Below are 287,673 nucleotides of genomic sequence, written 5' to 3' on the forward strand. Positions count from 1 at the left end.
CACAGAGGCCACGGCTCAGAAGCCTCTCAGGTCAGGGCCCCATCCTGTGAAACATGGTGTTTAAGCTGCTGGCAGCTCCGTGGCAGGGCTTCCAGCTGGCCAAGGCTGCGCTCCCATGGGATGCTTCTGGGGGTCAGCAGCTCGCTCCTGTCCTGACAGCCGTGTCTCTCTTCCCAGAAGATGGAGTGCTGACCTATGTGGTGCTGAAACTTGATTTCAGGCTGTGAATGGCCTGCCGTGTGTGCAGGGGACAACGGAGTTACAGAAATAGTTGAGTGAAACTAGGGATGTTTAGTCTTTAGAAAAGCTTTTAGGTTTTTGTGCGCCTTTTTTTAAAAAAAAAAAAAAGGAAAAAACTTCTTACAGGTTTAAGAATGACATTTTTCACCCCTTCCCTTCATCTTTCTGAATCTACTGTCATCTTCCCTTCATCTACCTTCCAAGAAAGAGGCAAGAATTTTGGAAGCAAGGACACAAAATGCCCTGAACGCAACTTCTCTTCTAGAAGAAGAGCTAGAAGAAATGAGGAGGGTCTTTGCTTTTGGCTGTGACTGTCCAAAACTCTCCGGTACAGCGGGAACAGTTGGATTTCCAGGAGAAATAGCAGAAAGTGGTGTAAGTGGATGGGTGGGAAGAAGTGAGAGCTGGAGAACGTAAGGAGAGGGAGGGGATGCTCATGAGTGACGGGGCTGAAATCCCCATGCGTGGAGAACGACGGTAAGCGCATGACACTTGGCTGTGCCTGTGGCACTGCGAGGGGGTGGCTGGCTGACACAGGGGTGAACCTGCGCCTGCCCAGGGCCGGGCCGTACCGAGCTCTGCCTGCTCCACTCATCATGATTAAGCCTCTGGAGTGAGGGAGTGGGAAGCAGTGTAATTGTCACTGATTCTGGTAAAGAATTACAGTTTATGGCTTGTGAGGGTCAGAGTTGGGAAGGGCAGTTGACTGGCAACAAATTACGTTTGTGCTTGCAAAAAGAACATTACAAATTGCGTATGCTGGACAGTCTGTCTCGCTTTGGCGTTTCTTTCTCTGTGTGGGTTGCCATATGTTGGCTCTGTGAAATGAAAAGACCTGTGTTAGCTGTCCTGGTTGGGATTGTCCGCGCCTGCTTGTGCCGCCTGTGAAGTCACAGGGCTTCCCAAGGTAGAGGCGCGAGCAGCCTTCTGCTAGAGGGGAGATTTGGGGCAGAAAGCACAGATTTGGAAACAAACCTCTTCATGCTTTTTAGTTGTCAGCCTCAAGAACAAAATGCGTTTGATGGGTCGATAGGCTTTGTAAACTACGTGTTTTAGAAACGGTAGTAGCGTTGTTAGAAGGCTGGTGCCAGAATTTTCTCCTGTTGGCTTTTGTAGATACCAGTTAGCCAGTTCGGTACTGGTGAACGGGAACAGAATGTGTTTCTCTCTGGTAAATGCACAAAGTGAAATGGTTGCCACATGGACTCGAACAGGTCAGCACACATTTTGTTATACTGCGATTTAAACAATTTAATACGCTACGGAGGCCACTTCTGGTTTAACTCTCCGGCTATTCTATGCTCAAAGCCAGAGCAGATGTCCGGCCTGGACTCCGGCACGTCGCTTCCATCGCGGCCCCACCGGCGATGCGCAGCACTGCGCTCCCAGGCCCCAGGATTCCCCCGCCCCGGCACCGGCACCGGCCGGATCTCCCCCCCCACACTTCCCCGCTCCGCCGTGCCCCTCGGGGGCGGTCGGGGGCGGGGCGGGGCGGCGGCGGGGGCAGCCCGGTGCCAGCGGGGAGCCCGTTCCCGGCGCGTTCGGCTTTCCCTGCCCGCCCTGCTGCCGTCCCTCCCTTTCTCCTCCCGGCAGCGCCGTTGCGCAGCTCCCGCCGACGGGACGGGACGGGACGGGACGGGACGGGACCGGACAGCGGGGCCGGCCGGGGCTTGAGGCAGGCGGCGACCCGAGGCGAGGCTGGACGGCCGCGGCAGGGGACGAGGCCGCCCGGCGCTGGCGGCCGGAGGCGGCGAGGGGCGGCGGGGCAACGGCGGGGCTCGGCGCATGGCGGCGGCGGGGAGCATCACCACGCTGCCCGCCCTGCCCGACGACGGGGGCAGCGGCGCCTTCCCCCCGGGGCACTTTAAAGATCCCAAACGCCTCTACTGCAAGAACGGCGGCTTCTTCCTGCGCATCAACCCCGACGGCAGGGTGGACGGCGTCCGGGAGAAGAGCGATCCCCACAGTGAGTGTCCCGGTGGGACGGGGACGGGACAGGGGGACCCTCCGCCCGGGGGGCAGCCGTCCCGCCGGCAGTGAGCTGTGCCTGGGAAGCGTGTGTCAGTGTCCATACGCTCGTGTGTAAACACGCGTAAATGTGGGTTATTCCAGCGTGTGGCGGCGGGTGGACACCGGTGGGATGGCCCGGGGCGAGCTGCTCTGGACATCGCTTCCTTCAACCTGTCGCGGTGCGGAGCCGGTCGCAGGCAGAGGTTGGCTTGCGTGCTTGACGGGGTGTGGGTTTGTTTGCACGGCTCTTGAGTGGGTGTAAGGGCACCTGGCTGCTTTGCACGGCGGTGGTAACTACGTTAGCTGCCTGACGGTAAAAGGCTGTTGTTTTTATTTTTTTTTTTCCGCAGTGCAAGTAGGTACTCATGAGTAGAAGTACTCGTAGCGTACAAGTACTCTAAAGAATAGAAATACAAATCTGGTAGGGGCACAGGGTTTATAACAAAGTACTGTCAAAACACCTTTTTGGTTTAAAATGTTGCATATTATGAGGTTTTTTTTAAACTTAATTGAAGATGGATAAAATACAGATTAAACCTGTGGATTCCAGCAGAAGCAGTTTGTGCCCTGGTACCTGATCTTTTGAGGGAGGAAGAGGTTCCTGAGCCAGGAAGACAGCTGGTGGGTTGAGTGGTTAGTGGGCTCTGAAGGTCCGTGACCCCAGCTGGCCTCTGCGGGGCCAGGTGCCGGTGCTGTGACAGGGCAGGAGAGTGTGGGGCAGGCTGCTGTTGCAAATGCAGGCTGTTTGTTGTCCCAAGAACAAAAGGCCTTTTTACAGACCTCAGAATATTTTGCAAGTATTCAGGATGGAGTTTTTGCAGATGTAGCGGTGAGTTTTTGAAATGCCTGTGAGGTGTTTCCTTCACAACAGGTACAAGGAATTGCTGTATGGCTGTCAGACAGACGGTCTCAATGTGATTCCTGGTTTGAGAAAATTTGTTCTTGTACAGTGTGTGCACCTCACCTGCCTGCAGGCGCTTGGCATAAAGAGCAGGTGAAATGTCTTACTGTGATTGTCCATCTGGTTTGCACCTGTGCTCTGAGTGATAGACGCACAGACAGGACTAAAATCAGAGGACGAAGAGCAGAAGGAAGTGAGGAGACAGACCAAATTATTATTCTTAATAATACCTTTCCCCTTTTGACATTCACCATTTGCAAAAAAGCTGTTCCAACAATTCCAAAGAAATACTGTAACAGACAGTTCCCAAATAACAGCATTGCCAAACTGCGCGTCAATCTGTTTTCTTTGGTGACTCTTTGGTAGAAATATCGGACATACGGTAGGCTGAAGATATGCGTGGAACAGTATATTTTGGGAAAGTTAGCATCCTTTATTAGGCCAACTGATATTTGTAGGAAAAGCTATAGGACGCTTTCAGACATGATCCTATGCATTTGCATTTCTCTCTCAACTACTGGTTTAAAGGGAAGTGTAGTTGATGTGCAAGTAGTAACACTTGAGTGGTGGTGGTATTCATCGGTGTTGTCTTTTTCATCATAGAGTTCACCTATAGTCATCTACTCCCCCTGCCTTTTTTTATTATTCTGCCAGGAAAACTAGTACTAGTTTTACATTCTTGAGTCCATCCAGTGTGTGTTTTCTCTTCCTCTTAAGCCTTAGCAATACTATAAATTTTCAAACTGTTTTCTCATGCTGCTTTTCTGGTAGTGAATTATGTTTGAAAATCTTTCTGGTGTTGGTGGTACTGCCTTACTCCTTCCCGTTGAAGTTTCTCTATTTTGCTCTATGGCTTTATTTTTGCTGTCATTTCTTTCTGGCTCTCCGTTTTGTCTCTGTACTTTTTATTCTCTGCCTCTTCAGTACAATCTGATCACTCCTATTTTTTTCTCATTTCTTTGGCAGTTGTGTCTCTGAAGCCACTTTTTCCTACCCTTTTCCCTCTTGCGTGAACGGTGGCAACATAGCAACAGGTAAAGGAGAACCTGAGTTACAAATGACTGACGTGGCCTCTGCCCTGTGCTGCAGAAAGTCACCTACCCGGGAGCTCCTCAGGTACCCGTCAGCTTGGCACTCTCTACCCCTCAGCAGAAAATCCCTTTGTTTAAAAAGAACAGTTTGTAAGCGTGATACGGCTGCAGGGCTGGTGGGATTCACTTCCAGCAAGTGAACGTAGGCACGTGAGTGCTGCTGTGCCTCAGCTACTCCCTTGTCCTCTGCTGTCACGCTCTCCTTTTCTCGTTATCAGACAGCTCTTTGGTGGTTTTTTTTTTGTTGTTGTTGTTTTTGTTTTTTTTTTTTCTTGTTTGTTTCCTGGAAGAACTCTAGTTCTGAGAAGTAGAGAAATCAGTGCTTGAAGCGTTGGCGAGTCGTGTTGCTACGGCGTTACATGGTTCATGTCCTTAGCATCTTTGTTATAAGTACGTCACTCGATACGAATCTGCGCGATGCTGAACTCTGACCTGGTGAATGCTGCTCCATGGAAGTGCCTGTGAAATCTTGTGGTATGCCTGGCAGGTCACGTTGGCATGGCAGATGGCAATAAATCTTGGACAACGTGAGAAGACTTTAAAGAAAAAAAATTAACCAAGAAAATATACACCTCAAATAACTCGTGGTGTTTTTCTTAGTTAAGTAAATGTTTTGTAAGAAAATAAATGTTTTGAGAAAAGAAATATAATGGCTGCAGAGAACTTGGTTTAGAAATCTAATTAAAGGACAATTAGGAGACATTCTTGTGGTAGCTGCTATTCTTATATATTAATTATACTAAATAGCATTTGATGAGTACATCTTCATTTTTACTTTTAAAGGAAGTTTTTATTTTAGGAGGCGAGTCACTATCTTATGTTTCAGACCAAAATTGTAAACAAATTTCCATTACCCATGTCCTTTTTTACTCCCCGCCTTCTGCCTCTAGTACTAAGAACGGCTTGTTCGAAGTATACGGTCTGTTTTATATCATGGCACCGAGCGTTTGGACCGGTTTACACTTACCCCGTCACCTTGGTTTATTCGTAATTGTGTTGTTAGTGAAATTGGGAATGAAAGTTGACGTCCTGTGTGCCGGAGGATTGGAATCGTATGATTCACGCAGCTAAAAAACAGGACAATACGTCTTACGTGGTTGATATTGCCACATCTGATGCGTGTTGTACAGTGACTTCAGTGAAGTGCCCCTTTGGACACACCCTGGGGACTTCTGCTGAGTTTTTTTTCCCTTGAAGAGGTACTTTTCAGAAAAACAAGAAACAGAAGGTACTTAGAGTTTGGTTGTTTAAAGCAAAACAAAAAACATGTCTGTTTTTTTGTTGTTGTTGTTGTTGTTGATCAACAACTTTTGATTTATGCCCTGGAAAACAGACAAAGAACACAGGTTTTTTTGAAAGGTTTTTCGAAACCCATCCGGAGGTGTTTACCTCAAAGAGGCTACAGTGGTGGTGAAGGGGGGAAAGCAAGGGGAATGGAAAGGGAACGCTTATCCATGCGTTTTAGAAAATGTCTAATAGCACAGCTGGTTCCCTTCACAGTTTGCTTTACTGAGGAATGGTTGGCATTTATATATTTCCATAATTTCTCAAGCAGCTTTATTTCATGGTGGGCGTGAACCAAGGCGTCCAAGGAATCCTGAGCCATGCTCGTCCACTCGTTATTGAGGTGACAAGGCACTAGCCTGTCACTCGGAAAGGATTCGGCAGCGTGAGCTTCTGTCAACCCTGCAGACGTCTGAAATACCTTCTTCCTGCTCAGCACCTGGCTACTCTTCCACAAATATCTGAAGAAAATGTAAACCAGGGTAATACTGGTCCAGGAAAATTTCTTCTCAAGAAAGTTCCTTTCATAAGTAGTGGTTAATGTTCTGACTTTTACTCAAATCATACACAACATTTAAATGGTTACGCTGTCAATGTTTTGAAAAGACTGTATTGAAGTATATGCAGACTTTTAGAGCATACCAGCTTAGTCAAGAAGGTAGAAATCTGATCACTGTGCAAATGGAAGAAAACTGTGATCCTCAGAAAGAAAAAAGATTGAGCAAATGTCAAGAAGTATTTTGGTAGGAAGGTTCGGTACCTGGTGCTTCGTTTTTTATAGGCGCGTAAGTTATTTGGAACTCAAAGATCTCCTCTCCAATTTCAGTGTCCCACAGACGTGGCCAGAGCTGTTGACAGCGCATCCTGTTCCAAATCTTAGCACTAGGTGAGAGTTGACTTTTTAAAAAAAAAAAAAAAAGAAAAAAAAGTCTCTAAATGTCCGAATATATTGCTTTTACCCAAGCCCTTCTGAAAACAGACTCTTTTTGCATTACTTTTGATCTGTTGCACAGACCTTAACTGTTTTGCCAAGTACTAATTCCCTGTGACATAGTGGACACAAAAATTCCTTCCAGCTCTCAGATGTATCTGTGTTAGGGAATTAGGTAGCAGATAGCCCTGATAGCAAAAATGTTGAGAAGCTGCTTCCTTTACGTCTTTCACTTATTTTGTCATAGAAATACTGTCATGCTGTTTTCTGCATGGTCCTGCAGGGTAAATTAATGAACTGAGGGACAGGGCATCTACGTTGGGTGGGCACGCTGAGGGCCGGTGCTGTTGAGGGGAGGATGCTCTCCCATCCGTCATTGTATCTGCTGATCCTCTTACCCAGATTTTAGTGAGTCTTACCCACCCGGAGGGCGTGTGACCAAGTAGCCGGTATGCTCTGAGGATGGAGCAAGGCCAGTACGAGATGTCTCTGGTGTCCTGTCTCTCCCAGCTGTTTTCCACCCAGTTTGGGAAGAGGTGTTGGAAGAGTGGAAGGTTCCCAGGGCAACACCAGCCACAAGTACACTAGAGGGCAGGGTTTAGCCCTTACATCTTCTCGCCGGCTTTAGAAACCAGGAGCGCTTATAGGTACTGACATATTCTTGTTTACAGAAAAAATAGTCCAGCTCCCGCTTAGCGTGGCACAGCCATAGCTGAATGAATAAGACAAATACAGATAACATACAGTAGATAGCATACAGTAAAATTATGGAGATAGTCACACAAAAAAGCGCTGTCTTTACGCCTCCCTTATATGGGTAGATTAAAACTTTTGTTATAAACTGCAGCAACGCATGCATGACATTTAGTGAAGTCAGAACGAAGCCTGTGGGATGTTTGTCATCTTGATAAAATGGAGCCACGTATTCCTGAATTGCTCATCAAGAAGATGAGATCAAGTGGCAGCTAATGGTTTTTATTTGGCTAATAAATGCTTGAAATTTTTGCAGCTGGTTCTAAGAAAAAGTTTGTCTTGTGGTGGAGATATATTTAAAAGCATTTTACAGAAGGTGAACTACAGTAGTAATGTTTTTTTGAAGAGAAGATTTCTTTTGACATACTAGATGAAGAGACTAAATTGCAGTTAGTTAAAACCTGTGGGTTTGGGGTTTTTCCTGTCTTTTTTTTTTTTTTTTTTTTGTTTTGTTAGGTGTGTTTGGTGTATATTAATAAAGAGCTCCAAAAGTTGCTCAGATTCATCTTCTGAAATAAAAGCAGGTTCAGATTCTGTATTCTGGAATAAAAGCAAGAGAAGTGCCAAGTGCACTGACAGTTGAATGAGCAAGAAGAGATGTAGGACTGGTTTTGGCAGTAGAATTAACAGTCAGGGGGTTGAAAAGATGCTTGAAGATAAACCCCGGAAAAATGCCCCCTTCTCATGTTCGGTTCCCACAGAACACGTACGCCTATTGTGTTTTCTAAAAGAAAAGGGACCTGTTCCACTGCAATTTTTTTTAGCAGAATTCTATTTAATTGCTCTTTAATTAATCAATGTCTCAACCTGAATTTGAAATCATAATCTTTTCAGTGATGTTTTGTTTCTGTGAGCTTTTCACAGCTCCTTTGGGCTACATGTACGGGAAGCAGTTTTAAAAAATAATTATTCAGTGGTTTCTGTATACTTAAAGTTGTTAACACACTGAAGTGAAACATAGAACAAGCATTTCTTTGAAAGTTTTTCTTCAAGCTTAATATTTTTTACCTTTTTCTTCCTTTTTATTCCCCAGAAAAATATTTTTCTGGTATTTCCTCATTTGTTCAAACAGTTTGAACTAAATCCATGAATTTGTCTGTAACTTCTGATATGAACTAGAGAAGACTGAAATTGTATTTTGATTATTACGGTTTTTAGCGCTCTTGGAAGCGTTGCCCTGGGATCGCTGGCCATCTGTTGTTTCAAAAATACTTAAGAGGTGATCGGCTGTACTAAACTGGTTAATAACCCTAGAAACAGTACAGCTTTTTGACTGTCGGTGGCAGCATGTTTAGTGCAATTATCTAGTAAAAACAAAACGGGTTATATCCATTTAACAGAATCCAGTTTTGAAATAAAGGTTATCCTGAGAATACTCAAGTTGCTGTTATGGGAAAAAAGTATATACTTGCTGTGAACTGAGTATTATATCAGGTGGTATTTGAAATGTTTCTGGCATGACTTTTGAAACCTAAAAGTTGGCAATGAGATTGCATTTAAATTCCGATGGAGAATTAATAGCCTTTACTTTTATTAGTATCTGTTTAAGACGGTGCATTGCAAAACAGAGCAGCTCTCTCAGTATTTGTCATTTTCAGTAGTGAGTTTTGTGACGATATAGCGGTTCTCGTCTGCCTCTTCTGCTGTCTCCTGACTTCTCAATACAAATTTTTAAAGGGTGACTCTGGAGTGCTGGTGGCATTTGAGGATTATTATCTTATGTAGTGTTTTTTTTGTTCGGGGTAGGGCCAGATTTTGACTGGAGCCTGATATGGTCATCCGAGAATGTAAATGAGATGATGTCTACAAAGTTGGGTGGAGGTTGCCTTGCACAAACTGTCATGGTACACTTCTGGTTGAGTGATCCTGTGTGAACTTATCACTCATGTTTGACTTTTAGAGCTTGAAAACCACATTGCTGGAGTGATTCAAAGGAGAAGGATATTCCGGGTACTAGGAAAGGGTGAAGTAAGAACTGGACACCATAGCCATTTGCAGTGACAATACGGTGAAGTCATATTCTTGTGTTGTGGAGCTTGTTAGCTTGCTTCTTACCTTGTGATGGGATTTTGAGCAGCTCTCATAAAACAGCAGTCTCTAGGGACCATTAGGATTAGCTGGAATGTGCAAGTCACAAAATCCTGATACTCACGGCTATGAAATATTTGCATGGTGGTGTGTTTTATAAAAGCAAGGCTAGATACCAACTGTGATACAGCTTGAAAATATTTGCGATGTGTTTTCTGTTCCTTGGCTCTTTCCTTTCTACTCTCAGGCTGACTCAAGCTGGTGCCCACGATGCCTGCTGTCCATCTGCAAACCTTCACCACGCCAGTGTGCTTTATTAGACGTTCTGTTGCCATTCTGGGGTGGTGTAGCTCTGTGTTTATTTTTTGCTGATAAAGGATGTCCTTAAGATACTCAAATGTATAGACATCACAGCATGGTACATCTCTTTTGGGGAAACGTCTGTAGCATCTCTTGGGACTAGCACCATTTATATATATGTATATATTTTTGGGGGGGCACGCTGTATTTTTTTTCTTGCTGTTTCTGAGTACTGGGGAACAAATACTCAAGTGTTTCATTTCTGTCCATATGTCCCCTTTTTGCCTTCCCCTCCAACCCCTCAATGTTGTGTTTTAATATCACCTGTTACGTGTTACATTTACATGTTACCTCTCGGGTTAGAACAGTAATTTTAGGACCATATATCTGTGGGTGTTAATACAGTCCCCTAGCTCTGGCAAGGCCAGTAGTGAGACTGAGATTTCTGGATGTGGAGAACCACACCTGTAAAGTAGTGTTGTGCACTGTTCCACTAGGACCTGTTGATACCTGTGGCAACAGAGGTGGATACAAAAATGAGAGCATTTTTTACTGTGGAGAAGTATAAAGGATGTACGGGGAGAGGCTGTCATCTCTGTTTGGAACTCCCCTAGGGTGTCCTGCTGCACAGACTTGTTAGGCTGAGCAGTTTCTGGGAAGTACTTTATGGATTCAGTTCACTGGGATTCTCCAGCCGTAGTGGAGCAATTGGGATGAACAGCTAAACGTGCATCTGGCCGTGTCTCTGAATATATAAACATGAAGGATTCCTTCTGTGGTTTTACAGATGTTTACAGAGTCACTATGAATGTTTTACTGACAGTAATGTAGTTCATTCAGGAAAATTGAGGAAAAAGACCTACAATGCTTGGGTCCTTAGAAATGCAGGAATGTCTCAAAGCTGAAGAGGTCTACAGAACTCCTCCCTGTTGCCAGTTTTAATTTATTTCAGTCCCAACCTTCTGCTTGCTTTACTGCTTCAACAGGCAATCTCTTCCAGAGCATTTAACTGTCTGCGCTATTGCCAGTGATTGCAAGGTGTTACTGTTTGATATTGAGGAGCAGAGCAAGGTGTCTCTTGCTGATGAGGTGGAATTTCAGTGATCAGGCTCTAGTAACATGGCTCAGTACTGTCAACGTGATATCATAGTAGAAGAAAATGTTGTATTTAGGAGTGAGAGACACTGGACTTGCCTGCTGATCCGGTGTGGCGTAAGGTGAGACAGTGTGATGGCTGGTGCTTGTAGCTGTGGCGTACAGTGCAGTGGAGTCTGGAGCAGCGTGGAGATTTAAACCAGCAGAGAGATTTAAACCAGCATAGCGAGTACCAGTAATGGTTTGGCTGAAGCAGCAGAGAGCCAGGTGGGTTCTTCCAAACTGCAGATTCTAAAGTCTCTTGTTGTCAGGAAAATCCTCATATCCTTTCTTAGTGTGCTTCGAAAGTACTCAGAATAAGCGGTGGGTTCTTATTTGGAGAGCTGGAAGCTGGGGAGGTGACTACGGCTTGATCTCTGTGGTCCTGCAGACCCCAGTCCTTTGCTCCCCAGTATAGGCTGGGTCCCACAGCGTGTGCTGTCCACCTCCTCAGCGTGGTCATAGGGGGCTGGAAAAGTGAAGAGTGTTACCCAGATATTTGAAGGAAAGTCTAAAACTGCACCATGCGTTTTATTTTTTGATCTTAGGGAATTTGATTTTCTACAAATGAGAATTCTTTATACTCAAGTGAGGCTGCGTTCAAAAGCAAATTAGAGCCTTTTTGTGTAAGTTCTGTTTCACTACTATTCTGGGGCAGCAGTGATTGACAGCTGTTGTCCTTCATTGCAGCTCCTGCTGCTCCCCCGTGGATGCATTATTTAAATGTCAGCATAGGGTGGATACACAGCTTCATGGAAGGGGATAAAATAGATAGAGGATGAAGTAAGTCTCTGGGCTTATTGTTGTCTTTGCACTGTCTTTGCAGTGAATCAGGTGGATGTGGACAGGCACCAGTGGAATACTGTGTGTGCGTGCGATTTTGATTGGGTTTTTTTTTTGTTGACTCTTTGCGAAAGTAGTTAAGATTCAGTGATTAATTACATTTCATTGGTATTGGAGATGGGGGAAATGCAAAACGAACATAGTCACTGTCTCTTAACCTTTAGGCCAGACTAAGAGCAATCAACTCTAAAGGGCAACTTAATTCATCGGAACTCAGCTTATGATTTCTTCCTACTTTTCTCTGCTCTGCCATCTCCCCGGCACCCTGCGTGCCTGACACAGCTCCTCTTTCACCACTGCACTTCAGGCTCTCCCAAAATCCCATTTACTGATTCTTCTTGACGTTTCGAAAATCTGGCTTTTCCTTTCCACCTGTGACGCTGAGGCTTATTAGCCCTATGGGTCGGTAATTTCTCACCGCTGCTCTGGCAGCCTTTTCCTTTCATCTCATCAAATCTGTTATCCCTGCTCTGACATCAGCTACAGCCCTAAGTACTATGTACTGCTGAATGGTGGTTGTGTCCGTTGTATGTGAAGAAGGAGCACTAAAAATACCTTTTAAAAATGATACATTTTACTTTCTCTGTCTTCTGAAGGGACATTCTTGGGTTTGTCTTAGGTTATCTCTGTTTTTATGTATGTTTATTTTGCTGCAAGTGAAAAACAGGTCATGGTTATTACAAAGAGGTTAGTGAATACACGGTAAACATAAAGAGCATCTTCTGATGTTAGTCAGTGACATCGTTGTGTTGGCTAAACACTTGCAGCAGCTTTGTTTTAAAGCTGGACAACTGGAAGTGGTTGTTCTGCAATTTACTTGAGTGAATACTAAATGAAGTGAAAGCGGTTGAAAGAAACATGATGGATTACGTTACCCTCGTTAAGAAAAGCCTTTTGGGAAAAAGTCCTAAAAAACATACTTGAATGTGCATTCGTTGTTTTGATAAGGAAACTCTCAAACCCTCAAACATTGTCCCAAATCAAGAATTTGGGATAAAGGTATCAGCAACTGGGAAGCTAGGCTTTACCTGTAGCCAGTGATGAATTAAGTTATTCTCTGGTGAAGCCAGTGATTTTTTTTTTTTTTTTTAATTTTTTTTTTTTTCTGCTTGGTTTTGCCCTCTTGACTTTAAATGATGCAGTCAGCTCACCTGCAGTGACAAGGAGCCTGCAAACATTGCGGCAGCTAGATATTTAGAATTTTATGTGTGTCCTTGCCGTGTCTGCTGTTTGAAATCCTTACATAATGCCAAGCAGTCGCTGTTTACTTTACTCAGCAGCACAAAACACCCAAGTTGTGCTTTGTAAGCACAATACGGAAACTCCAGTGCTTTTAACTTTTAGAGGACTTGGTGAAGTTTGATCGAGCAGCTCATACAAGCCGGGTGAAATGGAGAAATGTAATTGTGCGTATCTTACATGTGGGCAGAAAGGCAAGGAGAACTAAGCCAGACTGGTGCCAGAAATGTTGTATGTCACATTGTTCTGAAATTGTTCTTCCGCAGGATAACTTTACTGTCCTTTATATGAAATTTATAGGGAACATTTGAGGATGCTGTGTATTTGATAATCAGTGTTTCCTGGGGAGGATTCCCAGGATAATAGGTATGTGTTAGGTGGAATTGGATATTTGTAGGAACTAAGGTTAAGATTTAAATGAGAATAGATGGAGAACATGAATAGGGAAATAATTTTCATTGTATTCAGTTTTTGTACTATTTAAAAAGATGAAAACTCATAAAATCTGTGAATGTCCAGGTTATGTGGTAGACTAGGTGAGGAGGTTGATATTTAAACGGTTACACAAGTTGTTATTCTGTTTAAAGCCTTGGATTTACTCTTAAGTGTAACCGGAACTTTTTGAAGTGTTTGTATATCAGAAGTGTATATTTTTGTTGTAGATGTTTACATTTTAAAGACCTTAGGTCTGTCTGTGAGTGGTTTTATGCCTCTGGCTGGCAAAAAGGAAAAAGATAGACTTACAATGTTGTCATGCAAGAGCGAAGAAATGTGCCTTTGTACGGGAGCGTGACTCACTATTTCTCAGTGTGACACTTCATTGGCTTGATTGTTTGTGTTGCTGTTCTGATGTTTTTGTTTATTGAAAAACCACCTCTTCTGCAAAGGTTCGCTTGCTGTTTTTCATATCTGTTTCTCCTTTCTACCCTACATGTGTGTTGCACGTTTTAGGCAGCATGTACTCCAGTAGCTCCGGTGATGGCACAGTTCTGCGATGAGTGCAGGAAAGCAAGCAAAGAGTTGTTTTCGTGTTTGCAGTCTCAAGACTGGGGATGCTTTGTACATCCATGCAAAGCCTATCAGTTGGTAGAAGGTGCTAATGTGATTAATACGTCTTTGAGAAACAGACATCAGAAAGGCTCAAAAACTAGATGTGGGAGAGAGAGAGCCAAAGATATTTCTAATTCCTAGTGATAAGTTACAGTGGGCATCACCAGCTCATTGGCTGGAGTTTGGATCTGACCCAGCGGGCAGCTTTGGCTCTGGAAATGCCAAAATGGGGGGATATTGATCTCGGTGCGTGTGTACACACATATGTATCTTTGATGAACCAGCCCTTGGGTTTGGGAGGGTTTATTATGTTAGGTGTGGAGCAAGCACGCCCAACTCTTTGTGTCTTGCGTGGACACCTGGCTGGGAATAGACGCTGCCCCCAAGCATGAAGGAATTGGCCAACTTCAGCCACAGAGTATGCAGGAGTGGGAATTCAAATTTGATCGCAGGGTGTTGCATTTAGCAAAGCGTTGTTGATTATTTTTTCCCCCTGTTTTTGTGAACATCTTTGCATTTCTGCGACTTATTCCCTCCAGAGGTGATCCGCCTCTGTAGCAGTGAGACTGCAAAATAGTTGCTGCTTTGTTTTTTTGGTTTTGGTTTTTTTTGTTGTTTTTTTTTTTTCCTCTATGGGCATGGAGGTGCAGGAGGACGAGTGGTGGGGAGCTGGCGCAACTGCTTCACCGCAGTGTCATTCGGGGGCCTCATGGAAGGGTTTTCCTTACAGGGCCTCTGCAAATATGTTGGAGATGGGCCCTGAGCCTTTGGCTTGGGTTTAGCTTTTCCACAGCAGAGACTGTAGTAACGCTAGTAATTGATCCAGAGACGTGCAGCCTGGGATTTTTCAGGGAGTACATAAACTCTCCCTTGTTGTAGACGGAGTGAGAGGTGTTTTGGTAGTGACCTTTTTAGTTAAGTAAAGCGGCTCTATCTTAGTGAAAATGAGGGCTGAGATAGTATGAGATTCCTCCTCTCTTTCCAGGGTCCGTAAGCTGCTCTGTTAGTTGCTATGTGTGGGTAAGTTATCTGTTTGCTGTTGAGACATTCACAAACTCCAAATAATCTCTTGGAGCGTTGGCTGATCGATGTTTTTGGGCCCAGTTGGTAAAATGTTGTATTTCACATCACATCCTTGCAGGGAGTTAATAGTGATGGTACAGTCACGAAGGGGTTTTCTCTTTCCCTCCTGCCTTAAGAGAGGCAGAGCATCGACGGGCTGCAAGTGCAGGTTGTAGGCGGTGTAATGATTCTGGCGTCTTGTCTCAAGGTATTCAGGACAGTGTTTGGGTCCTGAAGGGGAAGGGTTGGAGGTATTGAAAGTGGATATCCAGGTTGCGTGCTGCTGCCCTGGGAGCAGCATTTTGGTGTAGGGGGGAAAACTGCACAGCATGAAAGCAGCCTCTGCACACATACGTGTACGTGAGGCACCGTGGTTGTGCCTTATGGCAGCAAGAGGTGTGACTGCAGGAAACGTCTGTGAACCCTTGTGAGCTTTGATGTAGCTTGCATGTACGTTTGACAGTAGTGAAAATGTGGTAGCAGGGTTTTCACTGTGAAGTGATGGAAACCCTTGAGCAGGAAGCTGGACTAGATAGGGTCCTGCCCAGAATTTGGTGTGATTCTGAGACCATGGCTGGGTACTCATGATTTTCATCTGCCCTGAAAGCTGTCTATAGGGATCTTTACTAGGTGGATGATAGTGGAAGTATAGCTTAGGCTTTAATCATAACTTTATTTGCTGTGTAGGTGTATCCAAACCCAGGAGCTCTTGGTTGGTTTTCATTTTAGGTTTTTTTTTTTGATGTAGTGGTTAGATTTCTTATTTCCTTGTGGAGGAGTAGGAAAATAGGGATTTGAGGAATCCACTTAGCTAATACATCTCAAATTCCACCTTCTTGAGGTGCGGAAGTTTGCCTTGTGCTCTAGCACAGCACCCTCTTTTCCTGTCCCTTTTTATTCCTGCTTGCTCTTTATGTCTCTTTTATTTTTCCTAATGTGTTTCTAGCCCTTTCTTCCCCCACAATGTCCTTTGCTTCCCCTCTTCCATAGTGATACCGCAGCATACTCCTGCCCCAGAACGTCTTGGCCAATGCAGCTGCTAGGAGTAAAATAATAGTGCACGGCTTCACGCAGGCTGATTGCCCTGGGCAAAGGGCTTGGGATGCAGGAGGCTGGCGGCACCGCTCCTCTGCGGCTGCCAAGAGATGTTCGATGTGTGTGAGAAAGGTAGTTCGAGCTCAGCAGGGAGTAACTTCCAACATGTGCAGCTCTTTTTCTAAAGTATTAAATTGCTAGATTTTGCCAAGATCTTCTAAATAAACCAATTTTGAAGGAGTTTTTTTGGCTGAACCCTTTACGATGCAGAGCAATGAAACCATTTGGTACCATTTAAGTCAGTGCAGTATTATTTGGTCTGGGCCATTAAAAAAGCTTTGCTGGGTCGGGAGAACTGTAAAAGGACTTTAGAGTTTTCATTGTATGTGTAATTTTTCAGTTCTAGAGCTCAGGACAATAAAAGAACTTTTGGAAAATGTACATGTTTGCTGTATTCTCTGCGTTTGCTAGCATGTTTTCTGTCTGTGTTGTACCACTTGTCCATGAAATTCTTTTCTCCACTGGCAGATGCAAAACTGCATTGGAAATACTTTTTTTTTTTTTTTGTGCTCTTTAAGAAAAGATGAGGCAGATCCAGTTCATAACAGAAATCTGAAACCTTGCCAACCACAAAGCTATTAAATACCACTTTTAAACTTCCATATTCTTAGAGAAGTCTCTTCAAATTGTGAAATAAATGCCTGTTTGTAACTCTCTCTCAAATATGCTGGTTAGTTTAACCTGCAACTTGTAGATCTGTCCTGACCATATATCCTGTGACAGAGGGATAGTCATCTATGTGTAACTATAATTTTACATCCACAGCCCACTGAGGACATGAATGCATGCAGAAATCCCTGCCTGCAGGGGAGGAACGCATCAGTGCGGTCAGTGTTTTATCGGTGTTTAACATGTCACAGGATCAGGACCTGAACTAAGGGGAAAAAAAACCCCACTGAAACTGTTGTTGGGCCTATTCAATGTGTATGTCAGAGAACTGTCTTGAAGAGATTGGATCTTCTGTAAATTGTCTTACAACAAAAAGGAAAACTACTGTTTAGTCATTCTGCCTTTCAGATACTGGTAAGGATCTCTCTGCCTGAGTGTCACTGTTGGAAAGAGTGCACCTGCAGATTTCCTGTGCTAATGGAAAGAAAGCTGGCAAAAAAACCCCAGCTTCATCTTATATGATCATTTGTGTGTGTATACAGAACAGTTGTATTTGTGCAGGAGGGGCTGGGTGTAGTGGGAGGTGGGTAAGAGTCTGTGCCGGGCATTTTGGCACATGTTGCAGTGTGGTTCAGCATCGTTTAATGCCACAAATTGTACCGGTTTCAGTGGAAATCCAGGTTAGGCTGTAGCTTGTATTGTTCTTCAGCAACAAACATGTATTCTTAAGACAGCCTCTATGTTTGTGAAGAAAAATTGCTCTCCCTCTGTCCTTTTTAATACTACTGGAAGGCATGGTAGGTTCACTCAAGCCACACGCACAGTGATGTGTTTTCACCAGCCTCGCTGTGAAAAACTTGACAAACCACTGGTGCTCGCTGTTTCGGCTGTTGCCTTGAGATGCGGAGGTCGCCAGGGATCCTGGTGGAAGAGCTGGGGTTCAGTGAGCTCCCTCAGCCTGGCTGCTGTAAGATGCAGGATTCTGGAAATGGTATGCACCACCCTCAGCAGCTGGAGACAGGATTTGGACACTGTCTGCCTGTGGAAAGCATTTTGCAGTTCAAGAAGATGACAAACAGCTTGTGACTTTTTTGGTATGGGAATCCTTTTGCAAAAAGTATCATAACAGAATGACTGAAAAAAAAAAAAAACAACACCTCTGGACTCATAATTAAAAATTTTGGATTTGTACGTGTGCATGTTTTTCCTGTGGTGAACACTTAAGCTTTATGACCTTGCCTGAGGGATGGTACTGCTGCTGAGGGTGAGTTCACTGGGGAAGGGCCGCAGCACAGCCCGTGGTGCTTTACTGCCGTGTTTATTTGTTTATTGTGGCACAGAGGAATTGGAAACCGTGGTTCCAAGGGGAAGAGTGTGATGGGATCTCCTGATGTCACGGGCAGGGTGAGCAAGGAGAGATCTGCTCATCATGTCCTGTCGGATATTGTATATCTTTTCTGTGTAATTGGAACATTTATAGGCATTTTTTGCTTTTGAGCCAGGTAGCATTTAAACAATCGCCTGCTGATTAAATATTGTTTAATGCCTTCTGTCCTGCACACTATAAATACCAATTGATTAATTTTAGTTTGAGAATTTTGTCTCTGTGTGGCTTGTTCTCTTTACATCTTACGATGCCACATCTGGTTTTGTGCTTTTAACTGTACAGCTTGTCAGAGGGTGGTTCAGGGGGCTTGGTATCTTTTCTTCTGGGAAAATATTCGCTGTATGGGCTGTGTTGTTGTATCCATAAATTGCATTTTGTTAACTGATTCGTTTGTTCAGGTAACAGATTTGTGATTGTGCTGAATACAGGAATAAGGAAATGGCTCAAAGGAGACTTTATTTAGGATACTTCTATAATTTTATCTTACAGTATTATAAGTTTGTGTCAGAGGAAGGCTTTAAATCCATCTCCTGATTTATAGTTCAGTGCCTTAACTTTATTCCGTTTCTAAACCTTTTAATATTGTCCCAGAGATAAAACTGTCCTTCTTCCTCAGAGTCTCCTACCCTGGCATGAAATTAAATTTGTATGTCTTGCGCTTCATTTCTTCTTGCTCTGCAGAAAAAGGGGAGATGATCATGCTTCGGCTTATTACGAAGGGATACAAAAGAAAGTCTTAATTTACTAAATTTACTAAGTAGTAAATTTACAGAGTCCTGTTTAGTTGTCAGTGCATAAAGGTCGCGTAGCTTATAATTGGGATAGGACTTTTTTTATTTCATAACTTTGTGATGACGTAGCCTCAGTCCTCAAGATGTTGGCTCGGCGTGCCGAGTTCTCTGTTGTCGCAAAACCGGCAGGCATCGGCCGTAGCCTTGCACTTGGCGTTCATCGCAGATTAAAGGGCATGCTGTGAATGTGAACAGTGAAATAACTTACTGCCGGGCTGGAGGGGGGCCTTCCCCAGGGACGGCCAGAGTAGCTGGGAAAACGGGACTTTTTGGCCCTCGGTTTGTTAATTAGCTGTTACACAACAATCTGTGCTACCTTTTTTTTGCATTACAAGCTTCTTAATTAGTTTACTTGCCTGGATCTGATTGTTGAGGTTCAAGTGTGCTGAAAACAAGTATTACAAGTAGATCTGAAATGGTGGCCCGTGTCTGAACGATTGCTGTCGGTGACCTGAGGGCTGCAAAAGGTACCCAGCATCGCTGTCAGGTGTTACATTTCTCTTACGACCAACTGTACTAAGTTGCATTGAGCTAAACCTACAATTTTTGCTTCTGGTGATGATTGCATTGTCGGAACGTGTTTGATCAGTAAGGCTGTATTGCATCTTGGCGACTCCAGATCAACATAATGCTGTGGCAAATACTTCCAGTGCATTAATAAAACCATAAAATAACACTGAAACCTGAAAAACTTAGGGTACTGTTCCGGCTCTGTTTATTGATCTGGCTTTCAAGTTGGAGAAGAAAATCCAGTGAAGCTGATTTTGCTTTTAGGGCTTTCAGTATTGCAGCGCTTTTTAAACTCTGTAGGAATATCTTTCTTTTTTTTTTTTTTTTCTTTCTTTCTTTCTTTTTTTTTTTTTTACTTTCCTTTTTAAAGGGTAAGACTTCTCACAAGCTTCTGCAAACTATACAAATATTTTTACAGGCCTTAAAAAGCTTTACTAAAAGTTTGTTTTTACAGAATCTGAACTTCTGGCCTAGTATGATGCTGTAGAAGTTGATGTGCTTTTAGTAAGCATAGTAAGTACTGCAGTAATTAACATTACTTTTCAGATCTTTCACACAGCTGGTTCTTGTTAAGCGTGCGGTGAAAGCTGTATGCCTGGGCACATCTCAAAAGCCCATTTCCCCCAGTCCCTGCCCAGAGCACTTCTCCACATTCTTGCTTCCTCACAGGGCAAGGAGTTGCGCTGAAGGTTTTTGAAGCCGTTCACGAGTTTGATTTTGGCCTAATAACTCGGGAGAGCTGTATTTTGGATACTCAATCCTGGGATGAAATGAAACATTTCACATAACTTTTTATGAGTACAGAGGTTTTTGTAATTCCTTGGAAGTCTGGAGTTATTAGAGAATTAGAAGTTGTTCTTTTTTTTTTTCTTTTGCAAAATGGCAACAGACCTGTAATTCCTAAGAAACCATTTAATCTTCTTTAGGGTGCAGCATTTATATTAATAATGGCTTCAGTTGTGTATATAAATTACTGGATTTACAAGCAGCTCTTACTGATGTCTGTCTGTGTCTAAGGAAAAATCAGCTGAAATAATTTTAATGCTTAAAAAAGAGAATGTAGCAATTATCCTAAAGATTTCATGTTCCTGGTGTTCTTATTGTTGGAACCAGGTATGCGTTTCTCATGAACCCTTCAAGGAAAGATATCAGCAAACACAAACTGGTGCAGGTCCTTGGCTGAGTACTTGTGAGAGAGTGGAGCGCAGCCGTTGGTCCCGCTAGCTGGGCTTTTAGCGTGGTCAGATCTCTGTGTAGTGCATGCAAATGGACTAATTCCCAAAATAATTTCTGGGATGCAAGCAGAAGGAAGGAGAAGTTCTAGTCTAGTTTGTTTTTGGAAACACCGATAGTCTCACACCAGCTGAGTCATATCCTTCTTTCGGACACCTGATGGACACATAACCAGTACCAGCTTGCGACATCCCGCTTGTTGCTTCTTTAGCTGCTGCAGTTCTTTGGCAAAAGTCCTCTTTGGCTCTGTGCATCCCAAGAAGGTGAGAGTGTTTCTCAGTATTCCTCATTTTTGATGCCTCTGTTGCAATGATCTTGCTTCCTGTTACGGAAGAATAGTTCCTCTTAAAAATCCCTGGTGGAACTGTGGATGAAAGCAAAGCACAGTGTTGCTCAGAAAAATAGTTCTCCTCTGGGCTCACTTCTGATTCTGCTTTTTAAGTGAGAGGGTTTGCAGTTGTGAGAAATAATGGCTGTCCAGAACAGAGGAAAACCTAGGGATTTTGGGAGATCCCATTTCTTGTGTTCTACTCTTAACTGAAATGGTTGTGTTTGTTTTCAGCATAAATTGGATTGAATGGGTGTTGAATTGTACTGTCTGTGCAAGCTGGCTTGATGGGATGGAGCTGCGGGGAATGGGCATCTATTTTCTGTGAGGGGGAGGGGAAAGGACCTCATGTCAAGCTGCAGGCAGACCAGAGAGCTCATTTGAGTTGCTGTATGGGCCTTTTCCCCTTTTTAAAGTGATGCTTTAATAATCAAGGTTAGGTTTTCGGAGGGTGATGTTCTAAAAACGGTTGGGGTAGAACAGGGTCTTCTGTGAGGTTTAGGACAACTTGTGCCTTGCTTCCTTTTCCTTCTCCTCTTCTCATGATTGGAAGATCTGAGCTTTGAGGTACGTGTCACAGAGACTCCTGAGAAGGTTCGGCTGAAACGCAGGCAGCAGAGATGCAACTTGCCGGCTCCGCCGTTTTAACCACTTAAAGGCATGGTTCATTTCTCCTTCTGAATGCAATGACAGGAATAATCAGGGAAGAAAGAAAGAAGAGAAATTGCAAGCAGCTCTTCTGGATTTATGTGGAGGGCACTTTTGGTTTATAGCTTGAAACACATGGCAGGCAAAGGGGAAAACATTTGTGTGTTAATCTAAACTACCAGGTGTGATTTGTGGCTAGAAAAATCAGTTTAGACTTTGTGTTATTTCACAGGCAGTAGCTAAAAGCTGTGTGATATGACCTTACAGATTAAAAAAAAAAAAATATCTGTTATTTAAAAAAAAAAAAATTGATTCAAATAAACCCACTTTTCATCTTCCTGACTCGTATAACGCCATTTCTTGCGTCTTTGTTCATCTACTTTTGCAATTCTTTGTTTGTTTATTCTAACCAGTTGTTGGATGCGTGATACAAACGAATTGATCCGTTTCTGTTGGGAACTGCTAGAACCTTAGCGAGTGATACGGTCCTCAGTGGTCTTAATCAGAGTCCAGACTCAGGCCTTTCTGACAGTTGAGCTGTACAGAATTGCGTGCATTCAGTGTACAATGCCGTATGAGAAATATTAAGAAACATCTCCGTTAGACAATTGCTATGAAAAATTCCCATTTTCCGTGAGCAGTGACTGTGCCGTAAGTGGTCCTTCAAGGAATTTTATGGGGTTTTAAATTGCTTTTTCGTGGAATGAAGACAGAAGAATAACTCATGCTTATGGTTGCCAGTTTGACAATAGCTACTTACTTTGTAATGAGCGTTTTCTCTGGTGAAAAACGAGATCAGAAAGCTAGAAGTTGAAAGTTTACTGGCTTCCCTCCAAGCTGAAGCTCAGGCTCTCTCTGGTTTTAGGTTTGAAGCAGTAGGCTTCCCTGTCAAGCGCTGAAATACAATGGCTGTGAAAATTTACTTTTGTCTTTTTTTTTTGTTTGCAGTCAAACTGCAGCTTCAAGCAGAAGAAAGAGGAGTGGTGTCAATCAAGGGTGTAAGTGCAAATCGCTTTCTGGCTATGAAGGAGGACGGCAGGTTGCTGGCCTTGGTAAGCTGCTTTTTTCAAATGTTTATCTCTGTGTCTGTCTCTATGGGTAGGTCCCCTCCTCACTCTGTGCTGGGGAACCTCTCCTCAGCAGGACTTACCTGACTTTCTGTGTGTGATTTATCAGGGAGAAATAAGCTCTGCACAACTTCTGTCAATGAAGTGAACTATGAACTAGAAAGAGATGTCTGTCCTCACCTAGAAGCTGCAAAATTTAACTGAAATGTTCTATCTGGGAGAGAAAAATCATAGTGATAGTGTATAGAAGGAAATTCTATACACATTCTAACAAATGAAGAATAAAGTGTCTGCCTTCCCCTCCTCACACCCATGAGTATTTTCTTCTTCCACTTACATTCACATAAAGTGATTGTAAAAACCCTTTTAAAGTAGGAAGTAAAGCCAGATTTTAAAAATTTTTACTTTTATGGGTTTGATGGAAATCTGTATGCATTGTTTTCTCACTTTCCACTTTGTGGAGAATCAAATTTTTTGGTCATATATATACTTCCAAACTAGAAAACTGGCAAGAAAAACATTTTAAAAAATGTGGCTGTAACAATAATAAAAAAGCTATTAAATGTAGGTAAATTAAGCTAATAAGATTAGTTTTAATCTCCATGCATTTTACTGGTATCAGTTTAATTTTTAACTGTTTTAATGCCAATATGTTTAGCAGACTCTGAAAGTTAGTAAGGTCTCCTGGAGCTAGATTATGAATTTGGCTTTAAAAGCTGCAGTTCCATTCACTTTGGTTATGAGACGCAGACACTGTAAATCTCTCATCCACATTTATAACCTTCAGCGCAGACAAACTTCCAGCACTTGTGAAGTACCGCTGTAGGACGTCCTACTGGAATTTTAGTTTGAAACAATCCCTGATGCTTCGGTGTCTTGAACACAGCACCTTCCATGTTCTTTGCAAGTCCCCCCAGTAACAGGTGTTAATAATAAAGTGAATTCCTAACCCAGCTGAACTGCAGCTGAGGGAAGACTCCTGCCGAGGGCTGCAGAAATGACTTGTGATTCCCCTCAGTTCCGCCTCTGCCTAAATTAAATTAATCTCACGGCAAACACAACACCGCAGCAGTTTTACGTGAGCGGGGATCCCTGGTGTATTCCGCAACACTCTGGCTCCAAGAAGCCTGTGAACACAGTTAAAGAACCTGTTTCAAGTTACAGCGTTATTTACTGGGCTGTTGTGCGACAGCTCAGTTGAAGAAAATGTGAGGAGTAGTCCACTGTGCTATTCTTGAATTAAGGATAATTGGGAATTTCCTGTGGTGCTGTTGTGGTGGCATTCAGCTTCCCGTTCAAATTGCCCTCCTTACCCTGAGCGACCGTGAATGGTCAAAATAGGGTGTTTAGCACCGTTTGTGGAATTATAAACACCTGGGGATGTTGATATTTGGGATTTCCAGCCTACTGTTGCATGGTGGGTTTTGGTTGTAGAACATGCTGCCCTTGCAGCTCTATGCAGGAATTTTGTCTGCTTTGTGAGGCAATGTGCTTGGAAATATCTGCCGTTCACTTGGAATTACTCTCTCACAATCTAGTAAAGTTGGGTCACTTTGTGCTTCTCACTTGAGCTTATGAAACATTTCTTCTGTTTTGTTTTATTTCTGGAAATTAGTATTGCTTGAATCATGTTTACTGCAAACGCTGCTTCCTGCAGCTCTTCATTTTTGCTGTTCATAGGTGAAAACTCTCTGCTCATAAGATTTTTGTTCGTGAACCAGCCTAACGAACACTTCTGCAATTTCAGGATCATTTTCTGCAGCACAGGCAGTGTTTTTTTTTCCGTGAGGATTTCTGTCCTATGACTTGCAACAGTTTGTGGCCAATTGTGCCTCTACTGTTTTCTGCCTATAAACACATTCACGAAAGCGTTGCTAATTGCCAGCATTTCTTGTGCAGTTTGAGCAGTGTTGTGTTTCAGCGAGGGCTTTGAAAGAGCATGTGCTGGAAATCCTTGCGGTGAAGTGATCTTGTCAGTGCACATTAATTCCTATCTGCTGAACCCTGTGGTTATTTCTTTTAAAACATTACGGACCTTTAATTTCTAAACACCTATTTAGTTCTCTAAGCCGCTCTCACTCGAGTACTATTCTGTCCTTTTTAACATCTGTTGTGTTTCTTCTTTTCTATTACTTTCAAGTGTCAAGGATCAATTTGCGTAGTGTCCTTGTTTTATGAATATATCAACATCTTCAGAATGCTTTCACAGATTATTTGGACCCGGTTTTTATCTAGTTGGATGGTTTTGTCATTACTTTGTTGAGACATCTCTTTTTGGTTTGTTCCAAGTTGGGTTTTGCAGAAGGACTTATTGCACAGCCAGCATGTCACTGGTCACACTGGTGATTTGAGTGATGGTGCAGTGGATTGCGTTCTTGTCTGGAAAGCTGGATAATACGGCTTTTGATTTAGCAGTTTCGTGCTCTCTGTTTGCTAACAGACTCAGTTGTTGTGAGGGAGAGGTAATCTGTACCAGCTCAGTCACTGGGGGAAATGGCTGGTTATTAATGCAGCTAGTCAAAACCTCCCCCTGAAAAATGCCATTTTAACTAAAAATATTTGTGGAGAAATGTATCTATTCCATCAGATTTGTAAGGGAACATTTGAAACATTTCTCTTCTGATACCGCTCATTTTGACTTTCCAGTTTCATTTAATTATAATAATAAAATATTTTCACTTTTAATGAATTAAATGTGTTTGATTATTTAATTTCATGAAGAAATTTATCAAAATTTCCCATGAAAGGAATAATTGCATTTTTAATGAACTTTTATATTTCATGAGAAAGAATTTGTCATTTAAGGATGTGACTTGTTAGTTCTGTCTCTCATGCTTACGTGGTTTCGCTATGACCAGACAGGTTTTGCCAGACTGAGGGATTTGACTTAAGGGAAATTCTTCTCTTTTGATGTTAGGGATTAAAATTGTGGTACAGGAGTATTTGTGAAAATAACCTTCATTTCCTGGCCCTTTTGTAGTGAGAAAAGGTGAAATATGATCATCGCCTTTCTGGGGTTGTACTCCATCCACTGTGGTGCTTACTGCTTAACCTTCTGGTTTCACTTTTGAGAATGAACAAACTTGAAGAATTTTAATTCCTAACCTGAGTCCAAAATGTCAAAAGGAGTTAATTGGCATCGTGTGATACTAAGGCAGATGCAGCTTGCACTGAGAAAATCCATCAGTGGGTGGCGTTTGGCTGTGCAAATAAGGGAGGAAGAACCTTGTCACAGAAAATTGGTGCCTCTTTCGGTCAATTAGTCTGCCCTGGCTGAATCACCTTGAGGATTTTGGCAGTCGTTACGGTTTGGCTGCTGTGAGCGGTGGCACCTCGCAGACCATAGTACGAGCGCGGCTATGACCAACATTGCTGACGTTAAAAACTCCTGATAGCCAGACTTTTTCCAGGGGCTGAGGTTCACAGTGCAGTGGCCAGCGTCCCACTCCAGCTGGACAGCAGTCTGGCTTCCGAGATGTTGCCTTCGGCAGCGGTTAAGGAATACATAGCTCGTGAAGCCTGAACTATCGTTGTCACCTGAATGTTCACTTTTACATCAAAATACTTACATTGCCAGCATACTGTAGGAAAGCATCAGGTATGCTTTGTGGAGAAACAGGGAGAAGAAAATATATTTATTAATGTAAAAAAAAAATACCACAACTTTTTTTCTTTTTATCTATCTATTTCTTTTTTCACCTTTTTTGCTTATTTTTATAACATACGTAAATTGCGTGAAAATCTGTTTGAGGAGTTGAATCTATTTTACTTTTTAAACCTGAGAGATATGAGGAAGGCTAAATAAAAACGATGCGTTTCTTTGAGTTGTGAGTGTGTTTACTTTATGGACATAGCATATACAAGAGGGGAGTGGTGTGAATTTGCCTTTTGACTGTACATAGGGTCTTGCAGTGGCCGCTTAAATTCACCACGGACGCACTGGAAGCCATTTCCTTCCTATGGTGGCTGAAGCTGGACCAGGCAGGCTGCTGGTAGAGGCTGTTCCTGCCGCTGTACCCACTACGATGATCTCTTTGCCAGAATTCCCAGCTTGGGCAATTGTACAGAACTTGCCTAAACTCTGCTTAAAGTTTTGGTTTTGTTCTTGCTTCTTTTCTTAATGCGGTTTTCTTTGCTGTCTGAAGGCTGCTGTAATCCATTTCAGACTTGGATCTGTGGCTTGAGATGATTAATGCGTCTGTTCTCACATGGCTGCAACAAAGAGCATTAAAATACGATTTATCTTGGGAAAGATTATTTAAAATAGAACTCATATGAAGATTGTTAATTTGATTTCTGTTGTTTGAAATGTAAAAATATTAGTGAGTTACAGAAATGAGAGATTGCATACGGATATTCTCTTTTAAGTTCTTTTCCTTAGCAACCAAAATTGATACCTGAAAATGGTTGAAGCTGAGGAAAAAACCTTGTATTTGGGGACATGTATTTGGAGACAGGTCACTTTATTCTGGACTGCATTTGAATTACTTAATTGCTTGTCGCTACAGAAACTTGGCATACATGAGGAGTCACTCTTCTCGTGTATGTTTTCATACGTACTGCATGAAGTCTGGTTGTTCCAAGCTCACTTTCTAGTTCTAGTTGGATACTTTATGTATTCATGAATGTTAACAGAAGATTAACAGAGTAGCCTGCTCGTTCAGGGAATTGCTTCATGTTCCCTGTCTCCTTCTCAAAGATTTCACATCTGTTCTTTTTAATGACTAGCTGTTCTCCTCCTCCGGCATTCCCAAAAATCTTCTGGGTAAATTAGTATGACTGAGTTGATGGACTGACAGATGCTGTGTATGAAAAGAAAGTTGCCCCTGTGCTCCAGTAAGTTCCGACGGTATTGAACTTCTTTGTATTTGAGAAAATAATTCCTCTTGCTTAAAGCGCTGGTTCTGAGGCAGGTTTGCCACTGTGACCGCTTTGAGAGCAATGCTACCCACTGACAGGGGTTCTGCTGCCGTGAGCGTGCCTTGGGAGAAATGCTGTTAAACACCGGTAGGGATCCTCTTCCTGTAGAAGAGCTCTTGCTGGAAGTTGTACGTCCTCTTAGGTTTTTGATACAGAGGAACCATGGGATTCCTTGGTGGTAGATTTCAGAAACTGAATAAACTTCCCTGTTTTCTGTTGACGCTGAACAGCTATAAATACTAGTTGTTTGAATTTCAGATCAGAACAAAGAATTACGTAGTGAAAACAAACCAGAATCTGCTTGGTGTGTGTTAGAGACAATAAATGAACCATGGCTAAAAACTCTTCTTGTGGGTGTTTTAACAGTATTTTCACAATAACTTCAGACATGAAACATGCAATGCCGATTTCCTAAAACCAAACGTACTGCTAACTTCCGTTCTTGCTAAGTGAGTCCCGTGAATCTGAAGAATCGATTTGTTGTGATGGAATGTCAATAATCTTTTTCTTTTTCCCTTTTAGAAATGTGCAACAGAAGAATGTTTCTTTTTTGAGCGTTTGGAATCTAATAACTATAACACTTACCGATCACGGAAATACTCTGATTGGTATGTGGCACTGAAAAGAACTGGACAGTACAAACCTGGACCAAAAACTGGACCTGGACAGAAAGCTATCCTTTTCCTTCCCATGTCTGCTAAAAGCTGATTTCCACGGCGGATTCCAAGCACCTATGCCACACTACGCTGAAGATGTCGAGTTTCCTACTCCTCTCTGAAGTAGCAAAAAAAAAAAAAAGCAATTACTTGCTGATACTAACTACTTTTGCAGATACCAGATTAAAACATGAATGTTTCACGCTGTCTTTATATTGCTCTTGAAACCTGTTGTGCCAATGTGCGTGGAGGTAAAATTACTTGGAAAATGTATTTTCAGGATCAATAGCACTTCTGTTTTCTGCAAGATACCTATGTAGAGCTATTTTATTTACTTTATGTTTGCTTTACAGAGTAAAGGAAAAGAAATCTGATGCACACTTATAGCAATAATGACCTTTAAAAATAATTTATATCACTATAGCTTATCAGAGAATAGAGTAAATACTTTCTAATAATTACCTAAAAATAAATCCATGGATAATTTTAATATGGTCTAAATAACACTACAGTGATAATTCTAAATTATTAAGATGATGAAATGTGAAACGTATCGCTATCATGTCATGTTTCTGTAGGACTCGGGCAGCTCCCTGTGGTACAGTTTGTAGAACAGGCCTGTGTAGACAGCTGGGAACTCTCTCATGGTTATATCGATCTTATCAAACCCTTCCCGGTATCCGTAAAGTAAGAGTTTAGCGACGTTGCTGGTGATGGGAGTAGCGTGTTTCGTCCGAGCAAGCTCGTCGAGGTCCATCCACTCGCACCTCAGGCACTCCTGCTGGCAGAAGCTGATGTTGAAGGAGGAGGGCTGCAGGCGACAGATGATGTACATGTCTGACTTCCCAAAGGCTCCGGGGTGTTGGTGTTGTTGTCTCATGCTTAGGATGGACTTGAACTCTGACTTAATGCCAGTCTCTTCGAAAACCTCTCGAACTGCTGTGTCTCCTAGGTGAAAAGAGCAAATACAAGAATAGCTTAACACTCTTTAAACCTTTTGATCATGGAAGATTTCTAACTCAAAGCGTTCCCTGTTCCGCTTCATAAGCTTTTCAGCATGTAAGCCTGTTTGTTTCGGCACAAGGATAAGCTAATTTTTTAGTCCCCGAACAAAACTAATTGCTACATGCCTTTCTTGTGTATATCCTACAAAATGACGAACGGAAGAAACTTTTTGGTAATCCTGTACTGGGTGTGGTTTGAAGTGGACATTCTGATGGTCGCTGATCTCTTAATCCAAGACAGCCCTGCACCCTCTTTTCAGTCCTTTGAATCTTAGCCCCCGTCTCTCTCCTCGCCTCTTCCCAGTTCCAGGTTCAGCCGCCGTGCCTGTCCGTATGTCAGATCACTTGATCAGATCACTTTCACTGCACTTTGCCACAAGGGATAACAAAATGGGTAACACGACTGTGTGCAGAAAGTGAAAGTTGGCACTAAGTCCTTTTCCAGATGCATCTTAAGAGTCTAGTGACATCTGAAATATGCCCAGTAGAGCAGGTAGCCTGTTAGAGCAGAAAACACGCTGCGTCCATGCTGCACCTGTACGTTTTGTGTACGTCAGCCAAGGTGATGCAAGTGTTAACGTTCCTCATTACAAAAGCAGCCGTCACTTCAAGGGTCTCCAGGGTCTGAAATTGCTGAAATTGCAGCCAGAGAATCGCCCGTCTGTCCAGCACTCCTCAAAAGAGAAGATTTTTCTCTTGAATAATGACTTAAATTGTAGAGCCCAAATGAGATTTTTGATACTTCGCTGAATTCCCCAAAGCCCGCCGTTTCATTGTGCTCAAGTCAAATCCTACCTGCCTGGGGTAACTACTAGTAGGTAAAACACCAGCTTTTCCCGAATCTCTGTAAACTCATAGCTGTGTCTTGTTTGAGTGGTAAATGCATATAGCTGTTCTGCATCGTTACCTGCTTCCGTTAGTTTGTTTTCAGTAAGAAATGAGTGTGTTGGCTTACTTCCAAAAGCAAAACAGATTTTAAAATGAGACCCTGTAGAGATTCGCCTCCCTATGCAAAACGTATTTTAGGGGTGGTTTCAAATACTGGAGATAATTTGGACATACAGTGGCTAGCAGTGTCTAAGCAAAATGATTTACTCAGCAGAGGCCAAACAACGTTATGTTAACGGCCTTGGTTCTGCACAGGCTTCTGCCTCAGCTCAGCTTCCATCCCGCAACGGAACGAGCTGGGTGAAGTTTACACCACGTACTACAGCGTTCTTGGTGCCACTGGAGACCCGTTAATACATGGTGCCTGCAGAACATTTGTGTTTGTGACTTTATTACAGCATTAATTAATTAAAAGGCTACCGCATGTGGGGAAAGATGTTAATTTACCATTACTGACCCCTGGAGAGATGGCATTTTGCGTGCCTCGGGCTGCTCTGGTTCTCTGGTTTGAAGCAGCGGTTGCGAACCAGACTCCCTGTGGCACCTGGTTTTATTATTAGGCAAGGGGCTGTATTACACAAAAGCGGTCAGCTGAGATCGTGAGGAATGCTGAGGCAGGCTATGATAAGAAAAATGAAATAATGAGGGATTTAATTTAAGCTTTGAGCTTTGCTTTTAGATAAAATGCATTTTTTCTGCTTCCCTTTTATTTAAATGTGTATATATAAAAATATATAATGACAGTTAAACTAGAAGAAACACTAGGGCTTGAGTTTCAGAAATATTCAAATACAAACATGCACTTTGCTTAATCTGCATTATTAAACTATTAAATTTACTTGTGCAAGTCAGTTTGTGCTCGTTGAAGTAGGCAGCAATCTATTTTGTCACTTATAATCACAGGATCTTCAAGCATTGTAATCGCAATTGCTCATTGTAATTTGAAATTTAGTCCCTTGAATGACTGTGAGTTTATAAGGTTTGATGTGAGGATTAAAAAAAAGGAACATTAAGGTCTGTTATATTTTACACTTCACTAATTTATATCTTCTTGTAACACTAAGATGTTGACACAGAGAATCGTAACTGTTGTCATGATATAGTTACGTAGTGGCAGGAGGGGAGCTGCAAGAGGCCTGTTTCCTCCCAGGTGTTTCTCAATCCCTACAGCCCGGCTCCAGCCCTTCTCCCTGTTATCTGAGGGACGGCCCCTGGCTCACTCGGTATTCCTCTGGGAAAGCTGTTGTCAGCGCTGGTCGTTCTGTTCCCTCAGTACAAAAATCCCCCAGGTATCTCCTGGCCTAGAGCCACTCTCCGTCACTAGAAGTGAAAAGGAGCCTGGCTGGACAACAAACACGGCGTTTGGGATTCTTCTGAAAGGATGAATCCATTTCACTATGGTACATGTATTTGCATTGTCAAGCAAATAATTTTTATTTCTATCACCATGTTTAACAAAAGGACTTAAAATGTGACTCATGAGTTAGGAAAACCACAGCTCAGCTGTATCGCACCAACTAGAAACTTTCTGACACAAGCCCTCCACACGCCGTTGTAGGAAGACTGCTAAAACCAGCAGATATTTCTAAGGTATGAAACAGGCAGGAAACCTGGCCCCCATACCCAGTTTGCCAGAGCTGCTGCCTTGCTCTGGGCAACATTTTTTATTTCTGCATTTTTGAGTTAGTGGAAGAATATATTCATAACTGAATGTTGGTGTGGGGCTAAATTAAGGTGAGCAAAGGTAACTTTTGAAAGCAAGACCTACCTAATAACGGCAGTGTAACTTAAGAATGAACCAGTCTGTGGATCACAATTTTAAGGGGTGAGGTACAAGGAGAAAAAGCACAATTTTCTGTCTCTTCATAGAAAACACCCTTGTTCATTCACCTCTGAGCACAACTGCAGCAGTGGTGATCACCGCCTGTGCTACGCTGGGTAGAAACGACAGGTTTCCTCACATCAGCGTTGTTTTTTAACACAGAAGTGCCTCACATCTCCAGTTGAAAGTAGGTGCCCACAGGACTTGGGCGCTGCGCTTAACGCTGGTCCTCTGCCAAAGAGCTCTTAGTCTAAACAAATCAAACGAGGGCGGAAGGAAGCAAGTGTGTTTACTGCTGTTTTGCATATAAAAATGGAGAGTTGGAAATTTTTGCTCAGTACATCACTGAGCTCACTGCCCTGGATTCCAGTGTGAGCGGAGAGCTCGCCGTTGCGGTTTTATTTGGGTTCTATACTGATTACCTTAATCCTCCGCACTTCTGGCTCATATTACAGCATACCCAGCAAGCCTACAAAAACTAAGCTGGCTTCAGGCACTCACTTCAGAGGAATTGTGGAAAAGGGTAAATGTTATATGTACAAAGCTGCTCTGCCCTGAACACAGTGTTACCCCACTACCATGAGGTCATGGGATCATGGCACTTCGTCCATTCACCGTTAATCCAAAGAAGCGATTAGTCACAGGAGCGATGTGGGTCACGATGTATTTCAGTACTGCTCATGTCTTTGTAATTCTGCTGACGTCTGACCTGTTACCCTAGGACTTACCAATGTCTTCGCCGGGATTAGACAGACCTCCTGGAAACTTCCACGCGTTTAGAGTCTGTATTGAAGGAAAGAGCATTAATGAAGTATGCAGCCTGTTTTGTACTCTCTAATATGAAGGAGACAATTAACACATGACTTTTTTGTTGTTGTTGTTGAAGCTGCAGTATTGTAATTACTCTTACAAACATCAGTAAGGCTTTACGTAGGCACTTCTCTCTTCTTGCCAATGTGATGGTCAGAGCTATCTACAGTCTGTACGAGAGATCGGAACAAAGCATCTACTGATTGAAAATACAAACTGTCTACCCGTCATTAGACAACGTTGCTGCTAGATAACTAGATAGAGTAGTTGAATATTAAAAAAAGCTGCTATAGACGATATAATCTTGTATTTAATCACTAATGTATTCCACTTCCATGGTTTTGGCTTTAGAAAATGTATATATATTTAATCTTCCAAACAGGTATTATGATTGTAGTACTGTTCTGTGCTGCACTGGCTTTCAGATGACTCTGTGTGTCTGTAGTAACCATTTAGTGTAACTTGTCGTTTGTTTTCATGGAGTACAACCCCCCGCCCTCGTGTGTGATTTATATACAGGAACATTTATTGAATTGCAATAAAGTTCAGTACTTAAAACACAGTGCGACGTGCAGATGCGGTGCTGTTATTGATAGTGGCAAAAGAGTCCCAGTTCTACACCTCTTGCAAATGCATGAAGATTTGTAAGCTTTACATCTGTGTACTGTTCTTTTTATTTCTTTCCTTATTAAAAGTTTTTGTAGGAAGAAGTTAACCTTCAGCTAGAAATTAACACAGTAAAAAGGGACACTGGGAAAAAGAGAAGTAGCTTTTCTTGTACATGCAGCGTAGAGAAGGGAAGCTGTGTGCTTTCCAGTGATTTGAAACCCCACCTACTACACTGGAAAATGTTTTCTTCTGGCACTCTTAACGGGCTTGGATAGAATTTAAAGTAATAGATTAAAAATAGTGCAGATGGAAAGTACGTATATTTGTCTGTTGGCTTTCAGATTTGCTTTCAGTTCCTGGAAATCTTTCTTTCTGTGCTGTGGAATTGTCCTTTCACGACTAAACCCAAACAGCTCTTAAAACTCCACTAGCTGTTTAAAAATTGTTTTTTAAACTTTCAGAACATCATTTGTATTAAAAGTCACCATTTCAGGGAAATTGTTCATTTTGTGGGGAAGGAGAAGGGAGATGAGTGGTGGAACTGACAGTGGCAAACAGACACCGTCTAAGCCAATTTGCTTGCAATGAAATATTTAAATATTTGTTCACCAGGTAAGAAAAGTATGGATATTGATACACTTCAGGTTTTTATACTTAATTTTATCCACTCAATAAAAGAGAGCTGTAAAGAGGGGAGTAGGAAACAATTGGTTTTTTCCTTTCACCTTCCTCACTCACCATGCTACGTGTGGGCTTTGATCTGGAAAGGTAAGCTGAAATAGCTGGCCTGGAATACACCCATCCCACATTTCAGAATGACCTGGAGGAAAGAGTGGTGCCAGGCTGGTCCTCCTGGGTTTTGGGGCCAGAGGCTACAGAGGTAACGCCTGGCGAGTATGGAATTGGACCTAGAACCTGAGGAGAGCATCTGATGTCTCACTGTAAAACTGGACAGAGGTATCTGCACTCAAAATGGCTGCGGGTGAGCTTTAACAAAACCACGGCGTTAAGAGGTTAAACGTCAGGCCTCCCGGGATTAGGAAACTGCTGGTTTCTTCTAAATATGCAGAATGTGCAATTCCCATTTTTCTCTGAGACCTGTTTAAGATGTTTACTAAAAGGTAAGCATGCAGTTTTATCATTTCTGTGTTCATAAAAGGGAAAATAAAAATGATGCACCCAAATATACCCGGTCTGTGTACGCACGTTTTGATTGTGTCCATGTTAAAATCAGAGTTAATCTCACTGTACTGGAGACACCTGGAATTTGCAAACGAAAGCATCACGGAAGCTAAGTGTATGTTAAATGGAACAGCACAGGCAGCTGCTCCTGAGCTACTGAGCTTCCTGCACTTGCTGTGTTAAAACCTGACAGGGGCGGGAAGGCACTGCCGGCGATGGATGCTCGGTCACCTCAGGCCACATCACACGAGCCACCGTCGCCGCACTCACACTCTCTGGTTTGGCGTTCTCAGGAGCGAGGCCAAGCACTTCAGTTAGTGAGAAATTAATGGTCTTTACACCTGCTGTACTCAGGTGGTCTCCAGGTCACGGCCAGCCGTGTTACTGCTTATTTAAAGCCACAGATATGCCTGGAATTTTCGAAACCAAACAAAATCAGAATCCTTCTCCCAAAATCTGCTTTGAGCCATGGGGGTTTTCCAGAGGTCTGCGCAAGATCAGGGCCTCTTGGGCCAGTTACAGGAAAAAACAGAAAACTCAAAGCAGAAAGGATACTTAGTTCTGCTGATTCAATTGCCAGTAATAATTAACGACAAAGCTGTTGGTTTTCAAAGTTTTGAGTGTTGTGTTTTTTTGTTTTGTGTTTTTTTTCTTTTTTCCTTCAAATGCAATACAACAATCTGTTGCTAAATGTCTTCCAAGACACCGTAAAGGGAAGTAACTTAATTATCACAATTTTGGACTGGAATAGCAATTAAAATCTCTTTGTTCTATACTACAGAGTAGGCTTATCTAAATGACCTCCTCTATTTTATAATCCTGTAACAAACTCACCTTATGTCTGTCTTGTACGACCAACACCTTTCCAGTGCTTTCATCCAGAACAGCACCTAGTAGAGAAATAATATAGAAAAAGTGTTAGGTTGTTACCTTAACAACCATAATTTAACATGCTTTGACAAAGCACGACAAACCCCTAATGAAGCTCACTTTACAGTTAGCAAGATTTGTCTGGATGAATCGTAGAAAGTGGTTTGTAGGTGGAAAACTGATACACAATAAAATATGAAGAAAAGGTTAAGTATCCTGTATAAAAGTTCAAAGTTAGCAGTACCAAGATAAATACTTCCTGTGTTTAAGTTCCAGATCAGACAAGAAACGAAAAGAATAAGTCACTTGTGTTAATATTATCAGAACTAAAGAATGCAAGATTGAGACGTCTTCCAAATAATCCAGCAAAGCTGTTTGCTTCAGCAGAGACGAGCCTGTAATCTTATTCAAATAACAGAAATTTTTCCAGTGACTCTGGCCGAGTAGCCGCGATGGGCAAGAACCCTCGTCCAGGGAAATTCATGACACAGCTCCTGCCTGAGTGTTTTCTGGTTAATAATACACGAGGTTTGGGGCTCAATGGGCTGAATATACTGCCAGCGTTCAGCTGGCTGACTATGGACTCACACTGTACAGCTAACAACTCATGATGGGAACTGCGCAGTAACCCGAGCCAATCCGTTAATCAGAAAGCGTTGCTTCCAAGTGGAAAAGTGACACTTTCACTTGATTCATGCATCTGGATTTATTTTATTACTGAAAGGTTCAGCTTTTCCTTGCGCCCTTACGCTTAGCCCACGACTTTCTCCCACAGATTACAAGTTTTCCAACTTTTTAAAACCCAAGTGCTTTCATCTTTAATCATCATGTCACACTCATCGGTCATACTTTAAAAATGTCTTCCCTTTAAAACAGGTATTTTTCTCAGATTTTCAAGTGTGCTGTGGTGAGCAGAACGAGTACTGCGGTGCAACTTACCCGGCTCTTTTCCACATCAGTCATGCATGGGTTTCAAATTAGTAGGTAATGATAAAAAAATGCTTGTCATTTTACAGCAGGAGGAAGAGTATATGGACAGCTCTGTGATGATGTATGCATTTAAAATGCTACGGAGAAGTATTTCCACAGAACAGAATTGTTAAGGAATGAGTGTCCAGCTGAAAACATCCTCTGGTTTTTAATGATACATGGCAGACTTCTGTGTAGGAGGAATATTTAAAGGATGAAATACCAATCTTGCTCCAAGATATGTCAAAGGATGTGCTTTGAGAGGGTAGTCACACATCTGCCTCCCCACAGCTTCTGACTTTATGCTTTCGTTCTTCCTGTAAATATTTAGCAGCGTCCAGCTTCAAGTTTTAATCAAGCACTGATTAAAAGAGGGAACAAAAGGAGCACTTTCGATGCATGCTATGATTACAGGGATTATTTTCTGGAAAAGACACTGGTTTGCTGAAGACTGTTGGAGAGAGGAAATTGCAGTTGGAATCAAACAGAAAGAATGCTTTCTCTCCTCTGTTCCCCAGAAATCGATGCCTGTGAATGTAATTTTTGGCAGTGAAATTCCCTGTGAGATGTCCAGAATCTCTGTTAGATGGTACCTAAATCCAAAGCAAGGAGAAAGGAAAAACCCTCCTGGGATTTGCTGTCTGGTCTCCTTTTCCCAGGTGTAACTCCGGAGCCCCTCTGCTGGAGCTCGCTGGGCCACACCTGGTTAGGCTCCGTGAGATCAGAGCTTGGCTGTGGGCTCTGAACCGTGCTTTTAAAAACTCTGCCTCTTGCTACAAACGTGATACCTGGAGCTTTAAATCATCCAGCGCCAGGATGACTCGGGAAAGGTTTCCACTTGCAACCTAACCAAGTAATCGCCGTTACAACACTGCTTTGTTTTGAACGTTCTCTTTTGGGAAATAGGCAAGAAAATTATTAAAAAAAAAAAAAATCCCGTAGACAACTCCAGACAATGAGCAATGGAGGGGAAAAATATCTTCATCCTACCTGTTTTATTTGTGACTGATGTAAAAGTGTATGAAAAGATGTTTGGAGTTGAAAAGCATTTGTCATCCATGTAATGAGCGTACACGAGACTGCTTGTATTGTAAACGTCAGCAGACAGGAACACGATATTACTTTGAAAAACAACTTGGGAGCTGCTTTTAAATCACTTTTGATCCCTTGGACCATCATAACCTATCTAGCTCCATCTCCCTGTGCAGTCTGACATTTACACAGCTGCTCGTTTTACACACAGAACCCCTTACTGCCTGAGGCTGATGATCGTGCGCGTGTATGAGTGCGCGGAGGCCCTTCTATCTCTTCAACTCCAGTGACTTTGTTTCGACAACTAGATTAAGGTAGCTAGCCACGAAAATAACAACCGTGTTACAAAGCTTACACTGCATGAGAGGGAGAAGAGAAAGACTTTCACTTTTCTTCCTCTCCTTCTACTTTCCTTCCTCAACTTGTCTTCCCACGCCATTGCTACGTGGCGCATTACGTGACGTACAAACACGTCATTTTCTGGATGGCAGACCACTCCCTCCTAGGAGGGAGAGAATTTTGGAAATGCTTTTCAGAAACATCTTGAATCACTTCATACACCAGAAGTTTTTCTGTATCTTTACATATTTGGAAAATCCAGCCGCCTACAAACGGATGCAGTAAGTTGGAAGGCACATCACATATTCCACTATTTCTAAACAAGAATGGCCAAGCCCAGTGAGTAACTTGGGCTTGCTACTCTCTGCTTGGCGACTCTGATCTCCTCTGGCAAAATACGACCTGGCCTTGCTTATTCACACCTTTGTCATCACTTGGCCGGATGATGCTGAGGCACTAGGCCTGGCTGCGCGGTGTTCGCTGTGTGGGAAACTCCAGACGGGACAAAAACCAGCTGCTGGCCTGCTTGGCAATGCAGGCTCGCTACCTGTTGTCCGCTCCCTGGGCGGGCTTCCCGCAGGCTAGCAAACCACTCGCAACCTCTCTCTGCTTTTTATTTGCAGGACGCTCAAGGGACTAAGTCCTGTGTTTAACTGACTGGCCACAGCTTTGAGATGTAGGCTCTCATCAGCAGATTGCCTTCTCTTTACTGCAGAAATTTTCTAAAATGTATTTTTTTTTTTTGTGCAGGAAAGAAAAATGCCTAGGGTTTGGCACATACACAGAATATAAGTGCATGTATTTAAATAATCTAATATTTCAATAAAATTAATTAAAAATAGAATGAAGCCCTTCCACTACCCAGGCTGTCCCTCCTGAAGCAGAAAGATAATGGAATAAACACACACCAGGTGGTATCCACACTGCTTAGTGTATTCCTGGAATGTGTTCCAGATCCACTGGGAGCGAGTGGAACAGAGGAAAAAAAAAAAAGAATATTGCAGTCATTCTTTCACACACAGAAATCTGTTTCTTTACCTGCACAAATGCCTTAAGTCTTTACCCCTTCTAAAGAAACTCCCAGCAACGAATAGAAATGGACAGGCTTGAAAAGTGGCAGCAAAGAATACATACATCATATGTTGTGCAATTTTTAAATCTGTGGGATAAATTTTGAAATCCCTATACCTACATTTATGAAAACTTTTCTTGCATCAAAGTTTTTTCCTACTCGCAGAGTGCAAACTTTATCTCAAAGTTCAACAGCAAGTTATGCTTTGAAAGTGCATTTTTTTCATATTTTCAAGTGTTTATTTGAGATTTTTTTTTCAAAATTAGGATTTTTCTTCTATTAAGTCCTTCCTGTTAAGCACCAGGGGCTCACATCCCATCTGTTACATGATTTTCTTTTAAATACCACTTACAGCTATGCAAAACCTACTTCAGGAAAGCCCCCTTTCAGCTGGTCACGTTTCATCAAACACGCGAGTTATAAGCACAAGGAGTAGCACAGCGCTTTTGCGAGGAGAATGCATTATCTTGCCCGAGTTTAATGCCACATATTTTAATGGTGAGGTTTTCATACCTCAGGAAAACATGCTCTAACATGTCCATCGAAAAAAAATCCAAGCCTGTCTTCGGCTTCCACGCTGCCCTCTGCTGGCTTTGGAACGGAAAACTCCCGCTCCCGATAGCAGCAGCACTGTTTTGTAATTGAAGGCTTTGTTTTTCCAAAACTTAATTTCACATGACCTGCTGCTACACAGAAGAATCCAGCTTTCATGAGTCCTTCCCAGCTAGATTTTTCAAATTGCTATTTACGGGTCTTAGCACCACTCAGTGAAAAATTAACATCCCTGCAAGCCAAGGACAAACTAGTCAAGCTTGTAACCTGCTGAGAGAGGGTAAAACCATTGAAGTTCAGTGAAGCTGGGTTCAAGTTAACTCATCCTCAGATCCTTGTGCTGTGCTGTACAGAAAAAAGAAAAAAAAAAAAAAGGGGACACCATCTTATCCAGTTCCTTGGGAATTTCCTCGGTTTTTAGAGCAACTCCTTTCCAAATGTGGTTGTGGGAGGTCTAGATGGGTAACAGCATGGTGTCCAGATGTTTCTTTGTTTGTAAACTACACTTATTTGTGTTGTGGACCTCTAGGCACAACTTAAAGCAGCTTTTGGACTGCTGTAAATTAGGCTACCAACGGTGCCGAACAATCCCTGCTGGGTCAAGTCTGCCCCATTTCCAGACCTTAACCCAAGCACACTTTAGGCAGATGCAGATATTAAGCATCTACAATAAGGACAGGGGACAGAGAAATTACTTTTTTTTCTCAGAAGTTTGTAGTTACTTTTTTACTAAAACTGCTTGAACTTTGAAATCCTACCTCTCGTTCCTACAAGGTGAAAGCCAAGATACGTTTTTCAAAATGGTGTTTAAGAACAATATTCACGAGGTAAATTTTAAAGCTTTAAGCCTACATTTTCTTCCCCCCAAGCTGTTTACAACTTTCTCAAACGGGAACCATTTTGAGAAACATCTCTCTTTAATGGCTTGTTTTGAGCAACATGGATGGCCGTACGGGTGATTCACAAACAACACGCTTTGCTTTGTGAAGTTACCCAAAAGCAGGCGGTTTCCACGCGCTGGTTGTGCAGACGAGCAGCTGATTTCCTACTGAACCTGCCCCTACGGGCTCATTCAAAGGGCTTTTCATGGGTCCAACCGCTTTTGGAACTAACCTGCAACCCCGACCTGGTGGCTGGCGTACCCCGGCAGCCTGCTGGGCCCTTCTCCCAGCCACAGCGTCAAGGTGGACGAGCTCCGCTCGGCGTGGTGGAAAGCAAAGCCTTGCGACGCGGCGGCCGCCGACAAGCCGCTCTGGAAGATGGGGACGCGCAGCCAGACGGCGAGGCGGCCTTCCTCCCGCCAGCGGGCCACCGCCTCTGCAAGAGAGAGCAAGGTCAGGGGGGGTAAGGGCCACTGCCACCCCAAGACCACCCTTGCCCTCGCTCCTTCTGGTTTTAAACCTTGTCGCGCAGGACAGCCAGGGTTAATGCATGGAAATGTGTGATTTTTACCTCGTTTACCACAGGGTCAAACTACCACGGGTGTGAGAAAGGCTGTGAGCAGCCACAGGAAGAGCAGAGACACCGCCAGCTCGGCGCGATTTGGTGTTAACATATAAAATGACGGCTTTTATGTCAGGATCCGGCACCGGGAAATGGATCTCCGCTCCCTCCCGGCACCCGCCACCACAGGGCCGCGGCTGAGGGGAGACCCGCCGCCGCCCCCCCGCCCCATCCCGCCACTTGCCCCGCAGCCATCGCCCGAAGGCGGCCGGCTCCAGGCGGAGGGGACGGCGTAGATCGGCCAGGTCCAAGCTCACCCCCCCGAATTTGTCCGGCCGGGCCGTCAACCCCTTCAGGGCCGCCCAGCCCCGCGCCCCCTGCACCGCCCGCCACGGCCTCACCATGGCGCTACGCGGGGCAGGGCGGCGGGAAGCGGCGGGAAGTGGCCGCCCCCCCCTCCCCGCCCCACCACCACCCCCGGGGGCGGTGCCGCCCTCTGCTCCCGGAACGGCTCGGCGGCAGCCGGCGGTGAAGCATGGCTGCCTCCTCCAGAAGAAAAAGCAAGGGGCGGGCGGGCCTGGGTAGCGGCGGTGGCTCCCCGCGGGCCCCCCCCCCAGGCGCTGCCGAGGGGGGGCCGCTGGTGCTGGGTGTCGCCGAGGCCGTGGAAGCAGGTACGGGGGTGGGCTGAGGGTTTAAAAATGAGTCCGTGCAAAGCCGGGCTTCCGCTCCCCGCGGCTCCGTTTTGGCGGGGTTTCCCCCCGAAAGGGTCCCCGCGCTTCCCCCAGGGCTGGGCGCTGCCTCCCGTCAGGGACCGGAGGGGTTTTGTGGGCTGCAGTGATCGAGGAGCGCGAGAAATCCTGGATTCGTCTGATATTGGGGGAAAAAAAAAATGATGTTTTTTTTTTTTCTCCTGAAAATGTCAGCAGATGACAAAGTTCCCAAAATGCTGCGAAGAGCCCTCGCCCAGCTATCGCTGAGCACCATGAAGTCTGCAAACCTCTGCATCGGCCGGCCGGCCTTGCTTACCTCCGCCGGCGGGCGACAGGAGGTGAGGCCCTTGTTCTTCTGCCTGCAGGTGCTTTTCTTCTGCTTTCAGCTTGTGCCTGGCGTATTTTATACACTGTAGCTACATCTTTATTCTCAGTACTGGAAAAAATCCATGCTGCTGATTTTTCCCGGTAATTTAATGTGAATGTGTTGTGTATTATAGCCCCTTCTTGAAAAATGTCTTGGATCGTGTCTTAAGAACTCAGAGCTGCTGAGAAGGCTCCGGGGAGACCTTATAGTGGCTTTCCAGTACCTAAATGGGGCTACAGGAAAGCTGGGGAGGTATTTTTGACAAGGGCATGTAGTGATAGGACAAGGGGTAAGGGCTTTAAACTGGAAGAGGGTAGATGTAGATTGGATATAAGGAAGAAATTCTTCACTGAGGGTGGTGAGGCACTGGCACAGGTTGCCCAGAGAAGCTGTGGATGCCCCATCCCTGCCAGTGTTCAAAGCCAGGTTGGATGGGGCTCTGAGCGACCTAGTCTAGCGGAAGGTGTCCCTTCCCAGAGTGGGGGGATTTGAACTAGATGATCTTTAAACATTCTTTCCAACCCAAACCATTCTATGATTCTACTTGTATCTATGTGGCAGCAGTTTTTAACCTAATCCTTCTTCCCCCTCAGCCCATGGTTTTCCTAACAAAACATTGCTTACTTTAACTGGAGGACTGGAGATGGGGCAGGGGAAATCTCAACTGACAGTTGTTTGCTTGGATACTGTTCCTAGGTCTGTACTGCTTGGCCCACCACAGGCTTTCCAGGCGGGAAAGTTGGGCTGAATGAAACCACACAGAAGAACCTGAAAGTAAATCCAGGTGATGCCATCACCGTGCAGCCTGTGACTGGCGCGGTCATCCAGGCAGAGGCAGTCGATGTAAAGTTGAGGTATGCAACTTCTTACAACCTAGTGACGTACGGTGAAGCGTCTGCTTTGCTCTGTGGACTCTTACCTCTTAGGAAATGTTGGTTTTCTTTCTTGCTTTGATGGAATTAGTACCCAAAGTCAAACATGTGCAGACGTCTGTAGGACTAAGACTAAAGTTTTGTAACGTGGCAAACTGCTACTAACTGCCACCTCCTGTGTGGGCAGTGGAGTGGCTCAGCTGCTGTACAAAACAAAGAGTGGTTCTGTTGTGGAGAATATAATGACATTAAATTCATTCATCTTACGAGATTCTTCATTTTACATTAAATTAATGAACAGTAGCGATGGCTTGGCGCTTCCTGAAGCAGAGGTCAAGCTGCTTGTGTTGCATTTGCTTTAGGCAAGGGTGTATTAACTGCACGATCAAGGCAGATTGTTTAAACTTGTAAGCAGAGGATAAGGATGATCTCTGATGAACTCTGTAGGGTTGATGTCAGGTTAGAAGCAGCCCGTGTTGCTTCTGTTTGCTGAAGTACACTGCAAACTGCTGTCTGAGAAGCTCTTGTTGAAAAGTCCTGTTGTCGTTAAGAGAACTGCTGGCTGACAGGTTGGGGAGAGTGAAGTGAATTTTTTATTTTATTTATTTTTTTTTTAACCGCTTCCCTTCAAAACTACATCTTTGTATATGCGTGGTTTCGTCCTCTGCTTTTATTTACTGGATTATTTTTTAGGATTGGAAACTCTCAGAGGTATGTTTTTGTTTTTTAATTGAAATTCACCCCAAAAAAGGGAGCAAAAGGTGCAAATCACAGTTGTCTTGAAATAATGAATGCTTTGAGAAATTAGCAGTTTATTGATCTGCTGCATGACTTCCTATATTTGTCATTCTCATAACATTCCACAGAGTCAGCATTTGGGTTGATGCAGAATCTGATTATAGTTATTTCTTAAATGAAGTTATTTTGCAGTTACTTTTGAAAGTGTCCCAACACTTCAATTTCTATAAATTAACTTCACTTCCCTGTCAAACCTCTATTTTCAAACATGGTATTGTCATTGTCCATTTTGAGGGGAAGATGCTGTTTTCCAGCATCCTGACTCTCATAAATGTTGGTGAGGCAATCTTGCTTTTTGTCAGTAATATAACCAGTTTATTTTTAATTATAGTTTTACTGGTTAACTTGGCTGCGTATTGTGTGCTGACTTCCTGGTGTCAGCTTGCTTTGCCCTCCATGCCTCTCTTTTCACCAAAAAATGAAAAAAACTAGATCTTTACAGCTTTTTGTTACGGTTAATTTAATCCTATAGGAAGTTTTGTATACTGTTTGGTTATAGAGGTGGTTGAAAACACCAATTTCATTAAAAAATAACCCCACGTTAAATTAAATAATGAAACCTAATCTATTTTTATTGCTCCATCTTGATATGCAATGCATTCTTTCTTTAAAGCTGCGAGTTTTACTGAAATGTAAGCTAAGGATGAGGTCAGAGGAACTGCATGTAACTTCTGAAATATTTGTGATTACTGTAATTCTTTGGGAAGCTGTTCCAGAGCCGGAGTTCTCCCTCTTGGCCAGCCAAGAGCCAGGCTCCGAGGACTGTTAACCATGTGTACCACCAGATTAAAAGTCATATAAATAACAGGTTTTCTGGAATTACTCTAGGAGAGAAAACATAAAAATTGTAATAATAAACAGAACATCCCATTATTTGAGTGCTGCCTAGGTTTCTAGACACTTCACAGGTGCAGTTCATTCTCTGCAAATCAGTACCTCTGGGGAGTTGCCTGTGTGCGTAATTTAGCCTTTGCTGCCGGTTAAAAAATCAATCCCCAACCTCAGACCCCGACAGTGTAACTGAGTGTGTGTTTACTTGTCAGGAACGGTGCTGATATTTTGAGAGCTCTCTTCTAAATTAGCCTAAGACCCCACTTTTCCCTCAAGTTGCTTTCAGTAGGCTTGAGACACGGGTTTTTATTTCTAGGTTTAGAGCTCCCCCCGTTGATCATCCTTTTATTTGCAGAAGGTGTGTCTGCTGTAAATGCCTCTGGTGCTGCTGCTGTTCAGCTGTTGATGCTTTTCATCATACAGGTCGAAGTACTTGCGAATGTTGTGTATTGTGGGGAACACCTGCACGGTTTGTGTAGTGCTTCAGATGTGAACAGTTTTGCAAGTGCTCAAGGCGCCAGTTTAATCAACAAAAGACGAGTATAAGTGTTTGCAGGGCCAAAAGAGACATTTCTTATCTGTATTTTTTCCAATTCAGTAAATGTAGCAATGGCCGTTCTGCCTGGTGAGATGAGAAGTGTGCGCTCCGTATCTGTGATCTTAAGAAATTATAACGATAACTTATTATGTTGTTTATTACAGCATTTTCTGTGGAAAAACTAAACCAAAATTAAATACGTACACTTCTTTTCTTACTATGTGTCTAATACCTTCAGAGTTGAGATGATATGATCGGAAGTCTGTAGAGTGCTCATCCATCTTTCCTGTTGGCGGGGTTAAATAGTATACTGTAAAACGGGTGGTATTCATCGTCCTGGTGCCTTAGTGGTGTGAACTCCTGGTTTTGAAGTAGTTACTGCTTGGAAAAAAATGTTTTGGGTTTTTTTTTGTTTTTGTTTTTGTTTTTTTTTTCTTCCTACCACAGGGACAAAGATGCCACCATTAATGCTGAGGAAATGTCTGTCTGTCTACTGAGAAACCTAGGTATGAGTTTTCTTGCTTCTCTTTTGACTGTTTAATTTTTGGGTTTTTTTTGTAGTAGATGATCAAGTTTTGGATAGAAAAGCAAATAGTTTCCTGCTATATTCTTAATAAAAGGCTTATGGCAAATTAGAGGACACTATTCTACTCGCACTTCTTTTAGGGATCTGTCTTCTTTGGGCTAAATAATTTTGCCATGCCATAAATATCTAACTTCATTAGTCCTGGTTCCATTCCTTCTGTCCGTTGTACGTATTGCTGGTTCAAGTTACAGCTGTTTAGCGGTTGCTACTGGCTTCCCGGCTGACGCTGTGAGGTACTTCAGAGTTTACTTGCGCTGAGCAATACTAGCATTAAAACCAAGATAACGATTCAGTGTTAATATAAAATCCCATACTCTGAATCTTTTTTTTTTTTTTTTTTTTTTTTTTTTTTTTTATGTTGGTGGTAAATAAGCAGAATTGCTATTCATTGAGTGATGGATATTTACAAGTAAGGCAAAAAAGCAAGGTAAGTTATTCAAGGTAGCGCTACTCAAAACATTCACTACAAATAGTTCTACTCAAAGGCAATCTTATGGTTTAGGAATTAATAACAGTATTGCTATGTTAAGAAGCAGGAAACGTGAACTGAGTTCCAAATTCATGAGTTTGGAAATAACAAATCTTGTTTACATTTTTGCGTTTGTTTTTTTCGTGCCTGCAGGGTGCATTCAGATCACATTTCCCGATCTTTCCTTGTCAATGCAAAGGTTTAAACTTTACCTTTTTTAGGGCAAGACTCTCAAAGAAGGTGGGCTAGACATGAAATATTGTGAATCTGTAAGGCACACAGCAGATACAAAATTTTCACTTTTTATAATACTATAACCATAATCTCCCTTTGTATGCTGTATGAAATTTAAAAAGCTCAAATAATTGGCGAGTTTAGTATGAGAGATTACATATGATACTGATGAATGTTTTTACTGTACAGTCTGTTTATGTGCAAAAGGATCATTTAAATGACCTGAAATTACCTTGTAATTACATAATTACCTTTTGTTATATTAATTTACAGCACTTCTCAGGCTTCCTGATAAATAATTATTCTGACACGAGAATGTCTGAATGTTTTGCTGACAAAAACATTTTTTCTTTTTTTAATTTTCTCATAGACGGGAAAATAGTTTTACCAGGAAACCTCTTGGCTTTCACTTTCTATGGCAAACTCTGTAACATCGTGGTGATGAAAGTGAAAGGAACTGATGGTGCAGAGCTGACTGCCCAGGACGGTGCCATTTCCAGTGACGTACACGAACCAGACCTTGAAAGATCTGATTTGGAGACGAGTGCGTTAGATTTGTCGTTACAGCTCAGCAAGATGGACATTGATGATAGTCTAGAAGTTGCATCTATGAGCACACCAAGCAAACCGATGGATCCAGGTTCACCAGTAAAACCCAGTTCTGCTCTGGCAGCCAGCGGTCAAGACTCTGGTCAGGGAGATGAAACCTGCAGCAAGGGAGATGGTGCAGAGCTCACGGATGATTTGGAGTTGGCTGGGAAAGGGGGCAGTGAGGGACTCCCACTAACTGGCAAAACTGGAGCAATCAGCAACACAGACACTTTTTATTTCATTTCTTCAAGAACTAGAATCAATTTTATTGAAACGAGGACCAGCATAGCAGAAGACGGTGACTGTGAACCCCAAGTCACCTATGACATGATAGGAGGTTTAAGCAGCCAGCTCAGAACTCTTAGAGAAACAGTTGAACTGCCCTTGAAGCAACCTGAACTGTTCAAGAGTTACGGTATGATGCCTAAGAGCTGGCTTTCTTCATTTGATACTATTTTTTTTCTTTAACATGACTTTTTTTTTTTCTTTTTATACCCCCAAGTTATTCCAGGAATATGCACTGAATTTTATGTAATGCTGATCCGGTATACTTGTGTGTCCAAACAATGTCAAACTGGTTTACAGTTATGCTGTATGGATGCTACGAAGACGTTATGATTAGCTTGTGTGAAAAAGGATTGACTAGGAAAGAAGTATGTGTCTGAGAAAATGTAGGTATCCGTAAGCAGAATTTGTAGCAAATAGGAAAGACTTCTATACTCCGGCACGTCAAAGGTGCAGATGTTTGTATCTTTATAAGATTTTTTTTTTTTTTGATAGAGTCAACTAAATATATTTTTGAGTTGATAAAAACTCACATCAATTCTTTTGCTGTTTTTATCCCTCTGTGTCATAGGGCTCCTGCAAAATTTTAAGGAATGTTTGCGGCTGTTTACTCAAACCGCTCAATGAGTTTAGTATGGAATTACAGGGTGGAAAAACTAACACAATTACTGTTGCTGTACATAAGGTTGTATCTAACATCATTTATGGACTTAGAGGATTTTTGTGACAAAGATAAAACTCTGTACTGTGTATTTATCACAAATGGATGTGTACGTAAAGCAGACATGTCTGCTCGTTGTACTTGCCTAGGTGTGCATCACTGAGCCGGGGCTCTTGCCTATAAATACTTCTTTAATACCGTGTCTTTGAGGCTTTTTATTTCTGTGCTTTATCTCTTCCCACATGTAGGCTTTAGAGAGGAGGTTATTTCAGAGGTCACTGGGACAATTTCCGTAAGACACGGGTGGCTCTTACGGTGCGTGTGTCTTGGGGGTGATCGGCAGGTGGCAGTGGGATGGTGTGACGCATCTTTTACCCGTGTGTGGTCCAGCTCAATTTGCTGACCAACTTCAGCATCACCACATGGTTTTGTGGTGCTTCAGCATCAGCGTTCTTCATCCTTAGTCTCAAAAGCACTTATTTAGATTTTGTAATTACATGAGAGACAATGATGTCTCCTCACTGGTTACAAACCTTCAGTAGCCATCCAAATGCTGAGAGTCCTTGCCTGCTCGCAGGGAGCGAGGCTGTCAGTTGAGGTGAGACCTTTGGCTCCGCAGCTCTGTTTCTTGCCAGTACCAGAACCACCACAGGAGGGAGCAGCACATGCTTTAATGGACTGTTGTTAAATAGCCTGTCTGTAACTTAATTTCCACACTCTGTCAGTTAGTAGATTTTTTTAAAAAAAATTTTTTTTTTCTTTCTTTCTTTCTGAGTATATTAGTTCCTAAGATTTGGGCTTTCTGTCCACACCAGCTGTGTTATTCTCTGTCACCCCTGGGGTACGACCTGCTCTCCAAGCATCGTTCCCTGTCTGGTATCGCAGTACCCAACCGATGTTTCTTCTTTGGTCGTCTTTCAGCAGCGTCTTTTGTGCCAGGACCAGTCTTTTGTCAAACATTTGTCTCTGCTTTTAGCTTTCTAATTTTTCACCTTCTGCTTTTGGCTTTGTGCCCATTTTGATTTGCTGGTCTGAAACTTTTTTTTTTTTCTTTTTTTTTCTTTTTTTTTCCTGTTCTTTACCTGAGATCATAATACTGCTTCATACAGTTACCTGTAGTTTCTGTCCAGTTTTAACTGTACACAGTAGTAACTTGTTCTTCTAGTGTCCCTTATGTTCTGTGCCTGAATGTTTCTGTTTTCGCTCTTAACATTTGCCATTAAAGAGGCAAATTCATCTTTCTGATGTGTATTTTTCATCTTTTTGTAAATATTCTTGAATCAAGCCTCAATATTTCTGAAATTTTTTGAAGTCTTGAAGAAAAGTGTTTTTCTGATGTTGGCAATTTGTAATAATGACACCGTGAGAATCATGAATGGCGTAATGAAGTATATTCATGGACGTTAGGTACTCAATCCAATAATTTTTTAAAAAAAAAAAAAAACCCAAACAAGCACCACAAAGCGTAGGCAGAATTATAATGGTGAACATAACAATTTAAATTGTTGCTTTTAAGCTGAATCATTTGGGCTTTAAATTTAAAAATTTATACGTACGTCCTGTGTAAGAGTGCACTTCCCACTGAAAACCTAAAACTTTATCAAAATGGAATGTCTGTTAAAGAAGTTAATGCTGGGGTCGAGTTGTAATGGGTAATAACTGGGACAGTGAAATGTGCAAGTGCAGGTTGTTCTGTCCGGCGTTTATCACAAATAACTTTCTTCTCTGTTTGTGTGCATGTGCTTGTTTAAAGGAATCTCCCCTCCTCGAGGGGTGCTGTTATATGGCCCTCCAGGTACCGGGAAGACTATGATTGCCAAAGCCATTGCAAATGAGGTTGGCGCTCACGTTACGGTTATTAACGGTCCTGAAATAATAAGCAAGTAAGTCCACCCAATTTATTTTCATTAATTCTATAAATATTTTAGCCCAAAATCTGTCCTGGCACCTGTCCATTGGATAGGTGTAGAATTGGCTATGGGCTACCTGCCCAAGAGAGTCCAAAACAAACGGGAAAAGCCCTCAACTAGGGCTTGCGTTTCTCCTTGTAATAAAAGAGGTTTATTGGATTTGGCCAAGAAATTTGTGTAAGGCATGAACTAAATTAAAGAGGGGACTAAAACTGCATCTGCAATTGAGTATTAGTTCTGCAGCAAGAAGAGTGACTTTTTAAAGCATATTTGAAATTAAAAGATGATGCTGCACAGATTAATGTCTCCAGAGAACTATTTTTGGTTTGGTTTTTAAAAACATAGTTAAAATTGTTTCTAACACAAGAGAAACTTTTTCCTTTCATCTTTTTTTTTCTACTTACAAGATGATTATATCTTTGTCTGTGTCCCATTTTAACTTAATTTCTTGTTCTTCTGGAAATATTGTGGAAATATTGTAGATTTGCATATACTTCAGGACTTTGAAAGGGTGCACTATGGCTTTTTGGAACACACGAACAGTAATTTTCCAAGTTGCCTGGAAAAGACCAAAAATGTTTTCTATTAAAATATTTTAATTATTGTAGGTTTTACGGGGAGTCAGAATCAAGATTGCGTCAGATATTTGCTGAAGCTTCTCTGCGGTATGTTCTTTTGGATAACTTTATTCGCTCTCACTTACTTGCGGTATTGGTTCCAGTGTTAATGTTCTTAAAAGAAAAACATTTGCAAGAATCTTTGAATTGTAATTTTTTCCTGCAGTGGTTTTTAAAAGGAAATAAATTTGTTTATATAGAGCTTAGCTAGAAGGAAAGCAGTGAAATTCTAGTATGCCTATTAAATGCTTTTGGACACTACCCTTTTTAAGGGGTTGTTACAGATGGTGCCAAATCACTCCGTTTGTGTCGTTAGTGTATTGTACGCTTATTTCAACAGATGGAAGCATGAGCCAGCCTTTCACCTGGATCCAGACTTTTCAGTCTGTGACATGGAACCCAGCTCTAAATGAGCCAGTGTTGGTACTGGATATAGCATGCCTCTGGACTAGGGTAGCATTTTGCCCAAATTTATTAGACAGATTAAGGCAGACTTTAGACTTCCAGATGATTGGTGTTCATAATACACTAGCAAAAGACTATCGCATCCTGTATTTGTAGAAGTGGCAAAAAAACCGCTGTCTTTTTACTCATGAAATCAGTATGTTCAGTGCTGAGTCTTTGGGACAGCCACAGAAAAGCAGATTGGTAGGTCATCCTAAAGGTATTGGCTATCTAATACCTTACTCGGTTATCTCTTTGAGTAACACCATATTCAAGGTTAAAACCTTGAGTTGCATAAAAGAATGGGATGCTTGTTAATTTTTTGGGAACTGGACATTTTCTATAAACAGCTTTACACTTCTCTGCCTCGGTGTTTTAAGTCTTCCTGAGCACATTAACTTTTTTCCTTTTCTTTTTTTTCTTTTCCCAGTCGCCCCTCCATTATATTTATAGATGAGCTGGATGCACTCTGTCCAAAGAGAGAAGGGGCTCAGAATGAAGTTGAAAAGAGAGTTGTTGCTTCCTTGCTGACGTTAATGGATGGCATTGGCTCAGTAAGTAGACTCTACTGAGGAAAAGAAAATAGGCTTAGATGCTAGGCAGAAGACGTAGGAGAGGAGTGTCTCCTGATAACTGAGATAAAAAGGAAGCAAGTTTTTTCCCATTCACTGTCTTTCCTTTGCATTCTTCTGCTATTGGATAAAACTGAAATTTTAGTCAATGTCAATGAGTTACCCAGCCTGGAGTTGTTCACAGGCAGAAGGTATTTTCTGATGGCAAAGGCTGATGGATATTCTTCCTGGAGAAAGTGCTTCATTCACAGAAAGAGAATGGCACTGCAACAGACCTTCTAGCTGATTTTGCTTGACTCTAAAAGGGAAAAAGCAGAGCTTGAGGAAATTGGTTAGGATTTTTGACCTTGCTCTTCCTACTGAACCTACAGAAAGCTTTATAACCTCCTGTCTCTGCTGGTTTTGACACCTTAAATGATTTATTTTCCAACCTTGTTTATTCCAGGTCTGTTAATATCTTTTTGTTCTTGTGCCAATGCTGCCTTTTAGCTTAAACACTTGTCTTTCTTCTCTTGGTGCTTACTTTCCTCATACAGGAAAGCAGGTTCTTGGGGATTAGAATGGGAGACCCTGGGTTCAGGGCATCTTGGAGTAAAGTTTCTCTTATGTTATCTGTATGTGCATGCAGCCTGCAAACTGCAATTTGGCATAGGTGTGATGAGGTCACTTGTGGGCTATGTATTCAGAAAAGTTTGCTTTGTTCCTTTACAGCTAACATCAGGATTTTAGTGTGAGTAACTGTTGGTAAAAGTAAGCAAGAAGTATGTTTATAAGCTGTGTGACATTTGATTGTGTTTTAAAATTAATATCTTGCATTGTTTGATGCCTTCAGGAGGGCAGTGAAGGGCAGCTCTTGATACTTGGGGCCACTAATCGTCCTCATGCACTGGATGCAGCGCTGCGCAGACCTGGGCGTTTCGATAAAGAGATAGAAATTGGAATTCCTAATGCCCAAGACCGTCTGGACATACTCCAAAAGCTGCTGAAGAAAGTTCCCCATTCGCTCACAGCAGCGGAGTTGGCGCAACTGGCTGACAGTGCACATGGTTACGTGGGTGCAGACTTAGCAGCCTTGTGCAAGGAAGCAGGTAAGACTTCTTGTGTCTTATTTGGGATCTTACTTTGTTAGTCTCTTTAGTTTGTTTAAAAAACTAAAAATCCACAGTCTGTACTAATAGCTTTCAAAGCAATGAGATTTAATGAATTTTTGTGTGAAAGAAAACGTAGCCAAGCGTGGAATATAAGGAACATCGGTCCGCTCCCAGGCAGATCAGAAAAACTTGAGTATTAATTGATTTTAAAAAGAAATGTTAAGATTAATAACACTGGGGAATCCCCTGTGCCATTTCTAGCATATTAGATAGCTAGCTGTCTCTGTTTACCAATGGTTTAGTGAGTTAACTGATACATCCCTAAGAGTTTTTGTACTCCAGAGCCTACCCCTCCTGTACAAAAATTCCAAGTCACCCAGACTAGGCAGCTTGTCCTGTAGGTCCTGGTTCCCAGGACGTCGAGACTGTCACTCTGAGTGGCCTGTACTGCGGCTCACTGCTGTGTTTTGTGCCTGTATTTCATTTGTCTGCTGGTGAGAAGCTTGTGACAGGGGCTAGGGGACTGTATGCACCTGGGTTGGGTTGTGCAGTGGAGCTGGGAGAACTGGAGAGCACTGGGGGCTGGAAAGAGTCCATTGGCCTCCGGTACAGGCATAGCCCTGGAGAATTATCCGCACATCATGCAGCCAGGGTTCAGTGTGTTCCAGGGAACACTTAAACACAAGTTCATTTCTGTTTTCATTGGATAAAATATTAAAAGTACGCTCTATCAATTCTTACATTTCGCTAGAATGCGTCTGCATGGTCTAAGTGTTGGACCTTAAATCTACCCATGATCGGGCTTTTAAAACAGTCTAGTCAAAATTGACTCTTCAGCTCTGCTTACGCGTATTTCCTCCCTTGTAGTTGGCAAATATATGTTTACTGTATGTGCTAGTTCCTTTTATTTCCTTTGGCACCGAGACAGCTTCCTCTGGCAGTGGCACAGTGCAGTTAGTTCTTGCATCAGAATTAACTGTGAAGATGACAGAAGTTTTATTAGGGATGATGACACCGGGAACAGCAAGGTTCTTGCTTGCCAGTTTCCAGAATTTTTAAGGGATAGTTCTCAAATATGAATTTGTGGACTTTTGTATGGATCAAGAAGGAAAAAATATGTACAGACAGGCTGTTCTTTTTATAATGCTCTTCTGTTGGCTTCGGTTGTGTTTTAAGCTCTGCTTTAAGTTAGCAAACATTCTTTTTAAAACAAATATATACAAACCACAACAAAAAAGATAACCCCCCTTTTTTTTCCTCCTTCCTTCCTCTGTGTTTTTAGAAGCCTATCAGTCTGCCTGTGTCACAGTCCTCACCTAGTAAATACTGAACTAACGTAATCTAACATTTTTAGTGAAAAGTGTTGTGGTTTCAATTCCAAACATGACCCAGCCTAAGCTTTACATGGGCATGCGCACAGGGTTCTGCACACCTCATAATCCAGCTGCAAATAGGGGATATTTACGCACTTCGTGAAGGCCTTTTAGAAAATAAATTTTGAATATTGTGCAAATTGAACATTACATGCTATGTAGGTCCCCAACTTCTGGCATCTACCTGTGACTGACCGCAGGACACGCTCTTACCTGGGAGCTTTGCATCCAGAGTCACGGCTGAGAATGAGGGAAGGAGGATGTCTCTCACCTTTCTCTTGATTTTTCCTAAAGTTTGAATCCATGCTGTTAAATTTCTGTGTAATTTTTTGACTTGGAGTGACCTCTGCTGGGAAGAACACAGTCCAGCGCCATTAACTCTTTACAGCCCATATATATTTTTCCTTTTCAAAGAGTTGACACAAGCATGATTTGGTCAAAGTATTACATAAACTGTATTTAAAGTGCTTGTGATTAAGGAACGTTCTTAGTTGGATTCTTTCTTTTTTTTCTGACTAAGCTCTTGATATCTATTTTTTTACATTAAATTTTCACCACCTTGTAAAATATTCCTGCTTTCGCTGGAGTTAAACTTAGGAAAGACTAACTTTTATGAGGTAATATTTCTCCTCAGCAGAGCAGGGTTGTTCCATATGGCAAATTTTCCAGTGTTTTGTCTAGTCTTGTTTGTTGTTCCAAGCGATGGGCTTCTATTGCTTCACTTGAGAAACTGTGCCGTGGGCCAAGATAGCTTGCTGTCCAGGAATGTTCTCTGATAGTCAGCCTAAGTATTCCTTATTTGTTTTATCCCATTATTTCTATTTACATCCTCGTATAACACATTCACTCTCCCTCCTTAGTGTTTACACCCTTCAGATATCTCTAGGCTGTTCTCATGTCCCCTACCTCCTCATTCATTACTGAGCCAAACTATAAATATTTAGCTCTTTTAATCTTTCCTCATAAATAAGTCCTTCCTGACTTCTGAGAAATTATGTTGATTTTCTTTGAACTCCCTCCAGTTTGTCAATAACCTTTTGGTAATGCAGGGCTCAGAATTGAACATAATGTTTCGCCTATATAACGACATAAAACACGATATAAACATACCGTTAAGACTGCTGCTGTGCGTTTTTAAATAACCAAAGTGGTTAATATTCAGGCAACATCTGAGTTAAGAGTTCTTTCACAAATTTTAAGGTTACTTGTGCCACTCTCATACGTGATGTGTGTGGAAGTACAGGTGAAACGTGGAAACTAATTGAGCAGCAGGAGTGCTGAACTCAGAAATATGTGTTCAGTTTTTGGTACAAGGTCATCGTCGCTGGCTAATCGTGCTGCAGTAGTGGTCTCTGGGAGGCTCTTGAGTCCTGATTACCTCATTTATATCTTGAAGTACTTCACTTGTGGCTGGGAAGCCTGGAAGTTTACAAGCTAAATATGTTTATATTCCTAACACAAAGTTTATATCCTTTCCAAAGGACTTATCTTGCCTCATCTTTATACTTTAACTCTGTTTTATAAACACATGTATAATATTGTACATACACTGCTTATATAAACCAAAGGTGTAGTAATTAATGTCACATGTTAAATACAGTAATTGTAGGGCTATCATAGGCAAACCTTTTACTTTTCTATGCATAGTTAGGTTTCTAAGATGCTTCATTATAAAAGCTTTGATGTTTGTCTCCTGCATAATTCTGAAGATGATGTTAATGAAAAGTAAGTAGCTATTGTAGAGTTAAACATATTCCAACTGTTTTCTTGGCAGAAGTTTGTTCTCCGCTGCAAGAATCGCTTAGTGTTCTTCTGGGGTCAGACAGGCAAGTTTTCTATTCTGTTCAGCAACTCTGTGGGTTTTCATGGAAGTCATCGAGAAGTTTTAGGAGCCCTTAATGTTCAGCTTGCACTGAATGTTCCTAGGCCCCTGTGCATACGGTGTGTGCAGAATTGCGGTGTTGTGTTGTGTATGCTGGGCCTAGCAACATGCGTGTGATTTCCACAGTTGTAACTGCATGCTTTTGTGTGGGTTAAGAGCATAGTATGGAAACCCTGCAGAAATACCTTGGTGGGCACAAGACCACAACCTGTGGACATCAGCTTGCAACAGGCTCCTCGTGATAGACTCTTGATGACTTGAGTACCCTCTGAGGGGTTCACATGTGCCAAATTCTTGACAAGAAAAGGGCTTAGTTGTGTGTGTAGCTGAGAAAGTCATATTCTTAAGGCTGGGAGAGGCCTACTATGTCCTAAATTATTTAGTAGACTACCTTTTAGTGTGAACAGCTGCCTTCTAGACATTGCCTCTGCTTGAAATAAAAAAATTCAGAAGATAGGCTCTGCCATATTCTTGTATGGCACTGTTTGTACGCCCCTGAGATCTTGTTGCTTCTGCTTTAAATAATTTACCACACAGTCTTTTATTAATTCCCTAAAAAATTATAATGGTTTTAATTTAACAACGAAGATAAGCACTGCACTTTTTTTTTTTTTAGGAAAAACATACAAAAAGTTGATTATGTAGCAGGGACATGAATGGTATAAACTGTACTGAATGTTAGAAGATGCTTAGCAACAAAGGCTTCCAAATATAGCAATTTATTATAAACTTATCCTTCTATGGCTGCCTGTAGCATTTCGAGAGGGTGAATATAAATATAGCTTGATTTCTTCAAGAAGTGGGTTCAGTCATATTGTTTACAGAGAAAGGAAGTATTTGCTTTCTAACTCTTAGAATTTATCTCGAACATCCGTGTTCGTTACACATCATTTCAGTGTGCTGATATAAAACACTTGGACTGTGATAAGATAGCATCACAAGGAGAGGAAGAACAAATGTCTTTGTTTAAATAGTGGTCTGTCTTGCAATAACATCTATTTGGTTCCAGTGAGGACGCTGCATCGCAACCGCTGAAACTTTGAGACTTCTGTGAAAGAAGCTCTACTAGCCTTGTTTTGTATCAAAGTTGGTTTTTTTTTTTTTTTCTTAATTGCTGATTGTTGAAGGTATCACCTTGCTTAGCCTTTAGGATTTTAACAGTTCACTGGCTTGAGCTGACAGTTACAAAAAAATATTACAGAAATAAGAAATTGAGATACGTCTTCGGCCAGTATGAATCAGCATCACTCCACTGAATCTGAAGCTGCTTGCGTAGACATGGGATATGGTCTGTCCTCTCATGTTTGCAATTTTAAGAGCCCTGTTGTCTGTGGTATTCATTTGGCCCTTTTATTGCCCTGTGTTCTGGTGAATAATGCAGCTAGGATGGAGCTAGCTACTTTTCTTTGTCTGCAATTTTTTTCCTGCAAAAGTAGCAGCTAGCTACTTTTTCCTGCATTATAATTTTCAAATTAACTGATTGCAGTTAACAAATTTTAAAGGGAAAGCACTGCTTGGCATGATGCAGTTATTTTCAGTCACCTTCCATAAGGGAATAAAATACCATGTCTGTGTTGTTGTTCGGTCTTTATGCTGTTTAATCAGTAGCTCTGTATATTCATTATATGTAGATATCAGATCTGTAAAAGTATAATTTATTTAGGGGAATACTGTACTTGGCTTTTGCTGGAACTGAGAAACTTCCTGCTCTATCTTTTGCAACCTGAAAAAGAGTTTCTGTAATCCACCTGCATTAAAAATAAAAATAATTAGGTAGTTGAAGGGCTGGCTCCTAGGTTTTTGTTTTGTTTTTCCCTGTAATTGGGGAGGAAGTCAATTCCCCTGAAACGCAGGAATGTCTCTTTGTTAGATCTGTGTGGGTTGTTTTTTTTTTTTTTTTTTCCCCAGCTTCTGCAGTTTTGGTAGCCTGGCCACCTGCAGGAAACGTGAGCCGCTTGGACTAATGGGATTAACAGTGAGTCTCTGTGCACCCTGAGGACCAGCCTCTGACTGCTCTTTCCATCAGACAAACACTGCCTTCAATATGTGGCTTCTCAGCCTCGCGTCCCAGATCCAAGCTCTTCATTTCAGCTCAGTCGCAGTCTTGGTGAAACAGCCTAGTGTTAAGGCATCAAGAATATCTATCTTCTTCTTTTTTTTTTTTTTTTTTTTTTTTTTTTTTAAAGCCTTAAAGGTTCAATCTGAACCTTTCCCAAGAGGATTTGGACCAGAGTTCTGCTGTGGGTGTAGAACAAATGTAAATACTTTTTCCTGGATTATAATTTTGAAATTAACTGATTGCAGTTAACGAATTTTAAAGGGAAAGCACTGCTTGACATGATATGGTTCTTTTATTCCCTTGTGGAAGGTGACTGAAAATACCATGTCTATGTTGTTTAATTTTTTATTTTTTTCATAGCATGGAAAAGGATTAATACTACGCTGTTGAAATTATCTGCTATTGCTTTCTCTAACTGAATCCTGAATCCAATGGGGCATTCAAAATGAGGTGGGAAAGGCCATTTGCCTTTTAATAAAAAGATGGTGTAGAAAATGTGGGGTTTTTTGAGAATATCAATAATGTGTATAGTCAGATGGTGAATACAAAAAAAATGTATTGTTATGAAATTGAAAGATTTTTGCAGAAATAACAGAACATTTTGAAATGCACTGAAAAATCCAGACACGATACAGAAGTAAAGCTACAAATTAATTTTTGGACTTGAACAATTGAGTTTTCTGACACTGTTCCATAATGCTTATTTACACTGTAGGAAGACCAAGAAAATCCACTCCCCATCTTCAGCCTTCGTGAGTTTTAAGTTAGTGCTGTGTTCTTTAATTTTAAACTTGGGTCCCTAATGCAGAGGCTGTTTTGAAACCAAAGCAATTGACCTAATTTGCTGACTTAACAGGTTGTGAACAAATGCGTCCCTGCTTGCACGCACACATAACAAAGCCATGGGGCCTTTTTGGAATTGGACTATAACATACGCTTTTTGATTGTCTCTTAGAGGACTAACTCAGAATGATGGCTTTTGTGCAGAAGTGGCTACATCTGGATGCTGCTGAGTGCCTTGAAGGAACATCCTTCAGACTGGGTGGAGTGTGTTGACCTTATTCTTGTCTGTGGGATCCCTTGCCCCTCTTCCTTAGGATTTCCTCCCCCTCGGCATCTTGTGGGGCAAAGACAAAGTCAGAATTGGTTTTAGAATTGCTGTTTTAGACGTTTAAAGTAGTTCAACTAATTGCCTAAGATTCCGCAAAAATTGTGTTATTTTAGCTGCGTAGGTTAGATTCTCACACTTTTATTTTCATTTGGTGTCATTCTGATGTGATTTGATTGCAAAATTTCTGAATCTCTTCTCTTTTTTTTTTTTTTTTTTTCTTTTTTTTCCTTCCCCCCTGTGTCTTTGCATATGCTGAGCGTGCAGATGTTTCCTTAGTGCAACTGTCTTGGTATCCAGAGAGAAAAAGTCTCGCTCCGTTTCCCTCTCTGAAGGGAGAGGGAGAACATAACACTGGTGCGTGGTATGTTGCTTTTTGTAGTTATTTTTTTTTTTCTTAGATAAAATCTTTGACTTTTTTGTTGTTGTTCTTTGTTTTGTAATGGTACTTGATTTTTGTTTTTGTATGGAGACCCTTGCACATATTGCAGTCAGGGCATGTGAACTTTTGGTTTTCATCATAACTGACTTTAAGTGTGCTTTTTATCTGAAACTGCCTCGCAATTAATTGGATGATGGAATTACTGACTTCGTGTACACAGTTGTGGGTTGAGTACTTAATAATCTGTTTAAAGCACATCCCATTCTGTCTGCCGGTACTTACATAAGCAGGAAATAAATAATGTTTTCAGAAGAGTTGATCAATAACTGTCATTAATGTTTTAAATTAACCTTTGTGGCAGAAAGACACCATGTTCTTGCTTTTGCAGCTGGAGTGGTACAGAAGAAATGATATTATTCATGTGAATCAATTAAAAGGATTTAAGCAAGACTAAACTGATTTTTGAAGACACTCTGTAGTCCACTATCTTTTAAACTATCCTTTAAGTTTGTTTTTTTTTCTAAAATGATCTGAGCTGCTTGTTCTCCTGTGTTAACTTTAAAGGTTTTGCACATCTAAGAACTGAAGACGACTTCCTGACCTTTATTCTCTGAGAAGGGTTTGGCAAATCTGTGGACTTTCTTCTTGGTCATACAACATACTGTACACAGAGCCATTCATCTCAACCGGCATTTTGATAACTGAAGGGTATTCTGCAGACTTACACAGTTCCTCTCCCATCATCTCTCTTCTATTTTTTTTTTTTTTTTCTAATTTTCTACCTCCTGTTGGCTGAAGTAGGATAACCATGCTCACTGTTATTGCTGACCAGTGCACTTTTTGGGAACTTAATTGTTTGAGAGGCGTATTACATTTTAAGAAGCCTTTAGTAACTTTTTTTTTCAGTTTTGGAAAGGCAGTAGTTTTTCATTTTGTTCTCTATTCTGTTTTTTCATGACGGATCTGATGCTCATTTATGCCACTTTGTCTTCTTTAGGCAGAATTTCATTTGACACAGTTGTGTTTCTATATTCAAATACCTTTTGAATTTTGGCTAACACTTCTCTCCGTAGTGCTCTTCAAATTTTGTTTAATCAGTTGGTTTGCTGTTATATTTGTTGAGTGACCATAATATGGGAGCATCTACAGCTCAAGTATGATGTCTTCTCCGGCAAGCAATTAGTATGCATTTTTTTAATCTCAGTTTTTGTGCTGAGTCTGGTTTCAAATGTAAGTTGAATAGCAACAGTAATAAACTTGATTCCAAGTACATTTGAGGTGCAATTCTTCCCATACTAAATATCTGTAGGAGTTTTGTTCCCCTGGTAGTACACAGGGAGGGACTGACCCTGTTAGGATTCATCTTGCTCTGTTGGCTTTAGGGAGAACTGAAACTCACCCATTTAGAGTAGCTGTTCATCTTTTAGGTTGCAAAGTTGCAAGTTTTCTTAGTATCTGAGTAAAAAAAAAAAAAAAAAGTTTTCCATAGCTGATGCTAGTTTATTTGGAAGAAATACTTCAGACAAGCTATTTGTATAGAAATGGTACTACAGGAGAAAAGTTCAGTGTTCTCTGACTCCCTCTCAGGCTCTGGGTAAAATGTTTTGTAATGGCAAACTTAGGATCTGAAAGCAATCTTAGTTCTTTTGTTTAATTGCTAAAAGGTCATAAAAGAGCCTCTGGTGAAATATAACTTTAATTTGTATGTCTGTGTTAGTTCTGCAGGAGTTAGCAGCAGGCATTTGTATATAGAATGGAGAGCTGCTATTGAGGGACAGAGCTTAAATATTTCCAGGCAAAGTTTTCCTAGATCTCCTGACTTTAGCTATATTCTGACTTGACAGCATTCCTAATTACAATTAAACCAGCATTTAGCCACTAACTGTTGCTTCTGGTCTTTCTGCCTTTGCTGTTTTGGTAGCCTGGCAGTCCTTGTTTTTCTTCTCACACACACATGTATGACTAACCTTCGCTTAGGTATGTTTACGTACGAGAGCAGCCTAGAAACAGGCAGTCTGGTGTTCCTTATTTCCCTGCCTTGTCACTGTCTTAGGATAAATGATGTGTGCGTACCTGATCTGTGAATAAACTGTTTCCTGTACAAAAGAAGTTTTGAAAATACAGTTCCTCCTTCCTTCCTCTCCCTCCCCTGTCGTACCTCTCAGCAACTTCTAGTCGGCTCCGCGGACGTGTTCCAGCAAATGCTGGAGCTCCTCGCGAAGGACTATAAATCGCGTACGTAATCCCTACAGTAGATTAGTGCTCAGGTTAGCTGAGTGAATTTGCAATGTTATGGTTACAAGGGATTTAAGGACATTATCTTTCCTGTGCAAACAGTATATGAAAGTTCTTCAGGGAATTTCTCATGTAGTGCTGGCAGCTAAAGACAGATCGCAGAATATGGTTTCAATAGAAAAAGTAAAGCAGAAAAGAAATTCTGCTTCCTGAATTTTTTTTCGAAATAGGCATGCATTTTATGGACAGATTAAATAAGAGTAATAAGTTAAAAAAATATTTATAGGAGTCTGGTCCATGGATTTTTTTTTTTTTTTTTTTTTTTTTTTTTTTTTTTTATTCCTTGGGAAATGTGTTGGTGTGTTTGATTCGGTAGTTACGTACATTGGGGAGCGAGGCGGGGCAAAGACAAGACCAAGTTAACCAAACCAAACAAAAAACCCAAACCAAAACACATCCAAATCTCCTCCAAATTGTAGAAGTTTGTTAGGATGTAACTGGAAGACTACATCTGAATTTTTCAGCTATTGTGAATGGTGGTTCCTGCCTCCAGGTCAGAGAAAAGCTTACTAGTGGTCCACACACATCAGGTGCTTGCCTGGTGCTGTTGTTCCATTATTTTATCTGGGGAGTAAAGGGAAAAAGAGCCTTTGCCTAGAGACATCTCTGCTGTCCCTCAGTGCTCTTGTCACTGCCTAGCACTGTCTCTCCATGGTGGGTAGAAGAGCTGGTTTGCTCAGGATGAAAGATGGGTTGAACAGGCGAGGATGTGTCTGTGGGACATTCTGTATGGACCAGTGGTGGCAAGGCTTCCACCTGCTAGGCGAACAGGCTTCGTCTGTGTTATTGTGTACTCATACATAACTGCAGAGAACATACATACTTGTGTTCTGTCTTTTTTTTTTTTCTTGGATTTCACTGTCCAGTACCCTGAAATAATGGAGAACTATAAACTCCCTTTATTTCTGAGGCTATGATATGTTCAAGAATACATGTGATTTGTAGTGTGTAATACTTAAAGATCCGTAGAAGACTTCCTAGTATAATTTTGGGGTTGGGATGCCCTGTTCTCAGGAAGGACAAAACCATGCTGATTAAAAATTGTCAAACATAAAGCAGAAGAACTCCTTATCTCAAAAATATTAAACACTAGAATAACTTTTGTATCCATCGCCTGTGAAGTCAAGTGTGCTCCTCCTATGGTTTCTGAAGTTCAGCATTTATTTCAAGTTATATGAAATGTTTTTTTCTATGCATAAAACTGTAAGATTTTGAAGTATAGTATGTAAAGATCTAAAGCAGAGGAAGATGCCCAATCCAGTGGCGTTAGAAAGCTGAAATCTTTCTATACGCTGTTGAGCATTGACTTGCAGTCATGCAGCAGAGTGTCATGTTGGATCTGACAGCTCTCACAGGGGGAAATGGTATGCATCTTCTGGATTTAGCTGTAATAATTTGGGAGGGAAATGCCAGATTAGCAGGGGAAAATAAACATTTCCTTTTATAAGAAAATCTTACAAAACGACTACAATTTCTTTGAAGCTACTTACAAATTCTGGTATTAGGATTTCAGAAGAGTAAACCCAGAGAAGGTGGATTTGTGGAAGAATAGCTGATGGGTAGTGAAAGAAGCATGATTAACAACTGTTTTGTTCAGTTCATTTCCTCAAGTGTTATGTAAATTCCTTTTTTTTTCCTTTTTTTTTTTTTTAAACCTAAAGTTTTGTGATGTTGAGTGGATGCTTTCTATTATTTGCAGTAGTGTGTAATTATACACAGACTCTGACAAATACACCAGTGTCTTAGAGTCTTTTTTAGGCTCAGACATTTGTGATTATGATCTAATGTGCCAACACTTAGCCAAGCTATGAGCAAGAAAAATCTTACAGGGAAACAATGCTATGACCCTCATGCATAGCCTGGTACCCAAGAAGGATCATCTGTACCAGGACAGGGCGTTCTGCTGTTTTTTCCCCCCTCTGTCCACTTAGTTTCCTCTGTTCTAGACAGGCAGGATGAGCTGGTGAGGTAGAGCACACAGTTGCTGGACTGGAACAAATTGTTTATTTTCCATTGTTTGTAATCATGCATGACTTATTATGCTTGTTTCTCTTTTTTTTTTTTTTTTTTTTTTTTTTTTTTTTTTTTTTACACTGGGATTTTCCATTTCTACTCCACTGAGAATCAGTGTTGTTTGCTCTCGCAAAGGCTGCCTTCCGAGTTGAGTTTCTGCTCTGATTAGGGCAGTCCTGGGGACCAGTCATCTGTCCCTTTACCAGAAATAGGTGTCCCACGCCTGTGCAAACAGTCCCCACCGACCGTACGGCAGGCCAACTGTGTCTGCATCCTTCCTCCCCTTCCTGCTGGGATAAAACACTGAAAACCTTGCCCACGTCTGAGCCAAAAGGCTGCTGATGCTCATTGCTCCTTGAGAATGGAGTAGCATCTGAAAAGGAGCGAGCAAAGCTGAAACAAATTGTAGAATCACAGAACAGTTAGAGTTGGAAGGGACCTTCACAGGTCATCTAGTCCAACCCCCCTGCAAGGAGCAGGGACATCCCCGACCAGATCAGGTTGCTCAGAGCTCCATCCAACCTGGCCTTGAATGTTTCCAAGGATGGGGCATCCACCACCTCTCTGGGCAACCTGTTCCAGTGTTCCACCATGCTCATTGTAAAAAATCTTTTCCTAATATCTAATCTAAATCTACTTCCCTCTATTTTGAAACCATTACCCCTCATCCTGTCAGAAGAGGCCCTATACTGTGCTCAGAGACAGCTCACAGCAATGTACTGTATTCAGACCAAAATGTTCCCGTGCTTGGGATACCCAAGGTTACGCTGAGATCCTCAGAAAAAATTGAGCTACTCTGCCTGCATCTTCAGTTGATCTGCGTTACAACTCCTGTAGCGATAAACCTGGCTTTGCTGTAGCGTTTTGCCTCCTCTGCCCTCTGCGTTGCTTCTAGCAGCACGTTTTGCAGCCTGCCCTGCGTTTCCCTACGTGAAATACATCTTTCAGTGTCTCGAAACAAGGATGTGTTTTTCTGCCCCCCGCAAGCCACTGGCTGAATCCTTCTCCGGTCAATAAGACTTCCCACTCCCCCCTCTGGTTTGGGGTCAGTCTGAAGTGCAGGAAAGAACGATTACGATAACAGGAGGAAACAGGAAGCATCATGCTTTCTTTTTCAATCTGTTTTTTATTGTTGGTTTAGTGTAAAACATTTTTTCAATTAAACGCTGACCTGTGCAGCGGTGTGCGCGTGCACGTGCTGAAATGAATTCAGGCTTTGTTTGGAAAACTGTGACCTCTCTGTTCCTGTTCTGGGTCAAGGCTGTTGCGTTTCAAACCCGCTGCTGAGGACTGGAATTCAGCTCGTGCTCCTCGTAGCGCTGGCAGCAACGTCCCTTAAGAGCGGGGTTTTCCTTGGGCGTTTGAATGTGCTGTTCTCTCTCAATTTTTAAAATAAACTGTGTTTTTAAGAATTCCCCATGTCGTGGAGAAAAGGTAACTGTGACATCATTAAAGTCTACCAAATGGGCACTGGGCTAAACCGGTACCTGATGGAGCAGATATGTACAGAAACAAGGAACAGAGAACTTCATCAGTTATTTGCTTTCTCTATGACTTAATTTCATACTATATCGTTTATTCTGTCATTTTTTTTTTCAAGTGAGAATGTGCCATGTGAATTAACTTCACCGAAAAGAAAATGTAGGGCTGAAGCCCAATACCTGCTCCCACCCCGCAAAGGGGTAGTAGCTGCAATGACACTGAAATAAGATGTCCAGTTTGTTATTTGCTTGGATGTAGATTTTAAATCTGGGGGTGTCAATCTCTGCTGTCTTGCTTAAGTTTTTTGTTGCCTTAAAATGAACTGTTTCAGAGGAAGGAAGAAGGAGGGGAAGAATAATAAGAAAATTGTCTGGATTGTTAAAATGAGTCAGTTATATTTTATACTTGTCCTCTGGTGACCGGATTTTCATTTTTCTCCTTGGCCTCATGGAATGTTTTTATTTATATTTCTTATTAGTTCTGGATGTTCTGTGCAAGGGGAAGCCTGAATTACAAACTTTTTTTTTTTTTTTCATTATTGTATTAAAAGCCTGGGTATTGAATGCAGGTGCTCAGACTCTGCTGTAATTGGCAATTTATGGAGAGACACCAGCTGTACTGCTTCACAGGGGAGATATTATATCTCTTCACACATTGTACATATTGTAGGAAATGCAGAATTCCTGTCATTGTCAGAAACTTCTGCGTGTCCGCATCTACCAGTGCCTCTCTAGAAAAAAAGACAATAATCCGCTGAAAGTTAAAACCACGTCTATTTTCAGAAACGCCTTGTCCCTTTTATTGTCCTTTCATGTAGCACTAATTGATGTTTCGTTTGGTTAAATATAGAAAAGATTTAACAAGTGTTTGTCTTTTTATGGTCATGCAAGGCAAACTGGTGTACTGGCTGCCTCATATTTTTTTTTCTTTTTTTTTTTTTTCTTTGTAATGCATGACAGGTTATATTACAGATCGGCATGTGCGTGTACAGGATTATACTCATCATGTAATAATATAGTAAATCACATATTTAGCAGTTTCAGTTCACAAAACAGGGTTGGAAGTAGAAGCAATGGATCTCCAAATTGTATTAGACCTCAAAAGGCGTAATTATACAGTGGGAAAACCAGGATGCTTCCGGGCATCTTACACAACGGAGTTGCTCTTTCTGGGGAGCGCCTGGGAGCTGCAGGTGGGACCGCTGGCTCCTGCTCAGGAGTATTGATATATTGATGTGAGAGTGGGTCGGACATGTGCCGCTTTTGAAGGGCTGAATTATGGTGGGAAGCTAGGAATTAGTGTGGAGAGTTATAGGTATTGTATGTGAGTGATTTGGCCAGGCAAAGGAGAAGGTAAGAGCTGTGCCCTCCTGTGTTTGACAAGTCTGATCACTGAAGGGAAAGGAGAGCCATTGAGTGTTGCAGGGAATGTTTGTTGCATATAAAGAGAAAAATATTGGTATCTGGCATCTTAATAGATAGCAAAATCGGGTTCCAATGAAATTAAAAGGAATCTCATCAGTTTGGTTTTAAGAGCAGCTTGGGAAACACACTCCTGATAATAGAGGAATGGACAAGGCTGCAGATGGGTTAAATCAGAATCAGCTCACTGTAAGACTTGCCTTAAATATTTGGTATCCCTCTTCCCTCTGTGGTTTAGAAATGTGTTCATCTGGATGCGTGGATGTTTGGAGCTTTTGCCCTGCTAGCTTCACCTCTGAGAACACAAGGGCAAGACTGTTGCTTTGTCTTTTGGTCTTTTGGAACAGATTTAGTTTGTATTCCGTCTGTGGTCATGAAATCCTCTTTGTTGTTCTCTCATCAGAAGTGTCCTGCATGTTCTTTGTCCTAGTTAAGGCCTGGCATCGTTTCCTTTCCAGCGCTGCTGTGTTGCTTGTGCGCTGTACGCTTTCTGTTTGTGAGGACCAGGAGGAAGTCTACACATTTCCACGCTGTTTTGTTTTTAATAGGTTTGTACGCCTTGCGGAGAGCGCTGGGGAAACGACGTAACCTGTTAGACAAGGAGGTGGCTGGGTCAGTGATGATTGCTTTCAATGACTTCCTGCAGGGGATGAATGATGTCAGGCCCAGCGCCATGAGGGAGGTGGCAGTTGATGTGCCAAAAGTAAGTTTTTTTTCGGTGTTGTTTTTGTTTTTTTGGTTTTTTTTTTTCTTTTTTTTTTCTTCAATACACTAACAACATTGTTAGAGCCACATTAAGAGTTGCGGTTAGGCTTGAAATGCCCTACCGAAAGAGACTAATTTTGTGAAGTGGAAGCCTCAAGTTGCCAGTAAATGTTGTGCATTTGTCTTTTTGTTTTGCATATTTGTTGATTTAATTATAATTTTGAAGACTCATTTGCAGAAGCTTAAGTTCTTCTGGCAGTGCGATGTTCATCTTTACCCCACTGGCTGCCGTCTCAGTTTCGCATCCTAGTAGTTCGGTAGCAAACACAACATAAATTGGGCTGAGGAACTGATCTAGTTTAAGAAGACTCTGATCTGGCTTAAGAAGATTCCGCAAAAGAAAATATTGTATTTAATCTTACTAAATCTTGACTCCGCGAGCCGCTGTGCTGGTGTTTCTCAGCAGCTCCCCAACCCCTAGAAGAAAACATTTATGTCTCATTGCATGAAGATGAGTCATCTGGGAGTTAGATGCACAACTGCAGACCCTTATTCCCAAACGATAGGAATGGGAAATAAAATCTGCGAACAGGATGCTGTGCACAGCCAGCTCGGATATCACACTTGGCTCGTTAAGAGTCCAGGCTGTGCAGTGAAGTGCTGGGTGGAAATGCCTCTGCTGACCCCAGGCAGCTTTTCCTGGAAATGGTGTAGTGGCGTCAATATCCGCAAGGGCTAATTAGTTCTGCTGAGACCCAGGGTTACGGATTCTCTCATTGCTTATTGCGCTACTGGCTCTTGGGCTCATGTCGTTATTGCTGTGCTGTGCCTTTTAGAAACACCAGCCCACTTGGAGCTAGATGGAGTGCTCCTCAATGGCACAGTAAAGACAGATAGAAGCAAGGTACTGCAGGAAATCTGTGCTGAATCTAGGTCAACCTACTGCTCAGGCTCCCGTTGTCCACTGAACCATCCTGCCAGTGGCTTCCTTGATTGTCACGTGGTTTTACTTGTTAAACACCAGCCGAGTCACTGGGATACTACTGAAATTACCTTCCCTTCAATAAAGGGAATACTAACAGCATAGTGCAGATTCCTTTTGTGCTGGCAGGACCTGCATTTTTACAAAATAATGCATACCCTGTGAAGATGTAGGGTAAATTTCAGGCCATTTGCTTGGTGCCCGGAGTGAGTTTAAAGTGGAATCTAAAGTCCTGGCTGCAACAGATTTTTGTCCTCCCACATCAACTACCAAAAGAGGTGCTAGCGTTCAGTTTAACCATTATTTTGGGCTGCAGAACTACTTGTCTACCAAAGTGAAGGCATCTGCGCGTGCTCCGAAGCAGTCTGAATATCTGGGAATACTGACACAGCAGTCTGTGAAGGTCACAGTAGTGTAAATCCAGCATTGTAACGGGCAAATTACTCCATTACCATTTGTATTTGAAGCGGGGAGGTGCTGTAAGTCAGCTCAAGTCCATGGGTTGGTTGAAGGCACTTGGTTACGCTGCAGCTGGGTGGCCGGGCTGGCAGCGCAGGGGAAGCAAGGAACAGGAATCCAAACTGCAGGCCCCTGGTTAGGGCTGCTTCGAGTGTGATGCGGCAGCGCTTGCAGATCTGAAACTCGTTCATGTACTTCAGATTTGATATAAGGAAAAAACTGTTTACAATGAGGGTGGTGGAACACTGGAACAGGTTGCCCAGAGAGGTGGTAGGTGCCCCATCCCTGGAAACGTTCAAGGCCAGGCTGGATGGGGCTCTGAGCAACCTGATCTGGTGGGAGATGTCCCTGCTCCTTGCAGGGGGGTTGGACTAGATGACCTTTGAAGGTCCCTTCCAACCCTAACTACTTTCTGATTGTATGATTCTACTGTAGCATAGTGTAGCTATTTAAAAAAATATGACTGCTGTGTGGTTTATAGACATGCATAAGCAAAAAGAAATTAGAAAAAAAAAATCTATTTATCATTGTTATTAAGCATAGGTTAGTGTAATTTGCTCTTTATTAGCAAATAAGTATGTCTTGTTCTCACGTGATTGTCAGTGTCCGAGCCAGGCACTTAGTGTTTAATGTACTGTTACCCAGAGAATTTACATGGTTGATTTGTTGTTTGGAACAGAGATTGCAGGGGAAAACATAATGCAGCTTCTAATTCCTTGGATACTTTTTTGAGAAGAGTATGCAATATTTTATGATGCATGCTTCTAATAATGATTTTTAGGCATGTCCTAATCTAACTTTATAGACTAATTTGTGCTTCTCTGATTGAAGCTGCGTATTTAACTGCACTGGCTGAAGCTGTGTGTTTGATTGTGCTAACGCTGGCAATTAATTGGATGCTGAAGTACTTGGTTTTAGTAGAAACAAAGTGTCTGAGAAGCCAAATGACTGCGACTACAGAGCCATTAATTAGCTGCGTCATCTTGTGTCACTGATGCTGTGTCCTAGAATGCTTTGCCGTTTAACGCTGTTACGCTTGAATGTCTGCTCCTGCGACACCTGTGGGGAAACCTTAAAATGACTTGCTTGCCACAGAACTGATACTAATAGTCCTAATTTCTGTAATAAGTTCTTCTGTACTAATTTACCTCTCTTTTCGGTACGGTGCTTTCAGTCCGTGGACGTGGGCCGCTTACCTGTTCAACACTTCACTGAGTTGGCTGTTGGCCGTGGTGTACTGTTGCTCGTTACTTATGTGCTCTGCGGTAACTGATGCCGACAGAAACTGCCTTACACCTTTTGTTGCATTCTTACCAACGTGTAGAAATTATAGCTGAGCGTACGGGAAACAAAAAAAAAGCATGAGCCAGATGGGAGTCCAGCTTTCTTCAAGAAACCTAAAAATGTTGTGTGATGTTTTTGTTTTTCCTGGCTAACGCGTCTTTGTGCATATTATTTTGTGAAGTCATCCTGTATTGATTAATCTCCAGATACTTTCTGTCTGCGAGGATTGGCTTTTCCCCTGCTCTCCTTGCCCCAGAAGCTGTCCGGCTAGACAGTTAATTGTGGGGGTCAATTTGTTAGAAGATCAGGGGTTACATTCCTTCATGTTTTGGAAGTTTGACCTTAACACTGTGTGTCATCTAAAAAATCCTTGATAAAAATACCTTCAAACACTAAATAAATTATCAGCTATGAGATTTTTTTTTTGCAAAGAGAAGACAGAAATCTGAGCTATCTTAATAATATCAGCTGGTTTGCTGTTTATTGCAGATATATTTTTCACCTGGCAGCCTGCTTGGTGTGGATGGAACTTTTGGGCTATGCAGTTAGTTACAAGTAAAACCATTTCTATATGTGCTGAATTAACGGAGACTTCACTGATTTTTAACCTTCTGTTTTTCAGACGATGGTGTGTTTTCATATTTCACTGCTTTGCAGTAGCTGTGTCTCAATGGAGCGAGAAGAGTTCAAAGTAACTTCTAAATAAAGCCACAAGTAAATAAGTTTTGTGGAAGTGCTCTTTCCCTTAGAGTCGTGACACCTTTGCCATTTATGGGCTGTTGTGTTTTTTGAAGCTGGTATCACCTCTGATGCCGAATGAAAATAATTCCTTGCTTTATTATGAGCTCCAGATTCTTTCGTCAGCACAGAGCTTGTTCTCTGAACTCTGCAGAGACTTTGGGTAGGCTGTAAAGAAAATCTAGTTTTCAAATCAGTCTTTGCTTTTTAGCTGCTCGGCTGTTTAGAAGGCCACTAGGCTGAATTGCTCCTTTGCAGTCTTTTGCCTTGTTTAAGACCTGTTTAAGACCTCTTCTTATGTGTAGACTTGGGGGAGTAGCCAGGCAACAAGGAGATACATTGGAAGTGACTTGTTTGGGTTGCCTCGAGCAAGACACTACTTGGTGTCTGAGGATATTTGATATCCTTTGTAGAATGCTTTGCAGTCTGCTTCTGAAAAGTGCTCTATGACAAAGTCGTTATTGGTGGTTTTGTTATTGAGATAAATTGAGCTTTTTTTTTTAAAAAAAATTGTTTTAAGTTTTTGTTCCAAGCATATTCAAAATTACTAGTGGGGAAAACAGCCAAAACGAAGTGAGTTTGGGCAGCAGGTAGAAAGCAAGGTTGTGTGCAGGAGGAACTGTTGGAAGCAGAGATGCCACCATGCACTTTTTCGTGTGTGTTTCTGCGTTCCTTCCACTTGTGTCCGGATTGCCGTGTGCGTCGGCTGTGGCCAAGGCAAATGCAAAATAACTTGCCCGCTCGGTTCCACATAGCATCTTGTTTTCTGTTTTTACAGAACCTTTCTTGAACTTTGCAATGTGTTACCACCTTTTTAGAAGACTGCTTGTTCCGCAGCAGGGATTTAGGAGAGTGAGGATGCACGTTATAAATCACAGAACTGAAGTATTACCTTCCTGCAGAGTTGCACTGTGGTTGCCATTCCTCCCTCTCCTGTGGGTCTTTCTGAATTTTTTCTAGCGTGCTATGGGTTTTGCTTGCCTGTTTTACTCCCTTTAGTGTAATCCAACACTCAGATTTGTATCTTTGCAGCCAGAAGGTTCTGGATGAGGCATCCTTTGCACGTCTGCTTTATTTCTTTAATGCTGCTGCTTAACAGCATCTGGGGAGTTGCTGCTCTGTGTTGTGTTCTGAGCTCTGTTGACCTGGGGAGAGCTAAAGATTACGGCAGGAATGAAACCTTGGTGTCTTACAGGCTGTAGCACAGCCCTGGCTTCGTATGTGTAAGCTCAGCCCCAAGGCTAGTCTTGAAAATCATTTCCACAGTGTCAGAATGTCACACTTCATTGCTTATGGTGCAAGGCTTTTCCTTCGGGTTCACGTGCAAGTAGAAGGGTAGCTAGCTGTCCTAACGCGTGCTCAAGAATTTGTGTTAATTGCAGTTGAGAAGTTGCTGAGGATTTGTGTGCAAAAACAATCCACCTAGTTCTTCCAGGCGTATATGAATCTACACAAATCCATCCTTCTGAATATTTTATTGTTGGTGGACTGGGATTCCCCCCCCCCCCTTATCTCTATCCCTTCGAAATGAGGAGGGGGAAAAAGAAGTTTTGTTTAGGCCTTGACCAGAACATGAAGGTAGTGTTTTATCAGCTATTCTTGCTTTTAATACCATTGCTGCTCGAATTCCACACCTTATATTATAGAAATTCTAAGTAAGTTAACTAAATTTTTGACTGATTAACTGTTTTCTTTTTGAACTTATAATGACAAGCTCACGTTTAGTGGCCCTGTTTGTACGTCCTGACCCAGTTGTTTCCCTTTCCTCCCCTTCCTGGTTTTTAATGTAGGCGATATCAGAATAATCCTCCAAATTACTGAAAATGACTTGCATGAAAGATGGCCCTGCTTCACCTTTCCTGTACAATTCTATCGCTGGTGTTGATGTTAAATGACATGTAATGGGTCTGAAAAATCACTTGGATAATGCCTCACGAGACTTGTGCGATAGTCTGAATATTTGCAGGAGGGTAAAAATGACATTCAGGTGTTTTCTCCCTTTTTTTTTTTTTTTTTTTTTTTTTTTTTTTTTTTTTTTTTTTGTACCACTACTGGATTTTGCCTTCTGCTGCTGAAAGTTATAGGGAGTTCCAGACGACTTCATTTGTTTCAAGAAATTCTTGTTCATGTTTGCCAAAATCTTTGTCAGGCTAGAAGAATATGATGGTAGGAGTGACTAGTCTGCACTTCACGAGATATGTGTAAGGGTTGATACTGAAAAATAAGAACAAGCTTGTGTTATATGTCGTCTTCTCTAAGAAAAAGGTTTTTTTTTTTAGAGTGCCAAGATTTAGTTCTGTGCCGTTTACAGAGCTGCTAGGTAGAATCAAGGGTTGTAGGAATAGGCAATATTTCATTTTTAAAATGAAATATAAAACACTGACATTGTTTTAGATCTGACTCAGAAACGCCAGCTTTTAGAATAAGAGAAGATTTGGATTAACGCTCTTGAGATTACGTTACTCAGCCATGAAATCTGAGTGAAAAGGAGCGGTTGGCATGGGTGGGACAGTGGCAGGATGCAAGTGAGGTACGTGACGCACGTCTTCCCTTTTTATAAACTTGTATGTTTGCTTCAGTGTAATTAAAAATCTACAGGTGGATTTCTGTCTTTTATTGTGAAAACTCAGGTGGGAAGGGAGGATTCATTTAAGCACTTAACTGAGGTGCCGAAATTGTACATCTTGCTCTATATTCTCTCTGAAGGAAAGAGAGAGAAACTGGGTGTGAGACCACCCATCTGACTTCTGAAAGAGTTTGTACCATAGGTGAATTGTTCTCTGAAGGTCTCTCTCCCTTGACTGTGTTGTGGAGTTTCTTCCTTTACTGTTTTTCTTGAATTCGTACAAACACTTTCATTTGAAGACTAGAGATCTGTGCACAGCCCGTTTTAATCTGTTTGCTACCAGTCCTTTAATCAATTTGTGCAGTGAGTCTTGCTTGTAGCATGAAGCAGAACTTCAGAAAGGAACGCTGGCAAGTTGCAGAAGCTGACTTCCAAGTTACCAGAAGTGGCATGCTGCTTTGGTAATGCCCCTGCTAAAATCCTTTCCTCCTCCTGCTACTGGGATACTCTGCTGTGTCTAATTCAGTCTTCACTTCTCTCTGACCTTTACTGAATTTGCTTTTCTTGTCTGGTTTTCTGTTTCTCCATAAGGGAATCCTGCCTGTGGCAAATCCCTCTGCCCTCAGATCCTTCTTAGTAGGGAGCAATACCTCTCCGTATGTCATACTTCCCTAGGCTTATAAAGTAATTATTTAAGAACCAGAAGCTGCTGGTCACTAAGAAAGAGTTTTGAGTTTTATTTCTAGAGCTCCTGTAATACATTCCTCGTCTGAGAGAGATGATGTTCTGCCTGCAGCAGATGGGCAGCTCTTCACCTGCCAGTTAGCCTTTAAACTCGGATTATTTCTGGGGGGTTGATGTGTATTGGTCTTTGATGTTTGCTCTGCACTGTTTTTGTGGTTTTCTTCTGTGTCAAAGACTGAGAGTCACGGAGAAGTTTTATTTGGTTTGCAGTTTGCTTGGACTTACACAAAGGTGCTTGCACCACTTCCAAATGCTCTTTTTCCTCCACTTCAGCAGTAGACCGAATTGCCTCTTTCAGGGACTTTCTGCTTTTAGTTTCCACTTTGTGTACTGGTATTGGGAAAATAGCAATAGGGACAAGCTGGGAGTGACACTGGTTTTCAAGTCAGGAGAAAGGCGATGCGTTGCCGCTTAGCGATACTCTGCTTGCCTTTCCAAGCCTAGCTGAATTTCCAGAGCTGTAGGGTGATTTGTGTCTAGTAAATTTTTGCAAGAGTGTTTTAAGGTAAAAGATCATTTGATATAGGTGAGTCTTGACATATTTAATATTTGAATTGGACAGGAATGGATGGTGACAGGACAAAGAACAGGCCAGGGGATGCGGGGAAAAGTCCCATGCTTGCTGACAGTGATGCAGGGGAGAGGTGTAGCAGGTTTGAGATCTGTCTGCTGGTTTGGGTAGGATGTATTAGTTCTGTCCCAATGTTTGCCTGACAGGCTTGTCTTGTGTCTTCAACAGAGCAAATTTAACTGCGGATGGATTTGAGTGTTGCTTTTTTTTCGTGTGTGTGTGTGTGGTTTTTGTTTTCTGTAGATAGTTGCCTGTTTGGAGGATCGTTTGTTTTTTAAGCTTCTAGTCAAATCTCCAGTGCTCAGGTCCTCAATGGGAGTGGTAGTGTTGGCAAGTGGAGGAACCCCCAAGACTTCTGACATCCAGTCCTGTTCAGCTCAGTGGGACTGTACAGCTGGGATCAGGGCCTTACTCTGCAGCTATAAATAAAAGCAGCTTGAGCTTATGCAGGCCTTCCCTTCAGGGAAGACATCAAAGTCATTGAAGAATTCCACATCAGCATCACGTTAAAAAACAAGAGAACTGAGTTGTGACTTTGCTAGTGATCACGAAAAGTGTTGCTGTCTGTATGATCGTGCTGTCGTTTTATTGTTATTTTTCTGTATTTTGTTCTTGACCTTTGAAGTAGATACAAAATATTTTACCTACATCCACCAGCATAAAGTGAGTCTAATCCCATTTACTTTGTGTGACTTTATTAATAATGACTTCTTGTTTAAAAAAGCTTTTTTGAAGAAGTGACTTGTTAAAAACAACTTCATAAAATAACCCACACGTGTTCTACAGAGCATTTCTTTTTTAATAGCCTTGCTCCTTTGTCTGAGTTCAGCCAAATGTTCTGCTTTGCAGGTATCTTGGTCAGACATAGGAGGACTAGAAGACGTCAAGCTGAAATTGCAGCAGGCGGTGGAGTGGCCTCTCAAACATCCTGACTCCTTCATCCGAATGGGGATTCAGCCTCCCAAAGGTGTGCTGCTTTACGGACCTCCTGGGTGCTCGAAAACTATGATAGCAAAAGCTCTGGCTCATGAAAGCGGCCTCAACTTCTTGGCAGTGAAGGTAGGCTATTTAGTCTTGTATTTTCTTAACTCCTGCATAACTATTGATAGTTTACCAATTTCCAGTGCTAGAATCCAGTGGCTCTTATTGTTTCTGATCATTTTATGTGCTACAGCAAGTACCTCGTAAGTATCAAGTAAGGTTTGTGCTTTCTTATATGCTTTTAAAAAATGTATTGTTTATTTTATCACAGCACAGAAATTATGTGTTGAATGGGTGGGTAAACTGTGTAGTGACATCTTAATTATTGTCATTATTTAAAGTCCTTGTAAAAATGGAAACAATGACATTCTTAAAGCAATATAAATGAAATACAACTCTGGATAGTGGATAGCTCTTTTTACTGTAATAATCATGGACTTGCTTGGAAATATTATAATCTCATCTTTTACATTCCTATTAATTTCTCAGGAAAGTCACTTTAGCTTACTGTTCATGTTTCATTGGAGATTTGCCCTATTTACCTTTTTTTTTTTCAAGGGAAATAGTTCTACTTCATCAGATTTTAGAAAGTGTGCAAAGCTAGTTATATCTGGAGTACTCTTGGATAAGTGGGATATTCTTTCAGTATTAAGAAACACTTTAAGTATAGAAAAAAAACTTTGGATTTAATTGCCTGTGAATCAGTGTAATTGATTACTGTGGCTTGTATGGAAAATGCGCAAATGGAAGTTATTTAATAATAATGCTGAGCTTCAATGCATAGGAAGGAAAAAAAAAAACAGAGTGATTCCACATGGAGTAGTCTTGCAGCTGTGTCAGAATGTTAATGAAGTGCAAGAAAAAACATTTCTTTAAGTATTTTAAAAGTATCATCTCTTCAGCAGTAAGATCACGTCCTCTTGTCTGTTGACCATCTCTTTGCCCACAAAGCCTTCAGTGTCGTTAGTTTCTATGCGGCTTCCTCCTCTGCCTGTCCTTTCAGACGTTCTGTAGCTGTAGCTCTGGATCCCGTCCTCTCTGGGAGGAGAGGTGGTTGCACTGGCCCTGAAGCCAGCAGCCATTCATTGCCTGTGCTTCCTGGTATTGCAGACAGGCCTCTGGGTCACGGTCACATCAACAAGAGCAGCCTTGGAAGCCTCAGCCCTTAAGAAACACTACCTTCACTGCCTCCTCCGTAAAGACAAAGTAGTTCTTTGTACTCCAGGGTTACTGGTAAACAAGGTAACCCTTTCCTCCTGCGCTGCTTAAAAGGAAACATTCCTTTTTGTCTCGCCCAAAGCACTGATGCCTGAGAGGGTGGGGGAAAAGTTAGCTATTTAAAAAAAAAAAAAAAAAACCAGCTAAAAATGAACATTGTCACTATCCTGCATCAATCAGTCGTAGCTACATCAGACATTGCTACTGATGCGGTTAATTATCCAAAAGTAAAAGGTGGTTCATGCTGAATAGGAGGTATCTCAAGGTGCACTGATGTGAAATGCTTTTGTACAGTAATGCAGCGTTTCTTCACGGTGGAGTTTTGACGGTGCAAACCCGTCTGTCATTGACAGGCTGCAGCAGAACTGGCTGGCTTGAGGGAAACTGCCTTTTATTCCCTGTTGGTTTAAATCCCTTGGCCTGGAACTGGTCAAATATTCAATGTACAGATGTTTCAAGAAGCACATCTCTGGAGCGTGTCCAGCCTTGGATGTGTTGACTCCAGGGAGGGAACATAGCCCACTGTCACTAACTTCACATTTGCTTCCTGGACAGAAAAGGCGACATCCATCATGTACTAAATGTGTTAAACATCATTGTAGCGCTTCTTAAAGCACAACAGGCATGAATTAATTTCCACTGTATGCATTCCTGCAATAAATCCAAAGTAGATGAATATGTAGGTTGTTTTTGTTTGTTTTTTTTTTTTTCCTTTTCTTGCTTGTAATCCTATTAATTTTCCCATTCTCTGTTATGTCTCAATTATCTGTCCCTGGAACTGATATCAGGCTTTTTGAAATGGAAGTGTGTTTCTTGATAATTTACTTCTCAGACTTGCATTTTCCTTCCAGTCTCTCCTGCCCCAAATAAGTAATTTTGATGAAAAGCATCTGCCTGTAGGATATGTGTAATATTTCAGGATGGCTCAGGTCCTTGGTTCCGTCTCAAGAACGGACTGCAGACAAGAGGCATAGCCCTGGCTGTGGGAGCCTGCTGCTGGATGCCTTCTCTCTCCCCTGTTTCCGAAACCTGAGAGGAAACAGAGTACGTTACATGCAGTGCTTACTTGGTCCGGTGATTTTTTTTGGAAAGGGGGACCTATTACGTCTCCACGCTACACGGAAGATAAATGGGCACAGTAAGTCCAACTCTCTCAAGCAGTGCTGAACGTACTCTACTTGTCTTAAGTTGGCAGCGCTGCTCGGGAGTAACAGGTATCACCCTGCCCAAGCCTGGCTCCGGGACGGCTTTGCACTCTTTGTCCAGATGTGTCTGTGCAGTTTGGACAGCTGACTCTGTTAAATGAGATATTTTAGCTGGGTTATAAGTAATCCCTTAAAATGTGACATTTCCATGTGTCCTGGGCATGGCTGGTTGTCACAATGAGGCATGGTCAAAACGATGCAGCTTCCAGCCCGCATCTGACTTCTCTCTAATAAGGTTTGGAAGATGGGCAATGTCTACATGTAATTTTTAGGCAGAGAAGCCGAAGAAAAGAACGTAATAACAGATGTTTGACGTTGCATCCTGTTCTCTCCTGAAATGTATTGTGGAGTTTGAATGGTTAGTGTTACAATGAATGTGGCCCTTTTGTAAACATGCACTTTGATATTTGGCCAAAACTTTTTATAGCTGTATTTTCACCAAGATTGGTGACCTTTTGCCTTTCCAGAGGAAAGCAGTTGGTTGGTTGGTTTGTTTTACAAAGCAATCTTGCATGTAATTCCTAAGGGGAATTGCTTATTTTTATTCTTTCAGTTGACTTGCTTTGTCTCTCATACAATATATCTGCTAAATTTGCTGGGGAGGAGGTTGTCGGCTCTTTTCCAGGGGATGGCCCTTCCTGCTCCGTCCCACCACACCATTTTCTAAATCACTTGCAGCACTGAGGCTTTTCAGGGTTTTAGTGGTCATCTTGATTATTCCCCCTCCCAAAGAAAAAGACAACTGAATTGCTCTCAACTTCTTGGAGAGATTTCAGTGTTTTGTGGTCATGAATACAAATGAGTATAAGACTGTGAAGGAAAGAATTAGGAAAATTTTTTCTTTCTTGAGGATTGAACATCAATCTTGACTTGTCAATAGCTTTTGATCTGGTTTAATTTTTATTTCAGTCAGCCTTCTTTGCACTTTTGTACTACTTCACACTCCTTTTGTGCTTGCCCCAAAGCTCATTTTCTGCTGACCTGTATTTGTATGCATTTCTTTTACTGATAGGAAAAGAAAATTGTATGCAGATATTGAACCTATCAATAGGATGGGGGATATAATTTTCATATCCTGCCAGGCTGATGACACCTCTCTGTTATATACAACTGCCTCTGTGACATTTTTGCTTTAGGTGTCATCTAGCTTTCTGAAATTGAACAGGAAGAAAATGAAACCCTTTGTCACTGTGTTATTTCTGTGGGCTTTTTTTTGCTCTTGACTCTTTACGTGATGGGTTTCTCTCTACTGTTTTGACAGTTCCTGCACTTAGGGTCAGCTTTGACTGTCTGCTTTTTTGAGATATACGTTGACTAGGCCACTAAGATTTTCTGGTGACGATGTAAGAATATTTTTGGAGGAAAATTCCATATCTCGCTGTATGGGATAGATAATTACATTTTCTGTTGCTTTTTTTGGGAAGCAACCTGCAGAGAATCTCCATGGACTTTTTTCTCTCTTAGCGTTGTGGTATCTAGATAACTGACTTTACTACCAAATACAAAAAACATTTTTTGTGTGTGTGTGTGTGTGTGTTTTTAACCTATTTCAAGATGAACACAGAATTTCGCTCTTAACATTGTCAGGCTGAGAGGAGCTATCGTGCCACCCTCGCAGGTAAACCCCATCACCCAGTTACAGTGCATTCCTTAGCTGGCAGTCCAGTAAGGGCTGTGAAGACTGGAAAAATCCTTTTGCCCCTTGAGTTTCCTGGATGCCCAGGATGCTCCATACTGGAGGGGATGTATGTTATTGGTGGTATCCTGCATTACATTACCTTTTTCTTACTCAAACTGCTAAAGCCAGAAGGAAACTTTCTGCTCATTTTAGGCGGCTTCTGCTCAAAGTTATGTCAACAGGGGACTTTGAATCCTGTTTTCTGTCCAACAAGCAGATTACCTGAGTTTACAAAATAAATAACGAGAAGAGTTATGTAACTTCTATATGCTTGTAGTGGTTTTGGAAACATCATTTTTCCTCTTGCTGCTTAGTGCTTTTTAATATTTGTCCGTTTAAAATCAAAACTAAGGCAAAAACTCACTCAGTGACAAAAAACAGCTTAAATTTTCAGAAAATTTAGATTTCCAATAGTTAAACCTCTTGGAATTTAGCTAAGTGGGACGCACTAATTGCTGTAAACACAATGAAGCAATATTTAAAAACACAAGCCCAAGCCCACCCATGGCAGTAAGTAGTGTTTAAGGATGTTAACACTGAGCACACCAGTGGTGCAGAGGATGTGTACTCTGCTGCTCCAAAACACTGTTTGCGTTGGTTAGGAGCTCAAACTACAGCGGGGAAGAAAAAAAAAAGGTTAGAAAATGTTCCTGACATTTTATTTGCTGTTACTTAAGAGCTTGGGCTGATGGAATATTTTCTTTTTTTTGATTAGCAGTAATTACAAAAATATACACTGTTCTCAGAGCTCTGACTTCACCTTGGCTTGATTTTTAGCTTCCTGTATCACCCTGCCGATGCTTTTGTACCACTCCCCGTGCCCGACATGTGCTTAAGCTTAGTTTGTCATCTGGGTCAATTACGTCAAAATATTTTCCAGTTGAAGTTTCCTCTGCTTTTTCCCTTCAGCTCTCGGCTGTGGCAGCTCAACCGGATTAATGAGGCTTGGAAAGGCCAACTGCTTTGTGAAGAGCTGTCGCTGAATTTTGGAGAGATAGTTTAGCCTTTGGATGGGGACTTCAGTGAGCAGAAGCATGAAATAAGAGAGCTTGGTGCCTGTAACTTGCTAAGCAGAACATTTAAGATGAAAAATGAAGCAGCGTTGTGGTTTTATGAGAAACTCTGGCAAACATTTGGTAAAATTTCCCAAAAGATGCATAGTAACACCTTTACGGTAACTTGTTAGTTAATTATCAGATAGTGACTAATTGTATTTGAAAAATTTGCTTAATGTTTTTTGCAATGGATAACAATTAGAGATACTTTAATGAACTCCTTTAATCCTGAAGTGATCTGAATGCTTTACCAAACTAAAAATAAAATAAGGTACTCATCCGTTCTTACCAAAAGCTTCCCAAAAGTGAACGTGCAGGCGGAAAATGATTCTAAGATAATCCCCTGTCTCTATTTCCTTGTCCCTTCTCATTTACTTTGCAATATTAATTTTTATTAGCACTTAGTTTCTCTCTCTTCAAGTTACAGAGGGTTTGTCAGCAAACGCCTGTGTTGTGTAAAGAAGCCTCAGAAGATTGTCATTAATAGGCTCACTATTAAAGTTTGCTAGTCCAGGCAAAAGGCAAAAAAAGTGAATTCTGAGGCATACGAATGAGGGAAAATTGAGATTATATTTGCCTTTGCTGTTTGGTTACACTACTTTTAGCAACTTCACTGCAAGGATTTGAGAATGAGAATTTTTTGCCAGCCTGCTCCCTTAGATACCTTGGAGCCCACAAGCACCTGTTGAAGTGTTTAATTTTATTGAGTTTTTAAAACACCAGACAGGTGTCAGCAAGTTTTTAAGGTCCTCGGGAATGCAGGGCAGAGGGAAGATGAAAACGGGGCACGGCGCTCAGCCTGGAGTTTACATCTGCTGAGAAGCCGGGAGTACTGCAGATCAAATTGTTGAACAGCATTGCAGGAGAAGTCATGGGCTTTATTCTTAACAAGCAAATAGAATACGTTTTCTGAGCAAATATTTTTCTATGTAGCGTAACCAATTACCAAATCACACATGTCCAACCTTTGCATTAGAAGTCGCCTCACTGTTAAAATAAAGGAAGTGTCACTGTTTATCTTGTTAACTTTCTTTCCTGCCGCTGACCTGAGTCGCGTGTTGCTTTGGTTTGACAGTGGTAGGGATGGGATAGCGTTTTGCTGTTGAGATTACAGGGTCAAAAGATGAACCTACTAATTTCTGAGTTTCTTCCAAAGCAGTTAATGTTGTTACAGTAGATCATCTCACCTGCTTTGTCATGGAACTAGAAAGAATTAAAAGAAAAAAAAAAAGGAAAGAAAAAGGAAGCCAAAATGCTGGTTTTAACTCCATGGAAGATGTACTGGTAGGGATGGGATGAAGCTTTGCTCCTCGGAGCTGGCTGTTTACGCTCCTCCTGCAGTCTAAAGAAAAATTAGCACGTCAGTGAGGTGCATTGCATCTGCAGTGTAGAGGTAGGTCTGTCCAAACTGGTTAGTGTGAGTATCTAACTCGGATGCAGATATCTGAGTATGGGCATGAACGTTGCCCTAGTTACACATTCTGAAGAGCTGAAAACTAATTTTGGCATCCCCCATCCTTTTTATGTTTTTATTTTTTGTTTTGAGATTCATAGTGCAGAGCCCAGTTTCTAGATATTTAATTTGAAATTAAGTATTAATTATTACTGATAGTTTAATGTCTGGTCATTTCCACTTTGAACATGGCAAAGAAGAAATTGTGCATTATATATTGTAGAGTAATAATCTGTAGGATGTGATATAAATTGTCTACTTGATTGGATTTTTAAAAATTATGAATCATACTTTATGGCTGAAATACTTTATTGTGTCTATGTTAGAGCCCAGAGCCTGCATGTGAGGTTATGGCAGTATTTTTGAAGAGAATAGACAGAGCTGTATGCTGGAGAAATCCGGAGCTGTATCCCTCTAGCTCAACAAGCGTAAGTGCAGAACTTACCTGATTGTCAAAACAGTAAAAAATTATTTATAGAGGGAAGCCACCGACTAAATTTCCTATCGGTTGAACATAGCTACTCAATTTTTCTGGTGAAAAAAAATCTGCAAGTGGTTTTAAGCACAGCTTAGAAAAATTACTGATACTTTTAAACTTCAGGGATGCCAGATGTTCCTCTTGCAGTTTAAAAACACTTTGACAACTTCTGGCATAACCATGCGTACATAAGCTTATCTTATGTTGCAGTCTGTATACAGGGGTTTTATCTTTTGTGCTGTTAACCTTTCAAGAGCTTATTCTGATAATATTTTAAATGTAAGGAGTTCTCTTTTTTTTTTTCCCTTGCTTTTTTATTTAAAAAAAAAAAATCAACAGAGGAGAAAAATCCACACCCAGTCTAGACCGTAAACAAGCGGAAGTTTTCATGATACAGGAGGAAAGTATCTTGTAAACAGTGGGATAGTCTTTAAACAGAGCATACGTGGAAACTATCTCTGCTTTGAGGCTGAATAAACAAAACTCAGCAGTGTCCAGTGGGCCTGAACTGGCAGATTTTGTACTCTTAGTCAGGATTGTAGCTCACAGATGCTTAACCATGCTTATGTGCGTGGTTAAGCTACAGCTACCTCTGCCCATTTCCTGCTCCAAGTCTTTTGCTGGTTTTGGAGTCACTGTGCAAATGGCCAGAAGGAACAGGTTTCTTTTCTTTACATCCCTTCATATGGAAGATGGCTTGTTGCAGAAGAGAAGAGAGCTATGCATCATTAAACTGGACCATTTGTTACTAGCACCTCTTGGTCAGTACATCAACAGCTGTAAACAGCTTTTAAAGGAATCGTTATGCTCACCTCTGGGCCAGAAATGACATTTCAACAAATGTCATCTTGGTGACTAAGTCAAACTCATATAATTTGATTTTTAAAGCATTAGAAAAACATTGGGGGCGGGGGGGAATCCCTGTCCTCCTGGTATTTTTTGAGTGGCCTCCAACTTCAAAGCAAACTTGCTAAAAAGCGAAGATGAGCTTTGTGAAAACGAGAAGCTGTGTCAGCTGTCAGCAGGTGACGTTGTGGTGGCCTGTAGATGGCCTGTCATGCAGATCTATCTTTTGGAAGAACCCGTATCAATCTCGGCTGAAGGAGAGCCCATTTGCAGGCAGGGTAAGGCAGAGGTGTTCAGCTCAGGTGGGACCAGAGCTAACCCAATTCAGTTTCTACATCCAGCTTCTTTGAACATTTCTGGTCTTTGTGTTGTGGTTTTAAGGGTTTGGATGAGATGAAATTTATACCAATTCTTCCCCTCCTATGTTTGCTTTCTCTTCCTTTGCAGTCTTTTCCTTTATTGCCATGTATAATAAGAGTTCCAAGCTGCTTGCAATAAAAAACCATGGTTCTGAGTGGTGGCTTTGGTATCACTCATGAGTGGTGAGCTAGGAGACCTTCAAATCAATTTTCATGAAAATTCTCCAAATCCTCCATGAAGAGGCACAAGTCATTCACCTGTGGTCTTTCACCTGCAGTTGCTGCTTAATGAAGAGAAGAATAGAGAAAAGCTTAGTGCCAAAGCTTACAGCAAAACCATGCATTCAAAATAATTCTCTTTGGAAACATTTTAAACAGTATTTATTGCTTTGATGTTGCCTCGATCGTATTTTAATGTTTAATTAAAAATAAAACTCCAAGCATCTGAAATTATATTGTATGAAATTATATTGTACCTTAAAGCTCAAAGAGAGTAGTTTTGGTTTTAAGTTGTTTTTTGTTGGGTTTTGTTTTTTTTTTGGCTGAGACAAAAGAAAAGAAAATGTCAGGCTATTTTCTGTTGTGTCATACTAGAGGAGGATGCTATTGGCACTGAGGTGTTTGTTGGTTTCCATGAGAATACCGATGTGAATGAAGATTACTTATGAGAATAAGGGCATGAAAGAGGAGGTCCACAGACTACAAGAAAAAGTTAGTACAACGGATCTTTAATTATGGGTAGAACTTGCAGAGGTTTCTCAGTGTATCAGCTCAACTTCACAGAAAGAGAAGACTGTGCTCTCATTCCTTCAGGATTTGTCAGGCTCGTGCTATCGGATTCCTCATCTGCACTGGGTGTGATGATTGTCAGGGACTGGAGCAGCTGGGTGCTGTTTCTTGGAGCTGCCAGCCTGTTCTGCGCAGACTGCTGCACGCCCCACAGATTTGGTGTCCACAGTGAATAGCAGCAAAAGGCTTTCTCTCTCTTACTTTGTTTTTTCTTTTTCTCTTTCTTTCCTGTGTTCTTCATCAATTATGTTCCACACAAGCATCCAACAGATTCAAAGTTTGAAGTTGTGAAAGCCTGCAGGTGACACCTTAACTTCAGCTGCTTCAGCAGTCGCTTTCAGGGTGGATGTTGATGAAAGGAAGCAATGCTAATTGTATCGTTTATATTTCCAGTGGGCAAGGCACGTGGTGCTCTTCTTCCAGTCCTTCTACAATTGCTTTTACCTGTGTGGTATACCTGGTCTGCTTACTGCTGTGTCTCACCTGGCCCTTTAGGTGATGGGCAACTCTTTGAAAATAAAGAAAAAAAAAAATGATGATTTACTGATATCGGATAACTTGTGCTTTTATTTTTAGAATATATATTCTTCCTCATACCTATGGGCAGGTACTTTTCAATGGTGCTAGTGTCAAAATAAAATTGGTTATGGCTGCAGTAATGTAAGCCAGGCTAAAGTCAATGGGTTGTTACCGCTCCCGTGAGAATCTTAGTTAAGCATCCTACCCTACAGGATAGAGCAGAACAGAAAATGCTCTGCGAATTCTCCGTTGTTTTGCTTTTGATAATTGTAAGCACTTGTTCAAGACTTGAACATTGACCCTGTGGTCTCGGCTCTGTTCCTGGTGGACAGGGCTGTGAGTATAAACAGGCCTGGCAGCAGCTGGCACCAGTGATGGTGCTTGGCACTCTCGGCGGAGAGGAGCGGGAGCACGAACGAGCAGAGACGCTGAACAGCTTTCTGGCTGGGGATGGAGCGCCTCGTGGATGGGTTTCAGGTATGCTGCTGTGGCAGCCGCTTCTTTCCGGCCCTGCAAACTGTCAAGTTGGAAGAAGTGCTCTTCAGCGTTGGTTTAAGTCACTGTTTCGGTGCTGGGCTGGACAGGATGCATGTTGAGAGCGCAAGTAAATGCTTTTATGTAATTCGTCTTTATTTTTTGGCTGATTTGCAACCCCCTTGTTGCTGCTGTTGAGCCAACAACTTTTGAGAACCATAAAGTGTTTATTTTTTTGGTTAATTCCGTTTCTCGTGAAAAGTGCTAGGAGAGTATTATGATGAAAGGACCAAACCGCATGCATAGGTACATGTGTGCACTGTGCTGCAGCAAATGGAGGAAAACTTGGTACAGGTAGAAGGTAAGTCTGAAAATGCACAAATAAGACTTGCAAGTGACAAATTATCAAAATTCCTTGTAACAGAGCATCAGTAATGTAGCACTGGCAGATTGTCTCAGTAATTTTGTATGTAAATGTAATGTGCTTTTTAAACTTTTTTTTTTTTTTTAATATTTTGCAGGGACCTGAGCTGATGAATAAATACGTTGGTGAGTCTGAAAGAGCAGTGAGAGAGGTGAGAAAGGATGAGCTGACATAATATTATATGTTAAGCTTTCTTGATATTCAAATTCTTCTCTGCTTATAAAGTGATCCTTAAACTTTCAAAAAAACCTCCTTCTGCTTTAGGCTTAAAAAAGAAAATTAAAAAAAACCAGAAGGGATATTTTGTGTTAACTTCCTGCTGCATCGGCCTAGTGATGCATGTCAAATTTCCAGTAGCAGCTTTTAATATAAGCCTGCATCACACAGTATCACAAATAACTTTTTAAAACTCTGTTTTAAAAAAAAAAAAGATGACAAGATTTATGCCTGTTCTATGATGCTCTGTATCTTTTGAAGAGTGCAGGGAATTTGGAGTTTACAGTTGCTCAGCTGCTTTTTTTTTTTTTTTTTTTTTTTTTTTTTTTTACAGTTGCATTCAGTAAAAATTTTCCATCCCTTAAAACTGAGTGTTCCACTGTTGTTTTTCTAGATCTTTAGGAAAGCCAGAGCGGTGTCTCCTTCAATTCTTTTCTTTGATGAAATAGATGCCTTGGCAGTTGAAAGGGGAAAGTAAGTAATCCTGCTACAAAAATCACAGGTGTTATTTTCTGATAAATTATTCTTACGTTGTGCACCCACAAGTGTATTACCTTTCTAGAATTATTTTATTAAATATATTCATGCCACATGTAGAAGGATAGCATTTGTGACTTCTACTCAAGCGTATTTAACTTGGCATAGACAGGTAAGCTGGTGGAGTTGCTCCTTTCTCATCTCATTACCAGGAGTGACTCCGTTGGTTCTCATGCCCTTTGGCTCTTTTCTGTGGTTTTAGCTTGCATTTATTTCCAGTAAATAACTCCTTTCTTTTCCCAGGGTTGTAGCACTGGCCTCATATAGTGTCTCCATCAAGCAAACAATATGATCACAGGCTGTATAGCACCAGAATTTCTAAGGAGACTACTCACATGCCTAAATTTATACTTACATTTAAACATTTTGCCAGACAGGGGAAAACATCATGAAAAAGCTTGGGAACACTTAGGTCCTTTCATGTGTGACGTTAAAAAGGGATTATTGTGCAGGTAGCTGACAAAGGTTTGTTTTTTAATATACTGCTTTGTGATGATTCCGAGAGATGTTTGGCTCCTGTCTGGAGGAGGATTATAGCAGGTTTTAGCTGCTACTCTAGCATTTAAGATTTGACAGGCTTTGTAAGTGGTCTGCCTTGGGGGATGCCTTCTTATAAAATACTACTACTTGTTGTGAGCAAGTACTTTTTTTTCTGGTTTGTTTTGCATGAAAAACCATCAAATATGTGCATGTAGAAAGTATTTGTCCGGTTTAAAGGCGCATCACAACTTCATTTTTCTGGAAAAGAAGCTACGTCGGCATCCATACAGATCCCTTGTATTGCAAAAGGGCCACTTGTATCAGCAGGAAAAGAGAAAAGGTGTCGTTCTGACATTTCAGTGACACAGATAAATTGTTTATGTTATAGGAGGTGGCATCACATGCAGCATAGAGCTGCCCTCTGAAACTGCTAAGAAATGAACGTATCTTCTATTGAAAATGCAAAACCTGACAGAAGATGTCTTCGTCAGCATCTTTCTCATATGCAATGTGTGCAACTGAAACTTGTCAGCTTCCTAGAAATGCTAGCTACCCTGTGGTTTGCAATGTAACACCTGCTGCTTATAACAATAGAGAAGTAGCAAAAATGTGTGCTGGAATCGAGCCAATGGAGGGGGGGGAATATATTCCCCCCCCCGCCCCCCCCGCCGCTGCAATTCTTAATTATGTTTGGCTTTCAAAAACACCACTTCATCAAGATTAAACCTTTTGGAAGAATAAGCCATAGTACATTTTAATCAGCCTTTTCACACAGTGCCCTAGAGGTGTTGAGTTTGTTTGTTTGTTTTATTCTTTTAGGGAGTAAACAACCCAATTTCGCCTTAACCTGGAACTGTCTGTGGGGGGTAGCAGGCCTGGCACAGCTTGCTGAAGAATGTGGTATGACCTGCTGCAGTCATGTTGTGCTGGAGACATCTGGTTTTGGAGCTTTAAAAAGAACAGGGTGGGACACACAAATATTTCATTGTCAAATCTGAACCAGATGGGAGGTAAAATATGTAGCAGAGTTCTCATAAAATTCATCTGAAATTAAATGGTGTAGGAAACCAGACAAGGCACTTATTAGAAATGGCCCTTTTTTTTTTTTTTCACAAGCTGGCTTTGCACAGTAGGAATTTGCAAATGCATTAGAGATGCTAACGATTTGTGGCCTCTGGAGATCCATTTCCTGTACTATTACAAACCATGCTGATGTTTTCAAGGAAACACCTGTTTATATTGTCTCCCTGTTCGCTCTGTAGGTTGAATTGGTTTTCTCTGCCTTGGCAGTGAAAAACACTCTGTGATACGGCTTTGTAAAAGTTTTTCCTCTAGGTTTAAATCCTTGTTAGGATTCTGTGGGCTTTGTGCAGAATTTCCTGCGTCCCAAATCTCCCGGGTAGGTAATCTCTGCTGATCCTAACAGGATGTGTCCAGAGATACAGAGAAGTCTAAACTGTTGTGAGAGTGGTTTTCTCCATAGTTCAGAGCTGAAATACAGATGTGAAATAACACTGAGTAATTGCTTAATGCTTTTGCTCTTCAAAGCACTTGGCCAAGTATTCATTAACCCGTTACAACTTATTTAGATTTGACTAAAGCTTGTGGCTTTAAACCACAAATGTTTTGCTCCCAACCTTCTGTAGAAATCACTAAACAATCCTCTGCATTTGTGGGTTTTTATTAGTTACAAGAAGTAATACTTTGAAGCCAGCAAAAATTATATTCATTGACATTGTTCAGTGTCAAAATATATTATTTCTGAAAAGATGGTTTCTTATCCAACCTGCTCTAGATGTTTCATATGTTTTATCTATATGAAATAAGCTCTTGCGTTTTTCTTCTTGTCTGTCCACGCCTCCCTCCCAACTTTGGATGTAGGCAACAAGCTAATACGTATTAATCAAAGAATTAAAAATGTGGGCTGGATATGTACCAGCCTTGAAGAGAATTTACAAAAGTATAATCCTGCACCTCTAAAGAAAAATAGTTCAGTGTAAGGAGCAGTTGCTCGATGGAGAAGTCTAGAGATGCTTGATGCAAGAAGATGAGAGGGTGATTCTGAATGGACTTGAGTTTCCAATGTGGTGATGAAGACAGATAAAGATTATTTGAGCTGTATTCACTTCTGCATTTTGTTCTGTTACACTGCACTTCTAGCACTCTTGGAAGAATTTTCCCCTCTCTGGTTTATGTTGAGATGTTAGAGGAAACTTAGAGAGAATTCAAAGTAAAAAATTAGGGGCTGAATGGACTAAGTATAAAGAAAAAGGGAGGCATTCACTATAACTGATTCTGAAGAATAGATGATAAACCTCTGGGAGAAAAGATGGTAGAAAGTTAGAGGTGTCATGGTGAGTTTTGAGAAGGAAAAATTATTGAGACAGGAAAAACTTCTGCAAATCAGAAAGGTTTTTTGGTAGAGAATTCTCTTTCACTGTGAGTTAGTCATATGGGAGGAGCTCCAGCAACTGACCACTTGTCAGTTTGGTTTGAAAGATGTCATTTCATGGATTGATGTGCAGCATGGAGCAGTTGTGCACCAGGAGAGGTGAACTACGCGATGCACGGAGCCTTTTCCACTGCTCTGTGGTTCTAATTGGCGTTTGCTTCCACGAGTGGGTTATGACTTTTTTTTTTTTTTTTTTTTTTTTTTTCCTTTCTCCTTACTTTTGAAAGATGTTTGTTAAGACTTTTTCTAGAAGAGACTGAGCTGAAACGAGACCCGCAGGGCTGGTCCAGATACAGCAGCACATGAGGAGGAAAGTTTGCCTCGCAATAATCCTTTCCCCGGACAAAGCTTGAGAGGCTTTACAGATTGCACAGCTGCAAAGAGTTTTGGGTATTTGTTATCCCTCACTATCCTGACCATGTAAAACCTAATTCTTCTGGCCATTAGAGACTGCCAAGAGGGAAATGACTTGGTAATTAGACTTGAAAGTGATGAATGAACGTGGCTCTGTGTAAATGCAGCACAGACAGTCTGTTTGCTGAACTTAAGAAATCTCTGTGCTTTGGAAATGGGACATTGTTTATATAAGTAGGATTTTTAGGATTTTTGGACAGGAGACATATTTGTTCCTTTTCTTGTTTCTCAGAAGTAAAGCATTTTCCCCTTTAGCTGCAAATCTTTGTAATGTAAGATGGGAAGTGGTGTAGACTGATGTGAAAGACACTGATAAATTCCATTTTCAAAGGGGGGAAAAGAAAGAATCAGTGCCTTGCATTTGACTTGTGGAGGCCAAGACAAGTTGGTAGATGAGTAATGCTGACCTTCTCAGAGCGAGCGTAGAAGTGACAAAGTGAAGGGACTTTGGTGCCAGTCCCCTGAAACTGCAATGTGATGATCTTTTTCCGGGGAGTTATGTTATCCTGTGTGCTGGGAGGGAGGACAGATATGTTCCTAAGCCACAATTTGAAATGCTCAGAACCTCTGAAAGACATACTGTTTTCACTTCAGCTATTAAATTATTTGTAGTCTTAACTGTTGAGACCCTCAGTCTTCTAAATGAAGCTGTGAAGAACAGCAGCTTCTCTTCTGTATTGTGCCATCTCTTGCTTTTAACAGGGACTACGATAAATCTTCTGGTTTTAAACCAAGCTGTTTTTCCGGAATGTTTTAGTACATATTTACACTGTACACTTTAGCACATCTTACGCTGTATGCTTGAACATACTATCGTGTTTGTAGATCTATGCAAATTCCATGGTGTGACTGGCAGCCTCTGTCTTGAAGAAGGTCAGCGTATCGCATCCTGGCAATGAAACCTGCGGGCTGGGCCCTGCAGGGACAGAGCGAAGTGGCATTAGGATAGAGGTTCTCAGCAGCAAACCACCTTGCACAGGGTACGTTACCAGTAGTAGAGCTGGAGGAGGTATTGTCACTCTAAAATTACGCATGCAAAGGCAAAAATAAAGTGAACAAATAATACGTGGAAGAAATGGAGTTTCCCTGTGCCATACTTCTGTGGTGAGGGACCCGATTCTAGCAGCTGGCTCGGTTAGGCGAAGATTTTTGCGTTTCTGGCTTATGTTGGTGCTGATTGTCCCTGAATTGGGGAACGTCAGCTGGTTCCCTGCCATATCTGAGCTGTGTTTGGATGGGATAGAGAGTTGAGGCCTTCAAAACTTTTGTGACTGTTGTCTGAATTCTTTAAAGTTTTGGAATTTGGTATGCAAATAGAAATACTGTCTGGGGAAAAAAAAGCTGCATGTTCAGTGCCAGCTTTCTATTTTAGACTTGGCAAGGAGTAGTGAAAAAGTAAAGTTTTGAAATGATTTAGTTGTACATTAAAGCTTGTAATTTGCTTTGGACAGCAATTTTAACAAATAGCATTACCCATACGTTCTGTGTATACACAATAGATGCCTGGAATCTCTTTGATTTTTAAAACAAACTCGTTAATGCTTTTTGTCTAACAAGAATCCTTTATCACAATATGTTTTAAACTGATGTTGCTTCCTTTTTGTTTAAAAACATAAATAACTTGTAACTTTGCCAGCCTGTACTATGATTCAGACATTTGACCTCAGTAGAGACTTTCACTTGGATCAGTGGAAGCAGGACTGGATCTGTGAGCCCTTTTCTTGAAGCCGTTCAGGTGCAGGGATAAAAGTCCAGGGTTCAGAGGGACTGATCAGGTCTGATGTAGGGAATCCTGTTCTGCAGTGCTTGGGAGTGCTGTGGCAAAGCTGACTGGCAGCGAGATGCTTTAGCCCGAGACATGAATTTGAGCCTCTAGATTTCTGCCAGAGGCCTGGTCGAAACAGATGCTAGGATTAGAGTGATCAGGAGTGGTGATCAATTCAATTGTAATTAAAACTTACAAATGAAACTTATTCCAGATAAAAGTGAACTTCTGATACTTAAATTTTGTTACAATGACATGAAATTCAGTCTGGTTAGTTACTTCAACATCTGTTATACTTCCAGCTTAAACTGTACTTGCTTCCCTGGTAGACATGATTGATTGCAGTTTTCAACTTGATTAACTTTCAGGAATGCACAGAGGAGAAATGCTGAGGAAAACAGAAGGAAAGGAAATGGGAAATTTACTGTGCATCAGGTGTGTTTTAGGTTTTTTGTTGTTGTTTTTTTTGTTTTTGTTTTTTTTTGTTTTTTTTTGTAAAGCAATGTTGATGTTAATAGAACTCTTGACATTAACATCCTTCCTGTGACAGTGCCAGATAAAAGCAAGGTCTAGTGCCCGTCTTTCGTGGACGTGTGTCTGGAATTGGTTGCAGGCAGACGGAAAGGAAGGGTAGGTCACCGCCTATCCTACTCAAGGATTTGGACATATGCTTGGGGAAAGCCCTCTGGAAGAAAGCCTGTTGATTCCAAACCTGTCTCAGATTGGCTCCTTTCCTCTTTCTCTCTCCTTTCATTGCGTTTCGTTTTTCTGGGCCTACTTCACTAACTTCTGGAAGCTGCAAAAATAAGAAATTTGGGCGAATGGAAGGAGGCTGGTTGCATGACCATGGAGGATAATGAGGATGTTCCTGCAGCAATCTATAGGCTGTTTGTTTCAAAGACACCTGCTGACAGCTGAACACTGTTTCCTGTTTTCACAAAGTTCATCTTCTCTTTTTTAGGAAACTTGCTTAGAAGTTGGAGGCTGCTCAAGAAGTACTAGGAGTTCTTTTATTTTTCTATGCTTTTCTAACGTGTTAAAAACCAAATGACTTGAACTGCACTTAACTGGCAAATCAACAGTTGGCAAAACACCATTTTGGCCTGGAGGTGACCGTAAATCTAAATGTTCTACCCAGTCTATGAATTTCCCAGACTTCCTCAGGTTTCCTGTGGAGATTTCCCTCTCTGGTACCTGAATTTTGCTCTTGAGGAAACAGGGAAGATGTGAAGCAGTATAGTGGGTAGTAGCTGATACAGGTGCAGGTAGGATACGACAGCGTCTAATTGTAGGGTGCTGATGGATGGGAGCGTTCAGAATTATCTTCTTTCAGAGTTTTTCTGACGACACAGGCTGGAAAATTCCCTGCTGTGGGGAAGTATTTCTTACCTTAGCGCTGAAAAGGTGTTTTGTTGTGTTGGTTTTTCTTTTTAAATGAATAGCCAAAATATTTTGCAGGAATTGTGCTTGTAAGCAGAAGTAATTATGTGATGTAAAAGGTGGTGTGATTTTGAGGGAGAGAGGGAAAACTGCTATAGGGGAAAAAATAGTGATGTTATGCTGCTTTTGTGAACATGCATACCGCTCTGAACCTAGTATATTTGGTAAAGTTTGGGTTTTGAAGCCCCTGTAGCATTCAAGCGAAAGAAAGTTCAAAGCCTGCTCTGCTGTTGTTAGATATAGGAATATTCTGACTGAATTAATATTTCAGCAGGGTTTGTCTGTGTGGAAGAGCCTGCTTTTTCTAACTGGCATGGCAGTGTCCATTCTGCTGGACAAAATGCCCCACTGATAGAATTTTGGAGTGACAGTCAATATTTGGGAAGATGCTGCAGTTGTTATTTTTCTGGCAATGCTATTGGTGTAGATTATTATTATTATTTTTTTTTTCTGATGCTGTGGAAAACCTTGACCTGCCAAAGCTGTATTTCACCAGAGTTGGTGAGGGAAGGAAATAAAACAGTGTGACAGTTAATTACGATCAGGGCTCAGCTGGACTGAGAAGATGGACTTGGCAGGTGCTCCTTGCTGACAGGTTACCCCTGCAAAGCCCTGACAGAAATGTCAGGCTCAATAAAAATCCTTCAGACTGCGTGAGAGAGGCGACTCTCGCGTGGGAGTGTGCTGGCAGGGGGCTTTGGTATTTCAGGAACCTTTTACCTCTGTGGTTTGTGGAGAAGCGGAGAGGCCTACCAAAAAGGTCTACTTCAACCTGTATTAATTTTTTTGATACCAACCATTTTGTCATGTCAACGAGTTTTACATTTGTTTTGATAGGAAGTTATTTCCAGAGATTCCAGTGAAGGAATTATTTGAGATTATATCACAGGTATTTTTAATACTGTAAATTTTGATTTTGATTGCAATTCTTTTGTAAGGGGGGAAAAAAGTCATAAAGGCATCTTTGGTCTGTATGTAAATCTTGCCTGATACGACATTTTGGAAAAGAAGGTGAGCTGTACTCCCTTCTCACAAAACCTGCATTATAGATTTCAGCTGCTGACTAATCCCACTGCAGCTGTTTATCCTGGATCCTTCTCCTGAGGTCTGCCTCTCCGACCTCACAGATGTGCCTGAGGTAGGGTCATCTGTGCCAAAACGGAGCTTTTCAGGAGGGGCCCTCACAAACTTCCTTCTGGTTTTGTAGCTTCGCAGTTGCTGTGAATTTGAGTGCTCAAAAAATTAGTGTTGATTTTTCCTGCATTTCCGTGTCTACAGTTTAGCAGCGTAACTAAATTAAGGTTTTGATTCTGAAGCTAAGGTGTTCAGAAAGGCTTCGATGCCATTGAAGTCGGTGGTGGGATGGAGAGTCACTGGTTCTCCTTTACAGGATTTAGATGGTGATTGAGACTTAAATACATTTTCCAATGAGAATGACATGTGGTGTGCTGAAGAAACATTCATTCCACTGGCTTTAGAAGTGTTCTAGGTTGTCAGGTGATGCAAGTGTACGTTTGCTTTAGCTCACGATGGTGATGCTTACCAAATTTCACCATGAGTTGAAACCATAGTGACTGCATTCTCAGGCTGTTTTTAGTTTTCAAGTATTAAAAAATCTGTTAGATAAAGGAGGGAAAGAAGAAAATGAAATGAAATAAGTAAAAATGTGCAAAATGAGAAGGCAGTTGCTGTCAGAAAAAAAATGCCTATAGCAAGAAGGGTAATAGATTTCAATCTGGTGATTTCGTACATCTGGTTACATCAACAAAATCTCCTTGGCTTGAAGATCTATGTAAGCTAGTGAACTGTAGGTGCTCCTTGATGCAGTGAGAGAATCAGGGTGCAGTTGCTTTTATATCCCAGGAAGAAGTATGAGAGTGGCTTGGGGTGTTAAAGGAGAACTGTCGATGCGCACTGAGATCTGGATCCAGCTGGTTAGAGCGGTCACTGGATAAGGCCAAAGGAGATAAGAAAAAGAAAAGGTGTTATGGAAACCCCTCACCTGCTATATTGGATTTGGAGCTGGGGCTCACCATCTCTCAGTTCCATCAGACAAAGCCAGAATGAATTCATATTAATTATGAGGCTTTGGTACTACATTTAGGTAGAACGCATGTTTTATTCTGTCGAAATGTGTATTGGAAGTGCCTTTAGCTAAAATAAAATACCGAGAACAGATTTTGTTTTCCATATTCACCTTCAACAGTCTGCTTTAATCCACAGATAGTCCTACGTGACGGGCTTTTGCTGTTCAGGAAGCTTCTCCTACGGTCAAGTGAAGTGCCTGTGCAGGAGGGCGTGTGCGTTTGGTCTGAGAGTGGTGGGATACTTGCAGGATTAGCTGAAATATCACAGGGAGGAGGATGTCTGGCTCTAACTAATATAATAAACTAGTGAGAAAAGCCTTTTTTTTTTTTTTTTTTTACCTTTAAAACTCCTTCATTGAGGATTTTAAAGAAAGAGGGATTGGCAAAAAGATTAAAGTAACATGTAGCCTACGGACTGATGTATTTCATTAGGGCGACACAAGAGACTACTTGAAATTCTCAGGCCTTTATGGAGCAGCCAGACTCCTCTCTGCTCACGCGTTTTTTATTTGCAAGTTGAAGGTCTTTCTGTTTAGGGCACGGCTCTTGCATGCGCGCGCGCATGGCCCCGCGTGGATTATGCGAGGGGTTTAATTCTGACTGCTTGGATTTGCAGGCGGCGTGTTGACAGGAAATTAAGTTTGTACCAGGACGTGCCTTTGGAGGATGATTTCCATGCAGTTGTGATGATGACATCAGCGTGCAGAGGTCAGGTAGAGGGGGGCAAAGGCAGCCCCTTGGCTGGAAGTTGCTTTTGGCAGTGCCTCCGTGGGGCTGGAGGGTTAATCATCATTTGTTTCTCTGGCTGCCGTTTGCGTCAAAAGTCCGGGCAGCCTTAATGAACGTCGCCTGTGTTAATTTGAAACCCTTGCTGGGAAATCATGGGAAAAATAGAAAAAGGCGTACTTGCGTGTCACCCTTCGGATTAACAGCTTGGGCAGCGCTGGAGCTCTTGGAGCACGTGGTGCAGCTCTGATGCAGCTCCAGGCAGCTGGGAAAGAGATCTCTCAATGTAGACCTGTGCCTGCCTGTGATTTTTATAGAGTATCCCGTCAATGCTAATTTGCTGTAGATTCTGTGCTAAAAATTCTGTGCATCACAGGACAGCTTCATCAACTATGTAAATGAAAGCACTGAAATTGGAAATTCCTGGTGTCATAGGGCCCAGACAGCTCTTAATTTGATGCTGTTTTTATTATTGGTATGTTTTGCGTGCGTGCTTTTAGAATTTTTTTTACTCCACTTTTAGCAGATAATGATAAAGCCCCTAGTACAGTACTGCAATACCCCTGAAGCTTGTAAGAGAAATGTTTATATTGGGAAAGATGTAATATCCGTTCTAGCCACCTCTCTTTAAAACCAAATATTTGGTCTTTGTTCCCTTAAAAAAAAAAAAGTTTAGCAGCTTCAGATCATCTCATATAATGGTAACATTTTGGTCCCAGTCTTAAAATTATTTTTTTCCTTTGCTTAGCTTGTTCTTGTGTGCAGTCTGTTGGGTATAAAGTCGAGTAAATGTGAAACTTATGCAAGATGGGAGGCCCAAATCCCTACTGAGACTAGCTTATGTTACAAAGTTGATTTTAATTTCCTTTAAGCTGTGTGTCCTTTGAAAAGTGTTTGCTATCCTTGTCCAGCACCTGAAGTGTTTTATCATGTTCAGCCCCCAGTAAGTCGATGGGACTGCGACCCATAGGTGATGTTAGAAATGCTCTGATGTCACCTGGGAATTTCTAACGCAGCTGCAGCAAACCAAAAAGCTGACGACTAGCTAACCCGAGTCCCTTCTCTAATATTTCTTAGCGACCTAAATATTCTGTTAGCCAACACTTATTGTAGCTCCTCAAAGATGTTTTCCAGACTAGGTCTGATAAGTTAAGTGTTTTGCGCTGGAAAATTACAGAAGTGAGTGTAGAATAGGAAAGTTAGAGAATTTGTTTGGAGGAGATGTGTACGGCAGGGATGCAGGCATTGCTGTTGCTTTGATTTACGCACCGTCTTCCTTTTCTGCGTTCTTTGTTATATATGTGAATGTCTCCGCACACACATACGCATGTGTGCACTTCTTCATGTGTCAAAGAATTGTCTAGGAAGAAGGTGGTACATCATTTGGTTACTCTTTTTGAAATATTGGAAGCTTTAATGAAATGAATAGTTTATTTTTCTAGTGCTTTTTGTTACATGTAGTTAAGCAATTTAAGCAAATTTTCCATAAACTTAAGGTTGCCAGAGTTAATTTCAAACTCAAAAAAAAAAAACAACAAAACAAACCTAGAATATTTTATGCCTTGTCTATTTAGGTTTTTCACATATTGGTGGTTTCAACACTGGAGTTTTCAATTCTCAATCTTGGCTTTTTTTCATGGTATCTGGAAAATCAGCTGAGTTAAAGGACTGACAGTGCTATTATGAGGTAGCCGGTCAACGCTCAATTTATTCTCATTTGATGGGGAGAACATAAAAACGTAGAGAGACTCTGCAAAATACCTAACTACCCGATTTTTTTCTTGGGTAGGGTGATGTAAGCACTAACTTGGATGGTGCCAAAACTGAAAGTTTGACTAGTAAAGAAACTTGATGAATTCAATGATCTTAAAAATATTTGTTTCAGACATCCACATTGTGTAAAATTCTTTACAACCTACATAGGAGGGCAGTAAGTAAAAAAACCTCATTGCTTTCCTGAATACCAAGGAATCTTTTGAAGGACTAATTATCCAGTTTGCATTTGCTCCCTTTGATACTGTTACTCACAACTGACACTGTTTCAGGGATTGAAGGTGAGAATAAAAACCAGAAAGAACTAAGATAAAAAAAAGATGTATCTCTGTAAATTGAAAGGAACAGTATATTCTTTCCTTTCTCCAATTAGGGAAACCTAATGCTGTGACTTTTTTTTTTTTTTTTTTTTTTTTTTTTTTTTTTTTTTTTTTTTTTTTTTAAATCAGCTCTTCAGGTGCTGGAAATGTAGCAGACCGTGTCTTGGCTCAGTTGTTAACGGAAATGGATGGGATAGAACAGCTGAAGGACGTGACAATTTTGGCAGCTACAAACAGACCGGACATGATAGACAAGGTACGAATAGATGCTCTGTCGTATATCCTGTTCTCTTGAGGAGCCCAGATTTTTGGAATAATTCCAGTCTCTTACTCTCCAAGCTGTTGTCTAATCAATGTAATGATGAAGAGTAGGAGTTTGACAATGAAGACAAGGCAAAGGAAATGATCATGTCCCTTGCTTTTTTTTCCTTCTACAGAATTTTTAACAGAAACAAAATGTTTTGTGATTGCCTTAAGGATCTGTTTCCTAGGAGAAATTTTCCTTAAATCAAGCTCATTGAACTTGTGCAACAACATTTCTGTCAAACTGCTTCTGTTGTGTTTGTTTATGCGGGAGGTTGCTGGAGTTTGTTGGTTTCATTAGTTACTTCCTTTCAAAAGATTAAATATCATCTTGGTGCCATTAGCTTGCTGCCAGCAATACGGTTTCCAACTGTAAACAGTGCAATTTTTCCTTAGATCCTGCGGCAGCTCTGCTGGAGCAACGAGAACGTTTCAAGTTGGTAAAAATGGGAGGCTTATAATATTTGCTGCAGAAAACCTCTGAACACAAAACCAACCCAGCAGCCCTCTAGAAAATCCACTTTAAAAATGCCTGCAACTGCTGTGTCTTCTCACAGCTAAGTGCAGTAGACAGAGCAGTCTGAAGTGATTTCCTTTAAGATGTGTTTTGTAGTGTTGGTAAGGTTCTTTATTCCACAACTTTTCACCTTCACAACATTCGTGAATTTGATGACAAGCTAACGGAATTTATTTCGTTATGATCTTTTCTAGGGTTTCTTACAAGTTTCTCAAATATTTTTTATGTTAACAAATTCTCCCATTTTAAGCTGTTTCTGGAACAGCCTTTGCTGTTTGTCTTGGAGCATTCAGGCATAAAATACATATGGAGCGCACACTTTGAAAGTAAGGTTCATATATACATGAAGTCTTGAGGAAAAAAACCTTGTATTTTGGCTCCAGAGCACAGCCTCTTCCCTTTTGAACTGAAGGTGCTGTGACAAAGGCTTACCTGGAGTTTACGCAGTATCTGTGTGCCTGCCATGGCAAGGTAGAGCTAACAAAGAGTTTTCAGTAAAAGATGGTAAAACTCATCAGTGAAGAGCATGCTTGTGCAAAATTGAAATTTTCAAGATTCCACTTCTGTCGAATTGATTTCAGTTGTCTTTGACTATTCTTTGGGGTCAGACTAAGCTCAGCTTGAGAAAAATCTGTTTGTTGAACAGAAAGGAAATTTCCTTCTGAGCCAGCTCAACATTCTGCTGTGTTATCTCCATCACCACCTGGGAATTCAGTCCTCTGTCATTCTCCCTTTTGCTGGATTTCTCTTGGGCCCACAGTGAATGCTATTTCTGGTAGCTTTGTAGAAAGTGTTCACTCACAGAACAGCAGGACAAATTTAAACTGTAATTTAATGGAACTGGAGAATCACATTTGAGTTGGTATTGCTCACCGTTTGAGTTGGTATTGCTCACATGATGCTTCATCCAGACCAGGCAGGCTATACCAGGCCACCATCTTCTCCCGGGTCTGTGCAGTGTTTGCAGCGCACGTGTTGCGCCTTCTTTTTCCCCTGGAAGAAAGACAACTGACATCAGAAAGTGTTTTGTGAACTTTGCTTAATAGGAAATCTTTCAGTATGGGCTTTTAGTTTACTGTGTGATCTGTGATCCCTTTGAAAAGGTAACATCAATTTAATATTTTATAGGGAAATACCAGTTCAGTTATGTATTACAATAAGTAAGTGTCCTCTTTTCATAGGTGTATGATGACTTTACAGTAATTTTTAATACATGAGCTTTACATGTGGTTTAAAGGCACAAGGCAGTCTGTGTTCTTTACTTCCAGGGACTGGGAAGATGCTTGGTATGCTTTTTATAACTATCTTTTAGCTTTTCAAACCAAGAAATGTTTGAGGAATGCACGCTTTCTAAGTTTTATATGATATGGTTACAAAATTGGTAATAATCCATTCAGCATCTTCATATATGTGACTGCTCCTTAACTGAAAATATGTGATGATTAATCTTCCATAATTTGAGAACAGCACATGGGAATATCACATGTGAGGGTATTCCCCTGAGCCCAGTGCAGACTTCATCATCCCTGTGAATGCTACAGTGTATTGCTTTCAGGTAATGAATAGATTTTGAGTCAGTCTTTAAGCTTAATGGTAAACTTGTTTTGACTTGTTACAGATGTCTATTAATAAGGTAATTTCTCTAAGATGTCATGATTGTAGTGAAATACTATTACAACTTTAAGTTGTGTCCCATCTTTGTAGCACTTAGCTACTTTGCATCCCATTGATGTGATGCTGGAAATACTTTGGGATAGTTTCTGGTTTTCGTAAGAAAACAAAAACGGCACGTACTGTTTTCAGCTGTGCATGATACAGAAAGTGACTTCTCTTGGAAGGGAAATATTCTGGAACAAGATGTTCTGAACATTCTTTGAAAGTGATACAGAAACAAAACACTGAGTCAATAATAATAGTGAAATCTTCCCTTTTATTCTTCATTCTGTAAGTAGCATTGATGAGCAATAATTGGAAAAATGCTTTTTGTTTTTGGTGTCACTCACTCAGGAGTGACTTTTCATACCAAAAGTATTTTGCAGTAACTTTGTGGAGCTGATTACAATTCAAAGCTTGTCTGTATTTTCCCCTGTATCAGCTGGCCTAACAAGAGAGATCACTTATCCCCACAAACCTCACATAAAATATTTTGAACACTGTGTATGGTTTGATTAGCTTGAAATGAAATGTTCCATTTGGGCATATATGTGCACAAGCTTTGCAGTGTAGTCTGACAGATTTCCATGGAAGAAAACTTAGACAAACACATCAGGCTTTGTGTGGTTTTTGTTTTGTTTTGTTTTTTCTTTTTTGGTGGAACCTGTTTTCCTAGCCTTTTAGTACTGGGCTTATTTCTTGGGTGAGAAGGGTGAGTTGCTGTCATTGCCTGCCCATGCAGATTTTTTTTTTTTTTTTTTTTTTTTTTCCCCCCCCTCTTAAGCAGTGTTTCAATCTCCATTAGCAAGGATACAGTGAAGGAAGAGAGACTGTCAGAACCCTGGGGACCTTGGTGAATGTTTTGACACAGGAAGCGAGATGCATGTTGCTGTGGCATCAGGTAGTTTGGCCTCCTGCTGGGTCAGATTTGAATGTCAAACGCATTAGCTGTGATGTAAAACACGAGGCGCTGAGTGAAGCGAGGGCCTGTGGTGTAGGGTGACATCCTGGTGTGCCTGACAGCTTCACTTCTCCTTATCATGGGAGAAAAGATGTATCCTCAAATATGCTATTTGCATGAGAATGACAGGATGTGATCGGACAAGTGAAGATTAATGAGATGCTGTGCTGTCAGTGTCGCCCATTGTTTCCAGATTGATGACGGTCTGGATTTCGTCGACCTTCATGGGTTTCAGTGTCGCTTAAACCAGAAACTATCCTGGTAGGTTGAACTCTGAAGAACTGAATCTTTACGAAGGCTTTGTTAGTACAGGAGGGCTTGAATCATCTTGCATGCTGGTGTAAGAATATGTGTTCTGTGTATTGTGCCAGTGCAGAGGATTTCTTGCTGCCTCCTTTTGCATATTTATTTTGCTTTTTAAAAACTTCCTCCTCCATAGCCTTCCTTCTGACTTTCTTCCTCTTCCACCCTCTCTTCCTTCACTTGCAAATTTTGCTGTTCCTTGGATAAGCTCTGTTGGCTTCGGTGTATTAACCACTGGGTTTGGATTCAGCTTATTTAAAGAACCACGTGGATACTACTGAGTTGTCTGTTCTGCTTACGTGAATAAAATAAAACCAAACTGCTGCCTATATTCTTCCTAGCCACTGCCAAGCATGAGGAAAGGGGATAAAACTCCCCTCCCCCGTGGTTCATTTGGATTTGGAGGAGCCTTTTGGGCAGAGAAGTCAAACAGAGGTTCATCAAGTTGATCTGACCCTCAAAATGTTGATTACTGTGTGGTTATGGGATGTTGTTAATTTAAAGTGGCTTGTTTTGATGAAAATAAAAAATGCATGATAGAGCCATTTGGCAGAATCAGCGAAGAAAGTTTAATTTCTTGCCTGCAGCAAAAGTAAATAATCTTTCCTCTTTAAAAACATCAAAGTTCAGTCTTTCTGAAGAGTTATGGAAGACATTCAAATATTTAGGTTTGCAGTTTTGCAAGTTAAAAGGAATAGGAAAGAATCCTGCGTATTTATTCATTATTGTCTGGAAATGTGTATGTGCTGTTATAGAGCAGGTGATGCTGCAAGCGTGTTTAGCAGTCAGATGCAGCGGCACAAACATAACTCACCACCACGTAGTATATTTTGCTCTTTACTTATTTGCCTATTTGTGATTTCCATTTTGGTCAGATAGGTCTTACTAAGGTTCTTCCTGTGTTACAGCTTTGACTTGGTAGGATTTCAGTTCTCCCAAGTGTAGTGTAGAACTGTAGAGTTACAAGCCACATCATCCGTCGATCATGTGCTATGTTTTCCTCTGTGACACCCATCCACCCCCCTGTTTGGTCAAAGACTGTGGAATACTCTAGGCTGGAAGGGGCCCCTGGGGGTCTTCTTGTCCAGCCTCCTGCTAGAGCAAGGCCAACTTCCGTATTAGATGAGGTTGCTCAAGGCTGGTCTAGGAGAGTCTTGAGTTTCTCCAAGGATGGAGATTTTGCAGCCTCTGGGCACCTGCTATACTGTTTGACCACCTTCACTAGGAAGAATTTTTTCCTTATATCTCACAGTCCAGCTTGCTGTAACTTGTGCCTGCTGTGTACTGCTGAGAAGTGTCTGTCTCCATCTTCTCAACAAACCATCCACCACTCCCTGCTGCTTTGGGTATGTGAATACAGATAGAGGTATACATGGAATTGTGAAAGAGAGCTTTTTTTTTTTTTTTTTTTTTTTTTTTTTTTTTTTTCTCCCCATCCCTAGTGCTCGGATGGGAAACCCGCTGATCAAACTATGCCTGAAAGAAGGTCCCACCTATGCTACATTGCTTCAGACCTCTGAAGGAGGAGATGTAAATATCTAGCTTTTCGTTCTACTCTGCACTGGATTTGGCTCAAGGACGAGCAGTCAAGAGTCCCTTGGTCTTGTAGTGATACAAAACAAGCAGAGGAAGGGGGATATGTCTCTGGCTGTCATTTCTCAGCTTTACGGATTTCATCTTGATTTTGAAGATGGGGCCACAAAACTGGGTCCTTTTTAGAAGGAGACAGTGCTGAGATGCTTACTGCTCAGCAAAGTATTTTATGACAGTTGAATAAACGAATACTAAGTGAACACTAGTAAAAATACTAGTAAAATCTTTTTGCATACTTATTTGGCATTGCTAGGTTGCTGGAGATGAATTCCAGCCCTGGGACCGGTAGAGATAACTAACAGGTAATTTGCTAAACTGCTTGCCCTACCTAATAACTTATTACTGAAATCAGTCTTCATTTGTAGATGGGCTGTGTAGGCATCATGAGAGTAGAACAGGTGGGAAAGTATTTCGCAGTATGAATCAAAGTATGTAAATGCAACCACCATGTCTCTCCACACTGCTGAACCATTAATTATTCTTTTTTTTTTTAACTTTAAATGCTTGTCAAAGGACGCTCCTCGTATTCTTGTAAAGCCCTGGGATTAAAAATAGAGAGCAAGATTTTGTGGGTCTCCTTTTCAGTCAGCCAGCACCTACAGTGCTTACATAATTTTGCCCAGGTGCAGGTATGGTTCTTTGAAATAACAGAAGATTTGGGATTTCTTTTGAAGACAAGGTTGTTCTGGAGCATATAATAAATTTTCAGAAAATGAAGCTTTAGGGGAAAATGGTATCAAACTACGTGCCATGGAAAAGAGGATCTGATATTCTACAATAGTTTCACAATCTTGGCACCATCACATTTTCCATCAATTGATTTTTCTCTGCTATGTGTTTGGGTTTTCACCCTTAATCTTGTTAAACTTGCAACTCTGACTGGGGCAAAGAAGTGCTCTGGAAAGTAGCTGTTTCTCAAATGTCTAATTTTGCCTTTATTAATATCAGATGTTTGCATTTTAGGGTGATTAAGAGTTTACTAAGTTTATTTAAAAAAAAAAAAAGAGCAGAAGAGTGAATAAAATTATTTAAAAGCTGTCACACATTCTTTCCAGTTGCCAAACTGACATGACTAAATAGACACAGTTGATGAGCACTGCTGTTCACTGGCCAAGACTTCCAAGTTGATGACTTGAGGCTGGATTGCATAGCAAACCCATAGTCCCCGAAGAGCCTGGCCACTCCGTGTGAACGCAGAGGTGGTTTATGTGTTCATGTACGTATGTAGGAAGTTTCTCTTTAAGCACAGAATAGATTTTGAGATTCACCTGAACCATCACTCCCTCTCCTTTCCCCCTCCTTCTTCCTTGCTGATGAAAACTTTGTTTTCTCATGCGTATGGCAAATAAAATATTTCCAGGTGTGCAAAAGTGATTTTTGTTTCCAACTATTCGGTTGTCAGAGTGTGGAGAGCTGAGTAGTAAATCAGCCTTAAGGCTGCTACGGTTTTAAAAAACAAAATCTTAGTGGTGACAGCTGAAGAGCACAGTGACTTTTTCACTCAAGATTTATTACTTGCCTGAAAAGAAGGGTTGGAGGGAAAACTTGCTGGGCTGCATATTTTCTCCTTTAACAGATATACTATAGGGCAAGGATAAGTTGGCTTTATTTTGTCTGTGAAAACATACACCCAAACAATGTATGGAAAAATAGAATAGTTTTACTTCAAATAGAACAGAAAAATAAATATGCCTGCTCTTATTCTTTATAATGGAAAGCATTCCACGTATCGACTCAGTCATGTGTTTTAGCATCACAAATACTTTCATAAACTTCTCTGCAACACATGCCAGAAAACTTACTTGAAGTTACCAAAGTGTATTTATTTCATTTGGAAGAGTACAAAGATGGGAAAGTGAAGGCCAAGGGTTAAAGTTTGTTCTTATTCGTACCTTTTGGTCTCACAAAGTCCAGATGAGGAACACGGCATGTTAGAGAGCCTCCAGATTACCAACAAAGTGGGATCCGTGGTTGTTGCGTAAATACCGTCCCTCAGTTTAATGAGTATGTACCTGTGATACTAGGTGGAGTTTTTTGGGTTTTGTTTTGGTTTTTTTTAACAGTAACATGGAAATGACACTGTATTTGTAAGATAATACGGGAACGTACAAAATTAAACGTGAGATGCGTTTGAGCAGTACATGCAGACTGGGTATAAATTCAGATGTGTCTGGTTAGGTCAGCTGTATTCTTACTGTGGGTTGAGTGACAAAGTAACCAACTTTATCTAGAGAGGTGACACTAATTTTATGACTAAGTTTCAGGTACCTGTACAGCAAGTTTTAACTGCTAGAGCCTGCGTGTGCTTATAAAGGTATGGGTTTCACTTCCTCCTTTAATTACTTGGGAACAGTCTATGTCATGATAACTTCTTGCTTCTAAATCCCTTCAGTTCGCTCTTCCCGCTTTGTGTCAGTGTTTGGGAGGTGCAGGGGAGGGGTACAGCTGAGTAGCTCTCCAGAGGCGCCTGGCTTGGCTCGGTTCCCATGGGAGCATCCTCGGGAGCTGTCAGGGCCTTGGTGGCTTGTAACTGGGGATACTGGGCTTTGCAGCAGAAAAGCAAAACGCGTTTCACAGTCGGCGTGTTGGATGGCTTGAGTCTTATTATGTTTAATAAGCTTCATTAGGGTAGTGATAACAGCTAAGGAAGAGACATTCCAAAATGTCTTGGGTTTTAAACATTTATGGGAGCAACGCTGAGAAGGATGTTAGCGCAGTGCTGTGAGGAACAGAAGCTGGAGGGACGGCTGCAATTATGGTACTTGGGCTGTAGCCACGGACACGTTTAGGGCTTGCTTTGCAGTTGGTCTTCTGCCCAGCTTTCCTCTTTGTGGATGCAAAATGCACAGTATGTATGTAGATTTTTTTTTTTTTTTGTCTGCTACATTCAAGTAGCATTACAGAGAATGTTGTGTTTGTCGAGCACCTGTGATTTAAGAACTGCCATAGGTAAGATTGCGTGTGCAATCTTAAATCATTCTGCTTTGTGCATGTACGTCATACTGCAATCTTTAGTTATGTTAATTAAAGTGGTTTTCATTGTGCATCATTAATTAAATTGCATTAATTTAGAAAATTATTTTTACAAGTCATTATCATTGCCTCTACTTTAATTACCTTAATACTCGCATTTCCTCGCTTTTGAGGTCTTTGATTTACACTGTTTAAATCAGATGAAGAGTTACTAGTTTCTCGGGGGAATGTTCAGATTCCATCATGCGGTGTCATATTGAGATCTTCCTGGTTAGGAGCAGTACAGGACCCTCTAGGTCTGCCATAGAGAACTTGCTTGCTTGAACCAGGCAGTTAACAATATTAAACTCCTTTGCTGTTCTTTGTGGGGTCTACTATACAAGAATGGGACTGTACTTGTTAGCCGGGATATTTTCTGACAACATAGGAATGAGTAGATAAATTACATTTTTCAGTGGTAACGTTTCTTCCAGCTTTCCATAAGCATAACTCCTTCCTTATAGTCCTTCCTTGGTGTTTCTCCTTATTCGATTTGCCTGCTCTCTCTTTATGGAGTATCCTCTTGATCTGTATGTCCTCTGTCTCTTGACTTCATGATCTTCAGTAAATTATTCATCTGATCTCAGTATGATTCTTGCTTCTAGTCTTCTTGCTCAATTGATGTCAACTTTTTTCCCCTGTCCTTGTACTTCTCATTGGATGCGTTGCTCCCCAGCAAGGATTCCCCAAGGCTCTCTTTCCTCCTAGGCTTCCACACCTAGAGTTCTGTCTTAAAGAGTATCAGTTTTGCCCCCATGTCCAGACTCTGGGTTTTCAATGCGTTCCCTCCTCGTATCAGGCTTTTCTTTCTTTTGGAGTCAGTTCAAGTGTCCTCTTTCTTCTCCTCCTGCTTGACTTGAAGTCAAGTGACTTCAATAAGAGGAGAGGTCATTTTTTCCTGCTTTCATTTTGGAAGCCTGGATCCAGCATGGCCTGCAGACTCCTTGAGCCTTGGTAGGATCATTCTTTGAGTGGTCAAAACTTGGAAAATGCATCTGCAAAATGTCAAGAAACCTCACAAAGCTTTTTCAAATTGAGGTGTTTCAAGTCCTTCTAATGTGGTCAATTCTCACGGCCTCCCTCCAAAGGTTAGGGTGAAACAATTTTATTTAATTTTTAAAAATTGTAAATAAAGCAGCCGAAATATTTTGACGGGAACGGTACAAAACAAATCAGCTGAAGGCAGCCAGCCAGCCTGGAAAGGACAAGAAGGTTAAAGCTCAGAGTAGCATAAGCTTCTACATGCATGATGTTATAATGTAAAATGTTGAGTGACTTCTATATTAAGTGTTGATACTTATCTCTCCCCTGACAGGGTGGAAGCTGTTTCAGTAAAGATGGAAGTCACAGTGAAATAGAAAGCGCAGCATTGTGCGTATCGCAGGTTTAGTATCAATCGTAACAGAGTGCTGCTTGAGAGGAGGAGGCGGCTGGTGTACAGTTGCGTTGTTTGGTTGTACACTTTAAGGTGGTGACCTTTTCTGTTGTAGTTTCAGGTTTGGAAAACCTCTGAACCTCAGAGCTTTATAGTGAGCAAGTTGGAATATGATCTCTACGTTAGTAAAGGTGTCTAAAGAGTCGGGGAATTTAGGGATACACACTTGCTTCTCCGTAAGGATATGAGTAATGTTTTGCTTAAGGTTCTTTATGGATATTAGATGCTTTCATTAGTCTATTCAGTTGATTAGGACCATTGTTTTGTTTGTGAAACCTCTTTGGGGAGAAGGAAAAATAGGACATCATAGGCTGAATTTCCACTAATTGACTTTATTTTTTGTGTGTGTGTTGAAGGAGATCCAGCTTTGCATTTTATTTGCTTCATCAGTGATGAAAGCTGGATGTCTCGCACACGTGATGGACGTACTGCTTAGGGAAGTAGAAATACCCTTCATGTGCAGTGCAAATAACAATGAAAGATAATAAGTTTGTTCAGGAAAAACAGGTTCTTTCTCTAAGATCTTAGTTATTTAAAAAAATATGTCTTAACATCAAGCTGAATGAAGGCAGTGCTAGAATAATGCAGCATAAGAGACAAGGGAGCGATCTGGGGGTCAGTGATTCATAATGTATCGTTTTCCTAAGTTATGTGGAAGGATTGTTACGCATGCATGCAGGACTGCAAAGATGGGGCTCTAGTCATGTCCAAATGAGACATTAACATCTCATATGAACAGTGGAAACTTGGTGGATGGCTATTTAGGTCACTGGAGTACCTCAGGCTTGCATATGCCGATGTAATTTAATAACAAAAACTTGTTTGAAGCTCTGTGTGATTTGATGTATATACAATTGGGAGAACTGGCTCAGAATCACGACAGTTTTCTAGATTTTGGGGATAACCTAGAAGAACGTGTAAGCTACAAAGTATTTGAAGCTGATAGAGACGGAAGGGTCTGAAAGTCAAATGAGTGTTTTGATTGAGTGGTGCCAGGCAAGGGCTGGTAGGACTCAGTAGTTCTCCTGGAAATCTGAAGGGACTGCTCCTTTTGGGGATTGGGGATTATGTCTGTTACATGTTCTTCCTTAGTTAAGGAATTTAATTAAATTGGGTGTAGTTACTTCTTCCTTTGTTTTAAATGTATGTGTATTCCCTCCATGGCAAATGAAGCTTTGTGCTACAGAGAAGCATATACCAGATGTACAGAAAGGATTTTGGAAAAGCCCTCTGTTAATTGTGCTTTGTACACACTTTATGACAATATTCTGATTGCTGCCTACAGCATCTTCTTGAATTTCTGTTCCCTGTCAGGTGCTGAAAAAGGTGATTTTGGGAACTGACCTTTTGTTTTGGTGATCACATGATACCGACAGTTATTTAAAACATGAAGATGAGCTGCTTCGATTTTACTGACCACTACTTCAGATAGGATGTGTGTTCCATTTTCCCATTAGTAGCCTCACTCAAAGTTAAAATGCCAACATAAGCCAGTCTGTTATGAAGACGGATTTTAGAAAATAGAAAAATCTATCTAATCTGAAATTAATTGTATATGTTCAAGTTATGCTGCTGCCACTGGTGTCTTTTCCCTGTAACCTCACATCAATAGCTGTAACTCCTCTATAACAAATTTTTTCCATCCCTATCCTCCTATGATTCTTCCCACCCCCCCAAATCTGCTTTGTTATTTCCCGTACAGGGAGTTTTGCTTTGGAAACTGTGTTTGGCAACTGGGTTGGCAGGATGATAGAAAAGGATATCAGAGCTTGTATCAATGCCACTAGACATTTTCTCAGGTGAAGACACAGAGACAGAGAACTAACAGAGTATGAAGGTAAATAAACAGAGGTAAATAAACCTCTTGAAATATTGGGCTACTTATGCAGAGGGCTGCAGCCATTGCTGGCTTGTGCGTTATGGCCTGTGTATGAATACGCTTCTGTGTCACCGGCAGTGGTACCTTCTAAAACACCGCGCAGAGAAGGGAAGGCAAATTAACTACCCTTCACTTCACAGGTGGAAGAGGATGAAGTGAAACATCACTGTGGCTTTATTATTTGTATTCCATGGACAACCCAAAAACCAAAACAACTTTGCAGGCATTTTAGAACCTGTTTCTGAACAGAGCGGATGATAATTTTTCACACTCTCACAGGAAATAAACAAGAATGATGATTTTTGTACCAACTCATGCCTTTGCGCCCCTGTTCCATATGTCTCTGTGCTCTGTTCCTGGCAAAGCAGCTGGTTCTCAAAACAGCTGAGGTGCAAACCTGAAGCTTCGCCTTTCCCTGGTGCACACCCTTCTACTTTGCTACAAAGCTATGTATTATTTTCTTAAAAAAAAGAAAAATAAAAAATCAACTTCTGAGTAACTGAAGTAGGTGAACAAGGTGTTTCTATGCAGAATGAAAGGAGAGCCAGCTGTCCCCTTAAACAGAAACTGGTTTATGCCTTTGATTGTCCTTGCTGTCCTTCTCTGAACATTTTCCAGATGTATTATATCCTTTCTGAGAGAAAGGGACTGGGACTGCGTACAGTACCCAAGGTGTGGGTGCAGCTTGGGTTTGTATGGGTGCATAATGATGCTTTCTGTTTCCGTCTTTACTCTTTTATTAGCAGTTCTGAATTTTTAAAACTTGGTTTGCTTTTTTCACTGCTGCCAAGAACTGAGCTAAAGTTTTCATCACTGTCTATTAAAACTAGAAGTGGCAATGATTCATCTCAGAGCACATCTGTTTATATATGAAGGAAAGATTGAATTTCCCATGTTCATCACTTTGCGTTTACTTACATTGAGTGTTATCCAATTGCTGAGTCTCCTGAGAGTCTTGGACAATTCTTTACCCTCAGTCTTCATCCTTGTTGCTTTGAATAACTATATAATCAGAAGTTAAGGCTCCTGTATTGCATCATTTCTTTGGTATTAGAACTCATAAAAGAGATGCAAATTTTATACAGGAAGAATAGGTGAGATGAAGGGGTCTGTATTGTGTCGCAATGGAGAGGTAACGTAGGAAAGCCTGTGTCCTGCCAGTACATGCTGTTATCTATAGACAAATCCTGACAAGCCCAGTTGGGCTCTTACTGAGAGTGGAGCAATGAGAGATAAAGCATGACACAATATAATGAGCTTAAGAGAATTTTAATTCCTGTGCGCTGTTGTACATTGGTTCTGAAAAGGAAAGGGAGAGGAACAATGAGTGTGGCACTGCTTGTGCTATGTCTTGTCATAAGTGACCACGATAGGTGAGTTGCAGGTCCTGACATTGATAGCTCTGTGGAATTAAGTCCTGTGACTGGAAAAAAAAAAAAAAAAAAAAATCACAGACTGGCTTCCAACAGACTGGGAAATGTATTCTTTTGTACAAAGCATGCCTTTCTGTTAGAGTTATTATGCACTAGTAAGCGTGTATTCAAAATAAGCAAATAGAAACAAAACAAAATTTGAAAAAACCCTAAATTTTTTAAGAGAGAAAAATCATGCTAGAAAAAGGTCATCCCCATACCATAGTGTACCTTGTCATTATGTGGAGAGCATGAGCGTGCCCATCTTTTTATGATAGAGAAATAGTGAAACAGGCAGTCATTGAGAGTGACTGGCTGGTATGGAAAAAGCCATCTGTAAGGAGGACCACTTCTTCACAGTAAGCAGCAACGAACGCAGAAAAATGCTGAATGCCAGCCTAGTCTGGGGGAAGACACATGCCTGACAGTGATACAGAAAATGTAGGTTGTCACGGAGTTGGGTCTTGCAGGCAGAGAGAGTGTACTTGAGATTGTAAATAGCTTAACTCTGTTTCAGAAGTTGTTTTTCTTAGCAGTTAATATTTTCTGCAGAAGTCACCGAGCGAGAAGAGGCAGCATGAGCCGGTTTGCAAGGCAAGTCTTATTCCATTACTTAAGAGGGAGGCATGTGAGATATGTAAGCAAGAACACACGCCAGGGTGTGTGTCTTCATCAGTCAGCATATGAGGTTTGTGTAATTGGCAAAGGCACACTTTGGAACATGTTACTGCACTTATAAAATGGCCATTTATTTTAGTTTTATTAAGGAATGTAAGTACTCTGTGCTAGCTTACAAAATTCTCTCTTTTTAAAAATAAAGTTGGAACGCCATTCTCTCATGCATTTAAAACTGAAGCGTGTTAAAGTCTTTAAATACCTGGTTTAGTGCTCAAGTACCATTTTGATCTGATATCTGAGCTTCTCTCTTGTCTTCATGCACTAATGATGCCATCTGAGGGGGTGTGAGGAAATGTAACTGGCTTCAGCCTAGATTTCCTCACTGATTCCTCTTCCTTCTGCTCCTCTGAGCTTCCCTGCCTGTACCTAGAAACAATGCATTTCTCAGGGGAACGAGGGTGCAAACCTTATTCTTCAGCCAGAAATATTGGCTACGAAGGATATCACTCATAAATAATCATTTAGTTCTCTGCAACAGAAATAAACAGTTCATTTCTTAAATGAAAGGTATGTCTTAGCTAGATTCAGCAGTACCGGCGTATGCTAAATAGTGTGCTGTTGTGGTTTGGAAAATAAGTAGTGAGGTTTTTTGGTCTTGCTCATGTGTGCTTTTTGCTATCAGAATGTAGACTTGCCACACCAAGAGGGAAGTATTTTATGATATTGCTTCAACTGTCTGCTGGCTCTCAGAAAAAGTATTGTCAAGTGATGGATTGTCAAGCGCAAAGAATCGGTGTGAGCTGGAAATAGGTCACGCTCCTCGCTGGAATTACGGCTAGAGTAGTGCCTATCGAAGAATGAAGACTTTTTATTAAGGACCTCTATATCCTTTGTGCATTGTGAACGAGAGTGCTTGTAATAGCAATGAGAAAAAAAAAAAACAAACTGTAATTGCTGTCGGCACTGTAATTGAGGCATTAGATGCTGTTCTGTCGCTGCTTCTCGAGAAAATTGCCGATTAGCACTCACAGAGGACAAAATTCTTCCCTCTTCTGAAACTGTGCAACCCCACTGCGTCCAAAGAGATTTCAGAATTGTGGCTGAAGGGGAAGTCTTATGTTTCCTCTTTTGGGATTACTTTTATTTTTGAGTTACTTTGATTTCTAGTGGACAGCGCAAGAAAAGGAAAGAAGCCACTGCTGAAGGTCCTAGGTCATTGGCAGGACTTGTACAAGATCATTTACAGGCTTTGTAGAGAATAGCAATCTGTCCTGTCTTTGCTTTGCATGTGAAAATAGAGTATGTTTCACAGAAGATGCCACATCACAAATAAAGAAACTGTTTAAGCAGGCGCATTTCCACAACAAAGGCATATTTTAACGCGATCTGCCAGCAATGCTGTGACAGAACATAAATAATACAAGTTCTTGGAAAAGGAAAAATATTAATTGGAACCATTAACCTTCTGAGACACTGGATATATTTTGAAATAAATGATTTTAATTAGTACTGTTCTGAGAGAATAAAAGTTGCAGTTTGACTCAGAATCGCAAGAAGTTCTGTACCTGGTGTGCCACCTGAAATTTTGGGCTTGTGGAGAAATCCAAACTCGTTATTCAAATGGCAGCCTATTTTGGTTTGGGTTTTTTTTTTTTTTTTGTGGTAAAATTTCCATGGGTTTACTTTTTGACTCATGTGGATCTTATTCTCACAGAAATACTGATACAGAAGATCTGAACCTGGAACCTGGGTAGGTTTGCTGGAACTCCTGCAGTCCACACTCAAGCCTTTATAACTGCGTTCTATTTCCCATAAGCCAAAGATTGCATTTGTTTCCAGCACTGAAATCATTTGTGCATAAGCTTTACTTTAAAGCTAAGCATATATTTGAACGTTTGCAGAATTGTAATTTTAGGAACTAGAAGAAGGTGACTAAAGTTCTTGTCTAGATTAGGCAGAAATATACTGTGGATGCAAACTGTACTGAAACAGTTGTTGTTTTGGCAATTCTGAACCCTTTGGCTTTTAACCATGTCTACTTATGTAAATATAATATACTTGTACAATACATTTAAACAAAGATAATATATTTTTATAATACACTTAAACAATAATTATGTAAATATAATAACTTGATTTTTTCACTTTTATCATGTAATTAAGGAATGAAAGAACTACAGCTTTGCTGAAGGAACAAATTGAGAAGAGGAAAAGTGAGATATAAGAACTCTCCTGCCTCATCAAAGTTGAGGGAGACAGTGAAAATAAACCAGGTATTTTTGCAGCCAGCTGGTCCTGGTGCCCTGAGATGATAACTTTCTGCACATGCACAGGCTGCTCAGTCACCTGTTGTAGATGCTTATACGAGCTGGAGATGTTTTTACCAGCTGGAACAGGGGAATAAATCTCTTATTGCTTCAATTTCAGCTTTGAGCTGTAGTGATATTTGTCTAAATGGTGAGTTGGACTGATAAAACCATACTTGGTTAGATAAAAAACCCCAAAAACCACTTCAAGTCCACAGTCTGTGGTCACTTCCAAAGAGACTGGTAGGTGTCATTGTATTCTCATCTTGATTCCATCATTTCAGCATCAGCAACCAAATCACCCTTTCAGGAAGTATATGCTATTTTGAAGGAAAGAAAACAGCAAAATATGAGGGTCCTGAAAGTGAATTTGGCTTCCTTTGTGTGTGTGTTTCATTGGGATACAGTGAAATGTATATATGCATTTATATAATAATTTTATATAATATCAAATATTTTAGTGTCAAAATGAATAGTTGTCATGTTCTCCCTTGCAGAGAAATATGAAGGTGACCTATTACTATTTTATATTTTCCTTGGTTTTTTAATATATCTCTTTTCTCTAAGGAGTAGCTGTTGTACCTGATTCTGTTTCTTAACTATCACAATAGACTTATGTTGCATGCTTTTGTTTCAATTGCCGTCTTATTCATGCACACAAAATTATTATATTTTCTGTGTTTGTTTATCTGAAAGTCAGCTAAAGGATGCTAAATGCCAGGACAATTTGGTCTAATTTTATTTATTTTTTAAAAAACATAAATACTTGTTATCTCTAATTCTGTAATTTGTAACCAAGAACTAGAAGAAGAAACACTGAAGGTTGTGAAAGCTTTGTGCACGTGTTTTTAAATGAGACTTCAGGTTCCCAAAATGTGGGATCAGCAGATGGCAGTCAAACCAAAGTTCAATCTGTTAGCTTGCGTGAAGATTGCAGAATACTCCGCATCTAGGAGAAAGCGGAGAGAGAGACCGTCCCACTGAGTTGTGTCGGAAGAGAAGTTCTTACACATTGGTAAATAGATAGAGGTTTGTCAGACCTTAGAAAAGAGGAGCTTTGATTTCTGCCCATCTGAGATTTGCATGTGGTTTTTGTTTCAGGTCTTTGTTCTTGTGAAGCTCTTGGATTTTTTTTTTTTTTTTTTTTTTTTTTTTTTAACTGTAGCTGTGTGTGTTTGAAAAGAACAAACTGGTGATTAGGTTGTCTCACTTGTATTCTAGAAATCTGTCTATTTAATAGTATTTTCTTATTCAACATAAGACAAAAAGCTTTACTTTTTTTTTTTGCCTGGAGTATGCCTTGCTGTAGAGTAATGTGGGTTTTATTAATCAGTTTTTTTAAAAAATTATTAAAAAGTACATTTCTCTATTTCTCCATGGTTAAAGCTTACAAAAAAAGCTTTTTTTTTTTTTTTTTTTTTGGTAATTTTTAACTTTTACTTTAATTGTACTGTTTTGTAGAACACCAGCTAAGTGACTGAGGGATATTCAGTATTATATGATATTTTTATTTATATCCTGTCCTGAATAGTTTTGACCCTTGTATACCAGTACAGATGTATTTGCGTAGTTGATGGAGTGGTTTCCTAAAGATGCACCTTCTGTACGACACAGTTGTTACAAGGCTTGGTTAGTGAAAGCATGAGAACTGGAAGGAGCTGCAGAGTGCAAAGTGTCATTAAGCATTTATTGTACCATTTTAAAATTATATTTTAATGTTTTTCTTTTATTCACTTTACAGCACATCATCAAACTTCAACCCTTTTATTTTTTTTTCTCATTTATATTGCAAATTCTATCCTCTGTTGTGTTCTGTCTGCTATGGGGAGGAGAGGGGAGAAAAAATCAAAACCAAAACAAGCTAACAAAACAAAAAAAAACCTTGTGGGAAAAATACTCCAGAGGTTTTATCATGAGTCAGTATTTTCAGTTCGCACTTTACATCTCCCTTTCCCCTAAAGGGGTTAACACTGCTTATTAATTGAAGAGCACAGTTTATACTAAGCCTTATTTAACGCACACCGGTGGTATTACTGTACTTCCTGTTTGGTATTCACAATAATGGGTTTCTGAAGAGCTGCCTTTGTATAAATACCTCGCTGACATTTTAGGCAAGTATATTCATGTCTTGGAGCAAGCACGAAAGAGCGGAGTGTTGGAACGCTGCTAAAGAAGGAAATCTCTTTGTGTTTCATAAATGATCCCCCTAAAGCCTTTTAAGAATATATGTTTTTAAATGACAGCTATGCGTTTGTTTTGTTCCTTTCCTTTTTGTTATTTCGCCTTGAATTGGCTCTAAGAAGCCATAAAGGGAAAAATTGTTGTTTCAGCAAGGAGTCTTCTCTGCGACTGTAGTGCTTTGCCAGCGAGCCTGAAATAGTCAGACGGAAAAGCAAATCTGCGGAATAGATCTGTGTTAAATGGAAGTGAAAGCTTCAGAAAAACCTGAGCTATTAATGCAAGTACTAATTTCCTTGTCTATCTATTAGTCCCATTTCAAGTCCCTTGCAAAAAAACAAGGGGGCCAGAGCGTAAGGGTTTTCACGAGACTTTGTGTCCCAAGTTTTGTCTGTAATGGTTGTGGAACTGCTAAGTTCTTATGATGGCCAAAGCTGATAATGTGCAGTGGAGATCAGGTCAGAACTAATTAGGTTTTATTATTAAAAGCCATTTTCTAATGCTTACTGACCATCTGGTTGTTTCTGAAATTTATCTTGAGTCTCTGGAGAAGGAGGGAAAGATTAGGGATAAAGGCAATAGTGACTTTTTCACTTTAGCTTTGAAATTAATAGAAAATACTTAGTGTCTGTTACGGGGTTGAAAGTCCTCTGATAATGTTTATATTTATTATTTATTTTTTTAGAATGCACAAAACTTACATTGTTGCTGAAGTCTCTAAAAGAGTAATTTTGCAAATGACTCTTTCTAAGTCTTATCTGCCCCTTAGGTATTATTTACACATACTGTTGGCACCATCTCAACTTAAATGGGCGTTACTGGTGTACAGCTGCCGTGGTAGGGAGGAAAATGCAGTGAGGGAGCACTTGCACCTTGCCCAAACCAAATCTATGTCTGAAGTAACCTGGTGGCATATAACGTTTCCTCCGCAAGGTGACTCTTGGTCTGGGACTGACATGCCTGGCAACGGCAAACTGGGTCTCTTGACCCCTCCGTCCCCTCCTGTTTTGTACTCCACGCTCTCCTCCTCCAACCCTTTCATCTGTCGCAGGGTGCTGCGAGCAGGTGAAAAATACTCACTTCTGCGACTTGAACGAGCCTGCTGAAGAGCCTGATTTTCTCTGATCCTCTGCATGCCCTAAATCCCTTCAGCAAAAATAGATGATGATCTGTAAAGAGCAGTAAGACTGTCTTCTGCTATTGTAGACACAGGATGTTTGGCCTCTTCCAGGATGGCCCAGTTTGTGTAAATGGTAAAGACTGAAAGATTTTGTTTTGGTTTTTTTTTTTGGGTTTTTTTTTTTTTTTTTTGGCTTGGGAAAATGTGTTTTAGTTGAATTCTGCCACCCTGGATTGCCAGAGAAATGCAGTGTCACGAATGAGGAGGAGGATGAAATTCTTAAGGATCTTTATGGGCCTGTTCTGGTTTTTGAAAGTAAGACTTGAGTGTGGGCGCTCTGGGAATAATACCAGCATTTTTTTTTTCCTTGAAGAAAAAAACGTGCTGTTAATGGCCACTTGCACTAGACTTGCGAGGGACTTGTGTCCGTCTCTCTCTCTAGCACTACTCCTGACCAATACTTGTGTAACATGGAAAAGTTACACCTCATTTTGGATTGCCCGCAGTTATTGCAAATGCTGCTTGCCCTTGTAGCAAATGATACCCTCCATACCCTTCTCTTCTTATTCTCCTTTCCACTTCTTGCTGAGGAGGCATGAGTAGGGTTTTTGCCAACGTGCAGTGGCTGCCCGGTATTCTCCACACAGTCGTGCAGCAGCAGTGAAAATCCTGTCTAAAGAGATGCTCTAAAAATAAGTCCGTGTCATGTAGCAATGGGAAAAGATACAAAGAACTGAGAATACGAGCCAAAGGGAAAGAGCAACTGGAAGAAAATAGAAACTGTTTTATTTTCGTTCAGCAGGATGATGATGTCGCCATTATGACTGGTTTGAAGTACTGCGCCTACATCTACAGAAACGTTGCGTTTTGCAGACAAGGTAGTGTGACAGTAGCGTGTATCCAAGTGCTGATGGCAGGAGACAGCAAGAGAGAGAAATATGGGATATATAACACAGAAAATAAGTCCTGTAAGGGTTACTGGAACAAGAATCTGCTGTCATCTGACATGACACTGTTTAGACTGGGCTGTATCACTGGTTCTGGTTTTTTTATTTTTTAATTAGTTTTTACCATATGATGTAGGCACACAGCTGCTCTGCAGGATGTGTGAAGTGGTTTTGTGTGTTCCAAAATGCATAGAAAAAGTAAACCAATAGCTGGGAGGATACTTTTTTCTCCTTCAAATTTAAGTGGCTGGCTGTGGCTTTACATATTTGCCAGTTAAAATATCTGGTGAAAATACTGTGAAAAACAGGCTCCTGTCTTCGTGCTCCCAGTTTCACTTCAGTTTTCATCTGGTCTGTAAATGACACCACAAAGATACCGTGCGTTTAATCCTGAAATCATCTTTGTCCTGTTTTAGAATCTGAGAGGGGAAAAAAAAATGTGGGGAATTTCCTTTTAAGATACCCTTGTTTCCTGCCTTCTCTTTAATCTCCGTACAAGATACACTTCCTACAGAAGTGTCAGCTGGCGAAAGAGTAGCAGTAGCGATGTTGTATGTCCGGACCCTGAACTGAGAAGAAATTCAATCGTTGTGTTTTCGTGCAAGGTAACACAAATTATGCACAAACTTGAATTAATAGAAAATTAAATCCCCCCCTGTGCACTAATTTTGATTTGAGTGTCTGAAGCCCTGCTCGTGTCTGCTCTGCTCACAAGGTTTGTACACTTGTGACCGTGCTGGCGTGGCGGAATGTCCCCAGGAGCTGTGTTTCTCTGGCTAAGCTGATGGAAGGCTCTGGCGGAGCAACGTACTCTGACAGGAGGAGATTTTCTGCTGATGTAGCTGTGCCTTTTCCCTGAATGACGTGAGCCAAGCCGGGGGAAAAAAAAAAAAAAACAAAAAACAAAAACCAAACACTTGTGTATGTGTAAGTAAAATAGGGAAGAAACCCCAAAGCCTCAGTTCTTTCTCATTCTTTGACTGCTGTGGTATGAAAAGCTATAGGTACCACTAAGGAAATAATGTCTGACATTAACCACTGTAACTTAAATATTCTGGGCTTGCTCTCTGTTTTGGGCTGACCCATTTCTTTAAGTTTTCATGACAGTTTAATTCTGAGAATTAAAAGAAAAAAAAAACCAAAACAAACAAACAAACCCAAAACCAAATGGGATAATTTGTTGAGATTAAATCGAGTCTCTGAAAAACTCCAGGCTCTTCATCTTTGCAGCACTGGTGATGATCCAAACAGGAGAATTGCTTTGCCTGGGAGGATTCACCTAGATTTGACCATGGAAAATATATTTGCTCAGCAAATTTAATCAGCTTATCACAGAATTCTGCAAACATCATCTCTGTGTTTTGGGTAGTCTGGACAACGTACTGCTTTCTGTGTGTTAACGGCAGTCTCCTCTTTGTTTGCAAAGCAGGAAGCTACATTTTTGGCTTGGGGAGAGGGAAGAGGTGAGAATTCAGGAGCTTCCCCACTGTTGTTTGTGGGCAAAAGCATCCCAAAAAAGCACATATATTAGTCTCTTGAGTGAATGTTCGTTCTCTGCATTTTATGGTGGTTGTGGCGTGGTGTCGCAGACAGAAGGCAAGCAAGGAGCGCTCACCCTGTTTGCAAAATGACACGATTGAGATGTTGCTTGTGGTCGTATTAGATACTTGTGGAGAAGCAGAGGTCTAATTGTAACTGTACCAGAGCTCTTAAATAGCCTCCATTTAGTCACCCAGGCTTTCAGAGAAGGCTGTGTTTGGTTGTGGTGCTGGTAACCACTGGACCACATTCCTCCTTAGGGGCCAGAGAAAGAAGCCAAGTCTTAAAAGAAATAATTTCTCTGCTGCCTTGCAAATAGTAGTGTAATCCACAGGCTGCCTATCTGCGGTAGGGCTTTCCAGTGGCTGGTCCACGTACGGAATAACATCCTCCTGCTGCCACAAATTGTTCTCTCCATCCAGATGGAAAGTGTCTGGTCTGCGGATTGGGGATTTATGTTAGCATATGCAGGAAGGCTACTGGGAGCGCTGGTGATAGACCGGTACTCTATTGCGTCGGGCACTGAACAGAAGAAAAAAAAAAAAAATCTCTGCCCACCATAAAGTGAGGAGCCCAAGCTGCCGTTGTGTCAGCAGCGTGCCATGTGATAGACTCTGTGGTTTTCCTTGCAGATAGCTCTTCTTTTAAGCTTAAAAAAAAAAAAAAATATGTAGAAAGGATCTGATAAAAAACACTTTAAGTTTGTAAAGCCAGATTCTGGGAGTTTACCAGACCTGCATGGGCAGCTGCAACCTTATTTTGTTCTCCCTTGTGTGTATGCTGTAGGATCTGCCTGAGATTTCCCCAGTGCAAAGTATTTGTTTGAGGAATTACTTGTAGATGGCTCACTGCCAGTGAAAATATCTGCTCTGAGAGCAGCAACAATCAAAAAACCAAACAAACGTTAAGATATATGCGGAGCAGTATAGGGATGATATAAAAATAGTTCGGTGTTACGCTCTCGGAGTGGAACAATGTGGCCAGCGCTGATAAGGTGCTGGGGAGGAGGTTCAGGGATCAGCAATCTCAGTTGTTCGGGGAGTACAACAACTTTTGGAAAAGGGAACACGTCTTTTATCGTTGTGATTTTAATCTTGGCCAAATGGGAGTAGAAAGAAGGCAAGAGTGAACGCAATGGTGAATGGGAAAGAAGATGGAAGGAAAATCTATTTATATTTTTGGTAACTTGAAGGAGATAATTACGTTCTAGATAACTGGTGGTTAATGGTGCTAAGTGTCTAGTGAAAACTGAATTTTAAGAAGTGGCAGAGGAGAGAAAAATAGTTCATAGCAAACACTGCCATACAGTGTCACTGAGATGAGCATCTCTGCCAGATTGCACAATGGATTTCCTATTTACTCAGATAATAAAACGATCCAGATTTTAAGAAGAAATATTATATAAATGATTTTTGTCATGTCTATATTTTAAAATGAATGTAAGTCCTTATTATTAATGATATGAGTCACCCTCTGCTTCCTGGAGCTTGGAGGATCCTCACCAGGTGGAGACTGAAGGTTTTGATCCACAGGCAGCAGCAGAGGTGGTCGTCTGCGTTGTGGTTGCTCTTCCTTTGCATGGCACATCCTTCTTCATCTTCTGTGGTAGGTGTGTGGTACGTTACCCATCTTGGTTTGAGTCGTAAGCTGCCTTGCAGGGAAAATGTGTGTTCCAGCCACCATCGCAGGGAAGCTGAAGGGCAAAATGTGGCTGCCACGTGCAAAGTATAAAGGTAATGTTACTTCTTGTCATCAGATGAGTCCTGGTAGTTCCAAGTCTGTAGGTACACGCTCAGCTTGAGGGATGGAAAGCACACAGGTAATGTTTCTCACCTGATGGCAACCTCTCTGTCAAAGATACGTGTGAAATGAGATGTTAAAATAGACAAGTACTGGTTTGTATAATGATGTCTGCTCTTTTTTTTTTTTTTTTGGTGTTTGTTTAGAGCAGTTTCTTGCTTTATACAATACTTCATGAGAGAATATGTTGTTGCAAGCTTTTTTTATTTTATTTTTATTGCTTTTATCAGATTTCTTGCTGAAGTGTTGCCAAATCCTTCATGGTGAGCTGTAGCAAAAACACATGTGATTAAACCCTATGCTAAATAATATATATTATTTCATTTTTATAGGGTAGGAATCCCATGTGTGCACACCAATTGATTGTGTTCAAGGAAAGTTTTCTTTTGCACTGCTACTTCTCACAGAAGTAGAATTAATACTATCATTGCATTTTAAAAATATTTTCCTTAATTTTTTTTTTTTTTTGCTGTGTCCAACACTTACTGTGAAGGTAAAGAGAAACAATTTTTCTTTGTTGATTTGTTGCTCCTCTAAACGTCAAAAAAGCGAAAAACTTAACTACATTCTCCTGTTTTATTTCCTTCCTCTCCCTTTTTTCTTTTCCCCCCTGCTTTGAAATACTGTGGATTTATTGGATGATACTCTCTCCTTTAGGATAATACTACCGCTTTTCCTGCTTTGGAGCTCTCTCTTCCGGAATACTACACTGGCAATTAACAGGGGCAAAATTTCTTCTCTACGGTATGAACAGGCAAGCAGGAAAGCGGTGCAAAGCTATTTTGTCTTTGCCCTGTGTGCAGCAGGTGAATATTAACATGTTTGGTTTAGATGCGAATACCTCTATGCAGTATAGGAGTGTGTACAATTATGGTTATACAAGCCCAGATCTATTTGATGGCTATTGAAGACGTTGGAAATAATGCAATAGGGAGCAGTACTACAGACCTGTGAGATCACAGCCACGATATTTTAACATCCCTGTGCAACCTTGATAGTTTCACACACAGTAGAGGACCAGTATCTTTTGTCAATAAACAAATGTAAATGTTGAAGAGTTAATTAATTGAAACTGTCCACCCTCAGCCGGCTTTAAAAATGGAGTGTCATATAGCATTGCACATTTTTTTCTGAGAATTAGGGGAAAACTGTTTTCTTCTGAGCAACATTTTCAGTAAAGTGGAGTGATGACACGTTTGATTGTGCATGTAGAAAAACTTGGTAGTTTGCTGAGGTACGTGATGGTTTTGCTGGCGTAAATGTGACATGGCTATATCACTCAAACCCTGTGGCTTAAGGACGTTTCTCTAAATGAGTGTCAATAGAGTAGTTAAACCACATAAAACAAACCATGTAATGCCATTTTTGTATGTCTATATCATACAATTTTTTTTTTAAACAATTTTGTTGAAGGAAAACATATTAGTTGTCATTATAATACTTTTCGGTCAATCATGAAATATACTCCCCCCTGTGCTTGTGAGAAGGGCAATATTTAACTAAGATATGGTAAGAACCAAATCTAAAATAGCTTTTCTGCTGATGAGGTTGCTGGACTAAGAACGTCTGATGCTTTGCAACCTTACCAGCCTTGGAAAAAACTCAGAAAGCCAGGTTCCTCAGTGAAATACTCGGCATCCTCAGTGAAGGCTCTCAAGGGAGCCTTGTGAGGTGGTTTGCAAGTTCTTGTTGTCCTTCAGTTTAAATCCTTGGCCTGATATTTAGCAGTACAGTTTCTGAAGGTCTGGCCACTGCAAGGAAGAGGGAAAGGGTATATGTAGAGCAGAGAGGCAGAACGGTGGATTTTGCTCTTTTTTGTGTCTTTGTGTTGGCTATCTGCAGCGGAGGTTCTTGGATTCTTGATGGTCTTGGGGACCATCAGAAGGAGCGCAGGGAAGGCCGACGATGGTGCAAGACAAATGTGACCCATCCCTTCCTCTTGAAGTGGGTTACTTATGTGGTTGTGGAAGGCTTGCTTGCAAGGGGCAGAGGTAGCCAAATGTAGATCGTGATGAAGTTCTAACTACCCAAATTTGAATCATGTAATTCTTCATATTTTGGTAGGTGTCTGTGAATTTTTACTTCAGTTCTGACATTCTCTTGTTCTCCCTTATCTCAGCTGTTTCGTTTTAGTGTGTCAAGGAGGAGGAAGAGACGAGACTGCAGATGTGTAGGGACAGCCCTGTGCCTGCAGAGCAGATTACCCCCGGACATAGAGCCAAAATGTTTGCAACGCCTTTGAGTTTGGCAGCTTTCTGTTTGCTTTCCCTTTTCCTTCCTTTTTAGTCCTCCAGTAATAGCTCCCTTGTTCCAAAGAACAAAACCAGCACTTTAGTGGTCGTTCAGAAAGATTCATTAAAACCAGGAATGGAGTAATTGTAAACAGGCACCCCCCTCCTAGCATCCCCCCCCTTCCATTCTCACCCAGGGCACAGCAGCCTTGTGTTGTTTGGCTCCAGACAATTTTGGGGAGAAAAAAAAAAGAGGAACAATAGCCTTTGGAGGTTAAAATAACCTTTCCTTATTCAGCTGTTACAGTACTTTCTTAGAAAATGGAGACAATAACCCCAACTTTAATGTTTTAAAACATACACTTTTACTGATCAGTGTTCTCTTGTAGTAAAATCATAGCATGACTCTTGTAGTAAAATAGAAGTAGTAACCGTGCTGTAATTTTATTACAAAAATTAAGAAAGGTGGGAAACAGCAATGGGAAGGTTAATTATGGCAGTTTTCTTATAGATGGGGGTAATCAGTGGCTAATAAAGTGATGATTCGCTTGGGGTTTGTCATTTTTACAAGAGTTATCCTGTAGGTACTGCAGGTCTGTTAACCTCTGCTTACCAGGAATTATTGGCAGTGGCATAGGTTGCGAGGAGTAGCAGTAATTTGCTGGATAGGTGACATTTGTGGAAGTTGTTCCGTCACGAAGGGATTTTCTTAGTTACAGGCTTACGGAAGGACATGCTCTGGGTTCCTCTCCTCCTCCCTCCCCTTTGCCTCTGCAGATGTGGAGACCTTGCAGGGGAGCATCCTGCCTTCCCCACCCTCACCGGCTCCGCCCGGCACTGAGCGAAAGCTGGGGCTGCTAAAGCGCCCGGAGTTTAGGTGCAGAAACAGGTGCAAAGTATTTTAACACTTGGCAACTGCTCCAGAAGTTTGCTTTTTACTGGTAGCAACCAGCATGTGCTGACCAAGATACTTACTAAATAATGACAGCGTTATTGAGAGATGGGTGGGTTGGTGGTGCTTCTTGTAGAAACTTTTTCACTATCTGCACTTTTTTTTCCATGGGAGAACTGGACGACTTAAAAGCAGGACAGTCCGTGTCCAGCAGTGTTGCTCTTCACGCGGTGCGGAGGAAGGGGTCTGTATTTAGTCCAGGGGTTGCATTTATCGAACTGTACGGCTGGTACCTGAATTAACTTGTGAATTGCCCTGCGTATCTTCTCATGACTCAGTATTTTGCCGAGGGGATGTGGGATTGCTGTGAAAGGATTTTACTGAAAGGTTCAGGTGCAAAAGCTGTGAAGGCCCAGTTAAAGCACTGTTGTTGCCATTGTTCGGGGAGTGTAACTGCTTAAAAATAAATACCATTAGAAACAGCCTAAATCCATCCAATTTACCCACTGCTGTTACACAAGTGATTGGGAGGAAATTAAATGGTTAGCATGCTGATGAAACTTTTCCTTTGGCTAGGATCTATTGTGTTGATTTACATGCTTCTCAGAGTGCCCTTTTCCCCCTTTTTTTTTTTTGTTTCCCCCTTTTTTCTGTTTCCCCCTTTTTTTTTCTTTTCTGTTTCCCCCTTTTTTTTCTTTTGTTTCCCCCTTTTTTTTCTTTTGTTTCCCCCTTTTTTTTCTTTTGTTTCCCCCTTTTTTTTCTTTTCTGTTTCCCCCTTTTTTTTCTTTTGTTTCCCCCTTTTTTTTTCTTTTGTTTCCCCCTTTTTTTTTCTTTTCTGTTTCCCCCTTTTTTTTTTCTTTTCTGTTTCCCCCTTTTTTTCTTTTCTTTTTCCCCTTTTTTTCTTTTCCCCCCTTTTTTTCCCTTTTCTTTTCCCCTTTTATTTCCTTTTCTTTCCCTAAAGCAGAAGAGGCCAGAGCAGGAACACATGAGGAGGGACAGTGCATACAGGGTCTCTTCACATAACAAATGCAAAGAGACAGGTTTTGTGCGCACGCTGCCGGATTGATAGGATGTGGCACGGCTTCTTTCACCTCCGGCCTAACCTCGTGGCAGAAGACAGTGTAAGTGGTCCCAGAAGTGATAGGTATATAATGGGAAGTCGTGCGTGGCTGTTGAGTCAAAGCTCCACACCTGTTCCGTGTCATAACAACTTCCTTTGCGCATGGGGGGAGCGGCGGAGGGGAAGCAAAGTGCCCTACTTTCTCGCAAGATCGCCAGAGGCGTAATGTCTTGGAGTCAGGAAAAGCTCTCCGGTTAAGCGCTGGCATTAAAGAAATCGTGGGTTTATATCTCATTTTTTTTATGTGTGGCTTCGTAACTGCTGTTTTATCACAGAAGTGGCTTTTTAAAAAATGTTTTCTTATACATTCCTATCTGAAGTGCTTTGGGTTTTTGCAAAAATTACTGTCAATGAAAAATATATTCTGTGAGTTATTTATTATAAATATTAATTTAGTTGGATAACTAGGTCCCGAGGCCTTTCCTCTTTCTGGAGAACCAGAACAGTTTTCTGTTCTGTCAGCAAAGCTTTGACATCATTCTTTTTGGCTTGTCCTCGTGAGCTTCCTTATAGCTCTGTGAATGTCTGCAAAGAGCATTATTGTAAAGGCCTCTGAAAGAATATTTTTATAGAGGATAATAATTACTTTTTACAAAACTTTTGTATTTGATTTTTCTTTACTTCACTAAGTAAGCAAAGAGTTCTCAGGAAAAAATTGTGAGTGTCTTTCTCTCTTTTTTTCTTCTTATAATATTGGCTAACTTAGTGTCATGAGGTCACTCGGTGCTTGAGGGAATGGCTGTCTCACCTGATGAACGATGGAGGAATATCCCCATCCCACACTTGACTGGCAGTGCTGTTACGCCTTTCCCCCCTACCTTTAGTTCTGCAGTCGACCTGATTTGCCTGTCCCGGGACAGCGTTTTCAACCTGAAACAGCATCACAACCTGGCAGCATCCTCGCACCCACAAAACCACATCTTTCTGTGGTTTTTGATTTATTAATCTCAGTGCTTCGTTGGCTCACTGCTGTGTAAGTCGGTGGTTATGCTCTGTCTTTGGAGAGTGTTGTCAGAGCCGTGTGCTTCAACTCATGGTTAGGGAAGATGGAACTTCTCCATGAACCTATTCAAATAGCATGAAAAGTGAGCAGGAGAAGATATTATAATCATCTTAACAGCAATATTAGTTTGGGTCTGTATCACGGAGCATGAAGCTATTATGCTTTGGCAATCAGTCATAAATACAAGCACGGCCAGGCCATATTATGATTTGTCTTTGTGAAGGGCTTATGCTGATGTGACTCTCAGAGTCACTTGAGGGCTTTCTTTTGTAATTATGCATGTATGCAGTTTATTTGGGTACAAAGATCTTAAAGCTTAGATTAACATGGTACTATATATCTGTATATCTCATTCTCCTCCATCTCTTCCTTGACGCAGATCTATTTTTAAATTGTTTTACATTTTTTTGTGGTGAAAGACACCTGATAAGAGCAACCAGACTTGGGACTCAGTGCTTAGTACTACCCTGGATCTGCAGATACCATTTATACAGATGAACCCAGCTGTTCCTGTGTGATTTGATACCAGGCTGCTAATTGCAGATTTATTTTTACTACTGTGCTACCATTTATAGTCCTTGTAGTTGTAAACTGTCAACATATTAGGGATTTGGAGCCGTGGTTCTTTGTTACAGCAGAATTGTGTCTTCAATATAGCACAGGTGGGGTGTTGCAGGGGCCGTCCTGTTCTGCTTTGCAGATGTGAGGAACTATTGAAAGTTAAGGCACACAGGGAATGTGGAGTACAAGCATTTTTAGGAAACAGGATTCTTTGCTCCAGAAAATCCAAACCAGAAACTTCTGCAACCTGACCTCTCTTCCATTTTGAGGTGTAAGAAATTAGAGAAATTTAGCTTGTGTTTAGAGTCTTATCAGAATTTCTGAATGTGCTATTGAGAGAGTAAAATGTGTGGGTTTTTTTAGCCCAGTAACATAACGCATATGATTTTCTTGTCATAGAACATGCCCTTGCTTTCAAATATGAAGATGTATAATGAATATCTCAGCTTTCTGTATTTGGGTTCCATGTTTTTAGTTTTGACTTCCACTGCTGACATTTTGCACAATAGCTTCTGTAATGTGTAAATGTATAGAGAGTCCAGTACACGGGTGAAGGTAGGTCACGGTCTCACGTAGAGGAGATAACACTAGATTTAAAAGAAGAATAAAAGCACAGAGGCAATGTAAATTATACCGATGCAGTTACTTTTGAAGTGGTAAGTGCTGTAGTATTACCGTAGTTGCTCTTCCTTGCCTTTGTTCTGTCATTACCTAAGAAAAGATTGTTGTTTGATAAACAACGTGCATTGGATGCCAGATGAAAGCATAGCCAAGAGATTAGATTACGTTATCAAGGGAGAGAGGAAGGGAGATGCATTGAGAACGGGTCTGTTACAAGTCACCAGGTAATTATCAAGCTCCGTAATTATAAAGGGGTAGCCTCTCCTTTCTAATGTCTGTTTAAATGTTGGTTGTGATTAAAAGCAGATCATTTGAGGGGGCAGAGTGGGGAAGGAAGGGAGGGCTTTCTTTTTTTCTCCATCCACGTTGTTGTTGTTGAACAAACAAAAGCTGCAAAAGTGCAAAAAGTCCTCTAATAGTGTGTGTATACGTGCATGTTTGGAGAGCAGAGACAACGGGAATTGAGAGCTCTGAACTTCTGGTTCCTCGGCAAAGTGGATGTAAAACTCAAGCTGAAAATAGTGTGCTGTGAGGAAAATTGCTTTTTCTTCTGGTACTGAAGTCACAGGCCTGGTTTAGCTAATGTGGAGAGACCAATATCAAGTGAAATGATTTTTCAGAAAGCAATGTGTGACTTCCTTGAAGATCAAAGCAGCAGCCATGCTGCTTGTGCTCCTGTGAATCCGATGATCGACAGTGGTGTATCTCCACCTCTACTATCAACGTAGGTTTCACAACTGAGGGAAAGAAAATTCAAAATGGCGGGTTGCTTATTCTATATTACACCTAATGATGATATCTCCACTGATAATAGAATGTTGCTATGTGCTATGTTTTTTCCTCTGTATCACAGCTCATTTGAAACATAAATTAAAATTTTGCTAGCTGCAATTACTATAATCTTAAATATATATATTATATTATATTTTATTTATTTATTTATTTGTTTAGAGCACAAATCTCAGAATATAGCCCAAGGAGTCCCTAGCATTGTGCCTAGTTCTCTTTCAATCATTCTGTTCGTCTATTTTCTACATTTTTAGTGAGTATTACTGATACAGTCTTTTAATTTCAGAAGGGCATCGTGTATTCAAATTGCAGCAATCGTAGTAGCAGATGATCTCCTATTGATCAGAGCATGAAATGATGGGGCTAATTTCAGCGTTCTTTCTGGTCCTATGTTATACTTCCAGTCTTCCCACTTGTGGCCGTCCTAGTTGTTAATAAAAATATTAACCGCTGCGTTCTGAGACCTAAACTTCTGAAGCTCAACCTAACCAGTGTGTATCTTTTACATTGTGAAGGGCTGAGCTCTGCTTCTTGGTTTTTTTTGGTTAGAGTCTGGAGATAATGAAAAGAAAACTCTTCGTTCTCATCATTTTTGGATTTGTACCGTAACACTGGTTTGTGCCGTTCTGTAGAATAATTCTGCGTTGATTCCCTGGAGCTGTGGTGCAGGATGATTTGGAGGAGCGTAATCTAAGTGAACTATGTGCTGAACTGAAAAGTCTGTCTGATGGATGCAATTGCAAGTTAAAGCTCCTGTGACATAAGAGGTGATAAGCCCCAAGCTGTTGTCAGCTTCCACTCTCTTGCAGAATTGGCCTGAATTGAATTATGAGTTAATAACTCTGTTCTCTGCTGACTGGTCACAGGGCTGGCAGATGCTGACAGTACAGTGAAATGTCGTTACAGGTTTTCAACTTAAAAAATATTAGATAAAATAAGGAGTAGCCAGTATTTTGGAGATAGATTTCAAGAGAAACCTGCTGAATATTCTCTCATGGGGATGTGTATCTTTATTTTATATGTGGGATGTTCAGAATTCAGGTTTTTTCGGAGTTACTTGCTTTATGGAAATTGTAAGTTGATTATTTTAAGTTGTCTATTTAGGAAAAAAAAAAGGAAATTAAATCAAAAGGATAGTAATTTCCTTGTCAATGGTAATTATTTCCAATCGTATCTTTTTCCAGCGGAGTTGCTCACGTTCTGTGTTGTGGTTACTGAGTTCTCATCATTCATGCTCTTGCAGTCCGCACCAGTCACGTAATGTTACCCGCGGAAAAGAAATAATTCCTGAGGTTGTGCGGATTATTCTATACTTTGAAACGGGAGATTATAGTATTGCAATTCTACCATGTGTATAAAACTGTTGATATTAAAAGAGAAGGGAGGTTCTTCCGTCTTTAGAATCTCTACATATGTAGTTGAATAAGGGTCATTTTTCAGGCCCACATGCTGGTCTGTTCCCTTGTTTACTCTGGCAAATACTATACAGCCAAAACAGGTTTCCATCCACGTGAAATTGTCTAAAATCCTACGAGCAGTGCTGTGGAAATGCCTGCATAACTGCCGCTCCTCTGAATGTGCCATATCACCTTAGATTTGGGAGCACGATCTACATTTTAAAGTACTAATATTGTTTAGTTTTCATGTTTAGAAGGTGAAGGTTTTTAACTGCTTGATTTTGGTAAACCATAAACATGAAGGATAAAGCCTGGTGGTCAATACTCAGATGTTGACATGAGTTGCTCACTTGTGTCAATTTAATAAGAAGCATTAAGCTAGTGTGCTTTGGGTAAAAAATCTGCAGGCAGTAATTTCTTTTTTAGGGGAGCACTTCTATTGTAAGAGATTGTAGATTAACATGAGCCCCAACATTCAAATCAGTTTTCATGACTGGTCAAAAAGGAAGGAAGAAAGAATACACCCACTGCTTTCCAAGTCTTAGACTCTGACTTGTGATCTGTGATGATTATGGGAAGGAAGACAACATTCCAATTCCCCTCAAAAATTCTACCTCTTAGCATGGCAGTTCAGAAAAACGAAAAACCATTCATACTAGCCGGTGAGCTGGGCACCAGCGCATGTAACCGAACAGCTGTGAGGCGATGCTTACAGCTTCAGATTTCTCTTGACCGCAGGCAAGAGTAAGTTGGTGACCCTCAACATTAAGCGCTCCATATCTCATCTCTTGAGTTGCCTTCTCCCTGGAGGGACAGGTGCGTTCATGTATTATTTTTTTTAATGTTCAAAAGAGAAGACATAATTTCAGTCAGCTCTTCTTTAACAAAATATTTTACAAGCAAGTTCAGCACTGACTTGGTTAAAAAAGTTAGAAGTCCCTACTGATATCTTATAAGTATTTGTTAGCTATCCATTTCTATTCAGGTAGCATAGTTTTTCATGTAGGCTTGGCATAGTTGATAAAAAAGCTATACATGAATAATGAAGTCATAATTAAAAAAAAAACTCTTGGAATATAGTGTGTTTATCATTGTGTATGAGTGGAAGGAGAGAGGGGAGGTGACGTGGTTGCAACAGCAACGTGTTTGGTGGGTGGCAAGCAAGCAAGTGGCACACTTCATGGTGATGAGACCATCGTAGGCTCACAGCTCTCAGCGCCAGCGACGTAAAGAGAGCCTGGAAAGTGTGACGTGTTTTCCGTTGCGAGTCGTGGGTGATTAGCAGTTGGCAATGAGCTGATATGAAACGATAATGCAAGAGTGGCTGTGGTAATTGTTGTGTTGTCTGTGTCTCAGGAAGAGGTGTGTCTGCCTCTTGCCTGCAGTAAAATTGATGACACGGTCTGATAGACAAGTGCTACATAAAGACTGAGAGGAATTTATAGGCACCTGAAGGCAGTACAAGCCGATGATGAAAGGCGTTCTCAATGTTAGAAGCTAATTCATAGTGAAGTGAAATCCTCACAAGGGTTTTGTGTCTGCCGTACAGCTTGCCAGGGTGAAAGCCTACCTAAATGGCAGCAGGTTGTTATTCAAACATGGTTTGGTGCCATGTTGAAGTTCACCAAAAAAAAAAAAAAAGAGAAGTATTAATTAGACCTTAGCTGCAAGCTTCTTATTGCAGTTCTTTCACAAGAATCTCCTCTACTCTGCTGCCGCATCTTCTACTCTTCTTTAGTTATTTATTTATATTACTATCTGCTTTGTTTCATTTGGGTTTCTTGAAGGTATGTATAAAATACGCTAATATGAGGAAATACTTCTGAAGTAGCATAAAAGATATATCTGAACTAATTGGGCTAGAATTTACAATTGCCTCTTTTGCAGCTAAGTAAACATTTTGTTCTGGGGAGTAACACTTGTTTTCTCAGTCCCGTCCTCCGCCTCCAAAGCCTGTTTGTTTCTTTATGTGGTTCATCAGGTTTCTGGGGAGTGGGAGTAAGGTGGCACGCTCAAAAGATTCAGTAGCGTTAAAGAGCGGATTCACTTCTTAAAATGTTGCTCGTGATTTAAGGACTGCTATAAACTAGTACTTGTTACTTTTTTTTTTTTCCTTCCAGAAAATACTAGTTTCCAGTAATACACCAAAGAATTATTATAATCCCAAATGTAGAACAGAAGACTGGGACAATTTATGGGAGCAGATTAATTACTATTATGTCTTATGTTGTAATTGTATTGTTATGGTCATCGCGGTCTGGGTCTGTAAGAAAGGCAAGGCTTGGAGAGAAATACATTAAAGGAATGGAAGACCTCTCAGGCACATGTTCCCCTGATCTAGAGAGCAGTATGTTTGCCAGGAACCTTCTTTTTCTCCTTTGTCAGCTGATTCATAAAAGATCGTGCTCCTCCTGTATCCTGTTGCAGTGAGTTACAAACTGCATTTTGGGTGACTGTAGCAGTCCCAGCACTGGGTAGTGAAAGCTGATGTTTGTATTGCGTTCTCCTTTCAGAACCATCCTAGCAGATGTTCACTTTACTGGTGAAAGCACATATACTTCCATTTCTCAGACAGTAGCTGCTGAATTTCAGTGTAGGCTGTAATTCTGAGACTGCATTTTAGTGTACGTATAAATCTAATTACATTGTCTAATTGTCATTGAGCTCACTTTTCCTCCCATCACTCAAAATCTGTTTGTTTTCCTGCTTATGGTCTGTATTACTAGGTTTGCTTGCAAAGCAAAAGGCAGCGACGTGGCAGAATTCTTTCAGAAACAATTATGGTGATGATCAAAAGTTCAGAAATTTTTAAAAAATACTTATGAACTTATTTCTTTCACAGTCTGTCTTTGCACTTTATCTTTTTGTAAGTTCTAAAAAAAATTGGACAAAGTCATTATGTCCTGTGAAAGGAGGCCAAGTAGTACTTTAATGCCTAAAGTTATCTGAGACTCTTCTCAAATGCCAGACAAATTCTGCATTTCCATGGTCAAAATCAACTAGATCCCAGTGCCTCTGGAATCCCTTTTTTTTTTCTTTTTGAGCCATCTTGCTGTTCTCTGGATGGCGTCTACTGTTCGCTCTTTCAGTTCATTCACTCGAGTTAGTCTTTCCCAAACTCTGTGTGGGTTTCCACCTCCCCCGCCTCCAAATCTTTCTCAATTGTTTTTCCCTGAACCACAACTTGCCCTTTTCCACCACTAATGATGCTTTTCCTTCTGACTTGCTCCTTTTGTGAAGACTGGCCTATTCAGCGGCTGAATTTCTCCTTGCTCCCAGCTTGACCTTTCTTCATTCTGTTGACTCCGTGCTTTCAAATTTTTGCCTGCTTTTCCTCCCTCTCTTTTTGTGCTTCTTCTCTTGTCTTTTCCCTGGCACTGTATTTCTCCATCTTAGTGTGTCCCCACCCTTCCTGTTCATGTTAGCTACCTCTCATTTTGTCACTCCTGGCAAAATCAAACACCTTTTGTAAGGAAATTTCAAATTGTATTGTATTTTCCTTTCCTTTTCCTTTTTTTTTCTTTGTATGTGGTTTCTCTGATTTCCGACCCTTTTCCAGTAATCATTTACTATCTAAGCTTTTACAAATTGATTAGTGATGAGAGAGGTAATGAGTCAAAGCAGTTATTCTCAAAAAGTGAAAATAAATGATAAATTGAAAAAAAAATTATATCTTGAAAATAATTTGTGGCAACAGTGTCAACTTTTTCAATGAACATCCTTTCCTCCCAGATCTAAAACGAGCAGTTCCACAAAGCTGCAAAAACGGATGGAACTTCTGATGAAGTTCCTGGTTGACTGACTTCTTCCTCTGAATTTTAGGAAGGCTGTAGCTGAACTTGTGGTGTATTGAATACCACAGAACCCACTGCAGGAGAGAAACATTATGCCTCATCAGCAGGGAAAAAAACATTAGCTGGAGTTAGTGTCAGGCTAGACACTAGGTAATGAACACGGTAGAGAAACAGTGACTTTGGAGCAGATTCCATCGGTGTCTAGTTAGAGAGAGAGCTCTGATCACTTTCTTACTGTTTATATTGGAAAAGTCTTTGCCACAGGAGGTCTCAGATACCCGGTGAAAGGTGGGAAGGTGCTCCACAGTTTTCCCTTGCGGTGATGCTGATGGAGTCGCTATCTTCCCTCTGCTTTCCTCCAGTCACGGCATGTGCAGAAGCATCGTAGCTCTGCCCTTCTGGTGTGTGTGGGTAATGTGAGCCCGTGGTAGGGATGATGCTGGCTCAGCTCTCCTTGGATGTGGTGTGATGATGTAGACCTAATTTCCTCGTAAAACCAGACCAAAGTACATTGATGGTCTCATGACTGCAAAATAGAATTTGGGAAGCTGAAAACTGATGTATGTTGAGTTTTTTTGGGTTTGGTTTTTTTTTTGGTTTTTTTTTTATTTTATTATATTTTTCCAAATTTCAAGGCTTTGGGTATTTTTCTAAGTTCTATTTTCATCTGATTCCTTTTACCCACTCCCAAAATTTTCTTCAGTTGCGTTTCTTCCTTTACTGACTGTTGTCCCTTCCCCACCTCTGCACTTCCGTCACAGGTTTTCCTTTCCTGGTGTTTCTTGTTTTGAACTGAGAGTTGCTGTGTTATATGTAAAATCTTTGGTTTTTTTCTGAAACTCTTTCAGTGCGTTTTGTTTCTTGTCCTCTAATTTCTACTCTTCATGGCTTCTTCCTTGCTTCTCCCTATTGCTTATTAAAGCAGAGTCGTTGTGTTTAAAATTCACTTTGACTGTTCAGATGCTTTTCTGAAATGGGTAAGCGGTTTCTTCGGTGACAAAAACAGCGATGCCACCCTGCTTCTCCTTCCCCCTTCCTGCAATATCCAGTGAATTACAGTTACAACAAAGGGAGAAACAAAATAACTTGTGATGGCAGGAGTGGGGAGCAGCATTGCTTCGGTTGCTGTAGAAATGAAGTTGTCCATTTTGGCACAGATCACGTGAGTACCAAGAGATTTAAGTAATAACATCTATTAAAATAGATGGTGAGTTTCCTGCAAGAGTCGCAGGGTTATTCTCAGCTATCTGGTTTTTTTTGGTGATTTTTTTTTTTTTTTTGTCTGCTCTCTTAACCTTCCTGACTGACCTGTTTGCAAAAACCTTCTGTATCCCGTCGCTGCCTTCCAATCGGCCGCAGCCCCGAGGGTAAAGTTCCCCGTTTAATTCCATGAGTGCCTACGCACAATGCGTATTATGAAGGTACACAGAAGACTGTTGTACTTGCTCTGCAAGTGTTAATGGAACTAGTGTATTTGTCAAGAGGGTCAGATACAGCTACCCCTGTGTAGAATGCAAGCACGTGGACTTGGGCTGGATGGAGAAAAAAGCAACAAGAAAATGTATTAGGAAAAAAAATATTAGTTACATTCATTCCCTCCTGGTCTGGATGTATATACTTGATGAAGAATAAAATGACAATTTTAATTTTACACTATCACTTTTAAATCACAGCTGAAGCCTGGCATCAAAAATAAATCACAGAATGGGCATTACTTTGTAAAGCATCCCATTCCTGCATTTACTGCTCATTTACTGCTCATTTACTGCTCCTGTAGCTTTTGCGGAGTTTGTCATGCTTGAGATACTCAGCTACTTAAGAACTTTGTAGGAATAAATTAGGACTGTGTTTCATGGTAGAAATGATGGCTTTTAATTTGTTAGGCCAACTTCTGAAATAAATTTTTCTGTTGCTTTGGACGTTCGGGCCTGTTTGCACGTGCACCGAAGGGTACGTCTTTTCAGAACGTGATTTTTCTTTTCTTTATGGCAGTATAACTTACATAGATATTTAACTGTATTTCATTTCTTTGTACTTTTGAATCTCATTGTTTTTGCAAGCAGAGGGAACGTTAGGAAACAATTCTGGATAATATTAAAGCAAGCATTGATTTTTCTAATCAATAAGCGATGTGAATGGAAGGAGCATTTTCACTTTGTGGAGACTTTTTTTTTTAAACTTCAGTGCTGACAAATTAAAGCATTAAATATAACAATATTTTTTTATTTCAAGCCCTGTTCTTTTTTTGGCTTGAATGTACAGCATTTGCTGTAGTTAATTAAAAAAAAAAAAAAAAAAGACAATTGGATCCCAGCTGTCTGCTACTGTTGCTTGGGCTGAGTGATTTAAGAAAGTATGAGATTAGCTGGAGCACATTACTTGTTCTTTAGCATCAGCCAGTACCAGTGAAAGTCAGGGAACACCAACATTGCGTTTTCGTATTAAAAAATATACGTAAAGCCACGTAAAGAAGGCGCTCGGATGCTTTGAAATTACAGGCAGCTTGGAGCCACGAGAATGCTTCCTATGGCAATAACTAACGTTGGGGTGCTTTTAAATTCCATTGGCAGCTGAGGAAATAACCTGTTTTTTAGGTCATGGAACACTTTTCTCCTGTACTTTATTTGCACACATTACACCAAATGAGACTTCCCCTCTATTAAATGTTACTTTTTAGAGTTGCTAGAGAGACGCTTTTATGCCATGCATTTATTGTAGCTGTTGGCGGAGGGCGACGGGGACTAAACATGTATTGAGTCTAATTGCGAGTGATTGGGTTTTCATTTTTCTTTACATGTCACTTTAAATTCTGCTTTTTTGACATGTTTTTTTTCCTAAAGCACTGCCTGTTTACAATTCACTACTTCTATTAGCTTAAGGCCCAGCTGAGCAAATCCTATTCTGTGTTACTAAATGTCTTGGTTCTTGACAGACGTTGCAGGAGGAATCTGATGGATATGACATCTACAGCATTAGAGCTGCAACGATAAGAAATAATCTATATCTTGTCAGCGTATGGTAGAGTCAGACCTCTCTTTTAGTGGAACTAACTTGTTTCCCTACAAGTAACAGATGCATTTTTGGTTGGTTTGTCTGGGGCGTTTTGTGTGGTGTGGGTTTTCTTTTTTTAATATTTTTTTTTTAATTTAGTGGAGAAAAAAAAAAAGCAAGTCTCTGCCACGATCTGAATTTGTAAAACAAGTCGTAGTTGTTAAAAAATTTCTTATGCATTTGCATCCATAAGCATGAGGAGATAAACATCAATATTTCTCAGACTCAGAAGGCTAATTCCTAGTCCTTCTTTTGTGCACCCAGATGTTTTGGATTTGCTGAGTCTACACTGAAAACCGTGGGTGAATTTGGCCCAGAAACTACATGACGTAATAATAGAAAGTTGTGATATCTTATGAGAAAGAAAATTTTCATGATAGATGCAGTAGTCCCTGAGCTGTCCAGCGGTTGCCAAACGAGCAGTCGGGAGAGCTGCTGGTGTTTGCTTTCCTTGTCGTTCCAGATTAACAGGAAAGGAACAAATGAGCAGTGGAGATAAAGGCTTTATCCTCCAAGGAGGTTCTGTGATCCTGTGGTGGCTGTCCCAGTGTAACTCCTCACGAGGGCACTTGTATGCCAGGATGCAGATTCTCCTTTTTCCTGTTTTTGCTGTATACAAAATACAAGCAGAAGAAGGTAAGAAGCATTAATCCTGGAATACAAGTATCCCAAGAGAATTTGCGTAGCCATTAATGTCTTTGTAGACAAGCCTGAGATGAGAGAGAGTTAAAGCAGTCCTCTCAATTTTTATTTTTTTTTTTTTAATTTCAAAACACTCATTACCATGCCCAAGGCAAAGTTGAGAGGTACTTCATTGTGATCATTTTTCCATACCTGCCATCTTCCCTGTGGCTATCACAAAGAGGTTCATGACTATCAGGAGAGATGAGGTGCTGTCTACTGAAACGTGACCTTTGCTACAAAGTGGTGTGAGAAGCTGCTGGGAGCTCTGAAATCACCAGTATGGGAGAGGGCCAAGAGCCTTTCTTGGTAGAAAGGCTCTCCGGACCTTCCTCTGACAGGTATCACACCCGGAATTTGCAGCAGGCTGTTTACCTGTAACGATCACAGACTTTGGTGGTAGGGAGTGTTTGCTGTGAGGTGAAGTAAGACGAGATAATGTGCTACCGTACTTCAAGAGCTTGGGGTTATTCACCATGTGCAGTCATTCTCAACTTTCTTTTTTTGTTTCTCTCGTCAGTGAAGACGTGTTCTTAAGGATAGAAATCACAGTGGCCTGAATAAGAGGGAAGCTGCTGACAGCTTTTTAATTGCTATTGTTCTGCTAGCAGCGTTGCTTTTCCTAAAGTATTTCTGTGGGCAGTGGGATTCTGGAAATCATACCCTGAGTGTTTAAAAGGTGCTGTATTTTGTTGGTAAACCTTTCTTACTTCTTTTTCTTTCCAAAACTGTGCTAATGTAGAATGTAATGTTCACTTTTTTTGAGCATACACTACCCTGAAATAGTCCCCACTCTGCTTTGTGGTTGACGTTCTGATTTGTGCACAGCTACCAGTTCTCTAGGAACACTGGATCCTCAACAGTAACAACTTGAATTTTAAAGTATTTTTCCAAACTTATGTACAAGAAGAACAATGCTCTTGCTTTATAAAAATATGGCAGAATAGATCATAATGGTCAATCATGGGAGCATTCTTAAAACTCGCGTGACAAATACAGTTCTAGTGAGGGCATGATTTTTTTCAAGGTTGTAAGGAAGAAGTCTTCTGAAGCCGAGTACATTTGTAATACATACCATGTGTGGAGCGTTGTCCTTTATTCTTAATTACACTCTGCAGGTTGCCGATTACATGGACCTTTTGAGTATGTCCTTTGGCATCCACAAGCGTCAACAAAGCTGCAGACGCCGCGTTTTCCTCTGCTGGTGACGTGATGTGTTTGTGAATTAACCAAGTAGCCTTGGGTTCTACATGGGTTTCCCCATCACTGGAAAGGCAATTTATTCCTCTAATGGGACTGGGGATTAACAGTTGAATTAAAGAGAAAATGTAAGTTGATACAAGAACCTGTTGATAAATAAGTGAGATTACTGGTCTTTTCAGTTGAAGGTTTTGAAGGAACAGTTTTAGCAGCTTATGAGCTGTTTGCTTTCTTTTGACAGTGCTGAACTGTTGGGAGTGATCGTTTTCTTATGGTCATAACCTCTAAGGAGTACTGTGCCCTTGGGTTTTGGTAACTGAGAAACCAATGAACTAAAAAACAAGGCAGCTCCAGAAGTGGGAATATGTGATTTAGGAAAGGTGATATGAAGATCCTGTGGTTTAGAAAAGATCAAGCTGTGGGGAGGAGAAACCACCAGTTTTTCTAGAGCAGTGTAAAAGGATTCAGAGCAAAAGGGATGTTTTGCAGTTATGTCCTGCTGCTGAGTGAACCTCTTTAGCCAAGTTAGGTGTATGGCCCCGTGGAAGTTTAAACAGGGAAACCAAGCACAGCTCCCAGATGCATCCTAGAAACTATCAGGTTTGGTTAGAACACCATCCTAGAAACTATCCGTTGGTTAACGGACTTCATTTCTGTCTCACTCCTGTCTATTGTGCTTATCCTTTGCCACGTTGTGCCTTTTCATATCCTGAAAGGAATTTTATTGCGCTGCAGAGCGCTTTATCTCCTGTTGCGTGGGCGCTTATGCTTCCCGACCTCTCAGGGGACACACACCTTTTCCCCTTCCTCTTCCTCACATCTCCCTCCTGAAGAGAGGGACGGTTCGGAGCCAGCTGCTCTTATCAGAAGGTCACACGGTACCTGGCGATAAAGGGGGAAAGCTTTTGAGGTTGTGTGTAGGAAGGAGAAAGGACCCTTTTGAGACTTTGGTATGTGTTTCATAGGCGTAATCACAGGCTTTGAAGGCACGGATGGTGGGGGGGAGCCCCTTTTAGCCCCAGGTGTGTGAGCAAGGGCCACCCTGTGAGGTGGGGAGAGGAAGCCATGGGACTCCTGAGACGTCTGGGACCAGTTAGGCATGGATTTTCCTCCTTTTGGTCCTATTTGGAGGTTCAGCGGGGAGTCAGCCATGGTCCAGGTCTCCTTTGTAGTTGCAGAGGAAGTTGCTGGCTGGAGATAAGGTTTCTGAAGATCCGGACCACTTCAGACTGCACGTCTGGCCCGCGGCTGTAACCGCGCAAGGAAGTCTTGCAGCATCAGAGTTAAATGAAACGCAGGTCAGAGACTATGGGGTCAGAAGACAAAAATTGCAAAGTTAGCTTGAAATTCCAGGTCAAGAGTTTTTCCTCCTTTCATTAAACAGAGCAAAAGACGCTTGTGATTACTAGCGATGCTGATAACGCAGCAGCGTCTAGAGATCCGGATCCTTTTGTGTTTGGCCTTGCGCTGTGTGCCTGTGCTTTGAAGAACTTTATTGGAATTGAGACGGATACACAAAAAACCATGGTAGTATGTTTTAATCCAAGTAACTTGTGACTTATCTTAAAAGAAAAAAGGCACTGGAAACCTTCATATGTGAATGTTTTGACTCTCTTTTAAAATTATTACATTATATATAATAAAAAATACTTGATCACATGCAGGGTGTATGTTCCAGAGCCCACTGTCTCATAACTGAAGCCATTCTGGAGAGGAGAGGGGTGATGTTCCCCTTGAGACCATTCTCCCCCCTCCTTCCTTACTATGATCTTGCAGCCTTGTCTCCCTGTCAGTGGCTTTTCCATCTCATGCTCCTGTCCTCTCCTTGTCTGGGAGCCACCTGTGTGCAGGGACATGAGCACTTGCCCATATTGGAGTTTCAGTCCTTTTTTAGCCTCTTTTCCCCACCGCCCTGCAAAATGAACTTGCTGTTAGTCTGTAAAACACAACCAGATTTTGTTTGTCTCTTGAGTGGTTGAATTTGCTGTCTTCAAAGATCTGAATGATTTAGCTTTATGAATTTTTTTTTTTTGGCTAGCATATGCTCTTTAGGTTTTTTGGTAGTAGCCTAAACTATAAATAAAAATAGTGCAGTACATTTGCAATCAAAATACAGCATATTATTTTCTTGGAGACACTCTCACCCTTACCATTCTCTCTTGTTGCATACAACAGTATATTTTTCTCCACGATTAGGAGTTGAATGTTTTGATTCCATCTGAATTAAAACCGTAGAACTGCTTTCCTTTCTCGGATAGTGACTTTCTTTACGTTGCTTAGCCACATACGTTGGTTCATCCTTTTGAATTTACCATTTTTTACCTGTCCATGTTTGTCTGCAAAGTAACATACTCGATGAGACTGCAACTGAGTGGCAGTTTGCCACATATTCTTTGCTTTTTTCTTGGAACATTTAGTCTAGGAAGTGGACTAATTAGTGCGTAAACATTGTTTAGCAGAAGAACGCCAATTAGCACTGTTTGGCCTGGCTTCAGTGATAAACAAAGTTAGATGCGCGTCAGTGTTTGTCCTAACAGTTTATAAAGTCTGTTTTGTGGTCCTAGGGGACAGCACACACCAGATAGATTAAATAGTCATTGCAGTCAAGGCCATGAGAAAAAGCTTACTGTGTCAAGCTTAATAGGCTGTGCATGATACATCAGCGAGCCAGTTTGGAAGCCTTCCATTAATCTTAATTATTCTGAAATACTAACGACGTCTTTCCGAAGTATGTCTTTTTCTTACTGTTGTCTATCTGCTACCGTATGGAAAAAAAAAAAAAAAAAAGACAAATACACTCTGAAATTATTGTAAAATGATGGAATTTAGTTCTTCAATTTGTATTTTAGTGTCATTGGTGTATTTTCTTCATTTTGCCAAAGCCTAAGACTAAGCTAGATTCTTATCAGGACAAGTATAGGCAAGCTTCTTGCCCCGAGAAAATCGCTATCCTCGTTTTGGCATGACTGAATTAATACTAATGAGCAGGTGGGATAAGGCTGGAGTACCCTTATGGTAACACTGCAAGTAGCCAAGTGGAGTAACGTATGCATGCTTTGGTTGCTCTTAAGTAAGGGGTGCTTGTTCGGCTACGGTGGGCTTATCTGTAAGAAACTGAAGGCTAGTAAGTTATTCAAGTGTAAAATAACCATTCCTGCTTTCCTGCTCCAAATACTGTAGTCACAATTTTTTTTTCTGGTGGTCCTATCAATGTTTTCTCATTCCCCAGTGTTCTTCCACTGTCTCCCTCTTTCCCTTTCTCCTCCTCTCATTACTCCCCTCATAAGCTACTAATAACTAATGTATGACAACAGGCCAAATTTCAGTTTAATAGAGTTTTGTGTCTGTGGAAAGCATGCTAGTGGATGTAAGGTGGTACCTAAAGATATAGATGATACTTTCCACCAAGAAACAGGTGAAGCAGTGAGCAGCTGTGGAAGCACAGGTTAAATGCATACGCTCAAAGCTGTATGGGAAACTAGAAGTGAGCTAGGAATGAGATCCAGGTTTCTTTAAGTCCAGTAACCCGTTTTGCTTAACTACTCTTTTATGCTTTATTCCCCTCCCCATTGATTTTTTTTTTTTTTTTTTTTTTTTTTTGAGTCAGCTATAGAAGAGGGCTCTAGTGAATTGAGCAGCAACTCATTTCCTTTGCGATCGCCAGGAAATACGCTGAGCAATTAAGGGTGGCTGGATGGGAAAAGCTCTTTCATTTCACTGAGATGCAAAGATTCCCAGGCCTTCCTGGCTTTTCAGCGGCCTACCAGGTGGTCTGACTTGGAGCTAAGCCCCTCCTGTTCCGATGTCCGTGGTAGCAGCAAATTTGAGGAAACTGGACTGAAAGCATGAAAGATTTAATTTTTTTTTTTAAATATGCCTCATTCCTTAACAGTTCTTTTGCAAATCTCAGTTTGTTTGCTGTGTTTCTCTGTCATCTAGATGAAGAGTAAGGTCAAAGAACTTCCACCAGCAGCATATAGATTCACGCGGAGATGTTGCCTTTTAAGAAGGAATATCTCCCAGTAATCCTTGAATTCTCAGTGTGTGTGAGGATTAATAAGCATACTGCGTGTTTTAAGGGAAGCAAAGAGAAGGTGACCATCCGCTGATCCAGAGATGCTTAATGGCTGGTTTTCTTTCAAATGTTGACCTGAAAATGCTAACATTTCCCCAGCAACGCAAGCTCCATTTGACGGCAAGTTGCAGCTTGTTGAAATGCAGTATGCCCACTAGTGTGAAATGAGAATATTAGTATTTCGTGTGGAAACATGACTTCGGCTTGAAACGGATACAAGAGATTCACAAGATAAAACAACTGAAAATTCCAGCAAGTCCTAACACAATACTCTCTTTCAATAATGCACACTAAGTAAATATTATTGTTTATTGTAAACCCTTTCACTATTAGAGTCTATTTTTGCCCTATTAGAGTCTGGTTTTGCTATTTACTTCCATAGGATCTGAATAACAATGCCAATACTATTTGCTAGGAGAAAAAAAAAAAGAAAATCTCAGTTTTATATTCCTGAAAAAAATTAAGATTTCTTTTTTCATTGCCGATTTATCAGCTGAAAGAAACTGAACCAGACACATATGCATAACTAATAAATAATTTGACCTGAACTTCTGGTTCCTTACCTCCATTGTTGAAAACTGTCTTCTTTTAAGAGATCTCACAGTCATAACAGATGTTAAATTTATTGAGCTTTCTTGTTCATTTGTTGATAGCGCTATGGATTTATTTATTGTTGAGGGGTTTTTTGTGTGTGTGTTTGCGTGCATGTGTGGATTTTTGTCTCTCCTTTTCTTCTTGTTTCCCTCCCTTATTTTAACATTCATGCTATGGCAGTGTTTTCACCACACTTTTGAACTCTGTTTGAAGTTCGTAGCCAAATAATACTATTCAAAATGTTAATTCTTTTCTGAACAGCAGTGTAGTTTTTGTGTCCTTCAACTCCATGGCTCCTAAGTGCTCTGTGATCTGTAAGACTCGTCACAGGATTAAGGAACAAGAAGTGCTAATCTGGGTTTTGCCCCTTCCTGGCTCTGTAGATACATCTGTAAAAGGAAAAAGCTGACTGGAGTGTCTCAGCAAACTGGGGTAAGGATTAATTAACTGCATATGTAAGTTGTTGGATGGATGCTAGGAATGTTTCGGAAAGAGTTTCAGACTGTGTATATTGGTACAGTTCAGCTGAATGAAACAGAAGCTCAAATGTAAGTGCAAGATAATTTAATGTATTTTACTGTTCTTCATCATTTGTTTTGAACTGTTTGGTAGGACATCATAAAAAATTGTGGTTTGCTACCAAAAAAAATTTACGTAATTGTTTGAGGGAAATATATCCGACAAATTTTTAGCTCTGTAAAATACAGAGGAGCAAATTCACTAGTGTTTCACTGTTAAAATACATATCAGGTTTCAAAGTTTGCCTGCACCTGTTTTGGCATCCAACTGGAATTTTCTTTCTAAAAGGGAGGAGTCTGTTACCTGAAATTGTAAAAATCTTGTATTCCTTTGGAAAGATCCAACCCACCATAGAGGCTGATGTCTTACTGTGTTTCAGGAAAATGTTTAATCAGCCTTCATAAATTACAACAGGGAATTTTGAACACAATTCCCAAGAGATCTCCACTGCCTGGGACTTCCAAATGCTTTGCTACAAAAGCTCTGATGTAGTCCGCTAGAAATCCCGGCCTAGATAAATGTTTGTATATTTTAATTTACTACATTAATTTTCAGTGCATACTCAAGTTTATGATAATATAGTGTCAGTTGGAGCTAAGAGCAGGAAAATAGGAATGCTGTGGAATCCTCTGTAGCTATTGTGGAGGTTTGGTAGCCTTAGACACAGCAAAAACTGTACTCCCAAAGTAGTGTTAATGTCATTGAAACACCTGATTTTGGTATAATCTCATACTTTAGGGAGCGAAAGAGAGAGAGAGTTCTATGTACATGTGCACACAATAAACGTCAGTCTGGTTTACTCTTTCAGAATTAATGTATGTGGAACTGGAACTTCTGTGAAAAGCATTAGCCTGAGTGAATGTTCTTGCCAACGCAGCGTTTGCGTGATTGATGAATGATGTCTTGGTCATGCAAGCCCTCATGGAACAGAGTACAAGCAGCAAAATCATTTATTTAGTTTATTTTAAAATACTTACTCTTTCCGAGATTTTACAGGTAAATCATTGAATAGAGTGGAATTTTAAAAATGTTGTCTTTTGACCACGGTGGTAAAGGGTGCTACATTTCCTTCTCATGAGTTCCTGTTTGGGACAGACAAAGCAGATGTTTGGCTTGGGAGCAGCCTTTATTTGGCCTGGTGGCAGGAAGTACGGAGAGATTTGCTATTGACATTTAATCCTTGATGTTTCTGTAGACTATAAGACCATTTTTTTTCTTTATTTCTCTCTTGTTCTTTTTTTTTTTTTTCTTTGCTTGCTTGAATCTGTGTAAAATGAACTGAAGTAATAATATGTATTTGGCAAGGGAGCTGGAAATACTGTATTCTGTTTCTTATACTCTTGACAGTCTTACTCATAAATCCCAGTCCCCTGATTCCTCTGATCAGAGTGAGATTTTTTTTTTCATGCAGGTGTTTAAAACGTGAAATTAGATGTTTCCCCCAAAGCTGTACGTCTGATCTCCATCACTGCAGCAATCCAGCTAAAGGGCCTGTCCTCCAAATCATTCTGGCTTAGGGAAGTTTCCTGCATCTGGTCCACGCTTTGTAATATTAATCCGTTCGGTTTTTTTGAAAAAAAATTTAAAAAGAAAAGGAAGAGGGAGAGGGGAAAGCAACTGGGAAGATAACTAAGCTGCAAAGGCAACCAAGCTGATTTGCAGGAAAATACTGAAATGAATTACTATTTTAATAAACTCTTGATTTTTCTGTAAAACCTCCAGGATGGAAGTTTTCATGCACAAAGTTATTTTGCAGAGATTTTTGCTGCAAAAATCTTTAATGTTAGAAAAACAACTTGACCTGTTCGTCTGTACTTGTATATTCGTATAATAGACTATCAAGGTGCTATGAGTCTTAGTCAGTTAGGTATAAAAAAGAAATAATGTTTTTCAAAACAATGTGGTTTGGCAGAATACTTGGGTAACTTGTTTCTTTTCCGTGTAAGCTTCACTTTTGCTTCTGGGTGATCATCTTGATTCGGGGGAGGCTCTGAAATTGCCCCTCTGGTTTCCTTCACCTGGAGTCTGACACCCGGGGCCATGCTGAAATGGGCACATCTGTGCTCCCCTGGAACGGATGAAGAGATGCTCTGAACGTTTTACGATGTGCACGGAGCGCTTACTGCATCAAGTGCCAGACTTCCATTTCGGAGGGCACTGCTCGCTGAGAGAGAACCCAGCTGCTTCTGGGGCCTTAGAGCTGCTGCGGCTTGAACCGTGTCTCACACGGGGAGATGTCAGGGCTGCTGCTATTGTAATACGAGTGCTTTGGAACCAGAATATAGCTCCTGCTGTTAGGCAGTCAACAAAAAAATTAAATGCCTTTTGTTCTTAGGGGTAGTTTTATAAAATCTTAACAACCAGTGGTTTCCCGTTTAAGTTGAATATAGCTTAATCCACCAGCTTGCCTTTCAAGATGGTCCTGGATTTACCACCCGAGCCACAGCTTCCTTCATGTCATGCCAGAATAGTTGGAAGGGTAGGATATATTCAAATAATGTGGAAAACGTGTCCGAGAGAATGAGTGTGTGATAGCTCTCCGGTTACAGCATGCAGCGGAGTCTGTAGGAGTGTGACCTCTATCAGCCATGAACGCTTTGCAGAAATTAGTCCTGCAAAAATTGTTATCGACTGGAAAGAAGAGTAAAGAGAGATGACAGATAACTTCTGTTTCTTCCTCGCTGTTTCTGTTTTTCACCCCTTCCTGTTGATTCTCAGAATGTGGGTACGGTATTTTAAAGAAGAGCTTATCTGTATAATTACACAATGCTATTATTCTATAGCGAGTGTATGGGTACCACCAGTCATAGAAGTAGTTCTTCCACACCAATTGTAGCTGTTCTTGGGTGGCACTGAAAAAGAGAGTGGTTTTTAAAAGCCATTTGAAGATACAAAAGGAATAGTGAACCACCAAGCATACAGAGGAGGAGTACTGGCAGTGTGAAGAGCTCTTCTTTAGAGGAGAAACCTTTAAGCGGTACACCATGAAATGTAAGTAAATAAAACGTTACAGGGGCCTGAAACACCGTGCTCCTCCTGCCCTCCCACAACTGGAATATTTCTCATTCTGTGTTTTAGTCACAAGTCTTGTTTTTGTTTAGGTAATCTTTATATCAGGTTTCAGGGTATGTTCCTGTGCATAGTTTTTCCTAGTACTGACAGCCAGAAATGGTTTCCAATCCATTGTTTTTAAAAGTTTTCTAGAGTATCTATGAATTAAATGAAACTGCCTCAGGTCCAATAAATGTATTCATTAATGACATCAGAATTAGGTTTTGGAGCATTCTGAATTTCCGTTATTCCCACTGTAGTCTCTAGACTATGGTCTACACCAGGCCCTTCTGTGCAGAAAGAGCTGCCAAAAAATCAGAATAGGAAAGAATTTTATGACTCAGGTTGTAGTCACATAGTTCACGGTGCTGCAGCCAGCCTGCTAATGGTGTGCCAATCCTCAGGGATGGTCCTCCAGTGAGGATGTTCTCCATCTTCTCTTCCACTGCTGGTTACAGGTCCTGTTGCTCGCACGTAGCTGGCTTGATGGGAAGAGATCTCAGCAGCTATAGCAACTCTGTTCTCTCAGCAAGGAGTACGTATCTCTTGGCACAGATATATGGCTGTTGCTTCCCAGAACCATTGGGATTAGCCTGAGGAGTCAGCTACATCCTCGACTGTGTCAGCAGAGGCTGGAGGCTGTGCAGGGGGGCGTGCGTACTGGTATTAAATCAATGCTGACCAATTCGGTGGCTTAACTAGCTATGGGTAAGTGAACCTCAGCGAGGAAAGAGATCACCATCTCTTCAGAGAGGAAAAGTGCAGCCTGCGTAGCGTCTCACAGCATGCTGTCTGTGGTCCTACAAAGTGCTGGTGACTAAAGCAAGGTGTGTCATACATGGCAGAAACTATTTGGTTGGGGCCACACTGCTAGCTTCTACTTTACTCTGGGAGGCTTGATCGCGGGAATTGTTGAGATACTTGGTGAGAAGGGGTACAAATTTATGGTTTTTCTCCTGCTCCAGTTACTTTTCATAGAAAGATTTTGCTACAGAGTGACTCCAGCACTTGTGTCTGGGAGCTAAAGGATGGCAATTATAAATTTAAAGTAAATTTGAATCCTTTTAATCTGATTTGTATTGTAATTGCCTTTTTTTTTTTTTTTTTTTTCTCCTGGTCAAACAAGTTAGCGCGCTCAGATATTTTTATCTACAGCGTTAACACGAGCAGTGATCAGTGCCAATCCCTGTAATTATTATTTTGTGATCCTTCGGGACCCTGCTGTACCAAGACATTCTCTTCCCGTTGCTTCAGCACCTGGGAATTCAGGCTCCAATGATATTTTCCAGCAGATGTGACAATCAGGGCTTGTTTATTTTTAGCTGGGGATTGTACACCTTGATCTCGGTGGGAAGCTTCCTGTCCTCATTGTCTTTTACAGCCGGTTGTAAAGGCAAGTGGCTTATAATGACCTACCCTTACTTCCCCTCCCTGGTTCCAAAAGACACAGGAATGTCATCATCACATGTTATAATTTACTCAGGGACTTTCCGATGAGGACCTCACAGGTTTAACCTTTCCAAAAGCTGTGTTTATTCAAGGGGGTAATAGTGTTGGTAGCTTCAATGTTGAGGCTGGGAAGATACCAGATTGTATCTGATAAGTTCACTGATTTTTGTCCACTGAAGAGTTTTTATTCCAGGGCAAGTGAAGCTGTGGGGTTTTTTTCAGTGAGATGCATATTTTGAGGAAAACCATTTTTATTTTTAACGTTACATATTAAAGTATGTGAAGTTCTAACTTTTCTTAAATTAATTTTAAATAACGGAGAAAGGGGGAAACATTCAGAAACAGTTTATATTCTTCCATCATAAATGACAGAAGCTAGTTTTTCTAAAAACATATTTTAAAACATTCTAAAACTTCCAGCCCTGTTTATGTGTGTGTGCCGGTGTATATTTTGTGGGTGTGACTGGTGACTGCATCAAAGCCTTCTGGATCAGGTTGTAACAGAACATTTTCCCCTTTAATTTACAAATAACTTAAAATAATGCGTAATACAGATGCAAACTGAGCTCTGCATTGTTGCTGAAAGTGATGCACTTTCCATTTTTGTTAAAGAAAAAAGCATTCAGCAAGAGCTCTGGTTTCAAGACCAGCACTTTCTTTTACCTCTGTGAATGTTGCTGTTGCAATGCTGTTTTGTCTGTTTCCTGTTATATGAAAAACAGTTTAAGTAGCAGATTTCCATCTATTATATTCTTTAGAAAACAGATGCGATGATCCAACTGATGGTTGGATTTAATATATAGGGCTTTTGGAATAAAGCCCAAACTTGTGAATCGTTTCATCTTGCTCCCATAACTTGTTTTGCCATTATAAGGAAAAGAATGTTTGTTTCCTAAATACTCCGTGTGGTAGATAGCGGAAACTACGTGCACTTTCCCCCAGGAAATTTTTTCCCACTAACGATACACAGATTATATTTTTGGCAACTGTTTTGAATTTTGGAAGAGGGACATGATACAAGGATCCCCTTTTAGTGTTCTTTTGTTCGTATGAGAAGAGAAAACAGACGTGGTTTTTTTCTTTGCAAGGTAAGCAATTAACATGGGAGTGATACTGCTTGCCATGTGATATTTGTTATTGGGTGACACTGTGGGAAGAAATCACCCATCCGATTCTTCAGGATTGTTGTGGAATGCTTTCTGAGGAGCACATGAGACCAAGGCTCTACCATGACGGACCACTCCAGATTTTTCCCGAAGAGGCTTAAAGCTTTTGCTTTCTGGGCAACAGATAAAATGGGAAGAGCACTTTTTCTGATTGTTTTGGTACTTTTTTTTTGCCATCGCAAATGTGTGCTGATAATCTTGTTGCGTTTTTGAGAAAAGGCTCAGAGACCTTCAGTTCTCCTCAGTATTCTTAAAAGAAAACAAAATATGTTGTTTCAAACACCTGTCCCAGGAGTACCTTCAGTGAGTTGTTAGGACTCCTGGTGTATATTTGATCTCTCAGAATATCAAAATATCCTGGAAAGTTCAGACGCTTTCCTAATCGCTGTTTCACAAACATCACCAAATCAGATATCCCCAAAACATCTGCAATGTTTGTTCTTAGAGCAGAACGTTGTACAGAAGGTTCTCTTGTCCCAGAATAATTTTTAGTGAGGCCATCCTTTCCATCCCTGGCTAGGAGATGTCACACCTAAACTGCGTTCTGTTGTCTCAGTATGGATGTTGCAGAACTTTGGTTATGTAAAAAAGTAAAGCTTTTATGCCATGGAAAAATTTGATCGATATTTTCCAGTATTGTAAACTCTCTGTCAGGGATATTTTAATTTTGCATTTATTCTATGATTCACCTTAATGGTTTAGTCCATTTTGAGGACATAAATGATGATTTCATTTATGCATCCTACTTCTTGAACGCAGTTTGGCTTAGCCACACATCCGGGATAGAATTTTGTGTAACCAAGGGGCGATGTGTCAGTCCTGCTATTTTGCTGAATTTTTACTTCCAACTGTGAGAAACTACATGAAATACATACTTGGGAACAAACTTCTTCAACTACAATTTTCACAGTAGCATCCTAAGCGTGTAGTAATACTGCCTTATTTATCCTTAGCTGCTACTCCTCTCACTCAACTCTGTCCGTGCTTGCTGCTTTAGCTGTAGAACGCAAGCCAAGTTACCAAGCAGGGTAAGTCCTCTTATTCCCTTTCAGGTTCAGGGAAGCTGATGGAAGACTTGCCCAAGGCCTCGCTGTACAATATGTGAAGAAAAAGGCAGTTTTCTGCCATTAATGGCTCAGAGTCCAGAAAGCTCCATGCGGGCTGTTGTGTTTCAGCACAGGGACTGGTGGAAGGGACATACTGTATATTTTTTTTCCACCCGTCTTTTACAATATTAAAACGGGTCAACTCAAAACTCAACTAACCTACATAAGAAAGATTCCTCTGTGATTGTCGTTCTTCTGTTGAAAATAGTATTGCTGGTGAATGAATATATGGATTTTTTTTTTTCTCCCCAAGTTCTCTTGTAGTTAACAATGATAAAAAGCAAGCAAAAGAGAAAAATCTTTGCGATAAAATGGTCTATGGGGACCAGGTAGGCTGGTGGAGAGAACTCCCTGTTTTGTTTTTAAACCATTTGTGTGCGCTTCTGGTACGGATACTGGAAAAAAAAAACCCTCCCAACATGTACCTACAAAGCTGTGTTGAATGGCACATCCTGACACGTGAAAGGAGAAATGGGGAGGCTGAGCTACCTGAAAGAATGGCTTGGCATTCCTGTGGCGGAGAGGAACTGCTTTTGAGGAAAGAAAGAAGCTGGGGAGGAGCCTGGGCAGCGATGAGTGTGTGTGTGTGGGGGGGGAGTCAGAGAGGTAGGCTGGAGCTAGAAAGACCACATCCGTGTTTTTCCAGGTGTCCCTTTTGTAATCTCTCGTTATTTTTTTTAGAAGACAAAAGGCAGCAAATCCAGTCATTCAGAAAAAGAAGTGACAACAAGAGAGAGAAACCAGACTTGTGCTGTGCTTTCATTAACCGTTTTACTGCAGTTATTGCGATCAGTACCTCATTTTATAACGCTTTCTCAATTACTGTGTCTCCCACATGCTCATTGCCCCTCATTTTATTCCCCATTACTTTATGGCTCTGTTTAATCCTTTATAATGTGTCTAACCCACTGTTAGGGTTGCTGGCAAAGTTCAGGCTGCTGCTGAGAGATTTTTGCTGGAAGTAAGTTAAATGATTCCAAATTGTCTGTGTTTAGTGTGACCAAAAAAAAAAATAATCTTTTTTAAAGGTTCAAGTAGTGCCAGAAACGAGTGACTTCTTCACTGATCTAACAGGACTGCTAGAACTGGCACTTGCCTTCTACCTAAATGATTCAGGAGGCCCCCTTCCATGCTTGAAACGTATATAAATGATGAAAACAATTAAATGTGTACATATTTTACAAGATTTAACTTGACAAGCCTGAATAAACTAGCTTCTGCCCCGCACCTTTGTTCTTGCCCTAGGTCTTTCTGTGTACTTGCGATAGACTTTCAACTCAGTCAAAAAAATGCTTCATAACCAAAAGACTTGGCATCAGAATTAAAACACAACTGTTTAAAGAATTGCTCATACCTTTCCCATTACTTTGGCAATATGAGTAGTACAGGGAGAAAAATAAGGCCACAAAATTCTTCAGAGCCCCTTTTGTCGCAGTTGTTCGGCCTCCATGTTTTCACAAAAGGCCGTCCTGCAAAACAGCTTGTTGAAGAGAAGACAGACGAGCGTGTGGTTGACTAAAAATCTGTGTGTTTGTCAGGTTAAGTTTGCATGTTTTCCTTACATTGTTTCAAGGTCAGTTTTGATTATAAATAGTAAATCTGTCTGGAAGTCCGCACTGATGCGTCTTGCGGGCGAGGTGTGGCTGTTGGCGAGAGCTCCCATTTTGTTATCTCGCCAAATTTATTTTCCTTTTGATTTTGTATGGTTCCTGATGAACCAAAACATATTTTTGTATGGATATTTAAGTTGACAATATTACAGTCAGTGATTTCAGAAAGGCAAATACAATACTGAGAACATTTATTCAAACTTTCTCAATGAAAGTAAATGAGAATATTTTTACGGTGCCTGGCCTTGCAAGTATCTTCTTTTTTTCTGTTTTTCTTGAGAGGCAAAATTTAGTTCTGTGTTGCTGGCCTTTTGGCTTCGGGTTTTTCAGCATGTAGTTCCAGAAGCTGTTTTTATTGCATTGCTTGTGAACCTATTCAAGATGCTTCGATCGTCAATGTGAATTAATACGTTGCTGCAACTTCCTGAACTAATGGAAAGAAAAACCTAGTGACTCTCAGTGATGTACAAGTTGTTCGCATTTGAGTTTACAGGTATTTTGGGTTTCTGGTAACGGCATACTGGTAGACTGTCAAGATGACAGCGCCTCCAAAATGTCTTAGGTTGAATTTATTACCAGCTTTACCTCTCAGCAGTAGTAATGATGACAAGTCCTTTCTGACTGCGAGGTAGTGGCTCGATTACACTACAGTGACTTAAGGACTTTGAGGCATCATGTTTCTATCCTAAGTTGCATCTTTCCTATTTATATCAAATAGCATCAAAAAGAGATTTGGCCTGGTACCTTTACTGTCTAACCGTTCTTTCCCAGCTGAAAGATTGCCCTTTGTTAGGTTAGTGTGGTGGGTTAATGGCACCCTCATACGTAAATATCAGTGTGTGCTTGGTGTGAAGCTCAGGGGAACGATTCCACTACAACTGAACTGTTTCATGTTGTTGGATGGGCATGTAAACGTATCAGTCCAGCAAAAACAGGTTCGTCCCAGCTTTTCTTCCTTTCCCTCCCTGCCAACTTTTCCTGTTAAATGGAATGACCTTAGAGGCCATAAAGCATAACTTCCATGTCTGTACAACTTTCTAAGTAGCAGAACTAAGTATCTATGTGTACATATACACACACACACATAAAAATCAAATGATGTAAAGGTGTAAGGAAGCAGCCTGATGGTGTTTGTTTTTATTTGTAAGTGATGCTGTAAGCTGCCCCAGTAGTTACGGTTGCCTTTCTGGTTGTAATGGTTTCATAACTTCTTGGAAGATAAAGGGACTCCACTTCCAGAGTAAAGGTACATCTGGTATAAAGGACATTATTATTTAGTATAAAATTATATACATCAATACTTTCTTTATAATTCAGTAGTGCATACTGCAATTTAGCAATGGTATTTGTGGGTATGCAGTACAGCCAAGAAATGTTTAAAGCACAAATATACTTGTTCAGAATTTAAAATCAGCTAATGCATTACTTTGGTTTTGTGGAATGGTGCAGAAATTAACATGGCTTGGGGATGTGGTGAAGGAAAAACCTTCACTGGCATTCACCTTGCCCACTGAAAGGGATAAGAATTGTCCCCCAACCACCCTCCATGTTCCCTTCTTTTAAGTCAGCTGATTTTCTAGCAAGAAGGTTTTAAAAACAATATCTTTTTAAAAGACCATAATTAAAAAATGATCATGTGCCTCTTTGTCTCGTGAACCTGTAGTGCATGATCTGAGCTGCCAAACTGACAGAACCTTCTTGGTGAAAGTGCATTAAAAGATTCCTTTCTGACTTTTGATACATGTATTGTGTTCTTTATTATTTGATGACAGACCAGGAGATACCCTATGATTTAAAGAACATAATAATTTGGAGCAAAACTTGTCTTAAAAAAGAAAAAAAAAAGTAGTTGTGGTTGTAAAGAAACCTGAGACAAGAGATGATATAAGTTGCAAATAGTATTGAGCTCAGTTTACAGCATATCTGAGTGATGCTTCTGCCTCTCATGTGATTGTAAATTAGAATTACCTGTCAACAGGTTGTTATTCTGTCTATTTTGCCGATAACTATTACGGAGGGAGCTGGGGGGAAAGCCAGCTTTGGTCATGACCCAAAATCCAATAGTGGAAAGGTTTTCATTGACTTTGTGGTGCTTGAGGTCAGATCCTTGGAGTTAAAAAATGGAAAACAAAAGCAGAGGTTTGAAAAAGAGTAATTTTCTGTTACTTATTTGATTACTGTGTGAAATTATAGCTTAATTCAGAGCAAGTGTTTTAACCCTGAGTAGGGAAATAATTTGGACATTTTTTTCGTAAAGGAAATCTTTACTGAATAATCATAACGTGAAAAATACTGTATTTTTAAGAACTTAAAGTGCAGTCTTACGCCCGTGGCAATTGTGTATTTTAAAATAGCTATTCATTTAAAGGAAACTGAGTATGCATTAATACTTGAGGTGATGATTAACATGTTTGCTAGTGGTTTGTTGCTGCCCGCTGCTCTGTATGTGCATGTGCATTTCTGTGCCTTGATGGTAATACATAGTGAGGAATTCAGCTAAAAAAAAAGAACCCTAGCAAAATTAATTTCCATTTCCCCGGTTGGGGTGTACGCAAGCGCTTGTGACAGCAGAGGGGAGGATGTGGTGGTGGGAATGTCTGGTCCGGAGAGGAGCAGCAGCGGCGGTTTCCTGAGCTGAGGCTGCAGCTGGTATGGTACTCACTGCAATGCCTGTGGTGCACAACTGCTCTGCTAATTTCTCAGATACATCACCTACGCTGTTTTTTCTCTCTTGTGTATCAATTGCCACAATATACACAACCAAGCCATGTATTTACCAAGAGAACTGCGTAACAGAAAACCCAACAGTAGTGGAGCTTTTCACTAAGACTTTTAAAAATGTCGTTGTGCTGCACTGATACACTTTTAGCGTTTGCCCATAAAAATGCAAAGTCACAACTGTGAGTTATTGTTTTACAGCTATGCCTGGTTTTTCGTTATTAGCATTGTCTTTCGCAATTTTGTTTTTAAATATTGTTGGATCAGCTCTGTTAATAAAGGTGCCTGCAGGATATTTGCAGCTAGTTAGGTGGTGTTCCGGCTACCGATCCAGCTCTAAATAAGAAACTATTTGTTGGGTTTTTTTGTGTGTGCAGCAGTAACAAGTTTTAACATTAAAGCATTACGGTATCTGATTGCCTACAGGAAAGGGATATAATATTCACTTAGCAGCCAATGAATGAATGATTAAAATCTTAAAAGCATTTAATAAGATTGAAACACAGAGCAGGGCTGTTCTCTGGTATAAAGTTACAAAAGAGGTTCACTGGGTCAGAGAAAGAGTATGGGAGAGTGAATTTTTTTTTTTTTGGGTTGAAAAAAAAATAGAAGTGTTACTTTTGCTGTCAAGTCGAGACAGCTCTGAGGAGAAAACCATGGAAGAGTGGTGGTATGTTAAAAACAGCACCAAATTAAAAAAAAAAAAGCACAAAAAATTGTTTCCACATCTGTAATAGAAAAAAAAATATACAAAGAAGTGCATACACTTTCTGTTTGACCATTAGTTAAAAACTCTCCTACTAGCCTCACACATGCACTCATACCCTTGTTACACAGACAGTCCGAAGATTTTTGTCATCAAAAGGAAAGCTGAATGGTCTGGAAGCTGCTGTCCCAAGAACTTTGCCAGGAAGGGTGTGTGACAGCAGGGCAAGGCTCTTCCCATCTCTTACTCCTTATGTCCTGGCTGTAAGACTGGAAATCTTTCTCCCTCATTAATGAAACCGTACCTGTGTAGTCCTGGGAAGACCACGCTCAGGCCGTATTAGGGTCATAACAGAAGGTGAATGAAGGTGAGTACCCAGTCAAAACTGCAGCTCAAGCACTTGGACAGGCTTGCTGCCTGTGAGAGCCCTGCGCGGTGCGACTGCTGCATGGCGCTTGCCTGCTTTCCTCTTCTCTCTTCAGTACAATGCATTTCCTAAGCGCTGCTGCACGTAGCGGAAAAAAACTCTTGAAAGGATGAAGTAGCCTGCATATCCACACTTCTTTCTTCTAGACTTAGCAGCAGACTTTAGAAGGTGACACATTTGCAAATGAGCAGAGAGATTTACTGGTAATAGCTTTTGGGTGCAGACTTTTTGGCGCTGTTTGGGTTTTGTAAATAATTGTTGAAGCATGGATGCTCCCAAATAGCTGATGGAAGAACACAGACTACGTAACAGTAATAGGGAAGGATACAGCTAAGGAATAGTGTTCTACATGATGTGGAAGAAAACATAAAGTAGCACATGTTCAGCATTCTACAGGGCTTTTCCCCCACCACCTCCCCCCAAATGAATTTGGAAATTACAAGCAGTTTATTAATGACATCTGAACGCTCCAGTAGATGAATATATTGGAAATATTGGTGACGCTGACTTACATCTCTCTTGAAGATGAGAGGTTATAGATGGTTCTGTAAGGACCTTCAGCTTGCCAAAGATCCCTGCTAACCAATTTCTCGTGAGCAGGGAGAGAGCCCTGGCGAGCTGGTGCGCCCAGCCTGCCTAGCCACAGTCTGTGCCAGCTGCCTTCTCCAGTCCCCAGGGTAAAGAGCAGACTGAGACACGCTGCCAATGCAACGGGGAGAAAAGCGGACTTGGAAAAGTTGAAATCATCTCAATTTAATCCCCTGTAGCTTGAAGAAACTTTGCGTCTACTGAGTAAGCTGTATTGGAAGTCCAGCTCCGGGACTAGGGAGACGTATCTCTGCGTCTGAGAACTGTAGTTATTTTCCTGGGATTATTCCTCTCCACCTTCCTGCTGATGCTCAGAGGTAGAGAAATCAGGGCTGTGCAGTTTGAAGTCAAAACTGAGAAGCCTTTGAATACCATGTTCTTCATCTGAAAGTGCTATTGAAAGAAATTTCATGGTAGATTGGCTTTTTTTTCCTGAGGACCCTAAAACGTTTCATTTTTCCTCCATTTCCGTCTTTCTGTCCTACAAAACCTGCATTTTGAATAGAGAAATTGGATGTGGCTGGAATAGGATCTTCTGTTCATTCATTACTTTTTTCTAAATGACTTGATCAAAACTGATGGTTGCCCGCCTTGCCAGCCAGAGGACAGCACGCGTGTGCTGTGGTCCCGGTGGGTACGTTGGCCAGGGCGTGCGAACAGCCGCAAGCTTTTCAGGCCATTTATCCCACCCAGCTTCCATAACTAACGTTGAATTTCAACATTAAGAAAATAGCTTGCAGAGATAAGAGTCTTAATCCTGTCGATAAAATAACAAAACAAAAAAAAAAAAAAAAAAGGAAAGGCTGGACTAACAGGTTTCTCTAACCCAGAAGTCTGTGAGGTATTAGAAATATGTTTTTCCTTCTCTCTGTCTGTCTCCCTGGCCCTCGCTCACAGCAAGGAGAACATCATCTCTCTCCCTTTCCCCATCAGCAGTCGTGGCGGCAGCCAGTCTGACCTGGAAAGGCGCTGAGGCTCCGGAGGTCTCTCTTCAGACCCGGAAATGTCAGTAATTCACTCCCTCATCCCGCTCTGTTTGCTCAGGGCGCCGAGTGCTTCACCTGATGACATTGTCAGGAGATAGCCGGAGGCTTTCGCGCGGCGGTGCCTGCGGCTGGGCGCGGTTCGGTACGCGCTCGATGCTGTGCGTGCATCTATCGGGAAGGGAAAAACTTCAAGACTTTTTTTTAAAGCACAGCAGAAATTGGAGGGAGGGCAGCGGAGGGTGCCCAGCGGGTGGCCGGCGGAAGTGGAGGTCCTTCCATCTATAAAATGGAAGTTCTGATGTTTTTAGAAATACCCTTGCTTCTTGAAAACGTTGATGCTTCTGCTTAGAGAACTGAAGTTGCTTGTTTTTAATTAGTGTGAAACACTCAGTGGCATACTTGCTTTGTTTTTATATTTTTGCCGTAGGAAAAAGAGGCATAACACAGGTACGTAAAGGGCTGCAAAAATCTCAGAAATGCAGATTCTGGTTAGGCTTTTAATAGCCAGCACACAGGCGAGAACTACACACTAATTCATTTTGAAATATTGTAGTTGGGCAGAAACTTTAATTTTTCATTATTTACCAAGTGGTAATGGCTTTGGACTTTATTTGAGGAGTCGAGCCCATTTCTCAGAGGCAGAGGGCCAATAAGGCTTCTGACCGAAAGAGCTGATAAATCTCAGTGGAAGATCCGAGGCAATGAGTGACTACAGGCAGAAAGGTGAAAACAGCAGAGCAACAAAGACATCCTGCACTGGCCTCAGCATGTTAATGGACCGAATTTTGTGAGGTTTGTGGTTTTTAATGTGGGTATGTGTATTTCATAGCTGTGAAGAGTCTGAAGAAGTGCAGGTAAGACATGCAGGTTAAAGATTATTGGCAAAAAAACATTCTGAAGTCCAAGTGTTGGAAGCAACGTAATGTGTTTTAGATTTTACTTTGTGTGTGTTTGTTTTTAAGTACACCAAGCATCTAATGAGACAGTGGTGGTGAACATCAGTATGGGCTGAGGTGAGGCAGGAGTTGGTATTTTGATGATGAGTGAATCTATTTTAGAAATGTTTTGCAGAAAGAACCTGTGAAATTTAGATATCACATAAGTGAAGAACTCAGGAAATGGCTTGAGTCAGAGGTGATGGGGTTAGAATCTTGATTGACAGGGTAATTTTCTAGTTCACGAGTGGAGAAAGTGATGGAGGTAAATCAGCTGCTGTATCCATGTCATTCATGAGCTGACGGTGGCTCTGTGCAAGGATTTTTTTGAGATGTTGCTCAAGAAGTTTGAAGAAGAGAGTGAAAAAACTGCAACAGGGAAAATTTGAGCATTCGGTATGAAAATGGTAGTTAAGTTTGTGGGTAAGCATGCTGAAAGACAGCTCACGAGGTGGGAAGAGAAAAACAAAGGCAGGAGACCAAAATATAGGAAACTGGTAGAAGGGATGCCTGCAGCCAAATTTTGGGAAGACAAACACGCATGCCTGGATTGATGTCAGGTGACATCATTGGAAGATGGGGAAAATAGTTTGAATATTGGTGAGGAACATAGTTTCGGATGATGTCTGTGGTGGAAAATGTCAATTAGAGACAGTCTGGGACGAGAACTGGAAGAATGGGATGCCACACAGAGATGGGAAGAGGCTTGGGACTGGGGCAGAGAGGGTGAAGAGTGTGATTTTTGAGAGTGTTTGTGTTGTGGAATGAGAGAGTCGGAGAACCCGTAAGGCTGAGGACAGGACGGATGTGGATTTGAAGGACCCAAGCAGATGAGTTGGGTGAGTCCAGAGTGGCAATTAGAGGAGTGAAAGGAGAAGGAAGAGACAGAATGAGAAGAGGGAAATGGCAGCTGGGACAGAAATGCAAGAGGAAAGACTTGTAGATACAAATGATGGTGGAAAATGGAAAGATTAAGGGATTATGTTCTGATATTTTCTGTGGGAAGAGATTTTCTAGGTTATATATGGGAAGGAGGTGGAGGCAAGGAGGAGCACTGAATGAAGAGTTGGTAGAAGAGACTTAGGATTTGGAAATTGTTTTCACTGAAGCTGGAGAAACAGAGCTGACTTAGCTAGGAATGTGGAAAAATTAAAAGGGAGAATGAACTTGCAGTGGAGGGCATCAGCCAGATCTTGAGATTTCCAGCAAAGATGATCCCTAGCACGAGAACAGAGGAAATGGGTGTTGGTCTGGTTGGGAACACGCAGGTTGCATGCCGGATGTTTGCTTATCAGTTTGTCAGTGAATATAGATAGTGTTTCTTAATCCACTGCTTAAAAAAAATTGTTGCTCTGAAAAAGCCTCAATCATGTTGTCCTCTTACAAAAAGTTATTCCTGTCCTAACATGCTGTAAGTTGGCAGGAGAAAGTGTGACTGTTCCTGCACTGTCTGGAATTTGGACAGTTTTTGGCTGTAACCTCTCAAATAAAGGTAACAATAACAAGAAGTCATTGCTTTATTATTATTATTATTATTATTTAAGCTATAAATTACAGACTTTGTAAGGAATTTAGAGCTGGAAGCTAGTTTCTGCCACCTTGTTCCATTTGTGCTTTGAATCTTGCTCGATGAGTAACAGAGAACAGGCATTCGAAGCGAAGCAGGACCCAGTATTGGGAGAGAGATTTTTGAGAATTCACAGCAAGACTGCACTGAGGCAAGAAGAAATGCAGATGAATATACTTAGAGGAGTTGTGCTCAGAACCTCATTGTTACACAAACCAACAAAATCAGGAAATTTGTTTCTGGGGATGGTCTTAGCTTGCAGACTACTGGTTGGTGAGAACAGTAATAGTTTTTACGTTCTCTCACAGTCTACTAGAATTTTAGAAGTCCAACTACTCTTAGGCAGTGAAAGAAATAAAATGGAACTGAGTAGTATACATATCCATGAAAAATATTTGTCTGAGTATGCAGATATATTATTTATTGACTCTCAGTAACTATTTTGGATCTACTGGGACCGTCAAATACTTGGATATTGGTTTAAGTGAGAGAAAAACAAGGCTTACCAGAGGATAATGTAAAATCTTTTGAACCATAACCAAACCCAGACTTCCCACACAAATTGCTTCTGTTTTGTGGAGAGCTTCCTTTTCTAATGGAAGTGGGATTTTTGAGAACCATGCTTGGGCATACTGGGTGACATATTCGACTGCTTTTTGGGTTTTGAACAGGTGTGCTTGAGCTTTCAAGTATTCTCGTTGTCCTTTTTCTCTGCCCAGTTTATCCTTGCAGAAATCAAAGAGTATGTAAAAGCCTTTTCATCCTACTTCTCTTCAGCTGATATTATAGATTAAAAGATTCTCCATAGTTAGTTTGGGAGAGGGATCAGCGTTTATTTTTAACATAAGATCTACAGCCATGAGCAGCAGCATGACCTGCACTCGAGCTGAAGCTCAGGTCTACAGAGAGATGTTGCTGAAGCAGCTTGGGCTGCCAGTGGAGCTTGCATCCCCATCTCTGCCAGGATTAATTTGTTCCAGTCCAGTGCTGAGGTCCAAATCACTTGTCTGAATCGGATGGGAGCTGGAGCTGTGGTGTATAGAGCTAGCCTGAAATATGTCAGAGGGTCGATTTAGATATCTAGGGTGTAGGTTTAGGTTGGATATAAGGAAGAAATTCTTCACTGTGAGGGTGGTGAGGCACTGGCACAGGCTGCCCAGAGAAGCTGTGGATGCCCCATCCCTGGCAGTGTCCAAGGCCAGGCTGGATGGGGCTCTGAGTGACCTGGTCTGGTGGAAGGTGTCCCTGCCCAGGGCAGGGGGGTTGGAACTGGATGATCTTTAAGGTCCCTTCCAACCCAAACCACTCTTTGGGTCTGTGTTTCAGGGAAAGATGTGTTTTCTGCAGTAAAGGTGTATCTTTTTTTCCGCAATACATGTCAAAGCTGGCCTGCAGTGCTGTGCTGGTACCCAAGCTGCTGACCAACAGCTTGTTACTCAGCCAGCCACTGCAGCTTGCTTTGCCACTTCGGTGCTTTATCATAGAGCCAGAGTTCCTTCTGATTGCTCTGTGGCGATGGTATAGAAGTTTATAAGAACTTAGGAATCGCTTGAGGCCTAGGAGGATTAGAAAGCTGCACACATGTAAGACTAGAAGCAAAAAAAATGGATGCTAATTCTAATTTGAACATCAACTTCCTAGGATGCTTTTGACAGACTGCTGAAAGTCTGTGCCTCCCAATTTCCACACTTGTAAAACTGCAGTGTGCCTTGTTTCACAGAGATGTTACAAACATAAACTGTTTTGCTTTTAACATTACAGTATTTTGAAGATGTAGCATTAGAAATTATTAGTCTTATTGGCTGATACCATTTTGCACCATCCCTCTACCAGCATTTTTTTTTTTGTATAATGTTGGTGATATTAGCTAAGTGCAGTAGCGTTAACAGAAGTACCATGGAAAATTAAACGGTTTGTTTGATTCTTTCCCAGTTCTGACTGCAACTTTTACTTCTAATTTTGTTTCCCTTGTGGAGTAGCTTGCCTGACAGAAAATAACTGTGAAACAGCATTTTGGGACTAGGCTCCAACCTCAGGTCCTTGTCAGTGCTCAGACTTTAAGGCAGTGATCTGTGTAGGTGCTGGGTTTTGAGGGGTAGCATGAGAAAGCAGAGTACTGAGAGGTCCTCAGATAGACTCTAGAGGTGCAAATATTGGAGGTTTTGCCTTTTAACCTTCCCGCTCCCCCCCCCAGAGGAAACATTTTCTACTGATTTTCATTCCCAGTAATAACCACATTTCTTTGTGTTTTGCGTGAAGTTACAAATGAAAGTGAATTTTTTTAATTTTTTTTTTTTTTAATGTCAAGGGTCTGGCTTTCACATTCCCTCCCTTTCCAAGTTCAGGCCTGCACTCTGTCCGCTGCGTATCTGATTCATTTCAGTTACTCCAGGGATGTGTTTATATAACCTTTTAATACCGAGGACCTGGGTGACCTTGGCATAACACCGTGAATCATATATGGGAAATGTAAAGTTAGCAAGAAGAAATGAAGTAAGGGTATTTATGGTCAGAAAAGTAATTGTACAAATCTCATCTTAGGCAGCAGATACACTTCCTGTGTATGTTTTGAGTTGTCTCTGCTGACTTGCCTGACAAAAATGAACCCACAGGGAACTTAATTGGCTCTCAAAACCCAAGCTGATTTTGCAGGCTGATAATTAGTGTTTTTCTGAGAGCATATTTATATACATGTTGAAAATAGACTGTATCTAATTTAGATACTATTGAGAGACACAAGACAGGGACATCCCATGGTGTGATTTCATGTACATTTATTTTTACAGATGTATAAAACTCATTAAGCATGCATTCTGTGCTCTGGACTCCTGACACATAAATCTATAAATGCATCACTAATTTATTATTATTTTATATAAAGGCCTGCTCGGCACATCTTGAATCATAGCTGTGCACCACCTAACAGTAAACCCAACAAGTCTGTAGCCACATAAATCTCTCCAGCCTCCATCCATCTCCTCTTTGGAGTTCAGCAGCACTTTAAACACATGATCATCTGTGGCACATACCTGGATCGCAAGCACTCGGGAATGAGTTATTCCCAAAACAATTTTTGAAAATTGCTCTTCCCGAAAGGACTCTTCTTTTTATCTCTTCCCGCTTGCCCTGCAGCTGATGAAACTTTATTAGCAACTTGTACTGTGCTGAAGGTGTCCCAGAAAATTGCCTGAGCTGTAGTAATTTCTCTAGGTAATAAAGATATTTCACATTCATTATGATATGACCTCGCTGAAGGTGAAAGTTTCAGAAGTAGTTGCTCAAACTTTTTCAGAGTAGAGGGCCTGTCTTGTCACTAGAAGTAAGAAAGAATCAGTATTTGGGACTCACACTTCTAAAGCACCTTGAAAAAATTTGAAATGTGATATGAAATTTAGATATACCTTCCCTAGCTGACTTATCTGCTCATATTTTGTGGTTTATTCTAGGTGAGAAGTTAATTTTCTTTGACAATGCTATGTAGAACATTTCCTACACGTGACATCCAATAGTCAGTTGAATTTAAATCACTAACAAGTCATTATTTTAATATGTAAACAGAATTTTTAAAAAGTAGAAAGCAAGTAGAGGCAGTAACACCTGTGGGATCCTTAAAAAGATACTGGAAGGCTAGTTGGTTTACAAAACCAAGGGTCACAGAGCCAATTTCGTGCATTCATGGGAAAAGCAGATGCAACACCTGTGTGTACACGGTTACTGATGGACATCTCTGCATTTCACCATTGGAATGCAGAGACAAAAACAACCTCTTAGGTCATGCAAGCCACCTCCCTGCTAATGCCTGACTGTTCTCTGTGCTTGAAGCAAGTTGGAGGAGGATACTGCTGTCCGTGCTTAATGCAGAAACTTCCCTGGCATCCAGCAGTGTTAGAGATTTAGTTCTCCTGGGGCTGGCACCTCTTCAGAGAGATGACATGCAGCAGGTACACATAATTGTTCTACGTCACACCTCACTTGAAGCAAATTTCAGTTACCATGTACGTAGCAGCTTCGTGCTAGTGTCCTTTTATTTTGGAACGAAAAGCCTTTCAGACTTGATCTTTCTAGAGAAATGCAAACTTCAGGTGTAAAAACCTGTGAATTGTGAATCCAGGCAAACACCAAATTAGTGGGCTTTGAATAACTCACCCTGTATACAGGGACAGAGTTATCGTTATCATGTGCCCAGCTTTCTATTTTCCAGACTTTGTTTATACTTTTTAAGCTTTACCAAAGCTCAACCAATTCTTTTTTAATTTTTCATACATTTTGCCAAAGTATTATTTAAAAAAGGGGGAGGGTGTGTACAAATCTAGAAGGTGCATATGGAAGGAAGGCTTTCTTGTAGAATTTTTGTTTTGAGGAAAGAGTTTATATCATGCTGAAAAAACATTTGGAGACTCCAAATACATTTTTTCCTAATGACTTCTTTCTTCCACTTAGACAGCTTGGAATGAAGAACCTACTTAAATCTCTTGCCTGTCCTCACATTGTGTGAGGTTTTTTTTACCTGTGCCTGATACAATGCACATAGGCAAGGTTACCAGTGTTCTGTACAAACATCACGTAGGAACTATCTTATCTGCAGAGAGGAAGCTGCACAGCAAAGCAAAGTGAGAGTCCTAGTGTATTGCAGAATATTCTTTCTTTTCTCATACTTCTAACTCTCAGGACTGTGGAGATTCCATGAGCAAATAGCTTTTACTTTTGCTTCTTTCTCCCAAATGATATGCAAGCATGTAGAAGGATTTAGAAGCAATTGCACTTGATTTTGATTTGAGAACATTTTTTTTTTTCCAAGCAGCTGATTAATGCTCTGAAGTTACCAATAATTAACTGTTATTTTGATTAGGAGGGAAACAGACTCATGACTTAATTTGAAACAAGTGCTTCCATCTGTGGTTCAGATGCATTTGAAAGCCTTTTGCTTTTTGTGTAGCCTGTTGTGCAGTCTCATCTTCTGTGATGATTTTTTTTTTCATTTGTTTTATTTTGTGAGACAGAGGTTTAAACCAGGCAGGCAGAGGGAAGTGTTTACAACTACCAAAACCTGCATGTTGAATTGCACACCCAGATCTTTAATTTCTATTACGCAACATAAAGTTAGACAACAGTATTCTAAGCACTGAGAAATCAATCTAAAACATTTTAACAGGCTTAATAAATGGCTTGATTAGTGTTCTAGACTTCTAGGTAAAGCCATTAGTTTCACTGGAAGATGTCATAGTTTAGCCCCACTCTGGACCAAGCTACGCAGTCTCTCGCTCACCCCACCCCCCCCCCTCCAAGGGAACAGGGAGAGATACTACGACAAAAAGGCTCGAGGTTTGAGATAAGGATAGGGAGAGATCCCTAAAGTTACCATTATGGGCAAAACAGACTCATCTTGGAGAAAATTACTTATTTATTATTAAAACCAAAGCAGGATAATGAGAAAGAGAACAGAAACAACTTCTCCCCACCCCTCCCTCTTCCCAGGCTTGAATTAATTGCAGTTCTCTCTGCCTCCTTCCCCCTGAGCAGCACAGGGGGGAATAGGGAATGGGGGTTATGGTCAGTTCATCAAGCGTTGTTTTGTGCTGCTCCTTCCTCCTTGGGGGAAGAACTCCTCACATTCCTCCCCTGCTTCATTATGGGGTCCCTCCCCGGGCTGCAGGTGGATTTCTGCTCCTCCATGGGCCTCCACGGGCTGCAGGGGCACAGCCGGCCTCACCACAGGCTGCAGGGGAACCTTGTCAGGAGCCACTTTGCTCCTCCCCTCCTTCTGCACTGACCTTGGCATCTGCAGCCGTTCCTCTCACCAGAAATTTTTCACAACTGGCTCAGGCAGATGCCTCTCAGATTCTCTTCACATCTCCTCTCCTCTTCAGTTCTTGCAGCCGGGCCGAGTTGGGCCCAGTCGGCTGCCTGGTGGGAGTCCGGAGGGTGAGGCCTGCAAGGCCCACAGGGCTCATGACTCCCCTCTCTGCCCCCACTCAGCTTCTTCTCATCTTCTCTTTTTTGTTGTTGTTGGTTGGTTGGTTTGTTTTATTTTTTTCTTTTTTTTTTTTTTGTTTTTCCCCTTCTTAAATACACTGTTGCAGAGGCGTTATCAGGGAATATTCTGTCACCAATTGGCTCGGCCCTGTCCAGTGGTGGGTCCTTCCTAGGCCCGGCCAAGTCCAGCAGACAAAGGGGAGCAACTTCTAGCAGTTTCTTGCAGAAGCTGCCACCATAGCGGCCCCCTCACTAAACAAGACCAACACGGAAGACGACATTATAACCACAGAGGTAAAGACTGTGCAAGAGCATACTGTGCTTATTGCATCTGCCAATCATTTATCACTCAAGAAGGTTCCTGCTTGTTCACACAGCTACCAGCAGCTCTACATGGAGAAGGTACTTGGTAGATTTTACTGTTTGTCCAGCTCAGCCATTGCATGTACTCCTTTTAGACAACTTTAGTTATCTTTCCTGTATGGCAACCTCCTGTGTTCATATGTAGCACCTTCTATGCTTCACTAAGATTAGAGTTTTTTACTTAGAACTCGCCCATGTCGTCTTGAGCCCTTTATGGTCAAATTCACGCTCTGGTGAGATCTTGGAGCACTATTAGGTTTGCTGTTGGGGCTTGAAAAAGAGAGGAAAAGATTCTCAAAGTGTCAATCTTAAGTCTTTCCTTAGGCCTTGGTTGATCCAAGTGTTTAAGTCCTTTTGTTTTTAAGACAGTTATTCACTGGCTTTTAAACATGGAAAGACTTTACTGGATGACAGTTCTGTCTCCTCAGTTATGAGCAAACAGAAGCTTCCCTGAGTTCCGTCTGGTCTTCCAGGCTGCCGCTTTATTCTGGAAACCAGAATGGCAAGTGTGTGTCTTCCTGCTGCTGGGAATCCAGATGTTTTGGGGAAAAGAGTGTGGATTCCTGTCTGACAAATAAAATGAGGACATACTTGTATGACTCAGAGATTAAACTGTTAAAATGAAAAACTTGAGTGCAAAGGTAAAGATGTAACAGTTGTTAATTGTATTTACAAAGTAGAACTTGTTCTCTGTCCTCTATAATCTACATAATATTTAAAATAAAGCCAAATGGTTTGCCAAACTTTTGTGGCTTCCAGGCGCCTTAAGATGTTCCCTCGTACCCAGAGAGAGGCGATTACTGAAGTTCATCATGGGTACAAAACCAGAAGTAACTGCTGTGTTTTGTCGAGTGACGTGAGGGGATATCATTGGTAATTGGACAAAAGCACTTTCTCACTCCTTCCTTATGCTGCTGCTACTGCTTCCAGGGGGGCTAAAAGGTTGCAGGTCATGGAGTGAATACGTTTACTTGGCCGTACATCATTTTGTTCAAGGCTGCCTGTCGTTGTGTTATGGTAAAGAATAGGGGCACCTGTAAACAAATGGTGGAAACCTTCAAAAATCTGTCAGTTTAAGTAGCTACTTCAAGATATACCAAGCATAAGCAATAGTATAAACGCTGTTGTCAGTTATTCTGTAGAAAATAGATTTTAATTTATTTTTTATTTTATATGTTCTTGATAAATCTGGATACCTGAGGATAATAAGGAAGTAGCTATATCTCATTAGATTTCCCCAGTTGTTCTTCTGATTGTTTCCCTCTGACATCCTTATATTTTTTTTTGTTTCAGAGGAGGAGAAAATCTTGCAAAAATTTTTCTGCACACATTTCTTTTGCCATGGAGATGTATTTACATCTGTTTCTTTGAAAATATCTGTACTGCCTTAATTGTTTATTTTTCCGCTTCATTTATGTGCAATTTTATATCCAGAAACCATTTTTAAACATGGTTCACTAAGAAATAGTTTCAGAATGTTTTATGTGTGCAAGATTTCCACTTCACGCTATGAAGTGTAAAATATTTTGTGGAGGTTTCTACCTGTTTGTTGAAACAATTTTGACAACATAGTCATGGTGCTTCTCCTTCACATGATATCCAGTCTTTCTTGTTATCCCAGAGGCAACGGCACAGGAAGAGTCGTGCACCTGCACTCCTACAGCTCTCTACCTGCCTTCTGCAGTTGACCGGGCTAGGAGTGAGTGGTAAGAGAGGATGGGATGCACTAAGGAGCTGGCCCTCATTTCATTGATAGCATTTGCTTGTATGAATGATGGGGCTAATTCTCATTTTACTTTCCTCTGAACGAAGCACAGACTTTCAGCTACCCCGTGAAGTCTGTAGTTTCTAGAAATTTTTGTGTGATTATCTTAATTCTTTGAGGAGAATTTTACGTTCTGTGATCACCTATGCAGGAATAAAATTCTTCACACTGCATTATTGCACTGTATTCATCTCCCTTCATACTCCTTTGGAAGTCAGTATGTTTTCATCTCATCATCATCCGTCATTATCTAGGCATTGCTGCAGGAGGGAACTCGTATTTCTGAGAAACATTCGAAGACAGTTGGCAACTAAGGCATAGCAATGCAGTTAACAGAGAAAAGTCTGGCCTCACTTAGCCAAGAGTGTGTGAGCATACGTGTAACTGGAAACATTTGTTTTCCCTCTGTTTGTGAAATTGGGGAAGGCTTATTGCCAAGAGAGGAGCATCAAACAATGTTGTAATGTCTTTTGATGTTTCTCACTTGGTCTTAAATCATGCGCTGATGTTAATTACTTTGGTGGAGTGTCTTTTTTAAAAAAAATAATTTAATACTTCAAGTGCATAAAATAATTTTCTTTGCCTACACCAAAATGTTGCAAACTGGTGAGATGCTACTTGAAGTTACAGAGGCTACGAGAAAGCCAGGGTCTTACACAAAAAGTCAGTTGGTAACAAACAGAACAAGTATTGCTACAAATTCTTTAGCAGCTTTAGGGTCTATAGTACCAAATGTTGACAGGAGCTGAAAAGTGCTTTCAGTAGCTCCTAGAGAACCAGAAGCAAAAGGTTAAGGGGTGACACAGGGTTTGTAAAGCCCTAGCAGCTAATATCTCTGCTGAATAACTTATTTTTATTCTGAACCTTTCCAGTATTATTTTCTTGACTCAGATTTTCTTCCATCCTTAGAGCACACTTCGTTTTCAGTGAGTTTTAGACTTTCTGTAACCTATTACAGAGTATTTGTGTTCAGTAAAATTTCCTTAAATAAGCCACTATAGAGAATGGCCCTTAGATGAAGAATGGTCATTCCAGAGAACTGGCTGGTAAAACCCAAAATAAAATGAGAAAAAATACCTATGAGAGCTGAATTATATTAATTTATCTTGTTACTACACAAATCAAAATTATATTCATTGCACTTCTGGGCTTTCATCATCTATATCTTAATATGAAAAATACCAAATAATTTGAAATATTAGACCTATTTAATATCTGTTGTTACGTTAGCATCTTCCCCCTAGTCAAATCTTTTAAATAAGATTTGTTCTTACTTTTATGCTGTTTGTTATATATTATAATTCATTATCAGAGGCTAAAACTCTTTTGTAGGGTAAGTGTTAAGGGATACACAAATAAGATTATCATTTTGTTATTGTAAAAGCATGTAATGCTAAATGGTTCTGATTTTTCTTACATATTTAAGGGTTTGTGATGATGATGATGAGGGTAAAAATAAATGTTCCAACTGTGAAGAGCAGAAAAAGATTCATCTAAGCTAACCAAACTGATTCCCTTTATAGTCTTTTATAGTCAATTAGAGATTTAATGGCATTAACAACTTTATTTAGGTGCCTTTTTAAATGAAAAAAATTAATTACACCTCAAACTCCCCTGACTATCAGTGGTGCGCAGGGTGATGAGCTTGAAAACAGGTATCTATATTTAGCCAGGTGAACCCCATTTCACTTCTGTTCATTATCTGACATTTAAGATACGGTCATGACACAACAGTCTGACTTACCCTCCCCTTAAATAACAGCAACAACAAAAATGCATTATTCTAAAGGGAGGGTTTCTTTAGGCTCTGGTCTCACGTGCTTATACATTGCTTCTCTCTGAATAGACACAAAGCCCCTAAGTGTTCTGTAGAAAACTTTGATCAAGGTAAGCACATTCCTGAGAAATACAGTTTTAGCAAAATTATTGATTTTATTTATGAGGCAGTTGATAAAGGAAAACGGTTACCGTCATTAATCAGTTTAATATTTCAAGATCTTGTGTATAGATGCTGTTTGGCAGGCATGATATTTTGCCTGCACAAGGAGATGATGAATTTTGAGTGTTTCCCTTCTTAAAGTCTTCAAAAGCTTTTGCCTGTGTAACACTGTTCTGAGAGACTGGAAGAGAAGTGTGTGAAGTATGGCTAATTATTTACTTACCTCATCAAAGGTAAGCAATACTTTTCCTTGGGGTGAGTGTGTGACTCACTGTACTTATCTGTATCTGCTCCCTTTTCCTCTGCTTACTATAACCTTTTAAATATTGTAAGTAGAGACAGTAGAATGTGAATATGCTTCCGGAGCTGTCTGTTGAAATGTCAGCGTGCTGGAAAAATAAATAAAATAAACCTTAAAATAATCCCAACACCCCCAAACCACTTTGGACATAAACTGTCAAGGGACTTACGTGTAGTCTGTAGCAGTGCGCAGAAGTGGTATCTATCTGTGAAACTGTTAACATGCGTAAATTGGGGTTATAAACTGTATAAACTGGGGCATCTTAAGACCCAGTGGCATCTCTGGAGGTTGCGTTTTTGGGGCAAGACTCTTGGGAATGGCCTACACCACGTACTCTGGTTCAATGAACACATATGTTGCCAATTTGCCTCCCATCTTCTACACAAAGGGATATTTACTGTACCTTTTTTTTTAATTTAAAGATCTAATTCATATTGGTTTCAAACAGATTGAAGTCAGCAATGGAGTTCCTTCAGACATTGCCCATTCTTTTAACACCGCGGGCTAACTTTTGTGAAGGTAACGCCTGTTAACCCTCCCGTGTGACAATTTAATGAAGTCCATGGGGTCTCTTTTAGTCAGCTAATTCTGAAAATACTGTGTCTTCACTGACAAAGTAGGATGACACAAGAACGCCTCCTGCCTTAGTGAAGCTGAAGTCCTAGGTACTTTTTAGAATCGTTACAGGTGATCTAGATAGTGCTGCCTATATTTAAAATTGTCTAACTCTTTACCAAGTCGTTCAGGCATAGGAATCTTTGACCATTGGCACCGTTGCCTACTTCAAGTGTTCTTCATGTCAGCAAAACTGCTACTTTTGTATTTCTCTGGCCAAAACTAACAGGGGAATGGTCTCTTCTCCCAGGTGGTTGATTTTTGCTTGTACTGATATTGTGGGGTTTTTTATACTGTGATGTGGTTGAGGAGCCCTGTCACCTCTTGTGCATCAGAGGAGAGACTTCAAACTTTTTTATGTGTATACCTTCTGTTATCTTTGAGAAAGAGCTGTCTAGATTTGGGCAGATTACTTCTAGGAAACCTTGATTTCTGCATGGACACTAGAGGCTTGATGGAGTTTGGCAGCTAAATTGAACAGTTGTCATTGGATGTGATCTGTTCTGGCATTGCTGGCGTTTAGGTTTTCTGACCCAACTGAAAGTTGAGAGTGGGGCACCCAGAAGCGCAGAAGAGTGGAGAGCAACGGCATCTGTGTAGCTGAGTATCAAGTGGCTAAACAAATTGGAGATAACTGATGTAGCAGTTGATACTGGTAAAATCAAGCAGATGGATCTTGTAACTGGTACATTAAATGTCACATAGAGTCCAGATTTCTCTGCATACTTAAGAAATCAAAACAAAATTGTGAAACCCAAAGGCACAGTATAGTCTTCATTTTCCTCTGGTGAGTGACCCACTTAATAGACTGCTACTGCTTTATTAGCTCCACTGGTAGATATCTGTACTGATATTTCACATAAAAATCTGTATTATTCCACATGGTGGAGGGTTTTTCTGTTGTGTTTCCTTTTCTAAAAACTCAAATGAGAAAAATTCCCATAAATGTTGTACTATTTTCCCCTCAAACAACATTTGTAATAGGAACGTTTTTCCTTCTTCCTTTCTTATAAGTATAAAGCAAGTTGGGTAATTCTAGAAAATGTTGACCTAGTTCTTTCATATACAAAAAAAAAAAAAAGAGAGGAAAAAAGCACAGAAATGAACAATATAGTTAATTCCATATGGATCTTCTTTTGCATTTTTGTATATAGCATAGCATTATGGGTGATAGTAAATAGATGTTTAATGTGCTAGGGATTTAGCCCCAGGTATTTGGCTAGCTTCCCACGTTCTGCTTCTCATGCTGTGTCAAACTATCCAAGGATAACCCGTCGTTGTATGTTATGTGTAGACGACAGTAGAGACTTCAGGGTAAGATGTTTAGACAGTAGGGGAGGTTGGGCATATTCCCTGGAGGAGTTCTAGTATGTGCTTATCAGAGGAATTTAAAGAATAGGCATTGTTGCACTGTTCATCTTTCAGATTGATTTTCATTTATGGTTATATGGATCAGATGTTATGTACCAAACTGCTGTGCTTTCTTTTATGAACTTCTGTGCTAAGAGATAAATCGTGTTAATGGGGAATAGCTTGAAACAATGTTTTCTTCCAGTAAAATATTAGCAGATAGTTTCCATGCTCAAAAAATTATCAAGAATAATTTCTAAATTGTCAGACCTTGGCTGGCCTGGACAGAAAAAGCTAGAATTTTTAACCATTCATATTTCTAGAACGCCAAGAGCTTATGCTTGTGTAAGTAGTTCCCTTTAATACGGAAAGGACCTGGCACAATTTCTGTATCTCACCTAAAAGTTGTTGAAGTGTAGTCAGGATACCCAGAGCCATCTGACTGAAAAAAAACAGGTTTCGTTTTCCTCTTAGGCCAGATAACTTCTTGAAGATGCTCCTGTTTTCTTTACTGATCAGTTGGGGTTTTTTTTTACGTGAGATACCTAGTTCACTGGAAGAAGTACTTTGGTTTGAAAATGCTCTTACTGTGCTTGATAAGTACTGTAGCTCAGGTGCTTCACCCCTCTGCTCTTGGTCAGTGCTGGGTGTCCCCAGAGCCATATCCCCCCATATAACAATTTCTAAGTCTTTCACTTGGTTTTCTGACCCAAAAGTTCTTAGTGTAAAGCCTTCCTCAGAAAATGAAGGGACACAAAGTTCTGAGCAGCTCTAGCTTCTGGTGTTCATTTCCATTCGCTGTCAAACTGCCGTGCTAATTATGGCAAATCCTTTCAAGAACTGCTCGTGTGTGTGACTCCTGTTGGCATCTTTGTCTCTTTTGACGTATCTTAATGGAAAATATTCTCTCCTTACTTTCCTTTTGGCTTTTTCTGTTCTCTTCTTGCTCTTCTATTTTTCCCACTTTTCTTTTGCTGTTTCCTCCACGGTCTGGCTCCAACTCCATGTGCTTTTCTTCTGTAGTAGAAACAGTTAGTGCTGGTTTACATTTCAGCTGCAATTCCTCAGTAAGGAAGCTCTTTAACCTGGGCTTTAATTCCCTGGGGCGGAATAGAGCCGTCTGTAATCCTCGTGTGTTGATCACAGTGAGTTAGAGATAATTTCCGAATTCTGGAATTCCCTGCTGGCCAAAAGGACTCAATGAAGGGATAATGAGTAAGTTTCAACCACCCAAGTTTTACGGTTTTGAGGTTATATAAAATTGCTGATTCATATCGTGGAGAAGCCACTGGCCACTGTTTAATTTCTGGGACTGGCCTCTGCTGCTGTAAACGCTAGCAAAGTGCCAGAAGACAGCAGTGGAGTTACACTGGTTTACACTGGCTGGGGCTCTTGTGTCTTAGTAAGTGTAAGTGTACATAGTTAATGGTGATTCTCCCTTCAGTAGACTAATCAGTGAAGAATTTGGGAAGGTAACGGGAAGGGTACGATGAATTATAATCTGAAGCAAGCTCTGATTAAAAAAAAAAAAAAAAATCTCTGTAGTCCAATTTTTAGAACTGAGCAATCAGCACTCCAGCTGAGCTCGTTGCACACAAACATGGTATCGCACACGTGAGTAATATATAAGCTATATGTATTATTAAATCTCGTATTAAAATGATGGCTACTGTAGAACAAGAGGTCTTTGTCTTCAAAAAAACATGTGCGTGATCCAGTTTCCTAATGGAAGAGTGAAAATCAGAGAGATTAACAGCTTCTTTTCTACTTTGTACATTTATAAATGTTGCTTAAGTTATATTCTCCCGTTAGTTATAAATGGTATTGGAATAGCTTTTTTTTTTTCTGAATTAATTCTCAGATTTTTAGAGCATATTGTTAAATAAAGCCATTGTTTGGAGAGATTTTTTACAAGTGGAGTGGGTATTTTATGTGTGTTAGAAAATGAGATTTGGAAATCTGGTCAGGTCTTCAATTCCATGGTTTTCTCTAAATATTTTACAGCTGTTTGTAGCCTCTTGTAAGTGATTTTCATTAGTTTTATTGCTTCAGTCCATTCCTGCCAAATTCGATGTAGACTCCGGCATACGAGAGGTGAATTTCGTGCAGGCAGCGAGTCCGTGCGAGAGCCCTGTCAGTCCAGTTCCTGCCTATGGTTCCTAATGGGACCGCTCATTAAACTCTCCTAGGAGCACTGCAGAATAAACTGCATCTACATTACCTTTCAAATAATATATTGTAATTAATGTGAAATGACTCACAGAGAATAATTGTCTTTGATAGTCGTACCATTATTTAACAATAATTCCTGTGGGTTTACTTTTAAGTAACTTCATGTGAGGACCGTATGTGCCCACAGGTACTGTTGAAAAGCTGGTTGGGTAATTAAACGTTTTTGCTGTAATTGTTACCTATTACAGCTGCTTCACTGAAATTCACAAGAATGAAAACCTGAAGAAAAAGCAGCAGGAAATACGTAATTGGAATTAAAAAAAAAAAATCTTTTGGGATATGCCAGTACTCTGTCTTAATGTAAAAGAAAGTAGAAATAGGAAGTTAAAGGAATTGTTTCTGATGTAACTTGCAATGTGTTGGGTTCCGTTTCAGCAACATGGATGGTAACATCAGCTGTATGATGATAATTTAGCATCCATTTAGTATATAGTAGTTAATAGAAATTTTAAAGACTTCAAATTTTATTCCAGCTCTGTCAAGTCATAATTCAAAAACAAGTGAGAAATAGTCCTTCATTTTGATAAATTCAGTATAATTTTGTGGTAATTATTGTAAAGATTGTGGAAAAATTGTTTCTTACTGTTTTACTTTGAGTAAAGTAGATTTTATTTGTGGATCAGAACCATTTCTGCTTACTTTGTCTATATTACTGTCTGTATCATTCTCTAAGCAGTAGTGTTTGTATTACATTATAACAATAGTTATCACAGTCTCAAACCCAGTTCTTAGAAAATTGATTATTTAGGGCATTTATAGTCTTGAGTTCAAGAAAGAAAGGTAACTAATTGAGACAAAGACCAGTCTCTTCATAGGTCTCCATAGACAGAGATACGTCGACCTATTATTTTTTCAAATAAGAGTATTTTCATTTTGAATTCACCAGCAAAATCTGTTTTTCTGGGTGCACGTTATCTACTTCCAGTATGTGTTTTACCTGAAACTGGCCCTTTCTTTCTGAAGGAAATGTCAGGTGCGATGCTGAAAGCTCAACTAAACTAATAATTGGAAAACCTTCGGGGACTTGGCCATTACCCATTCTATGCCTGCACTCAGTGAATGCCTAAAGTCCCACATCCGTACTTGATTTTAAAGGACACAGGGGCACAGTTGTAATTAAGAGTACCCCCCCATCCCTGGGCCTAGCCCCGCCTCCATCTCCTTTGTTAAAAATATCTCCAGTTGAAGATGCAGTGGGTTAGATGTCCCTGTTCCACAGGTGGGCAGTGACCACGCTGTGCATGGTGCAAGGGCGGCGTGTGCCCGGGTACAGCCACGAAAGCCTGCTTGGGCGCAGGGCAGCGTCAGAGCCCCGCATCATCTGATGACTGAGCTGGCTTCTGAAATACGAGACCATCTTCTTAATGTTACCTGCCCCAAAGGAGCAAAATCACCTTGAGGGAAGTTCTGTGATACCCTCCTGTGGTGCAGAATATCATGATTATTTTACTACCGTTCCCATTCCTTGGAATTTACTGTTAGGAAATAAAATTGAAAGACTCGAGTGGCTGCATCGCATTTGGTGCCTCTTCCTGTTTTCCCAGGTGCAGGCTTTTGTAGTAGATCACCTTTGTCCCATCCCTCCCAGAGGCTTGGGAGTGGGATGTACCCTTTATTTTTTCTCTCCCCCTGTCACTTTTCTGTCGCGTTGGCACAGACAGAGAAGGTAGGGATGTGGTTTGTTTCCTTTCAGCCTGGCTGAGCAGGTTTACAGATATGGAGCTGAGAAGAGCTCCTCTTGGGAGGAGGAAGGAAGTGGATGCTTCATGATGAAATCCGAGGAAAGTATGAGCAGGGGAAGCCGGGTGTTCAAGAGGACTCTTCAGAGCTCCCCGAACTTCTGCAGATAAATGTTTTCTTTTCTTTGGTTCACGTGATTCGCAGGTGGGAGGGCCAGGAGCAGGACTGCTCACCCAGTGAAGCCCTGCAGTTATGCACAGCTGTAGGCAGACAGGTTTTTGTCTGTCTTAGGACTGTGTTGATGTGAGGAAATAAAATACGAAGTACTGTGCAACAGGAGCAAGCTCTGCATTGTGTGCAAGGACTTTGAGGACTTTTCTGGAAGCATTTCCTATGTGCAGTGTGGGATAAAACAGCAGTGTTAACTCTGAGATTCATTTCCACCTCCCCCCTGCCAAGTTTTTGTCTGTGGATGTTTGTGCTCTCAGAGGAGCCGAAGGCTGTCACGTTGGCTAATAAATCTTCCAGGAATTCTGAACCCCTGTGAGTTATGAAACGCTCATGTTGGTCTATATGCAGGTGTACCAGAAATTAATATAAAGTCTGCAGAGATTTTGAGTATTGCCGTTGCTGGAGACAGTCTGTGCTGCTGAGGGAGTTCTCCAATGCAGACCCCAACACCCATCTGTGTAGATTATTGTAATGCAGCGTTTTTTTTTTTTTTAATTCACTTACTTCTGAATGCTGGTGGTTTTGTAGTTACGGTTGAAGAATGGGAGATTTCTGAGTTCTGAAATTGTGTTCTCTGTTATACAAGTATGGTTTTAAAACATCAGCCTTCAAAAAAGAGGTGCTAAGCCAAGTGTGTTTGCAAAGGGAGGTTTGAATCATGCATCAACAACTGAATTCTAACTTTCTTGAGCAGATGAGAAGTTGTAGTTGAATCAAAATCTGACAGTCATAATCTCCAACTCTGTCCAGGGAACAATTTATTTCGGCTTACATTTTGTCTTAATTTTTGTGTTTAAAAAATGAGATTTGATTCATTATCAGCACCCTTTGTGACAGCAATTACAGCACCGGGAAATGGCAATCCCTGTTGAAGAGCCAAGTGTTTCCTGTTTTCTGCATTGCAAAAATGGTAGAAGTGCAGATAATGATTAAAAGAGTAACTGCTGGGAAATGTCATCATGTGCTCTGTGTGTTTGTGTGTGTGTGTGTCCTGTATATATATATAGGAACCTTCTCTCCAGAAATCTTCTTACTATGTTGTTCAGTTGTAAAGTTCCAAGGAGTGGAGCTTCTGCCGTTTGGTCTAGAAAAGTGCTCCATAGCCAAGTATGGTTTTGCTGCGTGGAAGTCTACAGTAAAATGGTGTCATAACTAGCCCAAGTTCCAGCAGTGCCAGGCTTTTCAAAATTTGGAAGCAGTTTCATGGTAGCCTGATCTGTCTTCACGTACCAAGTCTATTTCAAGAGCACGGAGGTCTCCCGGAATGGTGTTCCACTATTTTTCAGTTGTGATCCTGTTTCTCTCTGGGAATCTCACTTCTGTCACACTCACAATTTCAGGTATCATGAGCGTGACCTTAATTTTTTGAAAACTGATAAAGTTTCTTTTTCTCCTGACTTCCTTCTTTCCTTCTTTGGGTCCCCATCCCCACACGCCTTTAGGATGCAAAATGTTTTGTGCATGTCCTGACTACTGTACACCAGGGCCCCATCCCTGTGAGATGGAGTTCCTCATATGTGAATGGTTTATTGTGAGTACACTGTGATCTGTGTCAGAAACTAAATTTACCCCAACATGCTTCACTCCTGGTGGTATCTGGTGTGTGAGAACTTCAAAATGAGGTCACTTAGGTAAGTGATAGCAGCGAAGAAAGGACTTTCATCTTCTGTTTTAGGTCCACTGTTTTCCCTTCAAGTCCACGATGGGAAATTGTTTTGAGGGTGCATTTGCTTTCATGTAGTGTTTACCCAGAGTGCCTCTACACAGGCTGAGCTGGTGGCGGTTCTTCACTGGGATTTGATATGTGCTAGATCTGGGTTTTAGGGATATGTGCAAGCCTTCAGGGAACACCCAGACAAGTCTCTCAGCTTCTGTGATTGTTTTGATTCTGGTGCTCGTCATGAGAGGAGCTGAATTTCCTGGCATAGACTTCCCATAGAGTAATTCCTGCACACATATGCTATTGGTACCAAAAGATTATATCTTTGCATCCCCAGAAAGAATCTGAAACTTTGATTTTTTTTTTTTTTTTTTTTTTTTTTTCTCCATCAGAGCAGCTTGAGTAAAATCAAATTCTCTGATCTTGCATATTCTGGCCTTCAACCAAAGCGTGAGTTTATGGATTCAGAAACTTGAAGAATAAATACAAATATAATTTTGAAAGCTGAAGAATATGTAGGAGGAAATTTTAGTAGTTCTGCAGTTCTTCATGTTAGAAATGTAGCTACTAACACGAAGTAGGATATTTTTTTTTCTTAGGTTCTCTTGATAAATTCTAACCCTAGAGTTCAGAAGTTGTCTGTATTCAAAGGTCAATTGTTCGTATTTTCTCTTCATTAGAGGGCAGCTTTGAGTAATGGTGTCCCTGTGAAGTAAGTTAGAGTAATCTAAATTTACGATGTCTTGATACAATTCCTGCAATTTCCAAATGCTTCAGGAAATCCAGATCAATAGAAGATAGAGATAGGTGTCTCCTTACAAGCCACATTGCCCTTGGCCAGTATCAAGCTCTGGGCACATTATTCCTAAACTGGATTCTGAACTGTGCTCTTGTCTGTCTTAAATGGGATGTTGCATGCTTACATGACACCTTGAGAGTATTGCTACGGAAGGACAGAGGGAGTAATTAAATGGTTATGTTAAATTGACAGTTCAAATCTATTTCTAAACAGTAATTAGAATCCAAGATAAACCTAGTAGTTCAAATGGACTCCCAAGCAAGTCACTTAATAATTTTCAGGATCAGACACCACTAAATTCTGGGAAGACCTTAGCTATGAACACTGAAGATATTTCCTGTTTCCACTTTGAAAATAAGCAGTAACTCACCAGTGAAGTTTGGTAGGAAAAACACAATGCTGCTTTTAAAAGATGGTGTGATCAAATATTTTTTTTCTGCTTGGCTAATACCTTACAGCTCCCCAGTGCTGAAGAGTAGGATTCTGAGCTACTGGCAGCAGGATGGGACTCAAATGACTTCTCACTGTATTAGCTGAGAAAATGTACAGCTCTGGTGTGGCAATAACTTAAGTATTTATGTTTTGAAATTACTGAAAGTTTCCAAAATTTGCATTCCATAAGGAGACTAGGCTTGTTCAGGTAGAACATTTGGACACCTGTAAACTGAAGAAGAGTAAAACTCCCACAACACTTAACAAGAAAGCCTATCTGAGGAACAAATTTGCCTCAGGAGCTCACTGTGGCTTGTTTTGATGCTTTCTGCCTGACAACTTCATAGCTGGCAAAATAAATGCACTTTTCCAGTCATTTAAGTATTAAGAAATCATAGTTGATTTATGTATGTAAAAGTTGTTAAAATTGTTTAAATTAATTGTTCAAATATACCCTTTCAGAGGGAAAAGACCAATTCCTGTGAACTATACTGCAAGTAAATGCAGTATAAAAATAGGAAGGAGATACTTTGACCTTATCAAAGCAGCACAAGCTAATGTTAAAAAGGTAAAAGGGAAATGCTTTACCAGCATACATTTATACACCTCAGGAGGCCTTCTAAGGAAAACACCAAATCTTTATAACATAAAGTGTCGTAGTTCAGCCCCGATCAGGACCAGGAAAAGGAAAGAAAACAAGCAGTGGTAATACTAAACAGCTGAGCAGTGCAATAATCTATCAATCTTAGCAATTAAATTATCTATAAGTAGATATCATCATAAAGCTCACAGTATAAAGGGAAGGACTTGATACAAAAGCAAAATACAGGGAAAGCTGTAAATGAATCCAGCCTCAGAAAACTAAAAAAGCTGTTGGTAAAGGTAACAGAACTTCTAAAATATGGAGTCAGTAGAAAAAGTGTAATTGGGGAGGAAAAAAAAGGCAATAAAAAGAGAAGAAATTAAAGATGGCCTGAACTACTGTAGTAATTAGCATGATGCTGTGCTTTTTTTTTTTGGTGGTGGTACAGTCTTCTCCTGTGCTGTTTCAGGCAAAATAAAGGGATCAGTTGAAGTTCCGTAGAACAGAAGATTATATGCTGATCAGAGTTAATCCCCATTGTAACTCAACAAAACATTCACTTGAAACACCTTCTCCAGTGTTTTATAACCTAGATTATACTCTTACATTTAAAGATAATATTTGGCTGTGTCCATCAGGGTTGAGTCTGTAACTCCTTCAAATGACAGGGTACGTTAAGAGAAGTAATTGCCTCATCAAGGCTTTAGATCAAGGTGCAATCTTGCACCTCTGCTATTTGGAGCCACTGTTTGTTTAAGTGGGAAAGAGCAGGAAAGAAAAAGTTGACTTGGGTAGAACACGCATTACGTTACTTAGCAGAAACCGCAGCCAGGTTGTTTTCCAGGTAACTTAGATCCAACAGACACTCAAACACAGAAGAAAGGGTGAAGGAAAAAAAAAAAAAGGAGGTGAATTAAAAAACAGACATAATGAGAACCACAGTAGGTTTCAACTCCAATAATGTGATACAAAACCAGACTATACACAAACCAGACATCTTCACATTGCGCGGTAGCAAGTTGTGAATGAAGAGGATATCCAGAAAGAAATAGTGTAATACATCAGCGAGGCAGCAACTGCATTTACCAGCTTAAAGAAGATTTAGGTGTTGATAATCCACAATTCAAAACCGATCTATGAGTGTTTCACTGAAATTTTGTTTCCACCTTAACAGTTGGATGTGAAAGCTGGAAATCCACCAAAGGTACAGACAGACGTCTAAAAGCTTTTGAAAGTAAATGCCTCAGGGAAATAGTGGATATTAAATGGAGTGAGTTTATAACAAATACTGAGATTCGTCAGGGAGTTGAACAAGACTTAATCTCCTAAATTATCCAGAAATGAAGATGGAAATATCTAGGATATGTGGTAAGAATGAAGCCAGATCTGATGCCAGGCTGTCTGCCATGGCAGGAGTGCTTTCTGGCTAACTGTAGAACATGTGAAAGGGGCTGACCAAAACAATTCCTCCATTGAACAGTTCTTGGAGATGGAAACATTACGGGTGACTCCACAAAGCTGGGAATGGTCAAGGAGAAAGCCAGATGGACAATGATCAGCAGAGTCTTGTTTGAAGGAACTCTTGGCAGTGTAGGGAAAAAATGTGAGTTGAGTGGTACCAAAGGTTTTCATGTAACATTTTGGGTCTATTAGGGGCTGGCAGACCTGTAAAATTATTTCAGGACTTTTATCAGCACCACTCCAGGCCTAATGACTAGAAACTATATATTTTAATCCCACAGTCCAAGCTCTGCCTGTCACTTGCAACGGGCAGCTGCAGTAAGCACTGTAATTTATGTAAACTCAGCACCACCCACAAGTTTCTAAGATCAACACACAAAGTGGTTTCTGCCGGTATGAGGGAGAAAACCACCAGGTTGTCTTCCTGCATCCGGGTGGAGGAAGTCAGCGATTGTCTGCTTGCAATAATAAGAGAAGGCATGTCTGCCGGGGCCTTTTCTTGGAGCAGAGTATCTTGGCTTCTGACCCAGCCAGTGCACCGCTGTTCTTAATTAGCCTGTGTCTTGACTGCATTAATATCCTGGCATGTAGCTATCTGAGATTTTGTAGTCAGACATGCAGTTCTTCAGTATTACCCCCACTTTCTCAATCTCTGGAACCATCTCACCTGTGCTATTATGCTGGTGGCATCCTTGGTGACCCTATCTGGCTGTTCCCAAAAAGTCTTCTTCCCTGAAGTGCTCCTCTGGCCCCAGAAGGGCTCCTTAGCTGCATGGCCGTGTTTAAAGACTCACATTGCGTGTCTGCTGCTAGATGGCCTGCATCAAGAGGTGCTTCCCTGCGCGCGTGCAGCTTTGCAGATGCTGGTTAGAGGCTTCTTTCCTACTGTATATACTTACCTGTTTCTTTTTCTGTCATCAATTTATAATGAAAAAAATCGAGTGCATTTTTTTTTTTTGGAAGGAGGAGAAGGTTTCAGATGTGTTAAGACATCTGGACTGCCGGGTAATGAGTTAAAAAACCTGTAGTGTGTTTTCTGGTTGTTCCTATATCAAAAGCATGGTTAGGTTTCGGTGTTGTGAACAGAGATGTCCTGTGCTATTTGTCCTGCTCAGCAGCCTCCTACCTGGCCACCAGTTATCCCCTTGGCAGGGAGAAAGCTTCCCTGGTAATACTGGCCGACCTCAGGGAGATACCTTAGCTGGTCTCAAATCATAGAATCTCAGAATGATTTGGGTTGGAAGGGACCCTTAAAGGCCATCCAGTCCAACCCCCCTGCAAGGAGCAGGGACAATTCCAACCAGATCAGGTTGCTCAGAGCCTGGCCTTGAATGTTTCCAGGGATGGGGCATCTACCACCTCTCTGGGCAACCTGTGCCAGTGTTCTACAACCCTCATTGTAAAAAATTCTTTCCTAATATCTAATCTAAATCTACCTCCCTCTGTTTTAAATCCTTTACCCCTCGTCCTGTCACAAGGTGCCAAATGGTATTGGCAACTGGATTGTACCCAGTATGTGTTAGTTATGAAGGGGCAGGAGAGCTGTACCTCCCAAAGAGAGGGGTTTAAATCAGAATGTGTTTGTTTCAGTCCCCTGTCTTTTTGGAATATAAGCCTCAGGACAGATTTCAAAAAGCAACCTTGGTTTCCAATTTCAAGTACAAATGAGTGATATTTCTTATATTGTGCCTTTATTCTTTCTACGAGTTGAATGACTTTTCCTTTAGCTTACAGTTATTGTGACCAATATCTACTTCACTTCAAATGGTCTTCCAGAGCCATGGTAGTAAAATAAGATCTTTCAAATAATGAAAACCAGAAAAGATTTTATTTTTTCTGCCACAGTGTTGGCTGTAATGATGGAAAGTCATTGATTTCATTTTGAAACTTTCTGAATTGTTTCCTTGATATTCCCTACCTCTCTGCCGATCCCTTCTTTCTTTAGAAGCGACTTGTTTCACGTACCTGGTTTGTTCCATGAACATTTCTTTTACACTTTGTTTATCTGTAGTTTGTTAGACAGGTCTGTAAAGTTTGGTCACAAGCCAGGTAAAGTCATCAAGATTTTTGTGGTAGGGCAGTCACTGAAGTAACCAGGTGTAAGCAATACAGAAACTGAGATGACAAGAGGTTGTATAAAATGGATCTTGCAGCTTTAGAAATACATCTTCCTGTGTGCAGCACATTTTTACTGCTGTTTGTCGCACGCTGAAGGATTCCACCTTGAGAAGTGTTTAGGGCATGTCCTGTTAATGAATCCTATGAAAACAGAATGTAGGAGATTAAAAGCTGTAACAAGGCATGTCCGGATGGAGCTGACCTGCTGTGGATTTTTGTCATTTGAGGCTAAGCTGTCTCTCTGAAAAGATTCTTGTCCCGTGCTGATAATTTAATCGGTCAGAGCAATGGTAATATGAAGGCATAGCTTATGTATGGAAAATACTGTGTGATGTGGTAGATCATTGTTACAGCGTTTGAAAGCTTCTGAGGAGAATTATAATATTTTGGCAGGAGTTCAAAATTCTCCCTCCTACAAGGAACAGGTTTGGTGTTTTTTTTTCTTTCCCTAACATGTCATTTTGAGGTTACATGGTAACATCTGTCAGAGCTGTGCTAACCTCTGTCATCCAGCTGTTATAATTGTGGTATTTTCCTTCCTTTTCCTTTTCTTTCCTCTCCTTTCTGCTTTCCCTTTCTCCTCCCTCAGAAAAAAAAAAAAAAAAAACAAACCCTAACAAAAACCGCCTCCTTTTATACTGAAACTTCAGGTGGAATGAAGTGGTTATAAAAGCATCTGTCAACACAGGAATAGTTTGCCAAGCCAAGTATTTGGGTTGGAAGTCATGCCTTCCCAACTGCTTGAAAACAGGAAGTATCTCTGTTAAGTGATGGATAGCTCTACTTTGCTGAGAGGAAGAAAAGGCTTTTTTTCTTTTTTTTTTTTTTCCCCTTTCTTTTTCTTTTTTTTTTGCCTCTGGGCTAATAAATGAGTTCTGCAGTTGTTCCATGTATGTAAAGAAAGACTCCTATAGAAATGTGTATATGGGTGCACACATTTGTGTGTGTGTATATATACATGTCTGTATGAATGTGCAAACTAAAAAAAAAACCCAAAAACCAACAATCCACTTTGTACATGATCGGTCCCTGTCAGAAGCCAGCCCAGGCACATCTTATCCCAGGGATTCCTGTAAAGCTCTCAAAATCTGTCAGAAACAGCCTGCAGGATCGCAACGGCTCCTGGGTGATTAATTGCCAAAAGAGTCTGGTTCCAGGTTCCATTACATGTAATTGTTATCTTTTCTAAAGGGATTCTTTTATTAAACCCCCACCCCCAAAAAAAAAAGAGGGAAAAGAAAAAAAGAACTGACATTCTTGAGGTTTTGCACCTCTTAGACAGGAGCACGGAGGACTCTCTTATGTAAACATACACTGAAGAGGGCGTGTCACATTGTTTATTAGCTGATGATAGATTTTTTTTTTTCCCCTTCAGTTAATTTTAACTTTACTAAAAATAATTTTATTAGAAATGGGAGAGGAAGAGCTGCTTACCATTTAGAGGAGAAGAGAGGGAGTTCCAGTGCCTCCTCCACATCAAAACCTCTCTGTGAGACCCAGCAAGTGGCAAAGGACTAGATCGCTCCTACTCCTTACTAAAACTGCAGGAAATCAGCCCAAAATTGGGACATCCTCTGTTCACATGCCACTGTGGTAAGACTGCTCAGACTGGACATGGGGAGGGAACAAGATCTTGTGTCTGAAATCCTCCTTGCAAAGGAAGCCAGTGCTGCAGCCCTGAGCTGAGACTCTGCTGCTCAGCATGGGCGCAAGGAGAGGACGGCGCAACTGCAGCTGAACAAGCAGAGGAAGAGAGGTCGGGCGGTGTTTTTTACAGTTTTGACTTGAAGACCTGTGTTTGAGTGTCCTGAAAGTGCGAGCAGATTGTGTGGAATCTACTGTAAATTTCTTAAGTTTTTTTCTGAGACCATATTCATGGTCTCAGGAGAGCCTGTTTCCCTGTTCGTGCCTCCGTGTCTTTGAATACACAGAAGAGGCTTGATTTGGAGCTGAATTTCTGTGGTGCCAAACTGGAATATCTGGAATTGTATCAGTAGGGTTGCTTGGATTTGCACTGCTTTTACTGCGTTGAAAATGTGCTGTGTTACTGACAGGTTTAGACTTTTATAGATGGAGACCTGGGCAAAGCTTGGCTTCCAGTGAGCGCTGCAGTGATTTGTGCCAACTGGCCAATTTAACTGTTTGAAATATCAGGGAAAAAAAAAGCATGGAGATACTGGTTCTACCGCTGCAGAGTATCTGCCTGCAAATGCTTCTGCCAAGAGAAGTGATTGAAACTTGGTTTCTTGAGGTATTTTAATCCTATCTGAACAAAACCACATAAAAACGTGCTCTAGTATTGTCTACATGGGCCAAGGAGCACATTGTTCCTCACAGTTGCGTTTACATGGTCTCATTGCTGCAACGAAACAAGTCTCCTCAAGTCTTGTTTCTCCACAATTCCCCTTGAATTAGCTATATTAATCAAACTCTGTCAGTGGCAGGACTGCGATGTACAGCGGTAGGGACACTGATGTTACTCTGATTAAAAAGATGAGAATACAGGAAAACTGAGGAGGGTTTTTTGACAAGTTCAGGTAGTGATAGGACATGGGGTAATGGCTCTAAACTGGAAGAGGGTAGATTTAGGTTGGATATAAGGAAGAAATTCTTCCCTGTGAGGGTGGTGAGGCACTGGCACAGGTGGCCCAGAGAAGCTGTGGATGCCCCATCCCTGGAAGTGTTCAAGGCCAGGTTGGATGGGGCTCTGAATGTCCTTGGTCAGGGCAGGGGTTGTTGGAACTGGATGATCTTTAAGATCCTTTCCAACCCAAACCATCCTATGGTTCTTTGAATATTTTGATGCATCCAGCTTTGTGCAGGTTTGCAAATACAAGCCTTGCTTTTTGTAGAGTATTTCTGCTTCTGTATCCACAAGCAGTTTCTTTAGATGGTGGAGAGGTGGTAACCCTACCACCCGTCTCTCTTCCCTGCTCCCCGTTCCCCATGCGTGACCATGGCTGCTGTCTGGCACAGGAGTGCAGCTCATGATGCACCAGGGACCATGAGAGGTGAGCTTAGGAGGAGGCAGGAGGTCACAGCAGCCTCCTCCCTGAACCATATAGGCAAGATAAGGTAGTTGAGTAATTGCTGGCCCTACACACTTGGTGCCATATCCCCAAAGGCAGAGGCACAGCTACCTCCAGCCTGCAGCAGCCAGAAAGCCCATGGTTTGGCAGCAAGGTGAGGGCTGTGGCGCAGATGCCAGACTGCAGGCAGCATCGCTGGGTGCTGGGGCGTACGAGAGGCGGTCGTGTGGTGGGCACTGCGTGGTGGTAGTGGTCAGGGACTCAGCCCGCAGTAGGACCTCATCCATCCCTGACAACAGATGTCAGGGAAAGAAAATAAAATCAAAAGCAGCTCTGAATGCTTTGGCCACGTGGAGGCTTGATATGCTTTCACATCAACTCTGGAAATTTTGCTTTCTTGAGCCACATTTAGCGCTACCTATTTATAACTTAGTTATTTAAGTAACACTCATGTATGTTTAAAATCACCACCGTTAGTGGTAATGACTGATTTGCTGTGAAACGTGCAGAAGCAGTGTATGTCTTTCAAGCAAGCGACACCAATGGTTTCTATTGATTCAAGGCAGTTCTTCCCCCAGGTTTCACTTTATAAGGAGGGATGAATTTGTTGTTTTTCTACATACTGGAACTGTAGGGTAAGCTGTGTTTTGCTCTACTAACTAAGAGATGGGTCTGTAGTGATAGCTGAAGGTGTCAGTTCCTGTTGGTAGCTAGCAAAGAGCGCAATTCCAGAAGGTACATTGAATTACATGGAAAGATTTCCCTCTGTTGATGAGATGAACTGGAAATGGGAAAAAATCAGTGGCTGAAGCTAAGTATAGTAGACCTGAAGGATAAGCAAAGTGAGCAGATGAATCCTACGCATGCAAGGGCATTTGACTGCTGAGCAGTGAAGGACTGATGGCATTTTTATTTCTTCAGATGATTAACTCTCCGTATCGCTTCATCTTTGGCCTCGGATGATATAAACTGTTTCCCTGTTCAAGTTGGTTTACCGTTTGTCGGCGTATCAAGCCACGTGTTTGTTCTCTGCCTTTAATTAGTAGTTCTGGCTAATGCCGGAGTAAAATGTTCCCGCTGTGCTGCCTGCCACTTGATAGTGTGCATTCTTCCTGAACACCTGCTGTCAAACCTATCATGTCTTTTCTTGTCAACTTGCACAATGCTCCAGGTCTTGAGCAAGACTGACATGATGGTAGGGTTGTACAGCCTGATTTTTAGAAATCTATATGGAAGGTGAAGTCTTTGCATAAGGACTGATAATAGGAGACTGCAAGGTTTTGTAGGGGCTGGTTTCCACTAAAACCTAATAAAATTCTATTTGCAAATGCATTTTTTGAAGCAGTGGATATACTGTTGGTTAAAGAAGCAAACTGCTCCACCCTGAGAGGAATCACAGATGTTGTGTAACGACAACAGAGAGTAATCTGCACAAATCTTGGGAGAAGTACAAGGGTGGTGACCAGCAAACAAGTCATCAAAGAGGGGAACTGGTTAGAGATGTTGGCATGTGCTGATGGTGGTGACAGACGTTGGCGCAGAAGGAAGAGGGTGGGGAGGAGGAATAGTGTGGGGAAAGGGGCTCTTGACAAGAAAAAAGCAGTATCACTTGACTCAGGAGCCTGTAATTACAAGACTCCAGCCGTGTGACACAGCAAATAACGTGACACCTGAAACAGGAATTTGAGGTTGCCTCTTGAAGCAGCTCATGCCAGATTGAGGGGGAATAAAAACTTTGTGGAACAATAAAATTCAGCTCTCTACTGGACTGTGGTTTTTAAGTCCTTAATAGTGATACTTAAATAGTCTTTCCCCCTCAGCACATTCTAATTTTGGTAATTAAGCCATGGTTGCAAAAAGCCTCCAGTAGCCAATCTAGCAAACAGGATGGATGAGCTTCCCGTACTTGAAACTTTCAAAGATCCTAAAATGCCAAGCGCTTCCTGCTCTGTTGCATTGGGAGCGTGACCCGCTCTGGCACAGAGCGAGAACAAAAATACCAGGCACCGAGCTGAGCCTCAGGAGCGTAGGAGAAGCACCTTTATGGGAGCCGAGTTTACTCCTGCAGGGGCTAAATGTGATGGCACAGGGAGACCCTTTCATCCTCATTAACAAATTCACTTCCTCAGCCTTTTACCTTAACACTTTCCATGCTTGCAACGCATCTGTCCTGTCATGCCGGCAAAAACACTGAAGGGATCTCACAAACAGTTTGTGCTTGCACAGACTACAGGAAAAATAGGGCTGACTTTAAGATGCTTTACTTAAGTTCAAATACTGTCACGACGAAAGTAAAAAAAATTTGCAATGCCAAATTAGATTATGAGATATAGAGTACCTCTCGTATTCAGGAGTCTGTGTAAGTAGGGACCACAACCAGACTTTGTACAAAGCAATTGTTAATTTAAGTTGGAAGGATTTAGTTACAGAGGAAACAGATTGTGCTGTTATTTCCAGTCCTGTGGTTTAGTCCCAATGGACTCCAAAGGCAGAATTAAACTTTCAGTTGCATTTTTTTAGGGTCTGCATTAGAATAAATATATTTACTTGAAAGGAAATCTCTTAAATCTAGTATAAAAATCTGTTCCTACTTGTGGAGATTGATTGCAGCAGAGAACATGCAGTAACGTTGATTCTCCAGATGAACTTTGTTACCTGGTGAACCTGCTTGCTCTCTCTTGCGCACCTCAAGATGCTGTCTTCTCTGCAGCTTATCTTTTGCTATGCACGTTATGTTTCTCTAATGAAAATTTCGTACAAGTTTGCCACATTTCTGGAATCCTATTTTTTCTATGTCAGATTGCTCTCTTGCACCATTTATGTATGACATTTCATTATAAGATCTGTTTAAGAATGGTTTTGAGTTAAGCATGGCTGTAGAAATATGTCAGGAGGAAAGCTATTTTTTTCTGTCCCACAGAAAGCTCACCAGGTGGGTATGCTTCTGTCAGTGTTATAATTCTGCATTGTTTGAAAATGTAGTTCTTGAAATGACCAAGTATCCTTTGAAAAAGCTTACTAAAGCTGGATGCTTTAAAAAAAAAAGGAGGGGGGGGAGAAAGAGGAGGAGGAAAATTAGTAAAGCCCTAAGGTTAATTCTAGTCCATTCTTAACAGGAACCACAAATATTTTCCTGGCTTTAACTATTTAAGTTTTCTTTCCTGAAATAATTATCTTCATAATTGCACACAAAAAACACTTTTTTTTTTTGAACCAACTATCTTTTCGAATGATATATTTTGAAGTAATACTCTTATTTTAATTACCAAAGAATTTAAGCACTACTTTTTGAAAAGGGAGCAGTTTCTTCTTAATTAAAATGTGTTTTTGCTATTGATGATATTATGTATTACACGACGATTATCCCAATTTTGTAGTGCTCCCCTGAAGAGTATTGTATCTGTGTACCACTAGGAACCTTTCAGTGTCTGTGCACTTAGACCCTTTTCATAACTGTTGTGGTAACAACAACAACAAAAAATTACATAAACTTGCAGAAGAATTGCTTAATGGTATGAAGTATTCTGGTTTCTACCAAAACCCCAATTACTTAATTTTGTGCCCTTCCTGGCCTACATAAATTATGCAACCCTCACATCTCACCATCAGTGAATTATGTAGCTCTCTGCACACATCAATTAATTTTGGCCCCATCAACTTCCCACCTTCTGTGTGCTCCTAGCCTCAAATCAGTTTTGCATCTCCCAGCCGCGAGCGGTTAATTTTGTACTCCCGGCAGCTCATATCTGCCTGAACCTGCAGCCCTGCTTCAACTCTTCACCCTCCCCTCCCGCCTCTCCTTCTGCACAACCAAGCCACTGCCTTCTCCTGCCGAATTCCTCCTCCTCCAACTCGGATCAATCCCAGGCGGCTTCACCTCCTGCCTCGCCAATGGGTCAGCGCCGGATCCCAACGCATCCCGTGGGCAGCGGTGCTGGTCCAGAGGGGACCTGGGTGTCCTTATGGCTCTCCATGCAATTTCCAAAGTGCAAATTGCAAGACTGAAGCTCCATCTTCTGGAATGGCCTGTGAAATCATGGTGTGCTTGGAGCAAACACCTCTAAAACCCTTCCTGTGGGGAAGCCCGTATCACGGAACACCCCTCTAAGAAGAGAAATAGCTTCTGGGTCTGTAAAGAAAGTGGCGTTGAAGAAAAATGTGATGCCAGCATCCATCAAACTCAGCAGCAGGAGTAAGCATGACCTAACCTTGGTGTTCAAGCTGACACCGCTGCTGCAGGTGTCCATGTCAATTGCTACAGTAGGTTTCTCTAAGCCCAGAAAGAGCTCGTTTTCCTCCAGAGGAGACTTCAGTGTGCAAAAACATCAAGAGGCATATCTTGTTCCCTCATTAGCAACCTCCACCTGCAGCTCAATTCTGAGTCCTGAATTATTTTGTCCAAAAAGGAAAAGTATCTCCATGAGAAGTACGCAGAAACCAGAAGCCTGAGACGGCAACGTGATGTCCTGCAAACAAGAATGGCCTTGACTTGCTGTTGTTCTCCAATTGCTTTGAGACCAGTGAGCAGCAGGGCAGGTCTACAGCCCACCTACCACCTCTCACCAGGGATTTGCTCTCCAGTTACGCAGGGTAGGTCAAGGCAGGCCCCTTCCTCACCTTCTCCCTCTGCTTTTACTTCCTCAGGAGTGTAGAGGGAAGGAGGCCAGCAGCTTGCCAAAGGGATGAGGCTGGTGAGAGCAGAGCGAGGAGGAGTGGTTGAGCTGTGCCCAGGGTCTCCCAGGGTTGCCGCATTTCCCATCCAGCTGGGAGGGCTGATGGAGACCAGCTCTGAGTTCAATCTGCTTTTCTCTCCAGGGCCTGGAGGGAATTTGACTCTTCTCTCCAGTGAGGTTACAGAATGTTTTCTCTCCTTTCCTTTTTGCCTATGTCTATTTAAGCGACACTGCTGCAGAGACTGACTTGTGCTTTTTTTGTACAGTTCCCAGCACATCTGGCCGTCTTGGATAAGGTCCCTAGGCCTGATTGTAGCAAAAGTAATGATAGCGTCTTTAAAACGTGGGCCTCCAGCTGTGACTGTATATAAAATGCAAAGCATTTGGGACAAACTGGAGGAAATACAATTTTTAGTAACTGAGCTAAAAAATGCATATATTCACCCTTTTACATCTCCAGTTGTGCTGTGCAAGCATGGGTGCTCTGTTGTATTAGAAGACCGTATCTCAGAGCTGAAAGCTGATGCAACGCTCCCAGCTGATTGGCATCAAGCATTTTTCCTGTCCCACTTGCACAACAGCTACGATCATTCATCAGCATGAAGCTAAGCTGGCTCTAGAAAACGTTCTAATTATCTAGGCTTCCTGATTAAACCTGCCTCGATATAAAAGAGGCACACCACCATACTCCTGTGAACATTTCTTGTTTCTTCTAAATAATAGAATTAGCTATGGGCATTTCCTTAAGAGCATGCAGAACACAATTGCAGTATAATTCCTCTCCCTCCAAGCCTAGTCTTGAAACATGCAAATTTCTCTTTCAAGTGTGTTGGCACAAAATGGCAATATCCTGATCCACGCAGGATTTAGACCCTGAATTACACCGTGGTTGAGTTATCACCGGTGGATTGAGTTCTTTGGTGAATGTATCAAGAGTGCTGTGGAAGGCAGCACAGTCTGTTGAGGAAATACCAGCGGATGGCTTGCTTCTCGCTCTTTCGTAAGGATCCAGCGTTGCCCACTGCCAGGGATAGGGCATCAGGCTGGATACGGACCGTTAGTCTTCCAGGTGCAACCTTCCTTAGCTCGACGCGACACGCTGCAGCGCCGCGCGCTTTCTGCTGAGCGTTTTCATGTTCTGTTTTAAAAATAACAAGACAGCTCTTAACATTCAGGATACATTTTTCCACTCTGAAGCACCACAACAGTCTTTTTAAAGAAACTCTAGGAAGGGTGTTAACTTGATCAATGCTGTGCAGGAAGGAAAGCTCTTTCCTACTATTTTTTCAGCATGACTTTCACTGACATGATCAGGCTGGGAAAAGACTTATTGGCTGACAGCCCAGGACAGCCATGCAATATCTCTAGTCATCTGGAACTCAAACTGCTCTGCCCAAGGGAGAACCATAACATAAAAACAATTTAGGTTACATGCTGAATCTTATAAACATTGTTCAGTTTTTAAAAAATAGTTTAAATGCTATTTATGTGCATTCGCTATGTGCAGGGTGTTTTGTTTTGTTTTTCCAAATGTCGAGTAAAAAGGGCTGGGAGGATTTTTAGTAGATAGTTTTAAAAAATCTTGGAGATTTTTGGAAATCCGGGGACATGAGCTTCCTCCCTTGTCATAAATTTAAGAGCTTGGCTTCTCCTATGTATCGGATCTAACGGTTTTATAGCCAGATAATGTTTACTTTTTGACCCAGTCCAGAAAGCAGAGAGTCACAGAAACGCTGGCTGGAGGGGGCTTGCAGAGGCCCTGCGGTCCCTGTCCCGCAGAGCGCAGGACTGTCGCCAGCACCAGGTCGGGGAGGGCTTGGCTTCGACTGGCCGAGCTGCAGAACCCCCAAGGACAGCTTTTCCACAGCCTCCCCGCTGACCATTGTTACCTTATTTTGCATAGAAAATTGTCAGAGTAATCTGCTCTTCTGTAAGCGTGTGCAGCTGTAATAATTTGAGATAAAGCAACATGAATCCAGAATATAAGCTTCACTTCAAAAAGCTTTTTTTTCTCCCCTTGTTGTCTTGATTGAAGATCTGAACTTGGGATGTGTCCATTGCCACCTGTCCTTCTGCCAAGTCCTAGCATTCCAGCACACCTTGCAACAAGCCTAAAATTATTGTTTTAGGAAAATGACCATGATTCCTTTATGATTCCTTTTTTCCATAAACTGGTATTTCACAAGCTAAGAAGTCTTCCTGTCTTTTCAGCAATTGATCCGTTGTAATGTAGGAGGATAACCCCTCTTGCACATAGCTTGATAGTTCTTGTGCAGCTTCTTGCTTTTGCTGAAATTGTTGTTGATTTGTCGGTGTTTGAATTGTGATTTTTACTTTCTTGATGTGCTATAACTTCTCCTGTGATGCTTTCATTGCAGGCCTTGCTGAGACCAGGACGAATAGACAGAATTATCTACGTGCCCTTGCCAGATGCAGCCACTCGCAGGGAGATCTTCAAACTTCATTTTCGGTCCATGCCAGTCAGCGATGAAGTCTGCTTAGCAGAGCTCGTTCATCGCACACAGAAGTACTCAGGAGCAGAGGTAAAACTTTCTGAATGGTAATGGCCATGGAGTTGGTGCACAAAGTCATGTTTTTAAAATTGAAATCAAGTATCATCCAGATATCATCCCTTGAGTCTTCTCAGAGTGGTGGGGGGGGAATTATGAACGGGAGTGTTTGAGAGGTTTCTGTGTTTCCGCTCAGGAAACGGAATATAATCTGGGACTTTTTTCCTTCAAGATCTCCATCAGAGGATTGTTGCCAGGGGAAGGGCCTCTTCCAGGGTGAGCCTCAATATGATCACAGGTGGCTTTGTGAGGGGTGTGCTGCCAGGAGGAATGGAGGGATGTCGGGGCAAGTGGTCCCAGACTGCCCAGACAGTTCACCTGGGCCTCCCCACTTCTTTGGAGATCTTCTGCTTGAGGATTGTGACTGAGAGCCTCAGATGGAGGGAGGAGAGGCAGAGTTAAGAGACAGTGTAGGGGAATTACAAGGAAGTCACTGATCACCGTGAAGCTCATATTGTCCTATTCCATATAATAAACACCTCACAGCAGCACGTATTGTTATAGCTCACTGCTGTTAGTTAGTCAGCTTCTGACAATGGACATTAGACAACTATTTCCTATCCTGGGTAGAAGGAGAAACTTTCTCAGATGCTGCTGCCTGGCAGTTACAAGAAGCATTGGTACGTTACTGGTCACCGCTCTGCTCCCTGAATATTATTCATGTCAGTGTCTCGTGAAAGGATATTTCATTCTTTCCTCATTTTGATTAATTGAGAGTAATTATATTACTTCAGAAATTCTAAGAATGTTATTAAGGTTGCCAATTTAAGCTCTTAAAAGGTACGAAACACCAGAATTAAAATTTCCACCTTACTGTAGCCAGTCCTAGTGTATGCATTATCGCACCATCTTTAACTACACAGTCAGCTTCTGCTTTTTCCATAGCAGAGTGGAAAACGTGATGTGCTTGCCTCGGCTCCCCCATCTTTCTGTGTGCTGTTTACAACGGCAGGGAAATAAGCTTAACTTTTGTCTTGGTCCAAAAGAGAGGGTGACTGCGGAGTATTTGTGTGGTTCCCGTAGTGCTGAAGGCCCTTCCCAACTGACTGGTCACTGGATATGTTCCCAGGCAAGACTTCTGCTCATTGAACTCTCACTTAAATGCTGGTACGTTGTAAAATGCTGCATTGCCTACTGGTAACCTGCGGCTGGTGAGGGCACTGTGTTGAGCACTCCAAGTCCAAGGGATGGGGTCAGACCTTGCCGTACGCAGCGGCTGGGCTAGCCTTCAGGCTCGTTCCAGGACGCTGTGTCACGGCAGACACCGAAGTCAAACCCACAAGAGCTTTCCTCCTCCGCAGCACAGGACAAACTGTGCTCTGGGAACGACTGAATGAAAGCTGCGTAGCGAGCGAAGCTGGTTTGTGTAGCACATCTTTTTGCCACAGAATGTGGGATCTCATAATGAATAAAAGGCGATAATAAAAAGGATTGCAGGCTTAAATGTTGGTCCGGGAAACTGTCGCAGCTCTGCTGTCTCTACACTTGGGAGCAGTGACTTGAAACAGTGCTATGCTTTTACCCAGATGTCGGTGATAGGACTTTTGCTGCCCTGGGAAAATTTATCTACCTCTGGCTGAGTTACAAGCCTCCAAAAACATAAATATAAACACATCCTCTGTTGTGTATGGAAACTGTCTTCTTACCAGGCAACAACTGTAATGCTTGTATTTCAGAAATTCCAAGCATATGGGGATTTCCTTTGGATCTGGATCAGCTGAGGCTCTAGTGGTGAATTCCTCTGCTTAGTTGATAATGAGTCGCAAATGTCTTGGTGCTGGCTTTGTACAGAACCAAAAATAAGTTAATGGGTCATTGAGTGCAGCTACAGATTAGTTGCAGGGGGGAAAAAAAGCCTGCCTGTTTCTAATACGGCATTACTCATGAATTTTGTTCTTTTGCATCATTCAAAGAATTATAATAACCGGGATGTAAAGAGTAAATACAAAAAAAAAGCCTCAGTCAATGTTCCTTGGAAGAATATATAAAAAGTCTTGACAGTTGGCACGCACAGTGGCCAGTTTCATTAAAGCCTTTTCTTCCTAGTGTCTCCAGCTTCCCAGCTTTACAAATAGTTTCCGCTGTTGAATGGCAAGTTCCCATTTCACTGTTCTACCCTTTGTTTAGAAAAAGAAATGGAAAATGCTTGGTTTTGTGACTAGAAGATGCTGGATGAATAGAGAGCTGCGTGTAAAGATGTGTTGAATCATCCTGACATGAGCTGAATAAACAGCAAGTAAAGTGGATAGTTTGGTGTGCGTCTGGATTCCAACTTGGCCTTTTTTCAGATCAGATATTTGTATATTTTTGCCTGTCATCACTTATGACCAGTTATCTCTGTTCACCTGCTGGATGTGCGTTTCTCTTAATGAGTACCTTTAAAGATATATCAAGATAGCAAAATGGGATGATTACTTCCCACCGTTTCATGTGAGAGAAGAGGGAAGGTAATTTATGAGGGTGAATTACAATTTCCTTCTCTCAGATGTAAGTGAAGTTTAATGTAAAAAAAAAAAGTGCATTAGAGGAGCAATGTCTGTACAGTTAGCTTTTATTATGCTAATAGGGTAGTTCAAACAAAGCCTCAGCTTTCTAGAAATATTTGGGTTTGAGTTAGATGTTTATTTCCAGGCACTTCTGAAGTAGTGCTCTGCAGCAGTGCTTGGGGCTCTTCTTCAGGGATGCTTCGGTATCTGTAAATCAGGAGAATAAGAAATTGGTTTTAAAAGTTTCTGCATAGCAAAACTGATGTTGACACCATTCCGTCCTCCCTCTAAGGCAACTTCTTTGGCTGCATCTCTGCCCTGAAGGCACCTGCCGTTTTCCAGGACCACCTCAACCTCTTTTTACCCGAGCCGGTGTGTCCGAGCCGTGCGCAGGGTAGGTCTGCTTGCTGCAAGGACGGCTCTGCGGTAACCCCCTGTCTCGTTTGCGGGCAGGTAGGCCAGGCAGGGTTTCACTGGTGTGGTGGAGGAGCAGTCAGAGCTGCTCTGTCTTTGTCCCCACCTTTTTTTTTCCTAGGAAGTTTCTACTGAAGGCTGTGCCTGGGCAGCTCTCGCCTGGCATGGTTCAGCAGGAGGCTGTGCTGTGCTGCACCACTGGCCTCGCTGGCACCTCCAGGTGCTGTAATATTAGCCAGGAGCACTGGTAGGCATGGAGGAGAAGTCTCTAGTCCTGGAAAGTAATAGAAATAGTTAAAACAACAAGCGTTGTGCTGCCTCAAAACTTTTATGAGCTTTATTCCAGTGTTCCTGCATTTTATTTTGGGCAAAATTGCAGGAGATCCAACTTTTATAAAACTGATTTTTTTTACAATGGTTTTATATAATTGGGATGTCTTCACTTTGAGACTGTTCAGTCTGGTTATAGCTTTTTGCTAGAGCATTTTCACTGTTATACTTCCTGCTGAGGAGTTTTATCTATTTGATTTCACTGTGCTTTCTACAAAGTACAAGTAATTGTAGATCCAACCCCAGGAGTATTTAAAAGCAGTATTTTAAAGTGCAAGCAATGTGAGTTCTTTGAGTCTCATTTGTTTGCTGTCATGATGCTGGTACAGCCAGCTTGCTTCAGGAGAGATGGGCCTTCCACAAACTCAGGTGCTCTACTTCTTTAGTTTGGGGTTCAGATTAGGTTTTCATAATTATTGGCTGCTCTCTTTTGTACTAGAGGACCCCAAAGTCCCAATGCACTTCCTAGTGCGAGTAAGAACAGAATCACGTGGACAGTACCTGATGGGAAATTGCTTGTCCTGTAATTTTTAAATTCTGCATTGTCTCAAACAGAAAAGAAGAAAGGTTGTAGCTGGAACGTGTTTTAGCCTAGAGGAAGGACACCTACTTTTATAAATGCAGAGGCTGATGTCCTTATTAGACCTGTGGGGGGGAAAAAGAAGATTGTATCATTTGCCTTTACAAATTAAGTGGAAAGGGTGTGTCTGGCTTCAAGTCCTTGGAGTTTGCTCTGTGAAAAGGGCTGAGCAAGGGATGAAGGTAGTGTTTCCAGAACGTAGGTGATAAAGAGGAAAATAAACCCAGCAGAGTGAAGGACCTTCTTTTATTGTCTGAGCCTCAGTCAGATTACGGTTTTGTTACAGTTTAGAAGGCAGTAGCTGAGGGGGTGCTTTTAGGCAGAAACTGAAATCAAGTGTTGAGTTGGTTAGAAGTAATAAAAAATTAAATATTCTGGATGTGATGACAATATTCTTAAGACAAGTGTGCTTATAAAAGTAATGGTACTGACTGCTTTTAAATGAGTGGAAAGCAGGTCATGGTGAAAGCGAAGACTGGCATTGTTTCTATAGTATTATCAGTTTCCATGTTTACAGGACACAATAGTAAAGCGGGAATCTGGGAACCTGTAAATCTTTCACTGGGTCTTAGTCAAAGTAGAATAGTTAATGTAAAAAATATCTTTCTCACTTTGCAATAACTCTCAATGGGAACACAGAGAATGAAAGGGAAAAAAAAGCAAGCCAATGAAGGTTTGCTCTGGCTCAAATGAGAGCGTATTTGATGCCAAAAAGTATCTTTGCAGCAGCACGCTAGCTCGAATCAACTAAAGACTTTAACTCTTCAAACATGTATTCCCAAACATGCATGTTCTTATTTACCAGATATTGACATATTTAAACTATAAACTTTAATAAAAAAACACCCCCAAGTAACCAAAACCTCCCCAAACTCCTCTGTTTATTGTTGAGGAAGGTACCAACTCCAAAAGAAGTGAGAACACATTCTATCGTAGGTGTGCAGGTAAGCAAACAGTGTTTGAAGAGTTTGGGAAAAATTTGTCTCTGTAGTAAAAAGCGTCTACAGTGAAGGTGAGAAAGGGCTTAGATACAGGGAAAAAAAGGACATCCGACAAATTAGGATGTATTATTTTCTCTACATCTAGTTTTGCATAAAGGAAAAGACCTTCCAAACTTTTTTAAAGGGCAATTAATCCAGTCCTGTATAGTATCCTAAAGAGAGGCACTAGCTTTTGGGAGTAAAGGCATCAAAAACTTAAAAAAAAAAAAAAAAAAAAAAAAGAAAGAGTGAAGTTCGTGTATAGGGAAAAAAACAGTAGACCCTTCAAACTTTATCCTGGCTAAAGCTTGTGGTTTTAATTTTTAAATACAAACATATTTGTTCCTTTTATGCTTAGTTATGCTAGATGCAGAGAGTGTTAATTCCCGTTGAACTCAACAGATACTGAAGGTGCTGAACACGTCATGCCTTGGGATGGGGGCCTTTGGTTTTGAACTACCATAAAAAAAATGCATGTGTCTCACCAGAAATGTGTGATTTGGAAATACATTTTAGTGCTTAAAGTATCTGTGGCTGAAATTACTCTGGCCTGACTTTCCTTCTGGAGGAGTTCTGCTTTGGTCCACACCAGGATACGGTATTACAGTGAAACGCAATTTTGGAAGCGAGGAACACCGTCAAACTGAAATGCAGCAGGATGAAGGCCTCAGATGAACCTCTGAAGTTTCTCTTGGAATGCTGCAGAGGATCTGTTAATTTATATCACTCATTGAAAAGTGAACATTTTTGTGTGGGTGGGTGAGGAAAGAGACTTAGCCTTCATCCAGTATGGGTAACAGGGATCACCACCTTCCTACACACGTTTATCGGTGCTGAGGATATGTTTGGCACAGGTGGCTGGAAGGTGAGGAAATACCTGGCATTCGGAATGTTTTCCGAATGTCAGTGTTTGGGATAAAGGAGATGAATCACTGGAAAGGAAATAACTAACTAGACAAGACTTCCCATGGGATTTTGCTTACTGCTGGTCTCGCAAGAACCTCGTACGTGCAGAATGTGCTTGGGCAGATTGGGAACGAGGGCAGCGCGAGCACCTGGGTAATCACTCATTGGCGTGGCGGTGCCGAACCGCAAGGGTTTGTGGCATTACGCTGCCTGTCCCCACTCTCATTTTTAGTCACTTTAGAAAGATCTGATTCCCCCTCACGCATTTTTCAGAGATAGGGTGGGGGGTTTGTTGCCCTCTGGTGTGTTTATGCAAAACGTAAGGTTTGGTATACAGGAGAGCATTTGCACTGAAATTTAGGCATGGCTAGCTCATCTGGGAAAGAACATTTTATCCTTCAGTGAGATAATGATTTGCTAATAGTTTAATCAAGCAGAGGAGATTTAATGCATCTGGCTGAAGGGACGGTAGCATTTCCGAAAAGGTCAGGCACATTAACAGTTCAGGAGAACACAGTTGAAACTGCTTCCTAAGTAACTCAAAGAACTGAGAGGAACTTGGTGAAAACGGCAGAGGGAATCTGAATGAGCCCCCAAGCGAGCACCAAACAGTGCTGAGGTATGAAATTCAGCCTGCTTCTCAAACCTGAGCTTTTCTTGCTGCATACAGGCCAAAGAGCTGAACATTTGGATTCCTTAAATGCTGAAACAGTTAGGGTGCAGGAACCTTACAGCTAATTGCAGTATGTATTTTCCTTCCTTTCTGCGCCTTCATTAACTGTTTTAGTGGAATGATCCACGCAGGTTCTGCAAATGAGCACTTGTGTTTGCTTTTGTCCTCCCTGTGCCTTTGAAGGGTTGTTTCTTGTTGCATGCCTGTTTGGAGGAAGAACCTGCAACGGGAGCATCACTTGCGCCAGGGGTAAGCAATCCTCTGCTGTCGGGGCTGCGCACTTCCCGTGAGCTTTTATAAAACGGCTGTAGTTTCACCAAACCTTTCCCTTTTCCACGCTGCCTCGCGTGCGGCGGAGTTACCAGGAGCTCCCCATTGTTGAGGGTGGCAGAGGGGAGTGTGTGGCCAGCACAGCAGGGGACTGCTGAGCTGTCACCGAAACACAGCTGTAGAAAAGAGGGACATAGGCTGATACTCCGTCAGCCAGCTTCGCTTGGCCTCTGCTCTTGCCTGTGGCTTTACTGCCTTATTGTCCTGGTTTTGGCTGTAATTCCCAGCAATGGAAAAACATGTTGCTCTTTAAAAGCAGATGGGAATTCATTCCTGAAGGAAACAAATATGTCTCTTTAGGCTACTGCTATTGTTTTCTTTTAGTTTTATTTTTTGCCTGTGAGTTATTTCTAGCAACTTCTAATTCAATTCATTCTTTTTCTTTTTTTTTTTTTTTTTTTAAATCAGACAGCAGGGATTATTCTTCAGTGTCTTAAAGCACACGCTTTCAATATACCAGCGCTCAGAAATCAAAATGTACAATGTTCAGAGTAAAAATTGCATTTGCAATGATCAGGAAGGAATTTAAAATGTTTATTTCTGTCTTTTGAAGTCTTTTCATTTATGTGGTACAAATGCTTGTTATCAGTTCAGAGTGTTAGAATTTGCTTTTATGTTAAAAAAAAAGGAAAAGAAAAAACAATTAAGCACTTTTTCCTCACACTGATCTGTTTTTCTGATTTAAACCTGCAGTGCTGGCACTTTATCTTGTAAGTCATGATGTGTCACAGAGAGTATGTGGTCAAAAGTGAGCTTGCAGCTTTGAGTTTGCCTCATCTCTCCTCCTAAAGTGTAAGACAAGGCATACAGATTAGAGAAAGCCTCAAAAAAGTCATCGTACTTCATAGAGAGTTAATTCCTGATCCTCAACTCTTACACACCAGCTTCAGGGCCAGATCCTCAATGTATACAAGTTGTAAATACTGAATATATCTTAGTACATTAGCAGAAAATACATTTGAAGTTTTTTTTGTTGCATTTTCCATGAGACTGCTAATTTGTATCCCCCTTTTTCATAAACAGGGGGAATAAAGTGAATATTCTTACGTAGCCATTGCTATTTCTCATGCCTTTAAGATTAGCGTGTGTCTGACTGGCTTAGATGTGTGTTATGATTACTTTTAATAGTATACGATGTCTGACTGTCAAACCTCAGTGTTCAATTGACCTTCTTCTACGTGTATGTACATTTTCCTCCTGGATATGCTGAGGATTTCAAGGGAATTTCCCGTGGAGGTAGCACTGAAGCGTAATCTCAGGCATCAGCTTGGCCGGCAGGGCTGCAGAGGACTCCCCTCTTCTGCAGTAAAATTCTCTTTCCATCCTTTACAGAATTCATTCCTCTGAAAATCAGGGTAGTACTGGGACAGTGATATCCAAAATATTTCTGATTATTATCTTAATTGGCACTAGGGATATTTAAATGTAGTACCTGAAGGCTCATTCAGATAGGATGTTTATACCAGATGAAACCATACAGAGGAAGGAACGCCTTGTGCTGACCTACTTGTCTTTCTGGTACCATGCCAGTTAAATTGCTGTCAAGGTGGAAGAAATGTTAATGGATGGCAGAGGAATAATAGAGCCCAGATATAAAAGCTTATTAATCTATCTGGGTCTTGTTGCTGTGAATGAAGAACGTGTATTTCAACGACAACACTAACTGTTTACACTTCACTGAACTGCAAAGATTGGAGAGGTGTGTGTGTATGAATTGAAATATTTGAACATTTATTGGTATCTTTGTGTACACAGAAAATAGGGTGTTTACCTTTGGCAGTCATCAGCAAAGTGATTGTTTCTGTTGTGAAAATTTGGAAGCTAATAATGAATAATAAAATAATATCTAATAAAATCCATGTGTGCTATTAGACTGTGAATATCTTGAACAATAAATGTACTGAATTTCAAACTTTAAAGCTGTCACTGCTAAAGCTACATTTGTATAGAAGGTGCACCAACTGTTCTGCTTCCATTGCTTTCTCCTGTAGTAGAAATAATATTTCCTTTGTGTAAAGTAAATATTGGGTTTATTTAGGGAGAGATGATCATCACTGATAAAGTATTTGGAGAGGGGTGGGTTTTTTTGGTTTTTTTTTTTTTCTTAATGTTTTAATTGTGATATGCTTTAATACTTCCCATCCCTAAAAATGTGTATGAGCCACAAGCTTACACACTCGCTGTCATCCCATTAAGTTATTTGAGTTTGAAAATGCACTCTGCTGTATGCCTTTCAAAGGGGTTTTGATTATGTGTCACTTGATTTTTCTAAGTGAGATTTTTCGGGAAAGAATAGTTGTAGTATCTGCTTTTGTTCTGCTTTCTTCTTTATCCCCAAATTTCAGCAATAACATTGTTGGAGTTGCAGGCTTTTTGGTGAGTTTAAGCTGCTCAGCAGTAATTCTGAAACAGTTTGAGAAGTTGTTAGTAATTAAGATAGTCACCGATGCTGATTGTGGGAACAGGGAAGCTTTCAAGCATCTGCAGCCAAACCTACGTTGTTAAACAGGGAAATTTTCCTTCTTATCACGTAACTTCTGTTTTCGCAGCGTGCCTGAACACTGCCTGTTCCTGAGCAGGAGAGCTGCAATCCCATTGAAGAAGGCACTTTAAGGGGAGCTATCTGTAGCTGCCTCTCTGTTTTGTATTTGGATCCGAACAAAGATTTTGTATTGACACAAAACTCTGGTCTTAGCATTCAAACCATGGCCTGGAGTAGAAGCTGTCGAGTAATGTTTCTTAGCGCTGCTGAAAAGCTGATGGCTGCATGCGCTGCTGTATATAAAAAATGGGAAGTTGTTATTTCCAAGTTATCTTTTATGGTTTCCCTTAAATACATATGGAAATACATAAAGCTTTAGATTGCCTTTGGCAAAAGGATTAAATGGTTATTGGCAGATGGAAACAGCACAATAAGAACTCTGCAGCAAATTATTAGCTACGTTAGAAGCAATTCCATAGACCGTTTTGCTTTTTAATTAAACTTTTTCAAACTATCACCTAGTTCTCAGCTTAAGCTTTTTGTTTCCTGTCTTTGAGTAATGAAAACATCAAGGAAAGTCGGGTAGAATAAAAACCTTTCAGGTCTTAGTCTTCTGTAATTTGTCCGTGGCACTGCATGTATAGGAGTGAGCCATCGGATCCGGGCTGACCACTTGCAGTGGAATAAAAAGAGCAAAACCCAAGATGACTGCAATTGCTAATTGGTCTTGACACCCCCATTGTCAGGGAAGGAGAACCAAGAGCGTTTCGCCCAGCTTAAAAGAGCTGGTTTGGATTTTGTTTGTTTGATGATTTACTTTCTTATTTAGGGAAGCAGAGAGGGAGGGGAAGTTAGTTATGATTTCAGAGTAATTGGCGTCTTACAGAGATTGGCTTTGTGGTGTTTGATACTTCGTTTCCTAGCAAACAAAGTAAATTTGTGATAAAACTAGACTATTACTATTATTCTTACCATTGCACAGTGAAACATGCCGTTGGAGGGAAAGGAGGGCGAGAGCAGTAAATGTCTTCTGGTTTTGGTCTTATTGTGCTTTTTGTTGGCATAAAGCAACTTGGTCTTTTTCCAGAACTGCTCCCAGTGAGCTCCCAGTTGATGAGAACCTGATGAAGAAAAGGGGGGCAAAAAATATGTACCCAGTTCGTAGGTTAGGCTCTGTGGGTATCTGCAGCAGGATGTTTGCAGGTATTTGTGAGTCTCTTTCCGCTCAATCTCTCTTTGGCAGCCACTTTCCCTTGCAAGGCATGGTTTTCGTCATTCAGCCAAGGATGAAGGACTGAAGAGGAGAAGCCAGGAGGACAGACTCTTGGGGATTTTTCTAATGACAGGCGATGACAGGGGCTTGGGTGTTCAGCGCTGCCACACCGCCACAAGCAAGTGCAAAAAAAAAAAACCAAACCAAAGCCAAAAGCTACGTGCCGCTCGCATTTCTGGTTACCTCTGCAAGTTGCAGGTGTGGCTGTGTACCTGGAGAGAGGAGTTTTGGGGAGTTCCCCTGCCAGGGAGGCCGTACAGTGTGGCTGTAGGGACGCGGGCTCATCGCAGACTCTTGTACGTGTTACTGCTTAATGGGATCTTGCCATTTCTGTGGTCATTTTTCTGTATTTCCATGTTATATAAACCAGGAGGAGCAACAAACTGCACTCCTCTTTTCGCGAAATAAAATTTACAGGCAAGAAAATGTGTTTGGTAATTTATTAAAAACAAGAGCGAACAAAACTTTTCTTGATTTTTGACTTTTCTAGCTTAAGGCCTGAGGACTTTGTAGAAGAGTTGGCAGTCTTGTTTTAATATTCAAACACTAAGCGGTCGTCATAATAAGATGTCAGTTCTCTTCAGAAGTGGAATATAGTAAAAATGGTAAAAGCTGAAAACTTGCTCTTCGTTTCTACCATTTGTTGTTAGTAAATTTGTAAAAGTATTTGTGAATTCAGTGAAGTAAACTCAAGGAAGGAAAACTTGGGATTGTAGGGGGATTTTAAGATTTTTTTTTTTTGCATGTGATTGTATATTTTTAATAAGTATATATTTGTATATCTCTAAAAACCTTCCTTTTCTTGTTTTGTATTTGCTTCAAGCATATATAGAAAATAAGTTCTATAAATTTATCCATCCAGAAAGTATTCTGTTCTTTCCTTTCCTTTTCTTTTTTCTATACTGTTTTTGCACACGGGAGCTAAAAAAAATTTTGAAACTCCTTGATTTATTTATTTTAAAAAATATATATATTTTGCCTTGTTTATGAATAACAATATTTATGGAAGAGCAGGGGAAAAAAAAAAGAAAAACAAACCCATGAAATTCATTTATCTTCTATCAATGCTTGGAAGTTGGAGGAAGAGAGTGAACTTGAGATTTCAGAGAGTGTCTGACCCTAGGCTAATTGTTTACCGTTAAAAAGAGAGCTTGCATGCAGGAGGGAGTGTTACGTTTTGGACTTACTTCCTTGTAACTCATAAATCTTGGCTGTATAAATGTTCAGTCATTAATTAAGGCTTTCAAATTAATCTGTTTCCTGACTGGACTTGGCTGTTTTTGCATGCAGCGATGCTGTTACCCAACTTCCCAGTTTAGGAGCGTGCTGGGATGTGTGATGTGGAAGTGTGGTGTTTATGGTGGAGACTTAACGAACAGCACGTGAGGGGGGCCGGCATTTTACTAATGTGCAGGAAATAGGGCGGTGGTATCAAAATGGTTTTGCGTACATTAATTACTTCCCTTACTTCAAACAATGGCCAAAAAATGACTTTTATATTGATAAATGTCAATCCTGAGCAGAAGTCATCTTCTTTCCTTTCATTATTCTAGGACAGTGTTCTACCTTTGCAATTCATCCAGTTTACTCAGGATGAGCTATACGTACAGCCAAAAAGTCTCTCTCATGTGATGGAAAAAGATGGAAAAAGACTTTTATTGAGATCCTAGGGACTTTTAAAATATATTTAATTATTTCTCTAAGATTTAGGATTTTCAGAAACTCATATTTGGGTGACGATATGAACCACAGACATTTCACTAGAAATGTTAGTGTTATCTTTAGCACTTAATTACACGCAGGTCTGTCTTTGCAGTGTTGAAAGTGAATCGACCAGGTTTTCCCCTGAAGTGAACATCCCTTAGCTCATGCAACGCATTTGCTGTTAAAGGTGAAGCAGCAAAAGCTGCAAATGAATCATCCAGGCAGGTGTGGTATTTTAAAAGCAGGTAATCCTGGAGATATACTACACTTTGTAGCTATTTCAAACCAAAAATGTTTTCTTTATCTGGTTGACTAGATGTGTATTGCAGCAGTCAGCTTCCTTCAGTTCTGCGTGTGCAATGGGTTTCACAGATAACTTGTAAGGTTTCTGTTCCAAGCTGTCTGATTTGTACATGAAACCTAGAGAAGGAGGAACCAATCATGAACATGAACAAAAAAAAAAGATTTCTCATTAGCTGGTTAAAGACTCAGTGTTCAATCTATGAAAGCGTGTTACTGCTCATGTTTTGTCATGAAAGTGCAAAAGAGACACCCCAGTGCTAATCGATGTGCCCTTTACCAAGGAACTAAGAAATGGTCTGTAATGTCTGCTTACAAATCTGAAACAACTGTCATCTACCACGAACATATTTTTCGTTACTTTCATATATGTGTTGCACCAAGGAAGAGACTCGTTTTTTAATGGCTAATTAGAAATTGGTGTGACCAAGTTTCAGAGTTTGAAATCTGAATTTAACTCTTCTGCTAAATTTCATCACTTTTATAACTTCAACCAAAGCTAGGCTATTAATGCCTTCTCATTTCTAGCCTAGTCAAAGTTTAGATTGCTACCCTACAGCATTTCAAAGATTCTCATGTGCATAAAACATTCCCTGTAACCAATGGAATTATTTAATGCACTTAAAATCAAGTATATGTATGAGCTTACTAAATCCAAGGATTATTTCTTTAATTCCTAAAGATTAACATGTCTTCTAACTTAATTAGATAACAGAAATAATAGAAGATGTATCAAACTTTTTTTTTTAATTTTCAACGTAAGATGTATTTTGGCAGCCATATTCTATTGCTGTCACTTACGTGCCTGTCCTTTCCTAACAGTTCCTTTCTTTCAAACCAACAGACCGAGTTGGGCAGGTGGTGGAAATCCAGATGAGCCTATCTGGCTTGGTAAAAGTACCATGCAGAGCATGATAGGAAAGCTTGCTAAATTATAAAACATGGCATTAAGAAACTGTGGTAATAAATCTCTCTTCTGCTAGTCTGTGTTTCATTGGAAACAGTCCTGGACTTGCTGGGAGATAAGTTGGATTGTTTCATTGGTTTCTTCTTTCTTGTGAATTTGATAAATCATTTGACACATCGTATTTTGTAACAAGTAAACCATATTTCAATGCCTGAAGTGATGCCTGTGTGACATTTATAATTTGAAATCTGTCGTTACATAAGACTCAGAAGGCATTTGATGTTGCATGTGGCACTACCTATGTGCCACCTAAGTAACAGAAGAAATTATAATTTGCCTTCTTTCTTGCCGTATACCAAGTAGGACAGGTTTTGCACTGTGCAGATTCAAAATGAGAAACTGCATTCAAAATACCTATGGAAAATTATTACAGGCTGTCTTTCACAGGACATTCACATTTGTTTGGGTACCTGGCTCCTGTGGGGTGTTACCAGTAGGTTGCATCAAACCAGTATGGCGTTGCTGGTGCTGGTTTCACTGCCATTCTGACACCTTACCATTGAAAGGGGAACTTGGAAAACACAGCAAGGAAGGTTAGAAAGTTGCTAAATTTAAAAAAAAAAAAAAGGAGTAGCAGAAGTAGTTCAACCTATTAAAAAAAAAAAAAAATGCTTACAACTGCTGGCTCCAGAAGAGTAAATGAAGAGGGTGAGTTAATGTAGGTGGTGAGAGCCACGGGCAGTGACAGGTGCCTGGCCCACAGGAGCGGCTCTGCTGACCTCGCAGTCCTGGGGCTCCCAAGGCTCTTCCGAAAGACCGGGCGCAGAGACCTGTGCAGTATCCTCCTGCAATTGTGGCTCGTGCTGTGGTTTCTCCAGGTGAACAAAACAACATTGCTGGTGTTAAAATGATAAACCTAGTCCGGTCCTAGCCCAGTCAGGATCCGCACAGAACAGGTTGTTCCCTGCGAGTCGGAACAACACTGATAACATTTGGCAGGAATAGCAAATACGCATTAATATTTGCAGTATGATAACAGAGAGAGTCTATTTTGAGGTTTATATTTGGTACTAATAATTCATCCTTGGTTTTGAGATGATTCCTGAAAGAAAGTATCTCTTTCCTACAGTGAACAGTCTCATTTTGAAAACAGAAAGCTTTTACTCGCTTTATTTTTACCATTTAAAATCCAGCAGTTTTATTGTGCTCATGTTTAGCCTGCCAGGACTTCTTAGCACCGGATTTTTTTTATTTTAAAATAGTGAGGTTTTTTTATTGTTTGTTTCTTCTTAATGTGCAACATTTAAGGAAAGCTTAATTAACCCCAGCATGCAGGGAGAGGAACCAGTGCTCAGCACTTTAGAATATAATTAGCTACATTTAGACAGAAGTGATTGTATTACCTAAATCCCCTTTTCTTTTCTTTTCTTTTTTTTTTTTTTTTAATTTATTCTTGGATGAGTTTGGGGACTGGGAAGGAGGGCAAAAAAAAAGTGGAGGAAGTAAAAATGCTTCCATGGATCTGGAAAACAGCAATATAATGAGCTATCTCTGTTTCTCTGTAGAGCTGAAGTACTGGTCTTACTCTTAAAACTCCGTGACAGAGTCGGAGTTTAATATTTCAGCCTACGAGGTTTGCAAAGCTTGGAAAAGCCGTGCAAGTTTAATCCTATTCTCAAGGTGTAAACGTAGGACTGGCCTGATCCTGGATACGAAGGCCAGTCTTTTTGCTGGTTTTTATTAAAATATTTTGTTACTTCTGCTGCAAATTAACATTGGTTTGAACATTTTCTCTCTTAAGTATTGTTCAGTCTTCCTCATTAAAAAAAATTTCCTCAATAATAATAGGTTCCATATGTAGATGTGCTATGTATGTAAAATGATACGTATTAATGTAAGTAATCACACATGAAAATGTGGTTTTTTGCTTTTCACCCTGTAATGACTCTTCCCGCTCCAGCCTTCTGCCCCCAAAACAAGCAGAACAACAAGAAAACCCGTTGAAAGGAAATTTGCAGTTTTAAATAATTTTCCAGATACCACGTTTTCCAAGTTCAGATGGAGCTGGCAACAGAGGCAGCCGGCCGGCAGAGATTGATCACTGCCCATTCCGGGAACAGCTCGACTTTCTGTGCGGCGTGCTTCATCCCAGGGGCTTGCGTGCGCCTGACAGCGAGCGTACGGAAAGGCCTCGGTTCAGGCAAGCTGTTCACCATGTGCTTCGCTTCAAAAATGAGGGCAAGTCCCTCCTGCTTCAGCATCCTTTATGCTGGCGAGGAGGAGACTTATTCAGGTGCTTACAGCTGAGGGCTTGCTTGAGTGTTTTGCCGGACGAGATGGAAAGACTTTACAGTACTTTGCACACCATCTCAGAAACATATGGGGAAAACGTTTCTTAAAATAAGAAAAACAAAACCCCTTTCCTTTTTAGATAGTTACAACGGCATTCCAACATTTGCCTGTAGCAATAACACCCGACCTCCATTTCATAAAAAAAAAAAAAGCTATAAAAAGCCAAGTTACCTTGTGAAATCTCTGTAATTTTTTCATCTTTTGTGTATGATTTTAACAAAACGAAGATTTCCATGTGTTCTGGTTAAGTCTTGTGACATGATGCAATCAGTCAGCTTGGCCGATGAGATGTTCCGCAAATATCCTGCAGCAGATGAGCTTGCCGGCTTCGGCGGGGTGGACGGGGTAGGGAGGGGAGGCGGGGGAGAGCTACGGGCATTTTCACTCCTGGCAGCTGCCTGTGCAACAACGCTTAAAAGGTTATCAGAACCATTTCCCAAAGCGAAAGGGACACAGCAGATTCTTCTTTAACCCAGAGGTTGATGACAAATTAAAAAAAAAAAAATTCTGAATAAGGTGAAGTAGTACAGGACATAGTGTCTCATTGCTTACATTAAAAAAAAAAATTGCAGTTATTAATTTTTCTTTTTGGAATTTTGGTTTAGACTTTCTTGTAAAAAATCATTTTGAAACACTATTTATTTTTCTGTCATTGACTTAATTTTTTACATTAGAAGTAGAATTCAGAATGTGTCAGCTTGAAAAGATTTTAAGTATTTCAATTCAAAATGACTTTTTCAAGATTTCCTTTCAATTTTTGTTGCTAAGTGTAATGGGTGAGGTTGAATTTGACCCTTTGTTTATTTGGGCTTGGATTAAATTATATGCTCTGCTTGGGAAATAATATATTCTCCATTCAGCAGAAAGCTTTTACAATCCTGCTTTTAAGTTAAAATTAGAATTTTTAACTTAAAATTAGAAGGAGTATGGTTTTATGGAACAGGCAGAGAATAAAAACCAATTATTTCTTCTTCTTTTTTTTTTTTTTTTTGGCACATGTTGATAGCCTGCACTTCAGCATCCATTTTCAGTTCTTATATTGACTCCACGCTTGAAAGATAATGCTTTCTCTCTCAGGTGGAAATGGTAAAGTTGTAGGAAATAAATGTTAGCCTGTGGAGGAATATTTAGTTGATCTGTATCTTAAAAAGTATTCTGTTTTGAAAATGTATTTAAATGATTGTATGATTATACATAGTTGTGGGTGACTAATCTAGTCTATTGCTGCAGGTCATGGGAATAGTCGTAAAAAGTATTTATTCTGAGCGTGAACCCGGATGCGTGCCTTCCCGACATGTTTCCCATATGGTCTGTAAGTAAACAGTAAGTCAGATAGAGAAGAATTGAGGAAAGAGAAGAAGCGGGTAAGTGGCGGTTCTGCAGCACTGAAACTGCAGCCCTACGTGATCTGAAGCTGTAACTTGTTTTCTCTGAGAAGCAAGGAAAAGAAAGAATTAATCTAAGTGGAACAAAGATGTTCTGCAGACCTAGGAACCCACTGAGGTATAGGCACTGACAAAACCCATAATTAAATCTTTATCAGAAAAGCGTTGATGGAAATGCAGAGAAAACTGGTCGCCTCCAGAAACAACGTGCCGTTTGCTCACTTATGCTTAGCGCAGCAGCAGAAGCTGGTACTTCTCTGCAGACTTCACCCTTTTCCTGAAACCAGATTGATTTTAGGGAATTGCTGGTTCCGTTTCGACAACTGTCCCTATTCCTGTTCCTGTCCCTATTGACCCTATGAGAGACCCTACCTGGTTGTACCTCACAGGGTGTACTGCCAGAATATCCCTGTCAGACGTGTGGTTCTCCGCTTGATCCTCGCTGCTCGTGTTGGGAAATCTGAACCAGGGAGACAGGGACGTTGCAGGTGGTCTCTGTGGGGTATGGTTGGGGGTCTGAGCTGTGAGGATTGCAAAAATGCATTTTCTGTGACAGCTAAACAGCACACGAGAGCTCCCAAGTTACAAACTTTGTATGCTGGCTGTATGAGTGGGAGGGCAGGAGTTGTGCTTGAACAGGATCCACCGTATTTTGATGCTGTCACTTCAATATACATGAAAAGCTTCAATCTCCACTCATATGTTTGCTCCGTCTTTATCTGTTTTAGCTGACTTACCTTTAGTTCCAGCTGGGGAATCAGTCCCAAGACCCTGCAGCGTTATTCCTCAGTACCTATAGCCTAAGCGGTTTTTCTTTTAGCCACCACGGTCATTTCTCAGTTACTGAAAGGGACCGTGTCGTAGCTCTGGTGTCTTTGGCTGGGAAGTTTGCTCTTGGATGTAGCTCACGCGGGCTTTCCATGCCCTGCAATCCCTCTGATTTTCCTAATGTCCTTGCCTTCTTTCATGGGCTAAAGAAAATAGGTGCTTTCTGTGGGAAATGATTGGGAGATTAGAGAGAAGTAATTGGTTGCACTCCAAAGGATGGTGATCTATATTAGCACAGTTTATAAGATAAAGCCAAATCTCTGTTCTCTGTTACCTCGTGAGACTTCAGCCTAGGGCTAAATGCAGCCACAGACGAATGCTCGCTCTTGTACTTCTAAGGGCACGTCAATGTGAGGAAGTTAACCTGGAATGAGATAGGGTGTGAATGTAAATGCAGTAGCTGTTCCAGCACAACATCCTGTGGAGGCAAGGTCTCGGTGAAGTGACTAAAAGCAATGGAATGACTTCACTGGAAGCCGAGGACACCGAGCCCCCCGCTGCGCTCCCCTCCAGCAGCCGGCCCTGCGGGCAGAGGATGGGCTGAGCACCATCTCCCCGGCCTCTTATTTGGTGGGGGTCCAGTGTCTAGCCATCTTCACACTGGCTGCTTTTCCTGTCCTTGTCACTTGTGGAAATGGTGATTTACTGCTTATTTTATTAATGGTCAGAATGAAATCAAGAGTGTGGTACTCTGGGAGTTAAAAATCACCTTTTAATGCATGTGGGGTTGCCAGTTTTTAGGCCTATGTTATTTGATTCAGTTGTTACCTGTTCTTTATGGTCTGCTGAAAATTAGTGTTTATTTTTTAAATGCCTTTTTCCAGATTAAGTGAAGCATTAATTAGTCAGTGTGAGGAACAGAGTGCATTATTCTACCGCAGCTTTCCATCATGTCAAAAACTCATTACCAGATGTAGAGATCATAAACAAACATACATGGCGGCTGCGTGTAAATCTTCTGCAGGATAAATTACTACTGATCTCTTCTGATTAGATCGCTTTGTCTTCCAGCTCATTAATAGACTTTCAGCCGTGGAGAATATTTAGGTGCTAATAACTCACAAAGCAATATAGAGGAGAGCATTAACTTTCTGTATTTGTGAAACATATTTCAGTCTGGATTTTTTGCCCGTGCTCTGGGCTACTCTTTTTTTTTTAATCTTGAAAGAGTAGTTGCACATTCAAAATCTTCCTTCAGAACTGATATTTGCTTTTGCAAGGTCTGCAGTGGAATATACAAACAGTCTTCCCAAAGCCACACAAAGATGATGCTACAGAAATCAATCTGAAATTATTAGGCTGAAGTCTTTGCTGGCACAATCCCCGTGGGAGTTACATCCGCAGATAAATTGGCCCGAGGACGAATAAACCTAATGAAAGCAAGGAATTGCTAATCTGGGATCTGATCTTGCCCATTCCCAGTGGAATTGGATCCCACTGCAGTAATTCCCATGGCAGTCCGTGGGACCAGTCCCTGGCAGATGATACATTTTTAAATAAGAATGAGTATCTGTGCAAAGATGACACACACACAGGGAGTACACGTCCTGTACATTGCTGTACAGGATCTGATGAACTGGAGTCTGCTGCAGGGAGCTAATAATGGTCCAGGAGGTTTAGGAAGTGCACGAGCACTGATCCCAGGAAGGCAAGCTATCCCAGGTGTTGGCAGAGCTTGCCAGGTGATGAGAAATGACATCTGTGATAGAGCCAAGACCTCTAGTCCTATGGTCAATCCCTCAGAAAAGGGATAGTCAAGTAGCTGACCCCTGTTTGGAGCAACTTTTGCCTAACGCTGCCAGTGTCCCCGGAGTGTAATGTCTCCTGCGCTCCGGAGGAAAAGCCAGTATTTCTTACCCCTCTCCCAACCTCTCCGAGAGCGCCGACCACACGCTGCCTGAGCTGCCGACCACAGCTTCCTGCCCAGCAGCCTCAGCAAAATTATCCAGCTGGGATGAGTAGCCTTGTACCAGACTTTCACGTTTCTTTCTATTTTCCTTTTACTGGAGACATCGGTATTGAAAAAATAAGTACAAATCCTTAGTGACTAACTGTTTTATTGCCTGCTCTCTGCTTATATTGTGGCTCTCAGTGGAAGCCCCTGGCTTTTTGTGTCAGGTATTTAACAAGCTTGGATGTGAAATGCAGATGGTTTACACCTTGGGAACGGAAGATTCAGGTGACTGTGAAAATGAACGACGGTAGTTTGTAGAAGATCTTTATGCTAAATACAAACCATATGGAATTTCGGGAACCCAGGATGCCAGTACTTCTGATAGGTGCTGTGAGCATAATAGCCTAGCGGTAACCAGTTGAACTACTTAGTGTTAATGCCGTGTTTAAGATATAAAGCACCAAAGAAATATGACACACTGGTATTAATCATATTTTAGCATTCATAAATTAATTGACTGAATCCTGCATTAGAAACTATCTCTAGTTCTAATAAAGGGGATTACTGAATCCAGAGTTTTGCAGAACCAGTAAGTACCATCAGCTTAAAGTTGAAAAATGTCTTGTTCGTTGATTGAAAATGTTCTGCTCATTGATTTATAGCTTCCATTTAGCTTCCAATTATTAAAAGAAGATAAGTGTTTTGGAATGTATTTAAGCATGTGCTTTACTTCAGTCGTGTTTACTGACGTCAGGGGACCCGAAGCAGATGCATGGGTGCTTTCAGGGACGCTTTCTTGAAACAAGGAGAGAGGAAAAGAGAGAGAAGCCTCTCCTTCCCTTTTTGGCTCTCCTCTTTTCATGTGTGAGTAACATCTTGTGTGTCTGGTTTTGTTTAAATTCGAGGATGGCAAACAACTGCATTCTGTGAAAACTTCCTACTTCTTCCCATCCTTTTTTTATGGTTTGTTTTTTTTCTTCTTGTTGTTGATATTTGGTAACCTGCAGAGACAAAGTGATCTGAAACTTGGAGGTCTTGACAGAGGAGTTTATTCTAGCAGTGTTTGCATAAAGCCCTGTGGTCCCACTAAAGCCCCTTAGTTCCTTTGCTTGGTTTGCTTTTTTAAACACAGCCTTAGCGTGGGCTAACGCTTCGTTCGCAGGGGGTCTGTCGGGAGAGAGGTGGCAGGGAGATGGATAGGAGAATGATGAGTTTGTATCCTCAGTGTAATAGTGCAGTAGCACTCATTACCTACGTTAAATCTAAAATAACTCTACAAAGTAAGAGTGTATACAAAATAAGAGTGTATATACAGACTCTACTCTTTTTTTTTTTTTTTTTAAAAAAAAAAAAAAAAGCAAAACAGTGAAGCATTTCCTGAGATGTTTGCGACAGCTAGGCAGGATGTTTGTTGGATTCACATGTCTGTGTAACTGTTAGGTGGCTACCCCTGCTTTGCCAGCTACTCCGTGTTGTGACAGACCAAACAACTGCTAAATGACAGTGCTGAAAATAATTTTGACGGTTTCGCAGGGAAGTGTGAAGACTAGACTCTTCCTAAATTGAAGGGCCGTTTGCATTGCGTCTAAAATCTTCTTTACCTTTTAAAGGTGAGGAGAGGAAGATTTTGCAAATAGCCAGGAGTGTACATAGTTGTAGCATTAACAACTGAATGTCGCGTCTTTTTGTCTCCATCAAAGTTTGGGTTATGTTGACCCTAATTATGAAGTCCAGCACTGATCTGACATTTCAAACCCACTCTTCTGTGTGCAAAAACATCAGTGTAAACAAACTCTTGTTGAAGCCATGCAAACTTGATCAGGATCTTCTTTTAATAGAGAAATCATACTACAAAATACATCTGTTCCCAATAGTTTTAAGAAATGCCTTGTGGCAATTAAAGCAATCGCTTGCTTAGAAAATAATACCAGGAAAATATCTAGCACTTTTTTTTTACTGTTTTTTCCCCTTCTAGATATATACTGTGTTAAAGAGAAGGATCAGCAGTCCATCAATAGGACATAAATTAAGAAGTCCCTTGGTGGCTGAGTTAATAATCTTAGTGTGTATTAGCTGAACTGGGAAAGTAGCATGTGCCTTTACTGCGTAGCTGACTTGCTCTGAGGTTGTCGGCCAGTACTTATTTATAAATCTTGCAAACTGGAAAAAAAAAAAACCCTGATAAGATTACCACAACATGACAAATGCCAGCTATAAATAGATTTTTGACTTCCTGCTCTTCTTTCTCCTGCCCTCTGTACTCCGCTCAAGTGTAACAGGACGAGGGCTGTGCGGCACCCCCAGGTGAAGGTCAGCTTTTGACATATTTTTGATCATCATGTAAAGTTCTCCTGTTAGTATGTGGTCCCCGTTCTAACCTCTTTGCAGATTCCCCCGATTATCCCAAATCACTTTCACATGGAGCTGAGGTTAAGCTTTATTTCTCTTGGCTTGTCCCTTCTGTAGCAGACACTTCCTCTCCACTTTGAAAGGACAAAGCGATGTTCAGCTGCCTGGGCCTGCGCCCAGCATTTGATTTATACATTATTTAATTTCCTTTAGAAAATTGGAAGCAGAACTTTAGGAGTGGAAGTCAGTCCTTTTCATTTGTTTAAGGATCTTTTAGGCCTAATATAATCATCGATAGTAGATGTCAGCATGATTAGGGTGACTTAAGGTAAAGCAAAGAAAATTGAATACCAGGGGAAATTCTTTTGCAGTGGAGAGGGTGCCAAGATTTATAGCTGTGTGCAACATCTGTGGGTTATGAATTGTGGCATTAAAAAATGAAAATGGAAAATCATCGGGTTTTTGAGCGACACGTCGAAGACACCTGCCTCCCCTTACTGCACAGCGGGCTGGGACAAGAAAGCCTTGCACCCCTTGCGTTATATTTGTAATCGTTTCTTGGACTGCGGTGTTCTCTGGAACTTAATTCAACCAAGTAACTAATTCTGCAGAAATTCTTCAGTTAGTCCAGAGGTTTTCATTTGGGCTGACTCTGCATTCACTTCTGCAATTAGGTCTGCACATGCCGTGAAGTGACTGCCAAGACAATTTGAAAATTTCTCATGCAGTACAGTCAGGAAATTAAAAATTAACTCTGGAAAGGACATCATATAATATTTGGCAGTGTGGTTTGAATACTGTGTCCGCTATGGGGTTGAAGGTCTTCCTCTTACAAAAAAAAAAAAAAAAAAAAAAAAGTCTGAATGTTGAAATATTTCTTCCGTAGGATTTTTGAATGATCCACAGCTGAGGGAAATATCGGAAGGGGAGAGGCCTGTGGCATACATGTGCTTATGGATACAATATGACTGACTTGCAGCCTTTAATTTAGCAAAATAGCATTTAATGATGTAGAGTGAGAGTCCCACGTTGTTTCAGGGTTCTGTGGTGCTATGACTGCTGTTCCCAACGTGGTTATCTGAGGAGAATAATACTTCAGTGCTGGGGTGTCGCTGTGATGCTGTGCCAATTACCAGTTCTCTCAGAGTTACGGTATTTGATTTGTAAGTCATTACCATGCTTGGTAAGTAGGAGATGCACATTACGGCATGAGCGAGGCTTTCTGAATTACAGCTGTGCTGTACAACCTGCACTTTCTGATGCTGCCTGTGAACACACAGATGAGGCACTTCCTATGTACCCTTTTGGCTAAAACAAGCGCCTTCACAAATTCAGGCTGCTGAGGTACGTAGCGGTTGTGTGGTGTCACACAAATTAAAGGAAGCCGTGAAATCCAGCTTCCCGGTGACATTTCATGCATTTCAAACTTGCTCATACCATCAAAGCAAACGACTGAGATCACAAAGTCTTCCAGATTCCATGAAAAGTATTAAATTTTATACCAAGTAGGAAATGTTGACGACACCTTCTGATCTTTACAGTACTGAATAATTACAAAGCAGAGAGAAAATAGCCTTAAGGTGTCCTTTATTTTCTGCCTCTTCCCCTCACAGCCACTTGGCACATGCTGTTGGATGCTGCCATCCTTAGCATCCTCCTCTACACTTCTGTGCCATGCAAAGTGGATTTCTGAGCCTGCTAGATAGGCTAAAATGGCACCGAGGAGAGCAGTTGTGCTTTGTGGTGTAATTATATAACTTGGCGGCACAATTCAGTGTAGTAAAATATTTATGGAAATTCAGAAGAAGGCATACATCTGCTACGGGCTCTATCGAGAGGAGTGCATCCACAGTGCTGGAGGTGAGAGGAGCAGATGATCTTTTTCCTGTGTATTCACGCATCTTCCCCCAAAGACGATTGCTAGATATTTTAAGATCCAGGCTTGCGTACTTCTTGTACAGAGGCTTGCACGGACTAAGACTGCTCTTTGTTCTTACTCTTCAGGCTATGGATTTGAGGGCTGGCTGGGATCTGTAAAACCCACAGTACTGGGGATTTTTTTCTCATTTTCTCCTTCTTTCCTTCTGCCAAAAGCCCTCCCAGGCCAAGGGTCCTGTCTGTCTTTCCTATTCCTCTCCATAATAGTTGTTCCCTTCATCTTTCTTTCCTCCTTTCTCTTTGTAGCCGTTTGGACAAAGAGAGCTGATAGAATTCCTTTCTGTAGTAATGGAAACTAGAGGGAGCAGGATCTTTTCTCTGGCATTGTTTACACTGTGGTAGGTGAACCAGCCACACAGAAAGAGGCAGGGTCCTGCAAGAAACCTTATGGTAACTTCAATTTGTAACTGTCCGTTGAACATGGCACCTCAGGAACACTTCAGTTGCACAGGCCAGTCCTGCTGCTGGTTCCATTAACATTTCTTAATGTTTTTTGAGATTTTGTTTTTAGCTGTGGTCCTTAGTTCTGTTAGAGTCAACATTTCTCAGCTCTCTCTTGTGGCATCCTCTGCTGTGCTACAGCTACAGCAGCTCCTTCGGGCATCGTTCCCTCCTCCCTTGATCTCAGCCTCCGCCGTAGTGTTGGATGTTAGATGCTATCCTGGCAAATCTCCCTGGTGCTGGGAAGGGTGGAAGACACTTGGCGTTATCTCAGTAACACTATTAAACGTATATTTCATAAATTTCTAGCCTTAGATAGTTTGTGTCATGCTAGGCTGAAACTTCTTAGAAGTTCAGGTGCTGTTAACATTAAGAAGCAAGCTGCATACAACCTGGAGGAAAGGAACAGAAGACTCCTCTACTTCCTCCTGTGCATATTTGAAAAAAATGTTGAGGATAAATTTTGAATGTAAAACATCTTTATTAAGTGAAGAGAAATGCAAATGACCCATTATCTAAGTCTTTATAGCACTGGAAATTTGCATTACATTGTCTTGCCTAGACAAGGAAGGAGGGGGAGAAAACCCAAGAGACCAGGAGGTTTTCGCAGGAACATGGCACAAACTGAGAAGGAGTTCATGAGTATGAAAGAGAAGAAATGGAGGAATGTGCTAAATTAGATCTGTTATGCATAGAGTAGCAGATCTGCTTATCCAGGATACTGAAGTGACATTCAGACATGACGTGGATTCTGTTTTCTCAGATGAGTGAAAGAAATTGCACAGGTGAAAGCATTTGTCTGTAGGTTCAATAGGTCTCTAAGGTTCAGTGTGCTTTAAACCTGCTTTCTGCTGCAGTCTTGTCCTCTCCCTGCCTTCACAGCCTTCCTCCCTCGCCTGCCTTCCTGCCTGCATCCTGGGTGAGCCAGTTCAGGGTGCTAAACCAGCAAAAACTACTCTCTTCTCTATTGCTGTACTGGATTTCTGCTAGTTAGCACTTGGAACAGGCTCATCAAGGGGCCACATCAAAAAAAAAGGTGGTGACCAGTGCAGCCCTGGTTTAGACTGACTGTTGGGAAGCAGAGGTCACACTGTCATATCTGTCTTGCTGCTATTTTATTGACTCTCTATTCCATTCAAATATACCCCTTACGTAAATCCTTAACTCAAGGTAATTGTTGCTACCCAACTTTTCTTGTTTCATACATTTGTATCATTCATTGATTTTTTTTTTTCTTGCTATAATTACTTCTTTTCTTTTCTTACACAAGCAAAACTTGCATTAAAACTTACTGTAAGTTTTTTTTACCAGCCTTTTTGCTTCCTCCTTAAGGAGTAACAGCCATCTAGGGAGGCAGCTGGCCGTGGCTAACAGCATTGCTTTCTAGGTCTGACTGTCCTCCAGCCACATTCTGCCTCTCTGGAATACAGGCATGCAGTAGCCCTCCTCCCTAATTTCCTTGGGAAACATGAGCAGCTGGGTACCATGGGAAGCTCCAAGAAGGAAACTTAGAAACAGTCCGAAATTCCTCCAGCATTCTGCCGAGGAAATAGATACTCCACGGGAGACATCTCGCACCTTCCAGGAACTGGGAACCCAATAAATGAAAAAGCGAGGAGCTTCCGTTACGGACATTATTCATCCTGCAATCGAAAGGCTCTGCACAACAAATGGCTTTTCTCACTCCCTGCCTCAACTCAGGATGTGTGTGCGTGTGTAAATAGCCATACAGAGACCCAGAAAGTATACATCTCTCTTGTTATCACAGGATTTATATGCTTTCTGTCCAAATTGATAGAAACACTAAGATTTGCTAGATTTTCTGGCCATTATTTTTAAAATTTTTTTAATTATTTTTTTATTTTTTTTTTTTAGGGGTTTTTTTTTTTTAGGTCTTTTTTTACCGTATTGTATTATGATATCTCTTACATCGGTAACTACAAATACAGTTCCTGTGACCTTGCTATGCAAGATCCAAATAGGAGACAATATTTACCATAGCTCCAAAGACAGGATGAAAGGGAGAGTTTAAGTAAGCCCACGAAAAAGGAATTTTTTTTCCTTTCCTTTTTGCTGGGTATATTCAAAAGTTTAGGGCTCTAGCAAGCTTTAAATGGTGATATAATGTAATAGAAATGCTGCTGGAACTGAAAGGAGTTGAAAGACAGTTCTAGACTGGCTGTGCTCTATTGACCAAAAAATAAATATTTTTAGGGAAGGGAGGGCACTTCTTCCAATTCCTTTTACAGAATCGCTTTTATTTGCTTTGTTTTGATAGGAGTCTAAGGCCTCTGCCGTTCTCCCAGGTTAAACTTGAGAAAGGAATTACTGGTTTGCAAAGCACAGGCATGAATTGTTTTTCAGTGCAAGAAATATGGAATACGCTGAACATATTGCCCAACCTCGTATCTGTCTGCCTCAGAATCCGAAAAGAAAGCAAGCAAATGCCACAGCGACTTAACACCTACACTGTGATAGGTTTCGTAAGGTAGAAGCTGCCAAATCTGTTTTATAGTTTTTTTTTTTTTCTTTTATTTTGCTTTTCTAGAGAGAAACTCATGACAGCTACAGCTAATGCTGGCCTCCAAGTCTTGTAGTCTTAAATTTGGAGTTGTATAATTCAATCTGTCTTGCTAGGGGCGTTCAGCAGAATAGCGTTGGCTCTGTGTACCCATCCTCTGTAGTAACAGCGTACTCCGAGTGAGAACACAGTATTCTGTTAATTACTTTTAATTAAAATGAGTGCATGCACACACACACACACACACACACACACATACATACATACATATAGAAAGACTCTGTTTTTCTAGTGGCTTGGCTTCCTTTTCCTCATTGAAGGAAAGAAGTTAAACTTTCTCATTAAATGTTTATATAAAAATGAAATAATTCTGAGGTTAACCAGAAATGCAGCTTAATCTTGTATAGAAACATGTGTGTGATTTTTTTTTTTAGTTGCACAAATATAGCTGAAACTTGAAGTTGGCAGAGAGTGCTGTTTAAAAATATTTAGTCCCAGCATGTAAAAACTCGTTTTGTTACGGAATTCCTTTGTGAAAGGTGTAGCTATGCCATGTCTCTGCCAGAGTGATGGGAGCCATATCGACAGAGCGCGTTTTGGAAAATAGCTGCATTTTGGGCTTGTAGTTACAAAAGTTAAATTGGAATTTACATGTTTTATATATTGCTTGGAAGGATACCACATCTAGTAATGCTTTTTAAGAGAGTGGAAAGAAGAAAAAAGAAAGCTTGCAGATGGAGTCAAAGCTTCGCTCTGTTAGAACATGTCGGGATGAGCAGAGGTATGTGTGATGACACTTAGCGTGTACCACTGAAGGCTCTGGTTTATCCTCTTTAGCTGTCATCATGTGCTATAGTTATGATACATATGCTTAATTTTGGCTACATACCTCATCTTTCCCTTCTCTTCTCTGGGCGTGTTTAAGCTTTATAGAAAAATAAGAGCTACTGATACATGTGATACTGTCTGCTGCCCAGGCACAAGCTGTGCTCAGTTTTTTGATACTGGAAGAACAACGAAACGCAGCATTTTGTGGTCACCGCTGTCACATTAATAGTTGCCACGATGCTGTTGTCCCACAAGAGCAGCTGGCCAGTTGTCTGGCTCGGCCCTGGCTGACACACTGTGCTCTGTGGCACCGGGTGACCGCAGCAGGTAGACAAGGTGAACCTGAAGCCTGGCCCTCCTGGCTGAGACCAGGAGGAGAGGGCAGGAGGAGGACTTGGTCTCTGCTGCAGCCCCTCGAGGCAGCTGTGACCACTGTGGAAAGAGCTGAGTGGGAACCATCATCCTGCTCAGACCAGGTGTATTCAGGTGGCACGACCACTTTATGTCCCTGTGCAGCACCTCAGGTAAGCTGTGCACACCCGCACGCATGCTCACACGCACAGCAATTTGCAAAATTACACAAATAAGCAAACTGTAGATTGAGTAGTGAAGATTTGGGCCAGTCTGTTCTGAACTAAGGTCACTTACAGACATCATTGAAGGAGCTGTTTTCTTTACATTTGCTTAACAACTTCTCATAAAAGAAATCAGGAATAGCAGAGATTGTTTGCTCAGCCTGTTGGATCAGAGACAGGAGATACACACAATACGTGTCCCTTTTATTTAAGAATTGCAAAGGTGCTGCCTCATCACTATGGACCTGTTTTAAAGTAGACTATCCAATATCTGCTCATATTGAACTTCTCTTTGATAAAAAAGGAAGAAGGAGGTCTATCTTTTTATTAAAAAGGCCTGTGAGTGCCTTGCACACTTTTGTTAGGAAATTTGTATAGAGCAACAATCCTATGTTACGTAAATTCACTCCAAAGCTCCAGTGGCGGGTACAATATATGAATCTGAGGAGTGAATGGATACTGTATGAAAAGCATTATGCCAATATGGGCTATCATTTTCTGGTTAGAATAGATTATTTTCCATTTGCAAAATTCCCAAGCATATGTAATCCATCCCATTTAAATCTACAGCTCGTAGAATTGAGTGGAATGGAGATACACATACAGGGGTGATTCTTTGTCTTCCAAATATTAGATCAAAATTTATTGCAGGGTGATCAATTATTTTGTATTATTGGAAACTTTTTCTCCTAAACAGAATAAGATTTGTAGTGGTCTGAAACAATTTCTTTTCTCAGAGAAGAGAAAAAAAGGCATGTTATCTTGTATTTTCTTGGTTTATCTGTTTTATACATGAAACAGGAAAGTTGAAACATGAGAGAAGTACTAAATTTAAGCCTTTTTGAAAGACATAAAAACTTCACCTCTCACCAGTTAAGATCCCCTCAGTTTAGCCCATTTTAAAGACAAAAATAGTGTTTGTGACATCTTACAATATCTTTAAAAGTAGTATATTGTACAAAAGCTTTATCTAGGGCACATCTCCCTAGCCCAGCCAGTGTTGTGCTGCGGTACCTGAGCTAGTTCACACCGTTATGTGCATCAGCAGCAGTGTGGGGATACTAAAACCAGGTAAGCAAGCACAAAATTCCAAGAGGTGACCCAGCAGCTCTCTGCTACTGGAGGGAGAGGCGTTTGCTGTGCTGTCCACCGTGCCGACTGGTCGAATCCCCCTGTGAGCCCATCTCAATATCCCAGCGGCAAGCTAAGGCTTTTTTTTTTTTCTTCTTCTTTTTTTTTCCTTTCTGGATTAGTTTTCTGATGGTCTGGTGCATTGAATCACTTGATGAAAGGGCCAGCTTAGCACCAGAGCCCTCACAAGAGACGGGTGGGAGCCCGCAGCCGGCAGCGGGTGGTGCCTGCACAAAGGAGAAGGGGAAAAGAGGGGCCGCGGCATCCCACACTTTAAGCAGGCGTGACCTGCTGCGGGTGGCAAAATCCTAGAGGTATTTACCTCTCTGAGGTATTTACCATCTCTGCCCAGCATTGCACTGAGCCTTGCACAAATCCCTTGGCGGGCAGTTGTGCACTTCTGGAGTTGCGTTGAATTCAGATATTGGTGTTGGTTTTAGAATCCAGTCAGCAGCCTTTCCCTGCTACTCCCTTTTAGCCTCTCTGCCTACGGTGCGTCTTCTCCTCATTTGCTTTCTCTTCTCGCTTTGCAACAGCGTCTATGCCTGTGGCTTTCGTCAATCAAGCGATTACCCTGGGTCCCGAGAGCTTTCCGGCTTCCCCAGTTTTGTGAGGATAAGGCTATTGCTCTCCCTAGAGCGGCTTCTGACGCAGGGGTAAGAGGAGGTGCTGAGTGAGAAACAGATGTCCTGACCCTGGAGTTATTCATGTGTTTTTTAAAATGCCATAGAGAAACCTTTTCTCTGTCCTTAGCAGAGCGGGAAAGCAGACTCCCCAAACCTCTACACAATCTTCCTTTGACGCTGCCTGGCAGGCACGCACCGCGCGGGCGCGCAGCCTCGCAGGTAGTTTTCCTCCAGGAAGCACCGCAATCTCAGCTATTCACAAACCGCAGGGTACTATTCTCTTTCCACGCTCCTAATCCCTCTTACACACAATCCCTTACAACTCGAACTGGCGGGGTGGAGGAGCGAGTTAAAAAGGGAAGGAAAAAGGAAAATGAAACACAATGTACAGCCAGCCAGTGGCTGCCAGTTACCGCGCACACAATCGACACCAGCTGCAGCCCAATTAAACCCGACATTCACAGGTGTTCCCGACAGACTCCGCGCTAACAAAACCACTTTCTTGAAAATACCTAAGGCTTTAACACAGAAGCTCATTTCTTTTTTCCTCTTTTTTTTTTTTTTAAAAAAAAAAAAAGATTCTTTAAAGCTTTTTAGAGCACTTTAAGTACAAAGAAGCTGAAAAGGACTTTCAGTCCGCTGGAAAGAGTTGGCGCTTAATGCCGGAATGGGGGAGAACCGGCCAAGCTGAATCAGCCAGTGTAACCATTGGTTTCAGGAGAAAGATGGGTTATGCTGAATGCTGTTTATGCTGGGAACAGTAACTGGCACCGGGCATTTTCTTGTTGCTGGGAGTGAAATGGGGAAGGAGGGTACGGCTAGGTGTAAATCCATTTATTTTTGGGACTCGTTATTGTTTGCACCGTAACTGAGCTTGTGCGTGGCTTTGCGTATTACTGGTCAGTGTGTGCATGTAGTTCAGATAGCAAATTTTACTTCTCCTTTCCTCCCTCCTACCTTGATACAGTCGCCTTTTAGACTTTGAAGTAGGAGTCTAAATTAATTGCTTGTTTTCTGATCTTAAAGCACTCATTCAGATGATAAACCAGTCCTTAAAAAAAAAAGAAAGTTAATCTGTTTTTAATACATGAATTCAAAGTTATTTCCATGCTAAAAGAAGACTGCAGACAGCAAACTAATGCATGGGTCAGTAATTTGCTCTCATTCCATTGAAAAAGAGAATTGTGTTTGTTAAAGTTTCATTTATAATTATATTAATAATCAAACCAGGGTATATTCTGGTACTCACAGATTCAATAGTATTCAACCACACCTGGCTGGCTGTTCATCTTTGCAGTAACACCCCACACCTCAGGAGTTATTGCTTAATTACCTGCCGCCTGGTCTGTTGCTGTTTAATCACTCTTGTTTCTGACAGTTATTAATGTCTTCATTACTGCTCTAACAGTCAATGCTGAAAGCCACTCTACATTCAGATGCAGTCAAGAATATCTATTTGTTGTTCAATACATGGAGCTGCGATTTTGCCTGTGGAACAGGACTAGGACATTATTCCTATTCCTCACAACACACAGAGATCCAAAAGACTGCACTTTTCTTGGATCTTTTTTTATGCTGACAAGGTAAAAAATGGTGATCCCATGGATTTGTATTTGAAAATAATTAGGAATTGTCTTAAAACTGGCAGATAGGTCATGTTGGTCCATAGCATTCTTTTATAGAGGCAGGCAGAGGTTGTTCATGCAGATAAAGGCAATGGAGAGAGAAGAAAATTACCCAGGCTTCAAATTCACAAGTATACCACCTAAATTAGATAGTGTCACTCAGGAGAAGATACTGGAGGCAGTGTGGATAATTTCCTGAGAAAAATCATCTCAGTGTTTATATAATGGCAAATACACTAGTAGGACAGGAACTGCAAGCAACCTAGAAAGACTGCTGTATGGCTCCCTCCGTGTCCTTCACGGCTTCAGCCACTCAACAGCAAGAGGACAGAGAACAAGCGAAGAGGACGTGGCAGGCGGGCTGAAGGATGGACAAGTTCTGCAGGAGCAGGGACTGAATCACTGAGGACTCCTTAGCTTGCGAAGAATTGACTGAGAGGGGATGAGATAAAACTTTGTAAAGTTATCAGTGATACAGGGAAAGTGAACAGGGAACAACAGGTGAAACACTGCGTAACGTAGGAGCTAGGAGGCACTTGCTGAAATGACCAGGTTTAAGACAAACCAAAGTGCTTTTTTTATACAATGCATTATTAGACCATGGCACTCAGTACAGCATGATGTTGTAGAGGCCAAAAGGAGAAGTGCTTTAAGAAAGGAATTGGACACATTGCTTGAGGATCGGTCTGTTGCAGGGTTTTAAAACTGATGATCTAGATGCAGCCTCTGCTTTTGGAGCGCGCTGAGCCTGGAAAGGATCTATACCTTGCTGCAAAGCCACTGGTTTTCTTCCTTTGTTAGCAATTAGCCTCTTCTGCTACCTTCCCTCTTGGCACCAGTTGACCCAGTCTATGTTGGTTTTTAATCTAGGCAGAAAGAACATTTTAAAACCCTTCAGTTTCTTGGTCTAGAAAGAAATGTTCTAACGTGACTGTGAGAAGGAATACCTATGAAAACCCAGTAGACCCTGGGCCAATAAAGCAGTGGATTTCACCAGATGAATCCACTCTCATTTCACTGTGGCTATATTGCTACTTGTGTTTGCTTTCCACGAGTGATGTAGCTTTATTAGCCAGAGAGAATGCTTGTGAGGACTTTTTTTTTTTTTTTTTTTTTAAGTTTGCATACTTGAACAAAGAAAAATAATCAAACTTGCCTTGTCCAATCTCTTACCTCAGAAACCTGATACTGGGTTAGCCAAGGAATGGAAACAACTCCATGAGACTTCTGTGACCAGACACAAGGGCCCAAATTTTAAACACTGTGCCACGATGCCTACTGTTTATTGTTCAATAATACAGAAAATATTTAGTTCACAAAAATTCTGAGTGGAGCCAGGAGAAAAGAGAGTAACAATTCATGCCTTAAAATTATTTTCTCTTCCCTTAAAAGCAGCTGAAATGCTCCTGGGAAACAAAAAAAAAAAAAAAAAAAAAAAAAAAAAACCCCAAAAAATCAGTTTTCTTAGTGCTTCCTCATGTCTAGTAATTTTCAGTTATCACAGAACTTATGGTTCAGTCTTTAAGAATAAAATTAAAACAAAGAAAAGACCCTTTGGAGGTTAGTTATCATCACTGTTACCGATACTTTTGGCATAGCATAGAGAAAATGTAAAAGCACCATCAGAAGTTAGCAGCTTATGGGCAAATTCCTCCAAAGTGTATCAGTGTAGAAATGAAAGAGGAAGAAATAAGACTGGCAGTGGTGTTCCTTCTTTTTTGCATCTGCAACTTGACGGTCTTCCCTTCAGTTTCTCCCTCAGTAAAACACATCAGCTCCTAACAAGTGAGTGTCTTGCGCTGTAGTGATGCCCTGCTTCATAATTTTGATGCTGTAGATCGGCGATGGTCTCTGGGAGCAGAACAGGGTGGTCAAAACCTGCTGTACTGTGTTTGGGGTTTTTTTAAATAATGCCTGTGAAAACCACCAGAAGGTCTCTTCCTCTTCATTTTGCAGAAAACTTGCCCTTGGTGCAGTATTTATCAGGGGGGGATGGACCCCTCCTTCCAAGACCAACACAGGTTGAGAGTCCTGGATGCTTGGGATCTGTTTTTCCATCAACAGTCTTCTCTCTTTTGAAAGATTTCTGGGGTTGGTGTTAGGCAGGGATGGGGAGGAATTTGATCTAGTTGGGTTTTTTTCTTTTGCTTTAAGTAGCTTTATATTTGTGTTAGAGATAGGGAAGTAGTCACGCTGTCTACTTATGGAAAAACCTGAATGGAGGGACGGAGACCCCTCTGCTAACTTTCTGGATGATGTTTTACTTATCTCCGCAAGAAGCTGGTGCACTAAATCTCAGCTACGCTTCCACATTTAACTGTCTCTGAAGTCCTGAAAAGCATTAACATGCATAACAGCAGTGTTTAGCTTCACTGCTCATTAGAGCAGCACAGAACTAATAGTAATATTGTTGTAACTTGACAAAGCCATCTAAATCCATGCGTGTTTTCCTGTGAAAGCTTCCTAAACACGCTGCTAAATCCTCTAAAAAGCGACTAAACGGCTTTGGCAACCATTAGCCCAGCATAAGCGGAGGGGAACTCTTTTCAGTAAGTGAACAAACAGAGAAAATATGCTGAATAGCTGGACAAATGTGTTTCAGCTGGCTCTTTCATTTACAGATATAAGGGAGCAGTCAATATCAATCACTGTTTTCCCTGTTGCACTGGAAATCACAATATCTCTTTTCATTCCACAAGCTCTTTTCAGCGCAGCAATGTGTCTTTAGAGTGACACTGGCATCAGTCTGTTTCCGCTGTCTGAAGTCCACAGAGCTTAAAAACACATTGCAGGGTATGAGACCTTAACCCTCCTCCCCTTCCACACACCCCTCTCCTTCTGGCCTTCCTTTCTGAATTAATTGTTTTTACTTCTTTCCCAGCGTAAAGCTGAGAAAGAAAAGTGCCCACAGAGCCTGGGAATATCTGCTCTCGCGCTTTGGGGACGGAAAAATGCATCGCCGGTTGTTGGGGTTTTAATTTATCAGATGTTGCGGGGAGTTTAACACAAGGTAATATGATTATTAAGATTTGTAACCTACTGTAATGTGAAATGTAATGTTACTGTGGCTTGAATTTCGAGATATATCCTGTTTTTTGGTTGTCCTAATGACCCACAGCCTCATTTATTTAAAAAAAAAAAGTTGGGGAAGCTCTGTCCTTGTGAGTATCTGGCATTTGGAGTACGTTAATATTCTTGTGTTCGCCTTCTTCCTTTCAAGGAACATATTTTATAATAACAATGCTATCTGGGTTTTGTTTTCTTGTTTCTTTGCAGATAACAGCAGTCTGTAGAGAAGCAGCCCTTCTAGCTCTTCAGGAAGACATACACGCCAAATCTATCATGGGACGGCACTTTCGGTACGCGCTGACTGTCGTGACTCCAAGGATTCCCGATTCCTTAATCCAGTTTTATGCAGATTATCAGCAGCAAAGCGGACTGCATGCACTTTGAAAGGCAAATTAATACGTACTCCCATTCACGGCGTGAATGGCAAATTTCCTTTGTCAAGCTGTCAGAAGCTAAAGAATTTTGTATTGTGAGTGGGTGGAGTGTGCGAAGTTAACGGAAGTGCCGAATTGTCCTAATAAATGCCCGTGTGGAAGCTTTGAGTGTAACAGAGATGGTCTGAGACTTTATATTTTACGATTTCTGTGGTATAATCTGCATTTTAGAGGAAGTAATGTTGCTTGTTTAAGTCAGTATATGCATGAACCAAAAAAATAATTACCAAATTCTGAATTTTTGGCAGATTCTTGGCCCTAAAGAGAGTTGCAACAAGTGTCGTTACTGCCTTCATTTGTTCCTGCCTCAACCACAGTTTAATCCCAGAGACCATCCCAGTAGGACGCAGACCTAGGGAGTGGCCTCGCTACAAAAATGCTGAAAATTGTTCTGAATCTTTTGATTTATGGTCTCCAAAAGCTGCCAAACAGGCTTGCCGAACATAGAGCTTTCCAAGATAAAGCTAAAGTTTCCTAAGTGATTACAGCCCAACATTTATCTTTGGTCTTAAACAACTCCTTTTTACATGTACTGGGAAGTAGACACCTTAAAAATTGTACATCCCTTGGCTGCCAGGCGTCAGCGAAAGATTTTGTTGTCGTTGTTGTTGTGTGTTTGTTTCCAGCACAATAAATAGGAGTGTTGATCGGTGATTTAAAGCTGGCCACTTCAAATCCTAATGAATTGTTATTAATGAATAAGAAAATGTCCTTGCAAAATCTGTTATAAATGACCACAAAATAGTTCAGGGACAGATCATATCTGTTCAGTTTATTTCTTTGTTGTATCATCTGTTGATACGATGACAGGTCCTTATGGGCTCAATATGAAGTGTAGTTAAGCAAACTAATTTTCAGCACTTTTCCCCGCAGTAGAAAGACTGAGCTTTTCTATTCCAGACGTGAAAAACAGAGAGAAAGGTAAAGCAAAACCAATACAAACTTTAACAATTTTTTCTTTACAAAAAAAAAGTGACCAAACTGAATTTCTGTGGGTAATTCTGTGCTTTCCTGGAGTTTTGCAGGTAAGTACAAGAATTTGCAGGTCAAAATTTTAGCCAAATCGTGTTTTTAGTTGTTGGAGTAAACAAGAAATGCCATTTCAGGCTTTATGTAAGGTTATTTTTTGGATTTGTTTATTGATGGTTCTGAAGACTTTTCTTTCTTGCAGTCATTATATGTATTCATGACAGAGTAATAATTATTAAAAAATTTATATCATTTTATGAGAAATTTCTATATATCTAAGAGAGATTTCTGCTATATTTAGTTATATTATCAATATGAAATTTTCAACGTAGTCTCTTGGCCTTGATTATGGTTTTTTCTCTTTATATAGTACACAATTATGGCTTTTAAACAGTAATCTACTATTTTTAAATTACAACTTTTCTATTACTTTTATTCTAACCTCTTGTTGCTATAATTAGCATTTAATTTTCCTATCACTGAGCAGGATTAGTGGATGAGGAAAAGCAGGCTATTTCCTTCATTAGCCTGATATATGTGCAGGTTTTATCTTTTTTCATTGTCTGACCCTTTAATAGTCTGACAGACAGAAGGGATTAAGAAAATTATAAACTGGAAAAGTTGTCTTGAGGATCAAGACTGCATTTGAAGCTACTTTTATCCTTCTTTCCTAAACTGGAAGCTCAATATTTGAACCATTTATTGTAACCATTCCACTTTTAATACTTCCAAAAATTAAATGCCGTACTGTTATCCCCTGGCACTTGCTTCCAGCATGTGTTCCTGAAGGGAGGAAGGACAGACCATAGTTTTTACTGCCAATAACAAATTCTGTCTGTAATTTTGCATTCTAAAAATAACAGATGAGTAGCAAAACTAGATCACCATTGCTTTGGAAGTGCTCAGATCCCTGGGGAACGGGCACCAAGGTGTGAATTTGAACTGAGAAACTAAGGAAGGGACAGGTAGGAGCTGTCTGCCCTTCCGTACCTGGATTCCTGTTGCCATCAGAGGGAATTTTCCACATTGAATTTTAGGACATTAGGAGAGAATGCTGCCCCATGACTGTGATTTGTGCATTGGGGAAAAACCCATCCCTACAAACAATGGTACCACATTGATCTACACGGTACCAAATCTCTTGATACACAGCTACATGCCTGAAGTGATTTTAAATGCAACTCTCTTTTTTTTTTTTGTCATTGGGTTTGTGGAACTCGATTTTTTTAAAAGTAAGATACTCTTAAAAAAAAAAAAAAAAAGTTCTGGCAAATGACGTCTCTAGAAGGTTTATGTTGCTCCAAAATATTTTGTTTGGAAAACTTGGCTAGTCTGATGCCACTCAAAATCTTACTGCATCCCAGGCCACAGATAAATAGAGATTTAAAGAAAGGTAGGATGATTCCCCTTCTGGTTCCTAATGACAGATCACGATTATCGTGGACTAGCAGCTTGAAACCTTCTTATCAGAATTCTGGAAAATAACCAAATACTCAGTTTTGGTCAAAGCACATCAGAAACATAGTCCTTTCATAATCCAGGCCGGTGAGTGCTTTTGCACCCTCAGCCCCTCTTTTGCACCCTCAGCCTCTCGCTGGAACTTACTGATGAGGGCACTGTAGGACAGAGCACTTCAAAAATATCTTCTGCTAGCCTGTCATTTAAATCAGTGGGTTTTAATTCAGAGCTGAACTTTTCACAGCATGTTTTATTGAACACATTGTGCCTTGGCACTGAAGCACGTTGCTTGCAGAGCGAGGCCATATAAGCCTGAACATCTCTACACTTCAGAGTAAATCAAAGATAGCGGCGTTCTTTCTTCTGCTGGGCTAATCACTGTTGTTGTTTGGATGTTTGTATGAGATTTAATTTTAATAAAATGATGGAGGCTCGGGGAACAGAAAAGAACGCATCTGAGAAGAACATCTCTCTCCCATCCTCTCTGGAACTCCTGAAGTGGTTCCTAGACTTACTTCTTTCAGTTCTTTAGAAATACAGTCTTTTTCCTGCCTGCCATTATCTTTTGGAGCCAGTTTTTGGCCCAAATACTGCTTGAGTTGCAGGATTGTTAACATTAAATCAGCTTTTCAATGTTTCAGGCACATTTTGTTTAAATACAAAGTCTAACTTTTTCCTCCAATAACAGCGTCTTGCAAAATGGCATAAAATGTCTTTTGACAGCTTTGCCAAAAGTGACCAGGAGAATATTTATGATCAAAATGCAAAAAAAAATCTTCACTTCATTTGAAAAAAAAGTTCATTCCTGTGTTCTCCCTAATGCATAAAACAGATTTGCACTGCGAGTACGATATACAATTCTTAATCCTGGAAAAATAATTAAGTTTATTGTGGATATTTTTCCTACGGTCTCTAAATGAGAACAGAACATAAGGTATGCTGAGTTCAGGTGGGAGGGGGAACACTGGGGACAGAGGAAAGATAATTTTCAAAGACGGTTATTCAAAGTCATCGAACTTAGACTTGTCAGCCCTTTCAAATATTGTGCCCTTAAAGTTGATTTTTCTGGTTTGTGTATTCTGGCTCTTTCCTTTTAGTTTCTCTACTCACTGTAAATGTCAAAGTGTGGTGGTTCTCCTTCAGAAACGGGGCACGTGCCAAACATAATGGTCCTATAACGGAGCATCGTTCGATGAGTGCTGTGGGAAGGCTGTCTGTGGGTGATGTTTCCCTGTGAAGCGGGCGTCAAGCTCTGTGCTGATGGAGTATGGAGAGGGGTAAAGAGAAAGCTGAACGGTAAAGCCTGGTGTTTTGCCATGTACTGCCCAGTAAGCTGAAGCTGACTGCTAGACACAAGTTCATGGGCAGGAAAAATCCCTCCTCATTGCAACAGGCAGGCATCAGGGCTGGGGAGGAGGCTACTGACCCTTAAGGGTTTGGTCATCCTGGCTCTACCAGAGAAAGCAATTGATGGAGTGGGTGAAACAGTATTACCACTACTAGAAAAGCACATGTCCAGCGGGTGTGATGGCTCAATGTCTAGTGCTAGCTAGGAGAGGACTTGGAAGGAATTGTATTTGGAAGATGAAGAGTCACACGTGTGCCTGGAAAGCAGGCACCCACTGTCACAGCCTTGGCAAAGGCAAAAGAATTAGCAAAAAGCAGGCATCAAGAACTTGCCTTGCTTCTTGTGAGCACAAAGTTGGGACAAAATTGAATGTGCTTCCTTCACATTCTGTGCCTGGGAATCACTCCCGTGCTAGTGCAGTCAGGGAGATGGGAGGTGGCTTGCGGGGGGAGCTGAGTACAAACTGACTTGCGCCTCGACCTGCTCGTGACGTATGTGATGGGGAGGTCCCCGCTTGGCCACCACTGGGAGAGACAGGGGAAAGGAGAGTGAGTAATCAATGCATTTCAGGCACTCCAAAGTGACATATTGGCCACTGGACACAGGAGCCAGACGGCCTATGAAAAGCTTTTTGTAGCTGCTCCAAACTCTGTCTTGGGGTCCTGGTCAATGCAGAGCTAACCCGTAACAGAGTTGCATTTGGATAATTGGTTTTGCATTGTGACCCTTCTGTATTTGTATTGAATGTTGTTATGGTTGTAGAGAATTGCAATAATTTTTATCTACTATCAACCTTGAAATCTTTTTGCATGTTGCTGCTGCCCTTTTTTTTTTCCTTTGACGTGAAAGAAAATACTGTAGGTGATCTAATGTGTGTGATTTAATAAAGAGCTTTTCCTAGGAAGTAGGTGCAAGAGGCATGCGGAATCGCAGTTGCATTTGGGCATGTTTTGAATGGCAGGTTAACATCTGGAAGACAAATATTTCAGCTGAAACCTACTCCTGATCTTGGGGTTTCTGTCTGCTCTTTCTGCAGCTACTACCTGCTCATTTATTAATCTTTTCTGTAGGAAACCCAGCCATGCATTTTCTCTAGGGCTTTATATATTCTGTGTTAAATCTTTTAAATGGTGTCATTCTTCCCTGCAGACTTAAATCCAACGACTCCAGAGTCCTGATAGGAGAAGGAGATGTGTGTTTTCTCTGTTAACTAGCCCGCCAAGGACTGGACTGGTGAGGAGGAGAGAGCCCTGCTCTGTGTTTTTGCGTGGCAGCCCTCCAGCACCAGAGCACAGGTGTTGCAAGAGAAGGCAATGGCAACCAGATGACATTCTTTCCCCTTGAACTGGTGTGGAGCCATTGCTCAAAACAGATTACAGGTCCTTCCAAAAAAACTGGAGGCTAGCGTGTTGACTGCGTGTGCCTATGTAAAACCCATGGCAGTAAAGCTTGGATTCATCTAACTAAAAGATTAGGAGAGCAGAATCGCTCTCGATTCCCTCAGCGGTCATTGGAAAGACACTAGAAAATGGTACAGGCAGTGATTTATCCCAGCTAAGAGCTGAACTGCCTTTCTGGAGGTGCTAAAGGGGGTGGCTGATGTCAGGAGAGGCCCCGTGGCACCTATCTGGAGAAAGCGCTTAGGGGTAGATAGAAGGACTTGAGAGCAGTAACTCTCAAAATATTGAGAAAAGTATTTTACCAACTTAGGCAAATATATCCTGTTCGCATAAATGGTTCTGGAAATGCTGTTGGTCTCTTCCTCTCAATTCCTGTGTCTGTGTGGCATGGCAATGCGCTCTTAACACCCCCCTGATTTTTTTTATCTCCTGTACTAACACAGAGGAGTTCTCACATCCCTGTTTGGTAAAGTAAATGCCTCCGCATCAGCAGAGTGTGGAAAGGGCTTTGATAACCTTCAAGGTGAAACACTTGTCAGCTCTCACTTTATCCAGGAACGGATTATCTGGGCTGTGGAATAATGAGGTCATGTCTTTCCTCCACACCGCTGGCAAGAGCTTCAAATTTCACACAGGGGTAGCTGCTTAGATGGAGCCTGCTCTGCTTAATGCCGTTTAAAGCTACCCCCCTTCTCTGTCAGCGAGTTTTCCTGAAACTGAGGATGTGAAATGTGTTCCCGCAACCTCATTCGCATTACGAGTGAGGTGTTTTCAGGGTGCTGGGATTGCTGTCTTAACTGAGAGTCGGCTGAGTTTGATGCAGAACTGCAAGACGCAGGTAGCGGAGTGACCCGTGCGTGCTGCTGCAGCTGTGTCCTGGCCGGCACTGCTTGTGAGGAAGGTAGAGCGGTATTTGGCGGGTGAGTGGACCAAAGCCACAAAGCTCTTTTCAGGTGAGCGTCCCACTAGTCGGCTTGCTGCACTGCTGCCAGTCCTAAATTCCTAAATCTGCAGCTCTCATGCAGAGCTGTTGCATCGAGAGCGGCCGTGGACTTGACCAATCCCTAAAGCACGCAAGTTGTGGGTGTTAAGGCCTATGGGTGCTGAAGTAGATTAGCAAACAAACAAATCCTGTAATACTCTGGAATGCTTCCTCACCACCTAAGTAGGGATTATTTTACCAAACCAGCAAATTCTACCCTTCTACTAGTAAAGTCTGCCTTTCAGATAACTGTGCTCTTCAATAAGCAATACTCTTAGAGGAGAAAAAAAAAAAAAGAAAATATGAAAGCATATTGACAACTTCTGTGTGGATTTCAAGCAAAGCACAAAAATGTTAAAGAGACCCTGTGAAAAATGAGGTGACTACAGTGCTGGCAGCTGCATATGTAGGATGCTACGCCAGAAAGGTCACTACAACAGAAAATGTTCCTTCACAGAACTCACGAGCATTTTATAGACAAACATGTGACATAACTCACCCACCATTTCTTCTTAACACAGTGAAAATCTTGGTTAAACTGTCTGCTTTTTATCTGAAACATGTAGAAACAACTGGTTACCTCGGTCTCATTCCACTTCCAGGCTTTCATCATCTGTAATTTCGGTAAAAAGCTGCTTTTGTTAATATGTAATGCGTCGTAGTAACCGGTTACACTTTTACTACAAAAGGGTGTTTTATTTTCCTGAGGGATGAATAGTAATCAAGGATCAGCTGGTAGTGCCAAGTGCCTTGATAACACAATTGGCTGCATACAGCGTTGTTAGGCCCCATCCCGCGCTTGCCGGAGCAACTTAAAAGATGATGTTCGGAGAGCTGTTCCGTACCTACTTGACTGTTGGGGATCTGAATTTTGGTAGATCGCTGTCTGCCGGGTGAGAAGGTAAGCGCCTGCATCAGAGCCCTTGCTGATTAAGGGTGGTGGGGGGAGAGTGGGAGAGGAGATAGAGAAAACGTGTGAAAATAAACATGTGAATTAGAAAGATGACCCGGAAATTAAACACTGACTGATTTTTCACGTGGAAAGGCAGGGGTTGATGGAGTTGGAAGGAGACAGAAGGTGGGAATTCTGATTATAATCGGAGTAGGGGCTGGTTCCTGTTATTCTGATGCTGATTTCAGTGCAGGGTGAGCTGAGGGAGGGCCACAGTCACCCTGGCCCTGTGGTAGAAAGTCTCCCTGCTAAGCACAAAGTGGGATCCGGCTTTGATCTCATTAACCCCGTCAGCACTGGATTAGCAGATGTGTTTCTGGAGCTTGACTCCTTCAGACACTTAAGGTGTAGATAAAGTGGCTGATGTTATGATTCATACTTTCTTTGGGTTTTTTTGGGTTGCTTTTTATTTTAAGATCAAAGATTAAATTCTTCTAGGCCAGCCCTGGCTTCTGCATTGGTCTCACTAAATGTTTCCCATGCGGCAGGAAGAACAGCCTTGCAGTTGCTTTCTCCCAGGAAAAAGAAATTCTCACATCTTCTCCCTCTCCTCCAAAATGGACTGCTTTGGCTGGACAAGAACGATTCCAGTAGGGCAGCACATGGTGCTTGCTCTGTACGGAAGTGAGAACTCTCTGAAGTCTTTGTGCAGCAAGTCCCATGAGTGCGGAGGGTTTTTACAGACTTTTTTCCCCCTCCTGGAAATATTTCATTACCCTAGTCAGGGTTCAGCACAGTTGGAAAAACTTTAAAAGAAAGAGTTAAGACATAGATTGCCACCTTCTGAATTTTTCAGAAAATTAATATCAGGTAGTGGTGTCAAGAGGGAGGAGGGGAATTTTACCCTTTTTCTCAATGGGAAGAGAAGGAAAAGGTGAGGGAGTAAAAATCTAAGAAAAAGTGAGGAGGAAGAGAAATGAGTAGAAAGTGTGTGTGGAAAGTTTCCTCCTTTCTTCTAAGTCTGCTTATTGTTTATTTCTAAACTCTACAAGAAAAACAATGAGATGGAGAAGAAGGAAAAAGCACAGCAACAATAACAAGCTCAGAGAGGTTTTATTTTTCTGGAAGTATTTGTAGGCATCAAAAGGACCTTGTACCTTCAACAGACCATTTTATTCCTTGCTGCTGGTTTTCATGTAAGTCCGCTTGGTCATCTCCTGAGAGGACCTGATAGAAGATGCGTGGCTTATGAAAAACGACACGCGAAGAAGCTGATGCGAGCCATGTGGAGAAAGCTGCACAAGAGAGGGGGAGCAGTGGGGGAGAGGTGATGCAAGGCAGAAAGGATGGCATGACATGAAGAGCAGGGTCCCAGAACAGCCCTTTAAAAAGTTTTTTTTTTTCTGTCTTGCCCAAGCCTGGGTGGGAGCAGCTGTGTTGTGCTGTGCTGTATCCAGAGGCAGAGCTGAAGCAGAGCTCTGAGAAGAACAGTGTCCTTGGACCGGTGTTCTCCGTGCTGCATAAAGCCCAGGTGACCTCAGGAGAAACCGAGGCAGTGCCTTGGGCTGTTTCTGTGGCCGTCACTGTTGGTAAGCTCTGCTACGCTGCCCAAATGAGCTTCAAACCATTTGCTGTTATAACCCCACTTATTTTTCCCCTGACAGCTATGTAGCATCCACCCTGGTACAGACATAGTGACTATTTCAAGTTAATTTGAGGTTATGTTGTCCGAGATCACCCAGAAGAAGCTGGCACAGTGCGATGACAAAATCATGCTGAGCATCAGCTGGAAGAGAGGATTGTTAGTAACCTGTTAGTAACCCCTAAGCTTTATTTTTTTTTGTTTTAAAGTCCTCAAGTTTTACACTAAGTACAAAATAATAAAAGCCCTAACCTTGTAAAAGAAATGACTGTAGATTAAATTTTAAAAGAAAATTCTGTGGTACTGCAGGTGCCTATTATCAGGGTGTCTAAAATGGATGTATACAAATGTCAAGAACATTAAAAAAACCCAATTTGTTTTTATCTGGTGGTTCCTTCAGAATAAAACATGTTTGACTCTGCTTTGGGTGCGTTTTCAAACGTGCTCATTTGGAAGAGCATCCTGGAGATGGCTTTGCACAAAGATGTGCTTTATATCTTGAAATCACTTCTGTTAGGATTGGACTTAGTCTGATTTTTGGGGAAATAGTTTATAACTTCATTATTATGAGAGCTCTATAATTTTAAGCTGGATTTATCCTATTGTATTGTCTTGGCAGGTACTATGGAAGAAGTTATTGAGACAAAGCTGTGCAGACCAGGACTTATCAAGGTTTTGAACATTGCTCCAAAGTGAATAAAGAGCCTGTAGAGCTTGGAAGTGTGAGCAAAATGTGTTCAGGATGACTTCTCTTTTGAGGTACCTTGCCATGCACTGCAGCAACTCCAGTTATTTTTGTAGTAGTTCCATTCAGTGGTCTCTGGATGGGTAGATACGCACACCAATTGGTCCTCACGGGACAGGAAGAAAGCCTCATAAGCCAAAAAAAAAAAGAAAAAAAAACCCTGTTTTCTCAACATTGAGCACACTGCGGTTATCCAAGAGCAGCAGGGACTCTACTGTAGTGAAGAGCAGTCACAGCAGTAGAGCAACATGAGGTCCGGGGCTTTGATCATTGCTCCTTCACAAACATCTCCAAGCACTCTCGGCTTTGTGCGAGCCTCGTGTTTGTCCTTCCCCCTGTCAGTCTTGAACTGTCTGTTTTTCAGCTTCCTGGTTATTTCCCTCCTCAGGTCTTGTGTTTTTGTGTTGGTTTTTTTTGTTTTTTTTTTTTTTTTTCACTCAGACTACTTTCCTGCCATCTAGAAACTGCCATTCTGTAGGAAGATTGTCAGGCTAGGGGTCAAGGACGTTGAACTGCTATCCCAGTCGGCTCTTGTGACACCTGTGGAAGTTCTTTCTCCCCGTGAGACTTTCTTTCTCCCTCTTTTGTAAGTACTTTGAGATCTCCGATTAAAAAACACAGAAGTAGAGTTTATAGAAGTAAAGTTCTCTGCTAGCTCTAAAGTTCCGCTGTTACATCAATTCAAGGAAAGGTGTCCCCCCCGTGACTTTGCTAGTAGCATGTGAGGAAGGAAAAGAATGGTTGTGATGACTTGCTAAGACCCTGACACATCTGTCCCGTCTTATGCAAGGGCTGGAAATAAAATGCGTGTAATAACCCCGGGGTATTAATCTCCGCAGAACATAATTAACTATTTGAAAGGGTGGTTGGGGGGTTAAGCTAGGAAGAATAAACTAGTAGTATAATAACATCTATATTAAAATAAAAAAAAAAAAACCAAACAACACCACACAGATTTAACGTGTTATATAATCTCTGTTAAACTTGCTCTGGGAAACCCTCCAAGAGCTGGTGTCAGTCTCCATTTTGTACAAGTCTGTACATAGCCGTTGTAAGAATTTGTATGAAGTTGGGTGGGGAAACGGGAAAAGAAAAAGTGAGAACAGAATGAAGCCTGACCAAAGCCTTTCTGTGATGGAGCATTCAGAGCAGGAACGGAGGGAGGTTTATTCCTTCGCAGGTCTTTCCCCAAAACCTCCCTCTCTGTGCAGGTGATTGCCAGTGCGTTATCCCAGGCAATGGGCTTCCCAGTGCAATCCCATTTCACTTCTGACGTCGAGCGGCAGTCCAAAAGGCTTCTAGGTGTATTCGTCTCAGAAGTTCTCACTGCTTTGAGATGTTATGTTAAAAAATAGTCACACTTCTCTCAGCTGGGTGCTGCTGTGCCACGGGAAGAGTCTAGCGTGTTTACGGCCCCGTCAGCCACATAGACAGTACCTATCAGTTTGTGTTTGCTCTGTTGCTTGCAGATACAGCAATTAATTTAATGGCTGCTAATAACACAGAACACAGACCATACCACAGAGCTGTTTCTTTTCCAGGAGCTCAGTCACTGCCTGTCTTATACGTAGATGGTACTCGCGTATCTCTCCTCTGAGAATAACTGGGAGCAAAGTGGTTTGAAGCATGGTGTTTAGAGACATGTGGGAAAGGTGCTGCAAGTAGAGGAATTATTCATGCTCCTTTTGTGAGATGTGGAAGAAGATCTTGGCACATTTCTGCCAAAAGACAAGTCCGATTGTATCGATCTTCTCCTGCTGAGCTTTCGTCATCTTTTGGTCTGTCCGTTCCACCTTTTTCTTTCCGTTCCGGCGTTGTTACCCTGCTTCTTTCCTGTTCCCCGACAGAGAAAGGATTGTTTTCCTCCATGCAGCTCAGCAGAGCAGCAAGTAGTGCTGAAAATTTTGATGATGTGGAAGTGATTTGGAACATGGCATGTTTCATCAGACAAACATGTAACACAGTAACATTTGTAAGCTTCTACTGAGGCATCCGTTCCGGTGAAGCCAGTGGGATATCCATGCCATAGAGCACAGGGTGAGGAGATCAGGATTTGACTTTTCTCCTTATATTTGCTGATGTCCAGACCATTCTTCTGATAAAGATATGAAGTTCTCTCCAGGGAAAGTAAATTGTGAAAAAAAGTGTAGTGGAAAAAGTTATGTTGCATTTGGTTTTGCAAAATAATAGGGTACGATCCAACTTCCACTGAAAACCATGAGTGTGTATGAAATGTTGTAAGACTTGGCTTCTGCTTGCAACTGCAAAATACTTCATGAAGGTCTTGCTTCTGATTTCCTCAGAAGTTCACTTTTTGGTAATGATCTTTGTCAGGAAAATCTGTTGGGAGCAAGATAAAACAATGCACAGGTGAGGTTAGCACTGAATGTTAAAAGAGTTTCCTAAACCCTGGGTCTTGCCTTGTGTTTTGGCCTGCTTCAAGACCCAGTAGAGTGGCTTTGAGGTTTGAGCCATGGATTTGAGAAGGATTTAAACAGCAACAGTGTTGTCCATGAATTTTACTTTTCAGTGAGGCTATGCAGGTTATTTTGTATTACCGAAGTTAAAAATGCATTTAACGTTAGTGAAGTCCATAGCACTGGGAACTCCAGTATCTTTTTTTTTTTGCCCTAGAGCTTGAAAGAGCAGTAGGAAATGCAGGCTGTCTTTCTGCAGCACTGCATATGTAACCTTGGCGAGGATGAGGAAGAAAACATGCAGTGCTGACTGGATTCCGCTGTTTGGAGCCTATTCCTCAACCTGCCTTTAAAATACAATTTTCTTGATGTTTTTTAAAAAATATTTACTGAAGCTTGTCTGCCCCTTCTTCATAGCATTGTGACTTCACTTGAAATCAAGTGGCCTTTCATGACGTGCACTGAGAAAATATTTTTCAGGGTTTTTTTTTTTTTAGTTCAAAGGCTAGGTTTATAATAGAGCCAATGATGTCTTCTGTCTAAACTACCTCTAATATCCACAGTTTAGCTGTTCTGCAAGGAGTAAAGTTGAAGTAAACAGTGTTTCACATTTATTACATCTTGTGCATTTACTTTACATCTTTATAGGTACAAATTAGTACACATACTGGGATCCAGTTACCTAATGGTACATGGAAAAATGCGTGCAATTTAGAAAGTGCACACCCTCAGAAGTTCTCAGCTCTGGTTGACAGGGAACCCACAAATGCACTTGAGATTAAATGTGCTTTTAATGATGTGTCTCTGTTCCCAAGTCTGACTTCCCAGTCCTACTCCAAAGTGAAGGAACAGCTTTCAGGTGTTCTTTTTTTGGGTTTCCATAGTCGGTTTTGAGTGTTGCTCCTTTGATAAGATAGTGTCACGTTCAATGGTCAGTATAACACATTCTTGTGTTTTCCCCATAAGCGAACTGATTTTTTTTTTTGCGTACTTTTTTGTATACATGCAAATTTCTTCAACGTTTATAAATACCATTTTTTAGCCCGATGGGTACCAAAGATTATTGCAGGTGTAGTAGGAGCTGATAGGACATCCTACTCAGATGCTGTTACCAGTTCTTTAGAACTAGGTAGTAAGTTGTTCTTAACGAATAAACTCACAGTCATGTAACATCCACCTCCACATTTCCGTGGTTCATGGCTCTCTGTGGTCATCTCAGTGTCTTCTCAGTGATGTTTCTACCTAATTTTTCTCTTTTAGTTGTTGCTCACCAATGTGTTGTCTTCTGCGTGCCTTCTGGGTTTGCTCTCCACGTAACAAGTAACCTGTTTGGTTTTCTTGAGATATTTCTTTCTTTCCATCTCTCTTTTCTTTGGGGAAGGGGAGGGGGAGGATATCTCCTGGTGTGATGGAAAGCCTTCATGATGAAAACTAATTTGTTCCTTTCAATCAGAAAAAAGCCCGCACTTTCTACTCATTTGCATTTAATGAGGGTATGAGCTGAAAATTCAGCTCTCTCAGCTGTGTCAGTGGCTGACTAAATTTTTAATATTATTTTAAATATCAAATATTTCCTGTGTTTCAGTAAGCAACTCTTCTGTAAGAGTTCTAATTTTGAGTTAGTCTGGGTTTTTTAAAAAGCTTCAACTTTTTGCATCTACCTTTCAGTAGAGTTATCTTTTATATTCAGTACTTTCATGACCAGAATATATAAAGTGATATCAGTAACTTATTCTGATTGAAATTGATAATTGCCATAAAATTGACCTGACATCTAGGCAGCGTTTAGTGCTCAGGCAGGACGTTTCAATAACACTGCTAAGACTAAAAGCCAATGTTTTCATGATCTGCCCAGGGAGGTCAGACGAGAGGAATGCTCCCTTCCTGCCTTAGAAAGAACTCTCTGAGCAACTGATTATTTCTGTGTCCTCCTAAAAAGTGCTGAGCACTTTTTTACTTTAAAGCAATTGGCACCCTGGAAAATTAGGTCTATAGGAGCTAATGAGTCTACAGGAGTGTTTGTAATTGACTCTAAGTTTTTTTTTTTTTTTTCATGTGGCAAGTTTAAAAAAGAACAGCAAATGGCTTTGAAAAGTAATTCTTGACACCAGTCCAGCTCCAAAAATGTTGTTTTCCATTTACTTCCCATGCTTCACACCGTTTGTGTGACTAAATGTCAGCAGCACTGCTTCAGAGAGTCTTGTTGGGTGACCTGCTCAATACCTTCAACCAAAACTCAGAATAACAGCAGCAATATCCTGAAAACTGTATCCTGCCTGCATAGGAATATCATGGGCTTCTGTTTAACTTTTCTGGAGATGGGGCATTTGGAGAAGAATTAGAAAAGTCGTGTTAGTGTGCTATAAGAACAGACTGGTGTTTAAGTTCTAACTCATCAATGTTTAAGTTTGGATAATTACCCTCTGCAGAGCTGAAATCCAGTCTGGTGATGACAGCTATTTCACTTACTTTAAGTGGTATGGACACAAATCACAGCTGAGCAGTTGACCTCAATATCTGCTGAGGCTGAAAAAGACCTTTTTGAGTGTGCTGAGGTCTCTGTCTGGCCTTCCATGCATAAAAAACTAGAAACCACTCAGGAACTGTTGATGGAAGCTTTTTTCCCTGTATTTAATAAACAGGACGGGAAATTCCTACAAACACTGAATTCAGTCAGGCGATGATGTCGACACTTCTAACACAAAAAGCAGTGGAAACACCCAGTAAGAATGCTGGAAAAGGCAATGCGTTTTGTATTTTGTGACTGGGCACACTTGGTGTTTTTATATTTATTCAGATGCTTCTTTTAGGCCAGACTATACCACTGTAAATCTTGGCAAACAGCTGTAAGCAACTGTACGGTACTTCCCTGGTGAATACTTCAGCATTATAGCGATGGTCCAAGAAATGACATCTTCCAGTAGCATTATGGCAGTGTTCCGGCAGGTCAGTGTGCTACGTTAGGGGAAAAATCAGTTTTCTGCGGAATTTTCAAAACCATTGAATTTCAGTTTCCTGAACTTGGGAAGCAGTAGATACAAGATCCCTTTGAGGGATGATCCCTTTGAAGCTTTGAGATACTTTAAAGAGAGTATGTTTCAGTAGTACATATGGCCTTCAAGCATTAAAGTTGTTTGGCATCTCAAAAATAGCATGTTTAATGCATCGCAGAAAGAAATAAGAGCCACGGTAGTGGTTTCAAAATCAAGAGTTATTGAGGGAACCTAAAAGAGGGAGCACTCCCCCCCACACACACGCACACAGAAACACACAGTTTTTGGTGTCATAACATCCACGTGTTAGTCTGTGCCTGTTCATGTTCTTCTGGGTGAGAGCCAGGAGGAGAGGCAGCGCAAGCTTTCCCGTCGGCTTGCGTTGAATTACAGCAGCACGGTTCCTGCCTCGTCTACGTCCGGTCTCCCACCTTGGTGGAAATGAGAGGGTTTTCTCATGACAATACGTGCTTTCATGTTCTTTATTGTCAAAGGTTTTCCCAGTCCTTTTTGGTGAGATGAATCTGACCTTTTCAACCCAAAAGCCCTTGAAGGATAATTTTTTATACATATATGTATTATATATATATAGATATATTTGAGATATAATCAGAACAAAGAGGAAAACCACAAACTATCTCCAAAATACAGTAGTCTCCTGATTTCATCAATCCCAAGGAAAACTGAGATTAACTTTGATATCCCTAGAAACAGAAGCTGGCCGTTTACACTGAATAGTTGTTATTACAGAGCAAAATTTCAAGATGCGATTAGCAAGCTCTTCTGGAGAACAACAAACCACATCAAACATGCAAGGGGTACCTCAGCACTTAATACTTGAATTGCCACATGCAAAACAGAATCTTCTGGAGAAGTAAGACCCAGGAAATGGGGAAAGGGGAAAAAATACAGATTAATAGGAAAATTATGTTTTATCATTCTCTTATTGGGATGCAGCAAACTACCACTGACGTTGCTGTACTCTTGTAGAGTTGTGTTGAGAGATCTTTTTCATTTCTTTTCAACCATAAAAGAGTAAAAGAAAGGTGTGGGGTTGGTTGGTTTGTTCTTTTCCCCACGAGAAGTCAAAACCTGTAAATGCTTCTGTATTGCAGTGGATGATGCTGCCGCCAGAACTACAGGCGGCTCTGCCACAAAGACGTTCTGTGGCGTGTTCATTTTCCTGGAGCCAATTTTTGGTCTGAAAGCAATGGCAACGCCCTCACTATTTGAGAACTGGGTCTCTTAGACACACGCTTTCATAAGCATCATTTGGTATCATACGTCTGTATTAAGGTTTAGGGGAAGAAATTTCTGGGAAAAAAATCATCGCTTGGTGCAAACTTCTTTTCAAGGGATCCATGGAAAAACTTCCTCCCTGCTTGCATTCCAGGGAATCGAAGGTTGTCTGTTAAAATCTCATTGAAATGCCTTCCGATTGGTAAAGCAGAACCAAGAACGTGACATAGATGTTAAGTTGCTGCTTCCCTACAGAAGCTGTTACAGCTGCAGAGGGAACCTAAACTTAGCTGTTGACACACTCTTCTTGGGAACGACAAAAGAGATTGTGTTCATTAGGCCAGCCCCATCATTCTTGCTAAAAGCAGGCTCAGGTTTCCATGTATATTTTCAAATCAAATTAGAAACGCTGCTCCCAAGACCTCCTTCAGCTGACAGTGACGGATTGCACAACCCGATGAAGAGTAGGCATTCCTAGAGACGTACTAACACCCGAGTCCCCACAAGTGGTTAGATTGTGAAAACCTACACGGAGCTGTATTTTTAAATGAGCGGAGAGCTTTACCTCTTCCTCTCATAATGCAGTCCACACCTAGGGAGCTGCCACTTCTCCAACGGAAATGGGAAAAGGTTTGTTCCTGGGTTGTTTCTGAAGCTCAGTGCTGTGATTCAGTCTTGGAGGGTTTCCTCTGGCTAGGTTTTTATCAGCTGTAATTACAACAGCCACCTCCTTTCACTCAGCTCTCAGCGCATACTTACACAGCCAGATCTACAGTACTTAATCCCACCAGGAGAATCTTTGTACCTCTACCTGTTTGTTACCCAACTGAGCTGTCGAAGAAAGCAAGAGAAATAGAAAAACAGCCTTCCTGGCCTTAAAGAAGGAACAAAAAAAAAAAAGAGAACCCACTTAAACTCATATGGTTGCAGAAATTAAATTACCCAGGTTTCCTCCACCCACTGAATCAGTATCATCTTCACATGATTTCTTATTTCAATTGCATGCTAAAAATGTAGTGGAATACAACTGGGGAGACTGGGATTTGTTGCCCTAATCCAGGAATCTGGCACCTTTCAAAAAATATAATTCATGTTGAGAATGAGCTGGCTTGAAGGAGAGAAGTGAGAACTGCTCCACTGCTCGTAACGGGCTTTTGTGTTCAAGGGCTGGAGCACGCGGCTGCCTTCCGGGGAGCTGGGCTTTGCTCACCCGTTCGATCTCATGTGCGGACGAAATTTTCACCTGGGAAAACCTTACAGGAAAAGCTGAGCATGCAGTCAGATAGCAGGCCTTCAAATAAGGGGTAGGTCGAAGGAGACACCCAAACAATTACTCTCTTAATTGACTAATAGTTCTGTAACGTGGCTTTGCAGTGATGAGTCTCTTTGTGGCCTCTGACAGCGAATTAATGTAGCAGAGTCAGGACTGAGACATTCTGAAACAGGCACAATCCAAAATTACATGAAAGAAGGAAGAGCTTTTAACACTTAGCTCTCTTCTTAGATTCTTAGACCCTTGTTTCCTTCTCCTTAGTGATGTTAAAACTGCGAGATCATGGACTCATGGAATGGTTTGGGTTGGAAGGGACCTTAAAGATCAGCTAGTTCTGATAAAGATGTATTTGTGATAACGTAGCTCAGCACAGGAATACTCTCCTGTCAGTGAAAGCTGAAATGGAACAGAGCTTATTCTGATTTCTGTGTGAGGAATGATCTCTCAAGGGAGAGTAACAGGCAGTTTGCTCAGTGCTCAGACAGGAAACAACGAGTTGCAGATAATGTAATTTAAAATAAATGTGAGTAAGTTGTTATCTATATTAAGCAACAATGACAGTTTTCCTTTTTCACAAAGTTTTTTATACAGGCAGATGAAGCAATGTTAGGTGATTTGCCAAAAGACTTACAAGTGAATACAAAGTAGTGAAGGCATCATCCGCGCCTTAGTAGAGTGTCTTGTCTAAGTGCAGACAATGAGTACAGCAGCTGAACACAAAGTCGACAGAGACAGTTCTCCAAGGAAGAAATAAACTTGATCACAACACCAGTAACTGTGGATATCTGAAGGGGAAACATGAGTGTACCAGTTGCCCGTATGGCAAGTGAGTAGTGAAAAACAAAGACACGTGCTGTGGCCTGCATTTAGGAGAGCGACGTTTTTCCTCTCATTATGTGCCTTTACTGAGGTGTTGTCTTTCCTACAGCTTTTCTTCACTGCTGTTTTTCTTCAATTGTCTGTTTTTGACGGCGTAAGCTCCTTTGCTATTCTTCACAGCGAAAGCAAGATAGTATTAAGAACCATTTGGGAAGGCCAAAAAATCATACAGATTCTACCTAAGTTGCAGCCCCCGGTGTTTCTCGCTAATCCCCGTTTACCAAATTGACCTTTCAGCGATTCAGCTAGTGTGTATCGCTGGCCTGGCCACCCAACCCTGTCTCTCCAGCTGCTCACCGTGCTTGGGAGGAATACGCAGGGAATACTGGTTTCTCTGATACGGTGGAAGAGATGGGGAAGGGGGGGAAGCATGTTCTCAAACTCTCAACCTGTTGTACAAACCTTTGAACTTTCCTTCTCGCTAATTTGTGCCAAATTTGGGCATGGACCAAAACCCTAGCTCTGCAGCGTTCCCCCCGCACTTTGATTCGGCGTTCAAATGTTCATGAGGCAGGTTCATGTCGAGGTTTGTCCCTTTGTTCTCAGAGGTTGGCCTGGCTGCTGCCTTTTGCTATCTCCTCTGCCTCTAAGAAAAACTGATGTTATCTTCTAAAGAGAAAAGTCAAGATTGTGTTTGCAGCTGAGGATTTCCTGTGTGCTTCTCCCCAGCCTGCGCGGTGACGGGCAAGGAGTCGCTTTACGTGGCTGCGCTTCTTCGGAGAGCTTTAAGAACACTCCTTGCGCAGCAGCTTGAAGAAATCCCCAGCTACTGGTGCCTTTGATCTCAGATAACGGTCAACCTGTCTAGCAGAAAGCGCGATCAGAAACGCTACCTGACATAATCCTGCACTTTCTCTTCCCTACCCTGAAATGGTTCGGCGTGCCTTTCAGGGCATGCCTTCGCCACAGCACCGGCGGTTTTTACTTCAGCTCCTTGGAGCAGCTTTATTTCATCTCATGCACCGACCAGCTTAAGTCAGGACCATGGAGATTTTCAATGAGCTGATGAGAAGCTGCCCACAACGCTTATTATTACAGCAATGTTTAATGCTATTGTAAGATTTTAATGGTTTGTTTGTTGTTTTTTTTTTTTTTAATTATATATAGCCCTACTAGCGTAAACATTAAAAATTCACTGTTATACTTGTCTTAACTCAACAAGCACATATTGTTTCCTCGCACTGAGAGTTTCCAAGGCTCTCTGAGCACACGGTGGGACACACCAAGTCCCACCTGCAACGTCCCACCTAGTGCAACGTCAACGTTGCTGACACGCAGAGCTCTTGGGAGCTGCAGATCCCGGTTGTCTCTCCCCACACCCACCTCTGCAAGATAATCGCTGCACGGCTGGTGGGGGACGTACATGACTTACACATTCTACAGGTAAGACTGGCGCAAGAATTTTGTTTGTAATTTCGTTATAAATGCTAATGTGTGGGTGTTTTTTTTTTTTAACTGCTTTTGAATTCCTGTATGACTTTAGAAATGTTGTTACAGCTGTGGAGATTGGTTATTAACTGACAAAAACTTGCGCAAAGGTAAACACTTTCTCTGCTGAGTTTCCTCAAAGCCATATTGGCTCAAGATAGTTATCACCACAGAAGATGAGTGACGGGAACAGTAAATATCGCATCCTTCAAGTACAGGCTGTTTGTCACCTCTTCTGTTCTGAAACTGTGCCGACAGACAGGAAAGTTCTTGCTTTTCGGAGACTAAGCCACCTCGCGCTGCTTGGAGGAAGGACACCGAGTACGTGTCCTCCTTCTTGACTGGGATCTGTGCTTAGCAGGGGCCGGGAGATGCTGCTCGGGGGGCGATACAAGGGTGTTCCCAGGCGGGATGCAACACGGAAGCACTGTTACTCGTTACTGATAGTGGGAGGACCACAGTTTATCCAATTCGTCTTTACAGAGGTGCGGTTCACTACCAAGGGACCATCAAGGGACCTAGAGACAAAAGTTGCTTCTGGGTGTGAATTAGGACGAAAAACAAGAAAAAAACAATGACAGACTCTGCTTGTATTCTGTACAACACATCTTTTGGCACGCCGAAGCTTGCATGAGGAAGAGGCAGCATATGACTGCAGAAGGTGGAGATTATCTCCAGTACGTGATCCTCGAAGTGAAAGCAGAAACGGGGTTTGAATAACGACTATCAGCCGCCAGTCAGTCTCTTGAACCTAATTCTGGGAGTTTTTTTCAGAAGGATTGACTTGGGGCATAGAGGGCTGGTCTCTCTTCTTTTATTAGTGTGAGAGACAGGCACCTTTAGATGACAGTTTGGAGATGGAAAATAACTTGGTTGCATTGGATTCCTGTCTGTGTGTCAATCCTCAAGTGAAGGTTGTGCCAGGATGTAGTCATAAGGTGTGTCAGTCCTCTTCCAAGCTGCCAATTTATCCTCCAAGCTGCCAATTTATCCTCTCCTTTTTCTAACAAAAGCTTTGCGCCACCATCATTTCCAAGAAAAATCTAAGGAGACGACTTGTGTGACGCGCAGGCGTGTTTGCTGGAGTCTGTGGAGAGCCTTCTGATGCAGCTGTAGGGTTCTCCTTTGTTTTGGCGAAGCGTTAATTCGGGTGCCAAGTGATAGTAAACTGCTGCCAGTATTCTCGGTTATTTTACTGACCCGTTTAAGCCCAGTATTGGATGAAGCCGTCATGCTTGGCATAGTTTTTTAAGGTCGTACCCGCTTCAGAGATGGGAAAGGAAAGGTGTTAAGCAATGTTTTTGCGGCAGTATCGTAGGAAAAATACGTACGGGCTTCTGTGAGAAGACAGTCAGTTGCTAAATGCGAGTCTTCTCGGGCGTGGAACGGAGCCCCGCTAACCTGAAAGGCTCGGTTACCTGGTGCTCCCAGCGTCGATGCCGCTGCAAGAATGGCTGTCCGTAGCACACCTGCGTAAATGCCGTGCCTTTTGGTTTGCCTCGATTCAAAACAGTTGTTTTGTGAAAGAAATCTAAAATAGAGCAGAAGATAGATTTGCACCACTAAGCGCCACTCTGCACGAGTAATTTTTGTGAAGTTTTCTTTGATGTTTCTGGTCTTTGGTAGGAATTTTTGTTAATTTGAGCTGTGCTGGGTTCCAAACTTTTCAGATGGATTTCACTGAGAACGGTTTTGTACTTTGTCCTCATAGTGTGTCTGAGAATGCTTTTGGTGAGCAATCGCAATTTCTAATTCCCCTAGCAATATTAATGATGGATTGGGATATTTTAATGGCCATGCCAAAGATTTTTATGCTGCTCTTTGTCACTTGAGCCTCCGTGATTGGAAGAGAGTATTTACAGTTTGTCTGTATCAGCAGTCTGTTAATTACAAACTTAGAAGTGTCAGTGATATTTAGTGCATAACCTTTAATGCATAAAGATTTTACTTCATAGAGAAATATATGGTTGAAGTAATGTTCTTGTATGATGGTGGAAATTTAAAAAAAAAAGTCATAGTTTGGGTATTTTCTTTCCAAGCCTAGTGAAGTTTAATGAAAAGTAATTGCACTGCATCCGTGAGCGTGACCTGGGCGGACAGACCGTGTCGCAGAAGAATACCCTTGCATGGATACGTTTGCGTTTGTAGGATTGTTTCCCTTTGGATGAATGTTCCTGCTAAGCAGCTCAACATATTCTTAATACCTTTTTTTTTTTTTCTCCTTTGGGGCAGAAGGTGGGAGAATACGATTTTTATGAAAGAGATTATAAGAAGCCGGTTAGAATGTGTCGGAGAAACTTGGGGCTACAGCAATGTTCAGCCGAGCGCTCGAAGTCTCAACTGTTTCTGTATGTCACGCGTTGTTATGAAATAATTATCAGAATTTTGATTTCTTTTTACATCATTGTCCCATGTTCTTTTAGCTGCCTTTTACAACACTTTGGTCACTCAAAAACCAAAACACAACACACATCAAAGATAAGATTTGGCCATAGAAATAGGGGCTTTGGAGGCATCTCTGTGATCTCTTCAGCAGCACGGCCGATGAACTTCAGCGACGAACTTTGGGTGGGACCTGGTGGAGCACGGGCTGGAAAGGCGGTAGAGGAGGACAACTGGGTGAGCCCTGCGATCTCTCTCTCGGTGTTTCGGTACCGTCTGTGGAAGGGTGGGAAGAGCCCCAGTACCGTCTGCGGGAGGGTGGGAAGAGCCCTTTCCTCTCCAGTGGAAGGATGACAAGGGTGAATGCTCTCTGCGGCCCTCAGCTCGCTCAGTAAAGGCTGAAAGGCGCAGAAACATTTTACGGATGTAAGTGAATGGCTCTTCCAGCTGTCTGGACCCTGCGTGCAGGACGCTGACACTAAAACACGCACAGAAATCCCCCCGTGACATTATCAGAGGACAACTGCACAACCTTGAGCCCTGCACCAAGCTCTTCCCTCAGCCGGTACCCGGGGAGAAGCGCGTTCCTCTGCCGCTCCCGCTCAGCCTGCGGTCGCCGAGGGAGCGTGGGCCCGTGCGGGGACCCCTTCCCGCTCCGCAACCGGCCCCTAAAACCGCGTGGGGGGGGGGGGGCGGGGAGAACCCCCCCACCCCACTCGTGGTGCTGCCCCGCTCCCCCGGGCGCCCCTTGCAGGCCGGGGCCAGCAGCTGCCGGGCGGCGTCACCGCGTGGGGCCGTGAGCCACAGACACGCACGGAGACCGGCGCCCCACGGCCGTGACCCGGTACGGGAGCAGTTCCGCGGGAGGGCGGCGGGGGGGGGGGGGTGTGTGGGGGAAGTCCACTCCGGGATTTCGGGGTGGCCGCGGAGTGACACATTGACATCACCGGGGGCGCGGCCGGGGCTGCGCGCTGAAAGGCGGCGGCGCGCGGCCGGCCTCACTCCCGCAAGGGCGGCGGGACGGCGCGGAGCGGCTGCTTGCACTGCCCGGGCTGGACTCCGCGCCGGGGCCGCCAATGCGCCGCGGGGAGCGGGCGCTGACCTCGGCCTTAGGTAAGCCCGGGCGGTGCTCGGCTGATCCGGTGCGGAGGGAGGAGGTGGGGAGTCCCGCGGTCGGGGCGAGCTGCCCTGGCTGCTTCCCCCCTCACGCCGGGCGTGTGGCGGGGGTCTCTGGGCTTTCCCGAGCCGGTCACCCTTTACCGGTCGTTCTAACCCGCCCGGCGGGGTAACTGTCCGTCTTCGCCTGACGCGGGAGCGGGGGGATCCCGCTTGCCGGGTTTGCTCCTCTCCCCGTAACCGAGAGGCTTTGGTGCTCGGGTTTTTGCGCCCGGGGGCTGCCGCACGTTGCCGTTTTCCCCCGAGCCTGTCAGCCGGCCTCGGGCAGCACATGGCAGTTGGCAGAGCTGGGGGGGCTGGGGGGGGGAGCTCGCCGAGCCCTTGCGCTCTGTCTCCGGCTTCGCTGGCACCTGGAAAGCAAGTGCCTCTTCGTGATTCCTTACAACGACAGCAACAAAAAAAAAAAAAAAAAACAAACCACCACCAACAAAAAAAAAAAATCTCTTGCGCTAGGGGTTGTGGTTGCACTTTGCCAGAAGGGACCGGCGGCCAGGACCATGCGGTGAAGCCGGACCCCGCGAACGCTGCCGCCCGCTCGCCCAGCCCGGAGGGATCGCTCCCGTCGGGAAAAAGGGAAAATAACAACCCGCAGCCGGAGCCTCGCCGTTCCCCGCCAATGCTCGGGAGACCCTTCACGACCGCCCGGGTGCACAGAGACCGAGATCAAACCGTTTAGGAGAAGGGGCTTGGTTTGTTCCCTGCCCTCCGGAACCGAGGGACCCGGCGGCCGAAGGAGCCAGCGCTTCGTCCCGCGGGCGCGGAAGAGCGGGGGGGGGGGGGGGTCTGGCTCCGCGGAGGAGCGGCTTCGAGGGGAAGGCGGCCCCGCTGAATGCCGGCCCCCGGGAGAGGAAGGCTGCGGCGGGCAGCGGGGTTGGATTTTCCTCCGCTCGCCGAGTAGGACGTGGAGAAAACTGGGAGACGGGGAGCGCAGCCCGCCTGCCTTTCCCCCACCGCACCCCGAGGAGCCGGGGCCGCCGCCACCCTGCCCTCCCGCCGGTTGGATTTGCCGTTGCTGGTGACTCCTTGGAAATCGGTAAGTTGAGGGGACTCGTCGTGCTTTTGACACCGGAGCCGGTGCAGCTCGCTGGAAGCAGCGAGCAGGTGCCTGCCTGCCGAGGCGCGGACCCACGCCGGACCCTTCTTCCACCAAAAAAAAAAAAAAAAAAAAAAATTAAACTAAATTTAAATCCCGCTGGGGTTGGGCTTTGAGAGAGGGCTCGGCGGTCGCCGGGGAGCGGGGCGGCTGATAGACCCCGGCGGAGGGGTTCGTGGGGCGTCAGGGCCCGCGAGTGGAAGGGGTCGCCTTTCGTTTAAGCCCCGCGGCCGGCTGAAAAGGAACAAAACGTGAAAAAAAACCAAAAAAAAAAAAACCAAAAAAAAACCCCAAAAAACCCATACACACGAAAAAAAAAAAAACCAACAAAAACACCCCCCAAAACCACAACCAAAAAACCTGCGGGCGGGCGGCTGCTTCGCCGGGGGTGGCGGGGGCTGAGGCGGGGGTGGGGCTCGAGCCCGGGCTCGCGCCGGCGGCGGGAATCCCCGGCGCTGCAGCGGGCGCGCGCGCGCGCGCGCTCTGCCGCTTTAAAAGCCGGGAAGGCCGCGCTCCCGGGGCCGCGCCGGCCGCCGCTGCCCTCCCCCTGCAGAAAGGCATTAAAAAAAAAAAAAAAAAAAAAAAAGCCCTTGTTTTCATTCATAACTTTTTTTTTTTTTTTTTTTCCCTCTCCCCTCCTCTTCCTTCCTCCCCGTCAGCGGCGTGCTCGGCGCCTCGCCCCGCCCGCGGCGGAGTGGGGGGGTGGAGAGGCGGGGGGGGGGGGGGGGGGGGGGGAATCTACCGGCCCCGGCTGCCGCAACGCGAGGGCTCCCGCCGACTTTGCCGTATGTTTGTTTTATTTTATGGGCCGTGGAGCGAGGAGATGGGGGAAAAACCGGTTTAAAAGTTATTTGGAGGGGGTTGGAGCTGTGCCCCCCCCCCGCCCCGGGCCGCGGCGGGTCCTGTCAGCCGGCGTTGGCGTTGCGCTTTCCCCCCAAAGATGGCACTGGATGTCTTTCGCATTTCCCTGGGATGTTATTTCTCCTCCCCTGGGGAGCCCGGCTCCCGCCTGGTGCAGCTGTAAATCTTTCCCTCCTCGCATCCATTCACCCTGGCTCCGTTGTGGATGGGTATTCAGTGCTTGTGAGGAAGGCAGCCTGCTATGTGAGGTGAATTAGAAGTGAACATGTTCAGGTTTTTTGGTTTTTTTTTTTTTTCTATTTTTCCTTTTTAATCTGGCGACCCTAAAGCCTGCACAAGTGACGTTAAATGTAAAACAAAATCTTTGACTGCTGGATGAGCACAAAGGCTTTGTGTCCAGGCAGAAGCTGTCCCTCTCCTCTTACGAGCGGTCAGAGCCATGAAGATGCGAGCTACCTGCTAGAAGAAACTTTCCCTGTTAAAATAAATCTTTCCTGCTCTCGTCCGTCCCTGTGCTTCCATGTCACTGCCTTTTTCTCGTGAATGGGAGTAGCTCCGAGCCGGCTGTGGTCTGGGAAGGCAAGACAGACTCTTTCTCCGGATTACTGGATGAGTTTTGGAAATGCTTGATAGCACTTGATAGGTAAACATGTATGACATCTCGAGGGGAATGAAAAGGGGCTTTTCCCCCAGCTGTCAGTAAAAGAAAGTTTATTTTCTCGGTTCTCTGGATAAATGTGGCACTTAAATACTCGTCTGAGTTTCTGTAGAGGTGCAGAACTGTCACTGCAGTTTTCTCAATCAGCATTGCAATCTTTGTGTCGATAGCTTGGCAGAATGACAGGGAATGGAAATGCATAACACATTTAATAGATAGATGTAGATGTAGATAGATGGATGTATTTATTTGAGAAGCTTTTAATCTGTTTGACTTGTGAAAATGGATTTGTTCTTTGTGTTTTGTGGTTGGGTGTTTTTTTTTTTTTTGTTATCTGCTCTTAACATTCTTCCAAATCCTTAGGTACTTTTTAGCTGACACCTAGTTCATCTTAGCCTTTTCTACCCCTTTTGCTTTCACACCCTGGCCTGTGGTCAGAGAATACTTGAAAAGGGGCCGTTTGCACCCTTGCTTTAATTTTTTGAGGAGCATATTAGATTTATATGCTGAGTTACTTTCTTACAGAAAACATCTTGGCCACTTGACAGTACTTCGTTCAAGACTCTGTAATGCACGTATGTCACTTGAAAAAGGAGACTTCCCAAATGTGCTAGGAAGGAAGCCTGTTGAGCTTTCAATGCTGCAGATTCAGCCAGAAGAGCGAGAACTGTGCATGCGCTTTATTCTGCCGTACAAAACATAAACCTGGTCACATTCTTGCCTGCTTCCAGCTTCGTTTGGGGGGCATTCAGAACTACTATTGCTAGTTAGACAGATGTTGAGTTCAGTAGCAAGCGAGAAGCACTTTCCATGGCTTGCCAAGTTAGCAGACAGGTTGATACTGGAATTTTTAGATTTAAAAAAAAAAAATAAAAATTTTTAAATGGCACGGGGTCTACTTTGCATTCCTCATCTGTGATGCCATACCCGGAGTCTCCACATTACTGGACTTTGGCCAGATCCGCAGCGTTGTTGTAATCCCTTGCTGAAAGAGATCAGTACCAGGTGGCTAGGGCAATTTGTGGTTTGCCATATCACTTCTTTTTTCAAGAAGTATCCCATTCTTTATTCCTCTTTTGCCCTTGATCTTGTGTATGCATGTATATATGTACACACGCCATGTTTATTTACACCTTCTGTCTTATTATTATTTTAGGATTTCAGATGCATGCCAGGTTCCCACTGAATGCCAGAAGTAGCGATCACTACAGATGGAGCCCCAAAGTCAACATGGCAGTGGTGGTTCGCTAGTGGTGATTCAGCAGCCCTCCTTGGACAGCCGGCAACGGTTGGACTATGAGAGAGAGAGCCAGCCAACAGCTATCTTGTCACTGGACCAGATCAAGGCGATCAGGGGCAGCAACGAATACACCGAGGGGCCATCTGTGGTGAAAAAATCTGGGCCGCGGACGGCACCGAGGCAAGAGAAGCATGAAAGGACTCACGAAATCATACCAATTAATGTGAATAATAATTACGAGCACAGACCCAGTCATGTGGGGCACGTGGCACATCAGCATAACGCGAGGGCTCCTGTCTTGAGCAGATCCACCAGCACGGGGAGCGCGGCGAGCTCTGGGAGCAACAGCAGCGCTTCCTCTGAGCAAGGTCTGCTGGGGCGGTCACCTCCATCCAGGCCGGGTTCGGGCCACAGATCCGATCGGACAATCCGGACGCAGCCCAAGCAGTCGTCTCTGATTGTAGATGACCTGAAGGGTCCTTTGAAAGAGGACTTGACGCAGCACAAGTTCATCTGCGAACAGTGCGGGAAGTGCAAGTGCGGCGAGTGCACGGCCCCGAGGGCTCTCCCTTCTTGCTTGGCCTGCAACCGGCAGTGCTTGTGCTCTGCAGAGAGCATGGTGGAGTACAGCACCTGCATGTGTTTGGTCAAAGGGATCTTCTACCACTGTTCTAACGACGATGAAGGGGACTCTTACGCGGATAATCCCTGCTCCTGTTCCCAGTCACACTGCTGTTCTAGGTACCTGTGCATGGGAGCCATGTCCTTGTTGCTGCCTTGCTTGCTCTGCTACCCTCCTGCAAAAGGATGCCTAAAACTCTGTCGAGGGTGTTACGACCGCATCAATCGTCCGGGTTGCCGATGCAAGAACTCCAACACGGTCTATTGTAAACTGGAGAGCTGCCCCTCCCGGGGTCAGGGCAAGCCCTCATGATTTTTGGAGGGAGGTTTGCTTCCTCCAACTTCATTTTTTTCAGGTTGTAGCTAATTTTTTTTTTTTTCCTTCCTTTCTTGCCCCCCCTCCTCCAATTTTGGGAGGGGCTATTCTTTTGCTTTCTGTCTCCCCCACTTCAAATACACAATTTCTTCCCTTTGCATCTTTGCTCTCCTCTTCCTCTTGACTTGGCTGAGCGTGGAGCATTTTACGTAGTCATTGCTGCTCTTTGGTAAGTGTGGACCTGGTATCTGCATCTGCCGCACACTTTGGCAGGGTCTTTTGAGTTTGTAACTGAACCACTCCTGAAAGAGACAGTGAGGGCTCACTGGGCTCTTGCAGCTTCTTGCTCTGTGAATATCTTCCCAAAGATGTTTTTCATTCTCAGCAGTTTTTTTTTATTATTTTTTTTTTTCCGTAACCACCTGGGTACCAAGGAAGAACAACTTTCGTGAGTGAGCTGGATTGTGAAATAGCTTTTTGTGTGTGCTCTTTCTGGAGAGGGATGTAAAATAAAGGCTTTACCAAATGAAAGGCCTGACTCTTCTATAAGCAGCCTGCTTTTTTTTTTTGCCCTTTCACCCCCCTCGTCTCTCTTTTTGTCTTAGCTTTGGGAACATTCTCAGTCCTGAGAATTACCCTGCCTCCTTTTTTTTTTTTACATTTTCAATGTAACTTCAGTTTTTGCTACACTGTGTAGATCTTCACATTGGAGACATTATGGCTGCAACGTACTCATTTGTTTCTTTTGCTGTCAGATCTTTGAAGGATGTTGCTCACTCCGCCCTCCTACTCCTATTTTTGTAGTCTTACCAGTATCAGTTGATATTAAAGTTGGTGGTGTTCATATATCCAGACAGCCTTCAGGTGTCATTGAGTCACCTAAACATCCTTGAATCCTTAGAGTTTCTTGTGATCCTTCTGTTTAGTGAACTTAGCTCTGCTCTGTACTTCATAATTTTATTCTGTCCCTGTTTTATTGCCTTAGCCACAAATTGTGGTCCTTTTTTGTATATTTTATGTATAAAACACAAAGTTGAATCCCAACTATTTTTAAGACAAAAGTCTGTTAAAACTTTTTTTATTGTGAAGAATATTTATTATGTGAATCTCTATTATTTTATGATATTTATTGCAAAAGACTTTGAAAAATGTACTCTTGTCTGAATATAACAAAATATCAATACTTAACGAAATAAGGATGACACGAAGAAAGTACATATGTTAACTATAATGCAGAAAAATATATTAATTAATGAAAACGGCTCTCGTTCTTTTATTACAGTGACAGGTTGTGAGCTACATACACGTATTGCTGGGTTGCTGGGGTTTCTCCTTGCAGTCTTATCAGGTAGCAAATAACTTCCTGTTGATACTCCGAAATCACTAGTCTGTGCTCTGGTTTAGTTTACCTAATTTTAAGTTTGCTAACTGTATGTCAAGTAAGTTTTTGCTATGGGACATTTAATACAGTTGAATATATACGTTGTGCTTGACGGCGCCGAGAAGTGTGGGCCCAAAACATTTGGAAAGACGGTTCTGGAAGAGGAAACCGTAACTTTAGGTTTTTTTGTTTCCTGAAGAATAGCAAATTAATGTATGAGCCTATTTTAAATTTTCCTCTATAGGTCGTCTTGGCTGGTTAAATTGTATGTCAGCTGAAGTAATGAATCTACCGAGCTCAAACCTCAATAAAAAGCAAGAGGCAGGATGAAAAAAATAACGGTTGTGTTGCTGTAGTTTGCTAGCTTTGAGCTTTGAAAGGAGGGGGTGTGCTTGTGCCTGTGTCTACTGCTTGTTTGGTTCTTTTCCCAATGTCAACTGAATCTATCTTCTGTCTTTAATTTAAAGGCTCTTAAGGGTGACCTGAGTGTCACAGCTACTTGTGGCCATTTAACACATATTCCACAAAAAAGCTTTTCATGAAGAGTGAATGGGGAAACCTCATTCTTCTGTTCATGTGGGTCAAGGCTAACATCACAATTCTCCTGAAGTAAAAAGTTTATTAAATGGATGTAATTTCACATGGTATTCAGAGTAAGCGTTTCTAGAGAAACTCCACTTCAGGAACACAGTAATAACTTGATAAATGTGTTGTATCTTGTGTTCTGAAGACCTGATACTTTAAATTGCCATATTCAAGCTGTTCTGACTCTTGGTGTATAGATGATTTGAATAAGCTCGGCTTTTGTAGTTAACCCTGTCAAAGCTGATCCAGCGCCATATAATGAGCTTACTGAAACGTTGCGTTCTTTCTGAAATGGCATGGATGACTTCTGTGAATTCATCATCTGGCTACATCTAGGAGGAAGCCACTTGCTTTGCAGTTTGCAGTTGCTGAGGCTGGGAGAGCAGCATTACCATGACAAAATTGACTAGCTGGAAGGCGTGTGGGGTGGCAGAGCGTATATAGAAGTCTGCTTTCCAAGATTATTTTTCAGGAGATGAAGCAAAGCCAAGAGAAGGATGTTTCTGAGGAGCAGGCGACTTTCTTTGCGCTACTTCCCGATCACCGATCCTTCTCTAACAGTGACAGCTGCAAACAGCCCTTGGGAGATAATGAAATCCTTGTCAAGCAGTCACCGTTGGGCAGATACGACTATTTTTAAGACTGTTCTGACACCCCAAAATACCAGCCTACTGCCTTTTCATAACTGGATACAATCCAGCTCTGTGTTGTGGAAGTTGGCTCGAAGGGTGTTAAGTTATTCCTTTTCAAGAAAAATGTTGCACTGCTTTCCTCTCTTTTTATTTTTTTTTTTCAGCCTTATGTTGGAGTTTGGTTTGGTTTAGTTCCTAGCAGAAGAGAAGAAAGCTCAAAGGACTTCTATGTGCTCTATCTTCTAATGATTATCTTCCATCACGAGCTACGTCACAGCACTGTTTCAGATTTCTTAAAAAAAAAAAAAAAAACAAAACCCTATGCTCTAGATAGTCACAGTAATGCTCCCTTTACTAACTGAACTTTGGGAATAACTTCATGTTGCGGTTCCTTAGGAGGAAAATTTGACTTTGACCTCCACAGCAATGAGAAGATAATGGTTTCGTGTATGTCTTAAATGCTGTTCTAATTGCCGGTGTTATCTAGAGAAGGCAGAGTTAAAGCAAGGAGAATAACAGTTTTTTCCCTTGGGTTAGATGCTGTATCGTTCGTACTTAATACTCTTACATATTTGAGTTCACTTACGCGTCCTCTGGAGTGTAGGGTCGCTGCCTTATGTTATGGAAATGACTGAGACTTCTTTCAGGCAGACAGATTTTGTGGTGTAGAACCACGCAGGATTGCATGAGAGCGAATGAATGTCTGTCTAGCAGGGGGGAAAAAAAAATAAAAATTGAGCAAGCTGACAGATGTATGCAGTAAGCCTCCACAGCTTGAAGAGACAGAAGTTGTTTTAAATGTGCCCTAAGTGGTCAGGGATTATCATCTGCTCCACTTTCTATGATACAGCAACTGGAATGACCATCTAGAGATAACTGTATTTTGTTGTAAGGGGGTTTGCTGAAGGCCGATGAGATTTCTGGTGGTTCGGAGTCCAAACTGCGGCTTTGAGTTCTTCAGCCCCAGATTTCTCAGTGGGCTGTTCAGGTTACTTTATCTGTGTCTGTAGAGTGCCAGACTGTCAGAGATCTCTTACAATGTAGGTCAGAAAAATTATTTTCTTAACGGTTTTTGGATAGCTTTGAGGTCTTATTTGGACAAACAGAGAGAACTCTGTATAAAATGATGGTGTAGTTAGGCGATAAACTCATCTGACCTATTAACCTAATTGTATAGGTTGGTGATAGATTTGAACAAGCCTGCCATCGGGTTATGCACAGTGGAGTCCTGGAATGTGTCGCGTAAGGTCTGGGATGAAGGAACAAGGGAAGTCCCACCAGCAAGCTGGAGTTTGGGTCTCGGTTTGCGTAGAGTCTTGATGCTTGTGGTAAGAGGTGAGTTTTGGAAACGGATGGTAAATGGGAGGAATACATTGCTACGGTGAGAACTTGAGGGAGTTGGGGTCTTCCTCTAAAGCCGGCTTCGTTGCGCTAATGCTAGTGCGGATGATAGCGTTCTCCAAGGGGGGGGATAATGCCTAACAAATGAAAAGTACTTGCGCTTGTTTATGGTTCCGTATCATAAAGACAGGTGGGAGAGGATTAGCTCCTCAGTCTGTGATAGAGAAAATCTTGTTAGGAGGGATTAAAAGGGCTAGATGAGGTGTTTTAATGGACTTGTATGAAGTAATAGATTTTTGTCCTGGAGGAAAGTTCAGGACTCACTGATACTTCTGTGTTTCTTGTTCTGCTAAAATTACCTCGAAATTCTAAGGGATCCTGATTAATTGCTGGCTTTCTTCCAGCCGGAGCATTTGTGTCAGTCATGGTGGTGCTTCAAAAAAAATCTGGAATATAATTTTGTTCCGCGATCGCACAGCTGGATTTACCAGCCTTCCACAGTGCATGGGTTGCAGAGGTCTTGTTCTGATTAGCCTTCATCAGCGGGCAAGTTGCTTTTAGGGCAGCTCTTAAATCATTTGTACTTCCTCGCTGCGGCTGTTTTTCACCTCTCTTTCACGGATGCGAGTAGCCAAGGCTTGCCTTCTACCCTTGGCATTAGTTACCTAGCCATATGGGGCCGTGTTAACACGCTTTCTGCTTTTTTTGGAAAGATCTATTCAAAAAACTTCGAAGCTACCCAGAAAGTTTTCTTCAGCGTGTTCTGCTTCCACGTTGCAGCATGGACATGGGCTGTCACCGGTACACGGGACTGTTTGTATTCGTGATGAAGAGACGCAGTGCTGGTGGTTTGCCCAGTATAATGCTTGCGGCCACCACTCCGCCTTCTCCTGGTGAAGATTCCTTGAGATTAAATACTTCCTCATGTACTTATTAATAAATACAAATGCAGGACAGATTTTCTTCAGGCCATGTATGGTCTTATTCCTTAGGTTTAAGTATACATAGGCGAAACCCTAGGTGACTGAATAACTTTTGATTTTAGCTTCAGAAAAGGACCAGAAATTCACCTGGATCTTTCAATATTCCTGGCATATGCATGTAACAATATTGTAAAAGGAGAAGCGGTGTACTTCCAGGGGAATGACATCACTGTGCCCGTTGCAGAATGAGCCATCTTCAGCCTGACTATGTAACTGTGGTGAATTGCTCTTTTTTTTTTTTTTTGAGGAAAAGAAACATACATTTGTTTTAGTCCTCAGAGAAAGGTGTGCCTGATTGCCCTGCCACTCTCACACTGTAAGCACACCCTGTTTTGTGAACCTTTATATACCTGTAACAGCTCTGCGAAGCTGAAAACAAATATCCCGCAGAAGGCATTGTCGAAAGGCACCAACCTCTGACAGAGGCTCTGCCCCAGAGGGCTGGAGCGCATTGTGTTTGTGCAATAAGGAGCACAATGGGGCTCGCATCCTGCATGACCCTTCCAGGTCGCTACCGGAGTGTGACTGGGTTTATACCACAGAATGTTTCTTCTGAATGAAGTTGATGGATTTGGATCGGTGATTAAGTTGGCCAGGAGAAAAGGAAAATGAATGAACTAGTTGCCTGGAAGGACAAGGGGAAGTGCTGGGGCTTTTCTCTAACCTGGATATTGGGAGGTTGCACTGTACGTTCTTTTTAATATCAAGGTCTCCTAGCTGGCTGTCCCTTCTCAAAATCCATTCTCAGCAACATTTATTTCTTACCAACACCAAGTCTTATTTATTCGACCTCTTCTTTTTAGACAATAATTGTGCACTTGTTCATTTTTCTACATAGCATGCAAAGTTCTTCTGGATGAAACACGCTATGACTACGTGAGCCATCTGTGCTGCTACTGAGGCACCTGCTGATTGAATACATTTCTGTTTTCCGTGTCTCTTCTGCATCACAGAGAGGATGCACCTGGATAGTCAGGGTGGGAAATACAGTATAGTTGGATCTCACAATTTTGTTCTGGTATGAAGTTCAGAAGGTATGAACTTTGCCCAAGTTTGGCAGTACTTGATGTCTGGTCTTGAGTTTACTGATCTGCCAGAGTATGTGAGGAAATACTGTTAGAGTTGAAAGTGCATCAATTCTGCTGCATTGACCAGTCATCGAAGGGTCTCTCTGGGAGCAAGTGGTAGACATCTAAGAAGCCCTCTGGAGTCTCCACAGAGATTTTTGTATGGGCTTTCCAATCTTGAGCATTAGGGGCTGTGTGTTTGTGTCCCCCCCTTTCCACCTCTTACCCTGTGCTGGAGCAGGAGCACTTGCCATGGTGGTTCCAGAGTCAGCCATCACCGCTGCCAGGTGCGGATCACATCACCTGTACATGTTCATCCCATCTGCTGTTCCTGCTGACAACTCTGACGCGCTGGATTTGGGATAACTTTATCTCTTCAGGTGGCAAAAACTGCAATACCTCCTCAACAGGTAGCTCAAAGCATTTTGCACTTGGACTTAAATTATTTTAAATCAACTGTGGCTGATAAAACAGCCCTGAGGGAAATATTTCCCTTTTGCTGCTGGGAAAACCGAGGCCGGAGTGCTGTGCAGAGTCATTCTGTGAGGCACGGCCGCAACCAGAAGTCTGTGACTGGCAGTGCGGTGTTTTACTTCTCTACAGAGGGGTGAGGGATGGACGGGAGAACCTCTCCACACCTGAAACCATAGCACTTTCTGGAGAACTTTTATAAATTGGATGTTGTAACGTGCCATAGATTGTGTGTGCGTGCAGGCGTTTGATGGTTCAGAAGCAATGTTAATACCCTTACAGGGAAAAATATATAATCCTAACGCAGGGACCAGTTTTAAACGTTCTTGATACAGCACATTGTACAGTATGATCCATCTGTATGATGGATGAACACTTCTACATTTATTAGGTTTTGAGTTGTTTTTTTTTTCATTTGTTTTAAAATGATATTTGAAAACGGCAGCAATCCTTTTCCTGGGAAACTAGGTAGGAGCCCAAATAATACATGTTACTTGTGGGGCTGGAAACTAGAGCCATATCCTATGGCCTTCTAATTAAACCCCTTTATTTCCACAGATTTATTCTGTGGGCCTTACTAAATAGATCAGCCTTGGGTTTCTAATGGTGACTACTTGAGGAGGAATGTAGCCTTTGTTACTCTGAATAGTTGGGAGCAGATTACCGGGCTGCCAATTTCCTGTTGCCTTTCAGAGCTGCAATTTGAGCCCTATTTGCTCCTGGCTCTTGCACAATTGAAAACAATGGGTGGCTTCTTTCAGGTTTCACTTCAGAGCTCTTAGAAACTGGGGAAGTGGCAAAAGCCCTACTTTACAGGTAATTAACAATAGATAATGTTTGCTCTGCATTTTTTTTTTTTTCTTTTTTTTTTAAGAGCTGATAAAGGCAGAAGTGCACACCGAGCTCCCACTGGAGATACTGGCACAAGTAGGTTTGTGGATGCAGTTCCCAGACATCACCCCAGCAAGATGCTGGTACTGGGTCAATCGTACCTCCAAGCGAAGAAAGCAAGGAGCAGAACAGAGGAGCTGGTGGGCTGGTAGCAGTGCTGAAGGCTCAGCAGCAAAGCCTGGACAAGCTGCCCCTTTCCGTCAGCCCAGTACGTGAGCGCTTACTGTTGGGAACCCACTCTTTGATTTAGGGCCCCTTTTTATTGTATTCTCTGCCCTTTATTAGGCGCACGCTGCTCATATCCTGTTGACGTTTATGTAGGACAGTTAAATGTTTTCTTGTGTATATTCAGTTCTAGGAAACCACCTGTCCTGTAAAGTTAATCTTAAATACAGAAGCTTGTTTTACCACATAAAGATAGACGTGTCTGTTGTCTTACCTTATCTTGTTAGTGGAGAGCTGTGGACACCTAGGCAGAAGACACAAAAAAGATGCTCTTGCATCATTATGAGTATCTGAAAATGTGTTGGGGCAGACAGAAAATGTCTAAATTGTGATGCTCGGGCTCCTGACAGGTAGCAGGAAAGAGATAAACATCAGAATAAGAGGCATCTGCCCTCAGAAGTGGATTTTGTGTCTACACGTTGTAGGTTGTGAGGTAGCATGCTGGCAACTTTTGAAAAAATAAATGGGAAAAATAAAATTGGACCTTTGAACATGCTGATTGCAGAAATTTCTCTTTGGGCATGTAGAGCTAACTATTTTTTCAGCCTTGCTGTGTATGTGGAAACTTCCTGAGGACGCAGGAGACTCGTGCGCACACATAATGTGGCTGCCCAGTACGTAAATGCCCACTTGCATTCTGTATCTGCCAACCTTACGTGTGTAAAAACTGGAGGAGAGATGGAAAAGCTCGCTCTGGTAAAATCTGCTCTAGTAAATCCTGGCAAATACAAGTAGCACTTGTATTTTTCCTCTGGGTGATAGCAAACCATACTTCTGCTCGGCATCTCTCCTACGTTTGCCCTCCCAGGGCGGCTTCTGGTTGTGTCTCTTTCTCAACGATGGCCCACTTGATGGTGGGATTGCTGGCCTGAGAAGTTCCTGCCTGTCTCGGTAATGCTGATGCAACTGTTCATAAAAAACAGGGTACCCAGGTGAAACGAGGGGAAGGGACTTCTTGTGCTTGACTGGTGGCAGGGGCGCTGCCACGCAGTGCCAGAGCCGGAGATGCGGCACATGCCTCTCCGTGTTACATGTGCTCTCAGGCTCTGAGGCGGTCATCCGCTCTCCGTCCCTACTCTCCTGCCTGAAGACACAGCTTTGTAGGTGGTTACTGAGACTGCAGACACGGGTGTAGGGCTACAAGCCAAAAATGGGACGCAGCTAGCAGCACCTGAGGAAATTCTGCCCGCGCGCTCCATCCACATGCATTCGAACAAGTAAGCAAAGTATGAAAAAAGAAAGGAAAACAAGAAGCAATTCTGCACTTTGTGCCTGTGTTTCTTGAGTTTCCCACGAGGCTTGTAGAATTTCATTAGCTTTAACTGGAAACATGGCTTTTGCTTCTTGTTCTCACCATCTGCAAGACTCGGAAAAAAACGTCTGACTCAATAACCTAGTTCTGTTTCTCGTCCTTCCTGTTGTAGCTGCCCCTCTTACCTGTACGACTGAAGTGATATCTTTTAACTCTTGCAATAGAAACTATCCCAGGAGGAGAAAAGGATGGCAGAGTTGCAACACTTTGGATGTATGTCTTCTCCAGAGCGGGAGTGGATGAATGGATGGCCATGCCCTCTGTTGCTGATCCTCATCAGGAGCTCTGAGAAAGAGAGGGGAGAGATTCTGGGCAGAATTTCCCTTTCTTTGGAAAAACACAACACGTTTTAGCAGAGGTTCAATAATTTTGGTTTTTGCTACTACTGCTCCTAAATCTTGTACCCTTGTGTTAGGGAAATGTGAGCTGCTGTAGGACTAGATGTATTTACGTGCAACAACATAACTGTATTTGTGAATGCAAGCTGCTTTGGACCACAACAGTCCACTTACTTAAAATCCATTCCCCCTCCCTGTTCTCTATTTCGTTCTCTAGCAGCGTAAGCACCTCCTGTGTGCCTGCACTTAGCTTTCAGGTTTATTAGATTCTGTTTTCTGGAGGGGAAGCAGAATCAGCCTTCGGTGATCACTGTGCAGCCGCAGAGATCAGGCTGCTGTACCTCCGTGGTCCCTGCGCCGTCAGAGTCCTTCCCAGGTACGTGCCCACCACCTTTCCCACCTGCGACTGCACGATAGGGCTGCTGCTTGTCCAGAATCCAGGAGTTCCCGATTTACACTCTGTTGTTGCAGAAGTGCGTGTACGTGCAGGTTACACGAACCAGCCCGTGTTTCTACACCTGAGAGAACGCAACTGTACTTTGCAGCAGCTTCGCGTAGAACAGAGAAATAAGTGCATCACATTTAGCTGCAAATTCAGCTTAACGGGGGCCTGGAGCGAAGCTCATGAGTCCACGTAAGGGCTACCTAAATTTTGGCATTGTTCTCTGGACGATGCAATCTCCAAATTTCTGAAAATCAAGTTAACTCTGGTCCTACATACGGATTTCAGAAACTAACAAAAGGCTACTGGCTTTAAAAATATTGACCTTGCGAGTCCGTTTGGCCTTTAATTGATAACTTGACATGGTCGGGATAAAGCCGAGCATTGGCTCTGATGTACAGGGGTCACAGCAGTGAGAGGAGAGCTGGGAGCGGAACAATTGCAGGGGTGCCAGTGAAGAGGAGCACTTAGATGCTTTTTTTTTTTTGGTCTATCTACACACTTTGCACTTGAGGTTTTATAAACCTAAATACTCTTAAAAATGCACTTTTGAAGTTTCATTGAAGCTAATGACACCAATGGGAAGAAAAGTGATTTTATGAGGGGGGTGTGTGTTCAAGAAAGATCATTTCTTTGCATCAAGAGAACATAATTATAACCTTTTTTTTTTTTTTTTCAATTCTTGTCCTCTTGGAACATGACACCATAAGCACCCACTGCATTTTTACTTCTGTTACAGGGATAAGGGACTCTTTTTTCTGTTATAAATACACTCATTTCTCTCAAACACCTCTCCTACCTGAACAGATAAAACTAGATGCCTAACATTTAGGTGCCTGAATTTAACTGAGGTGAATCCTACCTGCAGTCACTTAAACTCAGTGAAGATCCTTTTTTCTTGCCTTTTTTTTTTTTCTCCCCATCTCTTCCTCTGGCTTGCTTTCTGACTTTCACTGAGACATGTTGGCAAAGGTCTTTCTGTCTGTTCTGGAGTGTTTATGTAAAACACAATTAATTGTAAGAATATCTCAGGTGACACAAGCTGTGTGGTAGACAACCCTTTCCTTCTCCTGCTTTTGCATTCTCTGGGCACAGAGATGATAAGTGGGGATATTTGCATACGTGCTCAGCATAAACCAAAGTTTTTCCTCTCTTACATCTAAAATCTCCCCAGTGCATTTGGGCAGACTGGTCTGTTTAATCAGCCTTGCTTGCACGCGATGTTCTGCTGCAGAAAATGATGCCTCCATCGTGTTTTTCAGAGGACGTAAATTTGCCAAAATAAATGATGGGCAGGGGAATGCCTGACGACTTTGTTTTGCTTTTAAATAACCTTTACAATATCCTCTCGCAATGCCTCCCAGCTAAGTAGGTGTTATGCCAAAAAAAAAAAGAGAATACTTAAAACTTCTAATGATCTCATCCGATCTCTCTGTTTTGAACAAGGTGCTTTTTTTGATGGGTTACCAGACGTGACATCAGCATTTTCGGTTTCACGCCTGCGGCGTGCTGGAGGCAGCCTGCAGCTACAGTGGTGAGCATCCCACGGACACGAACCCAGTCGCTGCGCAGTAAGAAGCGCGAGCGACGACATCAACAAAACAATGGGTGAGCTGGACAAGGCTGTGCGAGGATACACCAGAGTCAGAAGGGCAAACATATATATATATTTTTTTTTTTAATTCCCCAAGCCGGCTTGAGCCTTGGCTGAGATGCAGACCCTCAGACCCCAGGTCTTCCTTCCGCAGAGACAAATCTCCCTCCTCAGTCTGATAATAAGCAGTGGTGAAACCTGTTCCATAGTCGTCTTTTCTTGGAAAAAAAAAACCCTACTGCCCTGATAAGCTGTAATCTTACAGGATTACAGTACGCAGGAACAGTGTGAATTAAGAGACTAAGCCAGGAAGATCTGCCTTCAAACCTCAGCCTCGTTCAGAGACAACAAACAAAACATCCCATCTTCCCGCCTCTGTTTCCACACAGTACAGGTGATTCTGACCGTAATGGGTGTTTTATGAGATGTTACTGCTCTGTGTTGGTACTGAACTTCAGCAGCACACTGCAAAGTTATTACATATGTGTCTGAGTTGTACAAAGTATTTTTTATTCTGCTTTCTGGAGGCATTAGTAACAAGGGAGCATGCCAAGGGAACCATTAGGTGCAAAAATAACGGTCTCACAGGTGACTGTTTTAAAGGCTTATATATCTTCATTTAAGTTTTTGGAATACACTTTAGATTTTTATGTCCTATTATTTAAAGATATCACTCTTCCTGGCATTTTTGGGTAAGTGGTAACATTTGGTTGTACTTTCCCATCCTTTGCCCCTCTTGCACACCGTCTCACCATACTGTGTGGCATGAAAAGGACTGGAAGCCGAAGGCTGTGAGGCTCAAGCAGAACTGGAGTTAAGCACTTCCCCAGGTGAAGGCCACAGGAGCAAGGTCTCACCAGGATACGGTTATAAAGGAAACGTTTTGGGTGGCTCTGTCCCTTTTGCTTTGCTGCACTGGAAATGCAGGGGATGGTCTGTAAGGCCAGGTCAGGGGCAGGGAAGCACCAGTAACACAGCTCTTGAGCCTTGGCTTCAACAGCTGGAGAGGACCTTTTAGGCAAAGCCCTCCTTTTGCAGCTGACCTACAGGACAGGTTAAGACCACGAGGACTCACTGGCAATTAAAATCAGGCCAAGGTGGCGCTACAGGAGCTATGGGACCGTGGCAGTTCTCCCATGCCAGAGGAGCAATCTCTGCTCCTTGTCCTGTCCTGCCTCACAGCACTGCTCTGCAAACCCCACTAACACTGCTCAAGTCCGTGGCGTGATGCCGTCTGTTCCCCACTTGCTTACCTGACTTGCTGGTTGCAGTCACCAACCTGAATCTTTCTTCTTCTTGCCTGACTTGCTCTTTCCTTGATATCCCTGTGCCATTATCCTTGCCTCTGGTTCCTGCTCCTTCCCAGCTGGATGGATGTTGTTCTAGTCCTGTCTCCTCCTCATCCCATCCCTTGTGGCAGAAGTATTTGGGTTTCTGTGCGTGCCTGCTCTGGTACCCCTGTGTAGTGGAGAGCTGTGACCCTCAGCCAGCCTCCTGATGCCATTTCTCATCTAAAGAGTCTCACCTTCAAGTTTTTAGGGGAGAAACAGTTTCTGCCGCTTGTCTCTAGTAGCTTCCATTCTGTCCAGGCATACAGAGGAGACCTTACCTGGCAAAGAGAAACAGGTGAAAGCACTTTGTCATCTGCAATCTTTCCCTTAACAAAAGGGCTTGATACCGTCAGCTGGTGCGTAGCCCAGGGGCTGTGTTCTTATCTAGAGCTAGGCAGGAAACCGTATGATTTACAGCTGCAGGTAAGAAATAGTGATGGCATGCCTAATCCGCACAGTGGATGACTGGAATATATTTCCCTCGGGGTACGAACCTCAAGGATCCCAAATCAGCAAGACAGAGCAGTGCACGCGTGGGTTGTTGGCTAAGCGAGTTAGGATACTGAGAACATGGCAGGCTAACGCTCCAGAATCTGGAAATTCAGGGTAAAACGAGACAAACCTGCTCCGAGCAACCAGAGGCCCCTTGCGGCAGACTTGTTTCTGCCCCTCGAGAGCGGCTGTGTGACTCCACAAAATTAGCAGGTGCCAACTTACCGCAGCTGAGGGGACACCTGGGGCAAGGGGTGTTAGCAGTCTTCTTCTTCTTGGAGTAGCTTGTAGTCTGTCTTGATCTTCTTCAGACTTGCTGTGAGGCCTGCAACCTTGAACCCAGGGGGGCTCTTACAGGAGAGGCGTGCTACGCTCCTACGTGTTCTGGAGTCCTGCTGCCTTTCTCTTTTTTTGCTGGAGCTATCTTGGAGCAGATGGCGTGTATTTGGTGAGTCTCTGTGAGGGTACTGGATGCTGTAGCGTGCACTTCGAAAGGCGTGCTGATGATAAAACTGGTCTGTGGTCTGTGATAAAGCTACAGGGTTTTGGTACATGAATCACAGCATCTGCTCTCCGCAAAAATGCTTGTTTTGAGTCTGCCGGGGAGACCAAATCCAGGTGCTTACCAAAGGAAGGTAGGCTTGCTCTTTGTTGGGTGCCTAACTAGAGCAGAGCCTTGCCCAGGACAGGGGCTTTGAGTGGCTTTTGTGATACAAATGGTGCGTGTTTAAAACCTTGCAAGCCTTGTAGGTGGCTGGGAACGGGAAGCTGTTTGTTTGAGGGAATTAACTGCCTGATAGCACGCCTCGCCTGCATCTATGTGGCCCCGGGAGCAGGGTAGTTTGGAAATGCCATTTGCAATTAAAACCTGTATTTTCAAGTGCAGTTCTGCTGTTTGTTCATGCTGAGAAGGGTTTCCTATCTTTCAGAGTCTTTTGGTCGCTGGGCTACACTTAATAGGATGAGATTTAATTTTTTTTTTTTCTCTCCTTCCCCCTTGAACCACAAAGCTGCCAAGCTAGCCAAGAAAAAGGCTTATAATTAATGCTAAGTGAAGTGGAAACCAGGGTGGCTGCTCAGCGTAGGGCTGGTGGGGCATGCTCTGGCCTCCAAAAATGCTGGGGTAGCTCTGAAATAACTGTGGGTCTCTAGGTTTTCAGTCATGGTGCGTGGGAGTAGAAACTGCCCCCAATGCAGCGACGCTGTCTGTCTCTGTTGTGACTGAAATGTGACTATTGTACCGCTGGGTTGTGGAAGCATCCCTCTGGGTGGATTTTTCTTTTTGGGCACTCCAGGAAAGGCTAGATTTGCTTCTTTTGAAAATCTCTTTGTAAGTTCCTGTTGTAGGTTGTGACCTAGGAGTTTGGGGCTGTGATCTTCCTGGTGATAACCTCATCATCTAGCCTTGACTTGTCTGTAAACGGGCTGCTCTGGGGACACGTTTTCTGAGATACCTCCTTCTCCTTGCACAGAACTTTATTGTTCCAATAAGTGCTTTCACTTTCTTAAGTGTTGAAAGTGGCTGTGGAAGCAGCAGCAGTCTTAACCTGAGGCTTTAAAGTTGGGTTTTGGTTTGGTTTGTTTTTTTTTTTTTTCTACCTTCAGGTTATTTTCCCACTGGATTTGCAGAGTGAGTGGAATGCAGTTTCCATCTATGCTATATCGGTTATATACCTTGCCCTGAGCAACAGGACAGAGCTTTTTGCTGAACTCTTGAGGAAATAGGGAATGTGGGGGGGAAAGTCCTTTGCCTCTGCTTTTTCAGCACCTCCTGGGTGTCTAAAAATCCTTAAAGAAGAATGTCTGTGACTGAGTAGAAACCCCTTACTCAAGTAAAAACTGAGAATAGATCAGTGCTGAGTGTCAAAAAAAAAAAAAAAAAACCCAAATGTGTGAGGGGCAAGGGGAGTGACACTTTTTTTTTTTCTTTTCCCTACCTGCTTTATAGTGCTGTGTTTCAACGCCATAGCTTTCCTTTGATGGCTCTGTGTCTTCAAATTATATTCCATGTTTCCCTGGCTGTTTGATATCCAGGCTTTTTGCTGAGACTATAGCAGAAACACTGGTGTCTTTGCACGGTGCCTTAGCTTTGCAGAGCTGTAGAGAATAAATTCTGCAGCTGTTGCAGTCCTTGGTTTGACCATTTGGTCCAGTTGCTGTTGGTCCTGGGTTTTTTTTCTGTCCTGTAGCAAGCAAGCTATGGCAGAGGACCCGCTGTGTCATGTTTCTCAGTTTTAACTTTTGCTTTGTGGGTGGTGTTTTTTTTTTTTTTTTTTAAAGAAACCCAACAAACCTAAAGCCCTTCAAGTGTCAAGCTCTGTCAGACTTATTCAGAATTCTTGAGTTTTTCTTCCTTTTTGATTTTCTGTAAGGCTACCTTCAATGTCAGGAATATTTTTCTCATCCGACGTCTTCATGCATCTCTCTAAAACGTGTATGTTGGTGTTTCCCCAGCTGCCTTGGTTTCTCATGCAGATGAGCCCTGCCAAACGGTTTCCTAATGCACCCTGTTAGGACAAAGGCTCAGTTGTTGTTTTCTGTTGATAAACTGGACATTTAACTGCTTCGTTTCCCCCCTAGGACAGCAGGATTAGTCGACGGCTATTTGCTCAGGCCCCAATCCTTGGGTTTGCTGGGACAATTGCTCGAGAGGTTCAGATTTAGAAACCAATGAATGTCAAGCTGAGCCTCTGAACTAAACTTTCTTTGAGATGAGCCAGAGTGACCTGCAGCGAGCTGTAAAGAAGAGTGCAATGACCCCCCCGCCTCCCCTTCCCGAAAGGAAAAATATTTCCCGGAGCACTGGGAACCCTCCTGACTTCCTCTCCTGTGAATTCTGGATTAGTGTGATTTGCATGCTTAAAGTTAATTCACTAGTGAAGGGAGGAGGTGTCTGGGAGCCTGAATAGATTCAGCCCCTCGCCGCCGAGTGCCAAGGGCCTCCGGTGTGACCCACGTAGCGAGGGAAAGTGAGGACATGTAGGACAACTGCAGGGATCGTACCGTTTGTACCGAAGTGTTTGCAATTCTGCCCTCCCGCAGGCCATGGCAACTGGACTGAATGTAATCTGGCCCTTTTATTTTCTTGCTTTCATTCAAACGAGGCCATAGAACAAGTGGAGAGTGAGAGGAAGGGGGGAAATGCACAAGGTGTACGTAACAGAGGTGATACCGCTGAAAATGCCGTTTGCCGTTTAAAAACGTGACCAAACTCAGTGTACTGGGTGGGTTGGGAGTTTGAGTGTGCTGGGTCCCTGGGAGATTTCTTCCAAGCCATCTTTAAAAACAAAACAAACACAAAAGCCCTGTTTGGTTATCCACAGGCCGTGCTCCCTGATAAGAGCCATCTATCATGACCGAATTAAAACGCGGGCTCTGTCTTGCAGCTAGCCCTTGATAAGACACGTCCGCCTGTTGGGAAAGTTCCCTTTTCCAATTTCTTGGTGCCTGGGAAAGCCTCCTCTTCTTTTTTTTTTTTTTTTTTTTTTTTTCCCCCCTCTCCTTCAATTTAAAAGTTTGAATCATTGCATGGAGTCACTGGCCCCGCTGAGGGGGCTTTCTCTCTCTTCTGAAGAACAGACCACGCACAAAGCCAGATGGTTCCCGTCTGCTGGCTTTATTCAATGCACTTCCTCCCACAGACGGGAGCCCTTTTGCCCTCCTTCCACCCCCCTCTTTCAAGCATCCACCACTGGGCCTTTCTGTTCTGCGGCTGGAAATAATCTTTTATTGCCCAGTTGTTCGGAAGTGACCTTTTGCCCTTGATTAGATAGCACCAGGCTCTATCACCGGATTGCTTTTGAGCTGGCAGTTGCTTTTTTGTGTTCGCTGATCCGGTGTCAGGGAGAACAATGCAAGGCTTTGCAAAATTTTAGTCCGGCTAAGGCCTCATGTGGGATGGCTGGGGGTAGGGAGGAACGGCGTCGTGTAAAGCGGCCTCGCGGACCATGATTAATTCTATGAAAACATTTCCTTTAATAAACTGCAAAACAAATTGTGTTTTGGTTTGGTTTTTATATTCCTCTTGCGCACCGATGCAAACTGCTGCGTGCTCCTTTCCCAGCCGTTAGCTACTCATTGACGGCGACGAGCAAAACTACTCCTGGTTTCTCTTCTGCAGGGTTTTTGGGTTCTGCGGGCAGGTGAACTCAAACCTGCCCCAAAAGCAGGAGGATGAAACCCTCCAGCTGGTGTCGAGCTTTGAGTCGCTGTGTGCCTTGGACAGGGTGGCTAGGAGAGTTATTTCTGGGGAGATGCTCTCAGGCCCTGGAGGAAATGGCTGATGCTGCTCATTTCCAAAAAGCAGCTTTGGTAGCTTTAGAAAGAGGAGGCTTTCCAGTTACCTGTAGACAGAAAAGAGGCAGTATTAAAGGAAGATTAAGGAAATTCTGTAAAATGCAATAAGGAGAAAAATAGGGATTTCTAGAGAGATCTTAAAACCCAAAACCTAGAACTTATTGTGCATTATACCTCACTCGGCTTATCAATTATATATGTTATCTTCTATGAAACATAAAATGTACTGCATCTATTTAGGGAATGGGAATCTTTTTCCTAAATAAATGGATAAACTACCCTTGAGCTTTAACCTAAAACCAAACCTAACCAACCCCCAAACCCACCTTTCCCCTCCAGCTTCATCTGGACTGACTCAGAAAAAGCAGGAGAGAAGCTGTTATCCCGTAGGTTATTCAGTGATCCAAAAGCTATAGTCAAGAAAGTTGAGTGTGTCTTTTTTTTTAAATTAGATTTTCAATATGTATTCAGACAGGTTAGTGTTCAGCAGTCTGGCAAAATAGAAAAAAAAAAAATCTGGTTTCCAGTCCTGTGGAAGTTGATGCAGAAAGATTTTATTGTTTGTTTTTGTGTTAGGTGTCTTCTGGGCTTGTGGTTTTTAGTTCATTTATTTATTTTTAGCCTGATGGAGCTCTTCTTTCAGGTTCTGTCACTGCTCGATTTTGTAGGAATTTTCTACAGGGGATAATTTGTTGGTTACCACAATCCCTTCATTACTGGTATGCACTACACTGCTGCCTTAAATAGTAACCTTTAAAAAAATACATATTAGCTCTCTTGGACTCACTGATTCATCAGCAGCTTTTTAATTCTGTCAAGGACCCCCCTTTCATCTGTGTGACAACACGAATGTCTGTCTGTGGTGTGAATTGGACGCCTTCTGCAGCACGATGGCAGCTTGGAAGCTCTGCTCCTTGGCTGTCTGGGCTGCAGCTGCCGGAAACCTGGGCCCGGTGAGGAATGGTACCCAGTTAGGGTGCCACCATCGCAGAGAGCTGGGACAGGTGCCTCCATCTCTAGGCTGGGGGCTGATCCAGGCTCCTACGCTTTGAATGCAGTCCAGCTCCTATACAGGGAATGAAGAGCATTTAATGACATTGGTTATTTTGTTAGATCAAGCATTTGAGAGAGAGTTTCTAATCCTGCACCGTATTGCAAACATTCTCTCCTCCCTCCCTTTTATTTATTTATTTATTTTTTAATAAAATGCAGAAGTCTGCAGTAAAATAACACTGAGGCTTTTAGGTTGGCCCTCACAAGCCAGGAATGATCGGAGTCAGGGTTTCCCATGCATGGTTTGTGGGTAGGCATATGTGGTCATCAGCTACCTCACACACAGTTTTATTTTCGTTGAGAGACCCCGGCCTCAGCTGGGAGGGCTGGGCGCAGCAGATAGGTACAGGAAAAGAAGGAATGCAGTCTGTCTAAAGCAAATGGTTGTCACACTGGACAGTTACATGTCTTTTTGGTCACTTAATTTTTTTTTTTTTTTTTTTTCAGGCTGTAAATAATTGTGTTCTTTATTTCTTTTGAATGCCTGCTTCCCAGGCATCTCAAACTGAGCCCCAAATCTGGTGGGTGTGTTTGGCATTGGTGCCTCCCTTCCACACCCCGGTGTGCTTCCGGGAAATAAAGAACCCCTCTGAGCTGACACTTGGAGTGGTGACGATCACCTGTTATGTTAAAAGTAATATGCATGTGACAAAGAGATGTGGGGAGGAAGACGAGGGATCTATATGTTTCTGTCAGGCTGCTTACTGGTAGTCACAGTGGCAACCAATTTCCACCAGAACTTTGCTACTCAAAAACCAAGTAGCGTCATGCTCTAGCTTTTTAAGCAGACAGGTTAATGATATCTGTCTCATTGGGACTGTTAAGACAAATTAGTGCATGTGAAGCAAGCGGTTACTGGGGTGAGCAGCGTCGCAGGAAAACTGTTGATGTAGATAATCATTCGGACTGCAGAGTGGGGTTTGAGCATTGTGCAGTAATGTGTGTATGTGTGGGGAAAAATTAACATCTTCTCACTAAATAGACATAAAATGAGGCAGAGGTGTTATGAGGGGAAAAAAGTATATGCCTAATGACATGATCCAAGACATGCAGTGTGTGTGTGTGCACGTGCTATGCGTGTGTTGTGTGTGATGCAGCCAGGTAGGTTACATGCAGCTTGTGCAAACAGTGATAGTATTGCCATTCCTGAACTTAGAGGTATTTCTCTGTATGCACGTTTGCTTATGTTTCGCAGGACTTTCCCCTTTAAAGTCTGTTAAAGAATTACTTGTGAAGTAATACCAATTAGTCTGGATAGGTTTTCAGTCTGACGTACCTGTCTGTAGAAGAACCATTCATGTGTTTTCATAGGCTTTCAAAAGGAGCCATGAAAAAGAGTTATCTTGCTTTTTTTTTGTGCATCTAATTGCACTCTTAAAGTGTAAAATGTTTAAGTCAAGAAAAAAACACTCAAGAAAAATGTATTTATTAAGTTATAAAATAAACTCTGAAGTGCTCTCTGTCAAGGCACCTGCATGACCAGGTGTATTGGGAGAAATGTAGCTTTGAGCCTTCAATGTGAAAACACGAGGCAGTTGACGCTCGTTTGGCAGGGAAGAGGAGCTTCATGAAGCTAACTAGTTGACAGAGTAGTTTTAGTTTGGTGATTTTTTTTTTTTTTTTCTTCCCTCCTCTCTAACTCTTCCCCAAATGCAGAAGGTAATTATTTATGTATTAGTGGAGTTCTCTTTCCATTTTTCTCTTGTCTGATACAAAAGATTGTTGTACATGATAGCTTGTTAGTGAGCCGACTGGCAGTGTTGGCAGTAGCTAATCTCACACCTCTTGGGTAAAAATATCTCTACAATAGATATATTGCAAATATGGTGTCTGGTTCCTGATTTCTACATATCCTGGTGTTTAAAGGCCTGAACTTTTGTCTTTTGTTTTCATTGCCAATATGAGATCTGAGCTAGAGGGTGTTTTGGGTTTGGGGGTTTTTTTTTGGGTTTTGTTTGTGTGGTAGTTTGGGGTTTTTTTTGTGGTGGTGGGGATTTTTTTTTGTTTGTTTTTGTTTTGTTTTTTGTTTGCTTGTTTTTGCTAGCTCTGTACCTGGTAGAACCACGTCTCTCTTCAGAAGCAGTGTTCAAGCCACAAAAAATACAAATAAATCAACCAGAGACTTGACTACATATAATGCATGCATACATATTTTATTTATATATATATATCAGGGCATCTTTAGATTGGTATCTTAGAGACCAATGGTAAGATCAGGTTATTTGTTGATTGTGTATGCCCAGCATATGTGACTTTTTCTTTGTTGCTGGGCATCTGTGTGAAAGCTGGCAGGGGATGGAGGATTTTAGGGGTTGCCTCTGTGTTGGTTTTGTTTAGTGAGGGGGGGCTGCAGCAGTAGCTTCTGCAAGAAGCTTCTAGAAGTTGCTCCCCATTGTCCAGTGGACTCAGCTGGGCCTAAGGCTGACCCGCTGCTGGCCAAGGCTGAGTCAATTGGTAGCAGAATGTTCCCTGATAATGCCTCTGCGATAGCATATTTAAGAAGGGGAAAAATAAAGAAAATAAAAATGAGAAGATGCGAAGAAGCAGGAGCAGAGAGGGGGAGGCGGGGGCCTTGTGGGCCTTGCAGGCCTCACCCTCTGGCCTCCTGCCAGGTGGCTGACTGGGCCTGACTTGGCCAGGCTGAGAGAAGCGAGGAGAGGAGATGAGATGAGATGTGAAGAGAACCTGAGGGGCGTCTGCCTGAGCTGATTGTGAAGAATTTCTGGTGAGAGGAATGGCTGCAGATGCCAAGGTCAGTGCAGAAGGAGGGGAGGAGCAAAGTGGCTCCTGACAAGGTTCCCCTGCAGCCTGTGGTGAGGCCGGCTGTGCCCCTGCAGCCCGTGGAGGAGCAGAGATCCACCTGCAGCCCGGGGAGGAATCCATGTCAGGGCAGGTGGATGCCTGAAGGAGGCTGTGGCCCGTGGACGGCCTGCTGTGGCAGCTGTTCTGGAGGGACTGCACCCTGTGGAAGAGAAGACCCACGCCGGAGCAGTTTCACGAAGGACTGTGGCCCGTGGGAGGGACCCCACGAAGGAGCAGGGAGGAATGCGAGCAGTTCTTCCCTGAGGAGAAAGGAGCGGTGTAAAGCGACATGTGATGAACTGACTGTAACCCCCATTCGCTGTTCCCCCCTGTGCTGCTTGTGGGAGGAAGGAGGTAGAGATAACTGAACATGAAGTTTAGCCTGGGAAGAGGGAGGGGTGGGGGGAAGTTGTTTCTGTTCTCTTTCTCATTATCCTGCTTTAGTTTTAATAATAAACAAATTGTTTCCCCTGAGTGGGGTGTTTTGCCCATAATGCTAACTTTAAGTATCTCTCCCTGTCCTTATTTCAAACCTCGAGCCTTTTTTCTTATATTATGTTTCCCTGTTCCCTCAGAGGGTGGAGGGAGTAAGTGAGAGACTAAGTAGCTTGGTCCCGAGCAGGGCTAAACTACAACAGCCTTGAAAAGCATCACATGTATTTTTGCAGGTGTTGTTCAGTGACACAGGGTGAGCCATACTGAGCAGCAAAAGGGAAGTTGGGACAGTTGGGAAACGAGAGAAAATCTGTAACTATAAGCTTGTGAATGGCAGTGGACCCTGTGAAGCACTCTTTTGGACAGCATGGTCTGATACAAGCTCATGTGTTCAAATGTTTTTAAGTGCAAGCAGACCAGAGATGAGCAGTTCTTCCCTTCTTTGCCCCAACCACTTCTGTTTTTCCAGAAGGATGTGTTAAAATGAGGATGTACCATTTGGTGTATGCATGCATGGACATTACTCCAGTCCTGTTGAAAAAATACTAAATATTTGGAATTAAGTTAGATCCTGAAGAACTACGTTAGGTGATTGTGTGACTACATAGGGATTTAAGTTTCTGGTGTGATTCTTTTTAACTCTGAAGTGTCTGGCGGAGGAGCTGGTGTTTGGCATTTGACACTGGGATAAAAATTGTGTAGTATTTCACTTAAATTTCCTGAAGCAAGCCCTAAAACACCAGGCTTGGAAAATTCTGGAATGCTCTCAGGACAATGTGCTATATGAGCCTATTGATTTCACCACTGTTAGGTGTCGTAGGACTTCTCCGTGAGGAAGAGCTTGCTTATGATTCTTAATGAATTCCGTGCATTTTCCTCTCATGCACCCATTTTATCCATTAGAATGTTATCTTTGGACAGTAAGAAACTCTGAAATATTTGTATAGGTTTAGCTGTACTGCTTGGAAGATTTGTCAGGTGGTAACCTGAGTGCAGCTGAGCAGCAGAGGTTGTATCAGCTGGAGCTCTCAAGGCTGCAAGAAACTGTTCAGTTAACACAGGCTGTAGAGCTTCAGTCATTCCGCACGTGCTACACCCACGTCTTTTGGCTCTGATCAGAGTAATGACTGCTGCTCTGTTATCTTCTCCCCTATGTTATTGTTATTGTAAGGAATTTAAATCTTAAAATATTTTATGTAGGAATCTCAAAGCAGTAGTTCCAGTCTAAATTGTTATCATATGGTTTCTAATTTGTGCAAGTTCAGGATACTTTTTTTTTTTAATGAGGATTGATGAAGAACAGCTATAGGAAAATTCATGCTAGCAAATTTATTTTAATTCTTTCCACTTGTCAAATCTCTCATGTGGGTTCAGTGGTGGAAGTATGATAGTTACTCAGTCAGGTCTGAAAGAAGTCGATAATAGCAGAAAAAGCTTCAGAGTATCTCATGACTCTCTAGCAAGTGGAAAAAACATAACTCAGTATGAGGCAAAATAGTATATCTAGTTCTCATCATCCTGTGAAGGAACCCATGTATGTATAAGGCCATTTCCACTTTGTTAGCCAATAAGATGCCCATGACTGTTAGTAATGTTGTTTTCAGCTGTCTGTGTGTGTTTTCAGATTTTTTTCCACAGATAGTGACAGCTCTTTACCCACCGACTACATCTTGTGGGCCGCTAGGCCGGGTCGCAGCCCACGGCTCTCGTGGGATGCCCACGCGTGAAGGGTCTTAAACGTATGTCAGCGCTTCTGGCTGCAGTCTGGTAGTACGGAGATAGGCAAGGCAGCTGAAACTTCAGCAAGCCAACCACAGCAGTGTGGGCTGTCCTACCTCACTTCTCCGTGTAGCATCTACAATAACGTGCTCACAGAGGAAGTCATGCTATAACCTGCATCAACAAGTGGTCATTTCATGCCTGAAAATCAAGGGTTATATCCCTCTTTGAGTATAAATCAAGGGTTATATCTTTCTAAAAGTAATTTCTGTCTTGCTAGAAGCTGGTACTTGCTTGCACAGTCTTAAGTTGTCTCATAATTCACTAATGGTGCACAGGGGCCACCTGTGTTTTGGTTGGGTGCCACACCTAGCACATGCTTCCCTGCCTCCAGTGCTGCAGCGTTACAGTGGGTTTTACCATGTCGAGCCAGCTGTTGAATCGCTTTTACTGTGTGCTGCCTGCCTCTGGAAAGCCTCAAGCTGCAGGTTTCTCTTGGACTGAGGCTTGATCTTTCTCATCCTCTCTTAAGGGGTGGGCTTCTGATCAGGTTTGTGAGCCCCTCCTCCTTGGCTGGAGAGGGCACCTAGAGAATTTCTTGTGCTCAGGTGGAAATTGCTCTGGCTCTGCTTATCCTCAGCTTGTCCCTCCTGGGTCCAAGCCTGCTTTCAGCTCATGACTTGTTGTAATTTGGGCGCAGCCCTGATGCCACTGGAGTGTTACCAGCTCTAGTGTTTGGCCTGGCCCTGCCAGCTCTAGCCTGGGGTGACTTTAGCTGAAGCGATACACCTGTGGTTATCTGGCACGGAGGAAATGGGGATGGAGCGAACTGGGAAGCTTAAGGGAGGTGTGGGATGAATTATTTAATTTCTACAATGTTCAAGCACAGTTTTCCTCGATTTGTTTGATTTTATTTTTTTTTCTTTTCTTCTAAAATACTGCAAGGAGGCTGAATATCAGAGTTGGTCTTTGCTTTCTCATATTGTTTTGCCTTGAATAATCTTTTCAAATTTTTTGCCGTGTTAGCCTAAATAGATTGCCTTGGAAAATTAATCAAGCATTAAGGTGCTGCAAAACTGGGTTGTGTACAGAAGAAACCTTAGATACCCAAAGTCATTTCACGAGTTTCAGGATATGCGTGCATGTGGTGGGAGACGGGAAATGAGTTAATTTTCTATATTCCGAACTTGTTCCTTTCTTCTCGGGCGCTGTTTGCCTGTGAAAACAATGATTCCCTTTCAGCCTTTTCTTCCCCTTTCAAAGAACTGGGATGTAGTCAATGGGACTATTTACATGCAAAACGTGAAGCATATGCATAAGTGCTTGCAGGATTGTGGCCTCTTATTGTTGCGAAAGTATCACTGTTTTCCGGTTTCAGATGAACTTGTCATTTAAAAACTTGTAATAAACAAAATTAAGCCATTGCGGGCAGGTAATTAGCCTTAAGAAAAATAAACAGACTTTAAGGAGTTTAATAAATGTTTTCCTCAGCTGAGGAAAGTGAGGCACAGCCCTTTGAAATAATGTTAAAGTGCGGGAATAAACGCATTGAAATACCACAGGTGATGACAGTAAGAGGGGTAAAATCTACTCTTAGTTGTGTTGAAAGCAAAACTTATTCTAAGACCTCTGACAGTGCTGGATTGTCTCTACTTAGTTTATATTTAGCTTTGACTTATTTTCCTGCCCGTATTGGGAGACTCTTGCGGATAGCGCAGCGCCCTTTTAACGGATTGCTGTGTAGTTTAGCCTGCTTTGTAAAATAAGAACAGAAGTATGACAACCAAAATATCTGTCCCCTCCGCTGCTGTTACAGCCTAATACCTTTGATTTTTCTTCTTAGGTAGATGAACCGAGGCACCTGTGTTTTGATTTGGTGATTACAGAAGACAATGGTGGCAGGAAACGTGCTTATCAAGATGTATTGTAGAAATAGCCGTAACTGCGAGCCGATGTTGCAATGTTTGGAAGCAGCTGGGCATCACTTACTGCTCTTGTTAAGGCTCCCTGAGGTGAGAAAAGCTTTGTTTCAGCAGAACTATTTTCCATGTCATCTTCATGTTGTAACGATCCTACCTGAATCGCACTGCGGTCTAATTCCAAAAATTCATGCTTTCCTTGGGTGTTCAGCCAGGATTTTACAGTTTGTAAAAATTCAAGCCTGAGGTAGGCTGTAAAAATTACTGGCTTCCTAGAGGGCAAAATTAAGGCCCCTTGCTTGGGTTCTCCCTCTGCCTCTATTGCCTCCTACCCCTGCTGCACTAACCAAACCCGTTCATAATAAAGCCAAGAATTCACTGTGCTCCTTGTTACGAGCGAGGGCTCAGTAGCCTACTGCTTGTACAGCACTGAGCACTTTTTGAAAGCTAAACAAATAACAACCCTATCAAAATAAATCAATTTAAGATGGTAGCAAATAAAAGAGGACTACAATAATACTGTGCTCCTTTGCCTGACTAATGTTTCTATGTAGTCAGCTCTTGGTGTTATTGCCTTTATGAGATTTACATAAATTAGTCATCACATTTTATCATTTTCCTTTAACATATGCATGGCTGTTAGATGTGTGTGAAAAAATGTCATGAGTATCAGAGGTCTATTTGCATTAGAATTTCCAGTGGAAATGTCAAGTATGACCTTTCCCTTGTCTGGGTGGCTAATCCCATTTGAAATTCCTGCCATGCTCGTATGGAGGGTCACTGCGCTTGTGAATTGAAACACCACACCTGCTGCAGCCTCCGCTCCTCCTCTTCCTCCCTGAGCTCAGCTGACAGAACTGGCAGCCTGCAGACCCGGCTCTGATGCTCTGCCTCTCTGCCCTGCCTGGCTGCGGTTCACTGCAATTCCTACCCCTGAGTTATGGGACTGAAATGCTTTGTTAAGGATTTTTTTTTTTTTTCTTGGCGTGTTGGTTTTGGAGGGTTTAAAGAACACAAAGGAAAGATGCAACAGACAGATTAATGGTGACTGCTTACTTTTGAAATAGAAGAATAGCGATTAGGAAATTTTAGGGTAGAAAAACAGACTTTCTCATCTTGAAAGGAAAAAAAAAAAGCAAGAATAAAGATGTTTGTGGGTTCATCGTGCCTCCTGGATTACTGGATAAGAGATGCCCCTTTTATGATGAGTGACTTGGAGTCTTCCATTGTGGCAAATCAATCTGGATGCTGTAAGCAGGTGCAGATACATTGGCAGGATATTCAAATGTTCCTTAAAGACAATGCTAAAATAAACCCACCCTGTTTTGCCACTACGTGGGTCTGTTGACAACTTCCCATCACAGGAAATACTTTTTGGTATTAAGAGGAAACCTAGTCTTAGATTATAATGTCTATTTTTATCATAGTGACTTCTAAATCTCATCATATGTTGAAGGGCTTTAGAAATAAAATTTCCTGAACCTATGAGAGAATAACTTTTATAACCTTACTTATCTCTAATTACATTTTATTATTTTTTAGATGTTAGTTTATTTAAATATTTGCTTTGGGAAATAACCATCAGAGATTAAGTTCTTGGTTCCTGTAGTAATGTGGGTATTATCAGTTTATGGCTCCTTTCTGAACCAGCCCTCAGTCAAATAATTTTCTATCAGGCTGGAGCTGTATTGGCAAGAACAAGAACCACTGGTGCCTTTGTAATCAGTTCCTGACATTAGAGATAGTACAGCCAGTTCCTGGGCCTCCTTGCTCTTATATAAAGTTTGATTAAAGCACAAAGCCAAGATAGTGGGAATGCCAAACTTGTCTCTTAATTCTGCTGCTGGATTGCTCCATGAGCTCTAGCAAATAACCCATTTACCATCCTTCAACTTTTCAATTCCTATGAATTGAAAATAATAACATGTGGGGCAGGCTTGGTGTGTGAACGTTCTTGGAAAAAAATAACTTCAGTACATAAAATTCAGTAGTGGCTTGTGTAGTACTGTTGGGAATGCACCACTCCTGGTGTGTGCTGTGATTGTTATGGATACGGGCTGTAGGAACTCCTATCACAAGAGCAGGCGTTGTTAGCCTCCATGGTCCCATGAGCAGGCTGCCAAAATCCTTGCATGCCACTCATACGTTGCAGTGACAAGAGGTGCTTGAACGGTTTGGGGAGGAGAATGGCAGTGTCTCATTGAGGCAAGAACTGGCCTTGCACGCGGATGAGGCTTGGACTCTGCAGCAACCTGCTCCTCCTCCTGGTTTAGACCTCCTGGCCAGGGCAGGGACGTGGTACCCGTGGGATGCTACAGACACAGCTTAGGTCCACAGGGAGCTTACCTGTTCCTGTGGTATGCAGCAGCCTGGCGTGGTGACTCATTAACAGCTTTCCATCCGCAGTTTAAATTGTACCGTAGTGTGTAAAACCAGCACGCTTAAATTACTGCACGACAGCACTCTGTATGACAAAACTGGTCACCGCGCCAACTGAGTTATTCCCTTTCCTTTTCAGTCTAACAGGTCCCCCTCCCCACAGCATCTGACTGAAATTGGTCCCGATGCCTTTAATTGTTCCTAGGGATACAGCATAAGCATGTGTCTTACAGCAAGTGTTTTGGTGGGTGATTAGCATTCTGGTAGAGCATAACCTTCAGGCTTTTTCCTGAGGAAGTGAGCTGTACTGACAAATGAAACGTGTTTATCTGTTGAATAGAAAAAAAAATACAAATAAGAAATGTATTTAACTGGGAGGTGACTCAGTATGTGACAGGTGGGATGCTGGTTACATATTTTCCTTAAGGAGTGGTAAAAGATGACGGGAACAAATCTGTCATGTCCTCCCAGGGTGTGTATGTGGGCAATGTGAATCAATATATTACAAACACGGAGATTGTGGGGGGTGGTTTTTAATTCAGTGCTTCTAAATTACTGGGGACTGAAGCTGAGGTCTTGAGGCAAACACCTGCCCCAATGCACTTTGCTAAAATACTCTCCTTGAGTTTCAGTGAAGCTGCTTTGGCTGATGTCAAATCAAGTGCAGTCAAGATTAACAGAGAGAGTGCAGAGTTTCCTTTATGAAAAAGTCATATTTTATCAAGCAGCCTGTTCCACGTGTTTATTCAAAACCAGAACATATTCTTGAAATGACTGGTTACTGTCTACTAACATTTTACAGTGAGGAGCATTGCTTACCTCTCTGGGGAGCAGAGAGCCTGCTGCCAGCAGAGAACCTGGAGGAAAGCCTGAGAACACTGTGGCTGCAGCAATTCCCCTTCTGCCTCTCTGGAAGTCTAGATATGATACAGTCTGTAAGCCGTACTGTCAACTAGACAGGCCATGGGGAGAGCAGACACCTCAGCTGTGTGTTTGTACTAGGTAGCCACAAGCTCATTAAAGCTTTAGGAATTTTTTTTTTTTTAATAGGAATCTTTGTATATCACTTTGTTAGTTTGCCAGGCCTTCCTATGGCTTTTTGTTATTAAGGCAGAAACAGAAGAGGAAGCAATTCTCCAAGCGGGGCTTACCCTAGGTAGCCAATAGTGGCAGTGGCTGCTGTCCCGTTTTCTTCCCCTTAGACTCTCTAATAACCACCTCTGGGCTGTTCTGTACCCCACGTTGCTCTTACAGGAGGAATTTGACACTGACAAAAGGACAGAGATGATTGCTGTGATGTCTGGAGCCCCTTGGTGAACTTGTCTTTTTTTTGCTGCCTGGCCATTCCTGTGAGCTCTTATGAATATTCCCAGTGTTGGAGAGATGGCTCCAGCCAACTGGTCTGATGGGAAGTGTTCTAATGTCCTCAGATCTTTCCGTAAGCCTAACTTTTCCTTTAACGTAGAGACTGCTTCCTTGTATAGGAAGTGCAACTTCCCCTGTGAAGATTTAGGAGCCTCTCCAGGCTGTATACTCTGTCTTTTCCAGGCACTGTACTGATCCAGACAGGCTGGATTTCCGATTCTGTGGAAACCTTACAAGGTAGCAGCCAGAGCGTCTGTAATAAAACCTTTCTGCTTATTAATGGCTTCCTGTAGCTTTCACAAGCTATGATGCAAGCTGAAAACAGCCTTTCTCCAAGAACACCATTTCCGATGGTTTCAACTACTCGGGTTAAAAATTCAAGTCAGATCAGAAATATTCTTTAGCACTGTGTTATGAATAAAAGCTTAACAATATATCAGTTAAATGGCATGGGCATGACACACAGCGATTAAGGAAAATAGAGGACAAACTAGGATCATAAACAATCTTTATAGGATTAGGACTGGGAAGAGAACTTAATATTCGAAGGCGTACTATTACATTTGAGCTATGTATCTGTCCCCCTCCCTTTTTGCTCCAGTCTCCTTAGATTGCTGGTTAGAGGGTTTGGTGTTGTGCCCTGGCTATCATCAGGGCCTGTTTAGGCTTCCTCATGCATCTGAAAATAGATTTACCTCTGTGCTACCTGCTAACGCTAGCTGAGAGGCTGAGGAACAGATGTCACTGGTGGCAGTGGTTATCTGCCAGGTCTGATCTGTACCAAAGCAGGTTGAGTAGAATTCAGGTGTAGTCCATTGCCTTCATGACTCAGTTTGATAAACACGAGCTAATGAATTCTTATGCTGGCATGTGAGGTCACTCTCAATCTAGGGAAAAACCCAACAGTTTTGACCTCGTAAAGGTTAAGTCCTAATCTGTTAGTTCCATTTTCCAGACAGAGAAACTGAAACAGTCCTTGAAGTCGCAGCAGACGGTTGGTGGCAGATAGCTGATTAGCAGTGCGGATTC

General features: G+C 41.8%; 4 protein-coding genes and 1 long non-coding RNA gene across 11 annotated transcripts; 3 read left to right on the plus strand and 2 right to left on the minus strand.

The window, feature by feature from the left end:
• Positions 1-1,650: 1,650 nt before the first annotated feature.
• Positions 1,651-28,319, plus strand: FGF2 (fibroblast growth factor 2). The gene is made up of 3 exons (XM_086746257.1): positions 1,651-2,206; positions 22,416-22,519; positions 27,977-28,319. The coding sequence occupies exons 1-3, from the start codon at positions 2,026-2,028 to the stop codon at positions 28,160-28,162; spliced, it is 471 nt and encodes a 156-aa protein (XP_086602383.1). The 5' UTR covers positions 1,651-2,025; the 3' UTR covers positions 28,163-28,319.
• Positions 28,320-28,419: 100 nt separating this feature from the next.
• NUDT6 (nudix hydrolase 6) lies at positions 28,420-41,143 on the minus strand. The gene is made up of 5 exons (XM_086746255.1): positions 40,947-41,143; positions 40,373-40,576; positions 35,260-35,315; positions 32,553-32,607; positions 28,420-29,058 (listed from the first exon to the last, which is right to left on the minus strand). Exons 1-5 carry the CDS (start codon positions 41,104-41,106, stop codon positions 28,670-28,672), a joined length of 864 nt encoding a protein of 287 aa, XP_086602381.1. The 5' UTR covers positions 41,107-41,143; the 3' UTR covers positions 28,420-28,669.
• Positions 41,144-41,236: 93 nt separating this feature from the next.
• On the plus strand, positions 41,237-241,915 carry AFG2A (AAA ATPase AFG2A). 6 transcript variants are annotated; one of them, XR_015258386.1, is made up of 19 exons: positions 41,237-41,373; positions 41,626-41,750; positions 42,476-42,633; positions 45,266-45,324; positions 46,478-47,113; positions 49,398-49,527; positions 50,163-50,219; positions 51,046-51,169; positions 52,020-52,275; positions 66,842-66,996; positions 75,192-75,401; positions 85,919-85,972; positions 86,432-86,511; positions 98,161-98,287; positions 194,027-194,191; positions 229,353-229,435; positions 238,890-239,029; positions 239,457-239,601; positions 241,650-241,915. XR_015258386.1 is itself a non-coding variant. In XM_086746254.1 (17 exons), exons 1-17 carry the CDS (start codon positions 41,238-41,240, stop codon positions 238,909-238,911), a joined length of 2,577 nt encoding a protein of 858 aa, XP_086602380.1. In that variant the 5' UTR covers position 41,237; the 3' UTR covers positions 238,912-239,242. The 6 variants fall into 6 exon arrangements, 3 of the variants coding, with proteins under 3 accessions (XP_086602380.1, XP_086602378.1, XP_086602379.1); XR_015258385.1 differs by lacking the exons at positions 238,890-239,029; positions 239,457-239,601; positions 241,650-241,915 and adding exons at positions 233,104-233,271; positions 234,504-234,573; XM_086746254.1 differs by lacking the exons at positions 239,457-239,601; positions 241,650-241,915 and having other exon boundaries at positions 238,890-239,242.
• A 9,703-nt stretch (positions 241,916-251,618) lies between these two features.
• On the minus strand, positions 251,619-252,005 carry LOC147600833 (uncharacterized). Its single transcript, XR_015258393.1, has 2 exons — positions 251,900-252,005; positions 251,619-251,834 (listed from the first exon to the last, which is right to left on the minus strand). It is a non-coding gene; the product is annotated as an uncharacterized LOC147600833 (long non-coding RNA).
• Positions 252,006-252,598: 593 nt separating this feature from the next.
• Positions 252,599-259,307, plus strand: SPRY1 (sprouty RTK signaling antagonist 1). 2 transcript variants are annotated; one of them, XM_086747387.1, is made up of 3 exons: positions 252,599-252,739; positions 253,256-253,835; positions 256,571-259,307. In XM_086747387.1, exon 3 carries the CDS (start codon positions 256,626-256,628, stop codon positions 257,586-257,588), a length of 963 nt encoding a protein of 320 aa, XP_086603513.1. In that variant the 5' UTR covers positions 252,599-252,739; positions 253,256-253,835; positions 256,571-256,625; the 3' UTR covers positions 257,589-259,307. The 2 variants fall into 2 exon arrangements, with proteins under 2 accessions (XP_086603513.1, XP_086603514.1); XM_086747388.1 differs by lacking the exon at positions 252,599-252,739 and having other exon boundaries at positions 252,762-253,835.
• The last annotated feature ends 28,366 nt before the right edge of the window (positions 259,308-287,673 follow it).

Source organism: Chlamydotis macqueenii, chromosome 4, assembly GCF_036417535.1.
Source record: "Chlamydotis macqueenii isolate bChlMac1 chromosome 4, bChlMac1.mat, whole genome shotgun sequence".
NCBI lineage: Eukaryota > Metazoa > Chordata > Aves > Otidiformes > Otididae > Chlamydotis > Chlamydotis macqueenii.

Coding starts and splice junctions, on each gene's coding strand:
- FGF2 (XM_086746257.1), top strand. CDS start 2,026: ATGGCGGCGGCGGGGAGCATCACCACGCTGCCCGCCCTGCCCGACGAC. Junction 2,207..22,415: donor GGAGAAGAGCGATCCCCACA/GTGAGTGTCCCG, acceptor TTTTGTTTGCAG/TCAAACTGCAGCTTCAAGCA. Junction 22,520..27,976: donor ACGGCAGGTTGCTGGCCTTG/GTAAGCTGCTTT, acceptor TTTCCCTTTTAG/AAATGTGCAACAGAAGAATG.
- NUDT6 (XM_086746255.1), bottom strand. CDS start 41,106: ATGGTGAGGCCGTGGCGGGCGGTGCAGGGGGCGCGGGGCTGGGCGGCC. Junction 40,577..40,946: donor CTTCGGGCGATGGCTGCGGG/GCAAGTGGCGGG, acceptor TCTCTCTTGCAG/AGGCGGTGGCCCGCTGGCGG. Junction 29,059..32,552: donor TAATCCCGGCGAAGACATTG/GTAAGTCCTAGG, acceptor CTTTTCACCTAG/GAGACACAGCAGTTCGAGAG.
- AFG2A (XM_086746252.1), top strand. CDS start 41,238: ATGGCTGCCTCCTCCAGAAGAAAAAGCAAGGGGCGGGCGGGCCTGGGT. Junction 47,114..49,397: donor TGAACTGTTCAAGAGTTACG/GTATGATGCCTA, acceptor GCTTGTTTAAAG/GAATCTCCCCTCCTCGAGGG. Junction 86,512..98,160: donor TTGGCAGTTGAAAGGGGAAA/GTAAGTAATCCT, acceptor TTTTTAAATCAG/CTCTTCAGGTGCTGGAAATG.
- SPRY1 (XM_086747387.1), top strand. CDS start 256,626: ATGGAGCCCCAAAGTCAACATGGCAGTGGTGGTTCGCTAGTGGTGATT.